At 45.5% G+C, this 288,358-nt stretch overlaps 1 protein-coding gene across 1 annotated transcript; it reads right to left on the bottom strand.

Moving 5' to 3' along the window:
• Positions 1-59,054: 59,054 nt before the first annotated feature.
• Positions 59,055-255,296, bottom strand: ANP32B (acidic nuclear phosphoprotein 32 family member B). Its single transcript, XM_085636610.1, has 7 exons — positions 255,015-255,296; positions 185,489-185,638; positions 161,547-161,669; positions 118,734-118,923; positions 96,939-97,048; positions 65,550-65,619; positions 59,055-59,557 (listed from the first exon to the last, which is right to left on the bottom strand). Exons 1-7 carry the CDS (start codon positions 255,066-255,068, stop codon positions 59,487-59,489), a joined length of 768 nt encoding a protein of 255 aa, XP_085492736.1. The 5' UTR covers positions 255,069-255,296; the 3' UTR covers positions 59,055-59,486.
• Between the last annotated feature and the right edge of the window lie 33,062 nt (positions 255,297-288,358).

Genomic DNA, 288,358 nt, shown 5'->3' with positions numbered 1-288,358 from the left:
GTTTTTAGAATGGGCATGGCTGACTGCATTCTGGCCAAACGCGACAAAGGTCGGGCAGCGGAATTCTGTACTACCTGAAGCTTCCTTATGGTGGATTTGGGCTCTCCAAGGTACAATGAGTTCCCAAAGTCAAGGCGCGAAAGAACTAAAGCCTGGACCATGGTTCTCTTTGCCCCCGTAGGAAGTAGGGGGAGGACTTTCCGCAGCATTCTGAGGATGCCGTGACAGACCCCTGACACTGATACTGCTTGCTTGTCGAATTTAAGTGAATTATCAAGCCACACACCCGAGCTCTTTATTTTAGTCTTTGCAACCGGGGGGGCCCAGACAGGTTGGCCCAAACATACTCCTGAAACTATACCTACTGAACAATCTATTTCTAAAATATTCTAAAAAAACTCATTCTTGAATTAAATTTATCTCTGTTAGAATAAGATTTTCATATAAAAGAGATACAAGTTGTTATTGATAAATGATCAAGAGAGAAGGCACCCAGACTAGAAGGTTGCACAGCCACATTTTATTCCCCTTTTTCTGTTCTATTAATTCCCAAACTTTTCTTGCTTTATTTCAGAATCTGTATTCAATAGATAAATCAGAAGACACATTTACAGTAGCCATGATCTGTGTTATTTACATTTTAAAAAAGGCAGGCACTTGTCATTACACAAACATAATAGACTCAATTCTTTGATTTATACAGAGTGCAAGACATTTAGTAGGTTCTAAGCGAGACCTCGGTGGATTAAAGCAACTAAAATTTGTGAAAGACAGGGTGACCGAGAAGAACTCCTGGATCTTTTTTAACGTAAGTTATGGTTTTTGAAGGGCAAAAGAATCATTAGCTGCAGTCACCGTAGATGCTGAAAAAGCTGTTGACACTCTTGATTGGAAACTACAGACTCTTTATTTTGTTCAGTTCAGTTCAGTTCAGTTCAGAAAAACTTTATTTCGGTCTGCGTGATCATAAAAAGTATACTAACAATAGACAGTGCATTACAGTTCATGACAGTTTAAAATTGTTAAAATAGTAGCCAGTCCTTTTTGCGAAAATGCAGTTACATCACCTTGGTATTTCACATGGAGAAGAGGGATCAACACCGACACATAACTAAGTCCATTAGGCTCGTTAAAATATATGTGCGAGGTGAGTACAAAACAAGAGGCAATAACTTAAAAAGCAAGCGCCAAGTATGACTCATCAATATATATTTTGACATTGCTTTGTCCCAAAATGTCTGAAATGTATCTCCTTACTATACTCTCCCCCTAAATCTTTAGTGGTTGTTAATAGGAGTCTATGTTCTTATGTTATTTATGGAAATGAAACAGATAAGGTTGTCCCCCCACCCCACCCCAACACACACACACACACCCCTTTACTATTTATACTTGTTTTAGAGCCTTTCCAAGAGAGGTTTCGAAAACTGGAAAATCAGAACATTAGATCATTTGAATGCCATAAAGGTTATCTATTCTGGAAAGATGTTTGGACAAAGATTACCTTGCTATGTGATATCTCAATTCCTTTCTCTTTTAGCTATTTGTTTCTTGGTGGGGCTATGGATTGCTTAAGCTATAACCCCTTGCTTGCAAACTCCTTAATATTTTGACTTCTATTGCCATGCCAGTTTTATCTTTCAATTTTAAATCTGATGATTGAATCACTCTAAAACGTTGGAGAAACTTGATGTGTTTTAATGACAGAATAGATAGACATAATCTTAACTCTGCTCAATTGTCTTTTTAGGGCTCGATTATGTGTCTGGCGGTCCACAGACCGCCAGAATCTTGGAAGCGCAGTGGTGGCGGTTTCCCAACTGCTCTGTTATGATTCGGGCGGTCGGACCGCCACAGCCAACCCGCAGCCAACATGGAACCGCCATTCCTTGGTGGTGTTGTGGCTGTCAGGAGGCCGCAATATGCTTGGCGGGACTGCAGTGGTCTCGCCAAGCATATTACGAGTTTCCTCACCGCCGGCGGTGTGATGGTGTTTCTTACTCCATGAACACCGTGGCGGAGAAGAAACAAAGGGCGCGCTGCAAGGCCCCTTGTGCTTCCTAAGCATGGGGATGCACACATGAGGGGCACAACATGTGTCCCACTGTGTGCATGCACACCAGTTCCTGCATGGCATGGACTTCTCAGTTCATGCAATACAGGGACTGTTTTTAGCATTCCCATTTTCAGAGGCACCGCCGTGGGAACACCAAAAGGCAGCCTGCCAGAGAGGAGGAAACTCCTAATCTGGCGGGCGGTGTGACCATAGCTTTGGTGGTGCATGGCAGGGCGAAGTCATAATCAGGCTCTAAGTGTGACATAATGTGGGCTTCTTTAATGAATTAAATTAAATGTGCTACCTCTTCCATTATTGTTACTAAAGTTTATGATCCTCCCATAATTAGCAGTAACTATGTTTCAAACTGTGTTTAATCTATATAATTTTATTCATTACAGTGTGCTTTATTAGCATTATTAATTTCTGTCTCTATTATACATATTTATTTTTATCAACGAGAATAAATGATGTCATTTTAACTTTCAGTCTAGCTTTCTCTCAACTACGGTTTCGTTTGTATATCTTTCTTTTTATCTCTTTCGTCTATCCTCTTGCTTCATTTCTGTCTTCAAGTTGCAAGTTATTTCCTATATTCGTGTACGGGCAATTATTATTAATATTGCTTTTATCTTAATACAACTATTAAACTTTAGAAAGGACAAATATATGTGTAACATATATACAACAGTAACATTTGCTGACTTCACTCGATTACGAAGATGCAAAAATCAAAACGATAAATAAACGTCTCATTTATAAAGAATGCTGTGAAATTATGCAATTGAGGATGTTTAAGGCATAATTTACAAATGTACTGTTTAGAAGAGCTCAGCTACTAGATGAAACTGACAATTGTAGGGTGCAAATAATGTTACGATTCCTCTAAAGCCCAAGAGCGTGCTGGATTCCTTTTGGTTTCCAAGAACCAGAAAACATTGAACGTTGCAACTTTCTTCTCAAGTGACTAATAATTTAACTTGAGTAATGTTACACTTTAAACTACAAACTGCTCAGAGTAGTTCAATTAAAATACTTTCACAAAAGCATGACAACTCAGGAAAACAGTAATATAGGATCATTTATCTTACTTAATCCATGTATTGCTAAAACGTATTTCAAAATGACAAATGCAACATCATTTTAGTTACTTTAACAGTCACATTTCAATTTGAGAGTCAACTGTCTCTTTTCCTGGCTAGCCGCCTCGCAGCTTATTAGCTGAACCAAAAACCACACACTTCAACACTTAAAGGGCCCAGGTTTCCACTTAAAAAAGTATTTCACTTTGAAAGTATGACCTGGGAGTTCAGGCTCAACTGTTCCTATTGGGGCACGACCAAGACTGATTTCCATATGGATGGGTCCAAACTGAGGGGTCATGGTGGGTGAAAAACAATGGACTGGAATGAGGCCCCAAGCGATTGCCCGTGGCTAAGATTACTTCAAGCATTCCTCCCATGCCTTGTTATTGTTGAGTTTGCTAGAGTTACATAACGTATTCAAAGTTGGAGGATTATTTTAATTTGGCTTCGATTCAAGCAATGCTTATTACCAAATTTATCGCAAACAAATAATACTGTTTCAAGGGAAAGTGAGTCTTAACCATAATTGCACAAGTACTATCATCAACTGTGAAATATATATACTTCGAGAGAGAGGTCTCTCTAGTAAAGTGTTCCAGGTTCACTCACAGGCAGAACTCTTTAATGTTTACATTCAAAGCCACCCAGAGGTACCACCAGCTCATCTAAGAAGATAAGAGAAGGCCCTAGTTGAAAGGATGCTGAAGAAAATCTTCAAGTGGCTACCAGACAACACCAGGAAAAGGATCATCCAAGCCCTCATCACCTGGCTAGACTATAGAAAAACCCTGTATGCAGGGATTACCAACCAACTCACAAGAAGATTGCCGACCAAAATGCATCAACCAGACTATTCCTCATCCTCCCACGCAGAGCCCACATTACACCACATCTTAGGGAACCCCACTAGCTCCCAACACACAAGCATGCAAACGTGAAACTCTTCAACCACACCCACAAAGATCTCGACAACACTGGCCCCGCCTACCTGAACAGCCGCATTAACTTCCACCAACCTTCCCAACACCTCCGTTCTGTGGGTCTCTCACTAGCACATGCCCCACACTTACACAAAAGCAGAGCAGGAGGCCGCGCCTTCTCATACATGGCACCTAAAGCCTGGAATGACCTCCCAGAACACATCAGTCTCCTCCGCTCTTACTCTGACGCACAATAGTTGTGCCCGTCTTCCTCGAGTGCCAGTTTTTAGCTACTTGCGCTCTCATAGAATGTTCTAACCCATTTCAGTAGAATGGAGCTGCAATTCTCCAAGCTGCGTTTGCCTGTGTTTTTCAAACAACTTCTTGAGGCAAGGACACAGCTTTTGAGTTCTGAGTGTGCGTGTGTGTTTTTTCAATCAAATCGTGGCTTTTCAGGCAGATATAGCAATTCAATTGGGCAGCACTCAGACTACGAGTTCTAGAATGTAGTTTTGAGGTTAATAAAAGTGAAGGACCAGAAGATGTCAGATTGTTGTCTGAAGCCAGAATAAGTCCATTTAAAACGTACCTGAAAACACCTGCGCAACAACAACATAATTAAAAAACACACTGCAAGCACCGAGTAGCAGCTGGCCTGGGCCTCCGAAAGAGCACTGCATTGGAGGCACAGTGGGAGTGAAGGGGACAGTGAAAGGAGGGTCGAGAGAGCCTAACTCTGCCACCAGACACTCCGGATCCATGCCATTGCTGACACTGCAGGCACTGGGACCAGCAGGTGGGGAGCGCATACAAGCAGAGAGGTCAGTGGGGGAGACGTCCGAACGAAATAGGCTGGGCTCTTGAGAAGTGACATCTCTAGAGGGGACGCAAAAGATGGTTGGAGGTTTACTGATCCACATGGGGCAGGCTGTAATAGTCGGCACATAAAACGAGATTTAGTAAAGTGCTGCAGAATTAGGCGCATCTTTATTTATGGTGTGGCACATATAGGGTACATAAGCTTCTTAATGATGATATGGCTGCGGCATATTGGCTGTAGTGTCGCCCGACCTGTACTATTCCTGTTTCCTTAATATTCTGGTAAGATGCATAGTTTGTTTAATATTGTGTATAGCCGAGTAGTCAGAAATGTTTGGAATCCATGGCTCCTTCAGCGGAAGACCTAACTTTCACAGACAGCATGAAGAATTTTGCAGCTCTCTGGGAATCCGTCTTTAATCGGATCTTGGTCAGAGAAAGTGTAGAGATTGGTCGGCATGTATGTGTAGGTTTATGATGGATGAAGGGTGAAGTTTGGGGTTTTTCTCGAGTTGTTGAGACAAGTTCAGATGCCCTTTAAGAATCCCAGATCTGGTGGAAGTTTGAATTTGCCCCTGAATCAGGATTGCCCACCCATGGCTTTCCTGTCTACATGCTTCCTGGTAGGAGAAATAGGCGCAGATTGTCCTGGCAAATGCTGTATATAGTGATGTTGTGGTACACTGAAGTATACTCTGGCCGGCGAGCTCCTGACTGAATAGGGAGGGAGCCCCTGCACTACCTTGCAGGGGGGCCCTCTCAAGTTTCATCATGCTAGTGGGCACAAAGAGCTGTGACCTATCTGCTCCTGACTGTGAACAGTTAACACTACAGTGATCAGGAAAGAGGCATAAGGCTGCTCTAACCTAAGAGATCCTTCACACTCTGAATAAAAAACTGCAGCCCTCCCCTTTCACCCATCTCCAATTGGCAGAGCTACAGAAAGATTATTTTGGAACTCCTCTCAGTGAAAGGACCTAATCGAATTTCTATAGGAGCCCACTCTTCTCTGCCTCCACTTTCATGACTAGGTTTCCTCTCCCCTGCTTCAGGACTGTCACCAATACACTTCCACTGTCTGGGAAAAGAAAATCACCTCCATCCTGTGCACAGGAACAGGCCAAAGGCTTTCAAATGGAACCCACAGGCCGTCAATACTCTGCATCCCTTATACTTACAATGCATACACTACAATAGCCATATACACACACACGCACAACATACACTTGGTATGTTAGCTGTATGTACCTTTCATATCAGTGGCTACTCATCTGTGCAGTAGAAACAACCTAGAATGGGGGTAGGTAACAAAACAAGTGTATTATCTGTATGTGCATTGGCGAGACACTCTCAGCAATTACCTTATTCTAGTGAGTGAGTGATATATATTTTTTTTAAACCTTTAATACAGAATAGTGAGGGAAGATCTTCAAATGAGACCTTTTCCTTGTTATGTGCCAACTCCTCTTGTGCAGTGTACAGACCCTGCATCAAGGTTGGCTTCCTCCAAACTATGTTTAAAAGGGCTGTCCTAGGTTTGGCACACAGCAGGCTAGACTCTTTATGTTTAAGTTATGTGTACATTCGAACCCAGTTGTTTTAAGCTGTCTGCCCCGGATATGGAACACTATGCATATTATTTCTTTTTACAGCTTACATCCTCTGATTGCCGACTACAGCACACATCCTTAGATTGCTTGATATTTCACATAGCTGTCTCCCATTATACTCCTTAATCCCTGCATTACAAAAATGAACTTTACTTCCACTTAATTCTTCTCCTTTCTTTCTTCTGAGTGACCCTCTTCTTACCTCCCATCCTCTGCATGCTTTCTATTTCTTAATATAGCTGCCTCTCAGTCTCATGCGTGTCTGCCTTAATCTATCTCATTGTAATTCTGCAAAAGGCTGACATCTCATCTCATAGATCACAACCTTTCCAGCTTAAGAAACCATTTGCCTGCAACCTAACATTACCTTTTCTCCGTCAGCCTATTTATCCCAACAACCATTCACCTGAAACCACATAGGTCCGACTAATGATCACACCTAACTGGTATTAATATAATCTATCACAAAGTAACTGGACTAAATGCATGCAATATTTGTTTTGAGAGCACATGACTTATTGCAATAACCAACATTTAACCACTAAAGTTCTGTTATGGAGTAGCGTGCTACTCGCCGTAAAGCAGTTCAACGCCTCATCAGGGACGATAAGCGCAATATAAATAAAGTTACAAAAACGTTATGGCCTTATCAGTTGGAGCATGTAATTTTAGGTTTAAATCTTTCTTATTGACATGCGGCCATGCATGCAAAAGTGCAGAATAAGCGAGCCACAAAGGGCTCGGCAAGTTCAAATAGAAATGTGAGGCCATGCGACTTACAATATAACAGAAAAAAAAACGTCATCCTCCACCCCCCTAACAAAAGAACAAAAGAGAAGAAAAAAGGAGGAGAAGACACGTAGAAGGAAGGAAGTGAACCACTCTTTCCCACTCAGGCCTCCCTATATCCACACGGAGTGGTAGGGCCAGTGTGTTCTTGAGGGGACTGAAGGGGTTCATGCCTGGGGGTCTGGAGCGGTGAGGTGCAGGAGGCGCAGATATTTGGGACAGTACAGTTCTCTGAATTCTGGGGCCAACAGAGCTAAGAAAGGTTGCCAAAGCTCGCCAAAAGAGGAGCCCTTACCGGCCAGGGTGAGGGAGATCTTTTCCATGCCCAGCACGTGCCAGAGACGATGATACCACCCGAGGGAACCTGAGCTGTTTTCCAGTGTGCAAGTATGTTCTGTGTGGCTGTGCCGAGAGCAATGGTTATATGCTTCCCCCTACGGGATCTTAAGGTACAAGTGATGGGGTTGGGCACTCCCAGCAGGATGTATGCAGGGAGCCGAGGGAGTTCCATGTCCAAGTGTTTATCAATCTTGTCAAGGACGTGTGTCCAGTAGGATTGGATATGTGGGCAGTCCCAGAGGAGGTGAACCCGGGAACCTATCTGTCCACATCCCCTCCAGCAGTCGGGGCTATGGGCGGAGTCAATCTGATGTAATCTCTCTGGGGTGTAGTACCAATAATATACTAGTTTGGTGAAGGTTTCAGTCAGGCCTACGTGCGTAGCAGTGTGGCGGGCCCTGTAACATGCTTTGTCCCATTCCCAGGAGCTAAGGTCACGTCCCAGATCTCTCTCCCAATGTGCCCGTCCAGCGAGCTTGGTGTGAGTGTATCTAGATAAGAGCATTTTGTAGAGATCGGAGATAAGCTTCTTATCGGAGGATCTTGCGATGAGCCAGCGCCATAGAGAGTAAGGAGCCGCGAAGCAGGCGCCCGGTTGTCAGATTGGAGAGCCCAATGTCGAACTTGTAAATAGTGCATACGCTCTGTTTCTGGGAGACCATAGTCAGCCCGAATTTGCGGGAAAGGGATCACGTCCCCTCCATGGAACAATTGGCCTAGGGCCCGACAGCCCGCCTCTCTCCACTGAGCAAAGGCCTGGGGGCCGACGCCAGGACCAAAGTCCAGGTGGTCTAAAAAGGAGGTGAGTGGAGACGGAGGAGTGGTAAGGGTGTGCCGTATGTGGACTCGATCCCATACCTTGAGGATGGAGCCCGTCACACATGAAGCATATAGATTGGGTGGACGATGGTGCTGGGGAATGAAGGGAATCTTCATAAGTGACGTGCCCGCTACGGCATGATCCTGAAACAGCCAATGCTTCTCAGATTCCGGCCTACTCCACTCGACCAGATACCGCAGCTGGGCGGCAGAATAATAGAACTCTAAATCTGGGACTCTGCGGCCTCCCTCGTGTGGGGGAAGAAAGCTCACCAGCCTCTTCATTCTCAGCTTGTGCCCCTGCCAAATGAAGGAGGAAAGGTCAGATTGGATCCTTCGCAGCCAATTGGTAGGAGAGGCAAGGTCTGGAAAAGGTACAGGATCTTAGGGAGAATGGTCATTATGATGGCCGCGATGCGCCCCAGCCACGATATCGGGTAACACTTCCATTTCAACAACGCAGCCCGGATATGTGTTTGCAAAAGGGCGTAACTAATTTGTCTCATTCTTTGTAAGTTCGGGGCCAGCCGTATGCTGAGATAAGGAATCGAGTCATCGGACCACTGGAGAGGATATCGGGTTTGGAGGTCCGCCAACACAGCCTGTGGTAGGGACACACGAGCACTACTGATTTCTTAAGATTGATTTTAAAGCCGGAGGCTCTCCCAAAAGTCTCTAGTTCATCCAAGAAGCTACCCAAGGAACTCTCAGGCTGTGAGAGGGTGGCCAGCACATCATCCGTGTAGAGGCTCACCGTATGGGTATTGCTGCCAAAGCGGATACCGGTGATCTGAGGATGGTCCCGAACCCTTTGAGCGAAGGGCTCCATGTACAGTGCTAAGAGCAGGGGTGACAGAGGGCACCCCTGTCTAGTGCCTCTACTAATGGGGAACGGTGTGGAGGTGTAGCCGTTCACTCGGACTGTGGCATTGGGGAAACGGTAGCAGATTAGAATGTGTGTTTGCATCTTCTCTTGGATACCAGCACGGATCAACGTCTGCTATAAATATGGCCAGTGGACGCGGTTGAATGCTTTTTCCGCATCCACCGTTAGGAGCATGTATTCTCCGGGGATGCAGGGAGCCTTTTAAATTAGGTGTAAGACTCTTTTAGTGTTGTCGCTCGTCTGACGCTGCGGTATAAAGCCGGCCTGGTCAGGATCCACTAGTACCTGCATAAGGGGACTGAGGCGGGCGGCCAGGATCCCAGTGTAGAGTTTCAGGTCAATGTTTAATAGGGAAATGGGTCGATAAGACCCACACAGTGTTTTGTCATTCCCGGCTTGGGGAGAACAACTACGGCCGCCTCCAACATGGATGCTGGGATCGCTCCGGGCTCGGCGAAGGAATTAAAGAGCCGGGTGAGGAGGGGGGCCAGCGTGGCGCAGAATTGTTTGTAAAAAGCTGCAGTATAGCTATCGGGCCCAGGTGATTTACCCAGTTTCAAGCGGGGTATGGCAGCTATGACCTCCTCAACCCTGATTTCTCTCTCTGCGTGGGCGGCATGGTCAGGCGACAAACATGGGAGGCGAGCCTGTGCCAGGTAAGAGTCCATATCCGGCGCCTCCAAGGGCTGCTCAGCATATAGTTGTGCATAAAATTCCCGGAATGTCTCGGCAATAGCCAAGTCGTTCGTATGGAGCATTCCTGAGTGACCCCTGACCTCCTGCACCCCATCATGATTTCGGACTTCGCGTAACTTATGCGCGAGTAACCGCCCACACTTGCCCCCCCACATAGAAAGAGTGTCGCAGGCGCATTGCTGCGTATTCTGCCCTGTCCCTATCCAGGGCCGTGAGTTGCTCTCTAGCAGCCTTTAACTGTTTCCATGCCCGCGGGGCTCCAGTACGTTGATGCATCAGCTCAAACTTACGCACCCTAAGAGTCAGTTCCTCCCTTTCTCTGGCGCTCCCTGTTGTCCGCTGTGGCTATGGCAATCACCTCACCCCTTATGACCGCTTTGAGAGCAGCCCATCTAGTGGAAAGGGTAGTGTCAGAGTTATCATTGTGTAACGGGTAATCGGTTATCGTCTGCTGTATGCGTGTGAGCGTGTCCTGGGGGTCTAAGAGCGTGTCTCTGAAGCGCCAGTGTCTAATCGGGGGACGTGCCTGTGGGAGAGCTAAGGTGAGTACCACAGGGGAATGATCGGAAAGGGTGGCCGCTAGAATGTCAGCTGAGAGTGTTATATCCAGCACTGGTCTGGTACCCAGGAAATAATCTAGTCTGACATATGTTTTGTGTGCGTGTGAGTAGAAGGAGAAGTCCCTCGCATCAGGGTGGAGATGACGCCAATGATCCGTGAGGCCCAGGTCGCGCAAGTTGGCTTGTCCAGTTGGGGAAAGGGAACCCACCTGGCTAGTGCGTTGTGTAGAGCGGTCCTTGACGTTATCAAACACCAAATTGAGGTCCCCCCCGATCAGTACCTGACGGTCCTGGGTGGCCAACGCCTCCAACAATGCCTCATCTAGGAAGCTCTCTTGGCCTTCATTAGGTGGATAAATGGAACCCACCACAAACGAATGTCCCCCTATAATGAATTGATATGTGAGGAGCCTACCCCGTTTTTGCGCCGCCCTACCTTGAAAATGGTTTGAAACCAAGATGGCTACACCAGCTCTCTTAGCAGGCCCGTAAGAGTAAAATTGGGTTGGAAAGGAGCGGGAGCGAAGTCTATGACAATCTTTGGGAAGCAGATGAGTCTCCTGAAGAAGACATATGTCCGCCCCTGTACCCTCTAGATAAGAAAGGAGTGCCTATCGTTTGATCGGGTTGTTAAGGCCCCTCACGTTAAGGGTGAGGATTTTAACAAAAGGGGCGGCATTCAAATCAATGGGGGGGGGCGTGCCACAGTGATATCCCAGAAGGGTCTGGACTCCCGCGCAGCCATGTGCACTCCACAGTCAACAATAGCCCGATGGTGAGGAAGGGGAGCGTCCCATGCGGCCCAAAGGCCCCCAGTTGAGGGAGGGAGGGGAAGGGGTGGAGGCTACAAAAGGAAAGAAGAAACCCCAGTCAAAAGAAAAAGGGAGGAAAAGGGAAAAAACCCCAATAAGCGCAACCGGCGCTAAAAAGTATTCGAACTTCAAACATTGTCCGTCATCCATGGATGAGCAGAGGGACAAAAAATTAGATCGTAGTCCATCATCCATCGATAATCGGAAAAAAGTTACCATGGGGGGAACATTGTGGTCGAAGGCGGCTCCCCCTCCTCCGCCAACAGCTCACAACACAAAATGGACCCATCAAAGCAAACAGGAGGGATCGTGTACATCAGCCAGACTGTGACTTAGCCAGTTCTGTGAAGAGGGTCTCAAGGGCTGCTTTCTGTCTTTGTGATATTTCAACAGGAGGAGGTTGTCTCGGACGGTGCCACTGACCCTGCTGGCGCCAGCGAGGTTTTGCGTCGTCTGTGTCCTGATTAGGGCCGTCATCTCCACTTTCGTCCACCGGGGGGTCCACTCCGAGCAGACGGCAGGCCTCCGAAAGGGAGCACAGCTGGTAAAGTTTGCCGTCCATGCGAAACACTAGACGGAATGGATGACCCCAGCTATAGGAGACATTGCGTTGTTGGAGGTACGTTGTAATAGGCTTGAAGGTTCTCTTTTTGTAGAGTGAGTGCTGCTAGGTCCTGGTAGAGGACAGGAGTCTGACCTCGGAACGTCAGGGGGTGCATATGTCGTGCTTTTTGGAGAATTTCTTCTTTGGTTTGGAAGTCCTGCACACAGACCAGGATATCAGATGGTGGGGCCATCGCAGAGCACGGTGGGCCCACTCTGTGCGCTCTGTCCAGGCGTAAGTCAGTGTCTAGTGGTCTGCCCAGAATATGGTTGAAAAGTTCCCTGGTGTATATAAAGATATTGCCTGCCTCCTCATCGGTCTTCACTCCCCCCCCCCGGATCTGAACATTATGGCGACGGGAGCGATTCTCCAGGTCCTCGAGATGCGACTGCAGGTCTACTTGTTGGTCGTGAATTCGAAGGACCTCTTGTTGGAGTGCTGTCATCTCCGTGTCCCTCCCGTCGCTCTTCGGCAATCCTCTCTCCAATGCCATCCATCTCTCTGCGGACATCTTTGATTTCCGCCATGAGGTCTCACTTAAGGGTTTGCAAACCCCCCCCGCAGCGCGACGAACAGAGACTCCAGGAAGGCTATCGTGATTGGTTCACTGCTATCGCCACCCGTGGGTGCGGGGTGCTCGGGGCCCGTCGTCATGTCGCCCATGTGGTGATCGGCCTGCGCCTTCGCGAATAACTCCTTGAGGGTTTTATCCTTATGCCCTCGGGAGGAGGACATGCTGCGCCTCAGTCAAATCCGCTCGGAATGCTGGTTGTCTCTGCTTAGGGTCGCCTGGGGCAAAGGCGGCAGGACCAGACCCTATGTGGATCCAGTGTTTTTCCCGGTGTGCTGTTGTCTAGATGCCCAATCGGCAAGTCCTCCCACCACAGCGCTAGGATCCAAGCTCTGTGGCATAGGTGTGGCCCCAAGATCCCTTGCTCACCACCATTCCGCTGCACCCGGGGAATCCGAAGGACACGATGCTCCAACCCAGACGCCTCCTCCCCAAGTTGCACCACTGTGCTGGGCCACGCGCCGGGAGGCGGGGGTTTGCGGGCTGTGAAAGCTTCCCAGTAGGGGTAAAGAAACTTGGTCTCCCCGCGGACACTGGGTGGCCGCAATCTCCCTGGTCCTTCTCCCCTCACCTCACTGTGGATGCCTGTTCCTCCACTATTGCGGTAGATCGCTCGAGGCGTGCTGGGGGCATCATGTGCCAACTCGGTCTCCCAACCCCCGCGAGCGTTCGCTAGGCCGGCCACTCTGGGTCCGTACTTCTCTGTGGGGGCCCCACGCCCTCCGCCACCCTTCCGCTAGCACTCGCTGCTTGCCGCCTTCCTGGGGTAGTCACTTGCCTTCAGTTTCAGGGGCGGGAGAGTCCTGGCAGGACCACCAGACCCTCAACCAGCCCTGGGATCGCTGATTCTCCGTGAGGCCGCCCCAAGATGGCAGGTGGGCGCCACTCCTCTTTGGCCTCCGCAGCGCTGAGAGCCCGATCTCTGCTGTGCTGAGGCGAACAGGGACCCCGGCGCCCCCTGGAAAATGAGGGCTGACGGGCTAGATCACGCCCCCAGCTGACTCTCTCCGGACTTGTGTCTCCTCAGGCCGGCCCCTGGCCTCCGCTGTCAGCTGCTGCTGCTCAGGGCCGCATCACCTCATGTTCCGGCCGCAGCTCCGCCAGCACACCGCTCGCAGCATGAAAACGAGCACAGGTAGCCGGATACACACTGGAACGTGGCTCCCCTGGTTACCGCCACCTGAGCCGAATCGAATCCGTGGTCGTCCTTAGGCTGATTGCGGCATGAAGCCGGTGCTATGCTGGGCCATCGGCGGGAGAGACAGAGCAACGCGTCCGCTCACGCCGCCATCTTGGCCACGCCCCTGGAGCATGTAATTTTAACTTGCATACATGTTGGCACTACCTTTGCACAATATTTCTCAAAGCAATAAGTAGAATTTATGGATTCACAAACAGTGCATTATGAAGCCATCTAGTGGTTAACTCTGGAATTGTCTCTAAAAAACATTTTGCTTCTACTATTTTTGTGTTAGTTGTTGGTGGGCGTCGACGTACCTCCATTTGGTGCACCTTCTGACATTTTGTTGTGCTTCCTCTGGAAGCTCCCCAATTTGGTTGCCATCTTCACATTCTTTTTTTTTCGTCTTCTTCTCTCTTCTTCCTCTCTCTGATCTTGTTGGCAAAGGAGGGTGGGTTCGCATGTGAATCCAGAAATTCTTTAAGCTCCAAAACTACACCAACAGGTAAGAAACTACACGTTTTGCAGTGTGAATCTTTTGTGGATTCACAAGCTGTGCATTAATTTTGCAGCAGCTTTTACTACAGAGGTAGTTGAGTTGAAGATGAGCGTTGATTTGTAAATAGATGTTGTAAGACCCTTTGTACTACTTGTGCTTCTTTGCTCATCTGAATGCCCACACAGTAGTGTTTTGGGAATGTGTGCTCTGATTACCATGTTGTTACCATACAAATGTCTTGCAGCGGAGTATTAGCTAGGAAAGCGATAGTAGCTCCCTTCTGACACAAAGAGTTGCTTTGTCTTCCTATAAGGCTTTATTCTCTCCATGTAATACATCACTGCTCGCCTTGCATCTAGGGTGTGTAATGTCCTGTATGTGTGCACCCTTGCTTTCTGAAAGAAACTTGGTATCTGGTAGTCTTACTTGTTCACAATGAATTTGAGGAATCTTTTGTTGCTTGCACTCATGGGTATGTGTAGATAGGTGTCTTAAGTCTATTGTGTATTAGTTATGGAGTAGGGGGTGCACTCCTAAAGTTCATCAAAATATTCACGCTTAATTTGGTGCTGCAGCAAGCAAGAGTTGGCAACTGATGCTATGAAAAACCAAGTTAGTAACAAGTTTGAGAGCTTGTATTTGCTGCACACAATTCACCTGGTGTATATACACCGCTATATAAACATAATTTCACAAATGTTCGTTTTATTCTTAGTGATTCAATTTCAATTCAAAAAGTACATATACTTCTGTGCAGATACACATTGTTGAGTGGTTTATGCCTATAAACCACTCATCAATGTATATTTTTGTACATATATAAATTTGTTTGAAATCAACATCCATGAGCAATAGATGTACAATGTGAAAAAAAAATCTTTTTTGAAAAATGTTTTGTGTATCTGCACAGAAGTATATGTACTTTTTAAATTGAAATCGAATCACTAAGAATAAAATGAACATTTGTGAAATTATGTTTATATAGCGGTGTATATACACCAGGTGAATTGTGCGCAGCAAATACAAGCTCTCAAACTTGTTACTAATTAAAGTAATTTGTGGCCATAAAATCCCCTATTTGAAATTGTGTTATTTCCTCCTGCAGTGTGGTCACTTTGAACTTCTAAGTTTTTATGAACTTGTTTATAAATTTGAGGTCTAGGATTGGTCTGAGCAACACATTTACCTTTGGAATTAAGAAGTATCTTGAGTAGTTTCCCTTGCTTCTTTCTTGTCTTGGCACTAACTTTATAGCCCATTTTGTTTTCAACTCCTCCACTTCCTTGAGTAGGAGGGCTGTCTCCTGTCCTGAATGTACTCTTTTCTTTTGGGTCATGCTTGGATGTACTCTTATTAATTCTATGCAATATCAAAATTGTATTCGTTTTAACACCCACTTGTCTGTGGTGATTTTCTTACATTCTTTTAGAAATTTTTGTAATCTGCCTCCTACTGGTGTTGAGTGTAGGGTTCTTCTGTATGCACCCTTATTATCATCTTTGGGGCTTTCTGGGTGCTTTACGTGAATTGTGATAAGTCACCCTCATGGTTGTCCTCGTCCACGTGGAGGTCTGTAAAATGACTGCTTGCCCTGTTGGTACTGCCAGTTGTGGATTTGCTGCTATTGTCCTGACTGGTTACCTCCCTGAAATCGCTGCTGGTACGATTGATGGGATGTTGCTGACTGGAAGAATCCTTGTCCGGTTAGTCTTCTTGATGGAATCGATCCTCTTCGCATGTTGCCTCCGAACTGCAGAGCTTCCATTTATTTTGCTGGCTTATCTTTTTTCAATTGGTTCAGGGTGTCATCCACTGCACTCCCAAATAGCTGTTCTTCATTGAAGGGTGCATTCAGTACATTGGCTTGCACCTCGGTTTGAACCCTGGGATTCTTAGCCAGGCATGGTGCCTCTCTGTGATCCCGTCCTCATTTGTCTTTTTGATGTTTCAGCCGCATCTAATGCAGATTTTAAGCAGGGATTGGGGATGTTTTTCCCATCTTCCAACCAAGTGAGATGCCCTCCTTTGATACTGCCCCAGCAGGTGTTTCATTAGCTCGCCTGTCTCCTCCCAATGTTGGTAGGAATGGCAATTTAGCAGTGCATTGGAGTTAGCTATTCGCCACTGAATCGCCGCATTCCTTTCCACTTTCTGTCCCATGAGGTCCAACCTCTTGCTTTCCTCATCTGGATGAGGTCCTGGGGTGCTTGTGACGTTGGCTCTCTTCCTTGCCGTAGAAGTCATTATGGAGTCTGCCGGGATGGATCCCTTTACGCAGTCAGGGTGTTTCGAAGAATACTTGTATTTCTTCTCATCCCTGGGTGCCACCGCCTTGCATGTGGCTGGTTCGCTGAAGACAGCTTTCCCCTGGTCCAAAACACTTGGGAGCATTGGCTAGAACTGACTCCTTGATTGAGTTGGTAGAAGAGTTTCTAAAAGAAAACAGGATTGTGGCTCTTCCTCTTCTAGTTGTACTCTATATATATCAGCTGGCTTCTATATGACTTGGTTATAGATAGATATCAAGTCATCTGGTGGTGAAGGTCTTGACGGGTATGTGCCTACCCTTTCCTCTGGAGAGTCTGTTTTGAGGTCTTACCATTCAAATTCTTGGTACTGTGAAGACTGAATACTGCTGCGTTTTTTCCTCTCCTTCCTCGAAGGTTTCCTCCTCTTGTTCTTCTCGAGGTTCTGGGGTTTGAGGAGGCTCTAATTCCTCGAGGTCTTCGTCCATCTGTTGTTTTTCGTAGAGGATTTACTTGGTATACGATATTTCTTCAGACTTTAGTCGAAATCTTTTTTGCTTTGTAGGATATTAGCCATTTCTGCCTCGAATCTTCTCAGCTTCCTCTCGATCTTCTTCTCTTTGGGTTGTCTGTCGAGGTGTTCATGGGTTTGTTTTGCCGGCGACTCCTTAACCAACAACGTGTTCGCCATGCAGTGCCGTTCCTACTTAGACGTCTCCTGTTTCTGCGCTGTAGCATCCTGTCCTCGGCTGTCTTAGATCTGTCAGGGGTCTGTACCGCTGCAGTGTCCTCCTTGAAGGATCTGAGGGTGTCGTTTGCGGTCGCCGAGTGCTTCTACACCGATGCAGTCTTCGAGGTATTAGTCTCTGATTTATGGGTTTTGACCACCGGCTTTAAGGACTGTATTCCTTACCTCTGTTTTCAACGTCTTGTTGGTCCTTTTAATGGTGTCTATGATCTGCACCTCAGCCTCGGCATCCCCTTCTGGAACTTCCGCGACATTCTCCTCATCAATAGACAGGCCAAAATCTTGAAGGGATGGTGTCTGTGTTGGCCCTGCATGGTATGGTGGGTTATTATCTGCCGCTGTCTTACCCTCAGGGTCTTCGAAGAAAATACTGTACAGGTATTAAAAATCTCGCATCAATGGTCGACCGGCAGGCAGGGGTTGCAGACCGGGTGTTGGTCCTTCTTTGCAAATATATGGTTTCAGTTCTTGCAAAACTGGAATCACCGAGTACAGGGGGGCCCGCTGCACGTGCATTTTCAGTGTTTGTCGATGAAAATAACTTCCCTCTGTATATTCTCTTGATAACTCCTTCTCTCCGGTGTAAATTTCCAAGCTGCTTCTATGAATCCTTGCTCCATTTCTTCCTCCAGACGTTGGAGATCCTTCTGCATACATCCAGACCTAACGGCGGAAAAGAAAATCTGAAGATGGCGACTAAAGGTGGGAGCTTCTGGAGGAAGCACAACAACGTCACAAATTGCACCAAATGGAGGTATGTCAATGACCACCAACAACTAACACAAAAATAGTAGAAGAAAACGTTTTTTCGAGACAATTCCGGACCCAACCACTAGATGGCTGAATAATGCACAACATGAGAATCCAGAAAAGATTAATGCTGCAAAACTCCAGATAGACACTAACGAGCAGTTGCCAGGCTCTTATTGGGGGAAGCATGTGAAAAGGCATTGAAACAATGATGCAACATGGTGAAAAGCTGAATTTAGAAACAATGCTGCGCTAATTTGAACAGACTAAAAATGCAATCAATGTACAACATGGGATAACAAGATGACAGTGCATTTAAAATATGTATACATGTGCAATAATGGTAAGGCACTAGTTGTGATCTAAGCAAGTATAAAAACAAATTCACAAATGAATTACAAACAAGTTGGTATGTGTGTGTATATGCTTAGAAATACACTCTCAAAGATATCAAGAGTTGAAATCTGAATCCTCATTGCATTGTCTGCGGTTTCCGATGTGGACAAGTTATCAAAAGGTCTGGCACAACCGCCATAAAAATTTCCTATATCTTCAAAACGGCCTTTCTTCTGGAGCACTATTTGGGGCATCTAGAAACTATCTTTTTACATATTTTAATTTTTGGTATTGTGATAAGATTAAGATGAGGAAAACCAGCTAGCTCTTGAATGTGCTTTGGACGACCGTTGTGCTTTACATGGCTGTCAGTTTACTGTAACTCATTAAGTGCTTCATGACTGTACTGCAATTACCTCCGATTTAATTGGGGAAAGTTTAATGAATACCTAATGTTTCAGCCAAGCTAGCCATTGTAAGATAACTCCATTGTTCATGTGTCTGAAACATGTGTCTATTCCATCTAGGGCTGAATGTAACATATTTTTGAAGGCTACTTTGCCTTCTGCTGCTTTAAATTTGTCTTCAACTTATTTTCCTTTTGGCAAGATGGCAAAAGGGATTATCAGGTTATCCCCCAACTCTTTCATTTCTTGTGAGGATAGCTATGGAATAAAATATCTTGACTCTTGAACTCGCATCAATACTTTTTTCCTTGCCTGAAAGAAGGAGAGAATGCTGGGTTGAGTGAGCAGCTTATAGAAGCTGGTGTAACCAGTTAGGATTCCGTCACTTTACACATTCTACTGGGCCTAACTGTAGTGGATGGGTTAAGACGGGAAATTTCTGTGGGCCTCATTTAGATCTTTGCAGACGGGTTACTCCGTCACAGCGGTAATGTATATCCAGTCCACCAGGGCTTTACGTGGGCCAGGTCTGTCCGGGTCTGAGCACCGGCAGTTATTTTCAGGGGGCCTCGAAACGGATCTCTATCAGGCTCTATTTTCGGGCCTCGCAAAGCCCTGCATTGCTATTTGAGTTGCTATGAGCTGCTGTTTGGTGATCTCTTTATGAGCTACTGATTCCACGCTGTGATTGTATCAGCATAGTGCAGTGCGCTAATGTTACCAAACAGTTTGAAGATCATAGCAACGCTGCATTTTAGACTGAGAAACTTTCCCTAGTGGCGGAATAACAGACTGCACCCGCATTCAAAAATCTGTACACTGTTCATCCATTGTCAGTGACCTGGACAGATTCAAAGCACTTCTGGCACAGTCATTTGCGCTCCAGTTGCATCACGTTTAGAAAAGCCCTCTCCTGTGCTGACCTTTGCTTTCTTACAATATGTGAACATCCCGTCATGTTCTCTTCTCACCAAATCGAAACAAACTTGAGTTCTAGGAGCAGCCAAAGATGCTGACGGCATTAGTGCCGCAGGCACATTGAGCCCTGTGTATTTAGCATCATGCCAGTAAGCAAGAGCTATATTGGAACCTTCTCGAGCTGTGCAGGAAGAGTTTGACTAGGGTTGGTACCGGTTCCAATGAAACAGGCCATTCGTTGACGCTTTGAGATTCTGGAAGAACCTATAATTGAATTAAATCTATGCTGACACCTATTTTTTTGGTCTCAACCTACTGGCAGTTTTTAGTTGTCTGTTGTCGAAAATCTGTCGTGGACAATACAAATAGTGTGGGCTTGAGGCCAGCCCATTGCTTACCATTGGTTGTATTCCTTGTCAACCTCTTGCTTGTTCATTATACAGTGGCTTTACATCCTGTTTTTGAGTCAGTCCCTTCCTTTGGAGCACAGGTTCTTTGCCATCCTTTTGATTAGATTACTTCTATCCTTCCACTCACATCAGGAAACTACTTTTTTCTTTTGCCTTTAAAACTTCATGGAATGCGTCCGTATTCTTTTCTTTTTTCTAGGACTGCAGTGAGAGTATGCACATCGATGTGCGCATGCTCATTTTGCTCACTACTGAAAATAACTGCCGGTGCTCAGACCCGGACAGACGTGGCCCACTTAAAGTCCTGCTTGTAGTGATTGCCCCTACAGTAAGGCACATGTCAATAAATGTGCATATAGCACTTCTCATCTTTTCCTCTCTTCCCGGCCGCCAGGTGAGCCGTCTTGTAGGAGGAAGGGAAGTCCTTTAAAGAGAGCCATTTTCTCTCAGGATTTCCCTTCTCTTTTTGCAACGCAGGAGCAACGTCGCCGTGGTGCCAGCCTTGACATAGTGGGATGATTAGGAGAGAGATGACCACAGGTAGACTGCTCCAGCACGACCCTGCTCTGACCTTTCACAATGAGCGTCAAGGCTGCAGTGTAATCCAGCAACAAGTGAAGCGCAGAGAGAGGAACTAGTCTGTGTGATCCTGCCCCAGCCCTAACACAACGCTAGTTATCTTGATTTAGACCACCCCCCCTACTTGGATAGGTCACACTCCTTTAAGATGTTTGCCCCGCCCCTTTTAGAGCACCGCCAGTTTTTTTCCCACTTAAAGCCCTGCCGTCCGCCAAAATATAAATCCCATAGGATAATAATGGGATTTATATTTCAGTGGACGGGATATCCATCACCATTGTGACAGGGTAACCTGTCCAGCAAGATCTAACTTAGGCCCTTTGTCCTTTCCCTTGCTTTCAGCATGACTTTTGATACTGGAATTGTAAAGGCTCCTTTGAGGTGATGATCCAAATAGGGTACAATGTGGTCTCTCTGAGGCTGCATGCAAAGGAATTTGTTTGTTGCCTGACATGGTGGATGGAAGAACCCACAACCATGGGTCTGATAATGAGTGATAGTCTGACATGAAATATTTTCAAGGCAAATTATATGACACAGAGGGGTGATGCACAAATGAACAAATTACTTACCTTCGGTAACGATGTATCTGGTAGAGACACAGTCTAGCTGCAGATTCCTTAACTTAGAATATCCTCCAGGCACCAGTATGGATCCGGAGATTTTTCAGCTGTACCTCTGCGCGCCGGGAGATGGCGTCGAATGGCTCCACCCTGACGTCGTCCATGGATATGACGTCAATGGAGCTATATAAATCCCTTCCGGCGCACTGATGTCAGTTTTCTACTGTGAAACTTTTCCACACCACAACGCGGAGCCACTACTAAAACTGAGTGTGGGAACAGTGTGCCAAAAAAGATAAAAAATAGTTGAAGCAACCTTGACAATAAGAATAACGTGATGAGAAACATCACAATGTATGTCCGAGAAAAACACTTCATACAGTAAGGGACTGAGGAGAGAGAGCATAGTACTTGGCCCTAGAAACAGTCTCGCACAAGCGAATAACCATACCCTTCTATGAGGCAAAACAGCAATGGAAATTAATGCTATGGTAAACAACAAGCAGTCTGCAACCACATGAATGTTATGGTAATGGACAACAAGGCTTTAACAACATGACTGTTATGGCAATCGACAATATTTCTGCAACAAAGAATGTGCAATCATGCATTCTATATATATGACCAATCGACTTGTAGCATAGTCAAATAGAACCTAATCTAATAGAGAAAGTATCCGGGGGATGGAGGGAAGAAGGGCATGACCAATGTCTAGACTGGAAAAGAACCAGGGTGCAAGAGCGTGGATGGATAAGAGAGCCCACCACCCAAAGCGAGAATGGGTGGAGAAGCAACCGGTAAAACAGAATAAAACACCCTGACCTGGGAAGGATGTGAAGTAGACGAACATGCATGAAGACAGAAACCACTGGTAGAAAGAGCAGTGGGTAATACGCCAACCTGAAAAGGTCAACGCAGAGCAGGGGGGATGGGGGGCATTGAGGAATCTGCGGCTAGTCTGTGTCTCTACCAGATACATTGTTACCGAAGGTAAATAACTTGTTCATCTGATAGAGACATCTAGCCACAGATTCCTTAACTCAAAATAGATACCAAAGCTACGCTTAATTGGAGGAGGGTCTGCAACTGCACCCCACTAAGTTCCAAAGAGAACTAATCCGTCAATAAAGATTGACTAAAACAGGTGAAGACAGCAAGTGCAAGCGTGGCCAAAACTAGACCCTAAAGCTCTGAAAAGGAGCATGAACAAGGAAAAGGCAATGGCACCACAGTCTGTCGGGGAACAGCACGAGACTCTCACTGTCCAGGAAGGGACGAAGAGAGATCACAGAAACCAGAATGGGCAGTGCATAGTGGAAAAAAATCCATAAGCTTCTGCAAGAAGTATTAGAAGCAGAACTGTGCGCAGGATCCCATGGATCTGCAAAAAGTAAAAGTCCCAGAGGAAGGACAAAACAGCATGACAGAGTCAGAGCGTACAAAATGGGCATGCACAACAGTGGATGTCAAGAGTGACAAGTCTAGAGACAGATATCACCCATGTAGAGATATACAAAACCATGACTACATGGAGATACATGGATGTGGACAAAAGTGATGCACATATGCAGACTGTGTGGACCGTGGGAGCCACACCGCACACATGGAAAATCCCACGAAATGGAGCAGCGAGAGCACACATGCGGCAGCCGAAAGACACAGAACTTATCACCAGGTAGTCATCATCAAAAAAACTTTTTTCGGCAACATTATGGCCATAAAAGTACATTTACACAGAGAGTAGACCAATAAAACTATACGGATACATAGTAAAAAAGGGTAATGCAACTATTTCATGTACAATTTTTTGTTTGACAATTTCTTGACCCATATATATATATTTGGTTTGTTAGGACATAACTATAATACCGACAAGTTCTAGATAAAATACATATTACACAATATCAACACAAAATTAAAAACAATACTTCCTAAAAGATTTCATTACTAGTCCAGGTTCGGTACTCAATCAAAATTATCCTTCAGCATAGGGAACATGCTGAGTAACTCACCACTCCATAACCTGTAACAGATGAGGGCGGCATTCACAAATATATCACAACAGGTTAAACTTGTGCAAAATGGAACATTTAAAAAAATAACAGCCTAAGCCTCTATAAGGTGCGTTAGATACAGTACTCATGTGAGATTTAAAGCAGTGCTTCCTAAAAGATTATAGTACCAGTCCCAGTTCAATAGCTAGTTTTTCTTTCTGCGTATGGTCCCTGCTAAGAAACTTGCGGCCCCATAGCATATCAAGGATGATGACAACATTTGCAGATATATCAAGGCAGGTCTTACTTGTGCAAAGTGGCAATTTTTTAAAAGAGGTCAAATATATTTCGACCGAAGATCACTATAAAAGCCACGAAAAACATAAAAGTCTGAAAAATCATCACAAGAACAAGGCTTTAGGGTCCCTGACTTAGAGAAACCCTTAGGGACCGAAAGACACCAGTGAATATAATTAAACCTGAATCTAATTAAAAGGAAACAGTGATGCAAATTTTTGAGAAAAAAACAAAAAGGTTGATCTAAAACCCTAGGGCTTAATATCATATATTATCTAATCCAAGGGTTTACTAAGTTCGGTATTTTCCCTTTCCATCCTCCTCCTAGATAAAAATTGACTTTTAATATCTTTCACTTCTCCAAGGTACAATGCAACTCTCTAGGGTGCCTAAAAAGCTCAGGGCACCCTAGTTCCACTAGTTGTTGAGATGTAACATAACCAGGGGATATCTGCGGCCCTATCTAAACTCATAGTCAAAAAGTGAATCCCCTTTGGGCAACAGAATACAACCAGGCAAAAACTCTCAACACAACAAATATATCACCAGAAAAAACACCCCTACCATCAAAGACCAAGTGCTCACAATTATAAAAATATTTTTATTAAAAAATAACCAGACAATTGGTCAGATACAGTGAATTATCAAACAATATTAAAATAGGTTAAAAAACATTCTGACATTCTGTACACAAATTTAATAGTAGGGAAACCCTGCAAGAAAGATAGTTGTCAACAATGAAGGTACATACATTAGATCCAGATCATTTGTTCTACATAACAAATGTCTCCACAATCTACAGTATGCCTTCACTCTCTTGCGTCGACGCGTTTCGGTCGGTATCACTGTTTAAAACACCACCTTCCTCAGGACAAAAAATAACTTTTCCCACCTGGAGTTTTGGATCCGACGTGATAATATTAGACACATCCAAGTTAAACTGCAGGAGAAAATCCTTGCAAACCCGTATAGGAGGATTAATCAATCTCTCACTAGGGCATCACTCAGAAATGGCAGGATCATTCAACTTTCCAATCCTGATACTTCTAGGATTACAACGAGGAAAGGCTAATGTACGCCTCTTCACGTATATGCTCAGCATATAGCTTCTTGGATATAGGTTTTTTCAATTTGTCAAAATTTGAAACATCTGTCTGTCTTTATTTTCCAGTTATATCCCTTCTTCAAGCAGCTCGTTAAAATCCCCTCCAGTAGCAATGCGGCCTCATGTGGGGTAAAGACCTCCGGTATCCAAGGAATTCTATCTAAACTCGTAGAATCTTCTACAATAATTTGATTTAAGCATGGTGTGACCCTAGACCATATTCTGGGCCACATGTTATGGGGGCCACTGCTATACAATCTGAGATATAACCCAGCCGTAGTTGTTCATGCACCATAAAGGCGGGGGTTGTAGGAGGTACAGCTAAAAGTTTCCGTAAGTATTTATTTTCAGCCCTTTGCAAATCCTGGACTTCCTTATAGCTCCAAACCTCGCTACCATACGTAGCCATAGGGACACATTTCTCATTGTAGACCTTCAATAGTGGTTGTAATGGTTTGCTCCCCAGTGTACGCTGGGCCACCCATGACCCCTTTTCGTCGAATAAAATACCCAAATATGAAAAAGTTGCAACACAAGACAGTTCCCCACCTTTACATGTAAGCGTTTGCTTGTCGTGCTTTATATTACCAGAAGACATTGAATGGAATTTTGAAAAATTGATGGAAAGGTCAAGTGCAACCATAAAATCAAATAAAAGTGTTTACAAGATGTTTCAGTCCTACCGGTGTCCTAGCTAATAAAACTGCATCATCTGCATTTAAAAGGGCAGGAATAGGTTTAGAGCCTACTCCGGGGGTATACTTGCTTTCAGTGGATAGCACAGCCCCCAGATTGTTAATGTATAGTGTGAATAAGACCGGACCCAATATACATCCCTGCCTCACCCCCTCCTGACCTCCCATGATCACCAGGTAGTCATACTGACCATCCATACACAAGTGTACATTGGTTAAAGGATACCGGCAGAAGCTGGACACAGAGGGTTCGCTCTCAAGAGAGAGAGAGGGGGAGAGAGAGAGGGAGAGAGAGAGAGGGGGAGAGCGAGAGGGAGAGAGAGAGGGGGAGAGAGAGAAAGAGAGAGAGAATATCTGGGGCAAGAAACCCAAGATACTGCAACAGGGAAAAACCCTCTATATGTACTCTCTCGCAGTTAGTATGCATATATGATATGTATACATAAACATACATACATGCATACCTACATAGATATGCCCATATATGTATATTTACAGATACACATCCAAATATATATATATATATATATATATATATATATATATATATATATATATATATTTACACACATACATTGTGTTTTTTTTTTTTTTTTTTGAAAGACAAGGGAAATTCGAAGGGCATGCACAAGAGAAACACAGCAGCCGGCCCAATGGGTACCTATGGCACCGATGTATGTGAACCATAGCCGGACATAACATATGTCAAAACACAGTAAATGACATACATATATATTCAGAAACATGTATATATATATCCATATACTGTAATTCACCATGAGCATCTCGAAACAGAGAGACTTCCAAGGATAACATCAGCAGAGACTAGGAGTAGAGGGACTTGAGCCCCTGCGCGGCAAAGAGCAGAGGGAAGACCAAGGACATAAGGGCTTCCCAACACCAGAGACTGAAGAGCAGACAATACCACTAAGATGAGAACGTAGCCAACACTGTGGTGCAAGATGGACCAGCAGTGAATGTACCTAGTGTGTACCCACATACTGTGCCAGAACTGAAAGAGGATAGAAACTGTTCCAGAAGCAGAACAGAAAAACATGCTCACAAGAGCCACTGGCTGACGGCTGAGACAGCTAACATAGGCAACAGAGGGCGGAAACACAGTGAAATGCTTGAGACAGCCAAAGGAAAAAAATGAAGAGGTAAACCCACCGGGATGAGCATGTTGTGGCATAAACCCAACAGTACTCTGGAGAAATCTGCACCCTCAGAGGCAGGAGAGAACTATGGACCAGCCGTAAAAGACAAGCATGTAAGAACCAAAAGAGAGCCACGCCACCATGTAAGCTCCAAAGAGAATTACGTTACCCGTGTGGGTCGTACCAGAGGAGAAGTCCCACAACAGTAGGGAGAGCGTGAATAAGCGAAAACCATAGGGCGAGAAGCCCACAGGAGGAACTATTGGAAAATTCCCCTGAGGGAAAGAAGATAACAATCCTAAGAGGACCTCACAGGATTCTCAGGAAGGACCTACATTATCCAGGAAGAACCGTTTCTGGAACATTATACACACACCACCCAACACTTCCTGTGGTAAGGTAGAATAGTTATACAATAACCAACACCCCCCATAGGGTATGTCACATCCCTATAAAAGCAAAGGAACACCTCTTGAGACTAGCTCCTAGGCAGAGGAGACGAAAAGAATGGCAGAAACATCTGTTTAGCTGCACCGCCAGTCTGGGAAATAGCGTGAACCCAGAGACGGCAAACCAGAGAAATGCAGTGACAATACTGCAACCAATACAAACAAGACCGCAACAATTGCCTTAAAACAATGTCAATTACAGGAAGCTAGACTTGAGACGCTGGACTGCTGAGTCCGCATGACTGTCAAAAAGATGGGCCCCATCAAAGGCAAATCTCAGACGCTCCTGAACATTTTCAAGAAAACTGCCATCACGCAGCCAAGCATGGCGACACAGAGCAACTGACCTGGCAATAGCCGACCCACTGGGTCAGTGGTGTCCATGGCTTATCGAATCGAAAATGTCACCACCTCATGACCATCTTGGAGTACCCAAGTCAAGTCAGCGCAAGGGCCTTCTGGAATAGAGGGAAGGAGGCGCTCAACGAGTCCCAGAGGGCGAAAGTAGCCCGTGCAAATACGAAAGACGTGTTCAAGGACCGAAGTCACAAACTTGTGGACGCAAACAGTTGTCTACCACATGTCTCCAACCAGCCAGACTTCCTAGTAGGTGGGAGTAGCGGACGACGGCAGCAAAGCTGAGTCTGCCAGGACAACAAGCCCTTGAGTCCTAGGGTGTAAGGACAGACAGACAGGGTCATCTGGAGCCGGGCGATGACCATGTGTGATAGCACGTTCCATAGGGTCCCCCTAGTAGTGCCTTGCCGAGGTCCCAAGAAGAATGTCGTACAACGCTGCGCCAAACGGCAGCAAGGGCTCAACATCCGCATTTCCCTCGTGGAGAAGATCCAACAAGGGATCGAAAGGTAGGGAGACAGAGGGAGGCTGGAACTGTAAAATGTCAGCAGCTTTACGAACTCGGGCAAACCCTACACAAGCCTCCGTGGCCATTCTAGGTAGCGACAGCAGGTCATAATTAGGGGACGGTTGCAGGCTAATACGTCCACCAAAAGCCAAAGGCTCTGTAGCCAGAGGAAGCCCAAGGGCCTACAGATGCACCACATCAACATGTTCTGAGGAACGCGTAAACAACACTGGGGGGGGGGGGAGGAATCCCCAGGGGCCTCATCCACCATTAGCAAAGGAGGACGAAATGCAGTATCTGGCGTCGAGACGGATCCGCATCGACGTTGACGAACACTGAAGGAGACTCCGATGACCAGTGTCGGGCCAGCATCGACCAGACATTCACCACGATGGGAGACAACGGAGTGGGAAGACGTCGACTCGGGTACATATCACCTGCTGCGGCCGCATCAGACGTCATCATAGGGAGCCCCTCAGGGCTGTGCCCGGACGCTGTAGGCAGACGGCGGCCCGACGTCTGAATGGGAAGCCCCACCGGGCCGACTCCTGACATTGCAGTGACTTCGAGACAGGAGTCAGAGTACTCGATTGGCGCCGAGGGCGAACCTGTCGGCTAGCTCCTAATCTGATTCCCTACCACCTCTGTGGTGCGCCAAGGAGAGGGGTCGACCCAAAGAAGGCCTGCAAAGCCTGGTAATGGGCTTTCTTCTGGGTCCTAGTCACCCCAATGCCAGGAAATTGGGGGTAGGCGGGGTCAACTTTTTCAAGGCCGTGTCCGGTAAAGACCGGGAGCAGCGGGCACCGATGTCACGACCACGTGAGGCCACCGGCCGCCATGACTTCTTCTTGTGCTTACCTGAGGAAGGTGAGCAACGTCCTCGGGAATGACTCTGAGACCTGCCACGGACAGAAGTCCCAGCTCAACACGGAGACCGACGACACTTGGACTCTGAACAGGATATCCGGGCGGACAACAATTTCATCCTACATTCCCGCAGGGACTTCGGCTTCAGCTTCCAACAGGCTTTGCACTCCTCTGAGTCGTGGTGCTCAGCCAAACACCACATACAGATCGCATGCAGATCAGTCGCCAACATCTGCTGCGGACATGTCTTACATGATTTGAAGCCCAAAGGCATCGGCACACTGTTCCCGGATGCGAAAAGAAATCAGTAAGGCCTAAAAACTAAAACAGGCCAGAGGAACAGCTTCTCCTAGATCCGTGTCACCGGTGCGGAAAGAAAACTGAAGTCAGCGCGCCGGGAGGGTCTTATATGGCTCCACTGTTGTCATATCTGTGGACGACGTCAGGGTGGTGCGTTGCTACACTGTCCCCCGAAGCGCAGAGGTACTGCTGAAAAATCTCCGGATCCAGAATGGAACGGGAGCTGAAAATGACATGCTCAATGCAGTAGTTGTGATGAAAAAGGCATAAATTAGTCTTGGTCTGACAACTATGGGATTTATCTACTAGGAAGAAACTCTTCAGCCTTTTGCTTACTATGTACTCCTACCTCGGTGCCAGCATTTCTGTTTCTCAGAAATTATAAGCAAATTATATGACACAGAGGGGTGATGCACAAATGAACAAATTACTTACCTTCGGTAACGATGTATCTGGTAGAGACACAGTCTAGCTGCAGATTCCTTAACTTAGAATATCCTCCAGGCACCAGTATGGATCCGGAGATTTTTCAGCTGTACCTCTGCGCGCCGGGAGATGGCGTCGAATGGCTCCACCCTGACGTCGTCCATGGATATGACGTCAATGGAGCTATATAAATCCCTTCCGGCGCACTGATGTCAGTTTTCTACTGTGAAACTTTTCCACACCACAACGCGGAGCCACTACTAAAACTGAGTGTGGGAACAGTGTGCCAAAAAAGATAAAAAATAGTTGAAGCAACCTTGACAATAAGAATAACGTGATGAGAAACATCACAATGTATGTCCGAGAAAAACACTTCATACAGTAAGGGACTGAGGAGAGAGAGCATAGTACTTGGCCCTAGAAACAGTCTCGCACAAGCGAATAACCATACCCTTCTATGAGGCAAAACAGCAATGGAAATTAATGCTATGGTAAACAACAAGCAGTCTGCAACCACATGAATGTTATGGTAATGGACAACAAGGCTTTAACAACATGACTGTTATGGCAATCGACAATATTTCTGCAACAAAGAATGTGCAATCATGCATTCTATATATATGACCAATCGACTTGTAGCATAGTCAAATAGAACCTAATCTAATAGAGAAAGTATCCGGGGGATGGAGGGAAGAAGGGCATGACCAATCTCTAGACTGGAAAAGAACCAGGGTGCAAGAGCGTGGATGGATAAGAGAGCCCACCACCCAAAGCGAGAATGGGTGGAGAAGCAACCGGTAAAACAGAATAAAACACCCTGACCTGGGAAGGATGTGAAGTAGACGAACATGCATGAAGACAGAAACCACTGGTAGAAAGAGCAGTGGGTAATACGCCAACCTGAAAAGGTCAACGCAGAGCAGGGGGGATGGGGGGCATTGAGGAATCTGCGGCTAGTCTGTGTCTCTACCAGATACATTGTTACCGAAGGTAAATAACTTGTTCATCTGATAGAGACATCTAGCCACAGATTCCTTAACTCAAAATAGATACCAAAGCTACGCTTAATTGGAGGAGGGTCTGCAACTGCACCCCACTAAGTTACAAAGAGAACTAATCCGTCAATAAAGATTGACTAAAACAGGTGAAGACAGCAAGTGCAAGCGTGGCCAAAACTAGACCCTAAAGCTCTGAAAAGGAGCATGAACAAGGAAAGGCAATGGCACCACAGTCTGTCGGGGAACAGCACGAGACTCTCACTGTCCAGGAAGGGACGAAGAGAGATCACAGAAACCAGAATGGGCAGTGCATAGTGGAAAAAAATCCATAAGCTTCTGCAAGAAGTATTAGAAGCAGAACTGTGCGCAGGATCCCATGGATCTGCAAAAAGTAAAAGTCCCAGAGGAAGGACAAAACAGCATGACAGAGTCAGAGCGTACAAAATGGGCATGCACAACAGTGGATGTCAAGAGTGACAAGTCTAGAGACAGATATCACCCATGTAGAGATATACAAAACCATGACTACATGGAGATACATGGATGTGGACAAAAGTGATGCACATATGCAGACTGTGTGGACCGTGGGAGCCACACCGCACACATGGAAAATCCCACGAAATGGAGCAGCGAGAGCACACATGCGGCAGCCGAAAGACACAGAACTTATCACCAGGTAGTCATCATCAAAAAAACTTTTTTCGGCAACATTATGGCCATAAAAGTACATTTACACAGAGAGTAGACCAATAAAACTATACGGATACATAGTAAAAAAGGGTAATGCAACTATTTCATGTACAATTTTTTGTTTGACAATTTCTTGACCCATATATATATATTTGGTTTGTTAGGACATAACTATAATACCGACAAGTTCTAGATAAAATACATATTACACAATATCAACACAAAATTAAAAACAATACTTCCTAAAAGATTTCATTACTAGTCCAGGTTCGGTACTCAATCAAAATTATCCTTCAGCATAGGGAACATGCTGAGTAACTCACCACTCCATAACCTGTAACAGATGAGGGCGGCATTCACAAATATATCACAACAGGTTAAACTTGTGCAAAATGGAACATTTAAAAAAATAACAGCCTAAGCCTCTATAAGGTGCGTTAGATACAGTACTCATGTGAGATTTAAAGCAGTGCTTCCTAAAAGATTATAGTACCAGTCCCAGTTCAATAGCTAGTTTTTCTTTCTGCGTATGGTCCCTGCTAAGAAACTTGCGGCCCCATAGCATATCAAGGATGATGACAACATTTGCAGATATATCAAGGCAGGTCTTACTTGTGCAAAGTGGCAATTTTTTAAAAGAGGTCAAATATATTTCGACCGAAGATCACTATAAAAGCCACGAAAAACATAAAAGTCTGAAAAATCATCACAAGAACAAGGCTTTAGGGTCCCTGACTTAGAGAAACCCTTAGGGACCGAAAGACACCAGTGAATATAATTAAACCTGAATCTAATTAAAAGGAAACAGTGATGCAAATTTTTGAGAAAAAAACAAAAAGGTTGATCTAAAACCCTAGGGCTTAATATCATATATTATCTAATCCAAGGGTTTACTAAGTTCGGTATTTTCCCTTTCCATCCTCCTCCTAGATAAAAATTGACTTTTAATATCTTTCACTTCTCCAAGGTACAATGCAACTCTCTAGGGTGCCTAAAAAGCTCAGGGCACCCTAGTTCCACTAGTTGTTGAGATGTAACATAACCAGGGGATATCTGCGGCCCTATCTAAACTCATAGTCAAAAAGTGAATCCCCTTTGGGCAACAGAATACAACCAGGCAAAAACTCTCAACACAACAAATATATCACCAGAAAAAACACCCCTACCATCAAAGACCAAGTGCTCACAATTATAAAAATATTTTTATTAAAAAATAACCAGACAATTGGTCAGATACAGTGAATTATCAAACAATATTAAAATAGGTTAAAAAACATTCTGACATTCTGTACACAAATTTAATAGTAGGGAAACCCTGCAAGAAAGATAGTTGTCAACAATGAAGGTACATACATTAGATCCAGATCATTTGTTCTACATAACAAATGTCTCCACAATCTACAGTATGCCTTCACTCTCTTGCGTCGACGCGTTTCGGTCGGTATCACTGTTTAAAACACCACCTTCCTCAGGACAAAAAATAACTTTTCCCACCTGGAGTTTTGGATCCGACGTGATAATATTAGACACATCCAAGTTAAACTGCAGGAGAAAATCCTTGCAAACCCGTATAGGAGGATTAATCAATCTCTCACTAGGGCATCACTCAGAAATGGCAGGATCATTCAACTTTCCAATCCTGATACTTCTAGGATTACAACGAGGAAAGGCTAATGTACGCCTCTTCACGTATATGCTCAGCATATAGCTTCTTGGATATAGGTTTTTTCAATTTGTCAAAATTTGAAACATCTGTCTGTCTTTATTTTCCAGTTATATCCCTTCTTCAAGCAGCTCGTTAAAATCCCCTCCAGTAGCAATGCGGCCTCATGTGGGGTAAAGACCTCCGGTATCCAAGGAATTCTATCTAAACTCGTAGAATCTTCTACAATAATTTGATTTAAGCATGGTGTGACCCTAGACCATATTCTGGGCCACATGTTATGGGGGCCACTGCTATACAATCTGAGATATAACCCAGCCGTAGTTGTTCATGCACCATAAAGGCGGGGGTTGTAGGAGGTACAGCTAAAAGTTTCCGTAAGTATTTATTTTCAGCCCTTTGCAAATCCTGGACTTCCTTATAGCTCCAAACCTCGCTACCATACGTAGCCATAGGGACACATTTCTCATTGTAGACCTTCAATAGTGGTTGTAATGGTTTGCTCCCCAGTGTACGCTGGGCCACCCATGACCCCTTTTCGTCGAATAAAATACCCAAATATGAAAAAGTTGCAACACAAGACAGTTCCCCACCTTTACATGTAAGCGTTTGCTTGTCGTGCTTTATATTACCAGAAGACATTGAATGGAATTTTGAAAAATTGATGGAAAGGTCAAGTGCAACCATAAAATCAAATAAAAGTGTTTACAAGATGTTTCAGTCCTACCGGTGTCCTAGCTAATAAAACTGCATCATCTGCATTTAAAAGGGCAGGAATAGGTTTAGAGCCTACTCCGGGGGTATACTTGCTTTCAGTGGATAGCACAGCCCCCAGATTGTTAATGTATAGTGTGAATAAGACCGGACCCAATATACATCCCTGCCTCACCCCCTCCTGACCTCCCATGATCACCAGGTAGTCATACTGACCATCCATACACAAGTGTACATTGGTTAAAGGATACCGGCAGAAGCTGGACACAGAGGGTTCGCTCTCAAGAGAGAGAGAGGGGGAGAGAGAGAGGGAGAGAGAGAGAGGGGGAGAGCGAGAGGGAGAGAGAGAGGGGGAGAGAGAGAAAGAGAGAGAGAATATCTGGGGCAAGAAACCCAAGATACTGCAACAGGGAAAAACCCTCTATATGTACTCTCTCGCAGTTAGTATGCATATATGATATGTATACATAAACATACATACATGCATACCTACATAGATATGCCCATATATGTATATTTACAGATACACATCCAAATATATATATATATATATATATATATATATATATATATATATATATATATATTTACACACATACATTGTGTTTTTTTTTTTTTTTTTTGAAAGACAAGGGAAATTCGAAGGGCATGCACAAGAGAAACACAGCAGCCGGCCCAATGGGTACCTATGGCACCGATGTATGTGAACCATAGCCGGACATAACATATGTCAAAACACAGTAAATGACATACATATATATTCAGAAACATGTATATATATATCCATATACTGTAATTCACCATGAGCATCTCGAAACAGAGAGACTTCCAAGGATAACATCAGCAGAGACTAGGAGTAGAGGGACTTGAGCCCCTGCGCGGCAAAGAGCAGAGGGAAGACCAAGGACATAAGGGCTTCCCAACACCAGAGACTGAAGAGCAGACAATACCACTAAGATGAGAACGTAGCCAACACTGTGGTGCAAGATGGACCAGCAGTGAATGTACCTAGTGTGTACCCACATACTGTGCCAGAACTGAAAGAGGATAGAAACTGTTCCAGAAGCAGAACAGAAAAACATGCTCACAAGAGCCACTGGCTGACGGCTGAGACAGCTAACATAGGCAACAGAGGGCGGAAACACAGTGAAATGCTTGAGACAGCCAAAGGAAAAAAATGAAGAGGTAAACCCACCGGGATGAGCATGTTGTGGCATAAACCCAACAGTACTCTGGAGAAATCTGCACCCTCAGAGGCAGGAGAGAACTATGGACCAGCCGTAAAAGACAAGCATGTAAGAACCAAAAGAGAGCCACGCCACCATGTAAGCTCCAAAGAGAATTACGTTACCCGTGTGGGTCGTACCAGAGGAGAAGTCCCACAACAGTAGGGAGAGCGTGAATAAGCGAAAACCATAGGGCGAGAAGCCCACAGGAGGAACTATTGGAAAATTCCCCTGAGGGAAAGAAGATAACAATCCTAAGAGGACCTCACAGGATTCTCAGGAAGGACCTACATTATCCAGGAAGAACCGTTTCTGGAACATTATACACACACCACCCAACACTTCCTGTGGTAAGGTAGAATAGTTATACAATAACCAACACCCCCCATAGGGTATGTCACATCCCTATAAAAGCAAAGGAACACCTCTTGAGACTAGCTCCTAGGCAGAGGAGACGAAAAGAATGGCAGAAACATCTGTTTAGCTGCACCGCCAGTCTGGGAAATAGCGTGAACCCAGAGACGGCAAACCAGAGAAATGCAGTGACAATACTGCAACCAATACAAACAAGACCGCAACAATTGCCTTAAAACAATGTCAATTACAGGAAGCTAGACTTGAGACGCTGGACTGCTGAGTCCGCATGACTGTCAAAAAGATGGGCCCCATCAAAGGCAAATCTCAGACGCTCCTGAACATTTTCAAGAAAACTGCCATCACGCAGCCAAGCATGGCGACACAGAGCAACTGACCTGGCAATAGCCGACCCACTGGGTCAGTGGTGTCCATGGCTTATCGAATCGAAAATGTCACCACCTCATGACCATCTTGGAGTACCCAAGTCAAGTCAGCGCAAGGGCCTTCTGGAATAGAGGGAAGGAGGCGCTCAACGAGTCCCAGAGGGCGAAAGTAGCCCGTGCAAATACGAAAGACGTGTTCAAGGACCGAAGTCACAAACTTGTGGACGCAAACAGTTGTCTACCACATGTCTCCAACCAGCCAGACTTCCTAGTAGGTGGGAGTAGCGGACGACGGCAGCAAAGCTGAGTCTGCCAGGACAACAAGCCCTTGAGTCCTAGGGTGTAAGGACAGACAGACAGGGTCATCTGGAGCCGGGCGATGACCATGTGTGATAGCACGTTCCATAGGGTCCCCCTAGTAGTGCCTTGCCGAGGTCCCAAGAAGAATGTCGTACAACGCTGCGCCAAACGGCAGCAAGGGCTCAACATCCGCATTTCCCTCGTGGAGAAGATCCAACAAGGGATCGAAAGGTAGGGAGACAGAGGGAGGCTGGAACTGTAAAATGTCAGCAGCTTTACGAACTCGGGCAAACCCTACACAAGCCTCCGTGGCCATTCTAGGTAGCGACAGCAGGTCATAATTAGGGGACGGTTGCAGGCTAATACGTCCACCAAAAGCCAAAGGCTCTGTAGCCAGAGGAAGCCCAAGGGCCTACAGATGCACCACATCAACATGTTCTGAGGAACGCGTAAACAACACTGGGGGGGGGGGGAGGAATCCCCAGGGGCCTCATCCACCATTAGCAAAGGAGGACGAAATGCAGTATCTGGCGTCGAGACGGATCCGCATCGACGTTGACGAACACTGAAGGAGACTCCGATGACCAGTGTCGGGCCAGCATCGACCAGACATTCACCACGATGGGAGACAACGGAGTGGGAAGACGTCGACTCGGGTACATATCACCTGCTGCGGCCGCATCAGACGTCATCATAGGGAGCCCCTCAGGGCTGTGCCCGGACGCTGTAGGCAGACGGCGGCCCGACGTCTGAATGGGAAGCCCCACCGGGCCGACTCCTGACATTGCAGTGACTTCGAGACAGGAGTCAGAGTACTCGATTGGCGCCGAGGGCGAACCTGTCGGCTAGCTCCTAATCTGATTCCCTACCACCTCTGTGGTGCGCCAAGGAGAGGGGTCGACCCAAAGAAGGCCTGCAAAGCCTGGTAATGGGCTTTCTTCTGGGTCCTAGTCACCCCAATGCCAGGAAATTGGGGGTAGGCGGGGTCAACTTTTTCAAGGCCGTGTCCGGTAAAGACCGGGAGCAGCGGGCACCGATGTCACGACCACGTGAGGCCACCGGCCGCCATGACTTCTTCTTGTGCTTACCTGAGGAAGGTGAGCAACGTCCTCGGGAATGACTCTGAGACCTGCCACGGACAGAAGTCCCAGCTCAACACGGAGACCGACGACACTTGGACTCTGAACAGGATATCCGGGCGGACAACAATTTCATCCTACATTCCCGCAGGGACTTCGGCTTCAGCTTCCAACAGGCTTTGCACTCCTCTGAGTCGTGGTGCTCAGCCAAACACCACATACAGATCGCATGCAGATCAGTCGCCAACATCTGCTGCGGACATGTCTTACATGATTTGAAGCCCAAAGGCATCGGCACACTGTTCCCGGATGCGAAAAGAAATCAGTAAGGCCTAAAAACTAAAACAGGCCAGAGGAACAGCTTCTCCTAGATCCGTGTCACCGGTGCGGAAAGAAAACTGAAGTCAGCGCGCCGGGAGGGTCTTATATGGCTCCACTGTTGTCATATCTGTGGACGACGTCAGGGTGGTGCGTTGCTACACTGTCCCCCGAAGCGCAGAGGTACTGCTGAAAAATCTCCGGATCCAGAATGGAACGGGAGCTGAAAATGACATGCTCAATGCAGTAGTTGTGATGAAAAAGGCATAAATTAGTCTTGGTCTGACAACTATGGGATTTATCTACTAGGAAGAAACTCTTCAGCCTTTTGCTTACTATGTACTCCTACCTCGGTGCCAGCATTTCTGTTTCTCAGAAATTATAAGCAAATTATATGACACAGAGGGGTGATGCACAAATGAACAAATTACTTACCTTCGGTAACGATGTATCTGGTAGAGACACAGTCTAGCTGCAGATTCCTTAACTTAGAATATCCTCCAGGCACCAGTATGGATCCGGAGATTTTTCAGCTGTACCTCTGCGCGCCGGGAGATGGCGTCGAATGGCTCCACCCTGACGTCGTCCATGGATATGACGTCAATGGAGCTATATAAATCCCTTCCGGCGCACTGATGTCAGTTTTCTACTGTGAAACTTTTCCACACCACAACGCGGAGCCACTACTAAAACTGAGTGTGGGAACAGTGTGCCAAAAAAGATAAAAAATAGTTGAAGCAACCTTGACAATAAGAATAACGTGATGAGAAACATCACAATGTATGTCCGAGAAAAACACTTCATACAGTAAGGGACTGAGGAGAGAGAGCATAGTACTTGGCCCTAGAAACAGTCTCGCACAAGCGAATAACCATACCCTTCTATGAGGCAAAACAGCAATGGAAATTAATGCTATGGTAAACAACAAGCAGTCTGCAACCACATGAATGTTATGGTAATGGACAACAAGGCTTTAACAACATGACTGTTATGGCAATCGACAATATTTCTGCAACAAAGAATGTGCAATCATGCATTCTATATATATGACCAATCGACTTGTAGCATAGTCAAATAGAACCTAATCTAATAGAGAAAGTATCCGGGGGATGGAGGGAAGAAGGGCATGACCAATCTCTAGACTGGAAAAGAACCAGGGTGCAAGAGCGTGGATGGATAAGAGAGCCCACCACCCAAAGCGAGAATGGGTGGAGAAGCAACCGGTAAAACAGAATAAAACACCCTGACCTGGGAAGGATGTGAAGTAGACGAACATGCATGAAGACAGAAACCACTGGTAGAAAGAGCAGTGGGTAATACGCCAACCTGAAAAGGTCAACGCAGAGCAGGGGGGATGGGGGGCATTGAGGAATCTGCGGCTAGTCTGTGTCTCTACCAGATACATTGTTACCGAAGGTAAATAACTTGTTCATCTGATAGAGACATCTAGCCACAGATTCCTTAACTCAAAATAGATACCAAAGCTACGCTTAATTGGAGGAGGGTCTGCAACTGCACCCCACTAAGTTACAAAGAGAACTAATCCGTCAATAAAGATTGACTAAAACAGGTGAAGACAGCAAGTGCAAGCGTGGCCAAAACTAGACCCTAAAGCTCTGAAAAGGAGCATGAACAAGGAAAGGCAATGGCACCACAGTCTGTCGGGGAACAGCACGAGACTCTCACTGTCCAGGAAGGGACGAAGAGAGATCACAGAAACCAGAATGGGCAGTGCATAGTGGAAAAAAATCCATAAGCTTCTGCAAGAAGTATTAGAAGCAGAACTGTGCGCAGGATCCCATGGATCTGCAAAAAGTAAAAGTCCCAGAGGAAGGACAAAACAGCATGACAGAGTCAGAGCGTACAAAATGGGCATGCACAACAGTGGATGTCAAGAGTGACAAGTCTAGAGACAGATATCACCCATGTAGAGATATACAAAACCATGACTACATGGAGATACATGGATGTGGACAAAAGTGATGCACATATGCAGACTGTGTGGACCGTGGGAGCCACACCGCACACATGGAAAATCCCACGAAATGGAGCAGCGAGAGCACACATGCGGCAGCCGAAAGACACAGAACTTATCACCAGGTAGTCATCATCAAAAAAACTTTTTTCGGCAACATTATGGCCATAAAACTACATTTACACAGAGAGTAGACCAATAAAACTATACGGATACATAGTAAAAAAGGGTAATGCAACTATTTCATGTACAATTTTTTGTTTGACAATTTCTTGACCCATATATATATATTTGGTTTGTTAGGACATAACTATAATACCGACAAGTTCTAGATAAAATACATATTACACAATATCAACACAAAATTAAAAACAATACTTCCTAAAAGATTTCATTACTAGTCCAGGTTCGGTACTCAATCAAAATTATCCTTCAGCATAGGGAACATGCTGAGTAACTCACCACTCCATAACCTGTAACAGATGAGGGCGGCATTCACAAATATATCACAACAGGTTAAACTTGTGCAAAATGGAACATTTAAAAAAATAACAGCCTAAGCCTCTATAAGGTGCGTTAGATACAGTACTCATGTGAGATTTAAAGCAGTGCTTCCTAAAAGATTATAGTACCAGTCCCAGTTCAATAGCTAGTTTTTCTTTCTGCGTATGGTCCCTGCTAAGAAACTTGCGGCCCCATAGCATATCAAGGATGATGACAACATTTGCAGATATATCAAGGCAGGTCTTACTTGTGCAAAGTGGCAATTTTTTAAAAGAGGTCAAATATATTTCGACCGAAGATCACTATAAAAGCCACGAAAAACATAAAAGTCTGAAAAATCATCACAAGAACAAGGCTTTAGGGTCCCTGACTTAGAGAAACCCTTAGGGACCGAAAGACACCAGTGAATATAATTAAACCTGAATCTAATTAAAAGGAAACAGTGATGCAAATTTTTGAGAAAAAAACAAAAAGGTTGATCTAAAACCCTAGGGCTTAATATCATATATTATCTAATCCAAGGGTTTACTAAGTTCGGTATTTTCCCTTTCCATCCTCCTCCTAGATAAAAATTGACTTTTAATATCTTTCACTTCTCCAAGGTACAATGCAACTCTCTAGGGTGCCTAAAAAGCTCAGGGCACCCTAGTTCCACTAGTTGTTGAGATGTAACATAACCAGGGGATATCTGCGGCCCTATCTAAACTCATAGTCAAAAAGTGAATCCCCTTTGGGCAACAGAATACAACCAGGCAAAAACTCTCAACACAACAAATATATCACCAGAAAAAACACCCCTACCATCAAAGACCAAGTGCTCACGATTATAAAAATATTTTTATTAAAAAATAACCAGACAATTGGTCAGATACAGTGAATTATCAAACAATATTAAAATAGGTTAAAAAACATTCTGACATTCTGTACACAAATTTAATAGTAGGGAAACCCTGCAAGAAAGATAGTTGTCAACAATGAAGGTACATACATTAGATCCAGATCATTTGTTCTACATAACAAATGTCTCCACAATCTACAGTATGCCTTCACTCTCTTGCGTCGACGCGTTTCGGTCGGTATCACTGTTTAAAACACCACCTTCCTCAGGACAAAAAATAACTTTTCCCACCTGGAGTTTTGGATCCGACGTGATAATATTAGACACATCCAAGTTAAACTGCAGGAGAAAATCCTTGCAAACCCATATAGGAGGATTAATCAATCTCTCACTAGGGCATCACTCAGAAATGGCAGGATCATTCAACTTTCCAATCCTGATACTTCTAGGATTACAACGAGGAAAGGCTAATGTACGCCTCTTCACGTATATGCTCAGCATATAGCTTCTTGGATATAGGTTTTTTCAATTTGTCAAAATTTGAAACATCTGTCTGTCTTTATTTTCCAGTTATATCCCTTCTTCAAGCAGCTCGTTAAAATCCCCTCCAGTAGCAATGCGGCCTCATGTGGGGTAAAGACCTCCGGTATCCAAGGAATTCTATCTAAACTCGTAGAATCTTCTACAATAATTTGATTTAAGCATGGTGTGACCCTAGACCATATTCTGGGCCACATGTTATGGGGGCCACTGCTATACAATCTGAGATATAACCCAGCCGTAGTTGTTCATGCACCATAAAGGCGGGGGTTGTAGGAGGTACAGCTAAAAGTTTCCGTAAGTATTTATTTTCAGCCCTTTGCAAATCCTGGACTTCCTTATAGCTCCAAACCTCGCTACCATACGTAGCCATAGGGACACATTTCTCATTGTAGACCTTCAATAGTGGTTGTAATGGTTTGCTCCCCAGTGTACGCTGGGCCACCCATGACCCCTTTTCGTCGAATAAAATACCCAAATATGAAAAAGTTGCAACACAAGACAGTTCCCCACCTTTACATGTAAGCGTTTGCTTGTCGTGCTTTATATTACCAGAAGACATTGAATGGAATTTTGAAAAATTGATGGAAAGGTCAAGTGCAACCATAAAATCAAATAAAAGTGTTTACAAGATGTTTCAGTCCTACCGGTGTCCTAGCTAATAAAACTGCATCATCTGCATTTAAAAGGGCAGGAATAGGTTTAGAGCCTACTCCGGGGGTATACTTGCTTTCAGTGGATAGCACAGCCCCCAGATTGTTAATGTATAGTGTGAACAAGACCGGACCCAATATACATCCCTGCCTCACCCCCTCCTGACCTCCCATGATCACCAGGTAGTCATACTGACCATCCATACACAAGTGTACATTGGTTAAAGGATACCGGCAGAAGCTGGACACAGAGGGTTCGCTCTCAAGAGAGAGAGAGGGGGAGAGAGAGAGGGAGAGAGAGAGAGGGGAGAGCGAGAGGGAGAGAGAGAGGGGGAGAGAGAGAAAGAGAGAGAGAATATCTGGGGCAAGAAACCCAAGATACTGCAACAGGGAAAAACCCTCTATATGTACTCTCTCGCAGTTAGTATGCATATATGATATGTATACATAAACATACATACATGCATACCTACATAGATATGCCCATATATGTATATTTACAGATACACATCCAAATATATATATATATATATATATATATATATATATTACCTACTGGCGGTCGCCAGTAGGTAGTTATAGTTAGGACCACGTTTCCATAGGAAAACCTCAACATTCTATTTTGAATAACTTTGGCGCCGGTCGACGAATCCTCGCGAATTTCTCAAAATAGGTGGGGCGCTACGCTCCGCTCCTACCCTGAAAGTCTCGGGGGGATCCGTCAAGCGGGGGCTGAGATAAAAGGGGGGTCCCAAAACGCGTTTTTCCCATGCATTTTTCCATAGGACCTTTAGACACAGCTACAGCCCGAACGGCTGAACAGAATTACTCAAAATTTGGCACAGAGGTAGTCCCTAGGTCAAGGAAGTGCCTTTTGTAGGTTTGGTGTAAATCTGTTCAGTAGATTCTGAGAAAATAGCCTTTAAATCAATATATATATCTGAGCCCGCTTACGGTACGCTTACCGTACGCTTACGGTAAGCGTACGGTGGCGTGCGCGAGCGCGATTCTGATTGGCTCTTAGATCTTAGTAAACATTCGAATCGGCCGAAACCAGGAAGCGGCGGCCGCCATTTTGTGTATTTCACTCTGAAAAAAAAGAGTGAAAACAAGGAAAGGGGGCAATGAGGAGAGTTACAGACCCCCTAACATTTGTAAGGGGGTCAAAGAAGGACAGAAAAGTACAAAAAAAACATTTATTGATTTTAAAAAAAATCACGGGGTACGCGTACGGTAAGCTTACGGTAAGCGTACGGTAGAAAAAAAAAAAAAAAAAAAATGAAAATCAGATTTAAGTGTTTAGATATTAGGGGGCTCTAAAAAGAGCCGTTGTGTTTATGAAATGATTTTTTAGTGGTACCTACAAGTAAGTACCGATGCAGAGTCTAAGGTTCAAGAGGAAGACTCTGTTCCCTTCATCATTGAAGTGCACACCATCTCCTCTATAAATGTCTTGCATGTCATAACGCAAGTTGTTGTGGTAAATGGCACCCATACCATAGTCACGGAGGAAAGCAGAAACAGATTTGTTGACGTGCTTTCTTGCTTTGTCATCGCACCGCGTGCCCACCGTGCGTGCACGGCACTAACTGCGTAAAGTGGGCGCGCGGTGCGCGAAGCGCACCGCGTGCTCACTGTGCGCGCACGGTGCGCGAAGCGCACCGTGCGCGCACGGAACGAACTGCGTTAAGTGGGCGCGCACGCCACGAATGGCGTAAAGTAACTTAGCATTTAAAAAACCGTACAAATTCACTGAAAAAACCATAGGTTTCACACACGTTATAGTTAGGAATTAGCATTTAAAAAACCTTGCAAATTCACTGAAAAAACCATAGGTTTCACACATGTTATAGTTAGTGGAAATTTTACTGATAAAAAACCAATGAAATTCCCCCGTTATAGTTAGTGCAGGCAACTATAACTCACGCGACCGCAATCTTCTGCTGATGACATATGTGTCTTTATGAAAAAAAAATATTTGTAATATATGTATAGCTAAAAATGTATGGAAGAAGACATGGGCAAATAAGTGTCTAAATACAGTATTAGCATCAGCAGAGGATTGCGGTCGCGTGAGTTATAGTTGCCTGCACTAACTATAACGGGGGAATTTCATTGGTTTTTTATCAGTAAAATTTCCACTAACTATAACATGTGTGAAACCTATGGTTTTTTCAGTGAATATATATATATTTACACACATACATTGTGTTTTTTTTTTTTTTTTTTGAAAGACAAGGGAAATTCGAAGGGCATGCACAAGAGAAACACAGCAGCCGGCCCAATGGGTACCTATGGCACCGATGTATGTGAACCATAGCCGGACATAACATATGTCAAAACACAGTAAATGACATACATATATATTCAGAAACATGTATATATATATCCATATACTGTAATTCACCATGAGCATCTCGAAACAGAGAGACTTCCAAGGATAACATCAGCAGAGACTAGGAGTAGAGGGACTTGAGCCCCTGCGCGGCAAAGAGCAGAGGGAAGACCAAGGACATAAGGGCTTCCCAACACCAGAGACTGAAGAGCAGACAATACCACTAAGATGAGAACGTAGCCAACACTGTGGTGCAAGATGGACCAGCAGTGAATGTACCTAGTGTGTACCCACATACTGTGCCAGAACTGAAAGAGGATAGAAACTGTTCCAGAAGCAGAACAGAAAAACATGCTCACAAGAGCCACTGGCTGACGGCTGAGACAGCTAACATAGGCAACAGAGGGCGGAAACACAGTGAAATGCTTGAGACAGCCAAAGGAAAAAAATGAAGAGGTAAACCCACCGGGATGAGCATGTTGTGGCATAAACCCAACAGTACTCTGGAGAAATCTGCACCCTCAGAGGCAGGAGAGAACTATGGACCAGCCGTAAAAGACAAGCATGTAAGAACCAAAAGAGAGCCACGCCACCATGTAAGCTCCAAAGAGAATTACGTTACCCGTGTGGGTCGTACCAGAGGAGAAGTCCCACAACAGTAGGGAGAGCGTGAATAAGCGAAAACCATAGGGCGAGAAGCCCACAGGAGGAACTATTGGAAAATTCCCCTGAGGGAAAGAAGATAACAATCCTAAGAGGACCTCACAGGATTCTCAGGAAGGACCTACATTATCCAGGAAGAACCGTTTCTGGAACATTATACACACACCACCCAACACTTCCTGTGGTAAGGTAGAATAGTTATACAATAACCAACACCCCCCATAGGGTATGTCACATCCCTATAAAAGCAAAGGAACACCTCTTGAGACTAGCTCCTAGGCAGAGGAGACGAAAAGAATGGCAGAAACATCTGTTTAGCTGCACCGCCAGTCTGGGAAATAGCGTGAACCCAGAGACGGCAAACCAGAGAAATGCAGTGACAATACTGCAACCAATACAAACAAGACCGCAACAATTGCCTTAAAACAATGTCAATTACAGGAAGCTAGACTTGAGACGCTGGACTGCTGAGTCCGCATGACTGTCAAAAAGATGGGCCCCATCAAAGGCAAATCTCAGACGCTCTTGAACATTTTCAAGAAAACTGCCATCACGCAGCCAAGCATGGCGACACAGAGCAACTGACCTGGCAATAGCCGACCCACTGGGTGAGTGGTGTCCATGGCTTATCGAATCGAAAATGTCACCACCTCATGACCATCTTGGAGTACCCAAGTCAAGTCAGCGCAAGGGCCTTCTGGAATAGAGGGAAGGAGGCGCTCAACGAGTCCCAGAGGGCGAAAGTAGCCCGTGCAAATACGAAAGACGTGTTCAAGGACCGAAGTCACAAACTTGTGGACGCAAACAGTTGTCTACCACATGTCTCCAACCAGCCAGACTTCCTAGTAGGTGGGAGTAGCGGACGACGGCAGCAAAGCTGAGTCTGCCAGGACAACAAGCCCTTGAGTCCTAGGGTGTAAGGACAGACAGACAGGGTCATCTGGAGCCGGGCGATGACCATGTGTGATAGCACGTTCCATAGGGTCCCCCTAGTAGTGCCTTGCCGAGGTCCCAAGAAGAATGTCGTACAACGCTGCGCCAAACGGCAGCAAGGGCTCAACATCCGCATTTCCCTCGTGGAGAAGATCCAACAAGGGATCGAAAGGTAGGGAGACAGAGGGAGGCTGGAACTGTAAAATGTCAGCAGCTTTACGAACTCGGGCAAACCCTACACAAGCCTCCGTGGCCATTCTAGGTAGCGACAGCAGGTCATAATTAGGGGACGGTTGCAGGCTAATACGTCCACCAAAAGCCAAAGGCTCTGTAGCCAGAGGAAGCCCAAGGGCCTACAGATGCACCACATCAACATGTTCTGAGGAACGCGTAAACAACACTGGGGGGGGGGGGAGGAATCCCCAGGGGCCTCATCCACCATTAGCAAAGGAGGACGAAATGCAGTATCTGGCGTCGAGACGGATCCGCATCGACGTTGACGAACACTGAAGGAGACTCCGATGACCAGTGTCGGGCCAGCATCGACCAGACATTCACCACGATGGGAGACAACGGAGTGGGAAGACGTCGACTCGGGTACATATCACCTGCTGCGGCCGCATCAGACGTCATCATAGGGAGCCCCTCAGGGCTGTGCCCGGACGCTGTAGGCAGACGGCGGCCCGACGTCTGAATGGGAAGCCCCACCGGGCCGACTCCTGACATTGCAGTGACTTCGAGACAGGAGTCAGAGTACTCGATTGGCGCCGAGGGCGAACCTGTCGGCTAGCTCCTAATCTGATTCCCTACCACCTCTGTGGTGCGCCAAGGAGAGGGGTCGACCCAAAGAAGGCCTGCAAAGCCTGGTAATGGGCTTTCTTCTGGGTCCTAGTCACCCCAATGCCAGGAAATTGGGGGTAGGCGGGGTCAACTTTTTCAAGGCCGTGTCCGGTAAAGACCGGGAGCAGCGGGCACCGATGTCACGACCACGTGAGGCCACCGGCCGCCATGACTTCTTCTTGTGCTTACCTGAGGAAGGTGAGCAACGTCCTCGGGAATGACTCTGAGACCTGCCACGGACAGAAGTCCCAGCTCAACACGGAGACCGACGACACTTGGACTCTGAACAGGATATCCGGGCGGACAACAATTTCATCCTACATTCCCGCAGGGACTTCGGCTTCAGCTTCCAACAGGCTTTGCACTCCTCTGAGTCGTGGTGCTCAGCCAAACACCACATACAGATCGCATGCAGATCAGTCGCCAACATCTGCTGCGGACATGTCTTACATGATTTGAAGCCCAAAGGCATCGGCACACTGTTCCCGGATGCGAAAAGAAATCAGTAAGGCCTAAAAACTAAAACAGGCCAGAGGAACAGCTTCTCCTAGATCCGTGTCACCGGTGCGGAAAGAAAACTGAAGTCAGCGCGCCGGGAGGGTCTTATATGGCTCCACTGTTGTCATATCTGTGGACGACGTCAGGGTGGTGCGTTGCTACACTGTCCCCCGAAGCGCAGAGGTACTGCTGAAAAATCTCCGGATCCAGAATGGAACGGGAGCTGAAAATGACATGCTCAATGCAGTAGTTGTGATGAAAAAGGCATAAATTAGTCTTGGTCTGACAACTATGGGATTTATCTACTAGGAAGAAACTCTTCAGCCTTTTGCTTACTATGTACTCCTACCTCGGTGCCAGCATTTCTGTTTCTCAGTTATTCCAGATTCTGAAGCAGACCATGAAGGGTTTAGATTTTTGGTGAAATGCCTGATACATAGGAGGTTCTTATTCCGTACAAGTGAGACTCATGCTAAGTGCCATGAAGCCACATCCAAAAGCTTGCAACTGGCTCCTGTCCACATCCAGTAGAAACATTTTACAAATGCCTTTATTGGAGATTTCATTGGTGCTCCGGCAGTTCTTCAGCTAGGGATCTTCCTTTACATTATTATTGAAGCTGCATCTCTTACTTTCCCTAAAGAGCACTAGCTCTTTTTTGGTTAGTTCAAACATGTTTGTGAAATGAGGAGGAACCTCTACGGGACTAAGCCAAACCATGGACTGGAACCCTAACAGCTGGACATTCATCTATTTTTTTATTTTAGCACCAACAATTTGTTGCTTTTCATTCGTAATTATGGACAATTACTGTTTCATGTGGTTTATATTGGATATGTTCCCATAAGAAGTATCAATTAAATGTGGTCGGTTATTATATACTCACGCTTTCCTAACACAATGCACACTCCAATATGGCCGACATGTTCGATACTCGTGATGGGGTTTAAATATAGCGAATGTCGGGACGCATCATTGACGTAAGACGCACATTCGATGCGGTGTTTAATGACGACTAACTCAGCGTCGGCAATTTTGAATCCATAGCGGGATTTCGCGTGGTATGAAATCGATGGCTACTATGTTACCCTCACACAAGGTAAAGACGAGCATTATATTCAACTGTTTCCTGATAGTCATTGTTTGATCTACGGTTTTATTGAATACAGTCCTGTATATTTGATGCGCATTTTGTGGTACGTGGCATCGATTACGATAGAATGTCGTTTATCATGCATCATAAAAATCATAGGGAGGGTCGATGCCTAGTATGCATTCAACTCTAAGTATAAAATGCTTAACGACTGATGTTTTTCAAATCGCTTTGGTCTCGGTGCAGTTGTTCTTTACTATGCACAACAAATATCACATTTAAGATTGATGCCTAGAACTCGTATAATTTCAAGTAGTCACGTTCTGTCATTATGATGTCTTTGAAATCGGGCGTTTCCCGTGTTGGTGTGTTTACTTCTATCAAGGACTTAAGTTGATCGGATGAGTTCGGTATAGTGGATCGTATTGCTTATATCCGTATCATATTCACTTCTTGTGATTTAAGAAAGAAAAAGAAATAACTTTCTATCACTTGGAGTGGTAGTATTTTCCCTTATATAACCTTTGAAAATAGCCAAATGTTATTGTTCTAATGTATAATTGCAAATTTTGTTAAGATACTGATACTACATTATAACAGTTTGACTTTTTGAGTAGGTGCTAATGGCCATTGACTTTTAAGCAACAGATACTAATATATTGCGTCATGATGGTTGAATCCAACTAGGTAATGCCGTGAGGTCTCTGTTCAAATTATGAAACAATGAAAGCCCGGTGACTATCATATCACCATTTTAAGATAATAATTCAATATTGAAACACAGTTACAGCGTTCGATTCAACCTATGAGGTAGGCGGATGGTCACATTTTATGGAATTCTAACATAACTTGTATACATATTTTCTAGTGATATTTTTTGGTAATTGCATTGAGCACATACATCTTTTGGTTTTGTGTCTCTTCACAGTTGATTCATAATTATTGGGCGGAGAGATCTATCCATACTAGGACATGATGGTCGCAAATACTTTATCTGTTCATTTGTGGAAATCTAAAATGGTATGTTTATCTTATTAATAACAATGGCATATTGGCATCTTTGTGTGTTTGCATAGGGACAAATGCCCCCACAGAAAATCATTAACCGCCTGAATCACAGTTATTAAAAACTTGGCGGATATGAGCGCTTATGTTCTGATCTAAATATTCTTAAAATCTCGCACACTTTTGTCTTGTACATTTTTATGTCTCTGTACACTTGCTGGTATTTGATGTTGGGCTTTATCTGAACAAATGTAATACTAAAAATGTCTTTAGGATGTTTACATTGTGTGGATTCATATATTTGTCTTTAGTAAGTGGTCATACATATGTCAACCTCTTAGGAACAATAAGCATATGGATATCAGTTTAACACCATGGATTTTTTGATACAACCAAAAATGTTGCACGTCTATTTTTCTATATGACACCATGTTATGTGTGTTTCGTCTTAACATGTTATTGTGTTTTTAAATGTTGTATATATTTATGTTTTGGTTTACATATTTTTGGACTTTTTATATGTGTTTTAACTTTAAAGACCTGAAGAAGTTCTCAGTGGAGAACGAAACGCGTTGGCTGTCTATACTGTTGTATAACAAGAGAAAGAAGAACGTCAATTACCAATAAAGACGGATATTGAATTATTCAATGAACTCAATGTGGACTATTTTACTATATTGAATGATAGTGGTGCAATCACAATATTAGTCTATTTGATTTACTGATCCTGTGTATCGGGGTGGTCCTTTTGGACAGAAGGTACCTTTGTGATTTTTGCACACGGAAGAAATTCCAGTCTGGGTTAAGAAATATTTTTTGGTTTAATATTTTGATTTGGTGCCTATTGCTTAGTGGTCCACTGTCCGATCTGCGTGTGAACAATTAAAAAGGTTTAAAGGTGGCTACTCTGCCAGATCAACATGTTTAAAACTTCCCTACAGGATGCAATGGCAGGCCTGAAACATGTTTAAAGAAGTTTTTTTAGTGGATGGCTCAATAAGTGCTGCAGCCCACTAGTAGCATTTAATTTACAGGCCCATTGTACAGTTGAGATGATATACAAGGGCCTAAAAGCAAGTTAAATGTGCCAACCATGTACATGACGTTACCATGTTCAAAGGGAGAGCACAAGCACTCTACCACTGGCTGGCAGGGTAAAGAGCACACCAACAAAAATGGGTTCAGCAAAAATGAGGAGTGACCGTGCAGAAAGGGCAAATTTAAAACACATTGCAAAAGCAGTTGGCCTATTTTCTAGGGGATAGAACCATCATCTTTCCTGCGAGTGAGCAGTTTGCTTTCGTGTATCAGAAAATGATACAGGCAAATATCCAACTTGCAGTTAATTGCTTATAAAAAGGACATCTCATATTTCTGGTAGATATCTAATCTTCCTGCAGATTCCTTCCTCAAGTATATCTTACAAGGCGTCAGACAGGCCCCGGAATACTTTTCCACCCAGCAGTAGTGGGTTTAGCCATAACTCTGCCCATTAGACATGGCAACTTACTTACTGCCCTTCATGCTGAACAGCATGTTGTGCAGCAACAAAGAAACTCCACAACTGTCTGTCTTGATAGAGACACCAAGACCGTCCGCTTCGTGATGACGTTAGTAATAGAGGACGATGCCACGGTAGGTCAGGTGTATCTCGTTAGGAGTGATTAAGGGGAGTTTAAAAATGGCGCTAAAATACTTGTGCGTTTGTGACTTCTTTCGGTGTCGGATTGAGGAGATGCGACTACTTATCACTGTAAGAATATGGGGGGTACGTTTAGTAAAAAAGCGACATTTAGTGAATGCCCTTCATCGTTCTCCCTTTGAATATGAATGTTAGCTATGTTCTTAAAATTTTACAAGGAGGTTTATGTAGTTTTAAAATGAAACATTAATTTGTGTAATTGACGGTTCCCGTATCAGACGTTATACAGGACTAACCCAATCCATGGGTCCGAGTCAGCTTGATGCTTCCGCTTAGTATTACTGAAGAATGGGAGATTTAATTCTACCAAAAAGATTTTTAATGTGTCTTGCAATGGGAACTTGGAATCCCCCTACTTAGTTTGTGTGCGGCCGTTCATTTTATGCAGCCCTTCTTTCTGGGCTTACTTCTTGGGCCTCTATTCTTTGGAAATGTGATCGCTATAATGATGATGAGTATTACCACATTAGCGTATTGGTTAGTTTTTCCAAAATAAGGATCATTGAAAAATATGGACCCGAGCGGATGGTTGATAGAACTAATTACTAACGGGCAAATGTATATATATATTCAATCACATTTCTCAAAACTAAGACGACTAGTCTTTAACTTCTGCATGATATTGTATTAAGTGTGATGTTATTAGACGGCACTTTTTTATGTGCAATCTCTTCCTCATATATTTACCATGTATTTACTTATGTAGGTGGTCGCATTCTTTGATATTCTAAAATAACCCTGATCTTCGGAACAAGTTCCACACATGGATTAATTGTATCCCATTCTGGCTGTGTACTAAAGGTGAGATGGGTTTTTATTCGTTCAAATTAATCTTAATGGAGTACAGTATAATTAGTGAGACCTTTTTTTGTGCCGTTACAATATTGGCAAACATATTGCTATCCTTTCCATGTTGCTTTAGGTTGTTGGGTATTGATATTGCCGAAGTCCGGGTTAATTCTATTTGTGAACGTCTATTATTACCATTTTCTAACCTCTATCATTATGAACAAAAGAATGACCAGTTAGGTGACAATTACTGGCATTTTGAATGGTCTATTAAACAATTTTTGCGAGTTCCTATTAGGCTTTCATTAGTAATGCTTTCTCTGCTCAGGACTGTTATCAAACAGTATCCGGAGACGAGTTTGAACGTTTTTGAAATACCAAATGAGATACACAGATTTCTCTATCATTAATGAGGTGAGAAATTATCATGGTTGGGTCACTATGTATATGTGGTGGGCATAGAGGCCTTCATCAATTATTTGCGATTAATTATTTCCCCCCCAGTCATTAAGGCCGGTGTTTAGACTTTTCTACAAGTCTCATTGATCATCTTTCCTCTAGTCAGTGGTTGTCTTTTTCTTTCAATCTGTCGCAGACTATTTTAACTTTTCTAAAGAGAAGACTTTTGTATGAGTTTAAAAAATAAAATGTTCAAATAAGTATTAATGTATGTGCATGCATATATGTTATGTGGTGATCTGTCGAGTTTATATATCAGGCCTGTACTGTACAGTGTTGCTTCCCTTGTGTTTGTGAATTTTTGTATAAGGCCCTTCTTTTAACGATGTTTTGTATACTGATTTTGGTTTTGTCCGTCATTTTATAGTGTCTTATATATGTTTTTCTGTGTTACTTACAACCCTGATGAAGTTCCAAGAACTTTTGTGTTTTGAGGAACAAAACGCGTTGGCTGTCTTTGTGCACCAGTATTGAATCTGAAATAAAAGACAAAAAGAACGAAAATATTTTGGGCTCTTTTCATTATGTTTGGTGCACCTCCATTTGTTTAAATCGTTGAGAATCTGTGATCAGAGGTACAAAAAGGTGACATGTGCCGGAGTATTGTGCAGAACCAGCCTGATAAGGCAGCAGAGAAAAAGTGAAGTGCACACCGATTGGTCCGTCTCCTTGTATCTATTTTGTTAACTGTCTGTCTTGGGCAAGTTTCTGTATGGTGCCCAGCTGTGGTTCAGGTTCTTCATTTCTGATACATGACAACACTAGAGTATAACAGCTGCCAACCAGTGCATTGATACCAGTTCCAGATAGGTTTTCTGCACCCCAGAGAGGCATGTGGAGAGAAATTGAGAAAGCGCCAACAGTAAAAAAAACAGCATATACCACGTTTCCTTAACTTGAGATCTTACTACAGCACTGACCTGCAATTGGAAAAACAACAGATCTTGTGGTTGAAGCCAACTACAGACCTATCAGGAATAAACTCTCTTTACTTTTTGGAGATGAAGGGCCTCCTCCACCACTTGTTTTGTCAATAAGGAGTTCACTACTTGTTGGGAGTTACTACAGATGAAACTGGGAGAATCTTCTTGGTGGATGTTCAGAGAAAATGTCTAGAAGCTCAGAAAATAACAAGTTTGTACGATATTCAGCACCTACCATTCTCCTGTATTTTTCCACCACTTTTTATGATGCTTTCCCCACCAAGTGACTAAGGGAAAAGGGGGAAGTGAGGAGTCTGGATGGTTTCCTAAGGTTGGCGATAATTGCAGGCCACCTCTACTTTTAGAGGACTTGTGCTCATGGTACGGTTGACTCTGCAATGTTGATTCTGATGGGCCACGGAGGGGTTTGAACCTATCAAGGACAGAAAAGCCTCTCAAAGGACTTGCAGTGCCTCTTAAAATCTTTCTTCTTGTCAAGACCCACAGCCTTCGAAATCTCCATTTCTGTTTACATACGATTCATCTCATATGTATAAGAACCAAATAAAGTATCCACTCAGAAGGGAAGATTATTAATGCTCTGTTGAACATCCCACAGTGGACAAGTGAACTGAAGGCATGAATAACGCCTCATGGCTGAAGCATGGCACGAATTGTGACTGATGTCAAAAGAATCAGCAGTTGAACAGACTACAGCATTTGAGACATACCTTCCTGTAGAATCTCTTGAAAAACCTTGCTGTCCTCCTGCGACATGTTCTCTGTAGAGCAGAGAAGAGATACCCAGAAGGAGAAACAAACCTCTTCTATTTGTGTCCTTGAGGATTACAAATCTCTGGGTTTTCTGGAGGAGAAAAAGCCAGATCTTCAGTTGGAGACTGTGAGATAGCTGTCGATGTCAAGCGGCGTGACGTCTATCTTCTCGAAGTCCAATGGTGTGACTTCCAATTCTTTGATAACTTATGTTAATAAAACTTTCAACGTTGAATGTCTTGACAACTGTGTGTCATCTTTGACAGATCCTTCTGCTTCGGTGTCAACATCAATCCTGTGGTGAGGGCTAACCTCAATGACGAGCCAGTTGGTATGGTGCAATGTTTCAAAATTAGAATGTTTGACGTCGACTGGAATGGTTTGAATGAGGATGCCTCCTTTTTCTCTCCTTAGATATCCCTCTACAAGAAAGATATGGAGGAGAGGACACTGTTGCAATGCAAGAAGCACCTCCTCCATGGCCGTCCTATATTGCTTTTCCCCCATCTCATGTAATTCTCCTTCACATGATGAAAAAAAATAGTTGAAAAGGCTTCAAACATGTTAAAACATCAAATGAAGAAAGAAAATGTCTAATTCCTAGTAAACACCTCAGAATAAGTGTACAAAACCCGAGAAGTGTGCGGAGATCCTCTCTAGAGGAGTGAGAAAAAAGAAAATTGCAAAGCTGCTGTCTCCTAAAAGGTACAATGATTGCTTTCTGATTAACTTTGCCATCAGGCTACTCTTTTTCGTCCATTCGCCAATGCTACCTAAAATTTAAGGCCTCTGCTGCAGATCTGAGATGCATTTGAAAATGCCATGTCTAACCTCAGTTAAGTGCACCTTCTATTATATGGATTTGAAGTGTTATAGGATGCGCACACGCTGGCATGAATATTATATGGTTAGGACCATCAATTGAAGATCCAATCATGCAGAATGGGGGTTTTCCCTTGCAATTATGATTTTGCTCACACAGGTTGTTCTTGGGTGTAACTGAGCCTTAGTTTTTCACCAGCTGGTCTAAGTGTGGTTTCCAGAAAAGGCTTGGTAATGGACAAGTTACTTACTGTTCAGGAATGATCTTTCTGGTGAATATTCTATCCAATTGCAGATTTCCCCCATTTTGAATTCCTCAGATGCCACACATTTAGCAACTGCTACCGCACACCAGAAGGCGGTGCCATCATACTCCACAGCAGCATCACACCACCGCCGGAAGTGATGGGCCAATTTTTTCCTGCTTTTTTTACAAGTTTATTTAGCTCATGACTCAGTTAATTAAAATCATACATAAAATAACGCAGAATGTTATTGAAAAGAGAAAAAATAAAGATACTAATAGTTGCAATGAATTAAAAAATTGCGTTACTGCTAACAAACTGCTGTAAAATGCTGGTAAAGTCACAGAGGCGTACATTTGAAAAGTGGAAGCCATATATAGAGGCCACTCCTGTGCACGGTCATAGTTTTTCTTTTAATACTCTTCTGGCCCTCAGACATGTACCACCTTTTCCCAACTGCAGCATGCACCCTGCATCCTTTTTAGAATGTTAAAAGTCCATGATACAGAACAGGAGGGGGAGGGAGGCGGGCGTTGAGGAATAAACAGTTAGACAGTGTTCATCTGAAAGAGCATTACTGAAGGTAAGTAAAATTCAAGCGGTTTCCTCACCTTTTGAAAAGATACCAAAACAGTCCTGTACAAAAGGTGGAAAGTCTGAGGAGTGGACTTATAGCAGGATGCCCAGCAAGCTTTGAGCGTCTAGACAGCAATGCCTGATGAAGGGGAGGACAGATACCCATTTAGCAGTCTGGAAGATGTCCAACCCTGGAACACTTATTGACAACAGTGTAGTGACAACATTAGCTCATGTGTAATGAGCGTCAAGGCATTCAGAAGGCTACTTCTTGGCCACTGCATACCACATTTTTACTTACCAGACGATCCATTTCAACAATTTAGTTTCTGTAATGCCCATACTTTCTTAGTACTGGCGAATCCAACAAAAATATAGTTGTCCTCCTGGTACTCTTTAATCATATCTATGTAAAAACTAACGGCTCTCCTTGGATCCAACCGATGCAGCATCTGCTCCTAAGAGAGATGTGACAGGGAGAAAAAATAAGGAAGTTTGAAGGACTGTCCCACATGGAAGAGTGATACAACTGGTGATAGAGAAGATACCCAGAATTGAAGCATCAATTTGTCCAGGAAGATGGTATATGATGGCTGTACTGACAGTGCCTGCAGCCTGCTAACATGGCACGTAGAAATAACTAACCGGTCTTAATGGTTAATAAGCCTCAAGGAACAGCTGTACACAGGCTCAAATGGTACGCACATCAAGAACTTGAAGAGCAAATTAAGAATCCACTGTAGCATGACAAAGGATGCAGGAGGAAACATGTGTGATCCCTTTCACAAACCACATCAGAACTCAAGACTTAAACAATGAAGATTGGTCAGGCAAACAAAGACCAAAAAGTCAAGCAAATAATCTTGAAATGTGCTGACAGCAAAGAGTTGCTCGGCCAATGACAAAACCAACCAAATAATCAGACAGTTTGGACTGTAGAGAATCAACCAGAGCCTCCTCATACCAGGCCACAAATATCGCCCGATGACCAGAATAACTAGATTTGGAGGGTGGGCACTGAGCTGCCACAATAACATCCAAAACTTCTGCTGGAGGGCCACTCAATTGGGTCCAATCAATCTCCATGCATGTAGCTGTAGGCTGTTGAGTTTTGGGTGGAGAACCGTGCCCTGTGGCTGAGACAGGAGTTCCTGCCAAAGAGGTAGATGCCCTGGAGGGCAAATTCTCGGGCTCAGTAGGTCAGAGTGCCACACTTTTCTGACTCAATCCAGGGTTTCCAGGATGATGTGAGTTCAGTCCTTCCTGATCTTTTTCAGAACGTGGTAGTGACAGTGGCGGAAAGGCACTTTAGAGTTACTGACCACAATCCAACAGTAGGCAAAATGAATATCCCATTGAGCGCTCTAAGCAGAAACTACATCGCACAGTAGTTGCAACACTACTCATTGGTGGTGACGGAAAAATCTACCCAAGGCAGGCCCCACTGGGGATGACAACTTGAATGACCTTCAGTGCAGATACCATTCGTGGTCCACCTGTTGATGTGTACTAAGCTTGCCCACTCTGGCACTCAGGGAACCTGCAAAATGACTGACAGAGTGATCCCTTGGAGGTCACGCCAGCACAAGTCTCAGCACTTCTGGCCCTGTGCCCATGATCCCCACACTGCCCTGCTTTGTACAGTACCACATGGAGGTTGTGTTAGCCTTTGAGACTTGAATTTCCTTCCCTTTGATGGTTGGGAGAAGGCTTTTAGAGCCAACAGAATGGTGTGAAGCTGCAGAAGATTGATGTGGAGGTTCTACTCTGCTGGGGACCACTGGCCCCTCATTCTACTTCTTCCAGGTGACTCCCCTAAGACAAAGAGGATGTATCCAACACTACTGTGAGCGCAGCATTGGAAAGGGAGAACAGTCAGCCACAAGCTAGGCTGGTTTCCAATGGTTACCCCAAAAGGTTCAAGGCTGCCTCCTTCGAAATTCAGTAGTCCAATAAGCAATCCCAGTGCTGTGCCAATTGAAGGTTCCAATATAAGGCAGCAGGATGCATGAGGCCAGAAGGCCAAGAAGTCTTAAAACTATCCACACCGGATCAAAAGAGTAAGCCTGAAACATTAAAACCATAGCATGAATGCCCTGGCCTCACTGCGGAGATGGTCTTCTAAGTCACTGTGCCAAGGATGGCACCCATGAAGTTAATCCTTTGTGTTGGTCGCTGAAGGGATTTTAGCGCTTTGACTGATAACCCTAGGAGGGACAGTAGGGAGACAGTTGTTTTGCGGTGGTCTGAAACCAAATGCAGCAAGCTCATTTTCAGCCAGTACAAGAAAACATGTATTACCGACATGCAAAGATGGGCCACGACCACTACCTTCATAAACATTTGGGGGAACAAAGGTGAGGTTGAAGGGCATGTTGGTAAACTGAAAGTGTTCCGACCCCACTATGAAATGAAGGAAGGGTCTGTGGGATTGCAGGAGAGGCACACAAAAATAAGTACAGTGCAAGTCCCAAGACACCAATCGTCCCCTGAATCAAGGGCAGAAAGGACATAGGCCAAAGTCAATATCTTGAGCTTGTGCTTCTGAAGGTAGGTGTTCAAGAACCTAATGACAAATAGCCTGAACCCTCTGTATTTTTTGGGTACCCAAAAGAATTGAAGAAACCCCCCTCTCCACCTCAGGAACTCTCTAAAGCCCTGCTGGCCAACAGCGACTGAACTTCCTGGCCAAAGAAGGAGGCATGATCTGCCAAAGTATGAAAAAAACAGTGGTAGGGGACATAAAAGTAAGGGCATAACTATATTCATTATTCAGCATGCACTCACTGGTCAGAAGTAATTGCACACTAGCTGGACAGATAAACCGGTATCCTGCCCCTTAATAGCTGCCCATGATCATAGGAGGGGAAATGAAAGTGGCTTAGCTGCAGTTGGGGCAGGCAACGAAGAGGAGGACTGCTGTCCTTACTGGCAGCCACAGCCTCTGTTACCACCACATCATTTGTCATCACAGAAGTTCTGTACAGGTAGTTTTATCGGCTGTGGCGGAGGGTGAGACCCTGGGATAAGTCCCTGAATTTTCGATATAGCGGGAGCAGGCCATAGCATAGCTGTATTTGAAGTGCACCAATTATCCAAAAAGCATGGAACCATCAAATGGCTTGTCCATAAGAGATGCCTACACGTCCCCAGAAAATCCAGACGCATGAATCAATGCAGAATGTCCGATGACCACACTTGTGCACTGGTAGGCACACGTCCTAGCACACTGTCTTGGAGTACTATTTTTGGGTCAATAAGATAGACACAATTTTTGACAGCATAGCTCTGGATCCTCACCAGAGCTTGCAAAAAGAAAGAAACTGAGGGTGCAGGAGTGGTGGCTATATACAACTCACTGCTGTCACTTCCAGAGGTGGTGAGAAACCACCACGAAGTCCCATGGCTCCACCTACTGGTGTACTATAAAATTGCTGGAAAAAGTCAGGAGCCTGGGTGATTGCAAAATGGTGAAGAATCTGCAGTTAGAAGCATCAGAAAATCTGCATTTATTGAGCATATAAAATAGTTAGTATAAGTACTGCAAGCAACGCTTAAATCACATCATAGTTTAGCAATACATCAATATATGGTTAGGTAAATCCCAAACACAAATATCACCAAAATGCAGTTTCCTCATTTTAGTTAATCTGTAAACATATAACCAGTTTACCAAAGTGCAACATGCTTATTTCAGAGTTTTTAAAAATACTACTTTGTTGTTTTGACGCACAAAAACACCCTATGGTAAATACATTTTTAATGGTTAAGGAAAAAAAAAGCAAAGCATGAAAAACAGACCCAAAATTTTAAGATTTTATTTACAAAGCTTTTCCGTTGTACAGAAAGTAAAAATGGTGCTACAACCTTTGTGTAACGTAGTCATTGACAATCATGACTAATCAATCACGTCACCGGTTCCTGTTGCTATAGCAAAAGTCTGACACAAAAACCTAAGAACCCCCAACAAAATAGTAAAATCATTGACCCATTTATTAAGCCCAAAGTTTTGTGGGTTTTGTTTATTTTTGTAATATTTCATTTTAAACCACAAAATATGTTTCGAATACGAATTGACTGAAGGAACGTGGAATGTCACAGGAACAACTCTTTGGCTCTTTGGGTGTCAAGGGGCTTTTTTTTACAGCTACTTTTTCTTGCATGTGCTCCTTAACCACTTATCCATGGGGCCAGTCCAATCAATACTGAACAGTCCTTTAAAGTTATGGGGCTTCTATTCATCATCTTCATCTCCTTCGTCATCTGTATCCCTCTTTCGTTTTTCTCCCTTTCCAGCCTCTTCTTCTGCACATGAAAGGTACAAAATACAATTAAAAACATGACAGGACAAACACTGCTAAACTAATCCAGATATGCATCCTTCAAATATTATGCCTTGGAAGGCTGTGCCACCTTCTTTCAAGAGTTGCAACAATAACATATTTCAACACCAATCTTTACATTTTACATTTCCCTCCTGTGGCAACCCTGAAATACCTAAGCCAATGTTTCAGTATGTTGTACATTAAGGCACTGTACCTGCTGAGCAAGCCATATGTCATGCACCTGAACCTCAAAAGGAGAAAAAGTGTGGAGACGTCAGGCTAAATAAGAAACATGTTTATATTCTTTAGGATACAGAGGTGATTTGAAGCCTGTGCCCTGAATCCTTGAACAACCAATCATTTGATGTGATAAGTTACTTACCTGTAACTGCAGTTTTCCAACACTCATCTTTCATGGATTCTCATGCTTAAATTATTCCCAATCATCGAGGTCGAAGCCTCCGATTCGATACAATAGAATGTACATCAACAAGCCATAAAAACAAGACAAAGAACCATTATCTTCGTAGTTCATTCATCTAATTGGAAATGACCCAAACTCCAGCCAAAGAGGTGAAGCTGCTTTGGCCTTCTCTGCCTCTAGAGGCCACCTTAGTTCAGATTTCAAACTACTTCTGTGAGCAGGTATAAGTAAATTGGGAGCCTTAAAATGAGGAGGCAAGAGAGGCACATGTGAATCCATTAAAGATGTCAAAGCTCAAAAACTGCAGCCACAGATAAGCAGTAGAGTTTTGGATCTTTCAAGGATCCACAAACTTGAATAAGAATACTAAGGAGTACCCACAACAGACAGGTTACCTTACTGGAAAAGGAAGCGCAGAAATGCTTGTCCAGTGGATGACTCCCTCGCCAATGCTCTAACTAGGCAATACAGCTTAGCGTATGTGTGTAAGCTCTAGTAGTTGTTGAGACTGAGCATAAAGAGGAGAAATGCCTTTTGATTTGCACTAGCAACAGAAGTGTTTCCATATAGACTTGTAAGCTTTGTTGGTGTTCTGTGCTGGCAAAGTAGTTCTTGAGAGCCAGGAGATCAAGCTCAGGGAGGCCGGTTAGAGATGCAGAATGCAGTTATGGTTTAAGACAATAGATGCAGGCTGCTATTCCTGAGGAACAGAAGTGGTGATGAACAGCTGTAGAAGATCTGAGATTCGCATACCAGTGCTGCTAGGACCACACTCAAGCTACTAGAACGATGCGGTCACGTGGCCCATAGGGACATTGTCGTCTTCACTAACTTAGCAGCCTGCCTGCTGCTTTGCGCATGTTATTACACATCTATATTTTTGCAATAATTTCGATGATTATATTCACAAGAGAAATCATCGCTGTGTACTCTCTGTATGTTATTATTATTAAATTATTATTACATTTGTATAGCGCCTGAATCACCCCTGAAGAGGTATCTCTGTGCTGGTGGACATATATAAGAGTGCTGGCACTATGAAAGGAGTCTAGAACAGAAAAGTTTTCAGGGACTTTCTAAACTGGAGATGGTCCGGGCATTGCCTCAATGTAATAGGGAGCAGATTCCAGAACCGGGGAGCAAGATACGAAAAATCTTTGAGGAGGGATTTGGAACCAGAGCGAAGATCCCTAAGGGGAATGTATTGGTTACATTCTTCGCAAGGTAGGCTGGACCATTACCAAACACCGCCTTATGAACGATGCAGCAAACCTTGAATTTTATACGTTTGTGCACTGGAAGTCAATGAAGCTGTTGAAGAAGCGGAATAGAGGTTGATCTATAAGGGGCGTTTAATACCAGCCGAGCCGCTATATTTTGGACTACCTGTAAGTGATCCAGCGAGGCCTCGTTAGCCGAAACCAGCAGAGCATTACAATAGTCAATTCGACTCAAAACTAGCGTCTGAATGAGAGTCTTCTGTGTGGAGTCTGGTAGGAAAGGAAATACTCATCTCAGCTGACTCAGCACACGAAAACAGGAGCTGACCGTTCCTGGGATTTTGACTGAACATTATGAGCAAAGTCTAACAACAATGCCTCTTGTTATTTTGTTCTGGCCAGGCCTTAGCCCTTAGACAAAATATACCGTTGCAGCGGTTTGGACAACGTACTTTGGTCTTATTAGAATAACCAAATAGGTAGCACACACTTGGAGATGGAACTTTCCAGGGAGAAGAGCGAGACAGCAGCTATGATGTAGATCTACCATCTATATTCTAGGGTATGGGGTCTGCTGACAACCCCCAGAGATCTTCTAATATATAATCATACTGCTTCTTAGCAAGGGGAGGGAGGTTAGGCTCTATTGTCTTTCCATGACGACATCTCCATTCATGATATCTGGACTAGCTGCTATGCTGACTGTATTTGTACTAGGCATTTTCCTGCTTGTTGTGGCACGTATACTGCATGTTATGGCACGCTAGTTAAAATAAATAATTTATATACCGAAAATGATCAGCGCCCACTATATGTTCATATTTCTAAACGTGATCTGTTTTATTTCAACAATAATCAATAAAACACAACACTGGTTCTGAGCCTCGTTCAATTTCCCAAATGAACTTCAAAGTTTCTTGTGTTCATTAAGATTACGTCAGACGGGTCGTGTGTTCAGGAAATTAATTATTGATGAAATATAAAAAATATTCACATCAGCGTAGCCAATGCGTTTCGTCTCTTTTCACAAGACTTCTTCAGGGCTTGTCCTGTTAGAGATGTATTTTTCAAAACACCAGTTTTTGTTGATTTGTGTATAAAAGAACCTTAATTATTGTAATAGGTATCTTAACTTTACGGGAAAATTCAGCGACCAAATTTCAATATCTTTCATGGACCATGTCGTTCTTTAAGCTGAGTCACTGTACGATGTATGTCAAACACCTCCAGATTTAGTGTCCAAACCCAGAGGTGTAGGACATACATCGACAAAAGCCAAGACAAAGGAGCAGAATGCAGTTATAACGTTTGTGTGCCAGGTCACATCTGTTTCTGTATATAAGAACACTTGCTTGCTTCCCAGAAGTTGGGTAGGGAGCAAGTAACTCTACAACACTATAAGCCAATAACAGTTTGTTACTGGCAAGTACCACTTTTTCAGTTTGTAGCATGTGTAGCTATAAATCACTTGCTTTACACAGAGTGAAAATCAGTACTATCCTATTAATATGGTGTATTAGAGGCAAGTATGTTACACATTTGGAATAATGTTTGAGGACTGAGTGCAGAACGAATACCTCTTGTTGGGCTTGAATATTCACAGCAGTGTTTACTGAAATGTGTGCACAGAAACCATGCAGCAGCTTTATAGATATCCCCTTATGGAATATTTCCAAGGAATGCCATAGTGGCACCCTTTTCACAAGTGAAATGTGTACTGAGAATTTATATAATGTATGTTTTGCCTGGCACATCATAACAATGTATCCCACTATCCACCTTGCCATACTGGTCCGAGATAAGACTATCTATGGGATGCTGTTCAAAGGCAACACTATATTGTTTTATTTTCCTAATGCAACACATGAGATCAATGCAGTTCATGATGCCCATTTAAACATCTAATAGCTGTATTGCTTTTTCCGCTAGCAATTCAGACTGAGGGCAAAAAGAAGTTAGTTCTACAGACTCATTAACATGAAACAGCAATATGACTTTTGACAGAAAAAAGGAAGTGTGAGCAGCATGACTCTCTTTGTGACCACTGAGACCTGTAACACCTGTAGTTCACGGACTAAGACAAGTGATGAACAGTAGAAAAACTACTTTCAAGATAAGGATTGTCGTGGGCACAAATGTAGCAGCTCAAAGGGCACTCCCACATGTCCATTAAGATCAATATTAAGATCCCAAGCAGAATGTTGTAGTAGTTTTGGCGGGATTATTCTTTTGAGACTTTTCAAAAATTATTTAATAGGGATTTTGGAAATAGATTTGTGTTTTCTGTTTTGGTTACACCAGGTACTCTATTATAAGTGTAGGCTAGTCCATACTTCTACAAGTACAATAAGTATTAGACAATGTGCTGAAAAGATGCAGTAGAGGTGTGAATTTGAAGCTTTTAATCGTATGCCACAAATCATTTCCATTTAGACACATAAAATGCCTGGTAGGTGAGTTTTCTGACTTCTTTTAGGAGTTGCGCACACTCATGTGGCAGTTACAAAAAAAGATTTCAGGTGCCAAATTGTTAGACTGAGTTATTTCAGGTAGGATTGTGGTAGGCTTGCCATGATACTGACTGAAAGTTCTGGACAGAGGTGTAATTTATTGAGGGGATGAATGGACATATCCACATGTAGAGTGCATCAATCCTGGCATGCCCAAGCTTTGGCAATGAGAATTTGCCCCATTGGTGCCTGATGGAATTAATAGTATTGTGGAAAAGCATGAGCAAATATCTCCGACCAATTCATCCACTCAGTGCTCCCCAGGTACTGAGGGTGTGGGTGCAACCATTCAAAATGTAGGAATTTTGTGTTTGGGTGTGTAATGAATATGTATATCACTGCCATTCTCCACTGTTGAAGGTACTACTGTATAAACTGTGGGTAGATCATGGTGCTGTGTCTGAATCCTTATCTACATCACTCTCTAAGTCGGTTGAAATCAGCTGAAAGTGTTCAGGTGGGGAAAGAAAAGATCACAACTTGCCTTGAACGGTGGTCTCTTCCTAGGGCCAGAAATTTGTTTGAATAGAGGAGCTATTCGGCTCGGACACCATAGCCATGGTTGATGAAGACTATGGGCAGACGGCAGTTGCCCGACACTAAGGGAGGGTCTCAGCTCAGATGCACATCTACCAGTTGGTTTGGCTGAACCTGCACTGGAAGATGGACCTCTGAAGTCCCAAGGTGAGCTGCCATTCAGTCCTACACAGCTGCCAGCTACCATGGTCATGGTCGGCTGCTCACAGAGGAGAGGAGCCAATCTGGGTGACTTGACTGCAAGGGGACTTCAATCTACGTCCGAGCAGCATCTGCACATATGTGTTAGAACTTAAAGTATCAACAGATGGAGCATAGATGGGTTGTGGACTGTGTACTTTGTGTTAGAAGGTATTTCAACTATGCTTGTAGGCAGTGTGGAATTTCCACATTATCGGACGTGACGTTGTGATCAGATCCAAGCCACCTCAAGAACAAGTTGAGAGAACCTGATAAAGACATCTGCTCACTTCATTTACAACAGAGCTTAAACGCTGAAGCTTTCAGAGAAGACACGTGCCCTCACTGCTGTCTAAGATGAGAAGAATTCTGATGGTAAAGCACAGAAGTCAAGCTCAGGGCCACCATGAGGAGGTGCAAAAGAAAAGGAACCGATTTTCGCGCGCAGGGTGGCACCCTTACTACCCCAGTGATAGTAAGAATGGTGATTTGAGTCGCAGCTGGAGCTCCATGGTGTCACTTGGTGACGCAGTTTAGCAAATTGCTAGGGAAAGCTTTTTTTGACACCTTGAAACTATTCTAGAGGTGAGAAAACTGCAGGAAAATATATCCATCAAACATTCAGTGTGTAGATATATAAAAGAAGATTACATGATGGGGAGAATCTATTGTGCAATTATATTTATTTTATACCCCTGATAAGGAGCTTAAGTGCTTAGGTGAACAGGGGACATGATACTCTGTATATTTTGGATCTACAAATGACAGCTCTCATGAAATTTGATTCTCTTCCACAGATGGTTAAAAAATGCCACTACCTGCACCTTCCTGCATTATTTTCTGAGTAGGCAGGATACAAATAGGTTGTACACTCTACTTTGAATCCCACTCGTATGTCACAGGTTACTATGATCCCCAACCAATCATGTCATAACACCAGGTTTATATTGTTGTACCTTTTCCATTCGATTTAAAGTGTAATGTGTTAAAGTGATTATCTAGTGCGGGAGGTAGGTAAGGAACGAAAGGGACAGTGGTTAGGGCTGAGAGACAAGGTGGCGTGCTGTGGAGCAAACCATTTTTTTCTTCCCATATGTTTACCTTCTTCATCTTCCTCTTCGTCATCTTCATCCTCTTCATCACCTTCTCCATCATGTGGTAGGTCTTCATCCTGAGAAAAAGGATAATATACATGGTAGGGATTAGTGCTTTGTAACAGTATGAAAATGCACACAAGTTATGCGCCGCACCATGCATACATCAAAAGCCATGCTTATCGGGTACAACACACTACAACAGTCAGGTGGCACACAAGGATTTTAAAATAAAAAAGAACCAACTACCATGGACTGAAATGTGATCACCACATAAGAAAATATTAATGCCCTGTAATCCTAGTACTCCACCATGGGATTCTCTCCTCTAATACTCATAAACAGTATAATAAAAAAGCCAGCCTAATACAAACTCGGGAACCGGAAATCAGGAGTATAAAGAATCATAGCTAGATGATGCATGCCTTGCCAACCAACTTATCGGTTATGGAATTAGATCCTACACATTAATGCAGATTGAGTTATTAGCAGCTGACTGCCCTGCAATGACTGGATTGGGTACATTTCTCACAAAACTAGCAGTGTTAGCTTTCTCTGTAGTGGAGTGAGACCTGCGTTAGGCAAAGACTTAGCCTTCTTATTCAAGGTTATGCTACAAGAAAATATTCACCTAGCCTGTCTTCTTCAAAACGTTAACAGTGTTGAAGGCGAGCCTGTGAAAATCGCTCCTAAAAATTCCCAAATAGCTGTTCAAATTAACTTATGTCTGTTGTTCTGTCTAAATAGTAATGCGGAGTTCTGTTTAGGTCCAAGGTGTGATGATCTTTCATCCAGAATGGAACAGGAACTCAAGATGAACATTTCAATAAGTGGTAATGACAGACAACTTGTTAGACCCGGCCTTGTGGCATGGCCACCCCTGACCCCTGGCCACACCCCCTGACCCGTACACCTCATTCAGTCCCCAGTACACGGCCTAGCCGGTCCTGCCCACCAGGACCCACACACACCCAACCCGGACTTCCCTGTCCGTGCTCTCCATCTTCCCAGCACCACCGGGCCCGCGTGCCCACTTCCTGCACCTACGATGGCCACCCGGCCCCAGCACAACCCCGGCCTAGAGGCGCCACCCCGGCTGGGGAACATCGCGCTCCCATAGAGTGAGAGAGGGAGGAGCAGTTTCCATCACACCTCTGACCTCCCCTCGGGAGATGGGTTTCGATCGGCCCTCTCGCCTCCCTGAGGGCTGGCTCCACGCCTGCTGGGTGTCTGGGACTCCTCCCGACCGACCCTGACAGGATCAAAGGACGACATGGCAGGAAGCTCCAACGAGCGACCCCCAGGTGCTAAGACCCCTGCCTACACAGACTACGGACATCAAAGAGGAGCTGACCTATATCAAGGGGTGCTCTGGGGCTATCTGGCAGATTCGACTCTGGAACGACGAGAGCCCTGCTGACGTGGTCGCGGCTCCCTGGCAACCTTGGAACACCTGAGCCCTGCTGAGTGACTCGCGGCTCCCCTGAAGATCGTAAGACCTCTGAACTTGTGCTGAGCCCTGCTGAGTGACTCGCGGCTCCCCTGAAGATCGTAAGACCTCCGAACTTGTGCTTGAGCCCCGCTGAGTGACTCGCGGCTCCTAAAGACTCCTCTGGTCCGGCTGGACCGCAGCGTACCCCCCGGCTCGAGGATTGTGAGCTGTGCGTTGGGTACGCCCCTGCATCCATCCAGATCCCCCAAAGACTGTCCCGCTACCCCCTTCCCTACCGAGACTCTCTGAGCCCGAGCTCTATTTTGTACATATCTACCGGAGTGATCATAAAGATCTGACGAAACTGAATAGATAAAGATCTGTTCCCAAGAACCTACCGTGTGGTGTCTCTTTGTCGTGTGGTGTCTTGTGTGCGATCCTAGATACGAGACTCTTCCCCCTGAGGAGTCTCCCGCCAGTGCCCGGCTACGATACCCCGAGGGTAGGTCTCAGAGTGTTCAGGTAACCTCCCTGACTCCCCTGGGGTCGCCTTCTAACATTGGTGGCAAGCGACGGGATTCGGGCCCATCATCTAGAGATCGTACCATAAGCAGCGGACGCACCATCGGCAAAAACGGCAGAAGAAAACAACATGAGCCTCGCAGAAACCAACGCGAGTGCTGTGTTCCAGGCGGAACAACTGGAAGAGTACACGCACAAAGAAATGAAGCAATTCTGCAAAGAACTAAATATTGCTACCACTGGTCTCAACACCAAAGAAGATATGCAGAAGGCACTGAAAGCTTGGGTGGAATCCGGAGCCCCCCGCCCAGAAGGAGCGGTGGAGCTCCACGACGAAGCTGGACTCTCCCCAAGGGAAAGCAGCAGCAACCAGGTACGAAGCTTCGTACCCGACGGAGTCTATCCCCAGAAGAACTCGCAGACAGAGAAAGAAGTCGCAATCACGAACTCGAACTGGCCAAACAAAAAATTGAGGGCGAGTTGAAATTAGCTGAGAAAAAGCTAGCAGTGGAACAGATGCGAGTACAAGGCGAACTAGAAGAGAAGAAACTCCAACGAGAGCACGAAGGACGAAAACTTCAACTGGAGCACGAACAAAGCTTGAAAGAAATCGAGCTCAAGTCAAGGAGCGAAGAAAATCGACCCCCGGAGAACCGGGGGCGCCACCACAGGCGGAACAGAAGGGCCACATCCCCAAAGATGTGGTCAAGGAATATTACAAGAACGATGACATCCAACAATGGTTCAAGGCCTACGAGGTCGCCATGACCTCCAGCCGAGTCCCGCAGAAAGATTGGCGGGCCGGGTTGTGGGGATGATTTTTGAGCGCGGGGAGAGACACCCTGCTCGACCTCCCATCCTCCATGCAGACCTCCTACAGTCACATGAAGGAGGCCCTCCTCACAAGGTACGGCCTCACCCCAGAGATGTACCGCCAGCGGTTCCGGGACTGCAGGAAGATCCCCGGTACCACGTGGGTGGAGTATGTGAACTTTTTCGACGGGTGGATTAAGGGCAGCAAAGTCACCACCCTGGACGAACTAACCGACCTCATGTTATGGGAACACCTGGCGGCGAACTGCTTTGTGGAGCTACGCCAGCATCTGCTCGACAACAAGCTCACGGATCCGAGGAAGCTGGCTGTCGAGGCGGATCGCTGGACCAACACCCGGGTCTCCCGGGGCCCTGTAGGAGAATACCCCCGAGCCAGTCAGGGACCACCACGCCAGAGAGGGGGGGGGGGGGGGAACCAGGGAGGGCAGAGGGAATCCCCGTCCAGTCCCCCGAAAAGCCAACCTCCGCACTTCCCGGCACCCCTACCCGCTGTATCCGGTCCACCCGTGAGACGGGGGCACCGGGTGACCATCACTTGTTTCCGTTGCCAGAAGCCTCGGCATTACGCCAATGACCCTGAATGCCCCATGGCCCTGCGCGTCCCCACTACAGCCCCTCCTGCCAGACAGATGGCTAACGTAGCCCTAGGGGAGGAGATTGAGGAGACTGTAGAATGGGAACCCGCCGCCATGGCCTTGGTATCATTAGGAGACAGAGAAATGGTCCCTGGGAGCCTCCTGCCCTCCAACACGAAGAAATATGGGCAGCTAGTGACAATCAATGGCCAACAGGTAGAGGCCCTCTGTGACACCGGGGCGAGCATCACCGGTGTCCACAGCCACTTAGTCCACAAAGACCAGATCCTCCCCAATGTCTTTTGCCCTGTAATTGCAGCTGACAACACGGAGAGTCTCTGTCAGGAAGCCCTGGTGCCTTTTGAATGGGGTGGAGTGGTCGGTAAATTGAAAGTAGCCGTAAGAATCTCTCAGCCGGTCGACTGTCTCCTGGGAAACGACCTGGAAAGTTCCCCCTGGCAGCAAGTCGAGTGCAAGGCCTACCTAGGGATGATGGGTCTCCCCGAGTGGGTGTGCGCCACCACCCGATCTATGGCGGCCCGACTGCCCCCCTGGGAGAAGTCGAGGACGCACCTGCCAACGAGGACAGGATTGTCCCCGCTGAGGTCCCCCACATCTCCCCACATGAAGAATCTGTCGCCAACGACGGACCCCTACCGTCCGACCCCGCACAGATCGCAGAGTTAAGCGTTCTGCCCGAGTTGGCCCAGTGGAGCCACGAGGGGGTCCCCTCCCGCGAGGAGTTCTGCCAAGAGCAAGCTACCTGTCCCTCCCTGGTCGGACCCCGGCAGCAAGCAGAGGCCCAAGCCGCGGGCGACCAGTCTGGGACACACCGGCTATATTGGGAAAATGACCTTTTGTACAGTGAACAGAAGTCGGTGGAGATAGGATCAGCCCGGGTGCTGGTGGTACCCCTACGCTTCCGAGACTTCCTCCTGGGCTTGGCCCACGATGTCCCCCTCGCAGGCCACTTGGGCCAAGACAAAACATACAGTCTCCTAGTGACTCACTTTTACTGGCCGAAAATGAAAGCAGATGTAGAAACCCACTGCAAGTCCTGTCCCACGTGCCAGGCTAGTGGGAAAAGTGGAGGAAAGCGCAAGGCTCCCCTCCAACCCTTCCCAGTCATCAATACCCCGTTCGAACGGTTAGGGATCGACATCGTGGGGCCCCTGGACCCCCCGACCTCCCAAGGTCACCGCTTCATCCTCGTCCTAGTGGACCATGCCACCCGATACCCGGAGGCCATCCCCCTACGCACCATCACCGCCCCCGTGGTGGGCCGGGCGTTGGTGGGGATCTTTTCCCGTGTGGGTTTTCCCCGCGAGGTCGTAAGCGACCGCGGGACGAACTTTATCTCTAAATGCATGACGTCCCTGTGGCAACAATGTGGAGTGTCCTATAAGTTCACCACACCGTACCACCCCAAGGGAATGGCCTAGTAGAGCGGTTTAACCGGACTCTGAAGGGGATGATCGCAGGCCTGGAAGAGCCCCTCCGGCGCAAGTGGGACGTCCTACTCCCCTGCCTTTTGTTCGCCTACCGGGAAGTCCCCCAGAAATCCCTGGGGTTCAGCCCCTTTAAGTTACTCTACGGGCACCCCGTCCGGGGGCCCCTCAGCTTGGTCAAGGAAGGGTGGGAGGCGGCACCCCGAGAACCCCACCGAGATGTGTTCCGATACGTCCTGACCCTCCGAAACCAGACTAGGAAGTTTCGAGAAATGGCCGAGGCCAACCTGGAGGCGAGCCAAGAAGAAATGAAACGCTGGTACGAAAGGAACGCCACTCTGGTCGAGTTCCAGCCGGGCCAGCAGGTATGGGTCATAGCCCCCGTGAAACCTTGCGCCCTCCAGGATAAATGGACCGGGCCCTTCAAAGTCGTTGAGCGGAAGAGCCAGGTCACGTACTTGGTGGACGTCCAGACTCCTCGGGACCCCCTTCGGGTCCTTCACGTGAACCGCCTCAAGCCCCACTTTGTGCGGACGGAGCTGAGTCTGCTGCATGCCACAGATGACGGGGCCGAGGAGGAGTCAGGTCCCCTCCCTGACCTCCTGTGGACCGAGGAGAAGGATGGCTCCGTGGAAGGAGTGAACCTCTCTCCATCCCTCACTTCCCAGCAACGCGAAGACTGCCGCCAGCTCTTAGGGCAATTCCCTGACTTATTCTCTCTCGTCCCCAAAGTCACCGACTGGTGTGTCCATGACGTGGACACCGGAGACAGCCCGCCGGTGAAGCAACGAGCCTACCGAGTACCTGATCGAGTCCGGTCCTGCATACAGGCAGAGGTCTCGAAGATGTTGACCTTAGGGGTGATCGAACCCTCAGACAGCCCCTGGGCCAGCCCCGTGGTACTGGTCCCGAAAGCAGCAGCCCCCGGTGTCGCCCCAGAACTCCGATTCTGTGTGGACTACCGGGGACTCAATGAAGTCACCCGAGCCGACGCTCACCCCATCCCCCGAGCCGACGAGCTCATTGACCGCCTCGGGTCGGCTCGTTTCCTCAGCACATTCGATCTGACCTGCGGATACTGGCAAATTGCGCTCACGGAAGGAGCCAAGGAGCGGTCCGCCTTCTCCACCCCGGATGGGCACTATCGCTTTCGCGTGATGCCCTTCGGGATGAAAAATGCCCCGGCAACTTTCCAGCGACTGGTGAATAGAGTCCTGGCCGGGCTGGAAAAGTTCAGCGCCGCATCTCTCGACGATATCGCGTCTTTCAGTTCCGAATGGAGCGAGCACCTCCACCACCTCCGGAGGGTGCTAACGGCCATGCAGGTCTCACCGTAAAAGCCAGCAAATGTCAGATTGGGCAAGGTTCGGTGGTCTACCTCGGGCACCAGGTCGGAAGCGGGCAGGTCGCCCCTCTGCAGCCTAAGATCGACGCCATCCTAGCCTGGGAACCACCCACTACCCAAACGGAGGTCTGAGCCTTTTTTGGGCCTCACCGGCTACTACCGAAGATTCATCAGGGGGTACGGCAGCCTGGTCGGTCCCCTCACGGAACTCACGTCCAAAAAACAGCCCAAGAAGGTGCAGTGGACCTCTGCCTGCCAAGAGGCGTTCGATGCCCTGAAAGCGGCCATGTGTACTGCCCCCGTGCTCCAGGCCCCCGACTACTCCAAGGAGTTTGTGGTACAGACTGATGCCTCCGAGCATGGCATTGGGGCAGTCCTGTCACAGGTGAATGACCAAGGCCTAGACCAGCCCGTAGCCTTCCTCAGCCGAAGGTTGTTACCCAGAGAACAGAAGTGGAGCACCATTGAACGCGAGGCGTTCGCCGTAGTCTGGGCCCTCAAGAAACTACGACCCTATCTGTTCGGCACCCATTTCAAGGTCCAAACTGACCATCGCCCCCTGCGATGGCTCATGCAGATGCGATGGGAAACCCCCAAACTATTGCAGTGGTCAATCTCCCTCCAGGGGATGGATTTCACCGTGGAACACCGCCCTGGTACTGACCACGCGAACGCTGACGGCCTCTCCCGGTTCTTCCGCCTCAGCGAAGAGAACCCCCAAGAAGATGGGTAGTTCTCTCCGGCTTTCAGCTGGGGGGGACGCGTGTTAGACCCGGCCTTGTGGCATGGCCATCCCTGACCCCTGGCCACACCCCCTGACCCGTACACCTCATTCAGTCCCCAGTACACGGCCTAGCCGGTGCTGCCCACCAGGACCCACACACACCCAACCCGGACTTCCCTGTCCGTGCCCTCCATCTTCCCAGCACCACCGGGCCCGCGTGCCCACTTCCTGCACCTACGATGGCCGCCCGGCCCCAGCACAACCCCGGCCTAGAGGTGCCACCCCGGCTGGGGAACATCGCGCTCCCATAGAGTGAGAGAGGGAGGAGCAGTTTCCATCACACCTCTGACCTCCCCTCGGGAGATGGGTTTCGATCGGCTCTCTCGCCTCCCTGAGGGCTGGCTCCACGCCTGCTGGGACTCCTCCCGACCCGACCCTGACAGGATCAAAGGACGACATGGCAGGAAGCTCCAACGAGCTACCCCCAGGTGCTAAGACCCCTGCCTACACAGACTACGGACATCAAAGAGGAGCTGACCTATATCAAGGGGTGCTCTGGGGCTATCTGGCAGATTCGACTCTGGAACGACGAGAGCCCTGCTGACGTGTTCGCGGCTCCCTGGCAACCTTGGAACACCTGAGCCCTGCTGAGTGACTGGCGGCTCCCCTGAAGATCGTAAGACCTCCGAACTTGTGCTGAGCCCTGCTGAGTGACTCGCGGCTCCCCTGAAGAACGTAAGACCTCCGAACTTGTGCTTGAGCCCCGCTGAGTGACTCGCGGCTCCTAAAGACTCCTCTGGTCCGGCTGGACTGCAGCGTACCCCCCGGCTCGAGGATTGTGAGCTGTGCGTTGGGTACGCCCCTGCATCCATCCAGATCCCCCAAAGACTGTCCCGCTACCCCCTTCCCTACCGAGACTCTCTGAGCCCGTGCTCTATTTTGTACATATCTACCTGAGTGATCATAAAGATCTGACGAAACTGAATAGATAAAGATCTGTTCCCAAGAACCTACTGTGTGGTGTCTCTTTGTCGTGTGGTGCCGTGTGTGCGATCCTAGATAAGAGACTCTTCCCCCTGAGGAGTCTCCCGCCAGTGCCCGGCTACGATACCCCGAGGGTAGGTCTCAGAGTGTTCAGGTAACCTCCCTGACTCCCCTGGCGTCGCCTTCTAACACAACTGTACACTAATAGAGTAAAACGGTAAGCTAGATTTAGCCAGGTAAAGAAAACAAAGAAGTATTGTTTCATCTACCAGATTCTCCTGATGCTATACGCAGATTTTCTTCCAATTTAAGGTGTAAGCGGATTGCGTGGATGGTACCTTTGCTTTTTGAAGCATGTTCCTGAAATGGCTATGCAGGAACTCAGGAATTACGTAATCAAGCTCAGTAATGGAAGGCTGAGTTTGAGGATATTGTGAGACACCCTAGTTAAAAAGTACTGCTTGGACGGACCCCATGTTTGGTTGGATGAAAAACTAGAGGACATCTGGGTGTACCAACTAATGGGGCCAGAGCACAGAGGATGATGTTTGTCCTGTACTGCTTCAGCTTGCAGATTACTTTGATGATACTCCCTTGCCCCCACACTTCGGATTTAACTAGACAACCTTGTGTTAAGAAAACAGTTGAAAAACACATCGATTCCCATTCCACTTGAAGTACGAGTTACTTACCTTTGGTAACGATGTATCTGGTAGAGACAATTCTAGCCGCAGATTCCTTCACGTAGAATTATCCCCAGGCGTGAGACTGGATCCGGAAAACTTTTTGCCCAGCATCCCTGCGCGCCGGCATCACACGACTCCGCCCAGGCATCGTCCGCGTACGTGACGTCAGCGAGGTCACATAAGTCCCACCCCAGCGCGCCTATGTCAGTTTTTTTCGGAGAAATTTTCCGCGCCACAACGCGGAGGCAGCAGACAAAACTGTGAGAGTATAGGAACAGTATGCGAAAGAGCAGAAAAGGGACTGGTGAGGAACAACACCATAAAGAGCAGCGCCCGGCACTGCAGTACCCAAAGGCACGGAAAGAATAAATAACAGAGCAGCAACCCTGCCAGTACAGAGACAGCCCCACCTGGAGACAAGGGACATATGTAAAAATGTCACGAAAACATGCAACAGGACTACAACCCCAACCAAAGATAAGGAAGGGGAACCAGTCGGGGACAAATAGGGAACGACAAAACTCGAAGACATCCCCATCACACAGTGCGACAACCCCTTCAGGAACAAGGGCAGAAGATCGCAAAGAGCTAGAAGTACCAACAACCCTATCCTCCCATGTGACATAGGGAAGGAAAAAGGGAAAGAATGTACTCATAGAAGACACTGCCACACACAGGGAAGCGAGTGCAAAAGACCAAATCACAAGCCCTCGCAGAACGGGGAGGAAGGGCGGGCCGTGAAGGAATCTGCGGCTAGAATCGTCTCTTCCAGATACATCGTTACCGAAGGTAAGTAACTCGTACATCTGATAGAGACTACTAGCCGCAGATTCCTTCACGTAGAATAGATACCCTAGTCATACCAAAGGGGAAGGAGGGTCTGCGAGAGGACCCAACCCACTGGAGCATAACAGAGGACTGCACGGGGGCAGAGTCCGAAAACAGGACAAGGAGCCACGTCCCCCAGGCAAAGGGGGGGTTCTGGAAAAGAAGAGAAGAATAAGATAGCCTGTCTTCACTCAGCAGAGGAAACAAGACAAGGCGCAAAGAGGCCAAACACCCCACGCCCACGTGAGGCAACAAAACCTCCGCTCAAGGCCAAGGAAAGGAGCACCGTAGGCGAAGAGCAACCTAGAGACTCCAAGGAGAAGAGGCAGAGTAAAGGTAATCCCAGACAGGATTGCGCCGGCAGCAGGCGGAAGCCAAAAAGGGGAACTCAAGGTCACCCAGGAAGAATCGTCCAACGCCCCGCAGGGACAAACTGCGCCCGCAAGAGGGTCCAGAAGTCAGGGACCACCCCCTCACAAGGAGAAGAGGTAGAACCAAGTGCAAGGCCCACTGGAAGCAGTTGAGAAGGCAGAATGACAGTCCCACTAAAGCCCCAAGAAGGCACAACGGTGCAGAAAGAACAAGAGGGCGGCACTGGCAAGCTCCGCCAGACGCCAGGGACACCACAGAACGAAACACTCCAAGCAAAAAGGCGAAGGAGAAGGTTGCATCCGCAACATGCCATAATGCCACGAAGAGCAGAAGCCGCAGGCGACCACAACTCCCCAGCACATACCAGGGCTATATAACAGCCAACCCTGCCCCACATAGGGCATGTCATATCCCAAGACATGGGAACCTCTCAGGAGGAAACTTCCGCAGCAGAGGACAACAAAACAGACCTGTGGCAAAAAACCCCGCTGGAGGCCTATCAAGCAGCCAGAGGGGAAATGCAGAAGGACCAATCTCGGAACCAGCATGGTGTAAAAAACTCAAAGGAAAAACACACAATCAAAAAGGGCTGGCCAGCAGCCAACAGAACCACAGCCTCAGCAAGGAGGACTCGAGTGGCCATGAAGCACACAGAACAGACAACCGGGGCGACCCGTCCCAATGGAAGAACAGCTCCAAGAACCAGATCAACACGCAAGTCATTCAGGAGGGGGAGGAGGAGGAGGGCGAAGTCCCGCCACGAACCTCTGGATGGCTGAGTCCGCAGGTGCATGGAACAAAAGAGCACCATCGAAGGGAAGGTCCACCAGCCGTTCTCGAACATTCTCCGGGAACACACTGTCCCGGAGCCAGGCATGGCGACGAAGGGCAGCCGAAGAAGCCATGGCATGACCCAGCACCTCCGAGATGTCCAGAGCGGAGCGAAGGATAAATGCCGCCAGCTCCCGACCATCCAAGACATGGTGTCTCAAATCCACACAGGCACTCTCCTGAGAAGCGGCAGACATAAGGGACTCTGCCGAGTCCCACAAGCAAGAAGTGGCCCTAGCCAAAACACACAGTGTGTTAAGGGCCTGCAGAGCCGCATTGGTCGAGGCAAAGATATTACGCCCCCAGGAGTCCAGCAAGCGGGCCTCCCGTGACGGGGGTCAACAGCAGTGGCAAAGCAGGAAAGGGAGACTGCAAAAGGGGGCCTCTGGTCGAAGGGTGAAGAGAAAGGCACACGGATGATGGCGGTGCAGAAGGTGCTGGGGCACCGGGTCCCCCGTGGTGGGATGGCCCCAAGTCCCCAAGAGAGAAGAGTGGAGTGAACCCTCAAAGGGAAGCAACAGTTCCCTACCACCAGAACCCTGATGGAGAACCTCCAGAAGATGATCTGCGGGGAAATGGGTAGCTGGATCACCCATGCGCAAAATTCCCACAGCCGTGGAAACAGCGCGGGCGAAAGCCGCACCTGCCTCCGTAGGAGGGGAAAGCAGCTCCTCGTTAGGTGACGGCTGCAAGCTAAGGCGGCCATCCCCCAAGCCAACCGGAGGAAGGAAGGGCCAAGGCCGGAAGGAGGGAAGAGGGACCGAGGAGCGGGGGACCTGCGGCTCCTCCGGAAAAGACTGCGGGGAAAAAGCCACGACACGGCAGCCCGTTTCCGGCGAGGATGACACCAGCAACCGCCGAACCTCTGGAGAAGAGGAGGCTTCCGAAGACGAGTCAACGACCCGACGCCGGCTGCAACCTGAGGCAGGACACCGTCAGCGACCGGCGCCGGAGGAGACGCCGGGGCGACCTCCGACACAGCACACGGCGCAGGAGACCGGAGCAGGGCCGGAGCGGCAAAGGTGCGGCGCCGACTCGACCTCCGACGAGGCAGCCGCCTGCGTGGAGGGACGAGAAGGGCCCGGGGAGGGACGAGGAGTTCCCCGCCAGCCATGACCCGTGACAGGGCGAGATGGGTCCTCCGCCAACCCCTGTGGCGCCGCCAGGGCCAGCAGCCGCCGGCGCGGCGTCGCCTCGGATAAGGTCGCCGCCTGTACCGAGGACGGAGAGGGGCTCGGGGATGCGACCCGAGCCCTGGCGACCTCCCGCAACACCACAGGGACTGCCGCTGGAGTTTGCAGCGAAGCAGAGGCGTCGTGGTCCGAAGGAGGGACCCCCGAAGGGCCACACCCCAACGGCACCACATCCTCCAAGCCTGGATCTGAACCAGTCGGCGCCGGAGCCGCGGAGGGCCCCGCACACTGCAAGGGATCCGCTGAAGTCCCAGGAGGGGAAGGAGGAGGAGGAGAAGCCAGCGAGGCCTGCAAAGCCGCCGCATAGGTCTCCATCTGGGCTCTGGTCACCCCCACGCTGGGAAACGGTGGATAAGGGGACGACACGTGGGGCCGCACCACCCGTGGAGAGCCCACATCCCCAACAGGCCAGAACCCCACCCTCGGGGACAAACTGCAACACTTACCAAGAGGTGAGCAGCGCTCTAGCGACCTGGGAGAGGTCAGCGAGGGAAGCCACGGGCCTGAGATACCTCCGCAGGGGCCGGGCGAGATGACGACGCCGACCCGGACACACGAGCCGAAAGAAGTTTCATCCGGCGCTCCCGTCGGGATTTCGGCTTCATCTGCTGGCACGCCTCACAATCAGTGGAGTCGTGGTACTCCCCCAAACACCACATACAGATGGGGTGAGGATCCATTGCTGACATGAGGCGGCCACACGACGTGCAAGTTTTAAAGCCCGAAGGCATTCGCACACTGTTCCCACACACGCAGCAATAGCATAAGGGAAAGGCATAAACAGGCCCAGAGCACAAACTGGATCTGCGTTGCACGCGGAAAAGGAAAAATCTGACGTAGGCGTGCCGGAGTGGGACTTATGTGACCTCGCTGACTTCACGTACGCGGGCGACGCCATGCGCGATGCCATCCCCCCGGCACGCAGGGATGCTGGGCAAAAAGTTTTCCAGATCCAGTCTCACACCTGGGGATAATTCTACGTGAAGGAATCTGCGGCTAGTAGTCTCTATCAGATCTAATTTGCTTCTATGTTTCCTCTACTTTTATTCCTATTCGACTACGTTATAGCATCACATCATCAAATGTTCTAAACCTCTTGTTACATTGTAATTTCTTTCTGTTACATGTGTATGCACTAACATCTTTTAGTTACTGCAGCCATTTGGAGTTATGAAAATGATAATAATACTAATATTATTAATAAAATAGGCCAACAGGGTGTAATAAAATTTGGACCATGTTTTAGGGGCCAGGAAGCATACACTTTAGAGACTTGTTCTCAGCGTCACAGTGAGTAGTGAAAATGCCTCCAAAAACTACACCCCCCCCCCCAAAAAATAACACTTACCACTCAAAAGTCGCACTTTCTTACAGAACCTAATAAAGCTCTGGACCTCCAAGGTCTTACAATGACTGCGCAGGTCTGTTCTGTGGTGTAATGACCCAGATGTATCCTATTACGGTGTATATCTTTTGTGCAATAGCTGGGATGCCAATCTAGGGTCACTAACAGCTGTCTTGAATTTCTTCAGTCGTCTTTTAACAGACTGCACTGAGAAAGTCTTTCAAATGTGTGAATTGTGTCACCAGAAAGCCAGGTACCAAAGGAATGGTTGGTCTAAGCTATTGCTTCACCTCTAATGCTTCCAAAACAGATGTCCGAATAGTGAAAATTATTGTATTCGTTAGGTTTCCTTACAATGTGACCACATGAAATGCCATAACATCCCCCACCTGTAAACTCCACAAGAAAACAAGACTTGAGTTTTCAGTCTTAAGTTTGAGGCAAAAGAGCTCTAGAATGAAGAGGAGTTCTAACAAGGAGTTATGTGGAGTGGTTCAGAATCCTGGGCAGAATGATGTACTAGGGCATTACTGAAAGAGAACATTATAGAAAATGGAATCAATGTTGCCTTATATGGTTAGTTTCAACACTCAAACAAGGGGCTCTGATCAAATCAACGTCCAGATATGGGAACTTCAACTAACAGCAGTTATGTTCAGATTGGACTTCCAAACTGGGAGGGGTGCAAGCCATGTTCTTACATGACCTTAAATATTGGGAGAAGGCACAAAACCAAAAAACAAAAAAAGAGTTTTTAGTAACAAATCAGCCCTTTTCCAAACATAACCTTGTTCAAGATGTCTGCTCAGCAAATGGAATAACATAACTACCTGGCTCCCACTGTGCATGATGAGGAATGGCAGTTTACTGAGTTCTTACAGTGTTAGTGTCAAATTCACTAATAAACACCCTAGGTACAGGAGCACCATTCTATTCCCGTCTTTTCCTTAAACACATTACTGGGGGTTCGTTTTGACTCAAATGTACTTAATGGCTAAATGGATTAGGTTTGAAAAAAGACAGTGAAGGACAACGGGACCGCCAATACCATGCTCTCTTGTTTATCATTATTTCTAATTTTTAAATAATGCATACTTTAATGTGTGTTCTGGGATCCATCATACGTGCAGAGATATTGTCATTCATGAACATTAGACTGAATCATATGGTGAAGAACAGTATACTAGAGAGTATAATCCCCAGCACCGCATCCCTGATCTTTGACATAATAAGCTTATCAGCCCTGCAAATCTTATTCAGATAAGACAAGATGAAAATTCAGTATATTACATCGAAAGGAGGTGGCTCTATTCTCAACAACTCTGAAAGGAGTAGAATGTGCCCAACATTACCCACCTGTGGCTTCCTCCTAAAAACTTGCATGACACTATATGGTGGCCATATTGGTGTGCATTCAGGGAGGACAATTAAATTGCTGATCATTATGGAAATGGCTGTAACTGTAGTCTGATTTTTCTCTCATCCTCTTACTGTCTATATGTATTTCATAATGCTCCCATTAAAAAACAACAAAGGAATCTAACTCTGGTTCCTCGCTTGCCACAGTCCAAATGAAAATAATACAAAAGGACAGTGCGGATCTCAAAACTTCTATTAATTTAATTGTCAATCTATCTTAATTCGGTGATGGTCCTGGAGGAACTGAGAGGGAATTGTCAAACGCATTCAGAAAAAATTGGCCTGGACCAGAATGTAATAGGCAGGCCTCATACCACATTGAAGAACAAACTATTTGATTACTCAAACAGAAGTATGGAATCTGCCTTAACTGCGATCTCAGATGATATTCGAATGGCTGCTGACCTTAAGATCACCAGTGCTCTGATGCCACTGGATGTGTCTGCAGCATTTGAAACTGTAGACTGTTGGAACTAGCCGTCTCTGCAGGGTCACCACTAAACTGTGTGCCTTTTTGCTGAATTTGTTTTCCTTGACCGTAGGACTCCGAGCACTTTACCACTGGTAACCAGTGCTAATGTGCTCGCTCCCCTCAATTTACTTACACCTGATTGGCATATACAATTTACTCATAGGTCCCTTGTAGAATTGTATTTCATATTCCCAGAGCCTGTACGTTAAAAGCTACTGGTGGGTCTGCAGCACTTATTGTGCCACCCACTTAAGTAGCACTTTAAAACATGTCCCAGGCCTGCCATTGCAGTCTGAATACAGTGTTAAACTGCCATGTCGACTTGGCATTTAAACCCCCTTGCCAAGAATTAAATTCCTCTTTGATTACATATAAGTCACCCCTAGGGTAGGCCTTAGGTAGCCCATAGGGGTTACATGCCTTGGGGGTAAAAAACAAACAAACCTGAAAATGTTTTTTTCATAACTGTGAAGCCTACCACTCCCATAGGCTATTATTAGCGATTCCTTATTCCATTTAATAAGTTGTAATTTCTAATTGGGAGTAGGTGGCTAGACCATGTTTGTTATCTATGAAATTGTAGTGAAAACCCTTTTTAATGGTAAAGTCTGATTTTTTTATTACCATTTAGAAAATGACACTTTTAGAAAGTTGGCCCTTCCCTGCCCTTAAGCCACTGTGCCTGCAGCTGGTCTTGGGTCACATGACTGGGTGTAGCTGAAAGTTAGACGTTGTGGATTCCTCCCAGTCACATAGCAGAGGGATTAGGTGTGCCTCAATGAGATTAGGTGTGTTTCAATGGGCCATTTACTGGCAGGATCAGGGGGGAGAGCACAGCACCACCTACAACTGAATAGCTTGTGTTCTGCCTTCACACAAAGGGCCTAACGACCCTACATTGCCACTGTAGCCAGTTTGGAGCCAAGGCGGAGAGGCAAGAAAGTCCATGCACTTCAAATAACCTTTCTAGAAACTTCTCCTAAGTTCCAGAAAAAGGACACCTGGAAATAAAAACAGGACCTTCATACCCACTCTTCAGTTCACTACTGAACCAGCGGAAAGACTTTGAGGACTGACTGCTCTTGTGCATTCTGCCACACTTCTGTACCTAGAAGGACTGCCTTGCTGCCTGGCTCCTGCCTTGAAACCTCAGACGTTGGCCCTGCTGTTGAACCCTACATCTTCACCTGCACCCAGGATTCCCAGAGTGACTCCAAGGGCTAGTTTGCTAGCCTCCTGTTCAGAGCCACAGGGACCCTAAAGGCCCCTACCACCTTGAACCCACAACTGGACCCAGCCGGAGTGAGTCCTGAACCCCTAAGAGGTGTCTCACCAGTCCTGGACCTTAGGTTGTGGTGCTAAAGGTGCCAAATCCCTGAGGGCGTAGAAACATTTTGGCCAAATACTGTTCTGCGAACCAGTAGGAGGCCAGGACCAACCCTCTCACCTATCTGCCCGAGGTGCATCACCGGTCAGATTGACTTTGCGGCTTCTCCCACTAAATTCTTCTCGGCAGCAGCAAGTCCTTTTCACCAGTCCTTCGCCAAAGGGGTATCCGACCTAATGATTTTTCTTTGACTACAGCCTTCTGCCTTGCCCAGCTGGAGATTTCCGACTTCCATTTTGATGAGTAAGTCAGACTGTAGAAATCTTCACTGCGGCTTCGAGCCCAAGGCCATCCGACGACGACACTCTCTCCTTGGACACCTGTTGCAGCCTTGCCCCACTGTACTTTACCTTCTCAGACACTTTTTCTCAGTATTTCTTTTAAGTCCAAAGGTAAGCGATGACCGGGTCCAATCCAGTTCTTGTATTTGAACCGCGCTCTGTTGCAGTTGTCCATAACTTATGACTTTGACCCGGTCTTGCATGACTAGGTTGGCAAGTTGGTCTTCTAGAAGCTAATTTTTACTAAATCCTTTAAAAATTCATGACTGAATTTTTGGAGTTGTGGTGTCAAATAATTGATAAATATTTACTCTATTTTTCTATATTGATTTGAGATTTCTCTTGTGTTGTCGCTTCATTACTGTTTGTGTGCTGCATAAATACTTTACACATTGCCTCCAAGATAAGCCGGACTACTTTTCATGCCAAGCTACCCAGGGTTAAGCACAGGTTGATTTAGTGAGTTTTGGTGCTTCATCCTGCAAGGGAGTGTGGTGTTGCTTGACCAAGGCTCACACCCCAGTCAACCAACAACCCAATTTTCTCACAATCCCGATTGCTAAACTTGTTTTACTGTGGCATGAAAGGTATAGCGCTGTTCTGGTTAATAGAACAGAGAAAAATGAAGAATGACTGCATATCTCCAGCACAACGGGGCCCCAAAAACGTTGTAGTCTCTCTCCATACTTTATTTATACATTCAGCCCTAGCCAAACCAATAAGAAATTCTGCATGCAATTTCTACACATAGGCTGATACTCAAATTATCTTTTGGCTAAATGGTCACAATGCCCAGCCCAAGATTTTGACTCCATGCTCAAGACAAAGGACAAAAAGAGGAAATAAAACGGAATACCCACATAAGCGAACTAAAAAAGCAAGCTTAGGTTTAACCTAAAAATGAAGGGAAAAGAGCCGGCTAGGCTGAAAGAGCATCCATTCAAAAGGGGCATACTGCTCCTTTAAGAAGTCAGCAGCTTTTATCTCCAAGCATGCCTTGTACATGCAGTTTGTACTCACAGCTTCAGTTCTTTTGAAAGACTATGTATTAAGTACAAACAGGTCTTTGAAGCAGACATTATCGGCGTTCGGGGAGGAGAGATAGTTGTGTGTGACTTTCACGAGAATTCCTATAATGCAGAACTAGGATTGCAAGTAACATTGTTTCCTCGATTGTAGGATCTTCACTGATATTCATAAATGTATAAGAGATTAGCAAGCTTATCCCTTGAAGCAATGGTCAAAAACATTTAGCAGACAGATCTAGCTAGCACAACTTTATTAATATCAAAGACAAAGAGTCAAGCAACAATTTGTTTTGAGATGCTGCAAAGACTATAGTGTCAGCTTTGGTGTCATTCATCCAAACAATGTTCAGCAAATGTATGGATTGATTAGGATTAGCCAAGGGGGTGAGGTGACTGATGCGGTAAGAGCGCATAGAGGGGTTAGACAGGGCTGTGTCTTAGCCCCTCTTTTATTTATCATTTATATTAATGGGCTACACAAGTTCTTGGTTTCTCTAACTTGTGATGTCCCCAAAATAAAGGACAATTACCTCCCTGCTCTGCTATATGCAGACGATGCGGTCCTTAAGGATCATCACAGGGAAAGGCAACTAGTGCGGGGATCCAGGAGGGCAGGTCACCGCCCGATAATTGCAGAGCGGGAGTCTGGAATGAAACCGGAGCCAGGACTAATCAGTAGGCAGCGAGTCAGGAATGAATCCGGAGCCAGGAATAAATCAAACGGTGGTGAAGGGAGCCACGGACGTGTGCTCGCCTTCGTTGATCAGTGACCTGCCCTCCTGGATCCCCGCACTAGTTGCCTTTCCCTGTGACGATCCTGTATTCATTTAATCTTCGACTCCCAGGAGGAATCCCTTCATCCTTTGACCCCTCCTTGCTGTGTAAATCGCCTCCAGCAACACCCCGTTTTCACGCCAGTAGCTCATCCATGTGCGCAAGAGCACTCCACAAATAGGCGACCCAGGTCCTGAAGATGATCCTAAATTGAGAGGATCGAAACGCCGTCGACCACTGTCCACCAGCTCAAACGCCTTAGGCGCATGCCCACCTGGTTCATTTAAATAATGAAAAGTACCAATTATACTATTGAGTAAATTGTTGTATGAACCTTTTAAATTGTACATATTGCATATTCTTCTGCGCCGCTTGCTGTGGTTTTTTCACGTTGTCACTTGCGCAGTTACTTCACCAGCACGAGCACTTTGTACACATCCTACACTAGGGTTGCCTGAGTATTTATACCCTGTAGTGCTCTAACCACAATTGTATATATTCATTGACCTTCTAAATACATGACGCCTATAGGCGCTTTGAAAAAACAACTTTAAGCCTCCTCTCTTTCGTTTGCTGTTTGTAATGTCTTGTACATACCAGTTTAAATAATTTCAATATATCCTGCTGAGATATTGTTGCACTTACGCTAAATTAACTAGGGACATCATAGAGGATTGTTTATGTTGTGATAGAGGCATGTCCATCCCTTGGCTTTCTGGGGTGCAGAGCGTTCTTTGTAGCGTGAACTTTCAAAACGTCTTTTCTGATCCCATCATTACCCAGCTCCCACCCAAGTCCGTACTTAAACAAGCTCTCTATACGTTGTTCAATGATGAAAGGGTTGTGAGAGAGTCCATGAAACCTAGTGTTACTAGATACCTAGCCCGCATTCTTTTAACTTATCCCACACCCAGCTATTTAACTCTCCTAATGAGTCACTGGGAGCGAGGCCTCTTATTTCGTCTTAGGGCTGGTACTATTAAATATGCTCTCAGTTTCCCGCTATGGAATTATAATGACCAAATTGCCGAGCCGTGCCTATGTGATTGCCGGAGTGATCAAACAATTTTTATTCTTTTGTAAATTTTATATTAAATATATCAAATGGTTTTTAACTCCGTATTTTAAAAAATTTAAACCAATTAGCCTGGACCTTGCACTTTCGATGATATTGACCCTGGATGATCATGAACTTGTTTTCCGTGTGGGCTCCTTTTTAAAAACTGCGGTTCGTGCCCGTTTAACTATGTCTTAAAGTATGAACGAATTGTTGTTTTTATCCTGTAAATATTTGCATACTGTGTATTTGCAATGTTTACTGTATCTTGTGCTTTTATGGATTATTATCCGAATAAAGTTTTGAAACTTGAACTTGTATAAGAGATTAGCAAGCTTATCCCTTGAAGCAATGGTCAAAAACATTTAGCAGACAGATCTAGCTAGCACAACTTTATTAATATCAAAGACACAGAGTCAAGCAACAATTTGTTTTGAGCTGCTGCAAAGACTATAGTGTCAGCTTTGGTGTCATTCATCCAAACAATGTTCAGCAAATGTATGGATTGATTTCCATGTGGATGTTTTACAAATATCCACTAGGGGGAAGATTTCCCAACTAAGCAACGGTAGCTGCCTGCCCACTGGTGGAATGAGCTCTTGGTTTACCTAGCAGAGGTCTGCTGCCTTGTTTATTACCAGCTTATAAAACAGGAATCCACCTAGCAATGGGTTGTATAGTAGATACCATCCCAATACGAAGCAATGCATAACTGACAAGTCGTTGATTATTATTCCTTATATGCTCTGGTCTATCTAAATAGACTTTTACAACTCTTCTAATATCCATAGGATGGAGTGACCTCTCTGCAGGAAGTGTTAAGAAAAAAAACAAGGAAAAAAATGGTTAATGAAGCAGTCCAAAACTATCTTGGGTACAAAATATTTGACTTATCATTAATACAATTTTTACAATGGAAGGTTCAATCGAAGAAGAGTCCTGGAGCTCTATGATCTTGCTACCAGAAGTAATCACTATAAAAAAAAACACTTTCCAAGTTAGACGTTGCCGCCTTATGAATAGGCTCAAAAGGTGGAACCATCAATTTAGAAAGAGCCAGATTCAGTTCCAATGGGGGAGAAGGCTGCAGTTTTGGAGGATTTTCTACAACCGTACAAAAGTCTTTAACCATTTGAATTGTGAAGGACTTTTGATTTGGACCTTTTTTGTAGGTCATAATTGTAGCCAGGTAAACATTAGCTAAGGAATACTGTAGCATTGATATGGCCAAATGGAGCAAATAGTGTAAAATTAGATCTTCTTAAAAATAAATTGGATAGTTTTTATTTTGTAAACACCATATTACATATCTTCTCTATTTATATTTATAGTCGCTCTAGTGGAAGGACTTTTGGCTCTGTTAGGAATGTGAATACGTTAAGGTAAATGTATGTGACCATATTTTACCATCATAGGGGGCCATACTGGCCATTCCAAGTTTGTGCGTTAGAGTGATTTTTTTTCCCTCTGCATCTTCGATAATAGATAAAGCCTGCATGGCAGTTTCTTGGGTGGTTTTATAGAAAGATGAATTTCTGGGAATCACCACTATCTTTTGTTTTGTAGCGACGAGTATAATTTTTTCATTGGGGGCTTCAGCTTCATTAGTTCTTTCGGAAGCGTCAGGAAACCGTCTAGAAATTTGTTGGCATCTCCCAATGACTCTGGTTTCCATGCCCTTGGGCTTTTTGAGTTTTAGTTTGGTAGTACAACAATCTATTTGATTTGCCTCTGTTCCTTTGGTATGTCCCTTGCAAAAGAGGATCATGTTTCCCAGAACGCCTTGCCATAATTCCGAGCAAAGCGGTATCACTGGCTATTTTTAACGCAACCACAGCAGAACCACTTTGCAACCAGTTTGATCAATCCTCTTAATTTACCAGTCAGGAACCGACGTTTGTGGCACAGAACATGATGCCCAAGTCAGACTTTGCCTTTTGTTGTTGCAAGCAGGGTCCTGGTGTGATGGACTGTACTTCTTAAAAAGTCTAGGAGTCATCATTTTGATGTTTTGCTGCCAAATTAAATTGCTCCTCTACTAGCTCAGCAAACCATGGTACCAGGGATAATATTGGTCTCAGAATGGCACTAGGCTGTAGGGTTTCAGGATTACAAAAACAGAAGTCTGGGAGACCTCTAATTGGATATTGAGCTTATTGGCACCTCTGATAAGTGGTCCGCGGAAAGGATCAAAGGCAGGAATAGTCATTCTAAGACGGTTAGCCAGTAGTGGTGATGCTTGAGGCAAACAAGACAAGTGTCAAGAAGAAGATGTCCACAGGGGAGTGACCGGCACATGTCTTGTGATCGAGTTTGTGGATGACGTATATATGGATATTGAATTTCTCGAAGGCGATCTCTGACATTGATCGTCTTGACGGAGGCGTTCTTACCAACGTCGAGGATTTAGTTACTGGCAATTATCTCAATGTCGAGCTGTCTGCCGTCGACAAGTGTCTGTTTGCTGCCGAAGAGCCATTCCTCAACGCGGCAGTGCAGAGGACTGTCTTGACATCAATGGGCACTCCTGTGACCGTTGGGAGTGCCTGGATTTGTGCTAATGATGTGAGTATTGCCTCCCCCCCCCCCCTTTAAGATCTTACTTCTCCGGAGTCCTTTCTGTGAGAATGCAAAAGTACAGAAAAGGAAGTTCCGTCTCTGCCTTGTTGCTGCTATTGTTTCCTCTTCTGTTGGGCCTTCAGATCTACCAACAGCCCTCTGAGGCGAATTCTTACTTGGTTCTAAAGCATTCTTCTTGCCATTTTCTGACAGAAATTGCAACTTGCCACCAAGTGGGTAGATGGCAGACAGACCACACATACAGAATGTTAGTCTTCTTCCTCCCACAGGAATGGCACTTCATGAACAGTGACTGTTTTGCAAATGGAAAATCTCCAGGATTTGATTAAAAGGGCAGTGAAGAACGCTCAAAGGTGAAACAAAGGAAAATATATATGTTTTGAGGAATCAATAAAGAAAAATGCAGAGACAACTTCCTAGGGTGTTCTAGGAACTAGTCAGCACAAGCTGGGAAAAAAGAACTTTTGTTAGGAGGCAAAGTGGCAGTACAAGGCAATCTAGGAGATGGAAGGAGCCGACTTCTTAAAAGCAGTATGCCTTTTTTGACCTAAAGCGCTTTTCGCTCCGCAGGGACCAACCCACATTTCAAGCTACTACTTCTCAAGTGGTCTTCAAGAAAGATCTTACACAACTATCCTTTAAATGTCACTTTAAACCTGTATCCTCCAATTTGGTTTATCACTCTACGCTCTTTTTTGTCAAACTGCTTAGTAACACACACATGCCCTGTTCTTTAATTCTCTGTCTCTTCAATCTCATTCTTAAAATTCCTATCCAGTAAATTTTTTTGAATCAGTCCAGTAAACCCATTAATTTGTTTAGCAGCACATCACAGCCAATCACATTTTGACTGCTAGAAAACTTTTGGATACAGTTTTACCTTCTCCATGAACCACTACTTCTCATATGACTTCAAGACAGATCTCAATCAACTTCGCCTTGAATGGCATTTCAAACCTACATCCTCTATTGCTGTTCAAAATTATATCCTCCTCGTAGTTTAAATCTGTGTGCTCTTTTGCATAAAGGCCTCAGAATAGCACACTGTTTGCTACGACGCTCATGGTTCTATTCACTGTTCAACTCACTTTCCTTTTCATCAGCCTCATTACTTTTATCTGTTTCCTACCCCTCTTACTTTACTGTGACTAAGCTATGTTAAGTTGTATCAATTTTGTACAGTGATGAAATCACCAAATGGTTTGTAGAAACAAGACACAAGTACAGTTAAAGGTTACCCATATTTAGAGAACAAGCAGGTTTTTAGTGAACAACATATTATCAAATGGGAACAAACACTGGCAAAGCCAATCTTTCTGGCCTTGACAATCTGTTGCAATGTTGTTTTTATATTGTTAGCATCTGCCACAAAAATAAAAAGAAAAACAAGAAAACCTGCCACCACCTATATGTGATTGCTATGTCCTTTCAAAAGTCATTTGAAATGAAGAAAAAAAATAACCACTGCATAGACTATTAGTAGAACAGGAAAATATGATTATTACTGGTGCAAAGAAAATGTGTTATTGACTTTAAATTACTGTAACCCTAAGAAATAGTTTAAACATACAAAGAAGGCTAAAAGAAATATGCAGTCATTGGCTAAGCTAATAGTTCTGAACAGATTTGTATTGACAAGCAAGACCAACTGGCTTTGTCAATGCTTCCTTGGTCAATTCTTCTGGTGTCACCTGCCTACCATGTGTCTAATGTTTTAGTGTGCACAACTTGTGTGTTCTTTACAGTGGAGGTCTTCATGACCCAGCAGAAGAAATGAGGGCAGCAGGACAGCTTTGTCGTGCACTCACTGACAAACATGCCAGCTGAGGAAGGGGTGAACAATGAGCAAACTGTGAATGATCCACAGGGGGCTTGCGGATGGGTAATGTGGTCCGGCACAATGAAGGAGCTGCAAAAAATAGCAACAATGCATCATTCTTCAACAAATAAAAATAAACAAAAAGGAGCTATTTGCTTTCCTCGTCACTGCTTCAAGTTTCAACTACTCAAAAAAATGTACACATCCTCGAAATGCTATATAACAACCGATAGCTGAGCAGGAATTAACCAAAGCACATTTTAGTATACTCTGTGTTGTATGGTGAGTGTATGGTTTGTTGTATCATGTGTAGAGGTGAAATGAGGGTCTTTAAGTATCTTGCAGTAGCACCACTGGTAATCTTTTGTCGGAATGTTATATATATATCAGTGTGTCAAAGCAAACAGAGCTTTAAAACAAAAAGGAAACAGAAGCAGGAGGCGAGTTTTTATAGGAGGGATGGAGGGTTTAAGTGTAACAAGCACAACCAAAAAGTTGGGAAGATGCGGCAAAAGAACAACGGGCACCCAAGGTAGAAGGTAGGGGCAAATGAACAAGTTACCTATCTTTGGTAACACTATTTCTGATGTATACTCCAACTGCATTATTCACCTTGTGAATATCCCTAGGACCAGACTGGATCAAGAGAGTTCTCAGCATTGCTCCTGCGTGCCCGCAGGGTCCTTTATGCAGCTCTGCATCAGCTTTGTCCTGTCCCAGAAGCAACACCGGAGGCACATATGTATGAGCCACACATGTATTGGCTCAAACCAGAAAATCTTGCAGGACTGCATAGGCAAAGTGCCCTTCCCGCTGTACCTGGCTCCCAAGACAGTAGCCCATGAATGTATGGAGTGATGCCCATGTCACGGCCTGACAAATGTCTAGAATAGGCACTCCGGGTGCCAATACAGTGGTAGCAGCCTTGACTAGAGTTGAATGAGCCTTCAGGGGGCTACCTGTTGACCAATGCGCAGCAGATTTTATACAGTGGATATCCACCTTGATATGGTCCTTTATTGCGCTGCCTTCTCCTTTTTTGTCCCAGGAAACTCCACAGTGAGCTGATCGTCCTCCACGTAGTCTCTGGTACGATCGATGTAAAAGCTCAAAGTTCTTTTAGGGTATAAAGGATGGAGCCTCTCCGTTTTTTGAGGGGAGAGCTGAAGCAAAGAATGAGAATAGGGTGGTTTATTATCCTGCATGAAAGGGTGTCACAACATTTGCCAGAACATGCTGCTCTATATCACATCAGTTTGCCAGGGGGAAAGGTGGTGTACTATGGATGAACAGAAAGCGCTTGTAGATCAATCGTGCGACGAGCTGATTTTATCACTATGAGGAAAACTGTTTTTAAAGTCAGTATATGCAAAGAACAGCTGTGCACCATCTCAAATGGGGTATACTTCAGGAAAGTGGAGACCAAATGAAGCTCCCACTGTGGCATCACATATGTGGGAACATATGGACCAGACCCTTAGGGAAACGCTTCACAACAGGTGATTTAAATAAGGACAGTTGGTCCAATAAACACAAAAAGCTCGAAAGGGCTGACAAATAGCATTTAACAGTGCTCAAGGTAAGACTTCACTAGGTTAAAGACAGCACAAAAAGCAAAACATCCAAGAACTTTGTCTCTGATAGGTATGTATAGTAGGAATGACACCAAGCTCCAAATTAATCCCAGCGTAAGCAGTTTTTGTAGAAGGACACCTGCCCGCTACAATGACATCTAGTACTTCTGGTGGGAGATTGAAATCAGTCAACTGTTGCAGCTCAAGCTCCACACATGGAGATGTAAATTGCACAGGCCAGGGTGCTTTACCTTCCCCTGACACTGCGATAGAAGATCCTCCCAAAGCGTCCGCCTAATAGGCAGACAGATGCTCAGGTCCAGAGGTTCTGGGTATCAAACTCTTCTGGCCCAATCTGGATCCACTAGAATGACTCGGGCCTGGTTGTTCTGACCTTCTCCAGAATTCTAGGCTAGAGAGGTAGCGGTGGGAAGGCATAGAAGAGTCCAGTGCTTTAATTTAGTGCTGACACTGTGCGTTTTCAATTAAGCCACAGTTCTCCCCATTGCTGGAAGATGCCCTGTGCCACCTCCAGGTGTAGCTACCATTTGCAATCCGCTAGGTATTGCTGGTTGAGTTTGTCTGCCTTTACATTCAAGGTTTCTGGCAGGTGGTTCATGATGAGAGAAATACCCTGTTGACTCAGCCAGTTCCAGAGAGGTAAAGACTCTTAGCACAGAGCCCAGAGTCCACCATGCTTGTCGCAGTACAACAAGGCAGTAGTCTTGTATGTGAGAACCTGGACCAGCCTCCCTTTGATGAATGGTAGGAGAGCCTTCAACACTAAGGGAATGGTCTGCTACATCCAAAAGGTTGATGTGGAGGCGAGTTTTCACCAGAGACCAGAGTCTTCCAATCTCCACCACTTTCAAATAAGCTCCCCAACCCAACAGTTAGGCATCTGTCACCGCCGTCACCTCTGTGTGGGGGAGAGGGGATCTGCCACTAGTCCAACTGCGGTTGAGGAGCTAGCTCTGCAGGTCTTTTGCAATCTGCTCTGAAACCGAAAGGAAAGACAGGTTCCCTTAGTGCTAAGCCCTCTGAGACTTCAAAACCAATTACAGAGCCCGTATGTGCCATCTGGTGTAATCGAAAAGCAGGACACAGGAGACCAAGAGATCTCAGAGCCACTCTCACTGAAGTTAAGGAAAAAAGGCTGAAACTTCGGGACCAGGACCGAATGTCCTGGACTCGTTGAATAAGAGGGAAAACTTGAAACTGAACAATATCCAGGATGGCTCTGATGACGGAGAGCTTCTGTGAAGGAGGCAGGTGATACTTTGGCACATTGATTGAGAATCCTAACGATGCTAAGAGGTTTGCTGTCACCTGGAGGTGGTCTGCAACTAACTGCGGAAAGCCTTCCTTTAACAGCCAGTCGTCGAGGTAGGGAAAGACTGGTATCCCCAAAGTTCGAAAGTGTGCTGCAACTACCACCATCATTTTTGTGAACACCCCAGGGGTACTGGAGAGGCCGAAGGGGAGCACAGTACACTGAAAATGCTTGACCTTCAGGTAACACCTGTGGGACTGCAAGACAGGAATGTGTAGTAGATGTCCTGCAGGATTACTGTAACCATCCAGTCTTCTGGATCCAGGAAAGACAGAGCTTGGGCCAATGTAAGCATCTTGAATTTGTCTTGTTTCAGGATGAAATCAAGACAATGAAGATCTAAAATAGGACGAAAGCCTCCACTCTTGTCCTGCCCTACGAAATAACAGGATTCATGCCCGGTTCCCATTTCTGATGTAAGGAACAGATCTATGGATCCTCTGTCAAACCTTCCTGCTGAAAAAGGGACAGATGGTTCTCCGCAAGCTGCTCACATGTATGCATATGCATTGGATCTGAATGGAATGGTAGGAAATGTCCTTGCTGGATTATTGTAATCACCTATTGCTGGATTATTGTAATCACCTATCTGTGGATGTGGTGCTCAGCCATCAGTGGAGGTAAAACCTTATGTAGCCTCCAACAGGGTGGCAATGTGCTAAAGCGGTTTGGTGATGGTAGCAGGAGTGATGGGGACAGAACAGTGTATGCCCCGTGGGTTTAGACGCTACCTTCCGGATCCCAGATCCTGGCCTCGAAAGGACTGGGGAGGTCTGTTGCAGTGGAGGCATCCTTGGGGTAACCTTTGCACCAAGCCCTTTCTGATGCTTTTAAGGGGGAAAACTGTTGGGGATACTGCCTCAAGGGCACAGAAAGGGTGAGGTACTGCACTGTAGCCCTGCTTTCCTTTTAGCACTCCAGGGCTTATTCTGCCTTGTCGCCGAATAGATAGGTACCATCAAATGGCACATCAATTAGTGGCACATGAACGACAGCCGAGAAGCTTGTGGATCTATTTCACACGTAGCACCGAAGCACCATATTGGTACGGACTGTCTGACCCCAACAGTCAGTGGTGTCGAACCCAGAGCAGATGACGTACTTCACTGTGTCCTGGCCAAGCTGAATAGTCGAACCTATCGAGGTAGGTTACATTAGGAAAGGAGGTTCACTAGGGGAAAGACACACGTCTTCTAGATGGCTGTTGACTAGTGGGCAAGAGTACGGTTTGGACCTAGTGCTCATCAGTGTGTCCCTCAGGACTTCATTGAAAGGGAGAAGTGGTACTGTGAAGTCAACACAGGTTGCAGGACTTCCATCAGGACATTACTATTTATTTCATAGATGGGAGACATAGGTCTTGAATTTTAGCAGTCCATCTGATCACAATAGCAAAAGAAGATGGCTTCTCGGTGGATGGGTCAGGGGGAGAGTTCAACCAAGTATGTGGGAAAGTGTCTAGCCCATAGATTGTCCTCATCATTTTAATGGGGTACATTATCCCCATATTCTCTATCACCATGTTCACAAATGGCAAGTGAAGTGTTCCTGGTAAAGGCAAAGTTTTTATCGGAATCCGAATGAGGCTGGACTGTTTGCGCCACCAGTTGTGGATGGCGCAAAATCGACCGTGAATGCGTCAGGTTTGCTTCCAAGTCCAACAAGACAATGGGGTTTTCCTCTGGCGTCCATGGGAGAGTGATCAATGGAGATCTCGGCGCCATATTCAGTCGGGTCCCCCGAATCAGGTCAGACCCATAGCGGAATCAACAGGTGAAGACTTGTGTCGAGGACAGTTGTGGCAATAGTAGTCTGCCTGGTAGCCTCCTCATATCCATGGGGGCCGAAGGCTCACCAAAGGATGCCAGGAGGGTGCCAAAGATACGCAACATGGCTTCCTTTTAAGCCTCTACTTGTTGCAGCATCGTCAGTGGCTGGTGAGGGGAGAGCAAAACACTGGAGAAAAAACAATGTGGAGCACTGGGCAGAGAAGAACACGAGGAAGACAGCTAGCAAACACATGCACTATCATCAAGTGTTCCACCAAAAAAAAAAAAAATCTCAAAAAGTGAGCACTGGTGGAAGAACAGGAGTCAATTGGAGAGATAGAAAACAGACTATGCTCCATGGGAGGGACAAAGAAAAAAATGGACAGGCTAAAACAAAGCCAGCAAACACAAAGCAAGAAGATGTGAATTACAAAACATAAGTCAATGGAAAGCAATGGGTGTATTGCTTTCCAGGTTAGCTATCTACATGTCCCAAATAAGTCATTAAGCAGTCTTCGGCGTAAAAATAGTATATGAAAGATCATTCTACAAGTAGATGCCAGTACAGCAAAATCCTGGCCACCCACGCAGATTCTTTAGAAGCAAGGAATAGAACAAAGCAGTGTTGAGCCAGAATGGAGAGGCTATGCTATGCCATACTGTTAACCTTTAACTGTTTCAGCACACTATCATATTCCTTTCTTCTGCTATTACTTTGCATATTCTTTATATTTTCCGTAACTATCCCAAATCATGTTACTGACCTTTAACTTATTGGTGCCATAGTTTTTCTCAAATGCAACTCAACCTCGAACTTGTACTGTGCTCTAGAATCTCTGGGCAAAAGCAGTACATGAAACAGAAATAAATTCAACGATCCTCTATTTTTTACTGCTGGAATCACTACACTACTCTATTACAGTTTTCACTATTCAAAGGCTTTTAAGGAAAATCAGTGCATCATAGTTTTCAATTTCCAATGTACCTTTACTGCCGCACAGACCTGTTCTATCAATTACTTGTGCTCTGTGCATGACTCAAATCTGTGAATTAGCCAGGAATCCAGTTATAATGGTATACTGCCCGTTAGAGGTTGACCTATAAAAGATAGAAGAAGAATACCTATAACTAATGAATAAGTCACTCTATTAGTTCCGGTTTGAGTCTAGGGGAAACAAAAGAACATGGACTTTAAAGCACTCTGAAAACTGTACATAACAGAGGAAGCCAGAAAAAGGCACAATTTAGGGAATAGGTAAACGAACAAGATGAAGAATGAGACCACTGGAAATCACCAATGTTTAGTCATAGCCCCTTAGAAATGGGCTACAGCAGAACGTTCTTACAGCGACCTACAAAAACAGTGTTCTATATTTTAAAGCTGACTGGATTATGGAAAGATCCCCAAGCAAATGTCAGCTTTGGGGTGATCAGATAAACTTGCAGCAATATCTATTTCACTTATAGACCCCACCCATGTAGTTAGTGCCATATACAGCTAAAATTTGCTGTGTAGAAGTTGGATTACATTATAATGCACCATAATAATATACAGATCTTCCTGTGAATCCAAAACCCAAACGTGGTTTATCACACAGGCTGGTTACAGGAAGCCCCAATACGTGCCACTATCATCAGCAAAAGCCATCGGAGCATACACAATCATAGAGAAGAACCCTGAATTGGCTGTAGGACACCCCAATGCTAAACTGATACATGTGATTAATTTTAAGGTCACAATGCAAGTATGTGTCTTGGAGGTGCCTGGAACGTGACCTATCGGACAATGAGAACGGCACTATGCACTTCAAGGGAGTTCATGCAAAAAAGGTTGTGAAGCGGAGGAGACAGAACCATGCCCATGAGTAAAGAGGGAAGCCAGATCCCCAACATAGCTGATCCTCTTCCCCCCTCATTCCTGGCACTCCTAGGCCCCATACAACCAACCACGAGGCCCCCACAGAGAAGACAGGGCGATAGTGGCACAAAGATATTGCAGAAGGTTGTCCTAAGGGACCAGTCTAGACTACTTTCTGGCATTAACGCGTACAGTAATCATTCTGCTTGCTTTTTGATTTCTTGTGTCAGAACCATTTATGAAGAGCAATACGTTGTGGGTGAATTTAAGTTGGGTACTTTTTTTTTTTTACACTGCTAAGCACTGGTTAGACATTCCATTATTGATAACTGTTGATTCACTGAGCCCTGATTCTCTTATCCCCCACACCACCTCACCAAGTAAGCCTTGGACTGCTACCCTGAGGGTCAACTGCTAAAGGAGTATACTTGGTGGCTCAGATTTTGGTTTAATGGTAGGGTTAGGCCCCATGACCCAGTGGTGAAAGGTGCGGATTGGCAATCTCAACCCAGTAACACTGATTGTCCTGGGATTCCTGAAACAAATGCCCAAAACCTAACCACTAGCATGCCTACTAGCTATTGCCCTAACCACCAGACTTAACCTATGTTCAATCCCACTGCTGGATATATAGTAAACCCAATTTGTGATCTGTTAAATGCTGTGAAACCATCAAGTCAATCTATTGTACAATTGTTATATATTCAAATTGTTTTCTGGGTTCTCTGTATGCTTTAAACATTTATACAGCATATATGATTTCAACAAAATTTGGTACCAACTAGATTATGGTTGTAAAACTAACTTTGTGTCAATGCATGAAAGGACATCACTTGGGTCTTCTTTTCAGCACTCTAGACTCTACTAGACCTGGCCAATGTAACATGAAATTTACAAAAATTAAACTGATATTATATTATCCAGACCTCTTCTTCACCGCTGATTTCCTCATCATCTTCTGCTCCGACTTCTTCCTCGTCGTCCTCATCATCTTCGTCTTCATCAAAATCTTCTTCGTCCTCCTCATCTTCACCTTCTGGAAGCAGATTTACAAAGTTACTGCATTCATCTCTTACGTGTTCAATTGCAGCAGCACCCTTGGGGTCTCCTACAACAATTTCAGGCAATACTGGGGCGGGGACACGTTCTTTCGAGGTCCAAAAATAATACGAAAGTAAACAGATGTGCGAATTTGTGCGCTTACTTTCATGTTTGAATGAGCGGTTTTGACTATTTTTTCCATTTTTAAACTCGCTGTTGTGAAGCACATATGTTTTCTTTCTGTCCTGGCATGTTCGCATCAGACAGACTGTGTGGGCCGATGCATAAAGGAGTTTGCCTGGGACTGCAATACACGTTCATAATGAACATAGAATATTCTGTGAATTGGAAATGCTTTTTCGGCTCGTATATAGTACACTTTGTAATCAGTAGTGAATTAGACGGTCTAGAGGGCACGAGAAGGGTGTCCCCCCTGCGCCTTCCCAGTTACACTAGAATATATCAAAGGTTTGGGACCACCACTGTGGGCGCAAACTATTAATAGAATGCCGATCTGTCAAAGCAGGCAGCAGCCATTCACAAAGGGGAATCTATTTGAGATAAACTGCTTCCACTTTGTGAATGGCAGCTGCCGGTGTTGGTTTCACCCGTGTTCCAGGGAACCCTGCATACTCCCACCGGTGTCCTCTCACAGCAGGCCACTTCTGATTTAGACCACGTCTCTGTAACGGATGGCACTTTGGGATCATAAATGCAGGAAAGGAGGCCTGTTGTCCCTCACATTCTTCCACCCTGCATACACAAGAATTCAGTTTCATATGCTAAACAGGGTTCCTACATCTATCACAGCATAAAATGTAGATCGGGTAAAGCAGCCTGTGTGTAAAAATACACAGACAGCATTGTAAGTACTTCTGGACGTGTATTCGCAATGGCTGCACAGGCAAAGTAAATAAAACAAATACGTCAAACGTAGTAAGAGAACTGGAAAAAAAAGTTAACGACAGCTTTATGAGCTAAACTCTTGAGCCAGTCATCTATATAAGTTCTTAAAACACGATGAACCCTCCAAACGATTCTTTTGAGGGAGGGGGGGCGGGAGGGACACACACACAACACACACACACTCTCTCTCTCTAAACAAAAAAATGGGGACGTGCTGTGCTGCGGTCTTCCTTTCTTCCTGTTGTGTATTTCTCGATTGCCAGCAACGCAGTGGAGGGAAATGACGTGGAGGCGATCGAAGGATCTATATGGCCAGGCCATTTTCCAGGCAAGGAGGCCCTGCCTAGTAAGATAGTCTCTAGGTGGAGTGCCTTCCACAGAAGTGCAATGGGTATGTAATGGCAGCTACATCGACGTTAGTACGATCACCCTCCTAAAGAGATATTCGATGCACATCAAAGTAATCTTGTATAAATCACCACGGTCCGTAATACAACATGCTGGAAATCCAACGAATATTGAAATTTTAATAAAAGCCGAAATCAACCTTCAATATTAATTATTCACTAATAACATCTTCTCACAATCTAAATGAAACAAACCGTGCAACACTCAAGTAAAGGGGCCAGTAGCCATGGAAGGATACGAATGACGACATGGCCATAATAAGGAGGGACTAACAAGCCTCACAATCAGACGGCAGCATTTAAGAAAGACAATGACAGGAGCCAATTAAAAAGATGGGCGGAGCTTCCACTCCATACTAGATAACTGCATGCCTCAAAGCGAGGCTCAGCCTAAAAAACGATTACTATAATTCTTCAACCATGGTATGCTGCACCACCGCGCTTCTTGCACGAAGCCCACAACAGGGGCAGCAGTCCTCAGTTACTTTGAGGGTATACTTGGTGTGCTCCTCGTGGTCCAAGATTAGGTTGAGAACCTATCATGTCAAAAGACTGGGCCTAGGTCAATGCGCACACTTGGGATTAGTGTGTGGCATCACCCCCCCCCACCCCCTCCCTCCAACAACAAAAATCAGCATCACAGGTATGCATTTGGGGAACACAAAGCTGGGGACGCGACTGTACATCATGCATTTGTCAGAATGAGCCAGAAACTTACAGGATTAGTTTCCATTTAGAGCACATAGGTATGTTAAATAGATTAAAAATCCTTCTGATGATGCTCTGCTTCCTTTTAACCTTTTGCACTAATAGGCTGTTAAAAACCACAAAAACAAAGTCATCTAGGAGCAGATTCGCGGTCCAATAAATGTAAAGACCCCTTTCTCGAGTGAAGTCGGTCAAACCATTCCTCCTCTTTAGAAAAATAAGGAGTCTTGAGAAAAGGTCAATAAAGATGATAACCTGTGACTTATGAAACTCCAAGACAACTTTAGTTAAGAAGTAAGGTTCCACCTAAAGAGAGAGCGATTCCTCAAAACGAATGGTGGATAGTGAGGTGGGAGGGGCTGCAAAGCACTCACCCATCAAACTAAAGTAAATGGCACTACTAAATATTTCTTTCATGCCAAGAACTTTAACAGACAAAAAGTGCTGGGCACTCAAAAGGAGACTCCATGAGAAAAACTATAGTAAGATTGAGATTCTCTTGCGGAGCCCTAAAAGGAACTGGGGGTATTACTTCTGAAATCCTTTCAGAAATCATCAGTTACAGGAAGCTTGAAAACCAGTCTTTGGTCAGGAGTAAATCTGCACAGTGAAACAGCTGAGTCAATATTCAACCCTCTTCAGCTGGTGACTCTGGGAACTGCCGATGTCCAAAACTCCTGACAGGAAAGGATCTAAAGATCTCAATCTACACCACTGCTTTAATAAACAGCATTTCTAGAAGGGTGTTTCATACACGGAAGAACATGGAGCACCTCTGCTGGTAAACCACAGAAAGAGATGGGATGAGGGCGTTGTCCTCTCAAGTTTCAGGCAACAAGAGGCAGCAAGTCCACATTTGAGTGGAACGTCTGACAACCCCCCACCATTGCAACAGTAGAAATTCTTCAAATAGAAGGGTCAAGATGAATTTAGTTGCAGACGGTCCAAGTACTACGGATGTATTTCCCACCGATGGGATCACAATAACATGAGCTCCATGAGACCTTATTTTCTATAGAACCTTCTGGGTAAGAGAAACCAAAGGAAGCAAGAAGTGCAGGCTGTTTACAGTTTGCCAAATTCTGTCGTACTAACTCCAGTGAAGAAGCTTCCTCTATCTAGTCTTCCAGGTATGGTTACATGTGGATTCCCAACTAGGGAAAGGGACAAACTTTAGTGCCATGACTTTCTCAAACACTGTTGGTGACAACAATAGACAAATAGAAATGAAGATTGATAATGTTCATACCGGCCACAAACTTCCAAAATATGCTGTGCTCCTCTGCAACAGGCATAAGGAAATAGTCAATCAGAAGGTTAAGAGAACATCCAGTGTTGATCCTGAAGCACTTGCAGGGTGTGTAGAAGGGTCATCATTTTGAAAATCTCCTTCAAAAAGGTATTCAAGAATCTCAAATCCAGCACAAATGTGTTTGTGTGGAGGAAGTTTGGGGGAGGGTGGAGGGAGTGCAGGTAGCAGTGAGAGGGGAACAGGTGGTAGTCTCCTCATATAGGGTAGACTATAACTATATTATAATATACAAGAATGACTGGTTTGATGATGCCACCTCTGACTTTGAGATAATGAGCATCCTTTCACTGACCTAAAGCTGAAAGTGTGTGATGGAGTGCACACACCAATTTTGGGCTGCCAGGGTTTGAAGAAAATTAAGAACGGGACCGGAAGTCTCCTGTCTACACATTTTTTTACCTAAAGGGTGAAAAAAACGGTGGCTATGGGATTAATGGGGGCATTTGACAAGAGCTGCAGAGTTTTGGTGAAACATTTTAGAGTGTAAAGCCACTCCCATTTTACTGGCCGTGGGCCAGTTCGGTTTAATTCCTCCATGGAGCGGTCATCCTCATCACCAAAAAGGAGGTGCTCATCAAATAACATAAAATGAATTAGGCCTTAACCTACCCAAAAAACCTTTGGAACACATCCATATAAGATGCCTTAAGATCAAGCTGCTGACATGGATCTACAAACAGCGTCAGTAGTACCCAAGACAGTTTGCATGGATTGTTTTTCTGCATCATCCCATCATAAACCAACAAACAGAACAAATCCCAAATGGTTTCTGGTATACTAGTGACAGCAAGAGCTGACAAATCCTAAGTACATGAGAATATCAAAGTAAACAAAATACCTCCCTTTGCGTCAAGGCGTTCTGACTTCCTACACAGGGGGTGGACAAATGAATAGATGCTCGACTTTTGCTTAGATAAAGCCTCCTGAACAACCAGACCAAGAGAAGGATGGGTGGAAAGGACATATGGCCTGGATGGTGCAAGTCTAAACCTGGCGGTTACTCTTGGGACAGCCAGCGCGGAGTTCTGCTTGCCTCATGGTTCCAGGGGTAGGCTAAGGAGAACCACGATGAAGTGCAATGGCTCACAGGAGGGCTTGGACTGTATAGTATGGATCACATTTTGCAAGGTTTCTACTGTAAAGTGGGACTGCGGCCAGTTTACCTTTGTAGGAAGGAAATCCATTCTGTAGCAATTTAGAGTATTTCAGTCTCTCTCAAGTATTCAGAAGACCTTTTTTCTACAGGTTTGGTCATTAGGATGGTCATCAGTGTCAGTACTGGCTTTGACTGTGATGCAACTGTAGACCTCACAGATGGAGCATCAACAGCAATGCTCACTGCCCTCAGCAGTGGAGACTGAGAAGCAAGCAACGGGGATACATCGACAAGCATTAGAAAAAAGCGAACTACCAGACAGACCCTCTTCGTGGCCATTGTTAGCACACAAGAGAGTCTTGATCAAATGTGAGAAATGGGGCTAAAACCTATTTTAAGAGCTCTAGTACAGGTATGGACTCTGTGGAACCTTTCCCTGTGCCTCCTATGTTTCTTCTGCATCTGTGAAAGGGAAGAAGGCCACTTATGCTTTTAGTGCTCTCTAGAGTTTGCCTTTAAAAAACAACTGTGGCTGTGATCTGAAACATGTGCTAAGATAAGCTAGCTTAACTGCCCGCACCCTTGTGGTCTTCGGGTGTATCATGGTGAGCTCTTGAGAATTTCTGAAGTTGTACATCTTCACAATCTTGCATCCAATGCATGGCCGTAGACCTGAAAGAGCACTTTTGTAACCTTCTTTACATTTAGGGCCCCTCATTTATTTTTATGTTGCACATAATGGTTTACACTGATTATTACCTACTAATCGTTTATTTAAGATATTGCCATGCATCAAACAACATTTTCTAATAGATGCTTCAGAGAAATGGTATTTTGAGTTACACAATAGATCAGTAAAAAACAAAGTCAAGTTGCACATGTTGCTGTAAGTTTTCTTATAAAACTAAACAATTATCAATCATGCTTTCATGCTTCTGCCTCAAATCGTGACATTTTATAAATGTGTACTCATTCTTATATTAGAACCACTACCAGTAATACATGCTGAGTTCAAAGCATACAATTTCCTTAGAGTACGCAACTTAAATGTAAAAAAGCTTTGCAGTTATGAATTATACATACAATTCTGAACAACTTACATATGGAGAGAAATCTTGCCTTAGTGTCAGACAATCCTTTTTCTCACAACCATAATGTGGTACTGTAAACTGGCAGTCAAAGGGTTTGTACTGCAGGGGTTTGGGCTTAGCCATTTGTCCAAAATCGACAGGAGCTGAAGAGGGATTCTGTATCAAGGGCACCCTCATCTCAAAAAGCCAATACAAATTGCACAGCCCCTGGTACTTATCACACAGGATATATACATATATATTTCTTTCAATAGGCAATCCCTATCATTTGTTCTGTGTTAATGGAGGGTCTCGCTCCAATATGTATTTAGAGACTAACCCAGTGTTGCCTGTGTGTGATACTTTTGCCAGGCCCTGTGACAAAGAGTTGTGCAGTTTGCATTGGCTTGGCTATTTGTCTACTGGACAAAATAAATATAAAAACCTCTTTTCCTTGACCCCAAACAATATGTTCTGGGTGTTGGGCTATAGGAATTCCACATCCCTGCCTCAAGTATCCAGCTTGTAATGTCTAACAGAACATCAGATTGAATAGATGACTTGTGAACTACACATGTCCAGAAGCTGTATCATGGGATATGTGTTCAATAGGAGACCAGGAAATCTTAAACATTACAGTAGGTGTTAAAAGTGGATAGCCCAAGCTTTAAAAAACAAACAAACAAAAAAAACAGTTTCAAAAATATTCCTTTGCTTTAGAACGGAAAGAAATGTTCTATTGAATGAACAGAATCCAGCCAATACACATTAGTTTTCACGGTCTCGAAACACTTTGTGGCTATATTTTTGTCACAAATTATGTTCCGAAATGAAATCAGATAAATGTGGTGTTAAAGATTTCTTTTATCTATTTAACTACTTTGGTGGAGCCTTCATTTAAGAAATGCAGTACTTTCAGTAAGTCACTATGGGGAAAACGATGTCAACTAGATCTACACCTAAAGTGTTCAACTACAAATGTATTCCTCAATCATAAAATCTGCAAAATTTTTTACCAACTCTAAATCTCTCCCCTTTAGTGGTCTAGCATTGTATCATTTTGAAAATACTGCCTCTTGTACCCAGCTTGCAAATGTTCTTTGACAGAGGGTGCCGAAAAGTTATTAGACTAGTTGGATGTCTCATAGAGCAGGGTTGCAGTTTAATACAGCCTTGACTAAACCCCAAAACAAAGTTGAAATGCGATGAGATTGGAGCCAGTATTTTCTTATGTGGTCTGATTCTGGCTCATAAGCATGCAATCTGAAATCCAAAAGGAATCTACAAGTCCAAGTGGGATTCAAAATTGCTAGCAGTATGGTGCGAGCTGACGCAGTTTGCAAATTGGTTTAAATCAGGGGTCTCCAACCTTTTCTGTAATGAGAGCTACTTTTGATCAGTGAAAATCATTGTGAGCTACTTAAGGCTAAGCAACTTGTGTATTGTTATCAGACACCCACTAAAGCCCAGCTTCATTGACTAAGCCTAATGTCCAAAGAGCCAGATACTATAGTTTGAACAAAATACTTAGGCTAGGGGCACTATGACTGGGCTGCCACAATGTCAGTGTGATCATGGTCTTTGGATTGAATATGCTACTTACCAGTATGCATCTGTTCTTGGCATGTAGGGCTGCTGACATTCATATCTGTGCATAGATCGCCGCCTAGTGTTGGGTCCGGATGTTTGCACGTTGTTGTCCTGGAAGAGTCTTCGAAGTATCCTGGGATAGGTGACTCCTCCCCTGGACTACAGTGCGCATGGGCATCCTCTCCATCCTCAGATTGTTTTTCGCCATTGTGGCAGTGATGGAGTAGGTACAGAAAGTGATGACCATGCTTACAGTAATTCTGAGAGCTGCAGCTGCTACAGGCGCCGGGGAGGAGGGAGGGCGATATGAATGTCAGCAGCCATACATGCCAAGAACAGATGCATACTGGTAAGTAGCATATTCAGTTCGAGGCATGTGGGCTGCTGAATTCATATCTGTGCATAGAATATATAGCAGTACCTCCTATTAGCGGCGGCTACCAGTGCCAGCTGCAGCGGTCTGAAAAAGTGTTTTGAAAACAGCCTGTCCTACAGCTGCCTGCTGTTTTGATTGCACATCGACACAATAGTGTTTGGTAAATGTGTGTGTAGTGGACCAGGTGGCTGCTCTACATATATCATGCAAAGGAATGTTTCCCAGGAAAGCCATGGAGGCCCCTAACTTACGTGTTGAGTGGGCTCGTGGGGGAATCGTTAATGTGCGTTTAGCTTTTTGATAGCAAATTTGAATACATTTAACGATCCATCTGGCTATACCGGCTTTGGAGATAGCGTTACCTTTGTGGTGTGGGGCAAAGGCAACGAAAAGTTGTTTAGTCTTCCTAAAGACCTTAGTCCTGTCGATATAGTACATGAGGGCTCTCTTCACATCTAGTGTATGGAGTGCTCTTTCTGCGACAGTTTGTGGGTTTTGAAAGAAAACGGGCAGTTCAATAGTTTGATTCATGTGGAACTGCGATATCACCTTGGGCATGAATTTGGGGTTGGTACGTAGTACGACCCTGTTGGCGTGAACCTGTATAAATGGCTCTTGAACGGTTAGTGCCTGGAGTTCACTAACTCTCCTTAAAGAAGTGATTGCTACTAGGAAAGCTACTTTCCAGGTGAGGAATTGAATCTCGCATGAGTGTAGAGGTTCGAAGGGTGGACCCATCAGGCGTGTGAGGACCAAGTTGAGGTTCCACATTGGAGCTGGTGGGTGGCTTGGAGGAATTACTCGTTTGAGTCCTTCCAAGAATGCTTTGATGGCCGGCACTCTGAATAAAGAGAGGTGCTGCCTGTTCTGGAGATAGGCTGATATTGCGGTCAAATGGACACGTATTGAGGTGTATGCCAGATTGCATCGGTATAGGTGTAAGAGGTAACAAATAATGTTTTGGATGGATGCGTCTAGCGGGTTAATGTCATTATTATTGCAATAAATGACGAACCTTTTCCATTTGGCTGCATAGCAAGCTCTACAAGTGGGTCTCCTGGCCTCCTTAATGATGTCCATACAGTCAGGTGGCAGGTTTAGGTAGCCAAACTCTAGGACTTCAGGAGCCAGATTGCCAGGTTCAGCTGTTGCGGATCTGGGTGCTGAATCTCTCCATGGTTCTGCGTCAAATGCGCGGGTTTGATCCGCAGCCTTTGATGCGGCACCACGGAAAGTTCGAGAAAGGTGGTGTACCATGGCTGGAGTGCCCACGTTGGAGCAACCAGGACGAGTGTCAGTGAGTGTTGTCTGAGTTTGCGAGCCACCAGCGGTATCAACGGCGCTGGGGGAAAAGCGTACGCAAATCTGCCGGACCAGTTCATCCATATCGCATTGCCCTGCGACTGCGGATGTGGGAACCTGGCGGCAAAGCTTTGGCATTTTGCGTTTTCGCTTGTGGCGAATAGGTCTATCTCTGGGTGACCCCACTGCTGGAAGTACCGTTGGAGTACTGATGGGTGTAACTCCCACTCGTGCATCTGGTGGCTGTGTCTGCTGAGCAGATCCGCCATCTGGTTGTCCTTGCCGGGGAGGTGTTCCGCCATGAGGAACATGTTCCTCTGAATGGCCCACTTCCACATGCTCTGAGCCAGATGAGACAACTGTGGAGAGTGTGTTCCTCCCTGCTTCTGTATGTAGTACATGGCGGTCATGTTGTCCGTCCGAATCAACACGACTTTGTTGCACAAATGTACTTTGAACGCTTTCATAACTAGGAAGACTGCCATCAGTTCTAGAAGGTTGATGTGCATCTTCTTTTGTTGTGTTGTCCATAGTCCCTGCACTGTGTAATTGAGTACATGAGCTCCCCATCCCTGGAGAGACGCATCCGCTGTCAGTATTATCTGTGGAACAGGCTCTTGGAACGGTCGGCCCTTGCAAAGGTTTTGTGGATTCCACCAATGCAGAGAGTTGTATGCCCGACCGCTCACCAACACTAGGTCGTTTAGTTGTCCTTGAGCCTGATTCCATTGACGTGCTAAGCACTCCTGAAGCGGGCGCATATGTAGTCTCGCGTGTGGGACTATGAAAATGCAGGAGGCCATCATGCCTATCAACTGCATGAACACTCGCGCGGGAAGGGAGTGTTGGGGTTTGAACTTGGAAATCAGCATTTGTATGCTGTTGATTCTCACTAAATTCGGCTGAGCTGTGGCCGCCAGAGTGTCTATGGTCGCACCTAGGTACTGTTGTACGTGTGCGGGTTGGAGATGTGATTTTGGGTAATTTAGTGAGAACCCTAGACTGTGAAGAAGGTGAATGGTGCGGGACATGTGGTTGGCACATTGCTGGGCTGACTTTGCCTGAATAAGCCAGTCGTCCAGGTAGGGGTAGACATGAATGTGTTGCCTCCGTAAATGTGCGGCCACAGTAGCCAGACACTTTGTGAAAACTCTGGGCGCTGTTGTCACGCCGAAGGGAAGAACCTTGAATTGGTAGTGCTGCCCTTGAATAGTGAACCGGAGATATTTCCTGTGTGATGGGTGAATGGGTATGTGGAAATACGCATCTTTGAGGTCTAGCGTGGCTAGGAAGTCTCCCTGTTTGAGCAGTGGTAGGACTTGTTGCAGGGTGAGCATGTGGAAATGCTCCGAGAGAATGTAGCGGTTGAGGGGTCTCAGGTCTAGTATAGGTCTGAGTGACCCGTCCTTTTTCGGTATTAAAAAGTACAGGGAGTACACCCCCGTACCTTGCTCGTGGATGGGTACGACCTCTATTGCGCCTTTTTGTAGCATACTTAGCACTTCCTGCTGTAATAGCGTTAAGTGCTCTGAGGACATAGGACGGTGTTTTGGAGGTATTGTGGGTGGAGTCGAGGTTAATTCTAGGCAGTAACCGTGTTTGATAATATCTTTGACCCACCTGTCCGTGGTGATGGAGTTCCACGTGGACAGGAACCTTTGTAGCCTTCCCCCGACAGGTGTTATGTGGTCGGGAGGAAGGGAGAGGGTGTCACTGCTTGTTCTTGGGGGAGGACCTGGTGTTGCCGTATCCGCGTCCTCTGCCCTTTGTGCTTGAGCCACGATATCCACCCCGGGTGTTTTTATCGTAGGAAGTTTGTGTGTTTCCCTTGTTGTAGGTTTGCTGTGACCCCTGTCCTCTACCTGCTCCTCTATTTCCGGGGCGACGAAAGGAGCCACTCCGAAAGGTATGCGTTTGGAGAGCCCCCATGGACTTTGCAGTGTCTGTGTCCTTTTTTATTTTTTCTAGGGTGGTGTCAACGTCTGGCCCGAATAAGTAGTCGGGGTTGACCGGCTGGTTGAGGATGTTATTTTGCACCTCAGGTTTGAATCCGGAGATTCGTAACCAGGCATGTCGCCGTAACATGATGCTAGTGTTTATGGCTCTGGCAGCTGTATCTGCGGCATCCAGTGCACACTTAATGGATGCGTTCGTGAGGAGTTGTCCCTCCCTGATGAGGATCTCTGCTCCCTCTTTGTATTGGTCAGGTAGATGTTGGAGTAATGTTTCTAATGTGTCATAATGTGCACGATCGTAGCGAGCTAGGAGCGCCTGAGTATTGGCAATACGCCATATGTTAGCTGCTTGTGCTGCAACCCGTTTGCCAGAGGTCTCTAGCACCTTGGACTCTTTGTCCGGGGGAGGAGCATCTCCTGTCGTCTGCGAGTGCGCCCGTTTGCGAGCATTCGCAACTACTATGGAATCCAGAGGTAGCTGGCCTCTAATGTAGGTAGGATCCCCAGGTGCCGACCTATATTTCTTGTCGATCCTGGGGTTTATTACTCTTGCCCTGGTGGGTTCTTTGAAAATGTCCTTTGCTGGTTTGAGGACACCTTTCAACATGGGTAGAGTTTTTATATTCCTTTCTGAGGATGCAAAAGTATCCATGAGAAAATCGTCCTCGATGGTGTCAGAGTGAAGTTGCACACCATGATTGGCCGCAGCACGTTCAATGAGGGCGTTGAATGCGGCAGTGTCCTCTGTGGGAGACGTTTTTGCGCCATATAGCTGCGTGTCCTGTGTATCCATAGGTGCACCCGGGTCTACAGGGTCATCCCAAGCCTGGTCAGGGTCCTGTTGGCCTTCAGGGTCCATCTCTCCGGGGTAGGGGACGTGGTCACCCATGTAGTCCTCCAAAGCGTCGGTGTCGGAGTGTGTCGGAGAGAAGGACTGTGGATCTTGGTAAGAGGTATGGAGAGGTTCGTAAAGAAGTGGTTCCGAATCCACTGGCAGCTTTTTCTTTAGTGGGATCCGGTAGGAGTCCAGAGCTGGCTCTGAAGTTATTCTCCTCTTGTGGAGCATCATTCTGCCGGTGTCGGCATCGATGATGTGTGATGGTGACGTCTCCGCAGGAGAGCGTTCTGCAGGTGTGATCCTGGTGTGGGTGACACGTGTTCTGATTTCGAACAATTTTGGGGCCGTAGATGGTGGCAGGCCAAAAGTGATGTTGGCCGGCGCCGGAGAAGGCTTTTGAGCTTTTTTCGGCTCGGAGCCTGACGTGTCCTGGAGGACTGCCTTGTCTTTGATGCGTTGCAAGGACGCTGCAACTTGCCGCACCTGGAGCGCCGACGGGTCTTTGGCGCCGACCGGATCTGTAGAGGCGGGCGTGGACTTTTTCGGCGCCACTGGGTCATCGAGTCGAGGAGAGGTAGGAGCTGTCGACGGCGTCGATGATTGTGCCCTTGGTGCTGCTTTCGAAGCGGTGTGAGACGCAGCAGCCATTGTGACCTTTGTGGCTGGAGCCGATTGTTTCGGTGCCGGGAGCCGAGGCGGTTTGGCGGTACCGATGGTCTTTTTCCGTGCGTCGGCGCCGACGTCGGCTGCTGCAAGCTCGGCACCGAAGTCCCGTTTGGCGCGGTCGGTGCCGACAGGTTTGGCTGACGTCGAAGGTGTGGTGGGCTTCGATCCGACCAGCGTCACTTTCAGTTTCGGTTTCTGATGAACCAATACGGCTTTCGGTTTCGAGGAAGGGAAACCAGTCGTTTTGGGTAGTAATGGCTGCCGCTGAATGTCCGAGGCCGGGCCAGAAGGCGGGGCCGAAGAACTGCGGGATAGGTCTTGGGTAAGGCCCGAAGGCGATCCCTCGACCGGAGCCATAGACTGACGCACTGGGATATCCTCAGTCTGTACGGGTAGGCCTTGCTCGTCAGCGAAGCTACTCTCTTCGGCCCCTAAGGCCTCATCGTAGTCTCCTACCTCGGTGTCGGCTTCGTCTCTGTGAAAGAGTCGTTCTTCGATGTCTTCCGATCCGGAGTCGTGGTCGGAAGCGGGGCTGGAGGGTAGGTTCTCCACGTCTTCGACATCTTCGTCCTCGGCGCTGAAGATGTTGGTCGGGGCCGGTGCCGCTTGCTGCGCTTCAAGTCTCGCCGTTAATCGATTCCGGAGAGTCTTCTTGGATCGGAATCAGGCACAGGCCATACATGTGGACTCGTCGTGATCCGGTGAAAGGCATTTGGGGATGGACGTCGACATGGGGATATTTCGCGTTGCATACAGGACACCGCTTGAATGGTGTCCTCGATTCCATTGTCGATGTCGGGTCGATGGTCGGGTATGATGCGAAAAAGTTGTTCTTGAAGTTAGTAAACTAACAAATAACTATCGATACCGATCGGGAACAGTACCGACGCGAACTAAAGGCTTTTTGGCCTGTAAAAAGTTTTTCCTAACTTGAGTCAAGATAAGCACATCCGAACCCAATGGCGGAAAAAAACAATCTGAGGATGGAGAGGATGCCCATGCGCACTGTAGTCCAGGGGAGGAGTCACCTATCCCAGGATACTTCGAAGACTCTTCCAGGACAACAACGTGCAAACATCCGGACCCAACACTAGGCAGCGATCTATGCACAGATATGAATTCAGCAGCCCACATGCCTCGAACACATATGTACATGAGAGCAAATTAATAGAATATATGTACATGGATGACCAAGAACATGTGCCGTATGTACTTGTGGCACAGGATATACCTTTCACCATTTATAGCTCTTAAAATTACATAAAACCTATTTTTTTAATAGAAGAAATTTAAGGCGCAGAAAAATGTCCTGCAAAAAGGTCCATAATATGCGAAAGTTTTCTGCACTTTACATTTTCCCACTTAAAATAATGGCTGTATGTTTTAGTTCTTAATATGACACCGTGTCTACCAGCCTCTGGGAGCAAGATGCCCACTGTGTGTAAAGGTAACACTTTGAAATGGGAGAACATTAAACTGAAGAGTTAACTTTATGTTTATATGGATTTCATAAAACTCATTCAAATTCTCCCATTTCCAAGTTTCATATTTCCAAACAGCAGGCATCTGGCTCCCAGTGGCCTGTAGACATGGTGCCAAATTTATAACAGAAAAACTATAGCCATTTATGTAAATTGGAGGACTTTAAAGTAAAGGAAAATGCTTCATAAAACATTAAGACTTAATTGGTTTAATTGAAAGTGTAGAAACACAAAGACGTAATGTTTCATTGAAATAATTTTTTCTTCACTTTAAAGCACAAGTTATTACTTGTGTAACAATATATCTGTAAGAGACATTAGTTAGTGATAGATTCCCTACCTTAGAATATTCCCCAGGCGTCAGTCTGGATCCGGAAAGATTTCTGCTTAGCAGTACCCCTGCGCGCCAGTAGGTGGCGCGGTGCGGCTCCGCACCCGTCACTGGAGTCGTGCGCGCCGGGACGACGTCACGGAGGCTACTTAGGCGCCACCCATGCGCGCTGACGTCAGTTCTGTACACAACTTTCGGCGCCGGAACGCAGAGTCATGCGAGAAACTGACCTTTGGTGCATAAAACTAGGGCCCTAAAAGGGGATGACCTTAACCCTAGTAATCAGTTCGCAGAACGGGGAGGGGCGGTAAGGAATCTATCACTAACTAATTTCTCTTACAGATATATCGTTACACAAGTAGTAACTTGTGAATCTGAAAGAGACACGTTAGGGATAGATTCCTTACCTTGGAATAGATACCCCAGCAATACCAATCCCGGTGGTGGGTCTGCGAACAAGATTACACCAGAAAGTCACGGAGCACAAAACGGCCAAAGAAGCCGCCTCTCCGGACCCGGCTGCCAAGGCAGTAGTGCTTGGTAAACGTGTGCAGCAAGGCCCACGTAGCTGCCTGATAAATATCCTGCAAGGGGACACCGCGTCCCAAGGCAGTAGTGGCTGCAGTTGCCCTGGTCGAATGGGCCCGCAGTCCCGCAGGAGGTTCCTTCTTGGCCAAGGAGTAACAGGCTTTGATGCACAGAACGACCCACCGGGAGATGGTCCGTTTGTGCACCGCCCAACCTCTTTTGGCACCCACGTAGCCAACAAAGAGCTGATCATCCACCCGGAACTGCTGTGTACGCTGCAGATAGAATGCGAGCGCACGTTTTGGGTCCAGACGGTGGAGCCGCTCCTTTTCCTTGAAGGATGCGGAGGCGGAGGCGGAAAAAAGGTGGGCAAAGTGATGGTCTGCCCGATGTGGAAGGGCGTGACAACTTTTGGCAGGAAAGAAGGACATGTCCTCAGAACCACCTTGTCCGGATGAACAGAAAGGAAAGGAGGTTTGGAAGAAAGAGCCTGGAGCTCACTCACTCTCCTGGCAGAGGTGATAGCCACCAGCAAAGCCGTCTTGAGAGTAAGAAGACGTAAGGGACAGTTATGAAGGGGCTCAAAGGGAGCGCACATCAGAAAAGTCAAGACAAGATTCAAGTCCCACTGAGGCATTATGAAGGGCACAGGTGAGAACGTATGCGTAATGCCCTTAAGAAAACGGTTAACAACCGGGGACTTAAAAAGAGAAGGCTGATCTGGAAGCCGTAGAAAGGCAGAGATGGCCGAAAGATAACCTTTAAGAGTGCCCAGAGCAGAGCCCTGCTGGGCCAAAGAGAGAAGGAACAGAAGAACCTCAGAAAGAAGGGCAGAAAGGGGATCCAGTCTTAGCTGTGCACCATGCCACAAATCTGTTCCACCTACAGGCGTATACTGTTTTAGTGGAGGGACGCCTGGCTGCCAGGATGACATTACAGACTCCGGGAGGAAGATCGAAAGGTGTCAACTGTTGCCGCTCAATCTCCAAGCATGGAGGTGGAGGTTGGACAGGTTCGGGTGGAGGATCGACCCCTGCTGCGACAGAAGATCCTCCCGAAGAGGCAGACGGATCGGGGGATCGATGCTCATACTGAGTAGCTCGGGATACCATACTCTTCGAGCCAAGTCCGGAGCCACAAAAATAACTTGGGCCCGGTAGCGCCTGATCTTCTTCAGCACTCTGGGCAGATGTGGTATAGGCGGAAAGGCGTACAACAGACCGCAGCTCCACTCGAGACAAAAAGCGTTTCCGAGCGAGTGCCGTCTTGGAAATTCCAACACGCAGAACTGATGATATTGCGCGTTCTCTTCGGTGGCGAATAGATCTAACCAAGGCTCTCCCCATCGCAGAAAAAGACCTTGCGCCACGTCCAAGTTCAGACGCTACTCGTGATCCACCATGCACCGGCGGCTGAGTTCGTCTGCCCTGGCGTTCAAAGAACCTGCCAGGTGTTGAACCACCAAGGTAATGCCTTGATGTCCCAGCCACGTCCAGAGGCGCAGAGCCTCCTGACATAGGGTACATGACCCCACCCAGTTAGTTGCAATGCCACATGGCGGTGGTGTTGTCCGTGAACACCTGCACTACACTTCCCCGGACAGAGGGAAGGAATGCCTTCAGTGCAAGCCGGATCGCCCGCAGCTCCAGAAGGTTGATATGGAGCTGGGACTCCACCGGAGACCAGAGGCCTCTGATCTCCGCCTCTCCCATGTGGCCTCCCCAACCAAGGAGGGGCGCATCCGTCACTACTGTGTGCTCCGGTTGGGGAAGGGAGAGGGATCTGCCATTGACCCAATCGCGATTCGTGAGCCACCACTGCAATTGCCGTACAGTGCCCTCTGAGATCTGGACATGATCGGACAGGTTGCCCTGATGCTGTGCCCACTGGAACTTCAGGTCCCACTGCAGAGCCCACATATGCCATCTGGCATGCGGTACCAGCAGGATGCAGGAGGCCATCAGGCCCAGAAGCCGGAGGGTCATTCTGACTGAAACCCGGGATAGAGGCTGAAAGAGCGGAACCATAGCCTGAATATCCTGGACTCACTGTTCGGGAGGATAAACCCGAAACAGCGTCTAATCCAAAACCGCTCCGATGAAAGGGAGCTTCTGAGAGGGACTCAGGTGCGACTTCGGTACATTGACTGAGAACCTCAGCAGAGGCAGGAGGTCGGCCGTAGTCTGGAGGTGGGAGACAACTGCCTAGGGCGAACCCGCCTTCAACAGCCAGTCGTCCAGGTAGGGGAAGACTGACACCCCTGACCTGCGCAGATGAGCTGCAACCACCGCCATCACCTTCGTGAACACCCGAGGGGCGCTGGTAAGGCCGAAGGGGAGCACGGCAAACTGAAAATACTCCTGGCCTACCGTGAACCGCAGGTAACGCCGGCAGGACGGGAATGTGAAAATAAGCGTCCTGCAAGTCCAACGCTACCATCCAGTCTCCGAGGCAGACAGGACCTGAGCCAGAGTCAGCATCTTGAACTTCTCCTTCCGGAGGAAGCGATTGACGTCCCGGAGGTCCAAGATGAGGCGCAGGCCCCCCTCTTGTCCTTCTTGGGGACCAGGAAGTAGTGGGAATAGTAACCACTCCCTACTTCCTGATCGGGAACGTACTCGATGGCCCCCTTGGCATGGCTGGAGGGGAGTACAGAAAGGGGAGCGAGTAACCGTGGCAGATTATCTGCAGCACCCACTTGTCCGATGTAATCTCACGCCAGTGGTGGAGGTGGAAGTGAACCCTGCCACCCAAAGGCATGGGGTGGCCCCTGAAGCTCGGATTAGGAAGGTTTCGAGGCAGAAGCAGCGGGGTGGAAATGGATTGCCCCGCACGCTGGTTACCAGACTCGCCCCTGCGGAATCCACGTCTGCGGCCTCGCTGATGCTGGTTCTGCACAGGATTGCTGGAAGAGCGCGCCTGGGTACCCCTGCCCTGGCCACGAAAGGAACAAAACCCCGTCATGGCAGGAGTTCGAGGAAAGACCCAAAGACTTGGCCGTGGCACGAGAGTCTTTAAAACGCTCCAGGGCATTGTCAGCCTTATTACCAAAGAGGCGGGAGCCATCGAAGGGCATGTCCATGAGCGAGCTCTGGACATCGGGTGAGAAGCCAGTGGAGCGCAACCAGGCGTGGCGCCGCAACGCCACCGTCGTGGAAATCGCCCTGCCCAACAAATCAGCGGTGTCCAAACCACACCGGATAGCAAACTTCGCAGCATCCTTGCCCTCCGCAATTGCTTGGGAAAGGACAGCCTGGACCTCCTCAGAGCACTGAGACAGAACCTCCGCCACCGAATCCCAGACTGCGTGGGAGTAACGGGCCAATAAAAATGCGGTATTAACCATTCTCAACCCCAAACTGGCCCAGGAGAACAACCTCTTGCCATATTAGTTCAGCCTCTTAAGAGTCCTTATCCGGCGGAGCTGAAGGAAAGGCACTCTGCGATGTCGAGGCCTGAATTACCAGGCTCTCAGGCGTGGGGTGAGTGGTCAAGAAGGCGGGATCACCAGGCACCGGGCGATGACGCCTAGCGACGTTCTTGTCCACCGGCGCCCCTGAGGCCGGCCGCAACCAAGTACCCAAGAGGACTTTGGTAAGGGCCTCATTGAAAGGGAGCAGCGGCTCCGACGACGTAGACGCCGTCTGGAGCACCTCTGTAAGGAGGTTGGTCTTAAGGGCCACCGTAGGGAGGTCGAGGTGGAGAGTCTACGCGGCTCGACGCAGCAGCATAGTGTAGGAAGCGCCCTCCTCCATAGTAGGCGGACGCCCCGGGGTCAGAAGACACATCAAGTTCACCCGCATCTTGAAGGTCATCCACCCAGTCCTGCTCGGAGTCACACTGCCGCGCAAGGGGGTCCTTGGAGCCGTCCCAGTCCTCATCCGGCTCCGGGGTAGAAGGAGCCGGTCGCGGCGGTAGGACCAGAGCCAGAGAGGGGGCCCAGCGGCGCCGGGAGCGGCGCCAGTCGGGGCCGAACCGGAGCCGGATCCCAATGAGGATCCCAGGTCGGACCGAAATGGTCCGAGAACCTAGGCAGGGGCGGGATAAACGGCACCCAGTGCGGTGCCTGTGGCGGCGCTGGAGCCAAGGGAAGCGCCGGGCCGGAGCCGCGGGCGATGCATCCAGTGGCTCCGGAGCTGGTGCCGGAGGCGGCGCCGCCGGGTAAACAGGATCTGGACACGGGGCCCGCAGGCGCACCGGCGGGAGCCCGAGGCCTAAACAGGCGGTCCAAGGCAGCAAGAAACTCTTGCCGCTGTTCGGCAGTCGCCGACGGACCCGGGTATAGCGGGTAGGCCGCGGGACTCCCAGGCTCCAGAGGAGACGCAGGGGCGGATCCCCTTTCCCCCACGTCCGCCTCCGGGGAGCGACGGGGGGACGTCAGAGAGCGAACACGCTTCTTTGACTTCTTATGGTGTCGCTTACCGGAATCTGAAGGCGAAGACTTAGAGTCCGAGGAGCCACGGCTGCGATCCCGCGAGCGGTCCCGCAAATGGCCCCTAGACCCGGAGCGGCGGCGAGAGGAGTGCTGGACCTCCAGCAACTTCCGGCGCTGATCCCGTAATGCCTTCGGGGCCATGGCACGGCAGACCCGACAATCCCTGGAGTCGTGGTCGGTCTCCAGTCAGTAAAAGCAGACATCATGGGGTCCGCCACCGACATATTACGGTGGCACGACCCGCAAGACTTAAAGCCGGGCATCCCTACGTGCGCCAGGAGACAAGAGAAGGAGACAAAGTCTCAAAAAGTGGTCAGAAAATGACCGAGGTATGTGCTCAATCCGGATCTGCACTTTCGGCGCGGAAAAAGAAAGAACTGACGTCAGTGCGCATGGGTGGTGACTAAGTAGCCTCTGTGACGTCGTCCCGGCACGCACGGCGCCAGTGACGGGCGCGGAGCTGCATGGCGCCACCTACTGGCGAGCAGGGACTTTACGGATCCAGACTGATACCTGGGGAATATTCCAAGGTAAGGAATCTATCACTAATGTGTCTCTTTCAGATATTCTCCCATGAGAAAAAAATACTACTTTTCAGTTATAAATCTGACACAGTGTCTCCTGGCCACTGGGAGCAAGAAGCCTACTACATGTAAATACACCACTTTGAAATGGGAGAACATGAATATGAAGCCTTAACTTAATCATTAAGGTATCTTTTCATTTTAATTTTCTCCCATTTAAAATCATTTGGAAACGTAATTTTTTTCTCATGCTTCAGTATTGAGTTAACAAGGACTTTTATTTAAGAGTGAAATACATCAGTGTGTCAGTTCTTTACCTCTGTGCCCCAGCCTGGGTCATATATCTGACCAATCACTGCTCAATATCAGGCCCTGCTATCTACCGCCTGGTGATATTAACGTCAAATAAACCCAGACTTCCCTAAACTTTAAAAGAGAATGTGACCCTGAGCTTATTGAAAAATCAACTCAAGGTTGGGAGCTACTCTGAATGTGTCTAAGAGCAACAGGTAGGTTGCAATCGACTGGCGGGAGACACCTGGTTTAAATGCTTTCTGTTATATGTCAAAGGACCAGTAACCTACCTTCGGCCTTGTGGCTCAAAAAGATCACTGCGTTATTGGACATTAGCAGTTAGCTAAAAATTATTGCTGGAATTCGATGCGATTGTAGCCATCTAGATAAAGCTTCCTGAAAATTAGGCCCAAAGTGTAGCATACAAAGCGGAAAATGCTAGAATAAAAATGTTCGACTCCTGACTTAAACCTTAGAAATAAGATTAAAACAAATACCTATAGAAAATACTCTTTGATCTAGAGAATGGACTGATGGACTTCTCACTCAGTCTTTAAGACTGAGAGAAATAATACAATTCTAGGCAAAACAAAAGCACCAAAAAGATAAAAATACATTAACACCATAGTGCACCATTATACCCTGAAAGTGAATATTCGATTTCGAAAATTGGATATATTCAGGAGCCAATTAAAAACACGGCATTTTGTACTACATAAAGTAGTATCACAGTAGTAGTACTCACACACTACAAAATGCTATTCATACACATATGACCTGAGATCTCCACTTTCGTATCTTCTCTGTGGTGAGATCTATTTGAAAGCGTCAGAGATCGCCACACACATAGATATGTGTGTTTGTAGTAAGTGTGGGAGAGACAAACGGAAGTCGCAATACTCACAACTAAATGGGAAGGTTTTAGGGCGTTCAAGGCAAACAAAAAAGATCACTACAGGCCTAAAGAGTAAAAAAAGGCTCAAATGAACTCTAGCCCAGCCTTTGAGTAAGTTAAACACCGCACATGGCCCCTCTCAGATACTGCAGCACACTCTCATAGTAAACAAAGGAGGCAGAGAAATAAAATAACACCCCTAGGGAACTAATGTTCAATTAATTAAATTATTTTTCAGTATGAATTCTTTAAATTAGAATATCAATTTGAAATTTTATAAAAAACTTAATATAAAAACAAACTTTTGAACTTTTATCATAAAAAGTAAAATAATAAAATGAACACAAAAATGTAGTAAACATTTATTATATAATAAATATAAATGCAGGTGGGTTTGTTTTAAAATGATTGTTTAACAATTATTCATAAATTAAAATAATATATTAATATTATTTATTATGTTGATTTTGATAACTTACTGAGCTGTTACATTTATTTAATTCTATTTTAATAATACACAATTAAATTAAGTTACATTTACACTATATATATGAAAACGTTTGAATTAATATTTTTTTAAAGAATAATGAACATTTCTTTCTATATTTTCCCCAAAGAAGATTTCTGCCACGATGGCAGAGATCTCCACTTTCATGTGTAAAGTTACTCATAGATATTTTACACTCATAAATTCTATGGAAGGAGACTCCACTAACTGATTAGAGGTGAGGGTTACATGCAATATTACATCTAGGAGTACATCTACAAATGGTGCACAGCTAAAGTGTAGGGTTACTTCTAGGTGCAGTAGTTAATATACACACCTTTGAGAACAAGCCCCTTAGGGACTGAGCTGAGAAGGATGTGCTTTAAAAGAAAATGCAGGCTAAGATTAAATGCAGGCCAATAAGAAAGGTGTGTAATTTCTGGTAATAATTCTACTTTCCATATCTGAGTATGACTCACCTTCATCTTCATCATCATCATCTACACCGTCTGCTTCTGCATCAGAATCAGGTGCCTCTCCATCTTCTTGGTCATATCCATCAAGGTAGGTCAATTGTGGAAGGAGCTTGAAAACACTTTCTCTGTAGTCATTCAAGTTTGTTACTTCACAGTTGAACAAGTCCAAACTCTTCAGGAATTCTAACTTTTTCTATTGCAAAGGAAGGCAAATCTTTAATATTTCATGTTGATACTTACATAAGATTTCAGTTTCACTAAACACTTAGTGTAGCACATCTTTTTAATATATGCAATTTTATTTATGCAAAACCTAACAGATCAGTATATCAGAAGTCAACATATAGCACACAATCTAAAAAAACATGCTTGCAATATTCTAAAAAAATTCAATCCAATGTTGCATCATATGGAAACATTTTTTTTACATTGCTCACATAAGTTACGACCTAAGTGTGTGAAACTGGAGTAGTCAATTCAATTAAAAAAACAGCTTTATTTTCTTTCTACAGTGGAAATCATAAAAGCAAAGTACACACATAAAACAAATACTATTTACAAGTCTAAAAGTCATATACAAAATGATTAAGTATGCAATAAGCTTATTTAAAAAGTTAAAAACCTTCAGCGGGAACTGATAAGGAATTCATCATAAAATACAATCTTGATTACATCACCAACCGATCATAATATGATGGGTTTTCTACATCTAATTACATTCTTTAAGAAGATAGCCACAGACCGCATGATGTACTCATTATCTAAAAGCTGGAGGAATAAAAAAAGCTGGCCGGCATTGCTTATGAGCAAGCGGCTTTAAGATCAGTAGGATCCAAAACTTTTTCTGAACTTCGGAAAATTTACAGAAAAGTACCCCTTGGATTGTTGTTTGCTGTGACATTCTGCCACACGGCCATTTACAGAGCGAGCTTGACCAGTCGTTAATTACAGGAAAACGCGTTAAATCTAGAGCATCAAAGTGGTTTAGTTTAATGATGTGCTGAATGCAGGAGTAGATGACTCGATGGCTGGGCAAATGAAAAATTACACACTAGGAGAAGGCAAACATAGCTATGCAACTTCAACAATATCTCTGAACTCTTGACTATTATTTGCCACAAAAGACACAAACATATATTCAATGGTGGAGCAACTTAGCCCTCTGCACTTTGTAGCACTCATTGAGTTATCCCAGGAATTCAGCCATTACAGACCTCAACATTTAGTTTAGGCCCCTTGAAGAAGTTGGTGGCCTCACCTTCCCATTATATTATTAGAAATGGATGAATGTTCACTATAGTGCATACGTACATGCAATCCTACAAAATATATTTCTTTACAGTGTTCATATATTGTTCATGAACATTTGCTTTTTTTCTTAACACTTAACAGTCCTCACATCCCAAAACATTAACCTTCAAATGTTCGGGTACACTTTGAGCAGTACCATTTCTCCTTATATCAGATGGACACCTTCCTAATGTTTCACTCACATCCAATTTGTCATCCTTGATACATCTTTTTAACCAACTTCCTACTTGTTCACATTCCTTATATTCCACCACTTTCTATCCTCCAAGTCTTCACTAGATTTTCTCACTCATTACTCTTTTGGGAGTTGGCCTATTAGACATCCCTTTTCTTATGCCACCCGATAAACGTCTGCATACAAAATCCCCACACATATACTTATTTTCATGCCTATTGAATTTGTCATTCCTCTTGCACCCACTTGTTTCTCCTGCACCCTGCTCAACAACTCCTTATAATAAAATCTTTTTACCCATTCTTCCCATCCATCCAGGCACAGCCTTGGTACAAGGTTTTCTGCCTTTCAACAATACAAAAGGTGCTTCCCATATGGTGAAATGTGTAGTAGTGCGATAGCTTCACAACAATTTCTTTAGTTCCTCCTCCCACACTTTTCATTTTACATGACAGTTGTACATTTTCACTTAACACTCTATCAAATCCCTCACCAAGCTGTTCTCACGAGGATGCCCAATTGCTGGCCTCACATGTTTCACCGCATACTGTTACGGATACATCTCAAACTCATCTGATATGAACTAGGGACCATGTCCATAATAATTTATTAATTCATTCAAATAACTTTATTTCAGCCACCCGGGCCATAAAAGTACAGATACAAGAACAGATAAAAGATCATTAATAATAGAGGTTAAAACCTTCCAATACAGTGTAAATGTCATAAAACTTCTCCATATAAATAATATAAAATACAATATAAAATAAATAAAAGTAGACATTGAGATGTTACAATGCATCAAATAGTCATTGTGAAAACAAATCACCAGAAATTAAGCAGGAAGTCAGAGCTTCCTGTGCAGCATCCAGATGGCCCCTAAGAACTTAGCAAAAGGTATAGCATTTGATAGGCAGCAATCAGATCTTAGTATGTGGATGACCATTAGATAGCTACGCAGGCGTAATCTCCTACAAATGGGAGCAAAACTTGTGGGGCGAGCTTAAGCAGGACAAACAAAGAAGACACAGGGGACACTCTCAACCTGAAACTGACGTACTAATAATTTATTCAAGATAACCTTCCCTTCGCCACACCTCCTCACAAAACCCAATCAGCATGTTGGACTTAACCTGCACACCAAACTCACTTCTGGCCATTTAGAATGATAGTGCACTAGAACAATGGCAAACTTTGTGCCCAGTTTGAATTGGGAAGTTCTGGCAAGAACATGTGTGGCTACCTTTTGTCATGCTTTACCCGAGAAACTAATAGGTACCACAGACGTTTCTTTAACCACGTGGGACTAATCACTGCAAGCACAACAAATACATCCCCTTACAAATCTTTCCACGTCCTGGTTCACCCCTGGCCACCACAAGTCTTCCCGCACTTTCCTCTTCATGCTGGACATTCCTCCATGTCCTTCATACAAAATACTTAACTTACTTAAAATCCTTAACTCAACTGGTACTGCCAACTTTCCACCGCTCCTTACACCATCCTGAACTGAAAACTGACAATACATTTTACAGTTACTCACTTCAAGTGCCATAATATCTGACCATACCTTCTGCAAATTTTTCGCAATACTTTGCATGTGTCCCTTGCTATAACTTCATTCCAGTCGTCTTCAGGTACAGCTTTAACTTTTGCACACAAAATATCCGCAACCATCCATTTCTTCCTCTGCCTCACATACATTGCTGTGTACCAGTAACTTAGATAAGCAATCCACATTCACATTGCACAAGGCTGGAACATACTTCACTTTGAAAGAGAACTCCTGTAGCCTACATACCCATTTTTCAATTCGAGGAGAGGCTCACCCTACACCTTTTGTGGTGAGCACATCCACAAGTGGTTTATAGTCTGTTCGTAACTCGAATTTTGTTCCCCATACAACATTTCTAAAAACCTGGATGCCCTACCAGCAAGCAAGTGCCCCCTTTTCCACAGTAGAGTAGCTTTCCTCAGCACCCTTCCAAGGTCTTGAGACAAATGCAACCACCTTATCTTTCCCCTCTTTGGATTGCATCAGGACTGCCCCAGACCATGCATGCTTGAGTCAGTCAAGACTATGGTCACGCACAAACTGTTTCAACTTCACGGCGCCCACAATGAATCTTTTAATCTCCTCAAAAGGAATTCGGCACTAATTCGACCACACATACTTCTGCCCTTTCTTCATTAATGCTCAAAGGGGTTGTGCCATATCTGAAAAGTTTCTCAAACACTTGGCACAGTACTCCGCCAGACCCAAAAAAGATCTTAACTGATCTTTATCTAATGGATGCGGAGCTTTGTCAATGATCTCCATCAATTTGATTTTTGGTCTAATACCTTCATACAATATGGTATCGCCCAAATATTCATCTTCTCGGCACGCAAATTTGCATTTATCTGCTTCCACAGTGAGTCCGGCCTTCTCCAAAATCTCATACACATTCCTTTGTTAGCTGTCCATGTGTTGAAAAGTCTCACATTTTCCAACTCACCCAACAATCTTTGCATAACTCGCTGAAACAAAGCTGCAACAACATTTGGCAGGAAGCGCTCGAGAGGTCAAGTGTGAAATAGCACTGCCCTCCTTTGACACCAGCCAAGAGCTCATTTATGTTGGGTATAGGGTGTGGATCTATCCATATATTATTGTTCAAATCCCTCAAGTCCACACATTTTTTCCCATTGGGCTTATGGGCAATCAAAGCTGGACTCAACCCTTCCGTACAACGTATTCAGTTCTTCCTTTAATGCATCCTTCAGCACTACAGGTACACTTTGCACATTTTGAAATTTTGGCACTGCTCTATTTTTCAAGATTATTTTATGTGAAAACCTCCAAAGACATTCCAGTTTTTCCCCGAATAGTCCAGTGAATTCCTTCTTTCACGTTTCAACATCTTCTCGCTCTAACAATAACACTTGCGTCTCTGCTTTGGGATTCAATACAATTCCCAGCGCTCTTTGCTCCTGCTAACCAGGTAGGTTTCCTCCCTTCTCCACTACATCTATCCACCTCACAGCATTCCGTCCCTTGAAACGGAAATCTGCTTAAAAACGTCCCATTACAGGTAATTTTTTTCTGCAATACCCTACCAATTATTCTCCAGTTCCTGATAATTCTTTCTCACCCAGCTTGCACCAGGTTTCTTGATCCATAAGTGAGTGCGGCAAACATGAATCTGCCCACACGTCTACATTTGCTTCATTAATCAGCACCACACACTTAGGTGGGAAATATGGCTCACAACACGGTTCATTGGTCTCACATGACGCCACAACATCTGGCCCTTGTGGACTATCATACAACATCAACACTTCAACATCCTCATTAGGTTCACTTTCTCTCTATCCCTCTTTACTCCCTCCTAGTTGTACTAAGGTTACACTTCCTTTTTTATCCATCTTTCCTTGGTTAGAAAAATGTCCTATTATGTTGCGTTAAAAGCATTTAGATTTTAAGACTGGGCAATTTCCTGACGTAGTAAAATGCTTCACACTACCCCATCTATAGAACAACTTCTTTTTAACATCAAAATCTTTATTTGGCTTATTTCCCATTCTTTTAGTTTACTCCACCACCTGCATGATGGAACCTCCCCTGTTCCATTTTTCTCCAACTCCTTCACATGACGTGATGTATCCATGATGACCTTGGCCACTACGATGGCCTTCTCTAATGATGGATCTTTTAAACTCAACAGCCTTTCCTGAACTTTCATATTGGCTGGGCGACTAATCAATTGGTTGCTTATAATTTCTTCATGCAGGTCTTCGAGCTTACGTGTGGCAGCTACCGTTTGTAATACTACCACATATCGGTCTATAGATTCATTGGGTAACTGCACACACGAAAAGAATCTGTGACGCTCCACAACACGCTGAACTTTTTTCCATAATTCTCCTCAAGCGCCTTCATCGCCACAACATACTTATCTTCACCCTCATCTTCCCCTTCAACATTTCTTCTATTACCATTCGGCAATGTTTTCAAAACCTTCCTGGCCTCCACCCTCAAACTATATTTCAACATAGCCAATTTCCTCTTAGCCAGAAAAATGTCACCTCCCATCCCTTTCAACTAAGTCTCAAAGGCTTCACGCCTGCCCTCCCACGGCATAATAGGATCACCTGGAGTGGCTAGAAAAACTGGTGGGGTAACAAAATGGTTACTTACCAGTAGAAGTAGTTTTGCAGCTTGAAGAATTTTCTGGATTCACATGCTGTGCATCATTCCGCCATCTAGTGGTTGGGTCCGGAATTGTCTTTGGTTTTTTTTCCTTGTTTTGGACGCTGTCGACCACCATTTGGTAAATATGTGTTGACCCCCAGTTCTCTTTCTGTGTATTTATCAAGTTTGAAGAGGGGATTAGGACTTGGGCAGGTCATTAAAGATTTCCCTTAGACCCCATTTTCTTCCAGATTGTTTGATGACCACCATTTGGTGCCAGGTACGTCCCCTGTGTGACGTCAGACGGTATCCTGGAGGTCGACGTGCATGGTGGCCATTGTCGGATTCTTTTTTTTGTATGTTTTGTAATCTTTAAGATGGTTTTGAAAAAATACTGGATGTAGTCCTTTGCTTCCCACCTGTTTTTTTTCCTTATAGGGGAGGCCAGGTGGGTCGCATGTAAATCCAGAAAATTGTTCAAGCTGCAAAACGACTCCTACTGGTAAGTAACCATTTCGTTTTTCAGCGTGAATCCTTTTTTGAATTCACATGCTGTTCATGAGATTATGCAGCGGTTTCTCCCGTGTATGGGAGGCTGTGGTGAAAGGAAGACCTTGCAAACAGGTGTTGAAGCACCCTCTGTCCAATTTGAGCTTCCTTATTAATTTGTATATCCACACAATAATGCTTTGTAAAGGTGTGTGGTGATGCCCATGTTGCTGCTGCGCAAATGGAATCAATTGGTACATTGGCCATAAATGCCAGCGTTGCTCCTTTCTTTCTAGTGGAGTGAGCGGTTGGTTGCATTGTTAGTTCCTTATTGGCATAACATAATTGGATAGCTAGTACTATCCATCTTGCAATAGTTGCTTTTGTGACAGCTGATCCTGTATGGTTATGTGCGTAAGGTTCAAAACAATTACTTTGTTTTCCTGATCTGTTCTGTTTTCTGCAAATAATACAGTAAAGCCCTCCTTACATCCAGGGTATGGAGGCTTCTCTCTGCTTTAGTTTTTGCATTTTGAAGAAAACTGGCAGGAGAATGTTTTGATTTAAGTGAAACTTAGATACCAATTTTGGCAAAAACTGAGGGTTAGTCTTTAAGATTATTTTATCCTTGTGGATTTGTAAGCAGGGTTCTTGTATAGTTAATGCTTACAGTTCACTTACTCTTCGTAGTGATGTTATATCAATGAGAAAGGCTGTTTTGAGAGTAATATGTTTGAGGTCCGCTGCATGCAGGGGCTCAAAGGGATTTGGCATCAGTTGAGAAAGTACTGTATTTAAGCTACATGTTGGTACTGGAGCAGCTCTTGGTGGAGCTATTCTTTTTGCTCCTTTTAAGAACCTTTTGATGACTGGTCTTGTAAAAAGCTTTTGCATGATTTTCCTCTTGTGTATGCCACTATGGCAGCAATGTGCACTTTAAGGCTGGAAAAGTTGATGTTGCTGTCCAAGAGGTAAGTAAGATATGCAATAACTGTTTCTTGTGTATTGATAGAATCAGTGTTGTTGTTATCAGTGCACCATGTGGTATATCGCTTCCACTTTGCTGTATAACATTTTCTTGTTGACTGTTTTCTTGCTTCTTTTATAATTTCCATGGTTCTGAGCGGTAGATTGAGATGCCCAAATTCTATGTATTTAGGCGCCAGGCTGCTAGTTGTAGCGTTGCTGGTTCCAGTGTAAAATATTGAATATGCTACTTACCAGTATGCATCTGTTCTTGGCATGTAGGGCTGCTGACATTCATATCTGTGCATAGAACGCCGCCTAGTGTTGGGTCCGGATGTTTGCACATTGTTGTCCTGGAAGAGTCTTCGAAGTATCCTAGGATAGGTGACTCCTCCCCTGGACTACAATGCGCATGGGCATCCTCTCCATCCTCAGATTGTTTTTCGCCATTGTGGCAGTGATGGAGTAGATATAGAAAGTGATGACCATGCTTACAGTAATTCTGAGAGCTGCAGCTGCTACAGGCGCCGGGGAGGAGGGAGGGCGATATGAATGTCAGCAGCCCTACATGCCAAGAACAGATGCATACTAATAAGTAGCATATTCAGTTCGAGGCATGTGGGCTGCTGAATTCATATCTGTGCATAGAATATATAGCAGTGCCCTCTTATTAGCGGCGGCTACCAGTGCCAGCTGCAGCGGTCTGAAAAAGAGTTTTGAGAACGGCCTGTCCTACAGCTGCCTGCTGTTTTGATTGCACATCTACACAATAGTGTTTGGTAAATGTATGTGTAGTGGACCAGGTGGCTGCTCTACATATGTCATGCAAAGGAATGTTTCCTAGGAAAGCCATTGAGGCCCCTAACTTACGTGTTGAGTGGGCTCGTGGGGGAATCGTTAAAGTGCGTTTAGCCTTTTGATAGCAAATTTGAATACATTTAACGATCCATCTGGCTATTCCTGCTTTGGAGATAGCGTTACCTTTGTGGTGTGGTGCAAAGGCAACGAACAGTTGTTGTGTTTTCCTAAAGGGTTTGGTCCTGTCGATATAATACATGAGGGCCCTTTTGACATCTAGTGTATGGAGTGCCCTTTCTGCGACAGTTTGTGGGTTTTGGAAGAAAACGGGCAGTTCAATGGTTTGGTTCATGTGGAACTGCGATACCACCTTTGGCATGAATTTGGGGTTGGTACGTAGTACGACCCTGTTGGCGTGAACCTGTATAAATGGCTCTTGAACGGTTAGTGCCTGGAGTTCACTAACTCTTCTTAAGGAAGTGATCGCTACTAGGAAAGCTACTTTCCAGGTAAGGAATTGAATCTCGCATGAGTGTAGAGGTTCAAAGGGTGGACCCATCAGGCGTGTGAGGACCAAGTTGAGGTTCCACATTGGGGCTGGTGGGTGGCTAGGTGGAATGACTCGTTTGAGTCCTTCCAAGAATGCTTTGATGGCAGGCACTCTGAATAGTGAGAGGTGCTGCCTGGTTTGCAGATAGGCTGATATTGCGGTCAAATGGACACGTATAGAGGTGTACGCCAGATTGCATCGGTATAGGTGTAATAGGTAACAAATAATGTTTTGGATGGATGCGTCTAGCGGGTTAATGTCATTATTATTGCAATAAATGACGAACCTCTTCCATTTGGCTGCATAGCAAGCTCTGGTAGTGGGTCTCCTGGCCTCCTTAATGATGTCCATACAGTCAGGTGGCAGGTTTAGGTAGCCAAACTCTAGGACTTCAGGAGCCAGATTGCCAGGTTCAGCTGTTGCGGATCTGGATGCTGAATCTCTCCATGGTTCTGCGTCAAATGCTCGGGTTTGACCCGCAGCCTTTGATGCGGCACCACGGAAAGTTCGAGAAAGGTGGTGTACCACGGCTGGCGTGCCCACGTTGGAGCAACCAGGACGAGCATCAGTGAGTGTTGACGCAGTTTGCGTGCCACCAGCGGTTTTAATGGTGCTGGGGGAAAAGCGTACGCAAATCTGCCGGACCAGTTCATCCATATCGCATTGCCCTGCGACTGCGGATGTGGGAACCTGGCGGCAAAGCTTTGGCATTTTGCGTTTTCGCTTGTTGCGAATAGGTCTATCTCTGGATGACCCCACTGCTGGAAGTACGGTTGGAGTACTGATGGGTGTAACTCCCACTCGTGCATCTGGTGGCTGTGTCTGCTGAGCAGATCCGCCATCTGGTTGTCCTTGCCGGGGAGGTGTTCTGCCATGAGGAACATGTTCCTTTGAATGGCCCACTTCCACATGCTCTGAGCCAGATGAGACAACTGTGGAGAGTGTGTTCCTCCCTGCTTCTGTATGTAGTACATGGCAGTCATGTTGTCCGTCCGGATCAACACGACTTTGTTGCACAAGTGTACTTTGAATGCTTTCATAGCGAGGAAGATTGCCATCAGCTCTAGAAGGTTGATGTGCATCTTCTTTTGTTGTTGTGTCCATAGTCCCTGCACTGTGTAATGGAGTACATGAGCTCCCCATCCCTGGAGAGACGCGTCCGCCGTCAGTATTATCTGTGGGACAGGCTCTTGGAACGGTCGGCCCTTGCAAAGGTTTTGTGGATTCCACCAATGCAGAGAGTTGAACGCCCGACCGCTCACCAACACTAGGTCTTTCAACTGTCCTTGAGCCTGATTCCACTGACGTGCTAAGCACTCCTGAAGCGGGCGCATATGTAGTCTCGCGTGGGGGACTATGAAGATGCAGGAGGCCATCATGCCTATCAACTGCATGAACACTCGCGCGGGAAGGGAGTGTTGTGGTTTGAATTTGGAAATCAGCATTTGCATGCTGTTGATTCTCACCAAATTTGGCTGAGCTGTGGCCGCCAGAGTGTCTATAGTCGCACCTAGGTACTGTTGTACGTGTGCGGGCTGTAGATGGGATTTTGGGTAATTCAGTGAGAACCCCAGACTGTGAAGGAGGTGAATGGTGCGGGACATGTGGCTGGCACATTGCTGGGCTGACTTTGCTTGAACGAGCCAGTCGTCCAGGTAAGGGTAGACGTGTATGTGCTGCCTCCGTAGATGTGCCGCCACAGTAGCTAGGCACTTTGTAAACACCCTTGGTGCCGTTGTCACGCCGAAGGGAAGGACTTTGAATTGGTAGTGCTGCCCTTGAACAGTGAACCTGAGGTATTTTTTGTGTGAGTGGTGAATGGGTATGTGGAAATACGCATCCTTGAGGTCCAGTGTGGCCAGAAAGTCTCCCTGCTTGAGCAGCGGGAGGACTTGCTGTAGAGTGAGCATGTGAAAATGCTCTGAAAGAATGTATCTGTTTAGGGGTCTCAGGTCTAATATAGGTCTGAGTGACCCGTCCTTTTTCGGTATTAAAAAGTACAGGGAGTACACCCCCGTACCTTGCTCGTGGATGGGTACGACCTCTATTGCGCCTTTTAGAAGCATACTTTGCACCTCCTGCTGTAAGAGCGTTAAGTGCTCTGAGGACATAGGACGGTTTCTTGGAGGTATTGTGGGTGGAGTGGAGGTTAGTTCTAGACAGTAACCGTATTTGACAATATCTTTGACCCACCTGTCCGTGGTGATGGAGTTCCACGTGGACAGGAACCTTTGTAGCCTTCCCCCGACAGGTGTTATGTGGTCGGGAGGAAGGGAGAGGGCGTCACTGCTTGTTCTTGGGGGAGGACCTGGTGTTGCCGTAGCCGCGTCCTCTGCCCTTTGTACTGGAGCCACGATATCCACCCCGGGTGTTTTTATCGTAGGTGGTTTGTGTATTGCCCTTGTTGTATGTTTGCTGTGACCCCTGTCCTCTACCTGCTCCTCTATTTCCGGGGCGACGAAAGGAGCCGCTCCGAAAGGACTGAGTCTGGAGAGCCCCCATGGACTTTGCAGTGTCTGTGTCCTTTTTTATTTTCTCTAGGGAGGTGTCAACCTCTGGGCCGAATAAATAGTCGGGGTTGACAGGCTGGTTGAGTATGTTGTTTTGCACCTCTGGTTTGAATCCGGAGATTCGTAACCAGGCATGTCGTCGCAGCATGACGCTAGTGTTTATGGCCCTGGCAGCTGTGTCTGCGGCATCCAGCGCACACTTGATGGATGCGTTTGTGAGGAGCTGTCCCTCCCTGATGAGTATTTCTGCACCTTCTCTGTATTGGTCAGGGAGATGTTGGAGTAGTTGCTCTAATGTGTCGTAGTGCGCTCTATCGTAGCGAGCGAGGAGCGCTTGAGTATTGGCAATGCGCCATATGTTGGCCGCCTGGGCGGCAACCCGTTTGCCAGAGGTCTCTAACACCTTGGACTCTTTGTCCGGGGGAGGAGCGTCACCTGTTGTTTGTGAGTGTGCCCTCTTGCGAGCATTCGCAACGACAATGGAATCCAGAGGTAATTGGCCTCTGATGTAAGTAGGGTCCCCAGGCGCTGATCTGTATTTTTTGTCGATCCTGGGGTTTATCACTCTTGCCCTGGTGGGTTCCTTGAAGATGTCCTTTGCTGGTTTGAGGACCCCTTTTAACATGGGCAGAGTCTTTATATTCCTTTCTGAGGATGCGAAAGTATCCATAAGAAAGTCGTCCTCGACGGTGTCCGAGTGAAGTTGCACCCCATGATTGGCCGCAGCACGTTTAATTAGAGCGTTGAACGCTGCAGTGTCCTCTGTGGGAGATGTTTTTGCTCCATAGAGTTGTGGGTCTTGTGCATCCATAGGTGCACCTGGGTCCACAGGGTCATCCCAAGTTTGATCAGGGTCCTGTTGGCCGTCAGGGTCCATGTCTCCAGGGTAGGGGACTTGGCCACCCATGTAGTCCTCCAACGCATCGGTGTCGGAGTGTGTGGGAGAGAAGGATTGTGGATCCTGGTAGGGTGAGTGGAAAGGTTCGTACAGAACTGGTTCTGAAGCCACAGGCAGCTTTCTTTTAAGTGGAATCCTGAAGGAGTCCAAAGCTGGCTCCGAAGTGATTTTCCTTTTGTGGATAATCATCCTGCCGGTGTCGGCGTCGATGAGATGCGATGGAGACGTCTCCGCAGAGCGTTCGGCAGGCGTGACCGTGGTGTGGGTGACCCGTGTCCTGATTTGGAACAGTTTTGGGGCCGTGGATGGTGGCAGGCCAAAAGTAATGTTGGCTGGTGCCGAAGAGGCTGCTAGAGCTTTAATTGGCTCGGAGCCCGATGTGTCCTGGAGGACCATTTTCTTTTTGGTGCTTTGCGCAGCAATGGGCCGCGTCTGGAGCGCCCTCGATTCTTTCGCACCGACCGGTTCTGTCGAGGCGGTCGTGGATTTTTTCGGCGCCGGTGGGTCATCGAGTCGAGGGGCGGGAATGGCCGTCGACTTCTTCGCGGAAGCGGTGTGAGACGCAGCAGGCTGTTTGACCTTTGGGGTTGGAGTCGATTGCGTCGGTGCCGGGAGCCGAGCAGGTTTAGTGGTACCGAAGGCCTTCTTTCTTATGTCGACTCCGACGTCTGCCGCTTCGAGTTCGGCACCGAAGTCTCGTTTGGTGCGCTCGGTGCCGATGTGTTTTTCTGGCGTCGAAGGTGTGGAGGGCCTCGATCCGACCAGCGCTACTTTCGGTTTCGATTGAACCAATACAGCTTTCGGTTTCGAAGAAGGGAAACCAGCCGGTTTGGGCATTAATGGCTGCCGCTGAATGTCCGAGGCCGGGCCCAAGGGCGGGGCCGAAGAACTGCGGGATAGGTCTTGGGTAAGGCCCGAAGGCGATCCCTCGACCGGAGCCATAGACTGTTGCACTGGGCTTTCTTCAGTCTGAACGGGTAGGCCTTGCTCGTCACCGGAGCTACTCTCCTCGGCCCCTAAGGCCTCATTGTAGTCTCCTACCTCGGTGTCGTCTTCATCTCTGCTAAAGAGTGTTTCGTCGACGTCTTCCGATCCGCAGTTATGTTCGGAAGCGGGACTGGAGGGTAGGTTCTCCACTTCTTCGACATCTTCGGTCTCGGCGTTGAAGATGTCGGCCGGGGCCGGTGCCGCTTGCTGCGCCTCGAGTCTCGCCGCTCGTCGATTCCGTAGAGTCTTCTTGGATCGAAATCTGGCACAGGCCATGCATGTAGATTCGTCGTGATCCGGTGAAAGGCATTTGTTGCACACCGGATGGACGTCGACGTGGGGATATTTCGCATTGCATACCGGACACCTCTTGAATGGTGTCCTCGATTCCATCGTTGATGTCAAATCGACGGTCGGGTAAGATGCGAAAGTTGGTTCTGGAAGTTAGTAAACTAACAAAGATACTATCGATACCGATCGAGAACAGTACCGACGCGAACTAAAGGCCTTTTGGCCTGAAAAAAGATTTTCCTAACTTGAGTCAAGATAGCACATCCGAACCCAATGGCGGAAAAAAACAATCTGAGGATGGAGAGGATGCCCATGCGCACTGTAGTCCAGGGGAGGAGTCACCTATCCTAGGATACTTCGAAGACTCTTCCAGGACAACAACGTGCAAACATCCGGACCCAACACTAGGCGGAGATCTATGCACAGATATGAATTCAGCAGCCCACATGCCTCGAACGGCCCTGTTGCATTGTCAGCACGTCTTTTCTACTTTGATCCTGACCATTTCCCCTTTGGATAGTTCTATGAGAGTGGAGTACCATGTTTGCCTTGGCCAATGAGGAGCAACGAGAATCATATTTGTTCCTGGTTCCTTTGCTTTTTGTTGCACTCTTTGCATCAGGGGTATAAGTGGAAAGGCGTAAACAAATGTCTGTGACCAATTGAGTGAAAGTGCATTTCCCTTTGACAGGTGGTGTGGAAACCTCGAGGCAAAACTTTGGCATTTCTTGTTCTGCATTGTTGCAAACAGGTCCAACACTGGTGTTCCCCAGATGTTGAATAGATACTGTACTATTGTCTGTTTCAGCTCCCATTCGTGGGAGCAGTTGTTTTGTCTGCCCAGTTTGTCTGCTGTAATGTTGTCTACCCCTGGTAAATGTACTGTCTGTAGATTGATTTTTTGGGGTATCGCCCAATGCCAGATTTCCTGTGCAAGTTTGCTCAGGGGAAAGGATCTTGTTCCACCCTGTTTGTTCAGGTAGAACATTGTAGTTGTATTGTCTGTTTGTATTAACATGGTTTTCTCCTGAATACGTGTCTGGAATGCTTTGAGTGGAGTCCTGTTCGCTCCACTGACCATAAACTTTCAGCTGGTTGAAATGCGCACCCCACCCATTGAGGGATGCATACATGGGGACTGTCACAGATGGAGTTGGGTCCCTGAAAGGTCTCCCCTGTGCTATGTTGTTGGATGCCCACCATTGTATCTCTGCTTGCACCCTTTGTGTAACAACCACTAGATCCTCTCAACTTCCTGTGGCTTGTGACCAGCTGCTGGTGAGCCATTCTTGAAATGGGCGCATGTGTAGGCGAGCGTGAGGGATGAGTGGGATACATGATGCCACCATGCCCATTAGTTTCATTACTTTCCTCACTGTCAGAGACTGACCCCTCTGGTAGAGAGCGGTTTCGTGATGGATAGCTTGTATTCTGGCTTGTGTGGGATAAGCCTTGGTGTTTGCTGTGTTCAGTCTTGCTCCTAGGAAGGTTTTTTCTCTCTCTGGTGTTGTAGAAGATTTCTTTTGGTTTATTGGGAAACCCAGGATATGTAGCGTTTGAATTGTTTTTTGAACATGATTGTGACATGTTTGTTTCGTGCATCCCCTTATTAGCCAGTCATCTAAGTAGGGGTAGACGTGGATTTTTGCTCTTCTCAGGTGTGCCGCCACTGCGGCTAAACACTTTGTGAACACCCGTGGAGCAGATTTTATGCCGAACGGGAGTACCTTGAATTGGTAGTATGTTCCATTGTGTAGGAATCTTGGGTAATTTCTGTACCTTTTGTTCATAGGGATATGTAAGTAGGCGTCCTTGAGGCCTATTGTTGCCAAGTAATCCCCCTTTTGAATCTGTGGGATTATTTCTTGAAGGGTACACATCTTGAAGTGTTGTGTTAGTATGAACTTGTTTATGAATCTTAAGTCCATGATTGGCCTTAGGGTCTGGTCCCGTTAGGGTACTAGGAAATATGGTGAGTAGTTTCCTTTGTACCACTCTTGTGTTGGTACCTTTTCTATTGCCTGTTTTTTAGTATAGTTCTTTGATTTCTGCGTTGACCAGTGTTTGTTCTGATCTGGTTAATTTTCTTGTTTTGGGTGGTTTTGTAGGTGGTGTCTTTGTGAGCTCTATGCAATATCCGTATTGTACCAAATGTAATATCCAATTGTCTGTTGTAATCCTTTTCCATGGTCTGTGGAAAAAGGATATTCTTCCCCCTCACTGGTGTTTTGAGTGGGTCCTTTTCCGGGATAAAGTCAGTTAGACCCGTTTCCTCTTCCTCTAGACGATTGGCCTCTTCCTCTCTCTTTCCCTCTTCCTCGAAAGGGCTGCTTCTGCTGTTGTTGCCAACCTTGGTAGCTAGACTGTTGACCCATCTGTTGGTTTGGGGCTGTCCCTGAGATTGTTGTGGCTTCTGCTGTCCTTGACCAAAGGTGCCTCTACCTGTGGTTTTTCGGTTAGAGAAGCCTCCTCTTTTAAAATAACCTCTTTGCTGTAGGGCCCCCATAGCCATTGTTGTTTCATTATCTTTTTTAATTTGCCTAAAGAATTAATCCACTTCCTTGCCAAACAGAGCATCTCCGTTGAATGGTCTGTTGATAATTGATGTCTGAACTTCTTGTTTAAAGCCAGAAATTCTGAACCAGGGATGCCTTCGGAGGATGGTTCCTGTGCACATTTGCCTGCTCGGAGTATCTGCTGCATCAAGGGCTGACTTTAGGCAGGTGTTAGCCACATGTTCCCCCTTCTTGGATAATAAATCTTGCCCTCTTTTTGTCCTCCTCTGCGAGTTTGTTGAACAACTCTTCTATTTCATCCCACTGTTGGTGGCCATATCTGTTTAACAGGGCATCAGAGTTGGGAATGCGCCACTGTGTTGATGCCTCTTTCTCCTCCCCATCATGTCCATCCTCTTACTTTCCTTTTGCAGGTGGTGGCCCTGTGTTGGAGACTGCACTGGCTCTACTCCTGGCTGTGGTGACAATAATAGAGTCAGGTACTGTACTTCCCTGAATATATTTTGGGTCTTTTCAGGAGGGTTTGCACTTTTTCTCTACTCTGGAGGTTACCCCCTTGTTTGAAGCTGGTTCTTTGAATGCATCTTTGCCTTGGTCCAGGATACTTGGCAGCATAGGCAGGTATTGTGTTCCTCTTGAAGCTGGTGCCAGTGTTTCTAGCTAGAAACACGTGTCCCCTCTTTCCTCCTCTAAGGGTACTCCAAATTGATTTGCTGCCCTTTTGACAATGTCATTGTAGAAAGTTGTGTTATCTGGAGGTGAAGCTTTCGAAGGGTAGCTGCAAATCTCTTCTTCTGGCCTCTCGGTGTCGAGGTCGTTCCACTCTTCCTCGAAATTTTCGGAGTTTTCCTCCTCTTCAGGTATGTCTACGTATTCCTCGGGTTCTTCGCCTTGAGGTTCTGGTGTCGACGGAGAGTCGAAGATCCCTTCTTCCTCTCCTTTGGTGTCTTCTGCCTCGACCTTCTCTGATTCGGCCACCGGTGTTTTTGGGATTAAAAAATCTTTCAGTGAGGCATCGAAGTCCTTTTTTTGTAGGAGTGCTGCCATTTCTTCCTCGAGCCTTCTCCTTTTCTTTTCGACCTCGAATGCCCTCACGGCTTTGGTGGCCAAAGACATCGAAGTTAGTCTTCAGCAGGGTAGTGCCCTTTTTTGTGGATTCGGTGTCGACCCTTTGTTTCGGCATCTTCGTTGATTTTCCCTCTTCGGTAACCTTCGCTTAGGTTCCGTGGGGTTTTCAATCGCGGCTGACCTTTGATCGCCGTTTTGCTCGGCGTTTGGGCTGCCTTGTGCGCCTTATGTTCGTGGCCCTTTGGTTCCAACGGATCTTTATGGTGTCTTACCTTCTCTGTTTTCTTTTTCAGATCCTTAGCCTTTTTCTCGGCGTGGATTTTTTCAGTGTCGCCCTCTAGGACCGCGACGTCCGATCCCTCGTGCGTCGACTCCGCAGGCGCTCCATGTTCCTCCTCGTCGCTCGAGAAACCCAGGTCTCTCAGAGAGGTTTTCTTTGTTGTCTGCGACATTGTGGCGTAGTGGGCCTGTCTTTGACTTCGGTGGGTCCTTAGCGTTTTCGGTAGGGATGCTGCGCAGGCCTCACAGTCCTTGTGGTCTTCGGGAAGGCAGAGATTGGAGACGTTGTGTGGGTCGCATTGAGCGTACTTGTGGTGGCATTTGGGGCAGAACTTGAAGGGGGTATTCTCCATGGCCCCTACCTCGCCATTTGTGGACCTGAGAAGTCCTCTGGTTCTGCCTTACTCACCACATTGATGATCGATGATATTTCATCGTTGACGTCGATGATTTTCTTTGTTAATCTTCTTCTTTTTCGAAGTTTTTGGGGAAAATTCAAAACTTTCTTCGGAGCTTCCCCTCTTGCTTCCAGACCCAATGGCGTAAATAAGAATCTGAAGAATGCCACCGTGCATGTGGCACCAGATGGTGGTCGACAGCAACCAAAACAAGAAAAGGAAAAGACATTTCCGAACCCAACCACTAGATGGCGGAATGATGCACAGCATGTGAATCCAGACAAGGATTCACGCTGCAAAATGAATATGCTACTTACCAGTATGCATCTGTTCTTGGCATGTAGGGCTGCTGACATTCATATCTGTGCATAGATCGCCGCCTAGTGTTGGGTCCGGATGTTTGCACGTTGTTGTCCTGGAAGAGTCTTCGAAGTATCCTTGGATAGGTGACTCCTCCCCTGGACTACAGTGCGCATGGGCATCCTCTCCATCCTCAGATTGTTTTTCGCCATTGTGGCAGTGATGGAGTGGATACAGTAAGTGATGACCATGCTTTACAGTAATTCTGAGAGCTGCAGCTGCGACAGGCGCCGGGGAGGAGGGAGGGCGATATGAATGTCAGCAGCCCTACATGCCAAGAACAGATGCATACTGGTAAGTAGCATATTCAGTTCGAGGCATGTGGGCTGCTGAATTCATATCTGTGCATAGAATGTATAGCAGTGCCCTCTATTAGCGGCGGCTACCCGTGCCAGCTGCAGCGGTCTGAAAAAGAGTTTTGAGAACAGCCTGTCCTACAGCTGCCTGCTGTTTTGACTGCACATCTACACAGTAATGTTTGGTAAATGTGTGTGTAGTGGACCATGTGGCTGCTCTGCATATATCATGCAGGGGAATATTTCCTAGAAAAGCCATGGAGGCCCCTAACTTACGTGTTGAGTGGGCTCGTGGCGGAATAGTTAATGTGCGTTTTGCCTTTTGATAACAGATTTCAATACACTTAACTATCCATCTGGCTATCCCTGCTTTGGAGATGGCGTTACCTTTGTGGTGCGGGGCAAAGGCAACGAACAGTTGTTTTGTCTTCCTGAAGGGTTTAGTCCTGTCGATGTAGTACATGAGGGCCCTCCGCACATCTAGTGTATGGAGTGCCCTTTCTGCGACAGTTTGTGGGTTTTGGAAGAAAACGGGCAGTTCAATAGTCTGATTCATGTGGAACTGCGATATTACTTTGGGCATGAATTTGGGGTTGGTACGTAGTACGACCCTGTTGGCGTGAACCTGTATAAATGGCTCTTGAACGGTTAGTGCCTGGAGTTCACTAACTCTTCTTAAGGAAGTGATCGCTACCAGGAAAGCTACTTTCCAGGTGAGGAATTGAATCTCGCATGAGTGTAGAGGTTCAAAGGGTGGACCCATTAGGCGTGTGAGGACCAGGTTGAGGTTCCACATTGGAGCCGGTGGGTGACTAGGTGGAATGACTCGTTTGAGTCCTTCCAAGAATGCTTTGATGGCAGGCACTCTGAATAGTGAGAGGTGCTGCCTGGTTTGCAGATAGGCTGATATTGCGGTCAAATGGACACGTATAGAGGTGTACGCCAGATTGCATCGGTATAGGTGTAATAGGTAACAAATGATGTTTTGGATGGATGCGTCCAGCGGGTTAATGTCATTATTACTGCAATAAATGACGAACCTTTTCCATTTGGCTGCATAGAAAGCTCTAGTAGTGGGTCTCCTGGCCTCCTTGATGATGTCCATACAGTCAGGTGGCAGGTTGAGATAGCCGAACTCTAGGACTTCAGGAGCCAGATTGCCAGGTTCAGCTGTTGCGGATCTGGGTGCTGAATCTCTCCATGGTTCTGCGTCAAATGAGCGGGTTTGATCCGCAGCCTTTGATGCGGCACCACGGAAAGTTCGAGGAAGGTGGTGTACCATGGCTGGCGTGCCCACGTAGGAGCAACTAGGACGAGTGTCAGGGAGTGTTGTCTGAGTTTGCGAGCCACTAGCGGTATCAACGGCGCTGGGGGAAAAGCGTACGCAAATTTGCCGGACCAGTTCATCCATATCGCATTGCCCTGCGACTGCGGATGTGGGAATCTGGCGGCAAAGCTTTGGCATTTTGCGTTTTCGCTTGTGGCGAACAGGTCTATCTCTGGATGACCCCACTGCTGGAAGTACGGCTGGAGTACTGATGGGTGTAACTCCCACTCGTGCATCTGGTGGCTGTGTCTGCTGAGCAGATCCGCCATCTGGTTGTCCTTGCCGGGGAGGTGTTCCGCCATGAGGAACATGTTCCTCTGAATGGCCCACTTCCACATGCTCTGAGCCAGATGAGACAACTGTGGAGAGTGTGTTCCTCCCTGCTTCTGTATGTAGTACATTGCGGTCATGTTGTCCGTCCGGATCAACACGACCTTGTTGCACAGATGTACTTTGAATGCCTTCATGGCCAGGAAGATTGCCATCAGTTCTAGAAGGTTGATGTGCATCTTCTTCTGTTGTGTCGCCCATAGTCCCTGCACTGTGTAGTGGAGTACATGAGCTCCCCATCCCTGGAGAGACGCGTCCGCTGTCAGTACTATTTGTGGAACAGGCTCTTGGAACGGTCGGCCCTTGCAAAGGTTTTGTGGGTTCCACCAATGCAGAGAGTTGTATGCCCGACCGCTCACCAACACTAGGTCTTTCAACTGTCCTTGAGCCTGATTCCACTGACGTGCTAGGCACTCCTGAAGCGGGCGCATATGTAATCTCGCGTGTGGGACTATGAAGATGCAGGAGGCCATCATGCCTATCAACTGCATGAACACTCGCGCTGGAAGTGAGTGTTTGGGTTTGAACTTGGAGATCAGCAGTTGCATGCTGTTGATCCTCACTAAATTTGGCTGAGCTGTGGCCGCCAGAGTGTCTATAGTCGCACCTAGGTACTATTGTACGTGTGCGGGCTGGAGATGGGACTTTGGGTAATTTAGTGAGAATCCCGGACTGTGAAGAAGGTGAATGGTGCGGGACATGTGGTTGGCACATTGCTGGGCTGACTTCGCTTGAACGAGCCAGTCGTCCAGGTAGGGGTAGACGTGTATGTGCTGCCTCCGTAGATGTGCTGCCACAGTAGCTAGGCACTTCGTGAAAACCCTGGGCGCTGTTGTCACGCCGAAGGGAAGGACTTTGAATTGGTAGTGCTGCCCCTGAACAGTGAACCTGAGGTATTTTTTGTGTGAGGGGTGAATGGGTATGTGGAAATACGCATCCTTGAGGTCCAGTGTGGCTAGGAAGTCTCCCTGCTTGAGAAGCGGAAGGACTTGCTGGAGAGTGAGCATGTGAAAGTGCTCTGAAAGAATGTACCGGTTCAGGGGTCTCAGGTCTAATATAGGTCTGAGTGACCCGTCCTTTTTTGGTATTAAGAAGTAGAGGGAGTACACTCCCGTACCCTGCTCGTGGACGGGTACGACCTCTATAGCGCCTTTTAGAAGCATACTTTGCACCTCCTGCTGTAAGAGCGTTAAGTGCTCTGAGGACATAGGACGGTTTCTTGGTGGTATTGTGGGTGGAGTGGAGGCTAACTCCAGACAGTAACCGTATTTGACAATATCTTTGACCCACCTGTCCGTGGTGATGGAGTTCCACGTGGACAGGAACCTTTGTAGCCTTCCCCCGACAGGTGTTATGTGGTCGGGAGGAAGGGAGAGGGCGTCACTGCTTGTTCTTGGGGGAGAACCTGGTGTTGCCGTAGCCGCGTCCTCTGCCCTTTGTACTGGAGCCACGATATCCACCTCGGGTGTTTTTATCGTAGGTGGTCTGTGTATTGCCTTTGTTATACGTTTGTTGTGACCCCTGTCCTCTACCTGCTCCCTTGTTTCTGGGGCGACGAAAGGAGCCGCTCCGAAAGGACTGAGTTTGGAGAGCGCCCATGGACTTTGCAGTGTCCGTGTCCTTTTTTATCTTCTCAAGGGTGGTGTCAACCTCCGGCCCGAATAAATAGTCGGGGTTGACAGGCTGGTTGAGTATATTATTTTGTACCTCAGGCTTGAATCCAGAGATTCGCAACCAGGCATGTCGTCGCAGCATGACGCTTGTGTTTATGGCCCTGGCAGCTGTGTCAGCGGCATCTAGTGCACACTTGATGGAAGCATTCGTGAGTAGCTGTCCCTCTCTGATGAGAATTTCTGCGCCTTCTTTGAACTGGTCAGGGAGATGTTGGAGTAGTTGCTCCAATGTGTCATAGTGCGCTCTATCGTAGCGAGCAAGAAGCGCTTGAGTGTTGGCTATGCGCCATATGTTGGCAGCTTGGGCGGCAACTCGCTTGCCAGAGGTCTCTAACACCTTGGACTCTTTGTCCGGGGGAGGAGCGTCACCTGTCGTTTGCGAGTGTGCCCTCTTGCGAGCATTCGCTACGACAATGGAGTCTAGTGGTAATTGGCCTCTGATGTAAGTAGGATCCCCAGGTGCTGATCTGTATTTCTTATCAATCCTGGGGTTTATCACTCGTGCCCTGGTGGGTTCCTTGAAAATGTCCTTGGCTGGTTTGAGGACTCCTTTCAACATGGGCAGAGTCTTTACATGCCTTTCTGAGGATGCAAAAGTGTCCATAAGAAAGTCATCTTCGATGGTGTCAGAGTGAAGCTGCACCCCATGGTTATTCGCAGCGCGTTCAATAAGAGCGTTGAACGCTGCAGTATCCTCTGTGGGAGATGTTTTTGCCCCATAGAGTTGTGGGTCCTGTGCATCGAGAGGTGCACCTGGGTCTACAGGGTCGCCCCAAGTGTGATCAGGGTCCTGCTGGTCATCAGGGTCTATGTCTCCATGGTAGGGGACTTGGTCATCCATGTAGTCCTCCAACGCATCCGTGTCGGAGTGTGTGGGAGAGAATAATTGTGGATCCTGGTAGGATGAGTGGAAAGGTTCATAAAGGACAGGTTCTGATTCTACAGGCAGCTTCCTTTTTAGTGGGATCCTGAAAGGGTCCAACGGTGGTTCCGAAGTTATCCTCCGCTCGTGGAGAATCATCCTGCCAGTGTTGGCGTCGATGACATGTGACGGAGACGTCTCAGCAGGTGTAATCGTGGTCTGGGTGACCCGTGTCCTGAGTTGGAATATTTTCGGGATTGTGGACGGAGGCAAGCCAAAGGTAATGTTGGCTGGCACCGAAGAGGCTGCCGGAGCTTCGATCGGTCCGGAACCCGACGGGTCCTGGAGGGCAGTCTTGGTTTTGCTGCTTTGTGCTGCAACGGGTCGCGCTTGGAGCGCCTTTGAGGCTTTTGCACCGACCAGGTTCGTAGAGGCGGCCGTGGACTTTTTCGGCGCCGGTGGTTCATCGAGTCGAGGTGCGGAAATGACCGTCGACGTCTTCGATGCGTGAGGCTTTGGTGTTGTCGAGGGAGCGATGCGAGACGCAGCAGGCAGTGCGGCCCTCGGTGTAGATGGCGTCGGCGCCGGGAGCCGAGCAGGTTTGTTGGCGCCGAAGGCCTTTTTCCGTATGTCGACTCCGACGTCGCCCGCTTCAAGTTCGGCACCGAAGTCTCTCTTGGTGCGGTCGGTGCCGACGCGTTTCGCTGGCGTCGAAGGCCTCGATCCGACCAGCGCCACTTTCGGTTTCGTTTGAACCGGTGCAGCTTTCGGTTTCGGTTTTGTAGAAGGGAAACCAGCCGGTTTAGGCAGTAATGGCTGCCGCTGAATGTCCGAGGCCGGGCCCGAGGAACTGCGGGATGGGTCTCGGGTAAGGCCCGAAGGCGATCCCTCGACCGGAGCCATAGACTGTGGCACTGGGCTTTCTTCGGTCTGAACAGGCAGGCCTTGTTCGTCATTGGAGCTACTCTCTTCGGCCCCTAAGGCCTCCTCGTCGTCTCCTACCTCGGTGTCGTCTTCACCTCTGTGGAAGAGTGATTCGTCGACTTCGTCCGATCCGGAGTCGTGTTCGGAAACGGGACTGGAGGGTAGGACTTCCAATTCTTCGACATCTTCGGCCTCGTTGAAGATGTCTGCTGGGGCCGGTGCCGCGTGCTGCGCTTCGAGTCTCGCCGCTCGTCGATTCCGTAGAGTCTTTTTGGAACGGAACCGGGCACAGGCCATGCATGTCGATTCGTCGTGGTCCGACGAAAGGCATTTGTTGCACACCGGATGGACGTCGATGTGGGGGTACTTCGTATTGCATACCGGACACCTTTTGAATGGCGTCCTCGATTCCATCGTCGAAGTAGTCGATGGACAGGTAAATGCGAAAAAAGTCGGTCCTGAAAGTTAGTAAACTAACAAGGTGGTATCGAAAACCGATCGATAAACAGTACCGACGCGAACTAAAGGCCTTTTGGCCTCGACAAAGTTTTTTCCTAACTTGAGCTAAGATAGCACATCCGAACCCAATGGCGGAAAAAAACAATCTGAGGATGGAGAGGATGCCCATGCGCACTGTAGTCCAGGGGAGGAGTCACCTATCCAAGGATACTTCGAAGACTCTTCCAGGACAACAACGTGCAAACATCCGGACCCAACACTAGGCGGCGATCTATGCACAGATATGAATTCAGCAGCCCACATGCCTCGAACCTATGAAAACACACTCAAAACAATAAATTTACACACAAAAAACAAATGTAGACACCATCGCCTGAAAGAACAAAATAAATGTAGTCACTGTTGTCTGGACAATCCTTCTCACAATGAAGAAATGGTCTGCTGCTTTTTTCCCCTCAAAGACTTAAACCGCAGTGTGCATGATGGAGCGGGGAAAATATTTTGATTTGATATACCCAATCCATTTATATAAGTTTATATTAAAAAGATTAAACGATTAATATTAATGATTAATAGTGTGCTGTGGAGGAGGAGCTTAGCGCGCATCCAAGACGGTCGCGTGAGCACAGGGCTCCCCGGACCCTTTCTGCTCCTCGGAATATATCCTGAGACTATCCTGATTTGGTGTATGGAATCTGGGAGATGAAGACCAGCTGATCATATATCTCTTTTCAAAACTCTAATCGGACCTGGGGCTCCTGAGTTATTGTCGTCGGAACTTTTGGGACCCACCCGACGGAGGTGGCCGGGGTGAAGGTGACCCGTGGGGCCGGGCTGCAATTGAACAACAGCGGCCTCAGCGCGGTGCCAGTTACCGATTCAGCACTTTCGGTTTCGGTTTTGGCCTTCAGGAGATCAGCTGGCGTGCGTGCTCAAGGTGGCGAGGTGCCTCCTGGGCCTCTGCCCGAGGTTTGCTTTCATCTGCTACTGGCGGGTCTGACGCCTCCGGCCCCTACACCGACGGTTTGTGGTCCTTTCGCTGGCACCCGCGCACCCCTTGATCGGAGGTCCCATTAAGTGACTGTGCTCATATGGCGGGCAAAGGGGGTCCGGAGGGGCGCAAGACCAAGGCTTCACTGCGCGGGGGAGCGGTCCAGAGCAACAACATGGACCGCTATACCCAGGGCAGGAGGTCCCCTGGCGCTGCTGGCCTCTCCCCGGATGCTGCAGGGGGAGGCACGACCGTTGCTGCGGAACCTTCCCTGCAGGACATTATGGGCGCCATCGAGGGCATCAGGGAAACTATCGCGACGCAATATGAGGCCCTGGCCCGTAAGATCGACACTGTCGCGATCGACGTCACCTTGATTCGGGCCGACCTCTCTAAAACCAACGAGAAGGTCCAGGCCCTTGATGCACGGACCTCCACCCTGGGTGCGGAGGTGTCGGATCTGCGGGCCGCGCTTGGGGACATTAGAGTGGTCAACGACCATATGGCCCGGCGACTTGAGGACTTCGAGGGACGGGCCCGACGCAACAATATCCGCATCATTGGGGTACCGGAGTCCTCCGACAGCCGCCCGGTGGACCTCGTGGTCGAGGAACTTATCCTGCAACAGCTGTCCCCGGTTGGCCTAAGCAAATTCTTCGCTGTGGAGCGGGCCCATCGAGTTCCGGGCGGCCGGCCGCGGCCGGGGGCCCCCCCGAGGCCTATCGTGGCTAAACTGTTCCACTACAGGGACCGCGATGCTATTCTGCAGGCTTCACGGACCCGTGGCCCGGTCCGCTACGAGAACTCGACCATCAACTTTTATCCGGACTTCACGCAATTGGTCCAGAAACAGCGGATGGGATTCCAAGGGGTGAAGCGCCGTCTCCGCGAGCTAGGCCTGAAGTACTCAATGATCTACCCGGCGAAACTTCGAGTGGAGCATGGAGAGCGGACAGCCTTTTTTGACTCTCCTGTGGCCGCAAGTAACTGGCTGGACTCGCTGCCGGACGGGGGTGGCCGGCCCGGGCCCTCTGGGGGCACCGCAGGTGACGGGTCCCCTTAGACTGACCTTTGGTCTTTACTTTCTGCGGCTTGGCACTGTACAGTTGGGTCTTACTTCTTTTGCATACTGTGCTTTACCAGGACCCGTGAGGGGTGCGGGCGGGTACGGGTCCCTTTCCTCCTCCGGGGTCTTTTTGTAGAATGGGGTTAATGGGGCGACAGGCACACTGCAAGTTGGGGGGGGTCTTTGGCCCGCAGGGGTGCAGGGTGGGGGGCGTTGGACTTGGGGTGGGGTTGGGGGGGAAGAGGGGTTGTTTAGTTGTGTGTTTTTTGTTCACAGGGCGAGGTATTGATTTTTATCCATATTTGGGAGCGGTGCTGCGGGCTGGGGGCTTCTTGAGCTATTGGATGGGATGGGGGGAGACGGGTTGAGGATTATGTCATGGAACGTCAATGGGTTGGGGGACCGTATTAAGCGGGGTGTTGTACTGCAATATTTGCGTCGTTTGACTCCTGATGTGGTGTTTCTCCAGGAGACGCATTTGGTCGGCAATGTCTGCCATGCGATGAACAGGGGGGGATACCGCCTCGTAGCCCATTCTGGTTTCACAACTGGCTCCAGGGGGGTGGGCATTCTCCTGCGAACCTCCCTTCCGGTGGAGATCACGAGGATAGTCTCTGATGACAGGGGGCGCTATGTGTGTTTGACTGGGAGGTGGGAGGGGCAGCCCCTTACCCTGGTTTCAGTCTACGTCCCCCCGGGCCTCCAGAACTCCACCTTCACTGACTTGGGTCGAATGCTGCTTGACCTTCCGGACGGCCTCCTGCTCATGGGCGGGGACTTTAATTCTGTGGTTTCGGGTGAACTGGATCGTCACCCACCTAGGACCCTCCCCGCTGCCCAGTCATGGCTGGGTGGGATGTTGGAGACCTTCGGCTTGGTGGATAGTTGGAGACTATTGCATCCGACCCAGTGCCAGTTCACCTTTCATTCAGGGGCGCATGGGAGTCTCTCCAGGTTAGACTACTTTCTCATGCCCGCGGCGCAGACTGGTCGGATTCGAGAGGTCAGACACCTGGCGCGTGGTATCTCCGACCATTCTCCGCTGTGGCTTCTCTTTGACACCGGGTCGCGGTCCGCAGGTCGGATAGCTCCCATTAACCCCTGGTACCTGCGGGACCCTGTGACTCGGGACAGCCTGGTTAAGGCCATGGACCAATACTTTAGTGAAAACGAGGGGTCGGTGTCGTCTGCGTTGTCCCTTTGGGAAGCCTTTAAAACTGTGCTACGCGGACACGCCCTCGCCCAGATAGTGGTGGCCAAGAAGGTTAGGAGCGAGGCGGTGGTAAAGCTGGAGACTGACATCTCGGGGCTGGAGTCGGCCCTGGAGGCGAATGTTACTCCGGACGGACTACATGCCCTTAGCCTGAAACAGTTCGAATATAGGTCCCTGGTCACTGACGCGGCCAAAACTATGTATAGGGAGCGGCAGGGCCGATTGTATGACGCGGGGGACAAGGCGGGTAAGTTGATTGCGTGGCTGGACAAAAAAGAGAGAGTGAATCGTGTGGTCCCCGAGTTGCGTGCTACGGATGGTGTGTGTGTGACTGAGCCGGATGAGATTGTGGAATGCTTCGCTGATCACCTCCGGGCGGTGTACTCCCCGGTGACTGACAGGGACGAGGATGACTCTCGCCTCCTACTGAGAGATATTGCTCTGCCCGGCCTGTCCGTTGAGGACCGGGAGCGGTTGGACGCCCCCTTATCGTCGGATGAAATAGCGACCGCGATTCGTTCCCTTCGCTCGGGCAAGGCTATGGGTCCTAACGGTCTGCCCATTGAACTATACAAATTGCGTCCTGATAAGCTTGCGCCCTTCCTCGGCCGCATGTTCCGCGACTCTCTTGCGGCGGGTTCCCTTCCTGCCGACCAGCGCTTGGCCACTATAGTCGTTATTCCCAAGGAGGGCAAGCCTCGTGACCGCTGTACCTCCTACCGGCCTATTTCACTGCTCAATGCGGAGCCTAAAATCCTGGCGAAAGTCCTGGCCAATCGATTGTTGAGTGTAGTGTGCGACCTTATTCATCCGGACCAATGCGGCTTTATCCCGCACCGCAACACCGCTCTTAACTTGCGGCGTCTGCACGGGGTCCTCGCCAGGGCGGAGTTTCTCTCCGAACCGGCCGTGCTGGTTTCTTTGGATGCCACGATGGCATTTGACACTATTGAGTGGCCATTCCTCTGGGCCGTCTTGGATAAATTCGGCTTTGGAGAGGGATTTATTGGCTGGGTGAGGCTCCTTTACACGGGACCCATGGCTCAAGTGGTGGTGAATGGGCGGGTCTCTCGGCCCTTTGCCCTTGGCAGGGGCACGAGGCAGGGGTGCCCGTTGTCCCCGTTGCTTTTTGCTCTCGCCCTGGAGCCACTCGCTGCCTGGCTCCGTTGGGAGCCCTCGCTTAGAGGGATCCGGTGGGGCCCGGGCTTTGAAGATCGGGTCTCGCTGTATGCGGACGACATTCTCCTGTACCTCACCTCACCGCGGCAGTCACTCAACGTCCTTTTTGACGTTCTGACCTCCTTTGGGAACAATTCGGGTCTCACGATCAATTGGTCTAAATCCTGCGTTTATCCCATCGCTGGTGGTCCTCCTCTCCTGCCGCCTCGGCTCCCGATTCAAATATCTCTGAGCGGCTTTAAGTACCTGGGGATATACGTTTCGCTGGACCCGGTGGCTCGCTACGAGCAGAATCTTCTGCGTCCACTTCGGCGGCTGCGGGAGGACACGGCCCGGTGGTGCAGGCTGCCCCTGTCCCCGCTGGGTCGGGCCGCGCTGTTTAAAATGATGTCCCTTCCCAGGTTCCTCTATGCACTCCAGAACTCCTTTGACGTTATCCCAGGGGCCTACTTTCGGGAGGTGGAGAGCCTGCAGAGGAGACTGGTGTGGAACGGCCGGGCGCGTATTGCTCTTGCCAAGCTCACTCTCCCCTGGTATGACGGGGGCATCGCGCTTCCTGACATTCGCAGGTACTATTGGGCCTCGCAGCTATCTGCCATTAACCACGCCACGTATGCGCCCGGCTTGAATCCGGCGTATGAGATGGACAAGTTCCTGCTTCCCGGCGGGAACTACAACAGGGCACTTTATTCCCGCCTGGCTGACCGGACCCTTACGGGTCCTACTAAGATTGCTGTGCGGACCTGGAGGGCTGCCACTGCGGCCACGGGCTGGAGTGAGCGAATGACATGTGCTACTCCCTTGTTTGCCTCCGACCGCCTGGGCAGCTTGTGGACCACCAAGGGGTTTGACCAGTGGGACACGATTGGTATCAGCAAAGTGGGGGACCTGTGGCACAAGGGCGCGGTCAAGACTTTCGCGGTGCTCCAGGCCGAATACGAGCTGACCGACAGGGAGTTCTTCCGCTACGCCCAGGTTCGACACGCCCTGCTCTCGGTCTTCGGGGAGGGGACCAAGATCCCTGTTTCCTCGCCCCTCGAGGACCGCGTACTTGACGGACATGTCCCTGATAGTACTATTTCTTTAATTTATAAAAAATTGATTAATCACCGGGCGGATCTCCTGGTGCGCCTTCGGGAGGCTTGGACTGGGGATGGGGTTGAATTGGACGACGAAGACTGGCAGTCTGCACTGTCGTCCCCCAAGGAGGTTGCCATTCCGGCTCGTCTCCGGTTGGTACAGCTCAAGATTCTCCACCGGGTGTATGTTACGGGTCCGCGCTTGGTCGCGATGGGATTCTCCGACGACGGACTCTGTAAACGAGGCTGCGGGCTCAGCGCCACCTTTCTTCATATCCTTTGGGAGTGTCGCGAGGTGGCGGACTACTGGCGCCGGGTCCACACGGTTATGGGACAGGTCACCGGGGTTGTGCTGCTGCCGGAGGTGCGTCGCTGTGTCCTGAATGTGTGGGAGCCCAATGACTACAACGCGGCTCAGACTCGGTGGGCGGCCCTAGGGAACATGATTGCCAAGAGGGATATAGCGCAACATTGGGGCGCTCAACGGCCGCCCACCGTGTCTGTATGGAAGGAGAATATGGACTGGTGTATGTTTCGGGAGAAGACAGTGTATGTGGCCCGTGGCAAGCCGGGGGCATGGGGTAGAATTTGGGGTCAATGGAATGCGTATCGCGGAGGCATCTGTACGCCCCCCCTGGTAGACACTGATATCGCCATGTCCCCCTGACCCTTGACGGCTCCTGGCGCTTTTTGTAACAACCACATACGGACGTTCATCTCCCTTGACCCCCTCCCCCCCCCCCTCCGTCCCCGGCCTCCCGGTACTCCTCTCTTTAGCGGATTGCTCAAATGTTCTGACTGGAGTCTCCCGGGGGCAGCCTGAACCGCACTGGTATCCCTCGTAACTCGCCTTTTGTTTTTATTGTTTTTCTTTTTGTTTCTGTTATTGTTGGACTGACGCTTGCTGTTCCTCGAGGACTATCTTGAGCCACTGCGGGGCAGTGCCCTGGAAACGGATTGCAGCTTTGATATGTGTATATTTCCTTATGTACCTAGCGGCCGGCCCGGGTGGTTGTAGGCCCATACTTGTAACCGAATTATTGTTCAATAAAAACTTTTTCCAAAAAAAAAAAAAAAAAAAAAAAAAATAGTGTGCTGTGATAAACTAACCAACCTTATTAACCAAGAGAATATACGTGGGAATGCATTAGCATGGCTAAAATAATAAGTGAACTAAGTTTGTACGCATATTAAAACGATAAGTGTTGCTTAGGCATGTGTTAATGTGAATTGCGCTTAAATAAACCAGCATTTACGGCCCTAAATGTTGCTTATGGCTAGATAAATACATACACATAAGGGTATTAGTAAGGGAATAACACTGTTTAATTCATTTCTATGTATTAATTACGATTCTGGTGTTTCTTTATTAAAGTTGACCATTTTGGCCTACTAAAAGATGGCTGTCGACTGAATCCTTACTAAAGTACATGATTTCATTATTTGAGAAATGGAGAAAAGGCCTGAACTGATTTCTTCGTGTCCTCACCATGAACTTATGAACCAGGACCATGAAGAATACTCTGGGCGAGATGCCAATGTCCCTGAACACGGATGAAATGTTGCCATCTGAGAACCAAAAGCCACCTATTGACAATAGACTGTTACTTTCTTGACCTGGGAACAGCCTTTCCCATGCGCTTAGTCTATACATCATCCGTATGTGAACTTTTTCGAATGTTTCCTAAAGTATTGGGACGAGGCTGAATTCAGCCAACCAGAGGCCTGGAAATAAAGAAAATGATACTGTAATATGTAAATTTTAGTATAAATATTAGTAGTCCAGAGAGGGAAATTAGGTTACCACCCAAAGAGCTTGAGACGCACCCTGATCGACGCTACTCTATGCGGCACTCCATGCTGACAGCAGAGGACGGGACGGTAGAACTCTGATGAATTTCTGAGGACCAGTTTCTGACTTAGAGAACGACAATTAGCCAGAATAGGCAATTATGACAAAAGATAATATTGCATTGTTAGGATTTAACCTGAAAATGTAATTAGATAAAGAAAATTCACTGTTTGAAGAACTGTGTCGGGTGGTTATTTTCTTGTAATGTCTCATTTATTAATATGAGAGTTAAAGTGTTTACATCAAATTCTAAACAACTAAATGATCCAGTCAACCTCCAGATGGAGGAACTGTTAGGATAATTAAAAGATGTGGTTTCCTCTATCCAATTAAAGACACTGTAGTTCGGGATAATTTGAAAATCACTCTTTAGGCACGGATAGCTTGATGAGAATGAATGTTGGTGTTATGGGCCCCACCAGCGTGTGATGTGTGTATGTACGTGTGACTGTGGAATCATCCTATCCGTGGAGGTAGAGGGAGATTTTGTGTTCTGAACTGCACCAGTATTCCTGGTAGCAAGAGATGGTTTTTATTGATTAGGATTGATGATTTGTGTATATATATATATAGCTACTAGTTTTTCTGGTAGCTAGAGAGGGTTTATTTGTTTTGGTTTGATGATTTTGGCATGTATATAGCTTATCGATTATTGATTGGTATTGATATATGTACTAACACTATATGTTGAAGTCGTATTGAGTTTATGTTGTCTGTACGGCTTCCGGGAGGTAGGAAGTCGGGAATTGATGACAGTTCCGTAGTAGAGCAGAAGTAAGTTATTATTAGCTTTGGCTTTTAATCTGTGTAGGCATTGGTTACCAGGGAGTTCTCTGGTGCAACCGATATAAGCTACAAATTTCAGATCGATTTATCGGATCGAATTGAGCTGCACAGAATGTCTCATCAGTCTTGAAATTTTAAATTTCTTTGGCCAGCACACATGTGTTTTGAAAGCATTTGACTTTTATTTGTGGCTTTAGAATTTATTGTAATCACACGATGAATTAATGCATTTAACTGTTTGCGCATTTGCACAAATGTATTATATATAGTATGTTTTCTATATCTATTGTGATGATGTCATGATTAACCTTTGCACTTGCACTTTAAAAACTCTGGCTTCACGAGACAGCGTCATGTGATCAAGGCCTCTGGAAGGCCGAAACGCGTCATGGCAGCTACTGGGTTTTTGATTCAATAAAAACCACTAAGCACTTACTCTGGGTCCGTGTTCGTCTTTCGCGCTGGAATGCTGTGCGGTTGGTGAGGCGATTCCTTGTGGCATATATATAGCTACTAGTTTTTCTGGTAGCTAGAGAGGGTTTATTTGTTTTGGTTTGATGATTTTGGCATGTATATAGCTTATCGATTATTGATTGGTATTGATATATGTACTAACACTATATGTTGAAGTCGTATTGAGTTTATGTTGTCTGTACGGCTTCCGGGAGGTAGGAAGTCGGGAATTGATGACAGTTCCGTAGTAGAGCAGAAGTAAGTGCTGCTCTCGGGAAAGACGGAATTGTGGTTGCCTGTAGGTAAACGGGAGAAACGTATGACAATTGAAGTTGCACGGCGCATTGTCTGGGTTCGATTCGGCAGCATCGCGGTGTGTTGCCATTAGTGATGTTTTCAGTGTGAGAAAAGCGTGAAATGATAGCGAAGGGTTACCTGTGAAATTTTGGTCTTAGGTACCAGGAAACCAATTGGCATACCGATAACGCTTATCACTGAAAAGGTAGCAGGTGTTCTCTGAGCTTGTTAGAAGGACAGAGTAGAGGTAAGCGCTGCTTTGTTAACGTGTGTTATAATTCTGTAGTAGGACAGGCTGTTCGCGGGAAAGACAGGATTCTGTATGAATGAACTATATTTTCTTGCGTGAAAGTGTGTGAAAGAAATAGCATTCGGGTTAATTGCGGAACTCTGGTTTTATTTCTCAGGAGCATTGCGTTTCCAACTATGTGTCTTAAATTCCGGAGAGAACAGTTAATTGATGCTTGATAGAAGGGTGAAGTAGAGGGATGCGCTACTTTGCCAACGAACGTAATAATTCTGTAGTAGGGCAGAGGTAAGCGCTGCTCTCGGGAAAACAGGATTTTCGTGGGAAAGGTCTTTTGCTATTCTGTGGTTAGCGGAGCAGACAATAGAGATGTTTATACGTTGTAACTAACAAGTATTGTAGAATTGAAACAAAGTCTATCGCGTAGTTTTGTAAAGGAGGGGTAGACTGAGGTCAGGAGCAGAAGCTGCTGCAGCGACTGTAGACGTCAGGAGGACCGCGCTCGGATTGGACAGCCAGTCAGTGACGTAGACGCTCCAGGATTGGTGCGTTAGTGTGAGTCGCGTAGGGATTGGAAGTTGTGACAGCGACGTATACATTCCAGGATTGGTGCGTTAGTGTGAGTCGCGTAAGGATTGGAGATTGTGAAAGTGACGTAGACGCGCCAGGATTGGTGCGTGAGTAAGAGTCGCACTACTATTGGATTAGAGATCGTACAGTGGTAGAAAAGACTAAAGAGTTCACAAAAGACAGGAAAATGTATTATCATTCACCCGAGAAAAAGAAAAAGTCTGTGTTTAGTAAAATGAGAAACTGGTTTGTAAAGGACAAGGAGATTGTGACTAGGGAAGGACAGTTACTCCCTCCGGCAAAGACCCCTGCATCCTTTATGGTTGCGAAATATGGGTATCATACCTGTATCTGGTTAGACAATTGGGCAAAGTATACAAAGGAAGACGGAGTTCTAGCATTTCCAGAGGATGGGTCTTTTAATTTGGCAATATTAAGGAACTTGCGGGAGAGGATGATGAACTTAGATCCGCGACCTAAGCCTACGCAGTTCGAGGCATTGACAGAGTGGGAAGATGAGATGCATGAGCGAGAAAAACAAAGAAATGGCAGTAGGTATCGGTATATGTTCGGACGGCCAAACGACCGTGAAACTCATAGTGATCGAATGAGAAGATGGCGAGACGCTAGTATGACTGAAGGATTATTTCCCGTTAGAACAGAAGGAGAAAGTGGAGGAAGGAAATGCCTAGAAAAGAGAAATCATGTAGAAACCCGGAGGTATGGGGCTAATGAGACTGATGATGATGTCCTAGATGATATGTTTTACAAGAGCCCACCTCCGTACAGACAGGAACCAGAAACGCCAACCTCAGGCATGCCAGTGAGGGAGACTCTGAGAATCATTAAAACAGAAGTTATGACCCCAGAAGTAAAAAGAAGAAATTCACTTAAAGAAAAAGGGAATAGGGTCGAGAACGAAAATCCTAGAGAACTAGCAGAAACCACACTAGAACTGACAGAGAAAATAAGAGGATTGACGAAAAATCTAGAAGCAGTTACAGTCCCTGTGACCATAGGTCCTGTTATGCCTATTTTTGAGAAGCAGAAAAACAGTGAGCATGGACTAACAGTCCCATATGTGAACAAAGGACAGGCAGAACAGCCCATAATGGGAGCAAAAGAGAGTTCCTGTGAACATACTATGGGTAGAAGTGAATTACATATGTCAAAGAACCCATTTTATTGCTCCGATACTGCCGAGAGAAGCAGAAGGGTAGAAGGTTCGATATTAGAACCACAGAGACTGACAGAACCAGGGAATGCAGAGAAGTCAGTGAGCATAACTACTGAAGAATTGAATGACTGGCTAAAAAGGCTGCAGGATAAAGAAATAGAATCTCATACCATTGATGTGGCCAAATTGAGGATGGTGTTGGAAGAATTGATTGTAGGGACAATCCCCACAGAAAAGCTGAAAAATTACCAAGATGAGGAGTTATTATTCCTGTGTAAAAGTATCACTTGGAGAGCAAAAAATGTACATGACAGATTAGCAGAGATAGCCAGTGAAATGGGAATTGACATGGACAAGGTAAAAGCTTTACAGAAGCCATACCGAGTGGATTTTACAGAAAAAGACATTGAGAATCTGAATGCTGCAGGAAGAACAAGGGCAGATTAGGGACATAATCACAGTATTAAGGAAATGGGGAGATGTGGACAAATGGAGGAGCAGGTGGTATAGGAAGCGGGATGACACCTCAGACAGAACATTTCCAGCATTTCCTGTGAGAGAGAAGGAAAAGGTGGTGATGGAGTTTCCTATGAGAGAGATTCCAGGAGGGGGATATGTGCATGTCCCATGGACCAGACAGGACATTTTGTCATTTACCAATGATTTCCCTCGATTACGGGAAAAGCCAGTCGAGTGGTACAGACAGGTAGACAGATTTGTGAAATTGTCAAAAGTGCTGTGGATTGATTTGAATAGTCTGTTTGATATAATGGTGGCTGCAGACTTGTGGGCCGAATGTAAGATAGTCATAGATTGGCCCACCAAAGAGTACCCGAGAGATCCCAAAACAGGAGCCCCAGACCCAGAGGTAATGAAGAAATATGAACAGGTCATGGCATTCTTGAAAAACAAAGTGCCCCCCAAAGAAACAGACTGGGTTAAAATAGATAGAACACATCAGGAAGCAAAGGAGTCAGTCCATGCCTATTATGAGAGGCTAATATTAGCCTTTAAACAGTTCAGTGGGGATGACAGTCTGGGAGAGAAGGACCTGAGTCATTTTGTGTACAGATTTGTGTATGGTCTGCGTCCCGAAATCGGGGACATGATCAAGCAGCACACCGTGGACTGGCAAAGCAAGAAAATAGAGGAGATCCTGAGGCATGCAAAATACTTTAGTGATGAGATCGAAGCCACGCAGCGAAAGCTAAAAGAAAAGGCAATGTGGGCTCAAGTGAAAGTAGCAGAAAGACAGGAAGCTCAGCTGGTTGAACAGGCTAATAATCCAGGCATGAAACAAAGATTTGGCCCAGGAAAAGGGAAAGGTAATATAAAAGAAGCAAAGAAGAAATTCCCCTGGCACAATTGCGGAAGATTTGGACACTGGAAATCAGAGTGTAAATATCCACCAGGTACTAATGATGAATATCTGTCATTAAATCCACAGGTGCAGTGTGAGGGGAGTGGTCCACCGCCGCAACAGCAGAAGGCTGTTAATCTACAGAATCAGGTGCTAAAACCGCCCTTACCACAGAGCCGGAGTACACAGAAGTATAGTAAAGAGACGGGATTCTACAATGAAGAACAGGTAAACAAACCGCAACGCGCAAGCGTTGTATCACAGTATTTGCTGCAAAATGACGAAAGTGAGCCAGAAGAGTTTTATTGACGGTGCCGAAAAGAGGAAGCAGAGTGCATACTTGGCGCAGCTCTAGAAATAGATCAGACAGGACCATTTGTGGATGGGAAAGTTAATGATGAAAACATTACTTTTCTAGTAGACACTGGAGCTACACGATCCACTGTCAGATCAGCAGATGTTAGAAATCTTCCTCTTTCGGATGAAACGATCCAAGTAGTAGGTGTGTCCAACACCCAGATCAAAATGTACCTTACTGATCCAGTAAAAGTCAGAATAGGGAAATTTTCAGATATGCACCGATTTGTGGTGTGTGACACCAGTCCTGTGAATTTACTAGGAAGGGATTTATTGTGCAAGATGAATTGCACTATATTCTGTACACCAGACGGAATAGCCTTTGAAACACCAGATGAGGATGTTCTGTATAAAATGACCATAGCTAACCGAGAGTGTGAGGTTGCTGGAACCTATGCAGTATTCAATCCAGATGAATTGCCCCCAGAATTGAAACAGACAGTGAAAGCAGCAGTTTTGGATTTCACTGGAGAAGATGTAGGTCTGATGAGAAATGTAGACCCAGTGAGAATTGCGGTAAAAGAAGGAGCTGTTTACCCAAATATTCCACAATACAGACTGACCCCTGAAATAATAGCAGGAGTAACCCCATTGATTGAGAAAATGATCCAGCAAGGAGTGCTGAGGGAGATAATGAGTAGTCCATGTAATTCGCCTATCATGGGACTGAAAAAGCAAAGTGGGAAATTCAGGATTGTGCAAGATTTGAGAAAGATTAACAAGATTGCCGTCTCATGTTGTCCAATTGTTCCAAATCCCTCAGTAATTTTGTATCAGTTCCCACATGATGCAGAATGGTACACAGTAATCGATTTGTGTCATGCTTTTTTTTCCATTCCATTGCATCATGACAGCCAGCCGCTTTTTGCCTTCAGGTTTGGAAACCGTATTTTGGCATGGTGCCGAATCCCACAGGGATACACAGAGAGCCCCTCCATTTTTAATCAGTTGTTAAAGAAATCCCTGGAGAGTCTTACTATGCCTGAGAGTTCAGTTTTAGTGCAGTACATTGACGACCTATTGGTGGCGTCAAAAACACGCGAGGCCTGTGAAACAGACACCATAGCCTTGTTAAATCATTTGGCAGATGGAGGACTGAAGGTATTTCCAAACAAATTGCAGTACTGTAAAAAGGAAGTGACATACTTGGGTCATAATATCGAAAAAGGCCTGAGAAAAGTAACCATAGACAGAATCAGAATCATTAGAGGAATGAGAGCTCCAATGACCCAAAGAGAGGTGAGAATGTTTCTAGGAATGGTTGGTTACTGTCGTCAGTGGATAAGTAATTTTTCCCTGATTGCCAAACCATTGGTGAAGTCGACAAAAAGTGAGGTTAAAGACCCCCTGAACTGAACAAATAAGAACTGGCAGCATTCAAACAGCTGAAGAACAGTTTATGTGAAGCCCTTGCTCTGGGTATGCCAGATTATGAAAAGGAATTTGAGCTATACTGTAGTGAGCGAAACGGATGCGCACTTTCAGTGTTAATACAGAAACATGGAAGACAAAGGAGACCAGTGGCATATTTCTCGTCAATGCTAGACCTAGTGGCAATAGGGTTGCCAGGATGCCTGAAAGCAGTAGCAGCTACATGCCGAAGCCTAGAACAGAGTAAGGGAATCGTGATGGGGTATCCAGTGAGAGTGTTTGTACCCCATAGTGTGGCGATCCTTTTAACAAGGAGTCGAACACAGTTCATGTCACATAGTCGGCTGACTAAGTATGAAAAAGTTATTCTAGGTGCAAACAATGTGAGTCTGGAAAGATGTGTGAATGTGAATCCAGCTACACTTTTGCCTGATGCAGAGAGAGTGGAGATAAGGGAAGAGGCTGATCATGAATGTTTGGATGTGCTTGACTATTGCACAAAACCTCGTCCTGACATAAGAGATCTACCACTGCCAGAGAGTGATCATGTGTTTTTTGTGGATGGATCCTGTTTGAGAACGGATGAAGGAGTGTTGAGCGCAGCCTATGCAGTATGCACAGTTTCAGCAGTTATAGAGGCATCACCCTTGAAAGGAGTAAGATCCGCTCAAGTAGCAGAAATAGTGGCATTAACCAAAGCATGCAAGATTGGGAGGAATGCGAGAGTGACTGTAATGACTGATAGCCAGTATGGATTTGGAGTTGTCCATGATTTCGGCCAACTATGGCTGCAAAGAGGTTTCTTGACCTCAAGTGGAACTCCCATAAGGAATGCAGAAGTGGTTGGGAAATTGCTTGAGGCAATACAAATGCCCAAAGAACTGGCTGTGGTAAAATGTGCTGCTCCTGGACAAGGGAGTGATTACATCACTACCGGGAACAGATTTGCAAACGACATGGCTCAGTATTGTGCCCGAAATAAATATTCCATAAATCGGTCCAAAGAAAAGGAAATGTCTTCTTGCTCCATAATGTTTACTAACGTTGTGGGAACATGGGATCAAGTGAGGCAATTACAGGACGAAGCAGTGGATGAGGAAATGAGACAGTGGGTGAAAGCAGGATGTGCACCCAGGGAAAAGGATCATGTGTGGGTCTATCGGGATGGAAGACCAGTAATGCCTGATAGCATGATGTCAACCATGGCACGGATGTATCATGGCCAAGGACATCTGGGAAGGGATGCCATGATAAGGGCCTTTAAGCAGACCTGGTATAATTCAAAATTAAGGCTAATAGCAGAAAGTCTCTGTCAGAGATGCCTGACATGTCGGCAGTACAATCCTGGAAGAAAAACGGTGGTGAGTTTGGGTACCATAGGCCGGGAGGGAGGACCTTTCACCAGAATGCAAGTAGATTTCATTGAGATGCCCCCTTACAACAAACTGAGGTATGTTTTGGTGGTAGTTTGTCTGTTCTCTAGGTGGGTGGAGGCATACCCAACCAGAAGAAATGATGGAATCACAGTGGCTAAGCTATTGTTGAGGGAATTCATCCCAAGGTACGGGTTTCCAATAACCATAGAATCAGACAGAGGTGGACATTTCTACAATGAGATCATGAAATTGATTTGTGAAGCATTGGGTGAACAACAAAAACTGCATTGTGCCTACCGACCAGAGGCTTCTGGTGTGGTTGAGCAAATGAATGGTACCATCAAAAATAGAATTGGAAAAATGTGTTTAGCCACAGGTTTGAAATGGCCTGATGTCTTGCCTCTGGTTTTGATGACCATTAGATCTACTCCAGACAGAACCACAGGTTTGAGTCCACACGAGATCATCATGGGACGTGCCATGAGACATGTGTTTGTACCAGTCAACAAGCTGATGACTATAACTGATGACATGATTTTGGATTACTGTAAAGGCCTGGCTGACGCAGTTCATTCTGTGTTTCACCAGGTTGGAGCGGATGCCACCACACTTGAAAAGAAACCAGCCCATGATTTGAGCCCAGGGGACTGGGTGAGGATAAAAGTCCACAGAAGAAGAAATTGCCTGGTTCCAAGGTGGGGAAGGCCAAGACAGGTCATTTTGACCACAACGACTGCTGTAAAGTGTGCAGGACTGAAAAACTGGATACATGCAAGTCACACTTTGAGAGTTCCAAATCCAGCAGACGGCATTGGAAAAGAATACTTTGACGAATCAGAATCAAGTGATGAGTCAAGTAATGAGAGTATAAAATCAAAAGAAAATCCTGAAAGGGGGAGACGGAGCCAAGACTGGTTCAAACCCCTAGAGAAGAAATACTAAGGAAAAGATTGCAGATTTCGGACGATTCAGATTCTGGAGGTGAACCGAACACCAATGGCGAGCACGGAAAGAAGAAAAGAAAAGAATGTTCAGTCAGAAGTAACGTTCACTCCAAATGAGAAAGTAGGAGAAATTCCACCTGAAACAATATTGGAAGAAGAGGAAGGGACAGTCACAGAGAGAGAGGGACAGATTGCGGAAAAACCCCGAGGAGGTGTAGGGAACTGCAGCACACAGCCAGGTGAAGGGACAAGTAATCAGCAGGGAGATTGCGTGCAGGAGACCCGAGGAGGGACAGAAGTAGGGCCATCACCAGAGGTGGAAAAGGAGAATACTGAGACAGAAAAACCAAACGAGACAGAATCTAAAGACAGTGAAACTGAAATACCAGAAGGTCGAGTTCTGAGAAAGAGAACTTGGATCGAGGAAAGAACTGGCAAAGACGGCAAAGCAAGAAGGAATGCCAAAGGAGACATTTGGCCAAACAAGATCAAGAAACTAAGATACAGATTGACACGAGCTAAACCCTCAGAGGCTGAACAAGTGAATGAAGTAACCAGTCAACATCCAGAGAAAGAGGGAGAAACAGAAGTATCAGAAGCAAGCAAACGTGCAAGAAAACCAAATCAGAAATATAAGTCACCTGAATGGACGTACGTGGCACTGTCTGAACAAGGAGAAGAGGCAGATAGTCAAGGAAATCCAGAGGAGACTTGGCTGAAATTGATAAAAGAAGAAGAAACAGGGGAGATCCTGAGAGTTATCTTATCCGATATTGGAGAAGAAGCGGAAGATCAGGAAATCCTGCATGTGGATGACGAGAAGGAAGTGAAAAACGACGAAAAGCCAAGCTGAGTAAATTGCATTGATCCTTGTAGAAATACACAGGATTAAATAAGAAAATCGAAATTTTTGGACAACCTGATAAGTGTTAGCTCTTAAAGCTATAAGAGGCGGAGTAGGCTTAATCAGAAAAACACTGAGGAGCACTGACTGATTGGCCAACCACAGGATGCACTCTGACTGGCAGATGCAGACCACCCTCCAATGACAGGCCCGGTACTGCAGAAGCCTTCTGTCAGTATTGTATGCCCATGGCCTGGAAATGTTGTGCACAAAATCCGCCTGATCCACGTTGGTCAACAGTAAGCGGCCACACACCTGATTTCACTTAGGTATGCCACTCCACTCGAAATCGCAACAAGCGCTAGCTGAGCACACACATTCGACTGCAATCCTAGGATTGTGCGCCTCATCAGAGCAGTAGCATTTTTGTCACAAGAGTTGCAGCGCTGATCCCTCTGCTCGTGTGTCTCACTCCACGCCGAGTAACGTGTCCACAAGCCTTACTGTCTGTCCACCATGAGTATATGCTACACCTCGCCTGATCACAACTCAGTCACCACAAAGTCCTTCTTGAAGTGTATGGGGCAGGAACAGCTCCTTTTATCCTCTTCAATCCTGGGAGTTGCTTGAGGCTCAGCGCTGCCATTCTTCAACACCGATGACAGCCTGCTTACCCCCAAATTTTACATTAATAGGGTTGGTCCGGGAGGTGAAACATCCCCTCCTTGTCGCCACTGAAAAGACACTCTTCACAGTTGTAAATTTTCCGTGATTAATTGATAAGTAGCTACTTAAGACCAAACCTGGCAAGCACAGCAAGCAACTGCCAACAAGGCTATTCTTAACTCCCTGAACTAGGTTCCACATTCTACGCTCTACATTCTATGCATCTAATACTGGTCTCATGACCACATAATACAACACAAACCTCAAATGAGTTAAAGAAAGCCACTTTGCATGAGGATACAGACATATACAGACTTTGGCCTTATTTTGTAACTAAATTTTCAAGCCTGAAAACATACTCTGAGAAACCTATTTTTAATAGGCTTAATTAAATTAGTGTTTGGCACCTTCTGTTATAGCCCTGATCAATTATATGCTAAGAGCCTAGGTGTTCCTAAAAACGGCACCCCTCTCAGAGATTGTCCTGATATGGGCAGAATTTTAGTTGTTTCGGTTAGCTGAAGCTCTCTTTGGGTTTTGTTAGTCTAAAACCATGCCCTTCCAGTTGCTCCCCTTAATGGGCTCATTTCCCATGGCACCCCTCTGTCACCCACTGAGATCGGCCCCCTTGGGCTCCAGCTCATTTAGTCGAAACACGGGAGTGACTACTTTATTTACTGCTGAAGCACACGTGAAAGGGGATGAGGTACAATAGAATGGGAATGGTCGAAAGGTCAAGATCAAACAATTGAGAAGAAAAGTACAGGGAAAATATATCCCTCATGGGAGTCCGATTAACGCATGGGCTGTCCACAATTTTTTTAGGCTAACCTTGGGAGTTCCATCAACAGGTGCTGCCTGGCTAACTGGATGTAGTGCAACTGGCGTGATTAAAGTTGGTGTGACTGCTTTTTACAAGTACAAGACTCCACTGTTAAAATGTTGAATTTAAAAAATAAATAGTACTATAATATTTGCACAGTGCTTGCGACACAACCTGGTAAAGACCTATTAAGCACTTAGGCATTCAAGTATGGCTTAGACACACGTAGGGGGCATGGCATATTTAGAGGATGCTAGTTCTCATGTGTAAACACTTGCAAAGCAATCCCAGTTTGTGAAAGCCTGCACAAGCTACTGTACAGAACAATTAAGACTACTTATAAAGTGCATATGCACACAGGTGATGCAGATGAAATAAGTTCAATTAAAACACGACAAATAGATCTGAAACTTTTTTTCTTCAAAAGAAAAGTAAAGAGTGGTTGAAGATGAAAGCAGTATGGACAATTCTACACACATGTATTTATTGAGATTACATTCTCATTTGAAAACTGCTATACATACCAAAGGTTCCAAGGTACTGATATCCTTTAACTTGTTTCCACTAAGGTTCAGATGTGTGAGGTTTGGAAGTTTTTCCGCTAGGGCATCAAGGCCTCCAGAAATTCTGTTGTCGCTAAGCTCAAGCTGATGTAATAGCAAACGAGATGGCAAGACAAAAACAACAGTAGAAACACATTAGTTGTGGAAAAATACCACTGCTGAAATCACTAAATAACAGATCACACAATAAACTTTTCACTGCTGATGCTCTCCGATTCTTCACCAACTGAAGGCGGGAGCTTTATTCTCATGGAAAGTTAACTGCATACCAGCATTTCAAAGCGCCATAAAGTGATAGAATATTCAAGTGACCATATTCATAAATGAATCACGAATCATCCACAATCAGGACTCATGCATTAAGAAAATAAAAATTTCCTTCAGTGAGCATTTCTGGTCAGTCTCCCCGCAGCACTTTAATCTTACAATTCTATAACTGAATCCAAGGCATAAAATATGGGAAAAAAACACCTTTAAGAACAATGTGACTTCAAGATTCTTAAAGGAACACAGTGATGTAGATCATGGACAGTGGCATCATCTAATATGCCCAGAAAAAGGAGGTGTAGCCCAACATGTTAAATGGGAATAAAATAAAAATAAATTATAGGCTCTTCACTCCTGCATCCTACCCACCAAACCCGCTTAATAATATGTTCAGTTACGGGGAGAAGAAAAACATAACGATTTTAACAACACTTTTGAAGCTGGATGTAGATACAACATGCCCTTTATTACCTAGTGTTCATCCCATGTGGCAGATGGTCTTCTGACTGAAGGGAATAATTTTCTAAAACCCTCCAAAAAAACAGAATCATTGGAATGTTTGAAAATTAAACTTGTGAAGGATTCCACCTTTGTGCTGTAAAGGCAGCAAGATGTACCTAAATAGAGGCGAACAGTTAACCCAGCTTTGCAACATGAAGCAGGAAGGTAAGCATTGCTACCTCTTGGTGGGTAGTTTGGTTGATTTGTTTTGCTTTTTAAAATCAAATGCAGCCCCTCTTCAATTTACATTAATCGGATGTTCTATCAGAATGACGCTTCACCTCTCTATGAACACTCATGCACTCCAGCAGGAGGTTCACTAGTCCATATTGGATGAATTCTGGAACAAGGACACCAAGCTCAAGGATGATGGGCTTTGATGAACATTTTCACTGTTACCTGGAGAGAAGATCTGGTCTGCATGGCAGTCTCTACCATTGCCTCACAGATATGTGAAGGAGATTGTGAACCTACTAATTCGAACCCTTATGGTCTACTTGATAATTAGTTCTGTGTCTGCGATATTAATTTAAATCATACAGAAATCTCTGACCAGCTGGGCACCACAATCCTTCCCTGGCCTTTAAAATCTGGAGGTGAAGGGTGGACATTTCTTGTTTGCGGAGGCAAAGAGATTTATTGGGGTCCCCATTTGCAAAAGACATTGAATAGCCCCATTTTATGACTCATTTGTGGTTCACATTACACTCTGCCAAGAGCTTCTGACTGGAGCTGGTCAATGCCAGGACAATGAACTGCAATAATCATGAGGTATTTGGCTATGGGACATATTCATATATGTGCCCCTCAACGGAACTGGCCTCAAACATCTCCATCTTGCTTGTCTGTGTAATACAATGAGCTGGTACTGTCTGTTACACAATGTGGAATTTATTCGGATTTACACAAGAACAGGCATAATTGCTAAATTTGCTGGCCAAAGTTGCAAAAGAATGCATGATACAAATGCTACTTCTGAAACTAAGTACAGGACAGTAAAAGGAAAGTGTCATAGTGTTGATGGCCGTGTTGAATTCAACTTTTTTGACACTGAAGGTGGTCTCCATATCAATGGGAAGTCGTTTAACAATTTGAAAGGCTAGCATCCTAATAGTGAATTTACTTATTTCTGGAAAATTTGGAAACTCTCCAAACATCCACTTGAGGTTTTCCAAAGAGCAATGAGCCTATATGCCGCAGGGAAAGCCTTGAATTGATACTCAAACACAGCACTGATTGTGTGTCATCATACATAAAAAACCCTCGCCCCATAAGCATGAAGGACCTTGTTTAGAGATTGTAAATGAATGTTGAAAGAGGATTGAAACAGGTGATCTCTGGAAGAGGATTGAAACAGGTGATCTCTGGAGTGCACCCCATTTTACAGATCGTTGTTTTGAAATCTATTTTGAGATGTTCAAACAGCTAAACACAAACATGATAAGCATAAAGGAAAAGACAAAGCCCCATGTTACAGGTCAAGGGGACTCAAATAGCATACGAAGGCAACGATGGAGCCCTGCTGGTCAAAAAGATGTCAATCGATTTCAGGGCAGCGCAACCAGTTCCATTAATACCTACAACTATGTGTGAAAAATGGGAGGAACAGATTAAAAGAGACATGGCTCAGACAGATTGGTGTGAAGGAGGTAGAATGCTAAGTAACTGGATGCAGGGCAAGGAAACCTCTACTTTACCGACCTGATAATGCTCACAGAATATTAATGTCTAGCACAAGGTGCATGCCTGCTTTCAATATTAACTTGTAGATAGCTCCAATCATCAGGGAGTACATTACTAGCATCCAAATGCTCATTTGGCACCAACGAAAGAAACCTCTACCTCAAAGCCATGGCTATACACTCCAATATTATGCCAAGGGCTACTCTCATCAGTTTAAGGTTACAGCACACTCGAAATACAGACTCGTGATTGTCAGACAGGAAACAGTCTATCAGGAGAGCGATCATAGGACACCAAGGTCTAGGTACTGTCAGCAAAGCTCTTTCTGCTGTTCAAGGTCAACCCAGAGGGTGCAGGTGCTGAGAGATGAAAGGCAGGTCGTGTTGGGGGAGCCATTAGCTGTACAATAGAACCTGGCAGTGATTAACAAAAAGCTCCAGCATCAACGTTTTTTTTTTATACCTTTTTAAAGATTTTCTTCATCAGCCTTCTTTCTCTGCTATCTTCTCATGAAAAGTATTCCGCTAAATATCAAGAAGCAGGTATTTTTGAGAAAAGTCCACACCATGGCTAAGAAACTTGGTTACTTACCTGTAACGGTAGTTCTCCAGTATTGGTATCTTTAATAGATTCACACGCTTGAATCATTATCTGAAGTGGGAGTCCCACTGTACTATAATAAAGCAATGTGTGTTACTATAATAGGTACTCATGGCACTGAACAATTGTTTCTATACCCTATCTATGTCCTTATTAAAAAAGGACCAAACTCTAATCAATCAGGTGACCGCACCCTCTAAAACTCTCCCAAGAGAGGCTGATTCCCTCCGATTTTCAAGCACAAGTGTGCTACTTTAGTCTTAGACAAAAAGGAGAAGCCTCTCCAGGGAGGAGGATAGGTCGCATGTGAATCTATATAATATATCAATACTGGAGAACTACAGTTACAGGTGAGTAACCAATTGCCTTCTCCAGTATTGGATGTTTTCTAGATTCACATGCTTGAATCAGACTAGTCAGCAGTAAATCGCAGTTAATGACCATAAATCCCACCGAGAGATATATATGTAAATAAAATAAAGGGATGAGAGGCTTCCCTTATTGGAACAAGCGTCATAATACTGAGTGTCCCACAGCCGCATCAGCCTCATCAAGGCAATAATGCTTCAGTAAGGCGTGTCTGCTGGACCATGTTGCTGTCCTGCAGATGTGTTGAATGAGCACACAGGCGAACAGAGCTGTGGAAGCGGAGAGGTCTAGTGGAATGGGCTTTAACCTTGCCATGCAGCGGTTTTTCTGCTGGTCTGTGACAAAATTGAATGGTGGATGCAATCCATCTGGCAATGGTCTGTTTAGAACCTGGACAACCTCGTCTGTGGTTTCCGCATGCTACGAATAATTGATCCCCTTTGTGGATATGATGGGTTCTGCGTACACAGAACTTGAGACATCTTTTGACATAAAAAGAATGCAATGACTCTCTGCAACAGTTTGTGCATTTGGGAAGAATGTGCGTAGTACTACAGGTTTATTTAAGTGGAAGTCCGAAGGGACTTTGGGATAAATCTGGGATTAGTTCGAAGAATTACCTTGTATGATTTGAATTGAAGGAAAGGCTCTTTCATGATTAATGAGTGAATGTCACTATCTCTCTTGGCATATATGAGAGCTAGGAGAAGGGCTGTTTTCCAAGTGCAGTACTGCAATTCTGCTGTGTGAATTGGCTCGAATGGAGCTTTCATGAGATGGCCTAAAACCACATTCAGGAGCCATGATGGCTGGGTTTCATCACTGGAGGAAAAATCCTGAATAGACCTTTTAGGAATTGATTTATGATTCTGCTAGACCACAAAGACGGTGTGTCACTAGAACGTCTAAACTTGAAAATTGCTGCCAGATGCACTTTGATGAAAGAGTGGGTTAATTTTGCTAAATGGAGTAAATACGGGAGAATTTGCTTGGGCGAGGATGAGAAAGGATGAATTTTTTGTTCTGCACAACAGATGCTAAAGCGCTTCCATTTGCATTTGTACGTTTTGTTAGTGGTCTCTGCCCTTGCTTCCACAAGTATTTCCATGCAGTCTGAAGGAATCCCTAGCATGGCAAACTCATTGAACTCAGGAGCCAAGCCGATAAGTGTAGCGATGTTTTATTGGGATGTCGGACCTGCCCCTGGCTCATCGTCAGCAGCGTTGGTAGTAGTTTGAGCTGAGCATGAGGTTGTTCGGAGAGGAGCAGGAGCTCTGTGAACCAAAAATGTCTGGGCCACCTTGAAGCAATGAGAACTCTGCATGGCTCTCTTCATTTTCATGTGAAATGCATTTCCCCACAATCCCTTCTGGTGATGCAAACTTGCGAAGAATTGGCATTTTTGTTGTCCTTTGCCGCAAACAGGTATAAGTTTGGTTTTCCCCAATGATGGAATAGGTGGTCCACAGTGTGTTGGTTGAGTTACCACTTGTAGCAGGTCCTGCTGGTCCTACCTAATGAGTCTAGGAGAATGTTGAATACTCCTGGCACATGTTCTCCTCTGAGCGTTATGTGATGTTGCAGCGCCCAGTTCCAAATCTCCTGCGCTTGAAACTATAGCGCTAGTGAGCGTGTTCCTCCCTGCTAATGTACGTAAAACATGCTTGTGGTATTGTCTGTACAAATGAGTACAGATGACCGTGCTATCTTGGGGAGGAAAGATCTTAATGCCAAAGCAATGGCTTTCAGCTCTAGCAGATTTATGTGGAGCTTTGCTTCCTTGGAATCCCATTTTCTGCTTATCGTTTGGTCCTGCAGAGGATTATGCCAGCCTTCCAGCGATGCATCTGTCGTTATGGTGTACTCGGGGATTTGGGCCAGAAATGATAGACTTTTGGATAGATTTGATGTCTCTGTCCACCAGAGCATGGCTCGTGTCATCAGTGAAGTGATGTGAACTATGTTCTCGAACGAGCCTTGGGGCTGCAGCCAATGCTTGTCCAACTCTTCTTGGAGGGGCTGCATCTGTAGACCGTTGAGGGGAATACATGAAGAAAGCATTCCGAGGAGCGATTTGTATATCCGGAAAGAAACTAACTTTTTTGTGGTCAATCTTTTCAATTTTTATTCGCCTGTCGTTTGATGCAAAAGCTTTGTTCTGGACCGTGTCCAAGAATGCTCCTAAGGATATCAAAGTTGCTGCAGGATTCAAGTGAGATTTCTGGTAGTTGACTGTGAGACCTAGTCTGCGGAATAATGTTAGGCAGGCTGTTATAGCCTTTACACTTTGTTGTTGAGTCTGTGCCTTTATCAGCCAGTCGTCCAGGTATGGAAACATCAGAACTCCACCTATCTGAGATAGGCCGCCACTGGAGCTAGGACTTTGGCGAAAATGCGCTGTGCTGGTTTTATTCTGAACGGAAGGACTGTAAACTGGCTGTGGGTACCAGATAACCTGAATCGCAGAAACCTGCGATATTTCAGATGAATTGGTACATGGAAATAGGAGTCCTGAAGGTCTAAAGCCATATTATGATCTGTTGGGTTGAGAAGGTGAAGAATATCTTGGAGAGTCACCATTCGGTAGGATTGTTTCTTCAGGAATTTGTTTAACTTGCAGAGATCAAGATGGGGCACCAATCTCCTGACTTCTTGCGAATGAGGAAGAAACGAGAGTAAAACCCATGCTCCTCTGTGGTTTGGGACTACTTCTATTGCTCCTTTTCTCAGCATGATGGATACCTGCATGAATAGTTGCTTCAGGTGTGGAGGGGGTGTTCCCTTTAGTGGGCTGTTTGGCAGTGTTTTGATAAAATCTAAAGTATGACCCAGGATGATTAGGACCACTGGTGAAAATGATGCAAAATCTGACCCACCAGTGAAGTTGGCAAGTTGTATAGGGTTAGCCGGCATTATAAAAGGGTCACTGTTTTCTTTTCGAATCCCTGCCTCTGGTTGCTTGTTGGGTTGCTGCTTTTGGTGGTTGTCTCTGTCTGTTGAGGATCTTGTTGAAGGCATTGAGTCTGGCCAGACTGATATTGGTTTCTGTAAGGTTGATAACCACCTTTATAAGAATACGTTCCCCTGCCCCCACCTCCTCAAAAGAGCTGCTTCCGAAACTGAAGAGGTTCCAGAGCCTTGGCAGGGTTTGTATCGGCCTTGATGGATTGGAGCACCTCATCCACATGCTTACCAAATGCTGATTCACCGTCAAAAGGTAATTTAGTATTTTACTTTGGACCTTCGGGGGAAAAAACGTGGCTTTCAGACATCCTTATCTGTGTAGGATGCCGCACCAGCAAGCTGTCTGAATTATGTGGCTGAGACATCAATAGTGCAATCTACGATCTCAGCCGAAGTTCTTTCTCCTTCTTGAAGGTTCTTACCGGCTTCTATTTTGGCATCTTCAGGCAAGAGGCCCATGTATGTAGAAAGAGCTGACTATATTTGGCTGTCGTAGCGGCCTAATATTGCCATGGAGTTTGCCGCTCCTGTTGTGGCTGCCATAGAAGAGAATCTTTCCAGATGTTATCGAGCCTGCGACCATCCTTGTCAGGAGGTGCTGAGATTGGAGTGGACGGGTTATTGGAGCGGCATTGGGCCACCTGGGATACCACAAAGTCTGGTCTTGATTGGGCGATTAAGCATGTTGGGGAGTCTTCAGGAGAATAGGATACTTTACAACGCACCCGTTACAACGCGTGTCATTACAAAAACTTTTTTACATCGCAAAATCCATTACAACGCATGTCGTTACAACGCATAATCCACTACAACGCAATTACTATTCTAACTCCGCCGGGGCGTAACTTTGGGGAATGCGTTGTAATGGATTATGCAATGTAATGACATGCGTTGTAATGGATTTTGCTTTGTAAAACATTCATTGTAATGACACCCGTTGTAAACTATGTTTCCCCTTCAGGAGCGTTGTATTTTTTTCATGAAGCGTGGGAATGACTGCAGATACTGTGGCCGGATTTTTCGTGATTTTAAGGGCTGCTTGCCAAAAAAAGTCAATGATAGGGATAGTCCGAACTGTTTTTTTGGTGGGCTCCTTAAAATTTTAAAGAAATTAATCCTCTTGTTTGGTGAGAATCGAAAACTCAAACCTCTTGGCAGCTCTTTCCATCTTATGCCAATATCCTCCGGTGGGGAATCCGTTAGTGGCGGTAGGAGGAGGAAATAGAGTTGGGAAAAGATAATCATCCCAATCATTAGGGATTGAGGTAGTGTCCCTTTGTTCCCCGTCCTCTCTCTATTCGTCCATGGAAGGTGGCTGATTAGCTGGGGGGTCAGCTATGATAGGAGGCATCTGTGAAAGTGGGGTAGCAGGGGCAGTCATGGGTCTTGACAGACGTGAAAGAGGAGTTTGGAGTGGAGGGGATGGTATTGGCATCGGTGTCTGTTTTGATGGTGCTGCATCCGCTGGTTCAGGGAGCCTGCAATAGTAGCCCTGAAGCATATTTTGCAATTTGCTCACTAAAGACATGGGCAAGTGGATGGATTGCTCTTGATGCTACTGTTGTTCATAAGAGGAGTATTATTCCTGATACTGCTCAGATAGCTCTCCAGCAGTATAATAGCATTTGTCATAGTACTGCCAATCATCGTTCTCCTGGCACTTTACGTGAAGTTCCGATGGGCTGTAAGCCACTCCAAAGGGACTATCATCTTCTGAATCATCATCTTCTAGAAGATGTTCTGGTGGAAGTGACGAGACCTTACTTGGTGAGGTGTGGACTAGGAGAATCTCTGTTGGAGATTTATTTCTTAGGGCAATCAAATTCAGAGGCCAAAATAATGTCTTACTCGATGAAGCAGTTTTCAGTGATGTCATCTGTTCCTTTGTCGACTGCTGCCTCGTCATTGAATCTTTCATCAACAGTCTTTCCTTTGTCGACGGGTCCCTTGTGGATGGGTCCTTCGTCAATGGTAACTAGGTTGGCATGTCTCACATTGTCGGGCTTAAGTGATGGACCACAAACACTGGCTATTTTGACGACAAAACTATAGTCGGCATCTGTTTAAGGATTCCCGATGTAATAATAGTCATCAACGACAAAGGCTATGAAGAAATGATCATGTGCGTTGCAGTTGTAGTGAGCGCCTACGTTGAAGTCGTTGTAGTCCTAGTCGATGAGGAGGTCAACGATGTCGTCATCGAGAATTTGAATATCAAAATCTTTGAGCTTGCTTTCATCTTCAACGGTAAGGACTGTGAAACCTTCTTAGTCTGAGCCTTTTTCAGGGAAGGACAAATAGGCTCTGAACAAACCTTTTCTGAGGGAACCTTTTCCCTGTTTTGAGGAAGATGGACGCTCCTCATGTGTTTTTTCTAGTACGGAAGAGCTATGGTGAGATTTATTTGTGGCTTTGCGAGTGATGTCGATTACCAGATCTATCCCTTTTCTGGGATGTCACAGTGTTTGAAGACCCATTATTTTCCTTGTCAGAAAGAGGACTTTCCTTAGTTTTTAGCTTCTGGAGCCATAGCAAAAGTCTACCTTCCCTGTCCTTAAACGGTTTCTGTGAAAAGGTGTGACAAATCTTGCAATCTCCCACCTGTGCTCCGGATGAAGGCCATTATTGCATACTTTGTGTGTCATCAGCATGGAGCCTCTTTTCCCCACAAGTGCTGCAAGCTCTAAAAAGTCATTTTTTTGCTGGTTCTGACATGATATCCAGTCAGAAAATTATTATATTAAAATTTGGAAGGCGCAGCAAATCATCCCTGAGGGGATCTCTTGGCGCCTGGGTAGCAGACAACATATTAAGAAGTGCTCATTAAAACAGCCAGGTTTTAAGCAGTTTCTTGAACTGTGTCAGAATGGAGCAGGCTCAAATATCATCTGGCAGTCTGTTCCTATGGGCGGGGGCTAGGTGAGAAAAGGCACGACCACCCATTTTGGCTTTCCTAATTCTCTGCGTGCAGAGCAGATTTCGGCTGCTCGATCTCAGTTGGCACACGGGAATGTATGGTTCTAATTTCTTCATTAGATAGGCAGGACCCATACCCTGAAGTGATTTAAACACTAGACACAAGAGCTTAAAGACTGCTCTTTTCCCGATAGGGAGCCAGTGCAGTTGTCGTAAAAGGGGTAGTGACGGTGTTCATGAGGGTTTGTGGAGGGCTAGACGCGCTGCTGTATTTGGACAACTTGCAACCTTGATAATAAATCTTCCCTAATCCCTACCAGTTGCGAATTTCCATAATCTAGTCTACTGTCTAGAAGTGCCTGTATAAGGGCTTTTCTGGCCGAAAGGAAAATCCAGGGGAAGATTTGCATCATACCGAAACAGGCGCCAGAGATGGTTTTTCCATGCTCCTACATGGAAAGTCTGTCATCAATCGCGTTGCCCAGATTCTTCACCCACTTTATTGGTGTAGGGGCTTCCCTGAGGTCTGCAGGCCACCAATCAGGGGTCCATAACGCCTCTGCTTTCCCGAACAGCAGAATCTCCGGTTTATTGGAGTTAAGCTGTAGGAAATTCTTACTCATCCATGTGGCTATTTTTAGCATGCAGTTCTCAAATTTTTCTGTGGTCGAAGCGGGATCTGTTTCTATGGGGACTACCATTGGACTGTTGTCCGCATACGAGATTGTATCACACCCACAAGATCTAATGATAGTGGCCAGAGAAGACCCATAGATATTGAACAAGGTGGGACTTAAGATGGTACCCTGAGGGACCCCCCTTGTCCACTACCGTGGCCTGTGACACAAATGTGTCCAGTTGGACACATTGTGTTCTGTCGGTCAGGAAGCTTTGCAGCCATTTTAAGGCCATTCCTCTAACACCAATCTCTTGTAGCTTATCCAAAAGGATTCTATGAGAGATGGTGCCAAAACCTGCAGACAGGCCAAGAAGAACTAACATCGCGGGAGTTCCCTTATCCAGTGACATCCTTATCGAGTCTGTTACTTCAGTCAATGTGGACTCGGTGCTATAACAAGCACGGAAACCTGACTGAGAAGGATCAAGTAGGTTATTTTGGTCCAAATAGCCCGAGAGTTGTTTATTAATCAGAGTCTCCATAATTTTAGAGCCTCATGGGAGAAGAGAGATGGGCCTGTAGTTTTGTAGATCTGAAGGATCAGGTGATGCTTTTCTTCAACAATGGCTTAATTAATTTGCGCATTCTTCCACTTAAAAGGAAACGTGGCCGTAGCTAATGATATGTTACAGACTTCCACAATCGAGTAAAACAAGGACGGTGCGAGATCCGAGATAATAAAAGGGGGGGGGCCTGGTCTAACGGGGAGCCTGATTTAGTGTGCGCTAACAAAGACAGTACTTGCTCAGAGGTGATGACTGAGAAGGACTCTAGGCTGGGAAAGAGAGGGCCTTCCAGGGGCAGTGCTACCACCCTAAGAGCCTCTTCCGCACCAAAAGAGCTATAGATTTGATCAATCTTTTGTTTAAAATGATTGGATAAGTCATCACATAGCCTTTGCGTCGGCGGGAGTGTGGAATTATTAGCTCTGGGATTGGTGAACTCCTTGAGGATCTTAAAGAGCTCTTTAGAAGAGCTCTTTGCTTCAGAGATTCGCATGCCTAAATTCGATCTCCTGGCTATGTTGCAGCTATTTAGATAAGCTCTATGTGCTGTTCTATAGGCCAATTTATCCCCCTCCAACTTTGTTTTCCTCCATTTCCTCTCACTGATTCTACATGTAGGCTTTTCTTTCTTAAGGCTCTCTGAATACCATGGGGCTGGAGCAGCACTTTCCCGGATTGTAACTACCCAGAGCGGGGCGATGGTGTCGAGGGCCTCAGTTACAGAGACCTCCAATATTTCCAATGCTGTGTTGCTGTCCGCAAAGTTGTTAAATAACGGGGTAGTGTACGCCGAGCTAAATGCTGTTAATCTCACTTTCCTCCAGGATCTACGGGAACTCCTACGGCATTGGGGCTGGCTTACAGGTTTTGGAATAACCAGAGAAAATCCTAGAGCCAGATGGTCCGTCCAGCTTATTGCCAAGGGGGGGTTCTACTATTAGATCTGGATGTTCGTAAAAATGGTATCCAGCGAGTGTCCCGCTATATGTGATGGGCTGAGTACTCTAGGGAAGAGGCCTAGCGACTCCATAGCCGCTGTTAAACATGCAGAGTCTGGGTTGGAGATGGTATCTAAATGATGATTGAAATCCCCTACAAGTAGGAAATTATCTGCTTGCAAGGTATAGGGGGCAAGACTTTCCAATAATGAGGAGCAGAAAGATTTTACTTTCCCCAGGGGGATGGTTAACTACAGCTCTCATCCACCTTATGCCATAAGCAAGCTCCAGCCTGGATACCATTAACTCCATGCAGAGGGTAGAAACAGTATCCAAGATTTTAATATGCTGGGATAGACGAGTGGCTATAGCCAGACCTCCTCCCCTCTTGCCTATACTGTCTAATCTTGCTACTGTGTATTCTGCAGGGAAAGCAATTGCAAGAGCAGGTGTGTATTGATTATGCAACAAGGTCTCTGTGAAGAGGCAGATACCTGGTTTCAAATCATCCAGCATATATCAAATTTAAGCTGCATGCTTAGGGATAGATCTGGCATTAAGGTACAGGCCTTGAAAGATGACTGCTTGCCCTCCCTTATTCTGCTTTCCCTCCCTAAGTGTCTAGTGCTCGATGGCCTGTGGGGTGAGGGTAACGGGGGCCTGTTTGCTGTGGGTAACCCGTGGACCAGTCACACTGTGGGCATTTACCGGAAAAGGAGCCATTTTCTACTGATATTTTTCCTTTGCACCCTGTGCTAAAAGCCTTATCCCTTAATTCCACTAACACAGCTCTAGAATAAATTAACAGGGGCATTTGAAGTACCTGAGTAAAAACGGGCAGAGTTTCCTGTCAGCTGGCAGAGTCCAGGCGCAGACAGCCTTGCCTTAGGCGCGCCCGCTGCGTGCCCGCGAATGCAGTGAATTTATACCCCGGGAGGCAGAAAAACACTAGAGCGCTAACCGCTCAGAAAATGGCAACTAAAAATGGCCCTGAGTTCTAATCAGGCTACCTCTCTCCACTCAATCGGTCAGATGCCAAGACCGCGGTGGACCGGAGAGTTGCCTTACTACAATTGAATGTCTCCCAATGATACTGCACACAGCTCCAATCAGTCAGCAAACAATATAACAAAGATTAAAAACGGAATAAACACTTAAAATAGAGGCGGTTAAAAAGAAGTTTTCAGCATTTCAATAGTGCCTGCTACTCCGCTGCGCGTCCGCGAACGCAGTGAATTTATACCCCGGGAGGCAGAAAAACACTAGAGCGCTAACCGCTCAGAAAATGGCGACCAAAGACGGCCCTCTGAGTTCTAATTCTAATATATATAGATATAGCAATAAATTTGAAGTCCGAAGAGAAATCTTCTCAAGGATTGAGAAAAGAATTGGAAACAGAGCAGAGCTCAGGGAGACTCATCACACGACATACAGCAAAAAATCTGAGGGACTCAGCCTCTCTTGGGAGTTTTCTGTTGGGTGCTGTCATCTGTTTGACCTAAGGTTATAGTTTGATCCTTTTTTTAAAAGGACATATATATGCTATAGAACCAACAGTTCAGTGCCATTAGTATCTATTAAAGTAACACACATTGCTTTATTATAGTACCGTGAGACTCCCACTTCGGCGATGGAAAATGAAAAATTTCCTAGCTAACGTAACAGAAAGTTTCAATTCTATTAAGGACTCGGAGGAGAGGATTATGTTTATCTTTCTCCACTTTAATCACAGCAGCCATTTCAAAGTTATACAAAACACAGTTCCCATGAACCATAGGGAACAACAATACAAAACAATAGAGTGTCCATGGAAAGACAGTCCTCTTCCAATGCACCAATCACGAGGCCCCTAGGAGTATGTAGTCCTCTGTCCCTCTTCATTCTCCCTCTTTCGTCGCTCAAAGCCAGCCAATCCAAAATCCTCACGAGTCCTGTTTGCCAGCGTCGCCTGCAGAAGCAAAGCACAACGTAAGCGACAGCAATGGCTAAGGCTAAACCCGGCCAGGGAGGGAAGATCACAGCACAAGAGCACAAACCACATAAGTGAATCATCAAAGAACAAAAACAGTTACTTAACCCAGTACGGGGGCGGGATGTAGACCTGAAACAGGTACCCTGGGTGGGATAATCCTCGACTCCGAGTCCTTAATAGAATTGAAACTTTCCGTTGGGTTAGCTAGGAAATTTTTCATTCTATGTCAGGACCGGAGGCGAGGATTATGCTCGTTTAAAGCTTGCTCACCACCAAGTGTGCCATGTCTAGCACCAGCTTTAAATAAAACCGTTTAAAGGTGGAGTCGGGAGACCAGTCTGCTGCGTTCAGAATGTCTTCCAGACAAGCTCCCAGGGCGAATGCTTTAGAGGCCATGGCCCCACTAGCCGAATGGGCACCAAAAAGCCGCAGATCAATTCCGGCCTCCTGCATCACCCAACGGACCCATCGGGCGATCGTGGGGGAAGACACTACCCTATGAGGTTTCTTGAGCGCGATAAGCAACTGTTGCTCGCCTGGAGGACGGAACGCCTCCGACATTTCCTCATAGGCCTTAAGGCAAGCAACGACACACAACTTGGGGGAAGTCCGGAAACGCCGGGTACGAAATGGATGTTGTCCCACATTTCATACGCCGCCTGATCATGAGGGTCACCCCGGAGGGAGAATAGATTCTGCCCGAGACGTCCAGAGCTCACACATCCGAAACGCGCCTGCAAGATATGAGACAAAGGAGCATAACCAGTTTGGCAGACAGCTCCTTTCTGGACAAGAAGCGATTGGGTTGCCATGACAAGAACAAATTTGAGGACCTGATTTACGTCCCACAACTGAGAGTAACGAGGCTCAGGAGGCAAAGAAAGGCGGATGCCTCGAAGAAGTCGACAAACCAAGGGTGTTCGCCCACGGGAGAGCCAGCCACCATGTTGTGGCCAGCAGATATGGCAGACCGAAAGGTGTTAATGGTCCTTATATGCCAAACCTTCCTCCGCCAAAGCCGCCAAAAAGTTCAGTAAGGCCGTCACATCTGCTGCCATGGGATTGAGACTCCGTCACAGACACCAGCGAACCCATCGTCTCCACGTGGAGCGATACCGCTTAATCGTACTATCGGCCCAGGCCTTGGACATGAACCTCTCAGCCGCTCCCGAAGGCCTGGGACCGCCCAGCGTCCCCTGTAATCCGCCACGCCATTAAAGTCAGAGAGCCCTGAGCGATGAGCGGATGGGGAACTTTGTCTGGACTGAGCAGAATAGTCGTAAAGCGGGGGAGTGGGATTGGAAAATCCCAAGAAAGTTCCAGAAGAACCGGATACCAGACTTGAGACCTCCAGATGGGCGGTATCAGCACAAGGTCCGCCCCATGGCGACGAACTTGGGCCGAGACTCTCGTTAACATGGCGAATGGGGGAAAGGCATACCCAGTCTCCTCCCTCCAATCCTGGAGGTAGGCGCCCGTGGCCGCAGCCATCAGATCCGGCCTCCAGCTGAAGAACCGGGGAAGCTGAAAGTCGAGATGGTCCGCCGAGAAAGGACCCCAGATGCTCTGGAGATCCGCGAAAACTCCCGGATGAAGCATGCACTGGCTCACGTCGTGGAGATGGCGTGAGTCGAAATCCGCCACTTGGTTATCCAGGCCCGGAAGGTACTCCGCCGTGACAGAGACTTGGTGATCCAGGCAATACTGCCAGAAATTCGCCGCCAAGTCTGCCAGAGCACACAACTGTGTGCCCCCAAGATGATTGATGTACCGAACGGCCGACATGTTGTCCATCTTGAGGAGAACACAGGATCGGACCGACTCCTTGGTCCAACATTTGATCGCAAAAGAGCCCGCCAAGAGCTCCAGACAACTGATATGAAGTTGTTGCTCCTGCGGAGACCACACACCGCCGGTAGTGAACTCTCCACATAGCGCGCCCCAGCCGGATCTGCTGGTGTCGGACTCGATAACGATAGCGGGCGCGGAACCGAATTTGGCCCGCCCGTTCCAAGCTTCCATGTTGATCAACCACCACTGAAGCTCCCCCCTGGCGTCGGCGGAGAGGGTTACCTTTTGCGAGTAAGAAAGACCCCTTCGAAGGTGGCAAGCCTTGAGGCGCTTAAGGTCCCTGCAGTGCAGAGGACCCGGGATAATCGCCTGGATGGAGACCGAGAGGATTCTCCGAGAGGAGCCCCACGATCCAGGCAAGCTGGCGGAGAGACAGATGGAATTGAGCGAGGGCTCTCCAGATCTCGTGGCGAATCTTCGTCATCTTCCGAGACAGGAGGCTGAGAGTGGACTCCACAGTCGATCACACACCCCAAAAACACCACCTTCTGAGCGGGCACTAGCGTTGACTTTGCCTCGTTGACCACGAAGCCCAAGCTCTGAAGGAGGTGGACCGCCGTCTGTAACTGCGACGCCAAGGCTCGGGGACACAGCCATCAACAGAATGTCGTCCAGGTATACAATCAGGCGCATACCGGACGCCCGCAGACGTTCGATCACCGGCAGCAGAACCTTGGTGAAGCACCAGGGCGCGGAGGACAGGCCGAAAGGCAGGGTAGTGAACACGTACACCCTGTCCCGCCAGGGGAATTGAAGAAACCGCCTGTGTGGGGGAAATATGGGAATCGTCAGATAGGCATCCTTCTAGTCGAGACGCGCCATCCAATCGTTGGGTCTGAGGAGATCGCGCAGCAGATGGATCCCTTCCATTTTGAAGTGGCAGTACACCAGCCACCCATTGAACTCCCGCAGGTTGATGACCAGGCGCTGCGTACCATCAGACTTGTCCACTAAAAAGAGGTTGCTGAGAAAACCCCTGGGGTGCGGAACGGATTCCACGATTGCCCCTTTGTCGAGAAGAGAGGAGACCTCTTGGTCGACCAGAGAGGCCTCTGAAGCCGAGAAGGAGAGAGGGAGCAGAGGAACCGGTTGTGAGGGATCCCCGTGAAACTCTGTGAAAACCCTGGACAGTCTGCAGGACCCAGGCGTCCCCCCTGACAGAAGTCCAGGCCTGGAAAAAATGCACCAGATGGCCCCCCACTTGTAGAAGGGAAGAAGGGAGAACACTCACCGGAAGAGTTGGAGGCTCCACCGCCTCTGCCTTTCCCACGACGTCCTCTGGTCGGGTGGAAGTTGCCAAATCTGGCTTGATCCTGATACTGTCAACCTCCGGAGCCTTGCCCCCTGCCCTGATTTGGACGGCCGGACGAGCGGCCCCTACCTCGTCCGGCCCCCCCGGAAAACCCGAAGGCGAAAAACCTTGCGAATCGAGGTCTGGGCTTTATCAAGAGACATGAAAGTATTCACGAACTTGCCCAATTCCCTGATAAAGGGCTCTCCAAAGAGACCCCCTTGGGCCACAGAGCCAGCCTTCGAATCGGCTAGATCCCCAAGCTTGGGGTCTACCTTAATAAGTAAGCTCCTGCGCCTTTCCGTAGAAAGTGCGCAGTTGGCATTCCCAAGGAAAACCCCCACGCATTGGGCCCAGGCGGAGAGAATCTCTGGTGAAATAAGGGATCCCGACTGTTTAGCTTCCTCGTCCATATCTAATATTTTGGTAATGGGACCTAGGGCGTCAAGGAGCTTGTCCTGGCAAGCCCGCCAGGACCCATCAATACCACTCTTAGGGTCCTTTACAAATTTTTGAAGAAAGGTGGCCATGCGCGAGTCGATCTCCGGGGTAGCCGCCACCTTCCCCTCCAAAGTAGGTCGGGGGCAGTCCGCCCTCAGACAGCTCCTGGCTGTGGCCTCTAATGGCCGGCGGATCTCACTGGCCACATACTGAGCTACTTTCGCGGAGGGGGCCCAGTCCAAGGACCTGGGATGCAAAACATCATCAGGGTCAAGCATGTCAGCACAAAGGTCTTGAGCGGCAGGTGTCGGATCTGGGCGGGCCGTGAGCCAGGGGCGGGAGGCGCCAGGCTCCTCATCCGCATCCCCTGCAGCATCGTCCCCCGGGGGCGTTGTGGGCACCGGCGCGGGTTTGCTAGCCAAAAATGCCTGCTTAAGGCGAGCGAAAGCGTCCAAATCAACCCCAGACTCTCTAGGTCGCTTAGGCTGTGGGGGCTGGGAGTCGGCGGGGGCTTCGACGTCGCCGGTCGCAGGAGCAGGAAGGGTATGGGATCCCTGGGCCAGCCGTGCACAGGCCTGCTCAATACGAAGAGACAGGCGCTCCTCCAAGGGAGCCATGGCCTGCTCCACCGCCTTGTAAAGGGAATCATCTACGGCATTGTAAAAATCCTCATCCCACTGGAGGGAAGTGAGGGGATCCTCCTCCCACTGGTCGTCCTGGTACTCTTCCATTGGAGCGGGAAGATGGAGCGCCACACAGGTAAGTGGGTAAACAGGCGAGGGGTAACTTCAAGGGAGGCTGGGTGACAGCCTAATGCAGGGCGGGCAGAGCACGCTTTTTAAATGGGCAAAAAGCCTGGGACTGTCAGCCCTGGTGCAGTAAATGTAGAGGGCAGCCTGCCAGGCAAAATGTCCCACTACTGACTCAAACAGAGTGTTAGAAAAAGGCCTAAAGTAACGGATCCCCACTAAGGCAAAAAACCAGCCTTACAGACAAATCTGCCTCACAGCAGCTGCAGACTCGCTGTACACGCGAGCGTTCAAGGGGGCGTAAATCTAAAAAAATGCTGCCTAAAGGCAGTCTTACGGACCACACACGCGGCGTACTGGCAGGCAAGGCTCGAGAATCGACCACGTTTCCGTCCAGCATTGCGCGGAATGCCAGAGACGCGGGCGAATGAGAGGACGCGTCTCAGCGCCCTCTGGCAGCGGGAGGAAGGCACCGTGAGCCGCACCACAGAAGCAACCGCCGTTACGGAGACTGAAATCTCCCACGGCCGAGCGAGGAAACCGACTAGCAGTTAACTCGCAGAAGAGCGCACCTGAAGCGAACGAACGACAAACGCGCTAAGCGGGAAAAACAAGCAAGGATAGCCAATACAAGGCAGTTCAAAATAATATTGGTAACAATAACGATAAAGCAAATACAGAAACGCAAGGAAGGCCAATATCGGCAGCAATAAAGACAATGCAAAAAACAGGGAAAACAACACAATACTGAATGTGAAGTCCCTAAAACGGCAAGTTCACGTAAGTAAACCCTCCAGAGTCTAAAACCGCACAGTACAGCATAACACCACACAGTATGAGGAGAGACAAAAAAGGCCACACTTATCTGGCTGCAGCAGCGAAGAAAGAGGAAGAATGAAGAGGGACAGAGGACTACATACTCCTAGGAGCCTCGTGATTGGTGCATTGAAAGAGGACTGTCTTTCCATGGACACTCTATTGTTTTGTATTGTTGTTCCCTATGGCTCATAGGAACTGTGGTTTGTTTAACTTTCAAATGGCTGCTGTGATTAAAGTGGAGAAAGATAAGCATAATCCTCGCCTCTGGTTCTGACATAGAATTATTCAAAATGTGAATCTAAAAAACACTGGAGAAATTACGATTTTGTTATCTGCATCCACCAATAAACAAGATAAAGAAGTAGACGTATACAGAGTTTGGGAGCCCTACTCCACTACAAGCGAACAAAAAAGGGTGATGAAAAAGAAAATACGTTACTTACCTGTAAACTGTGGCTCTCCAGTATTGGTGTCTTTCATAGATTCACTCGCTTGAATCATACCCCGTTGGTCGTCGAAGTGGGAATCCCATGGTACATAAAAAGCAGTGAGCAATGACTTTAACATTCAAGTTAATAGGGAAAAAAACATTCACTTTAATAACTCGTCCTAGTCATTAGGAATGGTCCAAACCTGGACCAGGTTGCTGCTCTGCAAATTTGCTGAATAGGCACACCGGGAAAGAGAGCCGTTGAAAAGGAAACTGCTCTCGTAGAGTGAGCTTTCACTGTTGAAGGTAGAGGTTTGCCTGCTTGCTGATGGCAAAACTGAATCGCTGAAGATATCCAACATGCTATAGTCTGCTTAGTGACCAGATCTCCCTTTCTGATTTTACAATAATCCACAAAAAGCCGATCAGTTTTGCGGATGCTGGTGGTCTTCTGTAGGTAGAATTTTATACACCTTTTTAGATCCAAGGAATGTAAAGATCTTCCCGCTGGCGTCTGCAGATTTGGGACAAAAGTCTTCAATATGACTGGTTCATTTTAGTGAAAGTCTAATGGGACCTTAGGTATAGAGGTACAATTGGTACGAAGTATAACAGAGTCCTTAGTAAACTGAAGGAAAGGATGACGAATAGTGAAAGCATGTATGTCGCTTACTCGTCTTGCTGATGTAAGAGCCAGCAGAAGAGACGTCTTCCATGTAATGTATTTGAGGTCTGCCCTATGAATGGGATCAACATAAGTTGTGCCAATACAATGTTGAGATGCCAAGGTGGAGGTGGCTGCCTAATTGAAGGGAACATTCTAAACAATCCTTTAAGAAATTGTTTTAGGATTCCTAATGACCTTCCTCATCTTCCGAAGCACCCTTGGGATTGCAGGAAAAGCATAAGCATAAATCTTTAACCAATTTATCGAAAACGCATTCCCGCACGATCCCGGTTGGGGTAGCCAGCTGGCGAAGAATTGGAATTTGCAGTTCGCAAATAGGTTTAACCTTGGTTTCTGAGTATGAATGTTCGCCACTGCAAAGGATTTTGCCTTTATGAGGCAATCGTCCAGATAAGGGAAGATTTGTATTCCTGCATGTCGTAGGTGAGCAACCACATGTGCTAGGACCCTGGTGAACACTTGGGGCGCTGAACGAAGGCCAAATGGTAGGACTCGGAACTAAAAGTCCATGCCAGCCACTCTGAAACATAAGAATTTTCTGTGCCTGGGGAGAATTGAGAAATGAAAATAGGCGTCCTGAAGGTGTAGAGGAAACATCTACGATGATCTCAGTAGAGATCCTTTATTCCTCCTGAAGAATCTTTTAACGCCTCAGCCTTCGATTCCTCAGGCAACATTGCAATAAAAGGCAAAATGTCTGACCACATTGAGCGTCGTACCTGCCCAGAATGGCAAGAGAGTTGGCCGCTTTAACGGTGGTTGCCGCCATATTGGAAACATTTTTACCAATGGAATCGAGACGTCTTCCTTCTCTATCAGGAGGGGCAGACAGAGGAGAAGCAGGATTTCTGGCACGACGTTGAGCAGCTTGAGATATAACTGAATCCGGTTGTCCGATAAGGCAGGCAGGCATACAAATTGTCAGGTGCCTTATACTTCTTCTCCAACTTAGGTAAAACTGCCGGAATTGATGCTGGTGTTCTCATAACTTTTAAGCCCTCTTGCTATATAAAATCTACTATGGGGATTGAGTGAACATGTCTCTTGGTGTGTTCCTTGAAATCGTAAAGGAAATAAATCAGCTTGCTTGGTTATCATGGGAAGCTGGAACCTCTTTGCCGCTCGCTCCATAAGGGTATGGAAAATCCCTATGTAATGTGGTGAATCTATCGGAGGAAGGGTGGAAGGCGATGGTGTTTGAATTTGGTAGTCGTCCTATTCATTAGTTATTGCTACCTCATCCAATTCGCCCTTCTCTCTCTCTCTTCGTCAGTGGTATGCATTTCCTGATCCTGTAGTTGCATTGCTACAGGTAGTGGAGAAACAGGAGGGGGAGATCTAAGTAGCAAGGAAGGCTGCGTAATAGGAGTTTGAGGAACTGAAGACGCTGGCTCTGCGGTAGTAGTCTTCTATATGTTGTAGGTTTGAAACTAAGGAAACAGTCATTTGAATGATTTGTTCCCTTTGCCTATTGTTCTCTGATTCTTCCTCCTCCTCTCCGTAATCAAATATTTCCTCTGGAGGACAGGGGGATACCTTACTTGGATAAGTGTGAATAGGTAATATCACTTCTTGGGAAGCTCTTCTTTTAGGCTAAAGAACTGCAGTCGATAAGAGAGTTCATCTTCATTGACGTAGAATCTGCAGAATTTTCTTGAGATGCTGGCAAAACGTTGACGGGGACGACGACGACGATGTTAAACAAATCGCCGACGAGGATGCTGAGGACGAAGTTTTCATCAACAGTTCTTCTGTCGACAGACTTGATGTCAATTGTCAACAGAGGTCAGTGTCCATAGTCTTTGGTTTCGTCGATGAGGCTACCGTCGACAGGGGTAACGCTGACGAGTGATTTTATTCTTCAGATCCGCCGACAGCTGCGACGGGGACGATAATCCGTAGACGATAGTTCTGACATTAGTCCTTTTGTCTTCGTCAACGAAGATGGTCTCACCCTTACAGAGACTATAATAGATGGTGAAGAGGATGACAACATGATCAGCTAGTACTGAGAAGAGAAAGTCGTCGTTGTAGTTGTGGCGACAGAACTTCTTGTCAACGAGGGTGTCGTCAACATGTTCGTCGACGGAGCATCTTTTTTATGTGATAGAACTGTCTCTGGAAGAGACCTGGACGTCTGTTTTATTTTTTAAGAGGATTGAGAAGGTCTATAGGGCACAGATTGACCCTTATGATAAGCTGGTTCCTTTTTTGAAGAGGAAGGCTGGTCATCAGGTTTTAAGGTGATGTTTCTTCAGCACCTTAGCAGCATTAGGAAACACCAGCACCGCCTCTCTTGCCTTCTTCTTTGAAGCAGTGGTTTTGAGTGAGGAATCACTCTCCTCATCAGACAGAGGATTGTCCTCAAATTTTAACTTCTGTAGACACAGAAGACGACCTTCTCTATCTCTAAAGGTCTTTTGAGAAAAGGTTCTGCAAATTGTACAGTCTCTCGCCTGATGATCAGGGTAAAGGCAGTAGATCCACTTCTTGTGGGGATCATCTGAATGAAGTCTGAGTTTCCCACAAGTCACAATGCTTGTAGAGAGATCTCTCTGAAGAAGACATGCTGAACTGAAGATGAGAAGAATTTCAGAAGGCCAAAAAGAAAGTACTGAGCCAAAGCTCAGGGAGACTCCCTTCACACGACGTGCAGTAGAAAATCTGAGAGCCTGGAGCCTCTGTGAAGAGGGTTTCTAGAGGGTGCTGTCACCTGACTGGCTGGAGTTTGGACCATTCCTAATAACTAGGACGAGATATTAAAGTGAATGTTTTTTCTCTATTAACTTTAATATTAAAGTCATTGCTTACTGCTTTTTATGTACCGTGGGACTCACACTTCGACGACAGGGAATGATTCAAGCATGTGAATCTATGAAAGATACCCCAATACTGGAGAATCAATGCCACCTCAGGTATCATTTACAGACATTGCATGCAAATGCTCTTAATAGTGAAAATATTTAAATCAAAACTATACACCTGGGGTTTAGGCTTCTTTATACAGATTTTTCACTGACAGGCTTGTTTGCAATAACCCATCTGTGAGACACTGCTAGAGAATTAACTAAACCAGCAGTTCTTATTCAGTGATCCGCGGACCCCCTGGGGGTCCACAAGGCCAACTCAGATCTGTGACTGTGTAGAAAGTGAAATCATATTAGCAGATTGATAAAGTATTTAAAAACTATATAACTGAATGTTTTCAAATGCTCAGTTAATGCACATGGATTTGAAACTGGAGGCTAAAAAGCAAGTTGGTACTATAGCTTGATTTGTGGGAACAGAAAAAGTGCAGCAAACAGAATCTAGTATGGACCATTAGTGGCCTCAACTGACACATGCCAACAAAAAGAAAGCATACATTAAAAACAAAAAAAAGATAAAGTGATGTGCTGGAGTTTAGAATAATTCTTCATTTAGAGAAAAAACTAACTTTTGAAAAGTTCCAGTCTGTCATTAAAATTTCAATTTTTGGACACGTTTTTGCTTGTGAATTAAATAACATTCACAATCTCAGTATTTGCTTAATGTATTCTTGTTTCTGTATTTTTGCACACCGTTTTGAGTTTCAAATAGAAATTGCTTAGACTGGGGTCCCAGACTTCCAGTAGTGATTCAGTGGAAGATGGTCTATAGAAATAAAAATGTTAAGTACCGATGAACTAGACATTACAGGACTTTAGGAATTAACTACACATTAGCAGAACATGAACTGCAACACTTTATATTGGGGTTCACATAAAGACATTTTCAGGGAAATTTGCATTAAAATCAAGCAGCAAAACATATAACACAGACAGGGATGAGATATGTGACCTGCCCTCCCAGTCAGAGGTGTAGGTTTCTGCCTTGTTACTTTAAGTTTAATATGGGAAAGGTAAAGTACACCTAGAAGGGCTCTGAAGTTGTAAATGATGTCAACAAAATTCCTTCCTTTTAGATCGTATCATTAGTACAGCTAATACTGATTTAAGAAGAGAAGGGGCTCTCTACTCTGTTAGGGGGATTAACAGGAGTGGCTGGTTAATCAGCATGTGCTTTAAATGATGAATACACTACACCCGAGCAAGTACAGTGAGAAAGGTTCCAGAAAAGTTAGCAGCAAAAACCAGTAACCTCTTCTGTCCCCAATCAGTTCCCAGGACCCTCTCTCCCCCACAGACAAACACATACAAATACCAAAACAGCATTATGTAGCCTTCAGGTTCCAGTAAGACAGACAGTCAAAGAGCTCACCTTTTTCAATTTTGGAAGTTTGGGTAAATTTGAGACGGACATTAACCCAACGTTTATTAGGCTGAGGAACTCTAGATTGATAAACTCTGCTGTTAATCCTTCGATTTTGCCTTCATTTGATCGACAGTTGTCTAAGACGAGTTCTCGTACCTATACAAGAGATAAAGTCATTTAGGATACATGGCATAAATACGCAGTCGACAGCAAGAAATCACATTAGAGCAAGCTGGAGTGGAGCAATTCAATCTTCTATGAAGGGCCCTAGAGCAGAAGCCCTTACTGACAACAACTACAGACTTGACTGACCCCATTGTAGCAATGGCAAATTAAGAGGGCTGTTAGCAGACACATTTCATAACCCTTTAAGGAAGTTGTGTAGAGAAATATTTAAAATGATCGACTGGTGTCTTTATGAATTTAGACAACGTTTACAGTACATTTGTGTATAGTGTGGGTGTTTTGTGTTTACAAGAGGGTGTTCCTTTTACTCGGTGACCAGGAACAAAACTTGAAAACCAACTATTAATTTCTTGATTTGAAATTCCACAAAAATGTTGCTTTGTAGAGGCACTTGTCCATTTATCAAGAGCTTAGTTACAAGGGGTGTATATTTCACCAAGAAATTATTTTAAACGAAACTAGCACAACAAGCAGTGTATGCAAAGATGTAGTTGCAAAGGAAAAGTTAACTGGTGCTAAGAAATCTTCAAAGCTATATCTTCCTAAAATAGTAAAATATTTCTGTTGGAACAAATGAAGCGAATCCTTAACGGGACACTTCATATTTTAAGCTGGAGTATTTGTGCCCACTAGCCCCAAGCAGAGCTGATGTGATTGAAGGTGCTAGATGAACAGGGCGAAGACAAATACTGGGGAGTTCAGGGGCATGCACTGAGAGGCCCCTGGAAGATAGAGGATGTGAAAAACGACATGCCTGGTGTGGATGTTAATGGTCAGAACTTGTGGCACTGCTGATTTGAAAACTGGTTATTTTACCACAGCACAAATGTGTTTGGTGCAACATTTCTGCAAGTTAAGGATAATATAGGAGGGTCGGTAACAACTAGCACTGGGGCTAATAGCCATCACAGAGAGAAAGCAATGACAAACGTAGAGAAAACAACCATTTTCAACGGCAACAGGTCTTGCCTTCATGAGAGTGCAGGCAATTGACTTTGCCAATGCCGTTTTGCAAAGTACAGCTCAAAATGGTAAAAGAAAAAAGCATTCAACATATTCCGGGAAAAGTAACCGTATCTTAAAGTATTTAAATTCAATATTTTCATTTGTTTATCTTTATAAATGCATGGTTTATTTTCCAAATACATATCACTCAGGTAATTCTGAACTGGATTTACAAAGAATATAGAAATGTATCTTAAAACACTTGCAAAGGTCTAAATTTACTTTCACAGGAGTCAGAACTGAAACATACCCCAACCATTTCCCCCTCTCTAGTATCCTAGGTATCATATTTATGGGCCTCCAGGAGAAGATACATCCCATTTGCATTCATGCTAATAACACCCTCTGCGTCAAACAACTAAGTAAGCGCAGAATCTCGCACCTCCCCAGTGCCATAAAAAGCTATGTACCAAGACCTGAGCTTTTGTGTACTATGGGGAATGCAGAAAAGAAAAGTTAAAACCTGCTCTTTAGTCATACCCTAGAAAAACAGACCAGTTGCCAAGCGTTTATAGACATACTGGGATGGGTAGGAAGCAACACAGAGCAAGGGTGTTTTTTTAGAGCATCTTACAAGGCAGAGAGCAAAAAAGCACCTACACACAAGGTGTGCTGAATGAAAAAGGGAAACAAAAATTAGTTCCCAAAATGTGAGCAGTGAAAGGATACAAGTTGGCAAAACAAAAGGTTGGTAAAGAGGGTGTGCTCCAATGGAGGGACAAACAAGAGGAAGTCAAGCCATTGAATAAGCAAATGAGATAGACAAACCAACCAATGGTAAGAAATGGGCTGGCTCTAAGCCCATTGTCCATTTTTGGTATGGCCCATAGGAGGCTTTCCCCTACTCACAGTGAAAAACTACCTGGCAAGTGAGACCTTAAAGAGTGGCAGGGTTCTGTTGTTCATTGTTAAGACGATCTATTTTGAGAGGAATGACAGTCAAATAATTGGTCAGGGTCACTGTAGTACAAGTAGCATTTTTTTTATGATGTTTAGAAATACTACAACTGCACTACTAACATCCTACAAAATGCTAATCTCTAGCCTACATGCAGAGGTCTATGCCCTTGCCGCCCTTATTTATGCGTGGTGGTCTCTGCATAAGTGGGTATACTTTTTAGTAGTAAATGTGAGCGGGGCAGGACAGAGATGTTGGAAAATGGGAAATATTTACAAATATGGGAGAGGATAAGGAAAGAGTAAGGAAGGTTCAAAGGAGGGGTACGGACGGATTTAGTTGAGGGACATGCACCAACCCGCAAAACAATAAAGCCCACTGCTGTTCACAAACTGTACTCCTAAACTCCTAAAGGATCCAAAGCAGTTGTAAACGTACTCCAGCTCATGGCTGGAGTACATCCAGCACCACAGTCTTTTACAGTATTGAGACAACCTCCAAACGAGGCAGAGACATTAATAAAATATTAACATGCTTAATAATTAAAAATGAATGCAACTTTAATTACAAAACAATTTAAATTATAGATAACTTTAAATCATTTTTACTACATAATAAATATTAATATTATACATTTGGTGGGATTTTTTTTTATTTAAATCTTGAAAAATTGTTTAATATATTAAAACTAATTAAATATTTAATTCAAAATGAAGTTAATGATGTAGCATTCGTTTTGTTATGTATTTAAAACATTTTTCATTTATATTTAACATTAAAACAGTTATAGTCATGTATTTTTATTCTTAATGAGCTTTTATATTTTCACAACACCTTACCATAGGGAGATCTCTGCCCGATTGTAAGTCTACACTTCCGAGTAACTTTACACTGTTAAACAGTCAATAGCCACAAGTAATAAAGTTACTCAAAAGTGTGATAGTAAACATACACATATAGATTTACTTATGTGTAAGTTTACTTTTGTGAATAACCCTCAATGTGTGGGGGCAAAGATGTCAAAATTGTGCATATGAGAAATACACTGACACATAGATGAAGTTTTAGTCGTAACTCTAGCTAGTTAAAATAATCTTATACAGCCAAGTTATTAAACAGAAATTTTGGAGAGATGGAGCTAGGTGAGGCCAAAGATGGCAGTTTGTCTTTGAGGCTTCCGGGACTGGTCCTGGTTCTCCACCTGCCCAAGTGCACCAGTGGGAGGGGGAGCAGCTGGTGATGGGGAGCACTTAGTTTTTTTTGGCCCAGATAACAAGATGGCAGTATCCATCAGCCGTGATCGACAGTGGATGGACTCTCTAAGCACATTCAAAGCAAGCTCTGGTGACTCTGAACCAACTTCCTTCAGGCTGCAGGGGCTTTTGAGAAAGGGACGTGAAAGCTAATACTTTGAGGATCACACCATGGGTGTGGGTGGAGGCCTGTGAGAAGGTATGGATTCTGGCTCATGGGAATGAGATTGTGTCAACTCAAGAGGAGGGGACGCTGAGGGATGTGGCATTGTTTTCACTCCAAAGTTGAACTGCACGATATGCCTACATCTCACTATGTCCTCTTCATTTTGGTCTCCTATAAATCCTACTTACCAACTATGTGAATTCTTATTTAGGAAAATTAAATATTTACATTTTCGAAGAGATGTGTAGTGGTGATGATCTGTTAATGGAGCCTCAGCTACCTTCTGGAATAAGGTGGCTAAGTTTGACGATTTGGGTGTTTTGGGAAATGTATTTTGGTTACCCTGTTTGCGGACATGCGAATACATAAACAGATTCAAACCATAAGCATAAAGTTCTCTTGTTGCAGTCTGCATCCTGTATTTGGTTTTAAAAACAGGGTGTGATTCAGAATAAAACAGCAGAGAGCAAGATTTCTTAAATGCCTAATTTTGTTTGCTCTACAAAAGTATAGCGGACATTTTGCAACAACTCTGCTAAGTAGGACAGGAACAATGAGAACACCAATTAGGTACTGAGTTATATAGATTTCAATAGGTATGGCCTCCAGGCAATAGTCGTCTTATAGCATTACACCACCTTGTTCCATTCAACTACTTTTTTCCAGGTACACGTTAATTTTGACATCTCTACAGCTTCTAATAAAAAACAAATGGGATCCAAAGTGGCCTTTCCTCCTTTGGGCATTCATCATGGCTTGAGTTGCTATGGGGAATACTGTAACAGTCACTAAAGGAATATTCACAAAGCTTCAGTTTGTGAAACTTTGTGCCAGGGATGCAGCATCTGCATGGAGTAGCTTGCTGTACTGAAGGTTCATTCACAGTGTAACACAACATGAATGTATTTCTTTATATAGATTATTTCCACATCAAACAGATGGAGGCAAGAAGACAGCCCAACTTAATCTACATTGGTTCATTATTTCGCTTTATACATTGAGACTGCAAGGTTTGGACAAACAATTTGAGGTAGATGCTTCTTTTAAAGAAACAAAATGAAAATCAAATCAATTGAATAAATCTAGCCATATACAATATAGGTCTGTGCTTCTGATAAAGCCTACATCCATCCATTTTCCATTCCGATAGGGACATGCACTTCTACCCAACAACTGGATGAGGTCTGCCTGGGTAGTGACCAAGTGGTGGGTGAGTGTAGGACCTTGAAGGGTCTCCTGAATCAGCGTATAACTTTTAGGGTGACAGTGTCAACTGTTACCAATACTGAGAGGCACACTAGGGTCTCCCCAGTCCCAGAGATCCTTTGATGGCTTTCTGTCAACATGCACGTACGGGTCTGGGCATACCTCCCTCTAAACAAGTTGAACCATCTAGCCACAATGGACAGATCATGAATATTTGCAGGGAACAAGATCTGGAGATACACCTCCTGTGTGTTTGTGAGCATGCTGGGGGCTAAGTGCGTTTTTACGACCCCTTTTCCCAGCACACTTGGCTCTCTAAACTGTGATTGAGAACAGATGGGGAGCTGACACCTCAATTAACTGGGCAGTGCGCTTAATTTGTAAAATAATAAGAGCTGGTTCCCAAAGATTTTCTCAGAAGCCCGCAGCCAGCACTGACAAATATTAGGATTGCCTAATACCAAAGCTGAGTAGTCTTGATTCCGCCTCATGACTCTTTCTTACTTCACCATACACTCCTATCACTCTTGCGGGTTCTTTTACACTCCCATTTTCTCCCTTTAGTACTGTTTTTTTCCACCTTCCTCTTGCTCGCCATTTCCTCCTTTTGTGTTTTCTCACTTGCTCCGGGTCAAAACCTGATAAGGAAAGGAAAATCCTGGTCCCTAAAAATGAGTGCTGTGAGTCACACCTGCAATCACCAGCTCAAATTAAGCACTGGAACTGGGTCTCCTCACCAACAGCAGAACCAGCACTGGTAGAGACACGATCACTTTACATGTATAACCAGTCGCTTATGACAACCAATACCTTCTCTTTCCCTTTTAAGTGCTTCAGGGTTCCCATTACACTTGAGACATATACATTTGGGTTTGAGCCCATCAGCTGCAGTTTTGGTTCACACCCACCCCAGAAATAAAACGGTTGAACAAGCGATATACAAGGGTTGCTACGTTGTTTCCCCCAGTCAAACTACCGTAGGGGAACTGAAACATTTAGGTGAGCCAAGCAATCTGGAGTTTGCCAAGATCGATGCAACTCCTCCCAATAGGAGGCTGTCCAAAGATACTAGAGGTAACTGGACTGCACAGCGTGGCTGGCACAGGCACCAGAAATCTTTTTAGAGTGGTAACTCTGCCCCAGGAGGTGCGGTGCCTGCTGAACTACGAAAGCTCTTATTAGCAATGGGCCTTTAATAATTATCGACATGTGCTGCTCCTACTGCAAATATCTAAATAATGAGTTTAATTTCAGCAGTTCAGATCTTTCAGAATTTAAAAGGAAACAAATGTCTGCAATTGCTCAATTGTGTGGCTTTGGGTACATAAGTACCAAACCCGCTTGTTATGGCCTGTTTCCCGGGCAAAACAGGACATTATTGCATCTGATAAATTTCAAACACTTCAATGTCAGAATTTATCGAAGCAAATATTCCTGCAATAAAAACCAGGCCACACATAATGAGGCCCGAAGTACAAAAAACATTTTTATATGCAAGATTATGGGTCTATTTTATCTGAATCCAAAAACAACCACCACTTCTAAAGTAAGCCAAAAGTATTTATCCCAAACTATCACTGGACGGTCCACTCACACAAGCAACCAGTGAATAGTCCCGAGTCCAAATGAGACACTTGGTCAATTCAGCCAGAACACACTGGATTCCCAGACCCTAGGAGAACAGTGGCACACAACTACAGACATTTCAGAGTACACTCATTACCCAAGAGCTTGGAAAAGGTCTTTAGCACAACCGCAGTTTGTATCGCCAACATGAAGATGAAGAGATTGTAACTTTTTTTAAACAAAATTCCTAAATATTTTGGTGCGTCTCAAAAAGATAGACATTCTAGAAAACCAACCATACTAACGTTCTGAATAAATGACAAAAATGCCACACAAGGTAGTGGTGGATACGTTGTCGCACTTTAAATTTTTTTATCAAATACTGGGATATTATGATCAATTAAACATGGTCATGCAAAAAATCAAATGTGTAGTAGGTGCCACTCAGGGTAAGATACCCCACTACCCAGAGTATCAATAACACAAGGCACAAAAGTGACTTGTACAATGTATACAAAAATGGAAACCCCGGCACTCTAGTTATTTGCATATACAGTTTTTGTATGCGAGTCTCTCAAAACAAGAAAACACCATGATGTGGGGAGATACCTCCTGTTACAGGGAACATCCAGGAGAACAAAAGTTAATCAATCATTCATTGAAATAATTTATTCCCTGGTAAATATAAAAAAACATGATCATTGTCACTACATCAAGTATCAAAACATTCATGAAAATAATAATTATTTCTATGAAGTGCTTAGAAATCCAATCCTTGTCATGTAGAACATCGAAAACAGCCAACACGTGTTTCGTCACCACCGTGACTTCCTCAAGGCTTGAAAATGATTTTTCCCCTATTGACTTAATTGTCCTGTATATATGAAGACTCCTGGGTCCATACTCGAATCCTTGAACAAACTAAAAGCTCACTTCTGATGATTGCTTTTGGTCCTTATCTTTCCTTGTCACGTCTTTAGCACAGAAACTTGGTCCTTCCCGACGCTTAATACTACGTCTATATGTTCAAAGCACTAGATCCTTTGTCACATTGTCTGGAGTCGAATTTAAATGAAAAATAGGAATCCAATCCAATCACTAATGATATTGTGAAATGTTCACTCGGCAGAAAATAAGTGTTGGTCACGCGGTCATCAACAAATATAAATCCAAATGATAGGGAACCGTGATATGGCCATTCAGCAAATAACGTTTTCTATCATGTTCTCAAGAAGATTAGAGTCCAAAATCCAGGGTACTGTGATAAGACCCTGAGATATTGCTCCAAATGGTCACAGCAACCTTCTCTCTGCCGTCCGTTCTGCCAAAAACTACCGTTACAATATATGGCTAGGTTTTCGTATGAGTTTTGGTGTTAAGAAGTTCAAACAGAATATATGCACATGACAATAATGTGGGAAGGATCATTGGACAGCAGCAAAACGGTACAATTTGCAAACATGAATGATTCCAGTGCGCCCCATCAATGACAGTTTCTGTCCTGACCTCTCCACTCCACTCCAATAAGTGGGAATGACATCTCTAGCAAGGAGAAACATTCAAACGCTTGGCAAAACCGCTCAAGAGACTGAATTCTTTCTGACTCACTTCCTCCACCTTAATGTTTGGTCTGCTCAGCTTCTTTTTGTTCATCCTCCCCTGCATCCACTTGAACGCAACATAGTAAACGGTATAGGCGACGATGGGTGTATCATACAAAGAAAGAGGAGTTGGAGGACTGTCAGGCCAATTCTCTAGTACACCCGGAACTTGGGTGTAAAGGGAAATCCTTGAAACAAGTATTGTCCGTAGTCCCATGGTCCTCAGAAAAGAGACAAAATGCTAGCCCAGAAAATTTCATGAATATCCATTTCTAGGCTTTAATTCTTAGGGATTAGCAACAAGCAGTCAAGGCTTACTCCTAGAGTTTGAACGCAGATGTACAGGTTGCTTGAATGGTGCACAATATATACATTTGCAAAAAGAACAATTGATGGACGGAATGCTTAACAATATCAAACACTCACCCCCAGTACAGAGATCTCGGACTAAATCCATTGTTGTTTTGCTCACCACGCCACCCAATTTTGGACCCAGCCATATGCAAATCAGTCTTGCCCCTGCTCCCCATGGAAACAGTCCAGCCCGAACAGCGAGGCCAGGTCCTCCCTGGCCTGTAAACAAACTTCCTAGGACTGGTTTCGGGGTCCAGGATGCTTGTTTCCTGGCCTGGCAGTTTTGGCTGAACGGTTCCTATGGGGAGAAGGGTCTAGACTGATTTGCATATGGCTAGGTCCGAACTGGAATAGCATGGCGAACACCAAAAAAAACAATAGATTTAGGTGCAGATTTCTGCACTGGGGGTGTATGTTTGGCACTGTTCAGCATTCCGTCCATCAATTGCTTTTTTGCATTTGTCACCCGGAATTGGGCAGGTATGCTCTGATGTAGGCCCCATGCTCGTCATGCCACTGGAGTCAACCTAGCCTGGCTGATGAGGGGTGATACCCCGAAACTGGTCCCAGGATGTTGGTTTCCGGTCTAGGGAGGACCTGGCCTGGCAGTTCCGGCTGGACTGTTCCCATGGGGAGCAGGGTCAAGTCTGATCTGCATATGGCTGGGTCCAAACTGGAATGGCGAGCAAAAAAAACAGATTTAAGCCCAGATCTCCATACTGTGGTCGAATGTTTGATATGGTTTAGCATTCCATACATCAATTGTTCTTTTTGCAATAAATACATTGTCACAACATTACTATGGAGTTATTTTTTTAAAAAGTGTAAACTTCATTTAAATGCAGGCCTCGAAAAATCTACTTCCCCTCTCGCTATGGCGAGTTAGGTTTAATCAGGTCGAGCTATATTTAGGACCTACTCTCCCCCCCCCACCCCCCACCCCCCCACCCCCCCCCATTCTGGTGAGTTGACAAAGAACAGGGGTTCTGGGCAGTCAAAATAAAGGGGCAATAAAAAATGCCTCTGAATCTTGTTTTTATCTGGTCACATTTGCTTTGTGTTCAGAGACAGAGGTCAGAAGTCAGCTTACAATTACTTTTCCTTTACTGGCTGCAGAGTTCCAGGATTTTGTAATGTGAACTGTCTGACCTGCTGTACTAATTGTGAAATCAAAGGATGTAGGGTATTGTGTTCCCTAACACACATTAATATAAAAAATAAGAAACTGTACAAACATTTCAAAATATTTTTCAGTAGTTGTGAAAGCCCATTTTCTGAAACCCAATTTTCAGATTATTTTTAATGCACTATATAGTTTTATCAGTAAAGTTGCAAGGTAGTGGGAAGGTTTTTAGCCATTCATTGAAAATGTACTGTCTGTGAATGACAGTGCGCTGACACATCATGTTTTAGTAAGATATTTATTAAAAGTGAGTGTTTGAACAAGAACTGAAGAACACTCCTGCCCTGATAGCAATGCTATTAGTAAACAGAGAGGAAAGTGAGGCATCGTGCACCCTATAGGCGGGCTAGATTCTTATTACACATGAAGCAAACTTTTAACCTATTTAATCAAGCAAATGAGTTTTGTTTTGTACAGCAGACATGCTGAACTCACATGTTTGAAGGTGCAGTCATATCGAAGAAGGAAGAAAAAGGCGCCTAAGATCAAATATTTCCAAGTGATCACACAATTTTAGACCAGTTTACAGTTAGATCGAGTAAATAATCCAAGTTACTCGACCTGCAGGTCTAGTAAAATTTTTATGATTTTTCGAGTCCTGAAATGTGAGGTTCAATTGTGCAATACAATGTTTCGTCCTATCCTTAGGGGCCTCCTATATGAATTTACACCAACTACGAGTACACAAGACATAACAGTGGTGTCTCTTAGTTGCAGAGCTTGGCCTGAAAGGCAGTGTCAAGAGTTCTGTGAGGGAAATTAAAAAAATTTGTGTCAGGCAATGTGCAGAGGATTTGCATTTTATCTCGTCCGACACCACAGCAGCCGTAGTCCACCACAGCAGAGCACCCTGGTTACAGGCCGCTCGCTACCTCGGACATAAATATCAATCGGAGTGCAGCCATAACAGGTAAAATGAAGGTGTTGCAATCAAGTCATACGTCATGGTTGACACACAGTAGAAGCACATGTACATCATGCAGGCAGTGCTGCAAAAGTGATTCAATCCAAAAGCATTTTTAGCTCTTTCCTATGACTCCTATAAAGGGTGGAGATGAGAGAGCACATTTTCAGGAGTGATAGTCCAGGTTCGATCTGGGCTGCACGTTGGTCCCGTCTCAGAGGAACTCCAAGCTTTGGGCAGTGATCCTCACAGCAAGCAGAGATGGAGCCGCCCCGTAATTCCTGGGGATTGTCAAGTAGGTTGTTAGCATGAAGGGCACCACAACTCACTGCAAACCATTTATCAATGCATGCTGCTCTGTAGGTCCTGACTGGAGGGAGGACAAACAATGTACCTGTTACTGTAGAACCCTTCTCTGGATGCAAACAAACCACCCACTGAAAGTAAAGGTAAACTTTCACAGCTTACCCTATGTGAGTTGTAGCCGGGTGGTTCAGCCAGTCACGTAGGCCTGTACCAACTAAATGTGGATAGAGGTACAGCAATTCATTTAAGTGCATTTTGCCAGTATTCTCGAAAATAAATACCATGTTCCTAAAACCTGGGATTCATGATGAAAGATGATAACCGCCAATAATAGGCATTTGTTGCTTGACCTGTTATAGAATTGACCACAGGTGACAGGGATAGGTATTCAGAATATCTGCCTATGCTGTGGCTCTCCATGTCCAGTCTTTGTGTCAGGCCACAACGGACGAAACAGGGAAAGAACAGGATAGAGCGTGGATTGGTTAACTTAGTGAGAGCACAGATAAACAGAGCCGTAACTCTGTCAGTGTTTGCCACATAATGTACCAATGTTGGGTCAGATGGCTGCTGATAAGTCGTGTTGTATCCCCTGGTTGTTAAATCGCAATGCACTAGAACCAATGTATAAAGGCTATGCCCCCTTAGATCACAAAGTAGGATGGTTGTACTAACTATGCTGTCAATGCCAAGATGGTATTACTTTCTCCTTGCTGCTGCTGAACTGAATTTGATGACTAGCGTGAACACTGTTTGTATGCAAAATGAAAATAAAGTAAAAAAAAAAAAAAAAAGTACGATATATGAATTTTGCCAATTAACGCCTCATTTCTTAGCCATGGGCATTAAACTTTTGTCTAAAATGTACATTGTTCGAGTAGGGGAAAATGTTTTCCTTTATCCTTTGTTCTCATGAAAACTTTACTATACCATAACTGTGCAGCTCTTCTTGCATGGCAGGGCTGTGTGAGTGGGCACTTATCTTTCACGAGGAGGTGTACAAACCATACACAGCACGACTTGCTGTGTAAAAGTCTTCCAAACCTACTCAGTGTGACACGACACATGCTGCTGGGGGCAAAGGTCACCTCACATTGTGCAAAAGCTGCTCCCTTGAGCCCACCACTCGCACAGGCAGAACCAGGCTACTAATTCACATGTTGGTGTCCTTGCTGGTGAGGCACAGGGGAGAAAATACCTTGGACCTAAACTGCTTTCCGTCGCCCAGTGCGCTCCTCATCATCCCTGGTTTTATTGCGTGTTTGGTCATCCTTGTTTGACATGGCAGATCTTCTGAAGCTTCACGTTCTGAATACAGGGGATCCATTTAGAAGAAGTAATAGAAACTGTGAAATTCAATAGGTGAGTGTGTGTGCTGTCTCCGTATCTGTCCCTCAAGCTGTGCATTTGTTCTAGAATTCTTTTTTTCTGTTACTGACACATTTAATTAATTAAAATTAACAATTATGTTTAACTGAATCAACTGACATTGCTGTAGATCTTGTTCCATCAGGTATTTGTGCGCTGGTATGTTCAGGTCCCGTTTACTTTTTTTCCACAGGGTGCATGACTATGCACGTTTGATAACGTGTTTGTGTGCCCCATATCTGTACCGTCTTTCAATGCGTAGTTTAACTATTGCACAGGAAAACCCTCATTACTATGCACGAATTAAACTTCCAGGGGCAGAAACACAAGTCTTTAAAAAAAAAAGGAACAGATGGGGGAGTGGTCTGACTGGGAATGGAGTAAGTCGTATTTCGTCTGAGCTCCAGGATCCCGTAGCCGTCTATTGCATTTTAAGGCCACTTCTGCAGGGCTCATCAACATCGGATGGCACCCCCAGAGACACGGAGCCAGGTTTGACCAAAGATAGCCACTTGGGGCACCCGCAGTGCCAGCGAAAGCCCTCCTGTTCCTCCTTGCGGCCTCAACCCCTAGGGAAGGCGCCATCTTGCTCCCTTGTCTTGACACAGCTAATCAGCCAGCCCAGGGAAGAGGCCCTCAGCGACATCGGCGAGACCGGGTGTGACCAGAGTCTGGGCAGAGCACCCCACAGACACCCTGGTTGGCCTTGGCAGGAGCCCCCTCTAGGAAAGACTCCCAACATTACTGACTCTCGGGTGGCCAGGCCTCTTTACTCCTGTGGAGCGCATCAGGATTTCCTTGACTGCGCAGCTTCCCTCCCCCTGACACCTACAGTCAACTCGGCGGCTGCCAGAGGGCTCCTCATGGACTCCCTTGGCAGGGGAGCGACACAGCCTGGGGCTCTGGTGGGCAGAAGCATTGTGGAGACGTGTTAACGCCCTAGAAGAACAACACTGCAGGCGAAACAGGAGGACTTGGAAAATCGTGGCTGCTGCAATAACATTCGCATACGAGGAATCCCATGAGGCACAGAGGGAGATGACATCTTAAGGGTCACTAGAGACCTCCTCACTGCCATCCGAGGCGAGACCGAAGGCCAACCTCTGATTTTTGATAGAGCAGAGGGGGTTGTATCCTCAGCCAATCGCTCAGAAGTTTCCCCCGACATATTGACCAGAGTTCTTTTCTTCCAGGCCAGTCTTAAGGCGGCAAGGCGAATATCATCTTCCGAGGACATACATGCAAGTTTTCCAAGACCTTTCTTCATTGACACTTAAAAATTAGACTTAAAACTCATCACCAAAAAGCCGAGAGAATAAGGTATCACAAGCATTGGCATAGCCAATAGGTCTCGCCTTTGGGACCTTATAAGTGTTTAGCCATGCAACAGTTGCATAACTAAACACTTATAAGGTCCCAAAAGCGAGACCTATTGGCTATGCCAATGCTTGTTTTAACTGCTGCAATCTATTGAAGCCTCACGGAGAACATCAAAGCGGCCGTGCGGCCGCTAAAGTGATCGCGATCAAACATCAAAGCGGCCGCGAAAGTGAAAGTAATCGCGGTAAAGCGCGACGCGCGCGCCTGCGCACATGCACTGTAGCTCTAGGCTGGCCTGGTAGCACTTTTTGGAACCATCACAAAATGTCTCGCCAGACCAGCGCATGCGCTGGGTCAGGCGAGACCTAAAAAAAAAAAAATCAATGGACTCACCATCTTGGCCTTTTTCAGAGGAACAGCACTAAGCATTTAATTTGCTCATTATAGGAAGCACAACGCACTCTCAATCTGACAGAAACATTCCTGATGAGAGCCTTCCTCCCTCTCAATCCTTCGGCACCGGCAGTTGGAGAGCTGCCTGGAAATCTGTCCAGAGGGCATCCTCGACTAGTACCACCGCTGCCGCAGACTCCCGCTCAACCAAGGATTAAATCCTCGCCCACCTCAACGACATGAAACAAGAATCTTCCAACCCAACTGAAGACTAACATACTCGCTGCTCTCCACTATGGCCCAGGCTCCCCCAAACGGACGAGGCCTCCTAGGATTGGAAGGATTGGTGGGAGACTAGCTGCGAGGGAAAGGGGGTGATAAAGAGGCCAACAGGGCCCAACCAGGGGACCTCGCCATCCAGGGATGGATGAGGAAACCCCAACCTATCTCATCTCAGGAGTAACCCTCGACGGAGAACCTGCCAGCCTATACAAGGAGCCCTCTACTTAATAGCTGGGTCCACGGACCAGAGCCAGACCTGTTTTCCAGGAGACTCATCTCCCCAGAGAAGACTGTCGCCGTAATCTTCACCCTCAATATCCCTGGCAACACTGGGCTTACAAAAACACAAAGGCGCTGGGGGTTGCAATTTTTATTAAACAGGGCTTCTGTTCTAGAATAGTCACACTTACCCTGGACCCAGGTGGGCATTATTAAGCACTAACAGTTGAAAGGAACAAAGACACTGACATTTCTCAATATAGACACCCCTAATCAGGCGCACAATGCTTTCCTCCAGCAAATACTTACAAGCGAGTTGGCCCACACAGGACACTTTGTGGTGGGGCCGATTTAAACCTGGTGTGGGATCCTGACCAGGATAGAAGCACAACACATTTTGAAGGCACAGGGGCCATGTTGGACACCTTATAAAGGAATTATCGGAAGAGGGGCTTGTTGGTGCCTGGCGCGACCTCTACCCAGACCAGAGATTACTCCTTCAACTCCCATGTGCATCTTTCCCGCATTGATATATTCCTTCATTCCCCATTCTCTTTTGAAAGGCCTGGAATCCGCCAAAATCTACAAGAAGGTGTTGGCCCACCAACTGGAGTCATTTCTACCTGGCCTGATCAACCCGGACCAGTTAGGCTTTATCAGACATAGACAGGACCCAGATAACATACGCCGGCTAGCACATCTAGTTAAGAAAGCACACAGAGACAACATTTCAGATCTCCTGTTGTCTTTAGATGCCAAGAAGGCCTTCGACAGGATGAGCTGGAAGTTCCTACTAGCGCTCCTGTTTAAATTAGGACTAGGCCCCAGCATAATACATAAAATAATGGCCCCCTATGCAGCACCAACAGCGACCATTCGACTCAATGGCCAATTGACGCAACACTTCCCTATCTCACAAGGCACTAGGCAGTTTTGTCCCCTATCCCTTTAAGTGTTTGCCCTGGCCGTAGAGCCACTAGCCATCCAACTAGGCATTACATTTGGTGGACAGGACCACAAAGTCCTGCTCTTCACCGATGACCTACTCCTCACCCTTTCCAACCTCAAATCTTCTCTCCCTGCGGTGGTACATGCTTTATAGGCCTTTAAATCTGTATTGCGGTAGACAATTAATGCGTCCAAATCCCAAGAGCTCAATCTTACTCCCCCCGATAAAACGCCTTCAACACCTTCAGACTCTGGTTCCATTCCACTGGGCTGCACACTCCATCCAGTACCAAGGCCTCACTACCACAAATTCCCTTTACACATGGACTGAAGCCAATAGGCCCTACTGCCGCAGAGCAATCTTTGAACACATCAGATGGTGGCGCCCTCTCCACATCTCCTGGCTAGGTCGTTTTATTGTAGTCAAGATGAACATTCCCCCTCAGCTCTTATATTTATTGCAATCAATACCCATAACCATCCCGACAGACGATATCAAGACATTGCAAGGAGACTTGAACATCTTTATCTGGAAGGGGAAACTACCTTGCATATCTAACGATCTTCTCATTCTTCCCAGACACCAGGGCGGCTTGGCATGCCCCAATCTTTAAGACTATTACTGAGCTTCCCAGCTCCGCTTTTTTTCGGAATGGGTGGTGAGGGAGACAGAGAAACATTGGGAGAACATGGACAGATGCGTGGTGTCGACCACTCTGGGACCTGGCTTGGCTCCCAAAACATTTGGGTCCGTGACTACCTGTTTTTAATAAAGACCAAGACTTCCAGTGAACAATGGACCTGTTCCAATCAAGCTACCAGGTATCCTGAAGCAATTCGCCTAAGGACTACTACTGCTCTTGCGGTAGTTAGCGCCCTCATTAGTATCTTTACCAGAGTGGGTCTTCCAAAGGAGGTGGTGTAAGACTGAACACAGAGGTAGAAACCTCATGTCTGGTTACCTGAAATACATGTAGGCAGAATGTGGAATGACTTACAAGCTCATTATCACATATCACCCACAAAAAAATGGCCTTATTGAGAGATTCAACAAGACTCAGAAAGCTACAATTGGGGGACTCCCTGAAAAACTCAGAAGGAGACCGGATGTCTTACTACCATGCCTACTTTTCGCCTACAGAGAAGTGCCAGAGAAGGGAGTAGTGAACTTTTGTTTGGTAATCCTGTAAGGGGACCATTGTATCGTGTAAAAGAAGGAAGGGAGAGGCCTCTGTTCCAGAATGGCAGAGTACATGAAAAAAAACAATTAAAAACCTGAGGTTAGCCAAGAGCTTCAGAAACGCTGGCATGACCAAAAGGCTGCACTTGTGTAGTTTCACCCAGGGCAGAAGGTGTGGGTTTTGAAGCCTTTGGCACCAAGGGCCCTCCAGGGAAAATGGAGTGTACCCTACCCTATCCTAGACAGAAAAGTGGAGGTTACCTATCTGGTGGACCTTGTCAGTTGCAGGAATCACAAAAAGTTCAACCATGCCAACCACCTTAAACCCTATCATGACAGGGCAGAAGTGACCATGCTAATGGTCACATATGAGGATCAGGAAGCAGAGAGTGAACTTCTCCCTGACCTCCTCTCAAACAACCCTAAAGATGGGTCTTTTTGGACACTCTCACTGTCCAACAGCTGACTGATTGCAGGCAAGTCTGGCATCAGTATGCTGAGCTCTTCTTTTTGAACCCTGGTCAGACCAACTGGTGTACACATCATGTGTACACTCGAGCCAGCCTACCTGTCAAAAACAAAATTTACAGCCAGTCTGATCACGTCAAGGACAGCATAAAAGCTGAAGTAAGCAATATGCTGGAATTGGGAGTCATTGAAGCCTCTGAGATCCAGCCCAGTTGTGTTAGTCCCGAAACCTAACACCGAGGGTAGAAAGAAAGAGTTAAGGTTTGACTATAGGGGCCTCAATGCTGTAACCAAGACTGATGCACACCCAATTCCTAAGGCTGATGAACTGTGCAGGCCTCACTATCAAGACAAGCAAGTGCCAGATAGGGCAGGGCTCAGTTGTATACTTGGACCACCTTGTAGTTGGAGGCTAAGTTCCACCCCTACAACCAAGGATCCAGACTATTCTGGATTGGGTTGCTTCAACCTCCCAGACCGAAGTAAGTGGATTCCCTTGCGTATAACAGGAGGTGTGCGAGTTGATATGGGTACACTGTGGACCCCCTCACAGAAATTACCTCCAAGAAGATGCCAAAGAATGTTAAATATACAGTGAGCTGTCAAAAGGCTTCTGACACTCTGAAGTAAACAATGTGCTCAGCACCCATTCTAAAAGCTCCAGATTACACCAAGCAGTTCATTGTGCAGACAGAGTGGCTCTCACTTCCTTGTTCAAACTGACCAGATGACTCCCAAATGAAATGAAAGGTGAAAACCCCAAACTGTTGTGGTGGTCCATATGCCTACAGGGAATAGACTTCACTTTATAAAATATTCTCAGGGCTTGCAGCAATTTGATTTTTATTTTGCAGATCAGGGTCTGTTTCCCCATCTTCCCCCTCAGGGGTAGCAGAAAGACTGTCCCTTAGGTGTTTTGGTGGGGTGGGAGTACTGGCATGCCCCTTTGGGCAGGTCCCACCCCTACACATTCAAAGCAAAAAACATAACAGGTGCCTAGTGTGCTTTCTGCCCACTGTCTTTAGTATTAGGGAGGGTGGGTGGGGGCATTGGCATGCCCATTTTGGGCAGCCCCCAGCACACATATTGAAATAAAACGATTCCCTGGTGCCTAGTGTGCTTACTGCCTCCCCTGGGGAGGGGGGCGAAAGACAGCAAATGCCAAAATAGTTGGGGGAGGGGGGGTTAGCACATGGGCTTGTCCAAGGGCCCGCTCCCCCCTCCATGGTGTATTGTGGTGGATCCCTGCTTGGGGAACGCCCTCCTGCGGCGATCCCCAAGCTGGTATCCACTGGGGAAGAGGGGGAAGATGTCAGACACTCACTCTAGCTACATTATTGCCGGAGGATGAAATTGATGAGGAGGAAGTTGAGCATGACTGCCTAGATGTTAAGGATTTATGCACCAAGCAAAGACCAGATATTAAAGATTAATCTCTTGATGAGCCGGACTAGGTCATCTTTGTGAACGGTCATGTCTGAGAGACAATGAAGCAACTTGGAGAGTGGCTTATGCAGTCTTCACTGTTCAAAAAGTGGTGGAAGCCTCCTGGCTTCAAGGTGTTACCTCTGCACAAGTGGCAGAATTAACTGCCCTGGTAAGAGCTTGTTGTCTTTCAGCTCAATTGAGCTAGACTATAATTGCCGGTAGTCAATACGGCTTTTGTGGGGTCCGAGATTATGGGCAGTTATGGTCACAAAGGGGATTTATGACATCATCAGGTTCCCCTATTTGAAACAGGGAATATGTAATGAGATTATTACACACTTAGCAGTTACCCCAAGAGATTGCAGTAGTTATATGTGCAGCTCACAAAAGTGTTGATGATTAGGTCACTGTTGGAAATCGTTTAAACTGATTAAGATGCATGGTACTGTGGACTTGTGTCATGCACATTTAACAGAGAATATGCAAATGAATTTGAAGAGGACTCTACCTTTTCAATGATGTTGTCAGTAGCTGACACTTGGGAAGAAATCAAGAGACTACAGGAAGACATTTCAGAGGCAGAACAGCAGGGGTGGATCAGAGCAGAGTGTGTTAAAAATGCAAATGACATTTGGGTTTCAGCAGATGGAAGACCAGAGTTGCCAGACAGTTTGTTCTACCCTATTTCATTTCCATGGTCCTGCACACAAGGGATGCTATTGGTCAGGCTGATTAGGCAGAATAGGTTCAATCCCAGATTCGGAGTCTTAGCTGAAGAGCTATGCCATAGGTGAGTTGCATGTTAGCAGATAAATGCAGGAAAGATAATCCCTGTAACACTTAGCCATGTTGGAAGAGCTGAAGGACCATTCAACAGAATACAGTTGGATTTTATTGAAATGCCTGTTTGCAGTGGGCTGCGATATATCCTAATTATAGAGTGCATTTTCTCACGATGTGTGGTAGCTGACCCAACGTGGAGGAATGACAGTCTCACTGGAGATATGCTTCTGTTGCTTGAAGTTATTGCGCTGTTCAGATTCCCATTTTCTCTGGAGTCTCGAGGAACTCATTCCAGTAATGAGGTCCTTAGAGTGCCGTGTGTAGCTTTTCAGGTGGAATGAAGATGTCACTGTAGCCATCATCCCGAGGCTTCAGGGATAGTGGAGCAGTTAGACAGAACGGAAGTTTCGTTCGGCCAAAGTTTGTGTATCCACTTCATTGAAATGACCAGATGCTTTACCACTGTTTTTGATGAGTCTTCGAAGAACCCCTGACAGGAAAACAGGATTATTATGGGTTGTGCTATGAGATTGCCTGCTGTACCTGCAAATGTGGTTGCAAACATCGCATATGACACGATACTCAATTACTGCAAAAGATTAGCTGATGTGGGGAATTCTTTTTCTCACTCGGCTGCAGCTGCCACTGCCAGTTCACATCAGAAACGTCACGACCTTAACCCACGTGACTGATGTATGGTGAAAAAACATGAAAAAATCCTGGCTGTAGCCGAGGTTGAAAGGCCACTACCAGGTCATCCCGATTACAAACACTGCTGTCAAATGTTTCGGGATACCTAATTAGTGCATGCATCTCCATAAGTAGGAGTAGTGTTTTTTGAGCCTATTACGAGATCCCCACGTACCAGTAAGTCTGGTAGAACCAGAAGGGGTGAATTACAGCCAAATCTCTCCCCAATGCATGTTCCAGAATTCTCACAAAGGGATGTGGAAACAAACACAGAAGAGGAAGAATTGAGAGCGGAGAATAAAGGATCTCATCACAAGAGCAATCAATTGATCCAGATGAAGGAACAGTATGAGAAGAGAAAGACCCCCATGGAGATCAGAATGACCAAATGGTAAAAAGGAATTGAGATAGATCGTGGTATTTGTTTAACTAACACACTCTATCATCGAAAAAACAGAATCTAGGGGTATACCCGAAACAGAAGAAGGTCAACAGACACCAAAGAGATCCAAGAAAGCATGAGTAACTTCTTGTAGGTATTCTGCACCTGGAAGGAACTACTATGCAGAAAATGTATCAAATGTATCAGGTCAAAATCCTAATGTACTCAGATTAAAGACATTTCAACCTCTATGATATGCCACACTGGGAAACAGTATTGCTTAAATAAGATTTATGAAACAAATTCAATCAAATAACTTTGCAAGCACTATTTAGTGAATTCAAAACCTGAATCAATTGGCAAGACAAATTATAAACTGTGTTTTAAAAAAAGCATAATAAAATACTAAAATAAATTAAATTAACAATGAACAATTAGAAAATGTGAATTTAATGGCTTAAGAAGAATTCCATAGGGCTAAGGCTGCAGTAGAAGAGTAAGGATAATACATTTAGAAAAAACATGGGAGTTTTCACTCCTAGAGATCTCTCAAACATTTTTGTATGTGTGCTGAGAAATAACTGCAAGTGATCAATCAAGCAGTTTACACGATTCCACAAGTAAAAGTCAATGCAGAATATTGAATCTACGTGCTGCTATATTCTACTAAGGTCTGACTGTACACAAACGTGTGCCCGCACCAAAGCGAAGTGTAGAGTAGTGATTATTGCCACACTAATCGTTTTTATTCTTAGCTATTATAATCCTTTTAGTTTAAATGATATTTACACCAAAAGTAGAAGCACTTAGGTCTACACCGGCATCTACAAGCCTTCTCACCCAACAGATGAGATGAAATTGAAGGCTTTGTAGATTATTCAAAATTAGAGTTTTTGACTGACGTTTATACTAGATTAGTGCAGGAATATAATCAAGCTTTGGATATTAAGGACTGTTTCGTCCATGCACACTTACTTTCTTTGGCTTCAGAAGAAGAGACATACCCTCATATTCCACCAACATATGCAATTACATGTAGTATTTTGCTTAGTTTATTTTATAGACAGGAACATTTTGAATATTATTTTTACAATAATGACATGATAAAAAACAGAAATGTCGCACTAGTAAAGTCATCCTCTGCTGTTCGGGGTTTTATGAACAAACTGGGTGCTAGGCCAATTGTTACTCTGTTAAAAATTTATGAAGCAAAATGCCTTACAGTGGCAACGTACGGAAGTGCGTTATGGGGCCATTGCTCTGTGGAGAGTATACAGATCACGGAAAACAAATTTTTAAGATCGGTTCTCTCTCTCCCTCAGTCTACTTCCACACATATCGTTCATACTGAACTGGGTGTGGGTTACATTTCAGACTTGATTAAACTGGCCCCTGTTCTAGCCTGGCTTAAGACTTGGTTGAACCAAGAAATTCCGCTCAACCATTCCATTCTAAAAGATTGCCTGCAGCTGGACAAAGTAAATAAAATAGCATGGCTAGTCTATATCAAAAACTGTCTTGATAGAGTGGGGAGACTGGATCTGTTTTATTCCCCGGAATCAATTACAGTCAAAGATATTGGCCTGATCAAAAGTATGTTGAAAGATCTGTTATGTTTAGAAAGAGAACAAGTAGAATACAAGAAACCCTCGGTGCGGGCCAGTATTATTTTGAGCACCCATGTGGGGCCGGAATTATATTTGTCTATTGTTAATCAACCTTTTCACCGGTTTCTACTTACACGTTTTCGGTTCAACCTGATTCATCTTACTCTTGGTCACTTCCAAACTTGGTGTCCCCCAGAAAATGGAACGCCGTGTAACTGTGATGATTTTTCGGTCCAGAACACAATGCACTTTCTGATGTTCTGTGATCATTACACGGCCTTAAGAAAGAAATATTTGTTCCCAATTTTAAAGGAGGCGGGGTTCATACAAGTCAAACCGGCCCTTTTGTATCTACAGTTACTGCAGACCCCCAGGATTATGTTCCATGTTGCCAGTTTTTTAGTGGGCGCTGTCAGGGCTAAGAATACGAAGTTTGCTATTAATCAGATCTTTTAAATATAATGTATTGGTCTACTATTTAATTGTCTATATGAAATGTAACATTGGTGTATTTGGGAGAATTTTAATGTTTTATGTTAAATGATGCTTTTATGATGTTCTTATCTTACTGACCCCTCTCTTAAACATTTTAGATAATATGAATTTTAGAGTTTATGTATTATCGATTGTACTGTTTCTATGCCTTTTTATGATATTTATTTATCGAAATAAAGTACTTTGACTGACTGACTGACTGACATGATCCTTTCCAAAGTTCCTCTTCTCTTCAGAATAGAATGAATCCTCACACACAAGCAAAGGATATGGAAATTGGATGGTTTTTCTTTAGATCACCCACCCACAGTTATAGATACTATTAAGGCAAAAAAATAAATTTTCACATTAGCAGAAAGAAGAGCTCAAAAGTTCCAGAGTAAAAATAAAGACAACGTCTTCAGGAATGCTTGGAAGAGGAATATTAAAAGAAAATGGTTTATCCAAAATTATCTAAAAGACAGATGACAAAAAGGGAAATTAGGTGTTTACAAAAGAAGAAATAGATTAGAAAAAGACACATTTGGATTAGTATTAGTAATTGTGAGCAGACTTTTCAAGTTTGGAGAGGACCTATTTAATTTTGACAGTGGAAAAGGCAGTTATTCCTGGAGTTTACTCTGTGTATGGACAGGACGCCTATTTTCTGTTACCAGCTGATTGGGAGTGTTTGCTATTTAGTTTTGTTATTTCCCAAGATGTAATATGTAAATAGCATAGATGCCTTAACGATGACACAAACCCATTGACACACACATAGTACAGATGGGACACAATAAGTAGGAGAGATTTTTGGAGCAATCATACCACCTGAAGGAATAGTCTTAAGCGATGAGAAAATTGGAAAGCTATCAATAGTAGTTGATAAATTAGTCACTAGTAATCTGGTGCCTTACCAGCCAGCAGTTAACACAGAATTACTGACTATTAGATTAATGGTTATGCAACATCAATTAGCTTTAGATACTTTGTTAGCAAAAAAGTCTGCAAGATGCTGAAGGCATAACATTGCTGTTCGTATATATCCAATGACAGTAGAAAGAAGAATTTTCAAAGAACATGTCTGCCTTGATACCTGAATTAAATCCTTTAGAAACCACTAATTATTTGGGAGCTTAGGTAAAGGAGCTTCTGCTATTGGCAACTGGTGTGCAACAGTAGGTAGAGGACTCTTTAGGGTCATAGTGAGACATGCACTAATCACTTAAATTTGTGAGATATGCTTAAACACTTTATACAAAGGGTTTAGATGCTATATAACCAGGAAGTAGAATAAAGAAAGAAAAAGACAAATCAAAGGATAGAGAATATAAGAAGTTGAAGGAAATTGAAACCCAAAAAAAGTAAAAAGAATGACTCAACATAAGATGAGGGTGCACTCTAAAGATTACTTTGTGGAGAAATTGTGATGGTTTTTGACCCATCAGAGGAGGGTTAGCTGGTGCAGCAAATTTTACTCGCAGTCAAATGTGTGTGTTAATTATGCAGAAGCCTATGTTAAATATGACATATATTAAATGCCAAATTTGTAGCATGTAATCATACTTAAATGTTATAGGCTTGCAACTTAATTAAAGTGTTGATTTAAGTTAGCCTAACTGTAGATACCATATTAACCTAAGAAAAATGCATTAACAGTGAAAGGCCCGTTTTTTCACATTGAATGGTTATTAGTGTGGGCGTGTTTTTCTTTTGATTATAAATGTTGTTTTTTTCTAGGAGCCTTGTGTTCGCTAGTTAATAGGCATTTGTTATGCATTAGACGCCTGATAGTGAGTTCTCACCAAACAGAAGAGAAAATGAACGGAAGAATGATTCATGAGAAAAACTATCTTAACCGCAAGACATCGACGCTGTAACTTGCAAGGTTCAATGTATGAAAACCTATGCTGCTCCTCTGAGAAAGTAAGGAGTTTGCTTATAACCAGGAGTTAGCTGATATTCTATTGGAGGATGAAGAAGACAAAAGAAAATAATGTTGCAACTTAAAATGTGTATGTTTATATTAGTGCGCGTTCCTAGAGAAGAGCGGATTCCTTCCCTGATATTCTGGCCAAAGACTCGTCTCCGAGTTTTTTTTAGACTGCTCTACAAGCGGTTACTCAGCCTATTTCTTTATGTCTGCTGAATTATGACTGACGGAAGCTGGCTCTTTATATATCAAGATCTGATATATTGTGTAGAGTTCAGGTGTTCCCTTATAAGCGGACAGGGGCTTGCTCTAGCAATGCCAAGGTACTCTACTAGGGGATAATGTGGTCGAGCAGCCTTAGGCTTATAAGAGAGGAGTGCAAGACATCAGCAAATACACACAATATCCAATAAGTGACACACATGACTCAATAAGGAGAGCAACACCAATTTATAAAAATAACCAGTATCTTTGTGTATGTTTAGGCACCAGAATCAAATCGTTCAGAGAAGTAAGTTTTTCAAGAGAAATAGTTTTGAGTTCACAAGTCGAAGCAGTGCAATTTTTAGAAGCTGCAATGTTATCCTACAGGAAAAAAAGCAAGTGTGACATTCAGGTACAGTACAGAGACTTACGGGACCAATCTCCAGGAGTTAAGGTGAGTAGTAGGAAAAGGCCCAAGGAAGCACCAGCAGAACACCACCAACGGTACTAGGGTGGCAGGGTGCAGAGGTGCAAATCAGGTACCCAATGTTACTCTATTAAAAGAGGCTGCAAGCGTTCACTGGGAGGTCAGTCAGGCTGACCCAACAGGGTGGCTCAGGCCTCATGATACTAATGGATGTACAGACACCTTTGGTCCTCTTCGCCAAGGCCCAGGGGCGACGGGTGCAGAGGTGTCCTTAGGCGTTGGGTTTTTCTTACAGGAGCAGTTGCGGTCAAGGGGGCCTGCGTGCAGAGGCTGCAGGCGATGTCAGAGTTCTCTGGGGCAAAACTACGGTGGACTCAGTCTCTCGAGGGCTAGGGGACCACGATGACACCATTGGCCTACTTCACCTCAGGCTTGGAGCAACAGGTGCAGTGTTTTCTTCAGGCGTGGGATTCTGCGGTCACAAAGTCCTCTCAGGAGTCTTTGGATGCCTGCAGGTCCGCTACTTCTCAGGAGTTCTTTATTCCTGGGCGAAGTGCTAGCAGGTCTCCTGGGCTTTGGGGACTCGGCAGCTGCAGGCCAAGTTGCCTTTTGGGCTTAATTGTTGAAGTCAGCAGGAAGGGTTGGCGCCAAGTCAGTTGCTGTTATCTTCCGTTCTTGCTGTTGCGACTCTTCAAATCAGTCTTCTTTCCAGTCAGCAGGATCTGATTTTCTGGTGCCAGGGGCTCCCCTAAAGAGTGTATTTAGGGGTGTTAGGGGAGTGTAGGGTAGTAGCCAATTGGCTACTCACCCCTAGGGTCACTACTCTCACTATAGGTCCACTTCCTGTGGGAAGTGGGCATAGCCCGGTCTCAGAATTCCTAGGTTTGCCATCACAAAGATGGCCACTGCTGAAAAAGTTGTACCCACATCAGGTTACACCACCTTAGGGGTGGTTGTGGTTGCCACGCCTGCCTCACTAGATAATTTTCCCACCTGTCCAGATGCCAAAGGGCTCTGGAAAAAGGGGGTCGGCTTCCTCTCCGGAGGGAACCAGATTAGCAATTCAAAGGCGACAGCTCTTTGAAGCTTGGGATCTAGGAGTGGTAATCAGCAGGTCATCCTGTGGGAGGGGGTGCGACACTCTCTCCCTGTGCAGGCTTTTGTTTCTGACACTCTCACCCTGGGAGGGCAGAAGCTTGTCTCGGTGGGAGGCTGGCAGAAAGCAGCCAGCAACCACATCAGAGGCTGGTAGGTTTTATGGGGACACCTCTGAGGTGCCCTCTGGGTGCATGTGTTGGTAAATCCAACAATGGAATCAGTGTTGGGTTATCAATACAAGAGGATTGGTACCAAACATCTCTTTTAGTGAAGCCATTGTGTAGCTGGTAAACTCATTTTCACCAGTGTCCAGTACATGTCTTAAAATGGCTTCCCTGTTCACTTGCACTGGCAGTAATGGAACAGACCAGCACAGGGGGATATCCAGTTATGGAGGTAAACGCTCACATGTAATATTAAGTACACTGCCTTATGGCTATAAGGTCTGCTGTGGGTGGGACTTACAAGTATTACATGTAGTGTTAGGAAATATGGCACACGGGGAGGTGTGTCATTTCATGTTTTCACTTTTGTCTGCACCACAACATGCAGCCTGCGATGGCAGCCCTAAATGAGTTTGGTGAGGGGTCTCTTAGGAGGTCACAATTCATGCTGCAGCCCTTGGGGACCCTCTATGGTATCTCATGCCCAGGGTACCATTTACTAGGGGCTTAAGAGAGTGCTAAAGGTATTGCCAATTGCGGGAACAATTGTACAGTTTAGGGAAAGAGATTTGGCACTGGAGACCTGGTTAGCAGGAACCCTGTGCACTTCCAATCGAAAGCACATCAGTTGCTTGGAAAAAAGTGGGGGAGGCCATGTCACAAAAGGAAACTTTCCTACAATGACTGAATAATTTTGGGTCTGATATGCAAAGCATTATGCTTGTGCATTGATTCTCTCATCAAAACCTTTTATTGGGTATCTAAATCAACACCTATTTTCCTATTTATCTCAAATTAATTTAGATTAGGGAATTTCCTTTATGAAATACGCTTGTTGAATAATTAGCATTTTGACGGTGATACTAACAAACATTTTGTTCTATTTTATAATCAAATATCGATTGATGGATTACATTAACTTTAAATACTGAAATCTGAATAAAACAGATGAGACTGAAAGATTTGAAAATAACACCCTTTAACTCACACCAACTCTCTTTTTTAACTAAAATTTAAAGTGTTTAATGATTCATTGTTACATAAATGTTTCCTCCTCATTTATCTTTGTCGCGATCAAAGGTGTATACAACCAGTGGCCGGGGTTATCTAATGATAAGATTATGCCAGAAGATTGAGATGCAGAACACCCCGCTCCCTTTAACAGATTCCCTGGCAGTGCTAACCTCATCAGTCCCACCACCAACTACCTGACAATGAGCACATACCCTACTGACCAGTAACTCTCCCTGGGATCAAAGAGACATTTGATGAGCACAGTGAATGTTCTGCACCTCTCGATTCAGTGTCTGTGACCCACTTCATTCCTCAGGAATCTCAGCAATCCACATCTCCTGTCTGGGGATGGATGTACTCACCTCTCCAACCTATGCAGGCCCTGTGCTTCCAAAATGAAACCCACATGCCTCCATGTTAAATACACACATGCAATCCAACACACAAGTATCAGACACTGTCCGGCACTGCACACAACCCATGCAGGCCAAGGGGAAATTAGGCAAACACAAGGAGATGATGGACGGAACGCTGAAACTTTTCAGACACTTATCCACAGTAACAGATCTGGGTTGAATCCATCATCGTTCTTTAGCTCACTTCGCCACCCCAGTTCAGACACAGCTATATGAACAAGTTACTTACCTTCAGTAACGATGTATCTGTAAGAAACATTAGTTAGTTAGATCCCTCACCTTAGAATATCCCCAGGCGTCAGGCTGGATCTGGAAAGATTTTTGTAGCAATACCCCTTGCGCGTCGCTAGGCGTCGTCTGCGGCTCCGCGTCAGTCGTTGGCGTCGTGCGCCGGAATGACGTCGGAGTACTTGGACGCCGCCCTCGCGCACTGACCTCAGTTCTTGTACATAGCTTTCCGCGCCAGGAACGCAGAGCCATGCAAGAGATCGACACTGGTGCCAAAAAATCTAGGGACCTGAAAAGGATAGCCTTAACCCTAGATGTCAGTTCGCAGACCGGGGAGGATGGGTGGGTCGGTGAGGAATCTAACTAACTAATGTTTCTTACAGATACATCGTTACCGAAGGTAAGTAACTTGTTCATCTGAAAGAAACACGTAAGTTAGATTCCTCACCTTAGAATAGATACCCCAGCAATACCAACCCCGGTGGTGGGTCTGCGAACCAAGATCACACCAGAAAGTCCTGGAGAACAGAACGGCCAAAGTAGCCATCTCTCCGGACTTGGCTGTCCAGGCAATAGTGCTTGGCAAACGTGTGCAGTGAAGCCCACGTCGCCGCCTGACAGATGTCCTGCAAGGGAACTCCCCGGCCCAGGGCAGTAGTCGCCGCTGTGGCCCGGGTGGAATGGGCCCTCAACCCAACAGGAGGGTCCTTTTTTGCCAAGGAGTAACAAAGTTTAATACACAACACGACCCACCGTGAGATGGTCAGTTTGTGTACCGCTTTCCCCTTCTTAGCTGCTATGTATCCAACAGAGTTGGTCGTCCACCCGGAACTGTTTGGTGCGGTCCAAATAAAAGGACAGCGCCCATTTTGGGTCCAGACGGTGGAACCTCTCTTCCTCTTTTGAAGGATGCGGAGGCGGAAAGAAGGTGGGCAACGTGAGAGATTGCCCGATGTGAAAGGGGGTCACCACTTTTGGTAGAAAAGAAGGACGAGTCCGGAGGACAACCTTGTCCGGATGAACAGAAAGAAAGGGAGGCTTAGATGACAGAGCCTGGAGCTCACTCAACTGTCTAGCCGAGGTGATAGCTACCAGGAAAGCAGTTTTTACGGGTCAAAAGACGAATGGGACAATTGTGAAGAGGCTCAAAAGGAGCGCACATCAGAAAGGTCAGAACAAGATTCAAGTCCCACTGAGGCATTACGAAGGGGACAGGAGGGAACATGTGAGTAATGCCTTTGAGAAAACGGGAAACAACAGGGGACTTGAAAAGAGAAGGCTGATCAGGAAGCCGTAAGAAGGCAGAGATTGCAGCAAGATAACCTTTCAAGGTGCCCAAAGCAGAGCCCTGCTGGGCCAAAGAAAGAAGAAAGAGGAGAACCTCAGAAAGAGGGGCGGAATAGGATCCACAGCCTTTGCTGTGCACCATGCCACAAATTTGTTCCACCGGCAGGCGTATACCGTCTTTGTGGAGGGACGCCTGGCTGCCAGAATGACATCACAGACTTCAGGAGGCAAGTCAAATGGCATCAACTGCCGCCGCTCAATCTCCACGCATGGAGGTGGAGGCTGGACAGGTTCGGGTGGAGGACCGTCCCCTGCTGCTGCGACAGAAGGTCCTCCTGAAGAGGCAGTCGTATCGGGGGATCGATTGACATACTGAGTAGCTCGGGATACCAGAACCTTCGTGCCCAATCCGGAGCCACTAAGATAACTTGGGTTCGGTCGCGCCTGATCTTCTTCAGCACTCTGGGCAGAAGTGGTATATGCGGAAAGGCGTACAACAGACCGCAACTCCACTCGCGAGGAAAAGCGTCTCCGAGCGAGTGCTGCCTTAGAAATTCCAACGCGCAGAACTGCGGACATTGCGCGTTCTCTTCGGTGGCGAATAGATCTAAGCAAGGCTCTCCCAACTGCCAAAAGAGACCTTGAGCCACGTCCGAGTTCAGACGCCATTCGTGATCCATCATGCACCGGCGGCTGAGTTCGTCTGCTCTGGCGTTCAGAGAGCCCGCCAGATGTTGAACCACCAGGGTGATGCCCTGGTGTTCCAGCCATGTCCAGAGGCGCAGAGCCTGACAAAGGGTCCACGACCCCACCCCGTTTGTTGTAATACCACATGGCGGTGGTGTTGTCCGTGAACACCTGCACGACACTTCCCCGGACAGAGGGAAGGAAGGCTTTCAGTGCAAGCCGGATCGCTTTCAACTCCAAAAGGTTGATATGGAGTTGAGCCTCCGCTGGAGACCAGAGTCCTCTGATCTTCGCCTCTCCCATATGGCCCCCCCATCCCAGGAGGGACGTGTCCGTCACTATTACGTGCTTCGGTTGGGGTAGGGAGAGGCATCTGCCGCTGACCCAATCGCGGTCCGTGAGCCACCAATGCAACTGTTTCGCAGTGCCCTCCGAGATCAAGACATGGTCGGACAGGTTGCCTCGATGCTGGGCCCACTGAAACTTCAGGTCCCACTGCAGAGCCCGCATTTGCCACCTAGCATAATGCACCAACAGGATGCAGGAGGCCATCAGCCCCAGAAGCCGCAGCACCAACCTGACCGAAACCCAGGATAGAGGCCGAAAGATGGGAATCAGAGCCTGAATATCCCGGACCCGCTGTTCCGGAGGATAAGCCCAGAACTGCGCCGAATCGAGAACCGCTCCGATGAAGAGGAGCTTCTGGGAGGATCTCAGGTGTGACTTCGGCACGTTGATGGAGAACCCCAGCAAATGCAGGAGGTCGGCCGGCCGTAGTCTGGAGGTGGGAGATGACTTGCTGGGGCGAGCCCGCCTTCAACAGACAGTCGTCGAGATAGGGGAAGACTGGAACCCCCGATCTGCGCAGAGGAGCTGCGACCACCGCCGTCACTTTTGTGAACACCCGAGGGGCACTGGTGAGGCCGAAGGGGAGCACGGTGAACTGAAAGTGCTCCTGACCCACCGTGAACCGCAGGTAACGCCGGTGGGCCGGCAGGACGGGGATGTGAAAATAGGCGTCCTGCAAGTCCAACGCTACCATCCAGTCTCCAGGGTCGAGGGCAGCCAGAACCTGAGCTAAAGTCAGCATCTTGAACCGTTCCTTCCGGAGGAAGGTGTTGACGCTCCTGAGGTCCAAGATAGGGCGTAGGCCCCCTTTGCCCTTCTTGGGAACCAGAAAGTAGTGGGAATAGCAACCACGGCCTACTTCTGGACCAGAAACACGCTCGACGGCCTCTTTGGCCAAGAGGGCCGTAACTTCCTCCCGCAGAAGATTCAAGTGATCCTCCGATATACGGTGGCACTGCGGTGGCATGGCTGGAGGGGTCGTCTCGAAGGGGAGGGAGTAGCCCCTTCGGACGATTTGCAGCACCCACCTGTCCGAAGTGATGGAGCGCCAGTGGAGTAGGTCATGGCGAACTCTGCCGCCCACTGGCGTGGAATGGGTCTGAAAGCTCGGACTAGGAGGGCTTTGAGGTGGATGCTGCCGGGGTGGATGTGGACTGACCGCGTTGTCCTCTAGTACCGCCACGGCGGAACCCACGTCCGCGACCGCGTGCAGGTTGGTTCTGAGGCCGGTGGCTAGGCGGACGTGAGGCGGCGCCCCTTCGTTGGCCACGAAAGGCGGAAGTTTGCGGCCGTGGGGCCAAGAGACCCAAGGACGTGGCTGTAGCCCGGGAGTCCTTAAAACGAGCAAGCGCACTATCCGCCTTCTCACCAAAAAGGCGAGCGCCATCAAAGGGCATATCCATGAGGGTACTCTGGACATCCCCCGAAAAATACGTGGACCTCAGCCAGGCGAGGGTGTTGGGACAGGAAACTGGGGTCGCCCGGAGCAGGGCGGTGGCGCCAGGCCACGTTCCGATCCACAGGAGGAACTGTGGAGGGCTTGGACCAAGTGCCCTGCAGAAAGTTGATGGGGGCCTCATTGAACTGCAGCAGAGGCTCTGTGGAGCTTGCTGACGGTTGAAGCACCTCTGTGAGGATATTAGTCCTCACGGCCACAGCAGGCAACTCGAGCCCCAGGGCTTCGGCCGCCTTGCGCAGCACCATTGAAAAAGCTGCACCTTCCTCCGAAGCCACAGTCGGAGAAGAGATGAAACCAGCGTCCGGTGAAGTGTCCAGACCACTGGCATCCCCCAGTTCGTCTGCCCAGTCCTGTGAAAGTTGGCCCTGGAGGGCCATAGGGTCCTCAGACCCCTCCCAGTCGCCCCCGTCATCCGATTCCTGATAAACAGGAGGAATGATCGGAGCCGGATGGTAGATGAAACGCTCATCCATCGGCGTCGGGTGGCGCCACGCCGGATCCGGACAGGGGCTAAACCGGAGAACGGCGTCGCCCGGAGACGGAGGTGGAACCGGTGTCGGCGCTGGCGGAGGAGGCGTCGTGAGGTCGACCGGCGTCGACAGAGATCCAGGCCTGGATCCCTCGGGGACCTGCGACGTCAGGACCGAAGTCGTCGATGGGGCCGGAGCCACCGGCACGCGAGGTCGCCCAGTCGAGCCCGCGGGGCCCGAAGGCGCGCCGGCAGGTGTCGACGGCGGAGCCAGGCCCCTCATAGCCGAGAGGAAGGCACTGACCTCTGCCGGAGTCGCGTCAGTCCCAGGGACCGGCGGGTATGGAGACGGACGCGACTCCTGCGGCTCCGACGGAGCCGTGGGGGTGGGACCACCCTGACCCTCGGCCGAGTCACGCGACCGGCGAGGGGAGTCCGAAGAGCGGTGTCGCCTCTTGGACTACTTTGATCGCTTCGACTACCCGAAGACTTCGAGCCAGACGAGCGATGATGGGGACTGTGGCTCGCGTCCGGTCCTTGGACCTCCTCCTGGACCGGGAGTGTGAGCGGCGCGGAGCCGAGTGCCGAAGCTCGAGAAGCTTACGGGACCGCTCCCGCCTAGCCTTCGAGGTCATGGCCTGACAATCGGGGCACGACTCCGCGTCGTGGTCGGCCCCCAGGCAGTAAAGGCACCGGCGATGGTGGTCCGTCACCGCTTTAAACCCAGGCATCCTACCGGCACCAGAGTCGAGTCGACAGAAGACCAAAAAGAGTCAAAAAGTTTAGTCAAAAATTGACTAAGGGGTAAGCTCTTCCCGGATCGGCGCTGTCTGGCGTGGAAAAAAGAAGAAGTGACGTCAGCGCGCGAGGACGGCGTCCAAGTACTCCGACAACGTCATTCCGTCGCACGACGCCAACGACAGACGCGGAGCCGCAGACGACGCCTAGCGACGCGCAAGGGGTATTGCTACAAAAATCTTTCCGGATCCAGCCTGACGCCTGGGGATATTCTAAGGTGAGGAATCTAACTAACGTGTTTCTTTCAGATGCAAATCAGTCTTGACCCTGTGCCTCATGGGAACAGTCCAGCCTGAACCTCCATGTCTTCCCTGGACCGGAAGCAAGCATCCTGAGACCGGTTTCGGGTTAACAGCCCTCATCAGCCAGGCTAGCTTGAATCCAGTGGCAAAATGAGCAAGGGACCCACGTCTGGGAATACCCTGCCAACTTAGGCGAACAAAGCAAACACAAGGAGATGATGGACGGAGAGCTGAAACTTTTCAGACACTACCACCCACCCCCCAGTCACAGATCTGGGTTGAATCCATCATCGTTCTTTAGCTCACTTCGCCACCCCAGTTCAGACACAGCTAGGGTACATTAGGTACACTGCCACAGAACTTTACATGAGCTGGTCAGTAGACCCCACTCCTATAACACAGGTGAAAGAAAAAGCCTGTTCACATTACAGATTCTACTGAACATAAGAACGGGTATGCTGCCACCATTGTACACAAATCATTTTACTCCAGGTAAGGGCAGTAGCCCCCTAGCTTCGTAAGGATAGTGCCTGGTGCGCCCCTGCCAGTCTAAACAGACTGCATTACCGTGAAGAAGCCCTAGGTCATGATGCACATGCACGATCAATGGGTCACTCTGGGCAGGGGTGCACATCTGGGATAGATATATTTTCTTGGTATGGAGAAACGTTCCAATTATGCACTCCACTGAGCAGGTTTATCTTGATTTGTTCAAATGCCTCTATTTTTGTGGTGATTCTACAACCATGCATGACGATTCAATCACAAACTCAACACCATGCGTATGACATCTTCATTTATTGCCAAGAATTCTTCTTTTAACATATAGTGTTGCGTCATCGGACTATGTTTGTCCCATGAATTAAATAATCCTGATGCATTTCGGGACAATCACTTCTTCAGACGAGTATATCCCTTGAAATAATCAAAACATCCAATGAACAGAATGGTTCGAAATGACAACATAGATACGCAAACTACGATATGGAGGGAAAGATAAATTAAAATACACCTGGTAGTCAAAATTAAGTTGAAAATAAGAAGGATTCACTGTGCTATGGTAAATCACCCCAGAGTAACATGATGCCGCAATCAGTGTGAATCACAAGGTCAAATAAAATCACCTGGTGCGGAGTTCAAGGCGAATGCATGAATCCAGAGAGAGAATTCATGTAATAGTGTGCTTGCTCAGACAGTGCCATGCTTAAAGCGAGTAAAAATAATGTGGACAGAAGGAATAAAAAGATGTTAAACGCGAGTGCTCAGACGATGCTGGGCATCATAAATCACAAAGATGAAATCGGAAGGGTGAAATAATGACGGTACAGACGAAAATGTGAAAAATAGCAACGTATGCATGAAAGCCAAAAAAATGAAACGAGAGTGTAGTGTGCACCATTAATACAAATGTTTACATACTGGCTCTGAGCATTTAGTCAACCAGAGTAGAGGATAAAAGCATAGTGCTAGTGCAATGAGTGAAACAAAAGACGGTGCAGTGCTAAAAAATATGTGGTGCTGCCTCAAACACACAGTCGTACAATGTCTTAGGTGCCAAGAAATATAAGCGAGTGCCTACATGCTGGCTACAGTGGTGTAGGGAATTTAGACTACGGAAGGGCGAATGCTCTAATGTGAATTAAAAGTAAGTGCTCTTACCCAAAGAAAATTGGTGCTCTACTGCAGATGAAGTGAAGCAAAAATTAAGTACGGGCAGCACTTTGAGGGATACGATACATTCACAAACTGTGCACACTCTAGAAACATAGTAAACAGCTTTACGGCAGTGCTAAGGGGCAGTCCAATACCAGCACAAAGAAAGTCATCCACCGAAAGGTCCATGTACACTCACAGCGTGTCAGCTAATCGCCATTATGATAGGATTTAAATAGTTACAGGTGTGCATGGAGAGCGAACTGGTTGAAGAGTGTGTGCGATAGGTAGGTAAGACCTACACGCATCCAAACAATGCAAACTGATAAAATAAAAGTAGAAGAGATGCAAGTGAAGAAATCTACTGTAAAAAAAAAATACACGTTTTAAAAAAAAAAAACGGAATAGAGAAAATTGAGAGTGAAAAATACATGTGAAGAAAATGCATTATTCAAAATGAAAGTAAAGAAAATGCATAATTTACAAATGTGTTATAGGATATTACAGAGCATAATTAGTACTTAGAGGTCAAATGTAACGGCTTAAGTCCATGCGCTGATTTAGGCCTTTGGGAGTGATGGTATCAAGTTTTTGCATCCAATATACCTTCCACTGGAGTAGGTGTTTCATGTCCATGTCCTTACTGATGGGAACGGTCTCATATACTAGAAATCTCAGTTGGATCCCATTGCGATTGTGGGTATTGAAATGATGAGCAATGGTGGATCGTTCATTCCTGGTACGAATGTTACTTTTGTGCTCAGTTCGTCTGGCTTTGATTTTGGGTTCTGTTTTACCAACGTAAGCAAACCCACACGGGCATTTCAAGAGATCAACGTTTTTGGAATTGCATGTAGCTGATGTTTTCAGTTTGATCTTGGTTCCATGAAATGGATGCGTGATCGTAGTGACTTTTATATTATTACAATAGCCACTATTAAGATACGGTCTTTTGATAAGCAGAGAGAGGCAGTGCATTGAATAACCCTTTGAAGTCATTTCGGTCTGTTAACATAAGCCAGTATTTCAAAATTACACTTTTAATTCTTAGGGTCCTAGTAGAGTATTTAAATCACAAATACCATTCTTTTGGTTTCACTGTGGGATTTGTTGGATGTTAAGAGTTGGATTCTCTCTTTGGTTTCAACTCTTTTGATCGCTTCCTGTATGACTGTAGTAGGGTACCCTCAATGTTTGAATTTTTTCACAATCATTTATTTGCCAGTGTTATACTAGTTGACATTGGAAGCAATGCGTTTTATTCTCAACAATTAGGAGTATGGAAGGTGTCTTTTCAATGCATGTTGATGGAACCAGCTGAAGTGCAGTACATTATTGTGATTTGTTGGCCTAACAAATACATTAGTTTCCGCATATTGGCCTTTTACTCTGATATCAACATCTAAGAATGTAATTTTACTTTAACTAATGGTGTTGGTAAAGCTGAAATTTTGTATATGGCATTGAGTTTTTCTATGGATGAGATAAAGCTTGTTTTCTAGCCCTTCCATATGAGAAATATATTGTTGATATTATCTCCAGTATGTTACTATGTTATCTTGCCACTCTTGGCTATTAAAGATGTTATGAAGCTCAAATCGGTTCATGAAAAGATTAGCATTGCATGGAGCAGCACAATGTACTATGGAAGTTCCTGTTAACTGTAGATAGTACTCGTTGTTCAAGGTGAAGTAGCTGTGATATAAAGGTGAAGCACCAGGACTCTCTTGTGTGTTTGGGGACTCACTTTTCCAGCGTACCACTGCCCCGAGGAGGAGGGGCCAATGCTCCATCGCGCTTTTAAGCGGGATGCTCCTCGGCTGCGCCCGGGCTGCTGACAGGCCTGTTCTGCGGCCCAGAGGTAACAAGAGACGGAGCGGAGCCATCTCTCTTGGTTCTGCATTCCAACGACTGGTGTTGTTCCTGCAGGGCTTTGCTTCATCTCAAAGGTACTTTGTCACTGTACCCTGACAATATCCTTTTAGATTTTTATTATCAATGAATTCTATTTGCCTCTAGCTAGTATGCGGTAAAATAAGGAGACAAATGCTATTAAGTGGTGAAGCTGGAAGCAAATGTTCTTTTCGGGCGAACTTCTCCTTGAAACATCTTGGAGCATCTGGGGACTCTTCGGACCATAAAACTGCTAAGTATTGGAACTGGTTTTGTGTACCATTTCTTAGCCACAAGTGTTGTAGTTGTTCCCGCTGCTTAGTAATGGGCAAAAGGAAAGTTCAGGATAGGGCACAGAGTACGCCCTTTCTAAAAAATTGCCCTTCTCGCCATCTGCAACAGTGCTATGGATAGGATTGATGTTTTGCTATAGGACTGTCAAGTTATTGCTCATAGCCCCTTGTCTCACCCATCTGTTGATTCCAACAACCCCCCGTGGACTCAAAGCTCTCTCCTGTCCCTTCCCCTGCAAAATTACTAAACAAATTCCACAAATGTTTAGTAAAGCACGTAGGAGTACTAAGAATGGTACAGGACGTAGCAATACAGAGTCGCCCGCTTGTAGCCGCGAGCAGCTCCCAGATGTTCATGTAGTAGATCAGGTGGACCAGGTTGAATGTAGTAATAGGTATGCTGCACTATCAGTGGTGGAAAATAGAACAGTGGTGTGAAATACTGGGTTTGGATGCCACAAGTAATGAAGGCCTGTCTTTATTTTACAGCCTAAAGGATATTATTGAGGGCCTTAGGGAGGAGGTAGCAGCGTTAAGAAAGGTGGTTGGTGATTTGGATGATTGGGTGATTTGGAAGGGAGAGTGAGTAATGAATTGGCTCAGAACATAGCAATCAAGGCAAAAGTGACAGTTAAAGACCATGGGGGCTCTTTGCTTGATAATGCCCAGCACGATGCTCGTGCTGGTCCTTCAGAGTTTTACGACTTCGATCCAGCTGGCGCCAAAAGACAGTGGACCACCGGCCACTCAGTCAACCATTCCCTAATTTTATAGGAGGCCCCATTGGTTATAATGACAGATCAGTTACACACGGAGGCTCATCCCTGGGCAGGGGAGTGGGTAGAGAGCCCAATAGAGGTGAGGTGGTGCTGGATGAGGGATGCTCCCCTACCACAAGCTTTGCTGGATCATTTTAAGATGGGTAGTTAAAGATGGATATATACCAGAATTCGTGCCCAGAGGGAAGATGCTGTAATGTTTTTTGTACAAATTCCGAAACTCCCCCGTGGCAGACAAGAAAACTATGATTCACTCAAAAATAAGGTCATCTATTGGCATCAGGATACACAACACTGCTACTCTATTATAAAGACATACATTAAACAGGTGGGAAGGATCACTTCATGGGGGGATGTCGAATGATGTAGTGAAAGTAAGTTCCTTTCACAGAGCCTTAGTAGATGGCTATTGACTATAGCACTGTCCCACTTGCCAATACGTCCATTACTATTAAGTACAGATTGGCTCTGGATGAGTGCCCTAGGACGGGTGGTTCTGGCCAGAAGGGAGGGAAAACTGTGAAACGGGGTACTGTTGGTGGTCAGGGATGACTTCAAGAAGGAAGGTTGTTGTGTTTGGAGAGCAACAAAATGATTACTAGTTTTGCTTGCGGGGATGACCATTATCTAGGCTCCCTTCCTTGCTATGGTCCTTTGTCAAATACCAGGGTGCATGGGTCCCAAAGATTTCTGATTTAGTAGGCGAATTGGGTAGTAGCTGGGGAGCCCCTAGGTGTGAGGCTAATGTTGGTAGCATTGAAACCCTTAAGGATGATAGGGGCGTAACTATGGAACATAGTTTAGATCCAAATTCCATAGTTGTACCCCATGAGCAGCTAACTGTCTTGGTATGGAATATTGCATGCATAGCTAGGATGCTTATAGAGCAAGAATGGGGCAATTTTGTGGATTCTCACGATGTGCGATGAGCTTGACTACTCCCTATAGGTGCGGATATTCTTCTTATGGTATTAACGAAACTAGGAAAGGGAGGCTTTTGGATGGTCTAGTGTTTTGTGGCAAAATTGCACTTCGGTGCAAAGTCAAAATAGTCCCCATCGACTCTTTGGATACCTTGGCAGCTGAACTCGCTCTGCCCTCAGGGCTAAAAAGGAGTCTTTAATGTATATATAAGAGTGGACATGGGCACAGAGGAAATCAATACCATAGGAGTTCCAGGCTACGCACTTACTGAATATACAGGTAATACCCCCTTATTGGTAGCTGGGAATTTTAAATTGTACATTTGAACCTTTTGCTTTCACTCCACCAGATTTGACTGAGGAGTGGGACAGTTTTTTGAAAATCCCTCAGATAGGAACTTACAACTGATTGATGGACCAAAAGAGGTTGGCTTTAACGTTTCAGCAAGATCTCAGGGCTACAAATGGTAGGACCAAATCTGACTCTAATGGTAGAATGACTTTCAATGGACATGGCTATGCAAGTAGAATGGACTATTGTCTGGTTGATCTTAGTTCATGGCCCATTGTGTCTGATATGAAAGTGGTCGAAAGATCTGATAGCGACCACAATGCTTTGAGTCTCTCTTTATTTAACCCTGAGGAGTGAGAATCCATTGCTAGGGGTCCAAGCGATTTGGGGAAGTTATCATATACTAAAAATCTGAGAACCATCAGATGGAGTTGGGTGGAGCAAAATCCTTGGGTCCTAGAAGCTATTAGGTCTAAAGTGTCTGAGGAGGTGGCAGTGTTGTCTAAACTCCCTAGAGAGGATAGAATAGAGAAGTTGAGTAATCGACATGAGGTACTCTATATGCAGATTAGGGATATTCTGGGCCAATTGAAAAAAGGGTAGAAATGTCATGCCACACTAGGAGGGGGAAAGCGGGCCTCTGTGGCAGTCGTACAGTAGGAGGGCCATGGGTGAGCTCCTCCAGGCAGTGAAATCTAAATCTCTCCCTGATATGGTGGGATGTAGAGCTAGATACAGGCAGGCATTAGATCATGCTAAGAAACAATGGAAATGGTCACTATGGTACATAGTGCCCTCGTAGCCAAGGACAATAAGTCCTTTAGGAAGAAAGCAGCTCTGTGCCCGAACGGACCAACGGCTGCTTTAGAGTTTACTGTATAGCCGGAAGAGTGGGTATCCAATTTTGGTGGCCTTTATGCTCAGGGCAGTAAGGAGGATGAGGACAATGTAGGTTTGTGGGATATTTTGTCCATTTGGTACTGTTGAAGTTCTTGAAATTTCACTTCATGAAACCCATGCATCTATTATTAGCCCCTGCATCCCAGCTAAAGCTCCCTGTCACAATAAAATTGCTAATGCTTTGTACAGAGAAGATGTGGAAGTGTGGGGCACATATATCAATAGGTTATCCAATGGCATCTGCACAAAATTTTCAACAAGCAGATATTGGCCCGTATTCAGGATTGGATCTCAGAAGAAAATATTCTGTTTGGCTTTCAGGTGGTTTTTCGTTCCATTATTAGCACTTTGGACCAGGTCTTTCGTTTCTTCTGTATTTTATGGGAAGATGTTTTTGTAAAGGTGGGGCGCGGGAGTTGTACATTGCATTTGTGGATCTGCGTACAGCTTTTAACCTGGTCCCTCGTTGTAAACTTTGAAAGGTAGTGGCAGAAATGGGGATCCACCAAATTTATTGGGTATTTTGATCCGGCTACATTCAGCAAATAAGGCCCAAGTTAGGTGGGGAGAAGAGGGACAACTAACGGGAACCTTTATGATAAATCGTGAAGTCAAACAGGGGTGCATCTTAGCACCCACTCTGTTTTCGCTTTTTATTAATTGGCAGAGATAGATGCGACGCCCCAAAAGTCGGAAAAAGTAGGGCTCCTGCCCTTCTCTTTGCCGATGACACGAAACTAATATCAAAGTCTCCCCATGGGCTCCAACAGTTATTAAACGATTTAAAACATTTTTGTGAGGAGTGTGGTCTGGAGCTAAATGATTATAAAAACAATGTATATGGTATTTTCTAAGGGTATTTCGAAGACAGCCAAGAGATGTATGCATGTAGGGGACCACACTATTGCATTGGTTTCCACATTTGACTATTTTTTTAACACTGAATCGATGCTAGACCCCTAATACAGAGAAAGCACATCTGTCTTTAATTAAGCAGACTGCCCATATAACTAAGATCCACAGATGCAAGGTGTCTGGAAAAGTGGGTCCAGCATTAGAAATATATAACACAAAAGCCATAGGATCAGTTATATATGGAGCAGAACTGTGGGGGAGTGGGAACATAGATGGCTTTCTGGGATTGAACATCGCTTTTATAAGATCACTCTTTAATCTAACCAGGCAGCACTCCGTTGACTCCTATCTTTCTTGATTTGGGCCTAAGAAAAATTGTCTATAAGATGGACTATAAGCATTTAGGGCCCGATTCACAGAACTAACTTAAGACAAAATCCTAAACTTACTACCATTTTGGTATTCACAGAAAGCACTTACTCATTTTGGTATTCACAGAAGGCACTTACTCATTTCGGTATTCACAGAAGTTAGGAGTCCTAACTTTAGGACTCCTAAATGCCTTCTGTGAATACCGAAAGTCTTAAAATTAGGATTTTTCTCAATTTAGTAGTCCTAAATTTAGGACTCCTGACTTTAGGACTCCTAAATGCCTTCTGTGAATACCGAAAGCCTTAAAATTAGGATTTTTCTCAGTTTAGGACTAAACTGAGAAAAATCCTAATTTTAAGGCTTTCGGTATGCACAGAAGGCATTTAGGAGTCCTAAAGTTAGGAGTCCTAAACTTAGGACTACTAAATTGAGAAAAATCCCAATTTTAAGACTTTCGGTATTCACAGAAGGCATTTAGGAGTCCTGAAGTTAGGACTCCTAACTTCTGTGAATACCGAAATGAGTAAGTGCCTTCTGTGAATACCAAAATGAATAAGTGCCTTCTGTGAATACCAAAATGGTAGTAAGTTTAGGATTTTGTCTTAAGTTAGTTCTGTGAATCGGGCCCTTATTGTTTTGGCATTGTCAATGGACAACTGAGGAGCTAGCCCATTATCGAGTGGCTGTTAGGGATCTTATGGCACTGTACAGTGTAAGTAAAAATTCCCTGATTTTGCTCCCTTTTTTATTTTTCAGATTTTTTTATTGAAGCTTTGTAAGCAAAAAACATACAATAGCAACATAGTAATCATGGCAGAAGGAAAAAAAAAGCATTCCAAAAACAAGTATGGAAGGGTACTTATATGAAATCATAGAGCAATATGCATAGAGAAACATGGCTAGAGGGCACATTAAATCCAGAAAAGAACCATGAAAAAAGAAAAATGACAAAACCCAAATGGCGTCTATTCACGGAGCCACTCCACCACTGGAGCCCAAATCTTCTGACCCCATACCCGCCTCTTTCTTCCCCATCTACACCAAACTGCTGACTCCAAATTGTAAAGAGCTAGAATCCTCGCTCTCCAGTTGATAAAGGTTGGCGCATCTGGACTAATCCATTGTGATGTAAGACAGAGGAGGACTACGGACATCGCAATAAGCAGGAGGGCTGATGCATGACGGGATCTTCCAGGCGGTCCGTTGTTTTCTAACCCACAGACAACCATCTCGGGCGAAAGAATAACTGATATCATAAGCCTAGAGTTGATGAACTGTTCTACCTCCAAAAGAAAGGACCCCAATTTAGGACAAGCAAAAAACATATATATCGTTTGCAGCTGGGAGTCCACATCTCGGGCATAAGTGTCCCCCGCTACCCCCCCCCCCTCCCCCCATTTAAAAATCTTCGCCGGGGTGTAATACAAGTCAAATAGGGCCATGAAGCATTGAGAGCGTAAGCTTCCAGAAATTAAAACCTTATTGGACAGTTCAAGTGCCTGGGTGATATCCACGCCTGACACCCCTAGCTTTGCCTCCAGTTTGGTATTCTGCAGCAAGATATCGTCTGGAAGGCCAGATAATAATTGTTGATAGATAGCACCAATTTTAGACCTCCTTGAGACTAAGCACCAATTTTAGACCTCCTTGAGACTAATTCAAACAAGATAATCCTATCAAATATAGTGACTGTTTGGACCTTCAATCTATCAACAAAGCTTCGAATCTGCAAATATTTGAAAAAATCATGTGTATTAAGATTAAACTTATCCTTTAAAAGAGAAAAAGGGGCCATGATCCCATCCAAGGCTAAATCCCCTAGAACTGCCAGGCCAGAGGACGACCATCTGAAGGTAGTCTGATCTTGAAAGATTAAGGGTATAAGTCTAGCAGCTGTAAAAGGTGTATAGAAATTAATATTAGGAATAGACCATTTACGTCGGATCTTGCGCCAAACAGAAAACATTGTCCCAATAACCTTGAATCTGGTCTTCTTATAGTAACTGGGCTCAAGAATTTGCATCAAAATCCCCTTGGCTTTCTCTCCTAGCTCTATTTCATAAATTGAGGGTCTACAAGACAGCGGAACCACCGCCCTATCCCCGAACAGTGGTATGCCAAAATGTTGGATCAGTGAAGACCAGAAATAAAACAGCAGATTAGGTACTGACCAGCCACCTCGTTCTCTAGGAGGCACATCCACCATGCTGCCCTGCAAGGGCGATGGTATCCCCAGAGAAATCTATTACAGGTCCTCTCTGCCCTAGCCATACTTGGTTGAGAGAACTCAAGGGGAATGGTTCTAAAGAGGTATAAAAACTTTGGTAAGACCAGCATCTTTAAGGCATTGCACCTACCAAATAAAGAAAGATGTAAGTTATTCAATCTTACCAATATAGAATTAACTGAATCAATCACTGGTCCGATGTTCAGATCTGGGATGTCACTTACTAAGGCAGTAATTTTAACTCCTAGATATATTGCAGATTGGATCACTGGGACTTGAGAGGGGTCCATAGCAGAAGATTGAATGACTTGGGTTTTGGTAACGTTGGGTTTGTAGCCAGAAAGCTAACCATAATGTTCTGCTAGGGTCTGTAAAGCAGGGAAGGCCGATGCCACATCATTGGTCAATACAACGATATCGTCCGCATAGGCCAGAACTTTATAGTCTGTAGAGTTTACCCTAACCGGCACAATGTCTAATGAGTGTTAGTTCAATTTTGTTTAAAAAAGGGTCAATATATAGGGCAAATAGCAGAGGCGAGCAGGGACACCCCTGCCGAGTACCCCTGCTGATGTTAAATGAATTCGATACTAGCCCGGAAATAGATAGGGTAGCTACTGGAGCAATATACAATGATTGAATCGCACAAATAAATTCAGGAGCTAAAGCCCTTCCATCGAAGAACCGCCCATAGGAATCCCCAGGCGACCCTGTCGAACACCTTCTCGGCGTCCAACAGGATCAAACCAATGGGATAGCCAGTGACCTGTGCCCAGTCCAGTAATGCAATAGCTCGGCGAATATGATCTGCCGTATCCCTGCCCGGGATAAACCCATGCTGACGCAATGATACCAAAGGAGCAATGACCAAAGCTAACCTAGTGGATAAGATTTTAGCATAAATTTTGCTATCAGTATTTATAAGTGATACGGGACGGTATGAAGAAGGGTCAAGCTTCGGCTTATTTTTTTTCTTGAAAAGAATATTAGTCTGGCACCAGGAATCCGGGATGGAGCCGTGCTGCGCATCACTGAGAACCGACAAAAAATCCTGCCGAACCTCTGCACAAAACAGCTTATAAAATTCCAGAGGAATTGCATCTAGACCGGCAGCCCTTCCAATCGCTAAATAATTAATCGCAAGCTCGGCCTCGTCCCATTCTATGGGAGCAGAAAGAACTTCATTTTGTTGGGATGTGAGATGGAGGGTGTGAATATCCCGAAACAAGGTCCCTGCTTCCGCCTCTATATCTATGCCGATATTATCCTCAGTATATAATGTATGATAAAAGTTTCGAAATACTCCCCTAACCCCCTCTGGTGTATCCTGAACCCGGCCTAAATAATCTTGTATCTTGGTAATAAGATTAGCCAAGTTCCTCTGTTGGAGTCGTTTGGCCAAAACCCTGCCAGATCTTTCACCTAGCTCAAACATCTCAGTACGAAACTGCTAAAATTTGGCAGCAAGGTCCTGGCCAAAGAACTACAGCAAACTAGCCCTAGTCCTGGCAACCAATGCCTGGTTTTCGGCTGTATCCTGTCCATCTTTAATAGCATCTATTATCTGGACTTCTGCTAATCTGAGCTCTTCCATTAGTAGTTTGTTCTCGAATCCTCTTGCGCCGAAAAACAGAAAAGCTCTTCGTCTCTCCACGAACCGCGGCCTTAAATGCGTTCCAAACAGTGGTGCCGGAAGCTGTCCCCCTATTAATATTCAAAAACTCAGATATCCACATCCTCATATGATCTAAATAGGACTGCTCCATTAAAAGCTTCCTTTCAAATGTCCAGATCCTTGGAGGGCCATGGATTTGGGAGAACAGGCATTCCACGATCAAGGGATTGTGGTCTGATAAAGTTCTTGGAGGGGCTGAAATAGAGGAATCGTCAGCTAACTGATCCGTCATAAAAAAATAATCTAACCGGACCATTTTGTTATGAGGGGCCGAGTAATACGTGAAGCCGTCTTGATTCTTGTTATGGTGGAACCAAAGATCAATTAGACAATGCTCTTGAATCAGGGCTTGAAGTGCACTAAAGACCCTGGGCTTCTTACCCCTATATCCTATATCACACAATATATTAAAATCCGCAGATTAATGTTCATGTCCCCACACAGGCAAATTGGATGACAGTATAATGCCTGCTCTACATTCAAATGATGGAGAACTTCAGAGTCATCTAAATTTGAACCATACACCATGCATACTATTAAGGATCTGCCATTGATTATCAGCTCTGTAATAGCCCACCTCCCGGAATTATCTTGGCAGGTTTTCCTGCATACACCAATCCCCCTTCTCATTAGAATTGAAACTCCTCTAGTTTTATATGTCTGACGGGAGCACCCGACTAAATCAAACCCTGGAATTCTGAGACGGTGCCGATCACTCCAGGGGACATGAGTCTCTTGCAAACAAAGTAAATCGATGTGCAGAGCCGGAACAATTTTTGAGAGCAGTGCCCTTTTTTTGCCGTCATTGAGCCCACATATATTCCAGGACGCTAAGCAAATCTTACCCTGTGCCATCTATTTCCCATATAGAGCCAAACCCGCCAAGTACATATATAAACCATCTTTAAACCATCCTTCTAGCCTTAGGCATACCATATTAATGCAAAAGCCTACAAAAATGCCACGATTGTAGTATACATTCAAGCAATTTTTTAATTTTAGGGCCAACCCCCCACCCCCAAACCACCCACCCACCTGAACCCCCCCCCAAACCACCACCCCCTACATGAGGCACCAGGACCTAGGTCCTTGTGATGGAGGAGCTGAAAGGAACACAGAGTCCCCTGGTATTCTCACCAGACTGCTAATAATGATAAGGGGTACAATCCTGAGAAGAGAAGAGAAAAAAAGCCACAAAAGAAAGGAAGAAAAAAAAAAGAAACATTTATACTCCTCTCCACTCAAGAACAACACCCCCCTGCACATAACATATTAAAGATCCAGAGAAGAGGACAAAATTACTTAGCAATAAAGCTACACTACCCCCTTAGAGCGAGTTCAAAAAATCTTGAGCCTGAATTTCAGAGACAAAGAATCTGGTTTGGCCTTGATATAGAAGTTTCAATTTAGATGGGAAGAGCAAAAAAGCCTGGGCTCCCTTAGACTGAAGCGGTGTTATTAGCTGGCGGAGCTGCCACCTCCGCTCAACCGTAGCCGGACATAGATCAGGTCTAACGAAAAACTCACACCCTTTGCCCCTCCGCTTCCTATCGGGCTGAGCCAGGTCGTAGATCTTCTCCCTGGCCAGAAAATTGTTTAAACTAATAAGGATGGCGCGAGGTTTGTCTTCTGTCTGGCCAGTACGCTTCTTTTGCTTAAATGGAAAGCGGTGAGCCCGCTGAATTTCAGTTTGCCAGTCCCATTGTTTGACCTCGGGGAATGCTTCGCTAAAAAGATCCACCACAAACTGCTTAGTGTCCGACCCTTCGATTCCTTCCTGAACTCCCAGAATTCTTAGATTGTTCCGCCGAGCTCTGTTTAAGGTCCGTGAGCTTCCACACAATATCTTCTCTTTGGTTCTTTATGAGGTCTGTAGCGCCTCTCTGAGCAGCCATATCATCTTCAAGAGTAGAAATCCTTGCTTCCGCTTCCCCAATTCTAGAGGCAATCTCTGAGCATGTCTTTGCTACTCTGCGGATAGAATTTTGTACCCTGCGACATGCACGCTGAGTCCGAGCACTTTCTTGTCGAGTTTCTTCGCGGTGGGCCATGATGGTGTGATAGATAATCGCCAGTGTCATCTCGCCGGTATATACATGGGAGATATTGGCTCCATTCGAGTTCCCTAGGTCAGTAATATCCCTTTCCATACCAGGCTGCATAGAGTAAGAATAATCCCAGACTAATGAACCTGCATCAGGACAGGATGTTGGGGCCCCCTGTTCTCTGGCTACTTTGCGGACTGTACTGGGACCAGATAGTGAGTTCAGTGCTTCGCTGGTTCGCCAATCCCCCAGCTCACTGTCATCATCCGTCCAGTCCTTGTCCTCCCCAAAATCATCCTCAGATGAACCAGTATGATCAGAAAGAGCAGAATTTATCAGCGCCTTCAGGGTCCCCATTTGAGCCTGACGCTTGTTGAGTTGATTGCGACCTCCCGCCTGGCGTAGTTTCGTTTAGCTGTAGCAGTAATGGCTGGCCCTCCCCTGACTCAGTGGATTTTGCTATAGTTCCAGAAGCCAGAGCTGAAACTACAGCTCCCAGAGTTCCACAAGTTTGAAACATATAGACTGCATTTTCAATAGTGGCTCCAGGCTCAGCATTGATGTCCTCCCCTACTGCAGTCGACATTGCAACATTATTTGCGGTTCCCCCCTTACTACTGGGGAACCCAGCAGACATGAATGTGCTCAGGGGAGAAAAGCCAGCATCAATTTTATCTAGAACTAGCTTCGCTGGAAGTTTTGAGGATACAGTTGCAGCAGGAGTTATAGAAACATACTGACCTTGGTTAGACGTAATAGATGGCTGTGGCGTCTTGCTCTTAACTGCCGATTTTTTAAACATAGTAGGAACTGTGTGCTTTGACTTTGGCTTCCCTGTGACTGGAGCCAGCGTCTCTGCAGAAACTTGCCGGGTATGCGATGTTTCCTCAAGGGTAGTTGCTCCCAAAAGCGGCGGCGTCGCAGCATGTACCTCGGTATTTACCTTCAAGGAGCTGCCCCCCCCGGGTGAGCGAGGCACGTCCAGTGACGCCGGGAGCCGTAGCAGTATTCTTCCCCTTTGGCGGCATATCCTCGCACTGAAAGACGCCGCTACCAGAACTGCTAGGACAGAATCCTACCAGCCAGGTGAAAATCCGGCCGGTAAGTCGACTTCTTGAGATGAGGGAGCGCCAAAGCATTCCGTTGCGCTAAAGATCTTTTTCCCAAACGCGGAGGTTGTGTGGCAAAGCTCTAAAATATAAATCCCACTATTCCAAAGCCTCCGGATCCATTACAAGAGCAGACTGGCGGGTCAGCCGGGAGAGTGTCCCTAGCCAGCTTGCCCGGCCGAAGGTCCGGCCGCCATCTTGCCCCACATCCACATGTTTGCATCCAATCCCCTGATTTTGCTCCCATAGGGAATTATTGAGGAAGCTGGGGTTGGAGGATTCATGGACATTCCAGAGGAGTTGTGCTTGATTTGAAAAGTAGGGTTAAGGCTAATTATTTGGAGTTTGTCCTAGTGAAGAATGTTCAAACCCTATGGGCTCACTTACTCAAGAGTTAATCGAATTTAAACCCTTCCCTCTTTTTTGAGGATACCATTGATGAAATTGTTCCTCCATTAGCACGGAAATTGTTACTCCAATTTAGATACAAGACTCTCCCCACCAAACTGTTCTGTAGCAAGTGGTGTAGTCAAGCACACTCTGATGTTATATGTCCTGCATGTAAAAAAAGTCCTGAATCCTTAGTCCATCTGCTATTTTTTTGTCCACATTATGTGAATTTGAGGGCCAAGTGGATCATCCCCTTGTGTAGGCTCAATGAACCTGGACACAGACACTAGAAGAGTAGTGATATTTGGCTTAGCAAAAATTCTATTGGCTTTATGGATAAGACGCTCAAAGCATTCTGTCCATAATACTTAGTTTACATAATTTAATAATTTATTATTTTATATTAATGGTTTGCATTTCTTACATGGTTTTTACACTGACATGGTATTTTAAGTGTCCTTTTTTCATAGAATGATGCATTTCCTGGCTTTTTATAATCATCTGTGTGTAATGTATGTATGTATTGGTTGCGATGTACTTTTTAAGATCTTTGCGATCGATAATAAAGTTATGATGATGTTGTACGGTGAAGTGTAACAAATCAAGTAAGAAGACTTTCAGATCTTCATCCATTTGCATGTTAATCAAAAATGATTCAACAGCTTCAAGACCCAAGTTGTGAGTAATTGAGGAAGCACAGGGATCTGACATCTATAGTGCATAAGATGGGTTCAATGTATTCCTCAACTTGGATGATCTGTATCTTGGACCGGAAATTAGTAGTATCCTTTAGGTAAGTAGTAATGCTTTGAACCATTGGCTGTAGGTGATGGTCCAGATATTTCCCAACCGAGTAACGTACGGAACTTTTGTAGAGACAATGGGTCAAAAAGGCGGTTGGTTTAGGTTCTTATGTATCTTTGGTAACATGTCATCATCATCGCTTTATTTCGATCATAAAAGTACACAGCACATACAATATACGATAAAAAAAATAATTGCATGAAAACATGAATAAGCATAGGTACGATCATTCCATATAATAATTTGTATAAGAACACATAAAATTGATACGAGGTTTCATCATAAGGTGCTTACAGTGCACTTGATTTACAGTACATGTCAATTTTTGGTCGGATCAAGACCCCTCAAAGTGCATTTTGCTCGTTTTATCCACAGTGCATGTCAATATCCGTACAAACTAAAAACCACAACTCTACATGTGCCCGTACTCAAAATTCTTAACACATCTAAATAGTGACCAGGGCCAACTAATTTAGAGTGGTATTATCCATTTTTCCCCTAAGGAATTTATAATTAGGGCAGAAAAATAGCAAATGCAGGATGGATTCAGGGCTTGCATTAGAGGCAGGACAGAGATCATCAATTAAAACATCCTTGCTCCATTTTTTACAAAAGAGTTTTGTAGGAATGGTCTTGTACCGAAACTGGAAAAATAGTTTCCGGGCCAGGGGGGATTTCATCCATTGTGTCTTCAAAGCAGGGGACGTATTTACATTTGAAAAATTCAATGGACAGGCAGCCCTCTGCTTTTGTCAATACTTGCAATAATATTGCTTCCCAAAAGCTTTCCTTCAGCTTCAGTCTGGATACATTTGCCAGGCTATCTGGGTCAGACCAGTACCCCTCCATCCCAAGCCTCCCCAGTAACTCTTTTAATGCTCTACACCAGGGAATCGAGATGATCGACGATGACTGTAATAGCTCGGATAGGAGCTCCCGGTATGGCAAGAGTTCATCCACAGTTCATAACCTGTGCCAAAACATCAGGAGTTTGTATCCTACTTTGTGTGCCAGCTGCCTTTGTGCAAGATCCAAACATAGGGGCACAAGAGGGGTGCTAGCAGGTAGATCTACCAAGGATCTAAGGAAGCGATTTTCGATTGTGGACAATTTATTGAACCTGTGCCCCACAATTCGGCCCCATAGAGGGCACCCCCTAATACTTCTGTGTTGTAGATTTCCAGAGCGGGTGCAAGCTGCCTTGATAATGTTTTCCTGTGTATTTTGGTAATGTTAGCAGTCTGATGTATATGTTGCATCTTCGCCTTTTCAATATGTGCAGCCCAATTAATTGTTGGAGTCAGGCGGATGCCCAAATAATTGAAAGCATCGACACGCTCCAAGTTACTGTTCCCACCTAACACAGGTCTTATGTTGGGCTTAACCACTCCTCTTCTAAAAATCATATATTTGGTTTTTGATTCATTTAGCTCCAAGCCTCGCTCGTTACAAAACATGATAAAATCATTTAAAAGCTGCTGTAGTTCCTGCAGCGATTTTGAAATTAAAAGCGTGTCATCAGCAAAGAAGAGGGCAGGCACACTTTTCCCGCCAATTTTAGGGACATCGCACCAGTCTCTACCTGAAAAGTTGACAACGTCATTAATAAAAAGAATAAAAAGTGTGGGGGCAAGGACACAGCCCTGCCTTACTCCACACTGAACCGGGACAGATCTGTAAGTTGGTTACTCTACCCCCACCTCACTTGTGCTCTATTTGAAGAATATAATCTAATTGAAATATCTAAAAGGTTCATTGGTATGCCCTGTTTCTTTAAGACCCCTCCAGAGATTTGAACATGGGAGTAGGTCGAAGGCAGACCGTAAATCTACAAAGGCCACATAGAGCTTTCCTCCCTTAACTTGCACTTCCTTTCAATAAATACACAACAAACTAAAGGTTTGGTCCAGGGTGCTAGTTTTGGCTCGAAAACCTGCTTGGAGGTCACTCAGGATGATTGACTCAGTAATCCAGTCCTGAATTCCGGGCTAATATTTGCTTACAGAAAATCTTCTGTAGAGAGTCGATGAGGCCAATTGGCCCATAACTGGATGGCTTCGCTCTGTCCCCCTTTTTAGGTCTCGCTGAGCCAGCGCATGCACTGCTCTGTGAGAAATTTAGTGTGTGGGTTTACAAAGTGCTGCTACAGGCTTTTGGTGGCCTAGAGCTTGCGTTGACGCGGGCGTGCATTCGCGCAGCCGCCATCTGCCTCCCTTCCAGCGCGATCACTGCTCGTCCTCGCGATCACGATCACTTTCACCGTGATCGTGATCACTTTTCACCACGATCGCGATCACTTTCGCGGCCGTTACTTTTACGGCCGCGCGGCCAATGCTTGTTGTAAATTGGAACAACCTCAGCAGTTTTCCACCAGGGGGTGATGGGGGTATCACTAAGGATTGAGTTGGTCAGTAAGTTTATACAAGATCCCCAAAGTCCTACATCCTCCTTATAGAGGTCATTTGGGATTCTATCTGGTCCGGGGGCACGGGATGAGATACAAGAGCATATTGCTACTTGCGTTTCTTCTAAAGAAAAGGAGAGGCCTTCGCCCTCCTAACTAAAGTCTTCATCAGACCCCCGGAGTTCTTGCTCAACTATGGTGTTCCTTGACTCATAAAGAGAGACAAAGTGTGCATCCCACTCCTCTGGCTGTACTGTGCATTCTACGGCTCTCCCATTCCCCTTAAGCCAGTATGTAACATGTACATGTTTGGAGTTTGCAGATTCCTTTATATGAGATACCGTCTGTCATCTTCTGTGATGGTGCCAAGAGATATAGCCATTAAGGATAGTCAAATTTGAAAACTCCTCTGCGGGATTTGAGTTCAACTTCAAGTCTGTGGTGGTATCCTGGACATTGTCGTTGACACTCTTGAGGTACAAATCGCTATCCAGGGTGACTATACGGCACCCTTGTCCGCTATACAACATGTTATGGCTGTGCTGTTAGTGATTTGTTTGACGACTCCACTTTCCTTTTGACTTAGATTGAGAAATCCTGAGGTTCTTGGATTTGAAAACGTTCTGGAGTTCTTTCTGGACCATGACTTGAAATAAATCGAGAATATTATAATGTACTGAAGCCAAGGAGGTGCTGTTATTTCGTAGACCCATCAGAGTTCCTTCCTCGTTCTGCAGCCGTTCTTCTGCAATGTTCTCAAAGAAATGTCGTAGCCTTAAGTTTCTCATTGTTTAAACAAGCTTATCGGTTGTTCCAACTTATTTGAATAATTTGTAGGAAAATAAGATGCACCTTACTGCAAGGTCGTGATTTCAGTCATTTTAAGATGACATCGCTGAATGTTGATAACTACGTTTTCTGACTCCTGGTTGACTTCGAAATTAGTTGGCCTTTTTTATTTGTTGCCATCCCCCCTCCGGGTTTGACATAGACATCCAAGCCTTTCCCTAAAATAAGAAGCGTCGTCAGAGGTAGATGGGACAATCGTGGTGTATGCTGATGCAGTCAGGTTGCTTGAGGGTGACTGCTCATTTTCACCTCGGTTTCTCCCTCTGTGTAGGAAGTCATTGTCAGATGGGAGCCTCAAGCCTGTATGACTGGGCTGCTGCTGAGCATCCCGGACAAACTTAGAAAACCTCCGAAATAGAATCCTGAAGCACATAAACTAAAGAATGCCCCGTGATAACGCAGAGTCATAAATAATTGGACAATATGCCCTAACCCACACGCCAGGTGGAGCAACAGTAGATTAGCACCCCCCTCAGGATTGGCTAAGCCTGAACTGTCTTAGTTGGGACGATACGCGCAGAAGTAAACTATTCCTATATACTGCACCAATGTGCACAAAGAGAACCTCCTGTTCACCCTTGTGAATTGTTGACCAAAATACAAGGTCCAGATGAAGGTGGTAGCAACTCAAATCCACCGAAATGTACGTTGACAGACATGGGAATCCTACACATGACAACACATTAGTGGAAACTTTTTTTGATTGATTCTCACCACTGAAGTTTTAAGATTATGTGTTTGTCAATCTAAGCACTAGGAGTTCCCTGCATAAACATGTTTTGTTTTGTTTATGAGTGTATGGTGTGTATGAGACATTTATGGCTGGTTAGTATGAATGATGGATGTTTGTATATGGGGTCAATGGTAATGTATTCTATGATGACATTCATTGGAGTGTAATTTTCATTATGTTATTGGTTGTTCGGTAATTTTTGAATATTTGTCTTTGATGTATTAACACAAATTATCTTTGTATCACGTTTGTTCAATTGATAATCATATGAATTCATGTTTTTATGTTTAAAAAAAAGAAAGTTGCTTATATAAGCAAAAAAGGTTTTCTATATAAAAAAAATATATTATGAATATCTAAGAAACTAAAAATCGGATCACTTTTTAAGTAAGTGCCTTGCCAGAGTGGTTTATGATACACCTGCTTTCAGCATGAGCCTAAGGGGGGCCGTTTAGTAAATCATTGTAGGTCAGACAGGAGTGTTTCTTATTGATAAAAGATGATTAGATTTCACCTTCAGTTGATTTTGAAGAGAATGGTTTAAGTTGTCGTCTTCAGGCATAGACCTCTGCCTTGTAGTCCATGTTGTCCTGTTTAAATTTACGGATCGTCCGCTCATTAATCTCCTTGATATATCAGTCCAATTGTATATTGATATCATTATGGGTTTTGTCCCATTCGTCCTTATCCATTTTGCTGGATAATTCATGTTGGCTAATTTCTTTGTTGAAGTCATCCAACAGTTTAGAAAGTTCTTCCACTATAAGTAACATTAGGTTCAAGGAACATTTATTCACAATTACGTACCAATGCTCAGTAAATTTAGGGTTGTTTTCACATAATGTAGATTTAATTAGAATCCGTAGTCCACTAGGTATTCTCTGAACTCTATGGTATTTAATAAAGGTACTGGCATGTAATTGTTGATTAACTTTCCTCTTAGTAATGTATAGATGTTTGATATTGCTCTGTAATATGTATTTATGTAAGCTTGTTGTGGCTGTGTCCATTTCCTCAATTAACAAATACACATGTTGTGCTTCTTCAGATGAGAAGCAAAATACGTCAGCTCTGTTCTCTTTTAGGTTTGAAATCTCCTCATAAGACATCTTGTAAGTTGGGTGTGATATAGTCACTGATCAGACAAATGTAAACTTTAGTAATGAACAATCGCACTTCCAAAAAATGTATACTTGAGTGTATTTGAAAAAGAGAGTCCACTTTCACACTATTGATTGGGTGAACGCGGGTAACGTGCTCTGACCTAGGGCGTGGCACAATCCTGGGATAGATGCATTTTCCTGGTAGAAAGAAACGTTCCAATGATGCACTCCACTGAGCAGTTTTAACCTGATTTGTACAAATGCTTCTATTTTTCCTGGTGATTCTTTAACCACTCATTCAATCACAAACTCAACACCGTGTGTATATCTTCATTTCTAGACAAGAATTGTTCTTATAACATATACTGCTGTGTCATCACACTATGTTTGACACATATCCCATGGATTAAATAATAGGCCTTTTAGGCCTAGCCCTTCCTCACAGTTGTATAGCATAAGAAATAATCAGTACATCCAAAGAACAGAATGGTTCGATATGGGCAATACAGCCACGCAAACTACGATATGGAGGGAACAATAAATGAAGAATAAGAGAGGGGAAAAAAAAGACCCCTGGTAGTCAAAATTTAGATGAAAATAAGAAGGATTCATTGTGCTATGGTAATCGCCCCGGAGTAACATGAATCCGCCATCCGTGTGAATCACAAGGTAAAAAAAAATCACCTTGTGCCGAGTGCAAGACAGGTGCATGAATTCAGAGAGAGAATCAGTGTAATACAGCGTGCTTGCTCATACAGTGCCATGCTTAAAGGAAGTAAAAACGTGGACAGAACGAATAAAAAGATGATAAACCAGAGTGCTAAAACTGTGATGGGCATTGAAAATCTGAAAGATGAAATCGGAAGGGTGAAATAAAGACGGTACCGACAAAAACGTGAAAAATAACATGCATGAATGTCAAAAAATGAAAAGCAAGTGCTTACCTGCGAACGCAGTAGTTGCGAAGTATTAATACTAATGTTTACATACTGGCTTATGTATTTAGTCAACCGGAGAACAGAGGATAAAGGCACAGTGCTAGTGCAATGAGTGAAACAAAACATGGTGCCGTGCTATAATATATGCTCCTGGATTGAAAGCACAGTCTCACATCGTAGATGCCAAGAAATATACGAGTACCTAAATGCTGGCTCCGGCGATGTAGGGCATTTACACTACGGCAGGGAGAATACTCTAAAGTGAATTAAAACGTAGTGCTTTTACATACAAAATTTGGTGCTCTACAGCGGATGAAGTGAAGCAAAACGGAAATACGGGATGGGCTGTGTGAGATACGATACATTCACAAACGGCACACAGCCTAGAAACATAGTAAACAGCTTTAGTGCGGCGCTAAAGTGCAGTCCAATACCTGCACAAAGAAAGTAATCCATTGCATTGTCCACATACCTAAGAGGGATAGAAGGCAGCCGCTCATGGCATGTCACTAAATCGCCATTATGGAGGGATGCGATTTAAACTGTCACACTTGTCCATGGTAAGTGAACTGGTCGAAGAGCGTGTGCGATAGGTCTAAATGGGCACCATGATACAGCGGTGCTGAAAGCTCAAAGAACTATATTAAAATAGCAATTTGTTAGATGATTCCTCTTTCCTTTAGACTTAGATTAGAGATCCTGGGTTTCCTTGATTTGAAAACATTCTGGAGTTCTTTCTGGACGATGACTTCAAACGAATAGAGGATTTTATGACATACTGGAGATAAGAGGGTGCTTTTATTCCATAGACCCATCAGAGTTCCTTCCTCTTTCTGTGGCCGTTCTTCGGCAATGTTCTCAAAGAAATGTTGTAGTCTTACGTTTCTCATAAATTTAAACAAGCTTATCTGTTGTTCCAACTCATTGCATGATGTGTAGGGAAAAAAGATGCACCTTTCTGCAAGTTCGTGATTTGAGTTATCGTAAGCTAACATCTCGATATGTTGATTACTACGTTTTCAGACTCCTGGTTGACTTTGCTATTGGTTGTTCCTTTTTCTTTTTTGCTGTGTCCCCTCTGGGTTCGACAGTGACATCTGGGCCTCTCCCTAAAAATGAAGAAGCATCAGAGGTAGATGAGGCTATTGTGGTGGATGTTGATGCAGTCAGGTTGCTTGAGAGTGACGGCCCATTTTCACCTTGGTTTCTCCTTCTGCATAGGGAGACACTGTCAGATGAGGTTTCGCCTTCAGTTCACTTTGAAGTGAATGGATTAAGTGGTCGTCTTCGGGCGTAGACCTCAGCTTAGCTATAAACTTCGCCCAGTTTATAGTCTATTTGTGTCCCATTTAAACTTACGAATCTCCCTCTAATTAATCTCTTTGGTATACCGGTCCAATTGTATATTGATGTCATTATGAGTTTTGTCCCATTCGTCCATATCCATTTGGTACTCTCTTTGCTTATCAAAGGACTAAGAATCTCAAAGAACTCTTAGACAAACACGATGACACCCAAGGACAAGAAGGTGCACAATGAAACCAGACTGTGTCTTAATTTCGGCAGCTGTAATAATAATAATAATAATAATATAAAAGGCACTACGATCACACATCTAGTTCAAGGAGCCAAGATCAAACTGAATACATTGTTGTTTATCTCTTGAAATGCCCGTGTGGGCTTACTTAGGTTGGTAAAACAGAATGCAAAATCAAAACCAGACTAACTAAGCATAAAAGTAACATTCGTACCTGGAATAAAAGATCCACCATTGCTTTTAATTTCAATACCCACAATCTCAATGTGAGCCAGCTGAGATTTCTAGTATTAGAGACCCTTCCTATCAGCGAGGACATGGACAACAAGAAACACCTACTCCAGAGGGAGGTATAGTGGCTGAAAACAACTTGATACCATCATCCCCAAAGGCTTCAATGGGTGCATGGACTTAAGCTGTTACCTTTGATGACCTCTTAGTACTAATTATGCTCCGTATTATTTTTACCCGCATTTTTTAATTATGCATTTTCTTTACATGTATTTTGAGGAATGCATTTTCTTCAAATGTATTTTTCACTCTCAATGTTCCCTATTCTGATTTACTTAAACGTGAGATTTTTTTTATAAATGGGTTTTCTTCAAATACATCTCTTCTTCTTTCTATTTTATCTGTTTGTATTGTTTGGATGCATTTAGTTCTTTGAGATTTCAGCACCACTATCATGGCGCCCATTTAGCCCTAACGAACGTGCACTTAGACTATTCCGCTTTCCATGCACACGTGTGACTATTTAAATCACATACCACCTGACCGGTGATTAGCTGACACGCCATGAGTGGCTGGTTTCTGTCCCTTTGAGAAACATGGATCTTTCAGTGGATTACTATCTTTGTGCCGGTATTGGACTGCACCTTAGCAGCGCAGTAATCAATCAATCAATGAATTTGTAAAGCGCACTACCTACCCGTGAGGGTCTCAAGGCGATATGGGGAGGGGGGTGCCGCTACTGCTCGAAGAGCCAGGTCTTGAGGAGTCTTCTGAAGGTGAGCAGATCTGGGGTCTGCCGTAGGTGGGTAGGGAGAGTGTTCCAGGTTTTGGCAGCGAGAAAGGAGAAGGATCTGCCGCCGGAGGTCGTTCGTTGGATGCGGGGGACAGCGGCGAGGGAGAGGCTGGCGGAGCGGAGCTGGCGGGTGGGAGTGTAGAAGCTGAGTCTGCTGTTGAGGTAGGCTGGTCCGGTATTGTGGAGTGCCTTGTGTGCGTGGGTGAGGAGCTTGAAGGTGATCCTCTTGTCGACGGGGAGCCAGTGTAGGTCTTTCAGGTGAGGGGTGATGTGGCTGCTGCGAGGGACGTTGAGGATCAGTCGGGCAGAGGCGTTTTGGATGCGTTGCAGTGGTCGTAGGTGTTTGGCTGGGATTCCTGCATAGAGTGCATTGCCATAGTCTAGTCTGCTGCTGACGAGGGCCTGTGTCACCGTTCTTCTTGTTTCGGTGGGGATCCACTTGTAGATCCTGCGGAGCATGCGGAGGGTGTTGTAGCAGGAGGAGGAGACGGCGTTGACCTGCCTCGACATGGAGAGGGAGGAGTCGAGGATGATTCCCAGGTTGCGTGCGTGGTCAGTGGGTGTCGGTGCTGTTCCCAGCGCGGTCGGCCACCAGGAGTTGTCCCAGGCTGAGGGGGTCGGACCGAGGATGAGGATCTCAGTCTTGTCTGAGTTCAGCTTCAGTCGGCTGATCCTCATCCATTCGGCAAAGCAGTTTACTGTTTCTAGACTGTGCACAGTTTGTAAATGTATTGTAGCTCTCACAGCACCGCTCAATACTTACTTCTTGCTTCACTTTATCCACAGTAGAGCACCACATTTTTTTTATGTAAGAGCACCATTTTTTAATTCACGTTAGAGCATTCTCCCTTTCATACTCTAAATGCCCTACACCGCCGGAGCCAGTATGTAGGTACTCATGTATATTTCTTGAAACATAACATGTATTTGTAAATCTCACGTTCACCTGTACGTATCTTGGCGCTGAATAACAGATGTTTATTGTTACCAAACTGAATGGTACTCATTTTATCGACCTCAGATAGATGAAAGGCTGAGTGGACCCTCCGAGATTTTAACCTGTGGCCATAAGGTCGAACACAGCCCCTGCAGTGGGCGCATCAGACTACTGAGTCACCAGAACCAGCTGTAAGACTGTGCGCTGTTTGAGCCAGCAGCACATATTTTATAACACTGCACCGTGTTTTGTTACACTCATTGAACTTGCACTATGCTTTCATCTTCTCTTTCTCCAGTTCACTAAACGCTCGGAGCCAACATGTAAACATATGTATTAATGCACCAACTGTGTCCGCAGATGAACACTTTTGTTTTATTTTTGGGCTTTCATGCACAAGTTGCTATTTTTCACATTTTCATCCATACCATCATTATTTCACCCCTTCAATGCCCAGCACTGTCCGAGCATGGACATTTAACATCTTTTTATACCTTCTGTCCACATTATTTTACTCTCTTTAAGCATGGCACTGTCTGAGCAAGCACGCTGTATTACACAGATTATCTCTCTGGATTCATACACTTGTCTTGAACTCGGCACCAGTTTATTTTTTTGACCTTGTGATTTACACTGATGGTGGCTTCATGTTACTCTGGGGCGATTTACCATAGCACAGTGAATCCTTATTCTCATCTTAATTTTGAGCACGGGTTTCTTTCTTTTTCTTCTTCATGTATCTTTCCCTCCAGATCGTAGTTTTTGTTGCTGTATTGCCCATTTCGAGCCATTCTGTTCATTGACTGTTCTGATTATTTCGTAGGATATACTCCCCTGAAGAAGGGCTAGGCCCGAAATGCATCGGGATATTTAATCCATGTAATGAAAACACTTTATAAGAATTCTTATCAATAAATGAAAATATAATATGCACTGTGTCAAGTTTATGTGATTGAATCGTTATGAGTGGCTGAAGAATCACAAGAAAAATAAAAGCATTTAGGCAAATCAGGATAAACTGCTCAGTTGAGTGCATCATGGGGACGGTTCTCCCTACCAGGAAAACACATCTATCAGAGTATTGTGCCACACCCTAGGTCAGAGGGCGATACCTGTGTGCACCCAATCAATAGAGTGAAAGAGGACTCATTTTCAATTACACTTTCAAGCATAACTTCGAGGAGTGAGAACATCTATTTAATAGTAAAGTTTACATTTGTGAGATCAGGGGTGCACATCTTGTCACCATGAAGGGGACCTTTCCAACCCACAGCATATGATTGGATCAATCTACTGCTGCAATCCTGCATCATTTATACATTTGTGTCTTTAGATTATTGGTATTCTTAGGTGCCAAGATAATCAATACAGACTGACAAAACTGAGCTCATTCACTGCAGATCCTCCCACAAAACGGAATGCCATATTTATCTTTGGCTGAATTTTCTATCATATCAAACTTTACAACCCAAGAGGTAATATCACTAGGTGGGTTAATTGACCTTTTTATGTGATTTTGACAATCCATCAGGACAGCCGTCCGTTTTTCCAGCATAAGTTCATCACTGTAATATGCACTTTAGTGGAATGGTCACATAAAAATAATTCAATAGAGGCAAAAAACAAATGAACAAAGGCACCTGTATTGATCTATATAATATAGTATGTGATTAGAATCGATGAAGGAAATATGGGTTGGGTAGACAGAATTGTTTTAGGGAAAATGGATGTTTAAACTGTCTGAATCCCACTACAGATTTCCCAGCAGAAATCTACCTCTCCTACTATGCTTACTTTGGGCAGAAATGTAGTCTAGTAAACCCCAATAGGAATTACATAAGTTAAAACAGGCTTTGCCTTGCATAGCAACTAACATATTGAGAGTCTAGTAGTCGGTGAAAACGTAACAAACTGACCGCTGTGCTAATCAGATCAATAGCCCATCTATCCTCTTTTCCGTTATTAGCTGAAAAGTATGCATTGTAAATTATGAATTCGCTTAGCTCTTGACTGACTTCATACATAGAATGTTTGCGTTTGGCTTGTGCCGTTATAATTTCTACCTGCACATCCCATAATTTGAAGTCACATAGTACGAAAATCAATACAGCCAGGCCACTCTTTTCTTCCCTTAGGTGACTGGCTAATTTTTCTCAAATAATACCTGTTTATCTCCAAACTTCCTAAATGCCAGGTTTCATTAAGGCATATTATAGCAGTAGCAGTTACCAGCTCCTTCATAGTTTAACACCTGTGCAATATATGTCGCCTTCCAAGAAATCAGGGATCTTCTGTGGCTAGATACTTTATGTCACTGGACATCACTGTGACTATCACTTACTGTGTTAAGTATCCTTTGTAACCAACTCTACTCCTAACGTTGTTTCTTTCCTGCAAACGTAATCTGTCAGTAGGTACTGTGCAATATCGATAGAGGATATATTCAGCAATATGAAGAACCCTAAGTGCCTGGTGCATCATTTTCTATATCCAAGTGGAGAATGAAATCACTCAAAGATCTGCTCATGGAAGATGTTACATTAGTTCTTGGACAAAAATGCAGTTTCTCCCTAAATGGCAAAAAATAGTGTGGCATTTCAAAAGTAGCAGATGAGCATTTGTTATTGTCTGTCACCGGACATGAGAATTCTTTAAACTGATTTGATCCATCTTGGCGCAATATTCTGTACTCGAGGACTAAAATATTAATCAGAGGCAAAGAGCCTGAATACAAGTGGCCCGTTATATTGTGATGTCAATTATGTCATCCAATAGTTACCAGGCATGATAAAGTTTGCCCCCTTCATTAAATGTCAGCAGGCCAGAATTTTCCAGGACATGCAGAATTTGAGCAGTAAGAACCAAAACCTGTATGGTATACCCCACAGGTCAGAGACCCTAATTATGAATATCCCAAAAATGTCCAACATGTTCAGTAATTCCTGTTATTGAATGTATCTGAATTACGAGTGTTTGTTTCTCACACTTGAAATGCAGTCGGAGACATAAAAACCACGTCCCACATTAAATTTCCGCTGGTCACACCTCATGGAATTTACAGGAAAGACGTTGATAGGAAAACATGTGGAATGTGGATTTGGTGTGGTTAGCATCAAAATCTGAATGTTTTGCCACATTTTAAGAGGAAACTTGTAACAGGTGGTAGTTATTGCACCCGATGACGCACCCAGATATCACTATTTATCAGGTGTGATGAATATTGCACCAAACACCAAGATACGCGCCATGAGAGCCGTTTGAGGCAATAATTATCACAATAAATTCCGAACAGCTCAGTTTTAGATTTTATTACCAGCAATAAATATAGCATCTGACACAGTCCACTCGTTATCAGAACTAGGGTGGCCAGCAGTGGGCAAAACCCTCAGGCATACGAAGCAGCCTCTGCACCAGTAACTACTGCTCCAAAATCATCTGCTAATGTACCACTTAATAACAAAACATTTTTCAGTACTCACCTACAGCTTTTAGCTGTGGACAACACTATCAACTTAGGAATGGGCTAATAGCACACCTGTTACTTACAATTGGATGGCTTTATTACTATGTATTTGCAGATTTTTCATTCAATTGTTTGCCAGCTTCTTAGTGTGCTTGCCTCTGCCCCGGAACATTAGCTCTTTATCATCCTTTTGATTTGATGACTAACTAGTTCATCAGCTCATTCAGGGCGCAACTTTTTTTAAGTCTCGCCTGATCCAGCACATGCGCTGGTCTGGCCGAGACATTTAGTGTACGGGCTTTCAAAGTGCTGCCTGTGGCCTAAAGCTTGCATGCGCGCAGCCACCATGTGTCTTTTCTCCGCCGCGCTTGATCGCTATCACTTTCACAGGCCGCGCGGCCGCGTAACTTTCGTGGCAAATGCACCATATTGGTGCTTACTGGCAAATCCTTTGTTACAAACTACAAATATGTTATATATTTTTGGCCCGTGATTTACCGCAGCATCCCGCACAGACGTATGAGATTAGTCACCACAACGTGTTTTTAAAGATTGCAAATCAGCATTAATGCTGTGTTTCAGTGGCTCTTAACCTAGGCTGTCTAGTTCGAAAGTAAAAAGAATCCCTTGATGGTCATTAAATAAAACAAAACTCTCAAATTAGCAAAATTTCTAGCATCAAAAGATACAAAGTGCTTTTAATTGACTTGCATAGTGTAGCAGTTTGGGCGCAGTCCGCATGTTACCGATTTTAAACACAGTAGACCTTTTCGTTCTTCAGCCGTGAATGAATTGTGTACTGATTAATCTGGCCAACGTGGATTACAACGATCTAAAACATCAAGTCTGTGGCAACAGATTAGTCAGTGTTTGTGACATAATTCAAGTTAATTGGTTGTAGTTATGAGTTCTTTTAAATCTAAAACGTCATCAATAGTTGCCCATTTAAAGCTATAAACTTTCTAAAGTGGTCAGGAAAGTGATGGTTTATCAAGATAGCAAATTAACAAGTTCATTATTCTGCTTCAGCACCTTGATTGACAATCATTTTTTTAAACCATTGGTCTATTCAGCAGGTACTGCAGTATACTAGCTTAATGATTCTAATGGATCTTTCAGTTACCCTTTGCACCACACATCATGATGTACTTCATTCCATTTGTAGGTACCTTCTAAGGTGGTCCCTAACCTTCGTTGCAGGCTGTTTACCATTTGGGTACATGAAGTCATCTACAACTTGTGCTTTCCCTCCTCTCCTGTGGAGTACCATCAGACTCTTCCTCATCACCTTATTTTTTTTAAACTATTTATATAGCTGCCGGATCTGTGGCCAACCTAACCTCTCTTTTCAAATCAATATGCAGAGAACACCCAGCTTTACCGTAAGGTTTTTTCTCGGATTACATTGCTTCCTTAACATTATACCCAGTCGCTGTTGAACTTTGGATGGCCTGGTCCTTATTAGGCTCTCATTTAAACATGGCTTAATAATTGTTCCCTCTAAGTAACAAATCCCTTTTCTTTCTCACACCAAATCCAGTGGCTTCCGCTTAGACTAATGTATTTCCCTTTAGCCAGATTGCAATAGAATAACGAAAATGGCATACCAAGAACATCCTTTTCACACAAGAACAAAATCTCTCATCCCAGAAAATGACCTAAGAACTGGTAATACATTTTGTTTTGACATCTATGAGACGCATTCTCTGGCTGTGATGAAAGGAATCTTTCAAGCAGCCTCAAAACTAATAACCGAGGAAACACATTCAGACTATTTAATTAATCACGATTAAAGCTTCCTTGGTTTCAAGTGAAGCATGCATAAAGTACTTGTGTTTTTTTTAATATATCATAGTTGTAATATTATGTTGCATACATGATGGCATTTGACTGCATGTTTCTTGTGGTGTTTGAGTAAAAATAGGCTATTAGTATTTTCTTTAAAATTGCTACATCATAGTATTACTTCGATACATTTGTATATCTTCATGTTAAGACTCAGCCTGAGCTCCCCTGTAGGGTTTAAATCTTGCCGTAGTCGGTCAATAATCCAACTTTACTGGTGGCAGACTCCTTGCCAGAAGGGAGAATCGATTAAAGCTGTACCAGAGGCCATTAAGAACAAGCATTGGCATAGCCAATAGGTCTCGCCTTTGGGACCTTATAAGTGTTTAGTCATGCAACAGTTGATGTTGTTGCACCAAGGATATTGTGCTGCATAACTAAATACTTATAGGGTCCCAAAAGCAAGACCTATTGGCTATGCCAATGCTTTTTTTTTTGTGCCTCTGCCGCCTTCGTTGGACTCTTCGGTGGCTAAGAGTTTCGACCTTCTGATCCATATACCCTTCACCTTTTACATGTGCGGCGGTAGCCAATGTTCCCTGGGAGGTTGCCGCCAAACTTAAACCTCCGCACGAAGGGGCTCTCCACAAGATGAAGTGGGATCATTGTGCGATATCGGAAAAATTAGGCTTTCCTTTACCTAAAGGGCACAGCGGTGCCAAATTAGACTTGTTTACAGTTTACTTTGTAGTATCCCCATGCATGTTATCACACAACTTTGAGGTGGGAGACTTGTGGTTTTAAAGCCAAAAATGACTTTAGATTAGCTGTACTGGCAGCCCTTGGGCAGGGGATTGCACAGCTTGTTGTTCGCATATCCAAAAATCTATTCAAATACATTGATCGCTATGGAGTTTGTTGATATGGACTACACATTTGATGCACAAGTGCACATTTTTTGTAGATTATCGGGCAGAGATCCACCTATGCATGGCTTTAAGTGGGATGAAAAACTGGGGGGGGGGGGGGGGTCTTTCAAAGGGGCGTGGTCGATATAAAAGGCGTGGCTTAAAAACAACTAAGTTAACAAGCATTGGCATAGCCAATAGGTCTCGCCTTTGGGACCTTATAAGTGTTTAACCATGCAACAGTTAATGTTGGTGCACCAAGGATATTGTGCTGCATAACTAAATACTTATAAGGTCCCAAAAGCGAGACCTATTGGCTATGCCAATGCTGGTCTTTGAGTACTACATGGTTTAATGTGTTTTCTAGCACCCTCCCTCAGGTGCTGCTCTTCCCCTCAAACACCCACCCCCACACTGTTTTTCTCCCCACCTCCCCAAGCTTGTCTTAGCTGCCAGGAACATGTTTAATTTTGTCATGGTAGGAATAAACAGCGGAATTTAAGGGCTGTTTTGTTATGCCTAGGCACACAAATTATTTTTATGGTGCTGTCACACTCACTCAGCTGGAGTTTGAAGGAGATGGTATACTTACATGACTGGAAAATATATGTCTCTTCTCCTAGAGGCCCATAAATCTGCTCCCTGGGTTAAAGCAAATTCTGGCATTTGTGTAAATTCAGAGCCCAGTGCAAAGTAAATAGGGTCTTGGGGAACCATTTCAGTCTAAAGTCAGACCCTTACTTATTCTTTTAATTATTTTCCGAGTTTCTTATCAGTAAATTAAACCATGTCACTTATACGGACTTCAAATATTTAATTGAATGTGGTTTGGATGCACCTTAAGATGTGAGTTCGCTTTCCTCCAGTATTTTGACTTTTTAGATTTCTTACTTTTTTTTATTGTCCTTTACAAACAATCATTACAAAGCCAATAGGCTGGCACTCGTATTACAAAGAGGGATCCAATGGCTTTACTAATGATTGTTTGCCTGTACAAAGGAACCAACATTAGGTGTCTGTGCATTGACGGATACCAGCTCTCCGTTTGGACGGACCTTTGAATCCCGCTTGCAATTAGATCACTACGAACACCACGGACTTATTGCCGCTGAATACGCCGCACATGGCTTGGTATTACCGATTCCGGTGAACTATTTCCCGCTCACCTCCCCGCAACTCGGTCCGTAGCGGGTCCTGACTTTTCTAATACCCATCGACAACATTGATGAACACTTGACTCCCACCTCTCCGGGAATCCTTTCGTACAGACGGCCCGAGTGCCGCTGAACACGCACCCTTGACCCCGCTCAAACCTCCTAAAACCTTCCGGTTATTCAGGCTCCACCCAGCAGGCAATTTACTTGTTGTCCTGATGATCCTTGTATTCCCCCAATGGATCGAAACGCCGTCGACACTATAAAAAACACCTTATAAGGCTTATATGCTCAAAATAACTTACTGTAAAAGTATAAGGGTGTTCCTATGAATTGTTTGTTTTACTTTGTATCTGCTTCTTACAACAAACCGTGTTCCTTGCCTGAGCCTACGTTGTTTTTTCCTCTGTTTTGCACTATTCCCTTGTGTAGACAGGACACAGGCTTGTATCCCACTTTGTGTATTTAATGTTTCAATGTTTTCCTACCAACGTATAAGTACATTTTTTACCTCTGTCCAGCTGGACAAGTCCTTGTAATATAGTACTGATTGAGTCTATATTTATTTTCTCCTATATCGTATTAAGTTCTAGAGACCACTGTTGTTTAAAATAATATGTACAAAGGAACCAACATTAGGTGTCTGAGCAGTCTCTCTTCGGGATTAGTTTTCGCGGTAAAAAAAGTTTAACACTAAGGGGCAGATTTATGTTTCCTGGCGCATCCCTGCAAATCAGCAAGGATGCGCCAGGAATGATGCGTCACGCAAGTTTACCCTTGCGTCACACATGATGCGCCGCATTTACAATGCGGCGCATCATGGCGCAGGAATAAACTGATGCGTCACGCATCAGATGGCGTAAGGTTGGCGCAGTGCTTCAGTTGCGTCGCAAGCGCGACGCAACTCCAGCACTGTTCCAACCTACCCTATCCCTAACATGGTGCGTCAAGCCTTACGCCTGTTTCAAGCAGGCGCAGGGTTTTGGCGCATCAGCGTTGGGAAAGTGACTCAGTCAAATCTTATAGATTTGACTGAGTCACTTTTCAGGGGCGTTCCTGCGAGGGAACGCCCCCCCCCTCTGGCGACACGCCCACGTGAAACCTGACGCAGGTTTTACGTGGCGCAGGGCTTTACATCGTGACGCATCTCTTTAGATGCGTCACGATGTAAATATGGCGCAACGTGGCGCAGGGTTTAACCGCCGCTGCGTCACAAAAGTGACGCAACGGCGGCGTAAAAGTGGCGCATCTCCAATATAGATCTGCCCCTAAGAGGTCAAGAGGTTTTACTTTCCGTCACAACACACAGATGGCATGAACTGTGTCCACAAGAAGGCAAAACCACTTAAATAATTTGAATATCTGACGTTAATAGGAGATATGCTCAATTCATGTGCACCTCCAAAGCCACAATACACTTATCCCAACAAAAAGTCAACCGGAACACCTTACACAAATGCCCTCGAAAAACGGGACACGAATCTTGGGCTCTGAGATGTCGTTGTCCTGGCGGCACGAATATTACTTTCGCCATTGTCGTCGAGACCGCTTGCACCAGCCTGCAAGCTAGCAAATTCTGAAACAGCATCGGGCAAAAAAATGTTTGAGGCTATTCCTTACATAGGAAGCGCATCAAAATACTAGACTTAATTCACCCCTTATGATGATATATTTTGTTATTCTCATCTCCTTGTTCTTCCACGGAAGATCGGCTTCAGTATTTAACAGGCGATTAAATGTATCAGTATATCACTTTTTTACATCCCACTTAAATATGCGTAAGTCTATATTAAAAACCGTGGGGCGGATTTACAAGCCTCTTGCGCCACTTTTACGTCACTTTTCGCATGTTAAAAGTGACGTAAAAGTGACGCAAGAGGCTTGTAAATCTGCCCCCGTGTATTTTAACTTGCTCGCAGGAAAAATTCTGGCAGCCTTAAGTGTTTGAATAAACTTAGACTACGATTCGTGGGGCTGCTGCAGTCTGTTGGCGGAGGCGGCAGTAGCTCGCCCAACTGACATGCGCTTGAACTGTAACCGCCGCCATGTCCTCGCTCACGTCCAGCGGCGCACAAGCCCCAACGACGTATTCGGCCCAATTACAGACGTCGAACGCAGCGACCTTTTCCTCGGCGAAATGAGAAGAGGCAACTCCAGATGACAGCAACGCCCGGGACCGAGGTTGCCATGAGGTCCCCGTGTCTGACGAGTACCACCGAAGGGAGTCGTGCGGAGCATGATTGTGACGAGGTGGTCCTGGCTGCGCTGCTGTCCGGTGCGGAGGGAAATGGTGTATAACGCCGGCGGAAGATGGAGGCTCAACATGGCGGCGCCAGATGAGGGTGGGGAAAGCGCGCTCCCGGGGCGAGCGGACGGGAAGCAGAAACCCTTGTGAGCAGAGCGGAGCAGTATAATGATCCCATTTCACCATCTATGTTTGTCCTGTGCATGTTCATCAAACACGTACGGCCCCATTTGAGAAACAAAAGGGCTATTTACGTACAATGTGAAGTTTTACGTCGCCCCTTCCGAACTCTTATGCACTTTGCTGGCGTGTTGTCTTGTGACTTTCGGGACGTAGACTGTCGGGTTAAGGAGACGGCGGTCGCAGCCCCTGTTCTCGATCAAGCTGCAGGAAGTGCCTTGTGCCACCTTCAGCCCATACTCGTAGCCACCTTTAATGTCGCCAGGACTGTCAGCGTACACAAAGGACTCCGCGCACATGCTTCTCCACATAACTTTTTTTTTTTTAAGCTAGATCCTTTCTAAATTAAAAGATGTATAGTGCAAGGAGATGATTGAATCGCAGGTTAGATTAAATGGCGAGCGATTGCAACACGGTTATGAAACTTTAAACATAAACGGGGGAGGGGGGGTCAATCGCGCTAGAGGCTCACCCAATGAGAGACGGGGACCCCATCACTTTATTATATTAACGCTGGACAACGTAAGTTTTGTCTCACGGAGACTCTGCCAAATGAAGCATGCCTCCCGAAGGGGGCGAGTCTTCCAGTCATCACATATTTCCCTTCAACTGATGCTTCCCCACTCAGAAGCCCACACCACAAGGGTGGGTGGCTGACGCCGCTCTACTACTTATTTCCTCTAAAAATATTATTTTGCTCGGTTAAGAGTGGACTTGCATCTACCCAACATGGCTACCAGCTATGCACGGCAGCCTAAAAGCTCCCGTGCCGCTAGCGAGGCCAGATACTAGGAATGAACTTCAAAGATTCATCACCTCGTTCCCATTCATATCCAACCTACCCCTTAGACACATCATCGCCTTTAAACCAATGCTCGTCAATCTGCGTGGTGAGCACATAGCACTGGTCCCGCGCCTCCCGTGTATGAATTGATCTTGAGCGCTACACCCCCTCTTCTGTCCTTCTCCGGGGGACTTGGTAAACAAACTAATAAACAGACATATGTACAACTCGAGAGGCAAAATACCCACCTTCTGACTAGTATAACCTTTTTCAACCAGAACCCACATACACACTCGAAGAAATAAAAGGATCACACATGTCAAATTTTTCTTACCTCAGACGGCGTCCTGTTTCTGAGCTCTAAGTGAATTCTCTTTTTCATCTCCATCTCGCTTCACTTTACTCGTCACTCCCCCTTGACAGTACCTGTAATAGGGGATTGCGGAGATCGGTCCGGGCTCCAATGGAGGTTGAATAGGGCAGGCTTCGTGCAATGGATGGAGGAATAGCTCAGCCTCAACGCCAAGTTACTCTTTCAGGAGCGAGGAGGGAAAAACAGACACTGCAACAGAAGGAAAAGATATCCGCTCTCGTCCCCGCCCTCTACCGGCCACTCGGCAGAACTGCAGCTCCCCCTCACACCAGTGTTTTATTTGTTCAAAACCAAGGGCGCAGCAGCACCACACGAAAGCCCCCGGGCAGTTGCTTAGGGTACTCGTTTGCCCGAGTACCTTTTCTCTACGTTTTTTCTGGCACATTTCCTTACAAAAATAATAGCATTATCCCCTCACCCGTGGTTATGGTGACTTTCACCAAACCGATGGCAATTCCTTAAGCAATCATGCTGTTTAACTAGATATTTCACCCTGCCAGGCAACCGGGGTCGACCAACGGTTTTTTATTTCCGAACTGAATTTAGGCGTCATTTTAGATGAGAAGGAATATTCCAACCTTTTCAATATGAGGTTGCACAATTCCCAGTTAATATTTTCACCTTATACGTCTATGCTTAACGACTTTTAAAACTAGAGCAATAGGATCACTTCCTCAGCAGGTATAGCTTCGCTGCTTTGCAAAGAGCATCTTCAAAGCTGTATGCCTTATTTACAACTGTAAGGGAAGGGCATCTGTCTATATGTGGGACTTAGCAACTACATTTTTCCTCCCACAAGGTAAGGGTAAGCAATTTGAGGCCAGATTACCAGTTGACCCTGTCAGGGGTGTTAAGAATTTATCGGATGAGGTTATTATCGCATACTCATAGAGTTTTTGGGAAATAGTATATGTCTTTTGGTGGTTACTGCACTAAAATCTACATGCCAGTAAATACTAGGCATTTTTCCCATGTTAAAATCCAACAGCTTTGCCTAAATTTAACGATGGGGTGATCTTCAAGGCATTTGGTAGTTACCAGGCGAGACCCATCGCGCCACTTGTAATTGCAATCTGTATAAACAATTTTTTTAGGCAATGCGAAATTGTGCTGTGAGATCACCTCCATGATCCACAAACTAGATTTTGGTGAAAAGGAGACTGATATTTGTGAGTAGTTGGCTCATTTATATGGCATTCATAGATATTAAGGATAAACCCACTCTGGACCTGCTTACAAATGCCCTAGAGGGATAAATGATATTTAACAAACCTGATAAAATCTTACAACCCCTGTTCGGAATTTATTGAGAGTGATAGCATTTATTCAGAGTAGTTTCCCTTTAATGAGGAATAACAGTTGGAGTTTGGTGACTCTCACATCAAAATCCTCATGTCATGTTAATTACTGAGTGTGATAAACATCACACTACTGTAGGCCCACAATATTCTCTTCCTCAGGCAACATCTGCTTGTCCCTTGTATGTTCAAACATAATAACTTTTATATACGCTGGCTCACACCACTGACACAGTTCTGGGGTAATTGGGACGTGGGGAGAGGATTAGAAGCAGTTGGAACTGAAATGAGAGCTTGAGTTGCCTTCGTTTACTTCACCTCACCTCCAACTCTTTGAGCTGTTATACACTAGGAAAGTTCTTCTCCTGAAACCTATCAATTCCGCTCTCTGGCTTCTTGCATCGCCTCTCCTCTTTCTCATGCCATAATTGTGCTTTTTCCAATCAAAATCTCAAACTTTTATCTTGCGCTCAGGCCTTTTGCTTTAAAAAAATTCCTTATTCATATGTGTGATCTACAATAGCCCTGGCGTTTCCTGAGGGTGAGATCAGCGGCAGGGGATGTTAGAAGTAGTACTGTAGAGCAGTCCTGTACAGAGAGTGCCTAAGTATTGGCAGCCCTGGCATCCGAGGCTCAAAATCTCTATTCAGGACTTCTTGATCTCCATACAAGTCAATTGTCTAAAGTAAGCTGACCCTTAGTAGAAGGAATAACATGGCTCACACGAAGCAATGAAACGGAAGCACAGTTTTCCCACCAATGCAAGGGCATTTCTCCAATTAGTATCCTTGATAAATTTTGCATTTACATATAGTGTGGTGGAGACTTGGATACTGTTATACAATTGGAATGATCATATACTGCCTTAGTCCTCCTGACTGCCCAGAGGCAGCTTGGATGATCAGTCAAGACTTACTCCAGAAAGTGGTAGTGGATTTTGAACCAAGACACATTGTGGCCTGGATCTCACTAATTACCTTCAGTCGCGGCTGATGGGTCTTTTCTCGATGCAGGGAAGGTCGGACAGTCAAAATAAGGAAGAAAACTAACAGGAAGATCCCAGCATCTTCCAGGATACCCTAAACACAATTTTAGTGCTTAGAAGCATTAAATACATGCTACCTCTAGCAACAGAATTGGTATAACACCTGCATTCAGTGAGTTTCAGCAGTTTTTCTGTCTCCTCGGGTAAAATAGTGGCTTACTGTCTGAGATATCAGTTTCAGATGAGTCCAAGAATAGCACCGAAGTCCCTACCAATTCAAGGGACTTGCTCCTAAACAATTTCTCTACCCAGGAAATAATCTTCCCCTGCCAGTGAGAGCATGGATTTTCTTCACAGGCATTGTCACAGCCGGTCTACACTGAATGGAGAGGGGATAATCATATGGTTGAGGAGTGTAGATTGGGAGGCAGAAACCAGGCATTAGAAGAGTAGGATGTCGAAAGTACTGTTGCTGAGAAGTTCTTGGCATGGTGGGATGTAGCTCTTCATTACCCCAAGCTGTCCAGACATCTTCAAGAGCTTTAGGCTCAAGCCCCAGGGTCTGCTACATGCAGGGTATTGTGCACACAGGGACAAAGGCAACCTAAGGGGGAGGCTCTACCTTGTGCTGATTTCGCTACGGCCCTGAAGAGAAAATAATTGACATAGTGCATGGACTCCTAACTCATGTAACGCAGCAACACCTGCTTAAGGTACGGTGAGCAACTGGCATGGGTGCAAATTCAGGACAGTGAGTAAAAATTCAGGACAAAATTTTGGTACAAAAGGTACATTTTACAAACACATCAGAGGAGGTTGCACACTATTACATAATAGACAACAAGCACAAGTCAAAATAAGTTTATATTAGGTTGAGAGAACCTTGCACTGCATCTGTTGTGTGCCTGAGTGAAACATAAATACCTGTGTTTGCATATTGGATGCACCTGGGTAACATGCGCCAAAATGAAACCTCCACCCACCAGCTTGGCCGCTGGTGAGGTGACAGGAGCCCATAAACAAAAGCAGTTTGCCATGCCCTGGGCTTTTGCAGGAGGAGGCCCAGCAAATGCTTTCAATGGCCCATAATCATTCTGTTTGTGCTAATTAGGCCGACATACAGAATGATAATGACAAATTTAATATCCTGAGCAAAGCTAGTCCATAGAAATCACAAGAATTCACACAATTAGTGTACACGGAATTCCTCTTCTGTTATTTATTTTCGTGTTTCAAGTTTCAACATAAATATGGCGTTCTAGCCAACATGTGTTGTACTTGCTTTGCTCAGGATATTAAGTTTCTTGTTGGATATATGTATGGGAGTTGTCTATACGGCGGGTGGCCACTACCTATACCCTTGAGCATTTTGATATGTGGATTGTTACTTGGATACAATCCAGCGCATGTTATACCCTTCCACCCACCAGTGTTGGAGTACAGAATGATAATGGCCCGATAGCAGCCTGTGCCAGAATGGGGAAGGGCTGCTGCAGTCCACAGATCACAGCAGGAGCGTGAGCTGGCCCTTGCAGTGAGAGTTACACAACTCTCAGGCTGCTTGCAGGGGGCAGCTCTCTCTAAAGTCCGAAATTACGGACAAAAGGCGTCTGTGAAAGAATTCTTCACGGACAAGAGACCTAAATTACGTGCAGTCCATGAAATTTACGGTCGGTTGATCTCCCTAGTTTAAGGACCCAGTTGTGTGGGCTAGAACATATATTAAACAAGGTGATCAGTTACTACTATTCCATGAGGGCCCAGTAAAAAGTTCTCTATTGTAATCATCTACCATGAGCCACCAGGCTCCCTATACATTGGTAAGTCAGTAGCCACTGTCATCATTCATAGGTACACTTTACCCCCTCTGGCCCACTACCCTACCAGTGAATTAGAGCCTCGTGGTCTATCAGTGGAGCAACAAAATAATGAGAGCCATCTTCTGTTGTCAGTAGTATTTTTTTGGGGGGTAGGGTGGAGAATGGCATGCTTCTTTCACCGATACTTGCAGTCATTTGGACAACTGAACAATATCGGAGTTGTTTTCAGGTCTGCCTTACTAACCAGGACACCAAGTGCTCGATTGGAAATAGAAATATTGTCTCCTTAACTCTTAGTGATAGCTTGGTCAAGCAGCCGAGGCCCAACTCAAAGGGGGTGGTGTGAAGGTCGAGGATACACTCAGCATTACACAAACACATTAACAGACGTATAAAAAAAGAACATTACATGACACCTTTTTGATGTTCTAGTTTTCAATCGTTTTTATTGGTAGAAGCGCCAAACAAGTGCCAATACACATTGTTTTGTGAACCACTAGTAAAATATCCAAATTTCAATACATTTTCACACTTATCATGAATGCCACAATTATGTACACATTTTGAAAACTAAACAACGTAGACCTTGCTAATCTCTGTTGTCCTATATGGATGTCTGGTAAGAGGGGAAGGTGTGGTTTATCAAACTTGAAAGGTGATCCCTATCAAAAACCCATAAATACGCTCAACTCAAGTAGACCTCCTCACAGGGGAACAACCCCCCAACTCAGAGCCGACAACCTGTGGCATCAGACATAGCTTAAGTATCCTATCACTCTATTTGATTGTACTTTATCAGGAAGGCTTTTAGCTCCGTCTTCCTGGAATTTGTTTGCCCGAGTAGTGGACTTTGATTGGCAGATAAATATTAAGCCTAGGCGGAGTTCGCAGAGGTAACTCCACAAAGTGACAAAAAAACTCCTCCAAGGTATGGGGAGTTCCGAGAGAGGTGGAGTGGGTTACCTCATGCCGTTCGCACTGATTTGTAGCGCCGAGTATTTGTCCCGCGCTGTAAAATGAGCGCAAAAGGCATCTCACACAGTGTAATAGGACCCTGCTTCTCTCTCTGCCGCTTAAGTAGAAGTTCTACTCGAGGGGCAGCTTCCTCAACGCAAACGGAATGTTTCACAATGCTAGCGGTAGCGACCATCTGCGATCGCCCGCATTGGGAAATCTCACTGGGAAGTGGTCTAGCATTGGATTTTCCTCACTCACGTTTGCCAGCTTACCGTTGGTGAGCGAGGAAAAAACTCAGGCTTAGTAAATACAACAAGACCCCAGTTCTCATGCAAGATATTACGGAAATCAGGGTTTATGCGGTCAGGTGTGCCACATGAGCTGCACTATCCTCGTGGTTTGCCCTTTAACGATACAATCATGCATATACTTGCATCGTCTTTCTAAAGAGGCACACCATAATACACTGCAATCTTTTGTAGATTCAATTTATTCTTTAACAAGTTCTTTGTCCAACAGTCCTTTATTCTTGAGTTCGTTATTAAGGCACATGAAAAAAACACTGAACTGAGCCTACAAGTGTTTCAGGACGCAAGTGACTCGTTTCATCTTTGCTTATAAGAGAAAATAATGCGTATTTACACCAGTTTGAAAATGGTTACCTACAGGACATCACCCTCGTATCATTTTCTCAGTACGTTTTTCATAATTAACACCAAAAAATAAATCTCGGTAAATTACCATCACCAAAGAATCTTAAAAAAAAAAAACGAATTGGACCCACTCTTTATAACTAAATCCATGTGAAAAAGAGGATACTTTCTAAATAACAGCCGCCGCCTGGTTCCAACATGTATGTCATATAATTATGTGCATTTGCTATCGAAAACCAAAATATAAGTTGTCTGTAAGTAGTCTCCGTATTGAGGGAGGAACATGGTGGCAACACAGATTCTAAAACAAGTTTGTGGCAGGTGTATAGACATAGATGAGAACTATTGATAAACCTTCAATACAAATGTAAAACAAGCAGCGGCAAAGACAGTAGGTGGGCTGGTACCTAATTTTGTTTGTATTAATTGTTGAAACTGTAGATACGGTTGGTGAAACATAACAGTTTTTTGATTTCAATAACTTACACAGAATATTAGAATGTCTTAAAAACAGCTGGCCTTTTGAGAGAATAAATGGTGGCCTGATTTTCAGTAATTTTGACTTAATTGCCTTCCTGATGTTTGACATGATACACTGGCTCCCATCAAGCCGCTCCATCTAGTCATGTAAACTAGCCACACCAAACAAACAAGCATTGGCAAAGCCATCAGGACTCATCTATTTAAGAACTGTTGGTTTTGCCAATATGTTTTAGCAATGTTGTACACCAGAATGGCTACTGTTCAGCATGGCTAAAAGTTAGTGGGGTAAAGGAGAGGGACGTGGAATGAAGTGAAGTGTTGTAAACTGGAGTAGAGTGGAGTTTTATGGAGTGGCCTAAAGTAGCTTGGAGTGGTGTACAGTAGAGTTAAGTGTCATGGAGAGGAGTGAAGTGGAGTGTCATGGAGTAGCGTACAGTGTTGTGGAGGTGGTAGAGTAGAGTACAGTGTCAGACTTGAGTGGAGTGGCATAAAGTGCCATGGAATGGTGTACAGCAGAGTGGAGTAGTGTAGAAGCTGCGTAGAGTGTTGTATAGTAGAGTGGCATAGAGTGGATCAGATTGTCAGAGTGTAGTGGTGTGGAGTACTGTGTCATAGAATAGAGTGGAATAAGGTGGCTTGGAGTGGCATAGAGGGAGTTGCATAGAGCGTTGCAGAGTGGGTTAGTGTCGTAGAATGTTATAGAGTGGAGTAGAGTGTCACTGGAGCACAGTTTAGTGGGTAGAGCATCACATAGTGGAGTGGAATGTGGTAGAGTGGCTTAGAGTTAAGTAGCATAAAGTACTGTGGTGCGGAAGAAATTGGCATGGAGTGCATTGGTTTTGAGTAAAGTGGTGTAGAATGCATTGGTATAGAGTGTAGTGATGTAGAGTAGCATAGAGTGCAGTGGCATAGAGTAGAGCGGTTCTGAATAGATTGCAGTGGTGTAGAGTGCAATGGCGTAGAGCGAAATGGAGTGGGGCAGGGTAGAGTGGAGTGACGTAGATTGCAGCTGAGTGGTGTAGAGTCGAGTGGTGCAGAGTAGAGTGAAGTCATGCAGAATAGAGCATCGGAGTGCAGGGTTATAGAGTGGTGCAAAGTAAACTGGTGCAGAGTAGAGTGGTGGAGAGAGCAGTGACGTAGAGTACAGTGGTGCAGGGTAGATTAGAGTGACGTAGCAAGCAGAGGCATAGAGTAGAATGTTGTAGAGTATAGTGGCGTAAAGCGCAGTGGTGCAAAGTAGTTGACGTAGGTGCAGTGGCGTAGGGTGCATTGGTTTTGAGTATAGTGGTTTAGAGTGCATTGGCATAGAGTGCAGTAGTTTAGAATACAGTGGCATAGCGTAGACTGCAGGGCCTAGAGTGACGCAGCACATAGTGCAATGGCATAGAGTGCAGTGGAGTGCAATGGTGTAAAATAGATTGCTTTAGAGTGGTGTGGTGCATGGTAGAGTATTGTGGTGCAGGGTAGAGTTCAGTGGCATATAGTGGTGTAGAGTGGCATAGAGTGTAGTGGTGTAGAGTATTCGTTTTGAGTAAAGTAGTGTAGAGAACATTAGTGTAGAGTGCAGTGGCATAGAGTATATCAGTGTAGAATAGAGTGGCATAGTGTGGAGTGGCATTGAGTGGAGTGGTGCAGCGTGGAATAGAGTGGCGAAGAGTGTAATGGCATAGAGTAGATTGTTTCAGAGTGAAGTGAAGTGCAGTGTTGTAGAGTGTATTGGTGCAGAGCAGATTCGAGTGGTTTGGCATAGAGTGGAGCAATGCAGAATGGCAGAGATTTTCTTGGCGGAAAGAGTAGGGTTGCAGAGTAGAGTGACATAGAGCAAAGTGGCATGGAGTGGTGCAGGGTAGAGTGCAGTGGCATAGAGTGGAGTGATGTAGAGTAGACTGGCATTGAGTTCATTGGCACCGAGTAGAGTGGTGCAGTGGCATAGAGCAGTGCAGAGAACAGTGACATAGAGTACAGTGGAGCAGAGTAGAATAGAGTGCCGTAGAGTGCAATGGTGTAGAGTGATGTAGCCTGCAGTGGCATAGAGTAGAATGTTGTAGAGTATAGAGGCGCAAAGTGCAGTGGTGTAATGTAGTTGGCATAGGTGGTTCATGGGTTTGAGTAAAGTGGTATAGAGTGAATTGGCCTAGACTGTAGTGGTTTAGAGTAGCGCAGCGTAGAGTGCAGTGGCGGAGTGGAGATAGTGGCACAGAGTGCAGTGTCGTAGAGGAGTGGTGCAGGGTAGAATACAGTAGCATAGAGTAGAGTGGCACAGCGTTGATTGCAGTGGCATAGAGTTGAGTGGTGCTGACTAGTAGAGTGGAATAATGTGCAACGGAACAGTGAAGTGGCATAGAGTAGATTGTTTCAGAGTAGAATGTATTGGTGTGGAATGGTGCAGGGTAGAGTGGGGTGGTATGGAGTAGTGGCGTGGAGTGGTGCAGAGTGGAGTGACGTAGACTGGACTAGTGTTAAGTGCTGTGGCAAAGAGCGCAGTGGGGCATTGTAGAGTGCACTGGCATTGAGTAGATTGGTGTAGAGTAGATAGGCATAGAGAGAAGTGGCACAGAGTGCAGTGGTGCCCAGTAGATTAAAGCAACGTAGAGTAATGAAGAGTAGAATGCAGTGGCATAGAATAAAGTGGTGCAGAGTAGAGTGATATAGAGGTCAGTGGCAGAGAGTGCAGTACTGCATAGTAGAGTGTCGTAGAGTGCAATGGTGTAGAGTGCAATGGCGTAGAGTTTAGTGGCGTACAGTGCAGTGGTGCAGTGTAGATAGTCATATAGTTCATTGGCGTAGATGGTTTTGAGTAAAGTGGTGTAGAGTGCAGCAGTGTAGAATATAGTCCCATTGTGTGCAGTGACGCAGAGTGGAATAGAGTGGCGTAGACTGCAGTGGCATAGAGTAGATTGTTTCTGAGTAGAGTGAAGTGATGTAGAGTGCAGTGGTACAGTGTCTTGTAGAGTGCATTGGTGCAGAGTAGATTAGAGTGGTTTGGCGTAGAGTGGAGTGGTGGAGAGAGTAGTGTTGCATAGTAGAGTGAAGTGGCATATAGGTGTAGTGGTTCAGGTTAGAGTGCAGTGGCATATAATGAAGTGATGCAGAGTGGTTCAGAGTAGAGTAGTGCAGAGAGCAGTGACCCCTAGAGTACAGTGGTGCATAGTAGAATATAGTGGTGTAGAGCGCAATGGTGTAGAGTGATGTAGTGTGCAGTGGCTTAAAGTAATATGTTGTAGAGTATAGCGGCATACAATGCAGTGGTACAAAGTAGTTGGCATAGGTGCAGTGGCTTAGGGTGCAATGGTTTTGAGTAAAATGGTGTAAAGTGAATTGCCGTAGACTGCAGTGGTTTAGAATACAGTAGCGTAGAGTGCAGTGGAGTAGAGTGGCATAGAGTGCAGGGTCGTAAAGTAGATTGTTTCAGAGTGAGTGGTGCAGGGTGGAGTATAGTGGTGCCAGCTAGATTGCCGAAGCATACAGTAGTTGCATAGATCGCAGTGTTATAGAGTAGAGTGGCACAGCTTTACAATAGTGGTGTAGAGTAGAGTGGCATAAAGTGCAGTAGAATAGAATGCAGTGAAGTAGAGTAGATTGTTTCAGAGTAGAGTTCAGTAGCATGGAGTGGTGCAGGGTAGAGTGGGGTGGTATAGAGTAGTGGCGTAGAGTGCAGTGTTACAGAGTGGAGTGGTGTAGAGGGGAGTGGCCTAGGTGGGAGTGATATGGAGTGCAGTGGGAGAGAGTACACTGGCATAGAGTAGAGTGGAGAGGCGTAGAATGAAGTGTTGCAGAGTCCACTTTCAGAGTGCAGTGGTGCACAGTAGATTTGAGTGGCATAGTGTGCATTGCCGTAGAGTGGCACAGAGCAGAGTGCCATAGAATTCAGTAGCAGGAAGTTCAGTGGTGCAGAGTAGAGTGGCATAGAGTGCATTGGTGTAGAGTGCAGTGGCGAACAGTGGTGCAGAGTAAAGTGACGTAGAGTGCAATGGTGTAGAAAATAGTGGCGTACAGTGCAGTGGTGCAGAGTAGATTGGCATAGTGTATTGGTTTTGAGCAAAGTGGCATAGACTGAAGTGGCATGGTGTGGAGTGGCTCAGTATGGAATAGAGTGGCGTAGACTGCAGTGGCATAGCGAAGATTGTTTCAGAGTAGAGTGAAGGAGCGTAGAGTACAGTGGTGCAGAGTAGATTGAAGTGGATTGGTGTAGCGTGGCACAAAGTAGAGTAGCAGAGTGCACTGTTGCTGAGAATACTGTCGTAAAGTGCAGCAGTGTGTTGTGGAGTGCATTGGCAATGAGTGCAGCAGCGCAGAGTAGAGTGGCATAGAGAGCAGTGGTGCAGAGTGCAGTGACGAAGTACAATGGCATAAATTGGCATAGAGTATGGTTTTGAGTAAAGTGGTGTATTGGCACAGAGTGCAGTGGCATAGAGTAGATTGTTTCACAGTAGAGTGGCATAGAGTGCACTGGCGTACAGTGAAGTGGTACATAGTAAAGTGCAGTGGCATAGAGTGCATTGATGCAGAGTACGATGGCATAGAGTGGAGTGGCGAAGAGTGGTGTAGAGTGCAGTGCTGCACAGCAGAGTAGTGTGGTGTAGAGTGCATTGACGTATAATAGAGTGGTGTAGAGTGGAGTGGTGCAGAGAAGAGTGCAGTGATGTAGAGAGTAGAGTGCAGTGGCTTGGAGTGGAGTGGAGTGGTGCAGAGTAAAGTAGAGTGATTGAAGTAGCGTGGAGTATGGATGGCATGGTAGCTTACTACCTTTACAGACGATACATCTTCTCATGAAATAACCATTACACTTGCATACAGTTTTACCCCTATAAAACGTATACATCGCACAAACAATGTGTTGAAATGTCATCACCTAGTATATTGTTTTGATCATCAGCACAGTTCATTTACAGGCATTTAAATTTTGATGCGTGCTGGAAAAAAGAGAATAGCATCTTGAAGCCTTCCTCGGGCACTTCTCCAGAGCCAGTATGATTGTCACATAAATTCTCTCACTTTGAAGTCGGAGAAAGAAAAGTAAACATCAAGCTTGCTGGAAGACACAGCTTGACATTTGGCCTCTGTCTTTGAACGCGCAGCAAATGTGACACGATAAGAACAAGATTTAAAGGCCTATGTACAGAAAGTGAGTTTGTGGAAGAATACAAAAAACATGGTTCAGCAATGGGAGGGACAAACTGAACCTGGATACCCTAAAGCAAATAAAGCCAACACATTGAAAGCCAGAAAATTTGTCATCAAAACCACAAAGCCAATGGTAATCAACAGGTGGAATGCATTCCTAGGTTGACGTTCTGAAAATCCCCTAGATGTCTTTAGCAAACCAGACAGCTGCGACCTAAACTAACAGCTGTAGGAAGTTCACTGTACAGCAGGCCACCTGGGGTGCGATCACTGAAAAATAGTAGATTGCAGCAATAAGTAGCAAATGTTGAGCCAGTAGTATTAGGAGAGGGGGCTGGTAGAATGTCACTTCACTTAGCAAACTAACAACCCTGCCTTTACATACTGATGATAGGGAATTACCCAGAAAAAAAGTTAATGAACACCCAATGATTCAAACGTGACGTTCAGGTGAAACATAGCTGTTTGCAGAGAAGAAGACATAGGTCAACTGTACTATCTTACACACTGTAGTTGTTATGGGGTACCCTTCTAAACCATGTTATGCAGTTCTTTGCTACTCTTAAAATTAGGTTGTGCTGTGTTGTTATTTTGTGTTATGTCTTTCTGCGTTATGCTTAATGTTGTCAGGGCATTATGTTGTGGGATATTGGCTTTTGTGTCATGCTGTGCTATGTTGTGTCATGCTTTGTTGTGTTAATTTATAGTGTGTTATATTGTGTAGAGCTGTTTTGGACTGTATTTTTGGGGTGTATCATGTTGAGCCATGCAGTACTGTGCAATGCCAGGATGTGTTATTTTGGTCGTACCATGCTTTGTTGAGTTATCTTAGAGTATCTTGTACATAGGTATCCTGTGCTATTTTATGCTGTATTATTTTGTGTCATGCTGTACTTAGTAAGTTAGTGTGCGTTATGATGTGTCCTGCTGTGCTGTGTTATTTTAGGAACTGTTGTCCTGTGTTATGGTGTAGTGTTATATTGTGTTGTGCACTGTGTGTTGTGTTACTCTAGGGTTTGTTTTGTTATGTGTTGTGCTGTGTAATACTCTGTTAGGGTGTGTTTTGTTATATTGTTGTGGTGTGCTGTTCTGTTAGGGTCTGTTATTGTGTGTCACTGTGCTTGCTGTCCTATATGTTTTTCAATCTTTATATTTTGACTAACTTGTACTAGAGAAAAAACATTTATCAAATGAAAACGGGGTGACACTCAGTGATAACATAGATATACATTGAATGATTAACATGTCACATTAATACGTTGCAGTATGACATCATGGATGTCATAGGAGAAGTGGCGTCACACATCCTTTGACCTTACTGACATCACAGAAGGTGACCGTATAGGACATTTGACCCTATGTCTTCCCAGGAAGAGATGTCCCTTGATCTATCTTAACCCTCATGACCACAACAATTGGCATCACTTACATTTAATAATACCTGCATTATTAATATAACAATGCAATACATTTTATATTTCAGAGAACTATGCTGCTGGCCTGATATGCTAGTGGAATATTACATGCTTCTCTTTGTATTACTTGAAATGTTATGTGTTCCTCTGAAGAGGATATGGTGTCACAAAAAAGAATACCATTGGAAACCTAAATTATTTCTACCACAATCTCTCATTATTTAATAATTTCCCTTGTTTATGCCCTAGACAAAGGTACTGATAAATCATAGAGGAAAGGGGAAAAGGAGATTTAAAAACACAGTAGTAGTTTGTCTACATATATTAATTGATAGAGGCAATATAGTGAAACATGAACTCTGCTGTGGCTTAAATTATTCCCTATTAATGCAGTTTGCTTTATGGTCATTAGTAAGGCATTGACAGGTGACATTTTTATTCAAACAAGTAATTTTGACATGTTCTCAATAATGATACATGTCAACAGCATGTTTTAAGGTGACCCCCTAAATGACATCCATTGCTGACATCTCATCAAGTACCTATGTTGACTTCTTATGCATCCGCAGACACTGCTACTGTATATGGATACACTATTTCACTCTGTTATGACATTTAGTTCTGAAATCTTTTTATTTTTTTACCACTGTGGTGCGTCTCTACATGTAAACACTAGCCTTAGGTCTGGCTTAAAGGGACACGAGTAAGCTAAAACGGTAAGCTGCAGCGTTACAGAAAATGAAATCTTGACTTCAGTCTTTAGAAGTGGTCCCTGTAATAAATTGGGTTATTAGTTGGTGATAATATGAGGTCTTTCCAAGTTACGAATCCTTAATGTTGTTTGGTACAACACACAAGTTTAGCAAATATTCTTAGGCTCAACTCCTGGTACCCTTGGCACAGAGCAGACACGCTTAAATTAAGGAAAATAATATAAAGATTTTGGCAATGCCAAAACAAAATTCTGGACACAGCACAATTGAGAAAAATGTAATCGGAAAGATAACACAAAAATGACTAAGGGTAACCAGAGTTATCAATTTGAAAGTTTTTGGGGAAAATCACCAAGAAAAAGTAAAGCACCTATCAAAAGGCATTGTTTGCGGTTGACAGAGACCTAGGCGCAATTTCACGCAGACTGCGATAGAATGAAGGTCAGCAACATCAAGTGGGTTGTCTCGGTCAAAGATTTTAGCTTCTGACCTAGTCTCTGAAATGGAAGTCAAAATCCTCCTGCGTGACAAGGTTTCTGGGTGTATCGAGCAAAGTCCTTTCATAGTCGGATAGCCAATACATGAGGTCCTGCTGAAGCTGTTTTAACAGCCGGAAAAGATCCGAGTGGTACAATTCAAATTTCGCTGCTGGCAAAATCCTCTTGTCTGGTGGACACTTTTTTCACCAATGCCTGGTCAAAATTTCTACTATTGGACTTAGTCCCCGTCTGACTGCCTGCTGTTCCTGCCTGTCGGGTGGGGGGGTGAAGCCGTGTGCTGGAGACCTGTACCGCACCGTGGAGGAGACTACAGCCCCCGTCACTCCCAGCGTCTGCTCCTGCCAAACACGCATACAAGCATGCCGCACTCCTGGAGGGGGTGTACCCACGTGGCGCGCACCCGCCTGCCTGCCGTTCCTGCCTATCGAGGGTGAAGCAGTGCGCTGGAGACCTCTACTGCACCGCTGGGGAGACTACAGCTCCCATCAACCCCTGCTTCTGTTCCTGCCAAACGTGCATAAAAGCGCACCATGTTCCCGTGGGTGGTGTACCAGCCTGCCTGCCCGCCGTTCCTGCCTATCTGGGGCAAAAGCGGTGCGCTAAAGACCTGTAACACACCACTGGGGAGACTACAGCTCCCTTTAGCCCCTGCCTTTGCTCCTGCCAAACAGGCATAAAAGCATGCCACGCTCCCGTGGGCATGTACACCCCCAGCCTGCTGTTCCTGCCCATAGGGGGGTGAAGCCGTGCGCTGGAGACCTGTACCGCACCACTAAGGAGACCACAGCTCCAGTCAATCCCTGCTTCTGCTCCTGCCAAACGCGCATAAAAGCGTGCCATGCTCCCACAGCGCAGGATGCGCCCGGGCCAAGGGCAGGCCCTTCCACGCCCAGAGGAGGCCGGGCTGGGCCCCCCTCTGAGCGCCTATACAACAAACATTGGATCAAAATGGGCAAGAAGAAAGTGAACCATGCGGCCTCTGAGGAGGTAACTATAACATCTCTAGATTTTTTCCTGGCAAAAGCGACCACTTTTATAGCAAAGGAGATTTCCCTCACAGAAAGGAGGCTCTCTATGGGGGCCACAGGAAGTGAAAAAGGGCCCCTATTGACATCTGGGTCTGAGGCACAATTGTCGCCAATTCTAGAGGTTGTTTGTAAAGCTTTTTCTCCTGATGTGTCTGCTCTCCCTCAGCCTATCTCGGGTCACACAATTCTCGTTGCTAATGACGCTATTGTTAAAAGGAAAAGAGGTCCCTCTAAAGATTTACCTCCTAACAACGTTTAAAGAGCCAGAAAAGGTAAGTCAACCCAGGCAACATCGAACACCCAAGCTCATCCTCAGGGTTCTGGGTTGACTGGGCTAATTTTTATGACAAACTAACACTGTTCTTGCAACCCGTTCTGTTATGCCTAGATGGCATTGAACTTGCAGTTAAAGAGCTGGAAGCTAGTAAATCATCGTAGTTGAAAGAAGGGGGTTCCAATATTAATTTCCAACTCACAGATAAAGTAACCTCGGCTTTTAATGCTCGTGTTCTAAACAAGACCCAAGGATGCCAAAGAAGTACTGTCCCAGCCTCTCTTAGACAGGAGGCTCAATGTGCGCCGAACCCAATCGCAGTGGCATCAGGAACCCTAGATAATAGCACAAATCACAGAATGCAGCGGGTAGGGTGCAAAAGTAATGAAGCTTCTGAGAGCGGATTAATTAGGTATAGCATACACCGCCCACAAACATCCATTCCCCAGAAGGAAAAAAAGCCTCACTACTTGAATTTACCACCAGCAGCATTCCCGCTCGTCATAACGCTGGTAAATGTTCAGGTACTGAGATCAAACCAACAAGAATCCACACTTCAACTGATGGTCAAAGCTCGGCATTGGCTAACAAAATTTGCCAGATTGGGTGGTTTCATACAAGACCATTTGATCATGGCCAGAAGAATCCCCTGGTTTGGCCCTGCTCCCAAAACGATTGAGAACAAATGTATCATACTAAACTTTGACAAGCCTCGGCTGGTAGGGGATTTGTTAATGCAATAACCAGCAGCACTGACCGCTTAGATACACACCGTCCCATTGGGATTTTTCTATAAACTATCTTTCATGCGTAGCTCTAATACCCAAGGGTTATCAAATGAGGAAACTGGAAATGTAAATTTGAGGGGAAATCTGCCTGTGACAGACGATGATGAGTATACACTCCATTCATGGAATATAGCAGGCTATAACAATAAAAAGAATAACGACTGGCATAGAAAGCTGCTGACTTTTTAAATTAAATGTATTAAAAAAACATGGGAGGTGGGCCCTATTTGTTTAAATGGCTATTGTTCATTTTTAACCTCATCACTTCATTCCAGAATGGGTAGAGCGAAAGGAGGGATATTAACACTCATAGCTAACACATTTGACAAGGTATCTTTCCTGAGTAATTAGCCCGACTTTCATATTTTAGTGGCAAAGGGACATAAACGGGAAGATTTAATGATAATAAATTCTAATAGTTTTGTTAACCCAGCATCGGTGGTAGAAGACTTAGGAAGAACCATTGCGGATCTGATCTAGCACTATCCTAAACCTCTTCATATCATCTGAGTGGGTGATTTTAACACATATAGCTGTTTGAGAACTGAACCCCAATTATGTGGGATAACGGATCACAACAGGGACCCAAAAAGTCACTTTAACCAATTAAGCTGTTTAAAGCATTGTCCTAAATCATTGATGTCCGAGCAGCTAGAAATCATAAATACAATAAATATCTCTATGGGTCTAATGGATCCCACTTTTTACCAGGTAGGATCCTCTTTGACTTGATTATATAATCACGTCCAATATACTTAGTAGTAATCATAAGAAGTTTACGGTTAAAATGACAGTATCATGTTATAATCCTATATACCTTCCACTGGCGTGTCCCTAAGAAAATATGATACAAATTTGTCCCTAAACACATTCTATCTAGGATAAATGGATATATTTTAAAATGGGAGAATGTTAAAATGCTGAAACACAACTGGTGGGCCTGAGAAGGTTTAATCGACCAGCGAGGGCACTTGACGAGTGTCATGGTGAAGAAAGTGCTGAGATGCTATGCTGGGACGGGGGTCCCTTTTAAGGTAGGTTTCCCTTACATGCCAGAGGTGTCATGCTTCATCATAGGGATACCTTCTCGCGTCACGAGCCTAGTCATGACGTGAGTTGCAACCCCCTCGCTGCGAGGGAGGAGCTCAGGGATGTTTTCAAAGGAGAGAGTTATTCATAAAACCCAATAAGAGCGTAGTGTGTGGTGGAGGGAGTGCAGTGCTAACTACACAGTGATTAAAACTAGCTGCGAGGTTTAGCCAGACAAAGTCTATTATTGCTACCTGGTGCTAGGATTAAAAACAAATAATGAATTGGTCCTGCTCACGGTCAGATCGTATTGCATTATATGCCGGTGACGTCCTCTGTTTTATGACGGACCTGTGGTATTCTGGCCCCCGTATATTTGAGATTCTCATGGTGTTTGGCGGCACCACCTGTCTCCACGCCAATCCAGCGAAATCTATCCTTTTCCCAGTATGTGGACACCAGGGCCATGAATCGTGGTCTGCACAATTATCCCTGGCCTCAGATGGTTTTAAATATCTAGGGATTTTTATTTCCCCGTGCCCCAAGATTTCATGGACACATAATATCACCCCACTGTTGACCAGTCTAAAAAACGAAACGACTATATGCTCTGCTCTTCCATTATCCCTCTATGGGCACTCCGCCAATTTTAAAATGGTTTCTCTGCCTCGGATCCTGTATCTCCTCCAAAATTCCCCCTATCCTATCCCTCGCACGTGGTTTGTCCAGGTAATCGCCATACAAAATAATTTTCTCTGGGGCGGGGGAGCTGTTCTCGTGGCGCTCCGCACCTGCGCACAATCTCCGTATTGTGAGGGGATCGCGGCTGCTGACGTTTACTCATATTACATTGCATCTCACATCCTCGTAATCAATGAACTAAGGTATAATTCTCCCACCGATCCGGCCTATGCTATTGAACACGACGCAATGGAACAAGTCCCACTGCTTCATTTGTTATACAGCTACACAAGGCTAGATCATTTACCACCTGCTAGTAGACAAGCTATCCAGTTATGGAGGGCCTAGACCAGACAAATGGGATGGAAAGGGCGAGTTACTCGACAGACCCCCTTGTGGCATGGTACGTACCTTCGAACTGCTAGCACATTGAGAGGGTTCCGGGGATGGGACCTGTTGGGGATTTCTACCCTGTGTGATGTTGTGAAGGGCACTACCTTAAAATCATTCCAGCAACTACAGACTGATTTCGGCCTCCACAAGTCGTAATTTTATAAATTTTTACAGCTCCGACACGCACTCTCTCCCCAGATCCGACATATGGAGACTCTCCCTGAGTTCCAACCCCTAGAGGGTCGCCTGTTGATGGGGGACCTTGGACTGCACAAAATCAGGCAAATATACCAAACACTGATGACACACACTCCCACCACTCTGGACAGCACCCGACTAGCCTGGACGGCAGACATTCCTGAATTGACTGACGACAATTGGGCAGAAGCGATCGCAAGTCCACGGGGCGCGGCCGTCTCCACACGTTACAGGCTCATACAATTCAAATACTTACACAGACTGTATTACACGAGGGTGCGACTGTGGTGAATGGTGGTCATTCATTACCCTGAGTGTCTGCGGTGTGGCAGAGAGGACAGATCCTTCTTCCATACGGTGTGGACCTGCACGGCTCTACAGCTCTTTTAGAACAGAGTTAGGACATGTCTTAATGAGGTGCTGTGGTGGGTACTCCCACTGGACCCACGCCTGTTTTTGTTACATTCCACTGATGACATTGGGGGGAATAGATACAAACAACGCCTACTGTTCCTCGCCCTTACTATAGTCCTCTGACTATAGGTAAATGGAAGTCCGAATTGGATAGGTGTATGGGAGCCGAGATTGCTGTATTTGAGGCTAGGGGCTGCCCACGGAAACATCGCAAGGTATGGACGCGATGGGCAACTTTTCGTGGAATCGACCTCCCCCCCACCCCCGAGGAAGACCCCTGAGTTGCTCCCTCTGCTCCCTGCCATGTGTCCCCCAAGTTATTATCGACTGACTGCTTTATTATTTCGCCGGGTTGTATATTGTGAATCTGCTGAATCATGTATTGTATCTAGAAATTGGACCACTGTCTGCACATTGTTTAGATTATTATTTTACCTGCATGTTTTGCAGGGTTTGTTTCTTTTCATAGAAATGGTTATTGATGCACACATTGTTCAACTGCTTCATCGTGCCATTGTGGGGCCGCTGCCCAACGTATCGAAAAATGACCAAATAAAATTTGTTGTTAAAAAACCCAAAACTAATAATGAATAGTGCGATTGCCAACATTAGAGGCAGTTGCACTAGAAAGTGATCGACATGTTTTAGCCGTTTGACCTACAAGAGTGTAAAGGCTCATCAGGATCTCTTACAAGCTACTGCAACGTGTAGGTGCAAAAGAAATAGGTGCTTATAATGAAGTAAAGGCGTTGGAGTATAATACTAGACCAGTGATCCGGCAGTTCAGCAGATTCACCGGTAAGACCTGTGGTGAAACAAAAACAACATACCGCGCAATTACACCAATGTGGCGGGTTACAGTTTAGTAGGATCACACTCTCGCTGATCCATAGTTACACATCAATACAAATGTACATAATTCGCAAGTGCCATGCAACAGGACTAGTGTGGTGCTAATTCTAGCACTAGGTAAGTTTGTGTCACCTGCAAAAGTCGGGTATAAAACATCATCTGTCCTTGGCAGGTGGCCTTAGGTACAGACGCTCATCCAACCTTATGAGTAGAGTTGGTGGCATTAAAAGATTCTAAAAGACTGAGCCCAGTTTAAAATGACAAGTATCCAAAATACGAACAAACAGTTTGTAGGAGGCAAAGGGTTAGAGCCTTATTTCTATATGTGATGTAGAGGGAGTGCTAACCGTGGTGTCTCAGGAGGGGTGGTAATGTGTCCCTGGAAGAGCCATGGGGAGACCGTGGCTGCGTATCACTGGGGCAGCTATATGATATTATGCTAGGGAGTCCATGCGGGACAACAGATGTGGGCCAAGCCCCTTATGCAGAAGTGCGGTGCCAGTGGTAACACCGTAGCAGTACTGTGGACGGGGAAGGATAACCCAAGAGTAGATGCAGCTCTTCCTGTATTCATCGACACTGTCTTCACCGTGACACTCGTCAAGTGCGACGCCGGACCAGAGGGCTCTTTGTGTATTTGAGAAAGTTAAAATACTCACTGAGATTGTGTCCTCCAACTACCTGGAGTTTTGCCTATGTTTAGATCCGCAAACGAATGAAAATAAGGTAAGCGAGCATTGGTAAGATTTTATTTGATATGAGACACCAATTAACTTCGCTAATGTCACAGAATAATCCTCTCCCTAATCGGGTGTTTAAGAAGAATTGCTCTCAAACCTCAGCTAACCTCCGCAAAGCGTTAAAAATGCAACCCAGAAATAAGGACCTTATTAGAAATCCGCTAGGTAAAATAGTAAAAAGCAGCTACAAGTAAATACCTTGGAGAAGTTAAGGCAAGCCTCAATTAGCAATGATAGCAAGACTTTCTGGAATGTGGTTAATTCTCCCTTCCTACAGGAGGAGGGTGGACCATCTCTGGACCTTCATTTTCTTGTTTGAATATCTTTTATTAGTACATTTTTCTGTATAATTTCCTGATACACCATGTCTATTGTCTAGCATCAACAAGCATCACTTTCCATATAACATTACTTGGTCTCTGACTCTGTAAAGAGCCGCCAGCGTACATATCTTTCACATAACCTTGGTGTCGCCATTAACCATTGTGTATGGATGCTTGTCCAGCTGCCAATTATCCTGGGCGTTAACTGCCCGCACATTCTATCATCTCCAATCAAATGCAAGGCTGGGAATGTTCCGTTTGTCCATTACCAGCAATATTCTAGAGTGCGACAGAATTCAGGTCATCTGAACAATATTTTCAATACTCAACAATAAAACCAAAACAAACAAGAGATGTCAGTGTGCTAAGGGAATACGCCTTCAGTGCCTGATGTGTTCGCCATCTTTAAGCGGCCGTGTCTCAATTGGTGTGTTATTAGTGAACATGCGTAGCCCCTACTATTGCTGTGGTGGGTGTGTAGCCGTCTACTAACATTTAACATGCTTAAGGAATGTAAGGTTTCGGTTTGCTCCAGTCAGTCTGGGCGAAATAACCCACAGTCGTGACTCCTTCTCTACTATCTAGCGCCGGATCAAGTATTAGGCCCCACCTGTTGTGTGGGCAACGGCTGTTGTGAGGTACAGGGGCATGCCAGCTGCTTAAGCATGTCATCCCAAGTCTGTGCAATGGGATGCTTTCTCAACCCTGCCGTCTCCTCTCTGTGTAGGGTGGTGTTCTCCGCCTGTGCCCACACTTCTAAGGACTTCTGCCGGTGTGAGATCTCTGGCGTGTCCTTGTGTTTCCATCGTTTGGTTATAAGACGCTTCGCCGTTATGAGTCCCAGGTCTCTAAATCGGAAGCTCGCTCTATGCTGTTTGTTTCTTTTATAGAACGCCAGGATGCAGGCCTCCCAGTTGTCGTGTACTTCCATGTTTGTGCACGCAGTGAGCGTTGCCAATACCATTCGCCAGTAAGTGTGAAGCTTGGGGCAGGACCACAGCATGTGGAGCAAATTAGCACCTAGGAGGCGGCATCGCAGGCATTCAGAAGTATTTATATTAAAATATTTATTGATTTTATCTGGTGAGAGGTAAGCTCTGTGTAATATGTACGTCTGTATTAGCTTGAATCTAGAGTTACGTGGGACATGTGTGGCACTGGCTAAAACTCGTTCCCAATCTTTGTCTGCCCAGGGACGGCCTCTGTCGTCCGTCCAGGCGGCTCGAAGCCTTTGTAGCGGTCTCCGTGTATGACTGAGAAGGGCCTGCACCAGCCAGTGTATTATATGCGACCCCTCCCCCATCACATGTAGATACTGTAGCAATTGATGCGTTGGCGGCGGTTCGCACGTGATATCACCACACGCAAGAGTAAGCGTCCGCGTGATAGCTGCTTATGTGAGGAATTGGCCCCTTGATAGTCCAGTGTCCGCTATCAGCGCCTCAAATGTCAACATGGTACCTTTCACATATAGATCACCAAGTGTCCCCACTTCCACCTCCAGCCAAGGCATTAATGTGATATCAGTTACGTAATCCCTGCCCCTAGGCGTTCCTATAAGTGGTAATGCTGGTGCATATGGGAGCGTGTCTTTTGTGAGGTGGAGGCTTCCCTTGTAGCATCTATGTGCCAGCTCAATATGTATTTGCGGTGGCCGGGAAATTCTTGCCAGTGGGTGAAACAGTCCACAGATCTGACTCTGTGTCCAGATCGCTGTCCCCGTCGCCGTGTCCGCTAGGTTTTTCCCACTTAGCCATTTCGCAACCCATTGTAATTGCGCGGCTACATAGTAGAGTTCCAGATTTGGCACAGCCAACCCTCCACTCTCCGGAGGTGCATATAGTTTCTGTAGCGCAATTCGGGGGTGCCCTGTACTCCAGATCAAGCCCCGGATTAACCCTTCCAATTCTCTAAATAGCTTAACCGGGACATAATCTCTGGACCTTCATATAGATGAAGGTACATGGTTAACACACTTCCAGAATATAGTCCAAAAGCAGGAAAACATTAATTCAGAGGTTCCAGAAGCACCCTGATGTGGCAACTCTGCTTTGGTGTTTACTATTGAAGAAATAGATCTTGCTCTGTCACAATCTTCTACCCTGAAAGCCGCAGGCCCAGATGGAGTCCTGCTGGATATTTTCCTCGACAATACACCACTGTGGGTTCCCCTCCTGACTATAGCTTTTAATGCAATAGCCAAAGTAGGCCCATTGTTACCCTGGAAGCAATCTTAGTAATTCCAATTTATAAGATGGGTGATGGTTCAAACCCTGCAAACTATTGCCCAATTGCTCTAATAGATAGTACATCTAAATTAATGGGCAAACTGTTACGTAACAGGATGGAGGAATGGGTGATGGAAAATGATATTCTTGCTGAGGTACAATATGGCTTCAGGAAGGGGAGGGGGGACACTAGATCAGTGTCTTAATTTAGTTCTAGTTACAGCCAAATATGCTATTGCAAAGAAAGGCAAATTTTATATGGCCATTTATGGATTTATCAGTGGCCTTTGGTTGTGTGTCCAACCGTAAACTGTGGTCTATCATGGAAACAATGGGTGTGGATCCTGCAATAATTATATTAGACAGCTTTGCACAGAGGCTGGGGCGGTGATCTGCTATGGGAAACAAGGGGAAAACTCTAAGCCCTTCAAAATTGAAAAGGGCGTTAGACAGGGCAGCATTCTTGCCCCATTTCTATTTTCATTATATATCAATAAGTTAAATGAGGTTTTGACTGAAAAAATGTAAAAACTCACCATTTGCCTCATTGGTACCTTTGCATATTATGCTATATGCAGATCATGCAGTTTTATTGGCCAGAACCCCAATGCCCTTACAAACCTCCATAGGGATTTGTTTGGCTTGTATGGCGGACCTAGGCCTATGTGTCAACAAATCAAAGTCCTTTGTTATGGCTGAGAAAAATCCCAGATGTTCCAAATAGCTGGAAGAAAGCTGGAAAGAGTAGAAAGTTTATGTATCTTGGTGTGCTTTTTCGATGCTAAACTAAATTGGAATGAGATGGTGAGAAATAGAGCTAATCACATGTTTAAAAGTATAGCTGCCGTTTTTAAGTTTTCCAAAAACCTAGGAAATAACCAATTCAAGAAATGCGTGGAATCTATTTAGCAAAAACGATATCCGTAGCTACTTATGGGACAGCAATTTGAGGCATGGGACAAGTTGAGATACTTCATGTTATAGAAGATAAATTTGCAAAAAGGTTACTGTCTACTCCTGGGTCATGCTCCCACTTTATCGCCCATAAAGAATTAAGCTTGCCCTATATTACTGATACCATTAAAATGGCCCCTCTTTCACTATGGATATCTATATGGAAAAGGAATTCTATCCAATTAAGTCAGCTCATCATAAAAGACATTATGAAGCTTGATCATGCTTCATCTAGCCCCTCGCTAACTTACGTGAGACAGTGCTTTAGTGCCCTGGGTCTGGCAGATCTTTATGAATCGCTGACTCACTGTGCAACATTCTCTAAATCAAGATTAAAAGACTTCTTTATAGCCAAAAGTAGCCAAGATCGATGGATAAAAAATGAAGCAAAAAGTTCAGTAATAACGTATCAGGCGATGCCCTCTGTGCTGTTTGGGCACTCTTCTTATCTCTCATTCATAGATAATACCCAGCAACGATTTTTACTGATAAGATTTCGATTAAATTATATCCCGTTAATGCTGGGTTGTCCCTCCCATGTACATTCATTAAATCCGCTTTCCCGATGCCCCTGCGATGATCACTCAAACCAAACTATTACTCACTTTTTGTTTTTCTGTTCCCTCTATAAAACAGAGAGGAAAAAGTTAATTGTTCCAGTATTATGTTCTTATGTTTTAGCTCTTTCAGTATTACAACAACTGGAATCACCATTTATATGTTTTATGATTGTGTCATTTTTACAGGCTGCTTTAAAAACCAGAAATGCTACCACTACAATGATAGCTCAGTGAGAGACAGTTAATTTACAGCATACAGACATATATGTAGCTTACTTTACTAGGTATTTAATGCTCTGTAATTCGATTGTTGTGATCGGCTCTGTAGCTAATCCACTCAGATAGTACAATCCTTTTACACCTAAAAGGATGTATAACTGTAAATAAAATTTGGGTATTTTATAATGCACAGCCCGTTTTTAAGATTTTAAAGCATTCTGATCTATTTTATTGGATTCAACTGTTGTAATTTATGTTTTTAATAACGTTTTAGTGTTTTAGCAATGGCATGGGTATTGAATTACTTAAAAAACTATTTACCAGAAATGAAATTGTACATACTTTCATGCATTTTTAATGCGCAATAAAGTTGATATTGATTGACTTAGTCCCTCTTTTAAAGTTCAGAATCCTCTAGCTAGGCAGGTTCGAAGCTGTATCTGCTGAAGTCCACTCAAAACCAGACAACTTTTCCACAAGGCCCGCTGCGCTGCAGAGGTCTTAGAAGTCCCAAAAATGTTTACGTCACAACTTTTCAGACTTTCTTGAGCAACTCCCCTTGGTCTTGTCTTCGGCCTCCAGGACTTCAGTGACAGCACTTAAGGGCCAGGACTCACTCCTATAGAAGCCACCAGTAAGTTGCTACTGGTCAGATGGACACTCCAGAAATAAAGTCTCATGCAGCTTTTTGTGTCCCTGTAGGGCGAGAAAGCAAAAGACACACAATTGATGGACGGAATGCAGAACAAATAAAAACATTCACCCCCCAGTTAAGAGATATGGGTTAAATCGATCATTCTTTTGCTCACCATGCTACCCCAGTTTAGACCTGGCCGTATGCAAATCAGTTTTGACCCTGTACCTCATGGAAACAGTCCAGCCCGAACTGCCAAGCCAGGTCCTCCCTTGACCGGAAACAAGCATACTAGGACCGGTTTCAGGGTTTCACCCCTCTTCAGCCAAGATAGCTTTATTCCACTGGCACAGTGAGCCAGGGACCCACGTCTGGGCATAACCGGCGCACTTAGGGCGAGAAAGCAAAAGACACACAATTGATGGACGTAATGCAGAACAAATCAAAACATTCACCCCACCATCATTCTTTTTCTCACCATGCCACACCAGTTTAGACCTGGCCATATGCAAATCAGTCTTGACCCTGTGCCTCATGGGAACAGTCCAGCCCGAACTGCCAAGCCAGGTCCTCCCTGGACCGGAAACAAGCATCCTAAGACCGGTTTTGGAGTTTCACCCCTCTTCAGCCAGGATAGCTTGATTCCAGTGGCACAGTGAGCCCGGGACCCACTTCTGAGCATGCCCAGACGTGGTTCCCTTGCTTACTTATGTCCACTTCACAGAGAAATAATAAAACTAAACGGAAATCTTACACCGTTTGTAATGCGAACACTCACAATTCATCCTTCAAGGGTCACTCAGGCTGGTCAACCACAAGGGACTGCAACAAAAATCACCCCACACACGCTGAATGGGATTATGGGAAGAATGCCCACTATACGTGAGCAAATGCTATTCTGGATAGCACAGAAAATAGCCCAGCTTGAGGCAGTATTTCCACATACAGGTTCGCAAGAGAAACACAGAATACTGACTATTTGCTTACCAGTGGATACAGTTTTTGCTGCCGCTTTATACCAGACCTCATGGTACCCCCTCAATAGCGGTTATACCGTAAGTATTGAAACAAATACAGAATGAGTACGGGGCATAACCTGCCCTGGACCTAGGGATGAAATTGATAGGCAATTTTGGCCAGGTATCAACAATTATGTTAGCTAACATAAAATGGGAGGCAGCAGTGGTGGCTACATGCCAATGCCTGAGCAAATGCACGCCTGCACAACAGGAACGAGAACTACCTAAAATTATCGAAGATACCTATGCTTCGCTGGGTAGGGATAACTTGGGAGCTAGTCCTGTGAAACCACAACTGATGAGTAATCCTGAAAAGGATAACTCAAAGTAGGCACCCGATTCTTCTAAAAAGAAATGGGACAACAAACAATCAAAAAATAATAAGCAGACTGCATCAGGATCACAGGATGGGTCTCGTCAACAGGAGCCCTCTGATAGAAAATATAATCTTGGGAACCGTGATAATATTAACAAAACCTGACAGGTATCAAGATACTGATATACGTTCCTTTCGGGGTTCATCAAAAAAGGTAAAAGGTGATTAAAATGCAAATCAGAAGAGCGAGCAAAGCCAAGAGACACACATTGCACTGCAGACTACTTTATTAAACAAGAAGATAAACCCAAAAGTAGACCCCAATTTAAAAAGAAGAAAGTAGCTGGCCTTAAAATAAGAAATGTCCAGGCTACTGAGGACTCTACTGCTGAACAGGGAATGGGCTCTGACGATGCTAGACAGCGCAGCAGAAGTACCAATAGTTTGCCAGAACCTGATGGAATTTCTGGTGACAGCAGTGTTGGATGAACATATCACAGTGGAAACACCTGATACAAGGGTAAGTGTCCCACATCAGTTATATGAAATATCTCTCCAAATGGAGGGGGACATATCCAGAAAATAGAAGGGTCTCTTTTGGGAGAACCTGAATTTTGGATACAATATACTTTTGGCTGAAAGAGATTGTCCGCCTGAGCTTGTCATGGATTGCCCAAAGTGGTAAGAGGTAATTTTACCATCTTTCTCCGACCTCGTTCCAGAGTCACTCAAACATAAATACGCAGAAGATTGAGCGTTCGCATTAGCTCCAGCTCGCACACTTTACCGCAATCATGTAGGGTGGGATACTGAGTCACCTAATCATGAAATCCCAGTTAAAACTACTCCTACACCTCAGAGGCAGTACCCAATAAAACATGACACAAAGAAACAAGTCAGAGAGATCCTAGATCAACTTGAATCCCAAGGTGTGATTGAGAATTGAACCTCGCGTATGAATAATCCTTTGTTTCCCTTAATGAAACCTGACAGTTCACACCATTAAGTTTTAGACTACAGGCATTACAACACATTTACAAACACATTTGCAATACAGAATGCACACCGTGCCGCAGTAATGAATAACGTGCGGAAAAAATGCAAATCAGCATTAGATATCTCAAATGGATTTCTCTGCCAAAATATAGCACCTGAAACAGACATTTGACAGCATTTTCAGCGCTTGGCTCTCGGAGCCAATTCTGTAGAATGCCCCAAGGGTAAAAGAATAGCCCTGGGGTGTTCTCAGCAAGGGTAACAGAGTTTCTTTTTTAAAACAACTTTATTGGCATTTCAATAGTACATACAGAAGCCTTGTCTAGCATAAACCATACAATATCTCACCCAACGAGTATGTTCTCCACTGGTCTTTATTCAGTTGTATGCGTCATTCAAGTTGTGCTATGAATTACTGATGTGGTGGACTTTAGACTATGTCTCGAACCCCCTCCCTGGTGTACATCATTTATACATTTGCCTCCAGAAGGGTAACAGAGTTACTTCAAAATTGTGATGAGGAGGCATTGTCCTGTGTAGATGATATTTATCTGACTGCCGATGAATTATTGGATCACTTGCACAGGGCGAACAACATAATCTTGGGGTTCACCACCGTGGGCTACAAATTTAACTTTAAAAAAATCTAAAATTGCCCACCTCAATGTCCTATTTTTGGGATATGAGTTATCAAGTGAAGGGAAAATCCTGGCAGCTAAGTTTTTAGAAAATTGTGCGCTGCTCCAACCTCCAAAGACTCTGAAAAGATTACAATCTATATTAAGATTCCTAAATTTTGGCAGAACATACATTTTGGATTACGCAGAAAACGTGAAACCTTTTTATGACCTTATCAGACCTGATTTTTCAGTTTGACATTGGACACCGAAAGACACAGAAATTCTCCATTCCATACAAGTTGATATGATAGCTTCCAAACACTTACACACACGTTAAACATCACAAATTTGGTGATCCGTGTGGCCGCGAGTTAAGCAGAGTATATTTATCTAACCTTGAATGAAGGCAAAACTGTACCCATTGCATACAAATCACATTTGTATACAAACGCTAAGATGTGCTTTGCATTCACTGAAAAAATACTGACAGCAGTACAGACTACTGTAGTGAGAGACAGGTCACTACAGTACAATGCTTCCCAAACCATAAATTACGGTCAGTTCTTGAGTAGGGATCTACATGAGTCTCTCTACTCCGGTTCAAAGGATGTAGACTAGCAGCGCGGCAGAGGATACGGGAAGCAAGCCAGGCACCGCTCCAGCAGTCTCAGAGAATCGATTCCAAGGGGAAGAACAGAAATAAGGCGCCAAGCCTACCACGCTTACCATGGAAGACAGTCTTCCATGCAAAGACAAGAATACACCCTAGGAAACCCAAAGGTTTCCAAAAGAAAACATACGTGTCCCTCAAGAACACCAATTGCCCTGAAGCAGACCTTTCACACAATTCCCACCCAGGTCCAACCTTGAAGGTCGAAACGCATTGGCGTATTCCTTACAGGGGTCAAGAGCCAACATAAACAATCAGTGCACAGGAGGCACCACAATGAAAGTGTATCTAAAGACGCTTGAACAATTTATCTATTAAAGCTCTGACCTCCATAGGGCCTCACAATAGCGGTAGTACTTAAAAGTGCATGAGGATGCAAGGGTACCAGGTTCCACTATAAAATAATAGTAGGACACGAGTTCAATTTGTAACAGGTTGGAGGAGCAAAGTATTTGTAAATATATGACGTATAGGTGCAATGTAGAAAGTCATGTCTCCTTGTATATGGAATGTTTATCTGTAAGACGTATTGTCAATCAATGTTCTAACTGTCATCACACATCAATTTTTTGCATTTTGTCACAGTTGTGTTATGTCACAGTCAAGTATGTAAGTCTCCAATATATAAATGTGAAAGTATGAGACAATCTAAAAAAAAGGATAAACATCAGATCAGTCAAAAGTCCGGCGTAAGAGTATTTATTTGATTTTAAAAAGTTGGGATATACATGCAATTCAGGATACGGGGAACCCTGTCTTTTTTCGAAAAAAGAATACTAGAGTAAGGAACGTACATCCTTTGAACCGGAGTAGAGAGACTCATGTAGATCTCTACTCAATAACTAACCGTAATTTATGGTCTGGGCGGCATTGTACTGTAGCGAATTGATTATGATACCAGCCTCCACAGCCCTGAACTGAATCACTCCCCTTTAGGAGACCTGTAGTGAGAAACAGAGCTCTAGCTCAGGGGAAATGAATAATTGTCGCAACTCAGGTACCATCCTTAGAGGCTGTTCCCAAAGCAAGCGTTCCAAATGTGAAAGCATTGCATCCACGATGGATACAATGGGCTAATTCTCTCACTGCAACAGATGTAGACTCAAAATTGACTCTACATTAAAAACACAAGCATTTCTGAAGTGCGAACAAAAATATCCCATCCCGAATGAAATAATGCCTCTAGATCAGTATGAATACATTATTTACACTGACGTATCTGCCCAGCCTGCCGTAGGAAGTAAACAGCATGATAGTGCAGCATGTGTGATTGTGAAGGGACGTATGCAGGACGGCAAGAGATTACACGGCACAACTGGCAGAACTAAAAGCCCTGATACTGGCACTGAAAAATACAGATCGCGAATTCCCCACACTCATTGTGTGCGATTCGTTTTACTGTGTCCAGTCATACAATGATTATCTTCACAATTGGCTCCAGAATGTGTTTAGAGATTCCAAAGGTTTCACAGTAAAGCACAAGATGCTTTGGGAACAAGTGGCAGAGCTGAAAAAAAGCTTGCCACAGGCTCATGTAATTCACACATTGAGTCATCAGCGTGTTGGCGTGCACGTTGAAGGGAAGTCACTGGCTGATTAAGCCGCCAAGGTGACAGTGAGAACTGCTGCCGTTGCTGCAGTCACTCGTTCTAGTACGAGAAGAGACGGATAGATAATGATTGCTGTGAACGCTACGCACAACAGCTCAACCTTGCCAAAAGGGTCTCCATTCAAGTACTCCTACAAGTTTGATGTGCAAAATACTCTGTATGCTCAAATTCCAGGAGTGGGAGATAGAGTAAAACCAGACATGGATCGCAGATTAGGTTTAATTCTAGCTGCACACGAGGGTCTGGGTTCAGCACATACAGGTATTGCTGCAACTATTTCATTATTGAAGCAGCGTCACTGGTGGCCAGGTCTTACTAAACAGATCAAGGGTTATGTCCTTAAGTGTGACATCTGTCTGCATATGAAGGGTTCCACCATAGCACGTCCACCGCAAACACCATTACTGATATCAGACAGACCACTCGCATGTGTCTATTTGGACCACTGCGGCCCCCTACAATCAGAAAGGGCTTACAGGTACATCCTGGTGGCTATGCATTTATGCTCTAGATTCCTGTGGGCTTGGCCCCAGTGCTTGGCTGACGCCTGAACTATTATCAAGGATTTGTGAGTCTTTACAGGGACATACGCGATTGGCACATTACATTCTGACCGTGGCCCTGTGTTTAGCTCACGGGCTTACAAAGAAGCCATAAGAAGTTTGGGTGTAGCTTTGCGGTGCTCCTCTCCGTATCATCCAGAGGGAAATTCATTTGTGAAGAGGAAAAACCGTGACTTAAAGTAATGCTTAACAGCAAGGATATTAGGCTCGCGTGGCAGTTGGGTCAATCACCTTTATGGAGTCCAGAGGGCACTTAACAACATGCCAAGAAGTTCCCTGGGGGGCTGTACTCCATTTGAAGTCCTGTCCAGGATTAGAATGTGGGTGCCTGACCTCGACTGTGGCAGCACAGTGGCGGATGAAAAACCATTTGACATCAATGATCGTTTGACTGTTTTACAGGAACTCCATGAATTCCGGGCACCACAAAGCACCGTCCAAGTAAAACGCACCGCCACTGCGGAAGTGAAAGCTGTACTAGCAAGACCTGCCTGGATTCCGAAGATTGGAGACCTGGTCAGAGAAAAGATTGTGGACGCAAAAGATTTTGGACCATCATACGGAGTGCATGTACCCGTCCTGGCTGTCGAAGGAACAAGAACAGTTCTTCTTCCTCTTGCCTACAAGAAAGAAAAAAGATTAGTCTAAATTTATCCGATCAAACCAGATTATGTGGCCCATAATGAATAGTCGGCCACGTGGGCACCTGGGTAGCACCAGATCTCCTCTCGCTACCATACAGGAAGTTCAAACAGAAAGATTAATAACGTTTAAAGACTCTACTCTACGGAGTGACCGAGTTACCAACAATAGAATGGAACTTGTACCTGTTGAAATTGAACAACAACAAAGTACAAATGAAACACAGATCTCAATTTGGCCTAATACGGGCATCTATGTGAATATGTCTCGACCGGAGACATCTGCCAGTTCTACAAAACCTGCTAAGCTACCAAAGATAGATCAAACTGCGTCTGGCTACTTCACTGATTTTGATACTTTCTGATTGGATCCAAGTGAACTAGAGTTACTGCCTCTGCCTGTTTCTCACAAACGATGACTTTATGATTTCTACCTTTGGCTGAAAAAGACTTACCTTGTTTCTCCCTGGCTACAGCTCTGGATTTCTATAGGTCTACAGGTCCTAATCCTTTGAATAGGTGTAGTGACAGTCTTTTTCTTCTTCCTGAATGGACATTACCTTCTAGAACGCTCTGCAGTACAGCATGTGAATTTGGTTTCGAAACCACATGCATCACCACACCGTGAACAGAGAGACCTGTCCTTAGTGAAAATTACAGCAGTTCCAGTTCCTGAAGGAATAGTTTGGGACAGGGTTTTGTAGGATATATATGGTCCAACTGAACTTTTAAAAATTCTACACTTGTTTAAAATGTCATTAAGTGATATCATCACCTCCAGTACTTTCTCTGATGATTGGAACTTTGACACTGTAAATACTTAGATGTCTGATTTAGAACAATCTGATGCATTTTTGAGTGATGAATTGTATGATGATACATCTAATTTTGCCACCATGTTTTGTTACCAACACTATGGTCATCATTTCTGACACAAAGCAAGTATCCCACGTAAAGTTTTCTCTTACCATCAATGGGAACAATGCCCAACACTGCAGAAATGTAATTCAGCTACAGTTGCACAAACGCTTGCAAATTTTTCTGGGTTTAATACATCAGACCTGACAATGTTTTATTATAAGGTTGCACCTACAACTGCACAGAAAAATATGCTCACTAACAAAAAACAGATGTACTCTGCTTCCTTTTTCCCCCAGCTGTGTGTACAGGGCTTCTACTTTTGGAAAGACACTATAGACACAAAATCTGTCTGGGGGACTAAGGATTGGCAAGTTCAGGGAACTGAGGCCTTATTTAGAGCTTGCCTCATAACACATTAAATATAGATAATGTTCCTGAATGACACAGTGCAACAGACTTCCTGTCTTGGGTTAGCCAAGATCAAGGACTTGAACATACCATGGATTCCCAACTTACACACTTTGAGGGATGGCAAATTTATACCCAACATAGTGAGGATACATTAGATGACATTCTACATGATGGTTCATACAATTCGTCTGAGCCCAATTGGAAGGGATGGTTGGTCTGGCTTATCGACACACGAATAGGTGTCAGTCAAGATTCAGGGGTACCACCGTAGGGTTTAGTGCCCATAGGCCTGACCAGCGCTATGTACAAACAGAACACTCGGTTGGTGACATTTT

This window comes from Triturus cristatus, chromosome 2_1 (assembly GCF_964204655.1).
Source record: "Triturus cristatus chromosome 2_1, aTriCri1.1, whole genome shotgun sequence".
Lineage (NCBI taxonomy): Eukaryota > Metazoa > Chordata > Amphibia > Caudata > Salamandridae > Triturus > Triturus cristatus.
This window is presented reverse-complemented; position numbering and strand designations above follow the sequence as displayed.

Excerpts from the sequence above, each read along its gene's own strand:
- ANP32B (XM_085636610.1), bottom strand. The coding sequence starts at position 255,068 with ATGGAGATGAAAAAGAGAATTCACTTAGAGCTCAGAAACAGGACGCCG. Across the intron at positions 161,670-185,488 it reads AACTTCCAAAATTGAAAAAG|CTTGAGCTTAGCGACAACAG; the intron begins GTGAGCTCTTTG and ends CTATTACATCAG. Across the intron at positions 65,620-96,938 it reads AAATCAGCGGTGAAGAAGAG|GATGAAGACCTACCACATGA; the intron begins GTCTGGATAATA and ends CCTTTTTCTCAG.